The sequence below is a fragment of the Dasypus novemcinctus genome, chromosome X, assembly GCF_030445035.2.
Source record: "Dasypus novemcinctus isolate mDasNov1 chromosome X, mDasNov1.1.hap2, whole genome shotgun sequence".
NCBI lineage: Eukaryota > Metazoa > Chordata > Mammalia > Cingulata > Dasypodidae > Dasypus > Dasypus novemcinctus.
In genome coordinates, this window is record NC_080704.1 from 42,538,911 (window position 1) to 42,827,268 (window position 288,358).

Below are 288,358 nucleotides of genomic sequence, written 5' to 3' on the forward strand. Positions count from 1 at the left end.
AAGTTTAATCCATTAACCTGTAATGTTGGGAAATGGACTTTGCCCAGTGGTTAGGGCATCCATCTACCACATGGGAGGTCCGCGGTTCAAACCCTGGTCCTCCTGGACCCGTGTGGAGCTGGCCCATGCACAGTGCTGATGTGCGCAAGGAGTGCTGCGCCATGCAGGGGTGTCCCCGTGTAGGGGAGCCCCATGTGCAAGGAGTGCACCCTGTAAGGAGAGCTGCCCAGTGCGAAAGAAAGTGCAGCCTGCCTAAGAATGGTGCCACCCACACTGAGAGCTGACACAACAAGGTGACGCAACAAAAAGAGACACAGTTTCCCGTGCTGCTAACAACAACAGAAGCGGACAAAGAAACAAGATGCAGCAAATAGACACAGAGAACAGACAACCGGGGTGGGAGGGAGGGGAGAGAAATAAATAAATAAATAAATCTTTTAAAAAAGCATTCGATGTTATTATTGTAAATGCATTACTTACTTCAACCATTTTATCCTTTGTTTTTCATATGTCAAACCTCATTTTTGTCCATCTTTTTGCCCATTTGGTTATCCTTTCTGATAGTCTTCACTTCTACACTTTCTTCCAAGCCTTTCTCTCTTGTCTTTTCATTTCTTGCTGCAGAACTCCTTTAGTGTTTCCTGCAGAGCTGGATTCTTGATTACAATCTCTGTTAGTTTCTGTTTATCTTTGAATATTTTAAATTCACTGCCATATTTGAAGGACAGTTTTGCTGGATAAAGAATTCTTGGCTGGCAGTTTTTCTCTTTCAGTACCATAATTATATTATACCATTACCTTCTTGCCTTCATGGTTTCTGAAGTGAAATCTGTATTAAGTCTTATTGGATGTCCCTTGTATGTGATATTTCACTTTTCCCTTGTTGCTTTCAGAATTTTCTCTTTATATTTGGCAGTTGACATTCTGCCTATTATGTGTCTTGGGGTCTGTCTATTCGGATTTATTTTTATTTGAGTACGCTATGTTTCCAGGACATGGACATACATGTCTTTCAATGAGAGTTGGGAAATTTTCAACCATTATTTCCTCAAACACTCTTTCTGCCCCATTTCCCTTCATGTCTCCTTCTGGAATCCCCCTTAAAAAACATCTGTGTTGGTGCACTTCATGTTATTGTTCAACTTTCTGAGCCACTGCTCAATATTTTCCCATTTTTTCTCTCTGTTCTTCTTTCTCTTCAGTTTCAGTTGTTCTTTCCGTTGCATTGCTGATTCTTTCTTCCATGATTTCAAATCTGCTAGTGTTTGCCTCTACTGTATGCTTTTAAAAGATTTGTTTTAAGTATTTGTTTCTCCCAACCCTCTCATTGTTTGTACTTGGTGTCTGCTCTCTGTGTTTGTCCATTGGGTGCTCTCTGTGTCTGCCCATCTTCTCTTTTTAAGAGGCACCAGGAACCAAACCCAGATGGGAGGGAGGCACACAATCACTTGAGCCACATCCATTCCCTGCTTGTGTTTCTCATTGTGTTTCCTCATTGTGTCTCTTTGTTGCATCAGCTTGCCATGCCGGCTTGTTGCTTCAGCTTGTTGTCTTGCTTGTCATCTTTAGGAGGCAAAGGGAACCAAACCCAGGATCTCCCATGTTGTAGATAGACACCCATCTTCTTGAGCCACATCTGTTTCCCCTCTATTGTATTTTTAATCTCACTTATTTTGTCTTTCATTCCCATAAGCTTTGTTATTTTACTATCCAATATTTCACAGTTTTCTTTGTGCTCACTCAGTGTCTTCTTAATGTCTTTTAGTCTTTAGCCATGCTGTTCTTCAACTCCATGATTTGATTTAGGAGATCTATAGGAACCTCTTTGATTAGCTGTTTCAAGTCCAGTGTCTCATCTGGAGCTTCAGTTTGTTCATTTGCCCAGTTGTCTCTTCCTTTATCTTTGTATGGCTTCTAATTTTTTGCTGATGTCTACACATCTGATTCTGATGCAGAGTGTACTCTCATGTTCAGTTTCTCTCTCTTGCCTAGGAATTTAAATTTTTTAAAGGATTTTTATTGTATTTTTTGAAGATACATAGATCACAAAAAATGTTACATTAAAAATTGTAAAGGTTCCCACACCCCACTCACCCCCACTTCTCCCACATCAGCAAACTCTTTCATCACTGTGGCACATTCATTACATTCGGTGAATATATTTTGGAGCACTGCTGCATTGCATGGATTATAGTTTACATTGTACTATACACTCTCCCCCAGTACATTCAGTGGGTTATGGCAGAATTTACTTTTAATTAGCTGTGTGCTACCACTGTTCTTTGACTCTTTGTTCAACTTGTTCTACATATTTGGATTTCCCCTGTTTAATTGCTCAAACCAGTGCTAACAACCCAGTATTGTGGTGCAGACCAGTTTCCAAGGGCCTTGGAGAGGTAGTAAAGGCACCTGCTTGCCTCTTTTATTTATTTATGATTATTTTTCCTTTTTCATGCACTTTTCTGGTCTGCCAAGCTGATGGTGCTCTTTGGCAGACCTCTCAGCTCAGACACCAGATGCTAGGGGGGGAATGCATTCAGAGTAACTCCTCAGGTGCATGACTGGTGCAGAAGTAATGTCTTCAGGGCTGACCAAGGCTCACAAACTTTCTCAGAGGCTGTTCTCCACCCTTGGCCAGTCACACCCTCCCTCGTTCTGTCTCTTGAGCAATGAGCCCTGTGCATTAAGGAGGGTGTTTGGGCAGGCAAATTATATTTAGCTCCCTTCTAGCTCTCAGGGCAAACAATGTCCTGGCCCTAGCCAGCCTGGAAGTGTGCTACCCCTCCAATGAAGCAGACCAAATTTGCTAGCCAAAATCTGAATTTTCTGTAGGCTGTGTCCCTTCCTCTCCTCTTTCTTGGTTATTTCTTATCTTCCATCTTTCTGGAAGTCCCATCTAGTTCATCTTGAATGAAAAATGTTTAGTTTGTATATTTCAAGGAATCTATCTATTGCATCTATGTTATCAAAATTATTTCCAGAATGTTTCCATACTACTTCCATATTATCTTCAAACTATCTGTGGACTCTGTAGTGATGTCACCTCTGCCATTGCTGATTTTGGTCATTTGTGTCTTCTCTCTTATTTTCCTTATCAGAGCTAGAGGTTAAAACATTGTGTTTGTACTCTTAAAGAACCAGTTTTTAGTTTCACTTATTTTTCTCTCTTTTCTGTTTTTAATTTTATTGATATTTTCTTCTAACCTTGTATTGTTTTTTCAGTTACTAGCGAAGTTGTGGGTTTACAGAACAATCACGCATAAAATACAGGAATCCCATACACCACCCCACTAAAAACAACTTACATTGTTGTGGAACATTTGTTAGCACATTTTTATAATTGCACTATTAATTAAAGTCCATGATTTAACTTAAGCTTCACACTTTTTGTACTGTAGTTACATGGATTTTTTAAAAAAATTATTCTCTTGCCATATATATAATCTAACATTTCCCCATTTACTCATATTCAAATATATATTTCAGTACTCTTAATTACATTCACAATGTTGCACTACAATTACCACCATCCATTACCAAAACATTTCCATCATCTCAAATAGTAATCCTGTACATTTTAAGCCTTAACTTCCAATTGTTTATACCCACATTGTTCTATGGAAACCTATATTCTAGATTCTGACTCTATGAATTTGCTAAATCTAATTGTTTCAAGTTAGTGACATCATACAATATTTGTCCTTTTGTGTCTGACTTATTTCACTCAACATGATGTCTTCAAGGTTCATTCATGTTGTCACATGTATCAGTACTTCATTCCTTTTTATGGTTGAATAATATTCCATTTTATGTACTCACCACATTTTATTTATCCATTTATCAGTTGATGGACACTTGGGTTGGTTCCATCTGTTGGAAATTGTGAATAATGGTGCTATGAACATTGATACGGAAATATCTGTTCAGGCTTCTGCTTTCAATTTTTTTGTGTATATATTTAGTAGTGGGATTACAGGGTCATAGGGTAATTCCATACATAGCTTTCTGAGGAACTATTAAACTGTGTTCCTTTGTGGCTTTGCTCCAGCAATGAATGAGTGTTTCTATTTCTCCACATCCTCTCCAACATGTATTATTTACCATTTTCCATTTTCCATTTTCTTAGTAGCAGCCATTTTAATGGGTGTGAAATGGTATGTAAAATAGTAACCAAATAAAGCTGTGTCAGCTATGTGAATATCAGATGAAATAGATTTTTAAGATAAAAATAGTTATAAGAAAAAAGGACACAGTATATTGAGTAAAGGGTCAATTCATAAAGATATAATAATAATTGTCCGTGAAACACCACCCAGGACAACTCGACGTCCCGAAACCGGCTCCACATCTCATCTCTTCCTCCCATTCCCCAAACCCAGCAGCCACCATGGCTACCCTTCCCACACCTTCTTACCAGGTGCAATGGATGTGTCACGATGATGGGAGCAAGTGTTGCTGTGGGGGGAGTGGGGGGTGGGGGCGGTGGGGTTAAATGGGACCTCATATTTTTTTGAATGTAATTTTTAAAAATAAATAATTAAAAAAAATAAAAATAAAAAAATTTTAAAAAAAGATATAATAATAATAAACATATACACCTGTGTTCCCCAAAAGATATGTTCATTTCCTAACCCCCTAGCCTGTGAATGTGTACTTAATGGGAAATGGGATTTTTGAAGATGTTATTAGTTAGTATGAGGTCAAACTGAATTAGGGTGGGCATCAATCCAATATGACCAGTGTCTTTCTTTCTTTCTTTCTTTCTTTCTTTCTTTCTTTCTTTCTTTCTTTCTTTCTTTCTTTCTTTCTTTATTTCTCTCCCCTTCCCCCCCCCACCCCAGTTGTCTGTTCTCTGTGTCTATTTGCTGTGTCTTCTTTGTCCGCTTCTGTTGTTGTCAGCAGCATGGGAATCTGTTTCTTTTCCTTTTTTTTTTTTTTTTTTTTTGCATCATCTTGTGTCAGTTCTCCATGTGTGCCCATTTCTGGGCAGGCTGCACTTTCTTTTGCACTGGGCGGCTCTCCTTATGGGGCACACTCCTTGCGAGTGGGGCTCCCCTACGCGGGGGACACCCCTGTGTGGTATGGCACTCCTTGAGCGTGTCAGCACTGCGCCCAGCTCCGCACGGGTCAAGGAGGCCCGGGGTTTGAACCGCGGACCTCCCATGTGGCAGACGGACGCCCTAACCACTGGGCCAAGTTCACCGCCCCAGTGTCTTTATACTAAGAGAAAATTGGATGCAGCCAGAAAGACAGAGCAGAAAAACTATGGGACAATGATAGCAGAGAATGCCAAGGATTGAAGGAAGCATGGCCCTGTTTACATCTTGATTTCAGATTCTGGTCTCCAGAACTGTGAGACAATACATTTCTGTTGTTTTTGCCACTGAGTTCGTGGTATTTGTTACAGTAGACATAACAAACTAAGACAACATATATCAACAGAGCCCTAAAACATATGAAACAAACATTATCAGAACTGAAAGTAGAAACAGAAATAACTTGAGACTTCAATACTGTGGTGGTTTGAAGTTCTACCCCAGAAAACATGTTCTTAGGTCTGATCCATAATCCAGTTTTGTGAGTGTGAACCCACTGTAGGTAGGAACTTTTGATGCAGATACTTCAGTTAAAAAGGTATGGCCCACCTCTATCAGGATGGGTCTTAATCCTATTACGGAGTGCTTTGTAAGTGGAGTTAAATTCAGACAGAGAGAAAGCCATGGAAGCAAGAAACTGAAATTCAATGGAACCCAGAAGAGAAGGGAGAGACCAGGAGACGTCACCATGTGTCTTGCGATGTGACAAGATAAGGACCAAATATTGCCAGCAGCTAGCCCCAGAACAGCAGTCTTTGGGGAGAGAAAACATTGCCTTGATACCTTGATTTGGACTTTCTTTTAACCTTAAAACCATACTAATAAACTCCCATTGTTTAACCTGACCAATTTCATGGTATTTGTTTGAGCAGCCTAGGAAATAAAAACAAATACTTTACTTTCAATAATGGATATAATATCTTGACAGAAGATCAATAAAGAAATAGAGGGCAGGAACAACTGTATAAGCCAACAAGACCTAACAGATATATATAGCACATTCCACCATTTTCTCAAGTACACATGGAACATTATCTAGGATAGATCATATGTTAGGTCACAAAACAAGTCTCAGTGCATTTTTAAAAGATTGAATTCATACAATGTATCTTCTCCAACTATAAAAAAAATGAAATCAATAGGAAAAGAAAAACTGGAAAGTTCATAAACATAAGAAAATTAAACAACACATTTAAACAGCCAATGTATCAAAGGAAAATCTCAGGGAAATTAGAAAATACTTTGAAGTGAATGGAAATGAAAACATAAAATACCAAAAACTTATGGGATGCAAAAAGGCAATGCTCAGAGAGAAATTTATTGCTAAAAATGTCTAAATTTAAAAAGAAGAACGATCTCAAATAGTAACTTCCGTCTTGAGGAAGTAGAAAAGAAGAACAAATGAATTGAAACCTAGCAGAAAAAAGGAAATAATAAAGATTAGAGTAGGGAAAATGAAACAGAGAATATAAAATCAATAGAGAGAATGAATTAAACCAAAAGTTGGTTCTAGGAAAAGATCAACAAATTTGAAAAAAAAAATTGAATAGACTGACAAAGGAAAAAAGGGAGGATGAAAACAACTAAAATAAAAAATGAAATTGGAGGCATTACTACCAATCATTCAGAAATAAAATTAGTTATAAGAGAATACTTTGAACAATTATATGTTAACAGATGAGATAATCTAGGTGAAATAGACAAATACTTGGAAACATGCACATTACCAAAACTGCCTCTAGAAGAAATAGAATATCTGAACAGATCTATAACAGGTAAAATGATTAAACCAGTAAGAAAAAATACTCCCAAAGTATAAAAGTCTATGCCCAGATGGTATCACTGATAAATTCTACTAAATATGTAAAGAAAAAGTGACGCCAGTCCTATTTAAACCTTTCCAATAAATTTAAGAGGATGAAAAACTTATTCTCTGAGGCCAGCATTGCCCTGATACCAAAGGCTGACAAAGACATCACAAGAAAAGAAAATTAGAGAACAATATCCCTTATTGTATGTAGATGCAAACATCCTCAACAAAATGATACCATACTGAATCCAATAGCATAATAAATGAATTATACACCAAGTTGGATATAACCCAGGAATGGAAGGGTGGTCCAACATATAAAGTCAATCAAAGTAATTATCAACAGAATGAATGAGAAAAAGTCATGATTCTCTTAATTGACAGAGAAAACAGCATTTAACAAAATCCAGAAGGTGTTCAAGATAAAAATCATTTGGAAAACTAGGAATATAAAGGAACTCCCTCAATATGATAAAATGAAATTTTTATAAAACCCACAGCTAACATCATATTCAATAGTGAAAGACTTGAAAGCTTTCCCCCAAATCATTAATAAGACAAGGATGCCCACTTTTTCACTGGAATTCAATATTTTACTGGATGTTCTAGCTTAAGTAATTGCACAAGATAAAAAATAAAAGCCATCTAAATTCAAAGCTAATTAAGAAATTTATTTGGAAGGGCAAGGGACCCTGAATAACCAGACATTTCAAAAAAGAAAAATGGAATTAGAGGAATCACACTACCTGACTTTAAATGATGTGGACCATTGACCATGAGGTGCAGCAATGCCCAGAGATGTACTCACCAAATGCAATGGATGTGTCATGATGATGGGGGAGAGTGTTGCTGTGGGGGGAGTGGTGGGGTGGGGGCGGTGGGGGTGAATGGGGACCTCATATTTTTTGAATGTAATATTTTTTAAAAATGAATTTAAAAAAAGAACTAGTAAAAAAACATACTAAAAAGCTACAGTGGTCAAAACTGCATGGTATTGCCACAAGGATAGACATACTGACCAATGGAACAGAATTGAGAGTTCTGATATAGATCCTCGCATATATGGTCAAATGATATTCGACAAGGCCACCAAGCCACTCAACTAGGACAGAATGGCCTCTTCAACAAATGGTGCTTGGAGAACTGGATATCTATATCCAAAAGAATGAGAGTAGAGCACTATCTCACACTCTGTACAAAAATTAACTCAAGTTGGATCAAAGTTCTAAACATAAGAAGCATGACCGAAAAGCTCCTAGAAGATAAAGTAGGGAAACATCTATGAGATCTTGTAGTAGAAAATGGTTTCATAAACTTTATACCTAAAATACAAGCAATAAAATAAAAAAAATAGATAAATGGGACCACCTCAAAATCAGAAAACATTTGTGCTTCATAGGAGTTTGTCAGGAAAGTGAAAAGGGGAGAAAATATTTGGCCTACTCCATGGGAGAAAATATTTGGTAACCATCTAACTGATAAGGGCCTAATATCCAGCATATATAAAGAAATCCTACATCTCAAAAAACAAAAGGACAAACAACTCATTTTAAAAATGGGCAAGAGATTTGAATAGACGCTTTTCCAAAGAAGAAAATACAAGTGGCTAAAAAACACACAAAAAGATGTTCATCATCACTAGCTATTAGGGAAATGCAAATCAAAACTAAAATGAGATATCATCTTACACCCATTAGATTGGTGGCTATTTAAAAAAAAACAGAGGACTACAAGTATTGGAGAGGATTTGGAAGTAAGGGAACACTTATCCACTGCTGGTGGAAATGTAGAATAGTGCAGCAACTGTGGAAGACAGTTTGGTCGTTCCTCAGGAAGCTAATAATAGAACTGCCATATAAGCCAGCAATCCCACTGCTGGAATATACTCAGAAGAATTGAAAGCAGGGACACGAATAGATATATGCACACCAATGTTCTTAGTGGCATTATTCATTATTGCCAAAAGATGGAAGCAACCCAAATGTCCATCAACAGATGAATGGATAAGCAAACAATGGAATATTACTTAGCTAAAAGAAGGAATGCAGTATTAACACATGGGATAACATGGATGAATCCTGAACACCTTATGTTGAGTGAAGTAAGCTAGTCATTGAAGGACAAATATTATATGAACTCACTGATATGGCTTAAGCAAATTGAGCAGACTCACAGAGCTAGAGTCTGGAAGATAGGTTAACAGGAGACAGAAAGAGAGTAAAGGGTGGTGAGCTGATGTCCATATGGCAGGGGTTCTTTACCAGGGGTCCATGGAAAGAATTCAGGGGGTCCATGAGATTGAATTGAAAAAAATCAACTTATTATCTTTATTTTCCCTGACCTCTACCTTAAACCTAGCATTTCCTTCACTTATGACTGTCTGCAATAAATGAATTACAGTAGTATTCATTTCACCTGACTGGCAAAGGGGTCTGTGGAACAAAGAAGGTTAAGAACCCCTGACATATGGGCAAAATCTGTGATAACATGGAGATGTGTTTGGACAGTGGATGAGCATGAGTGATGCAGTGATGTGATTGGATTTGGTGGTGCTGGTCTGTGAGAGGGAGTAGGGTGGGGAAGTTGGGTTGGACTATCCATGGAACTGGGGGGAGGGGATGGAGGAAGGAGCAGGTGAACTCTGGGGATTTGCAGGTCTGTGGTTAAAACTACAATGGCGGGAATATTCTTTTGGCAAGTACGGCAGGGAAGAGTTACTGGTATAAGGTGTTATGTGTGGGAGGATAGGCGGTACAGGGTACACCTGGGGCATTCCTCTATGGAATATGTAAGAGTTCATCTTTTCATAGCATGTTATCTCAGTGGGTGGAGACCCACACAATAAACAAGAAAGTATTAAACTCCCATCCTGGGAAGTCCTGCTATGTTCTCAGTTAGAGGGACAAGAATCTCTCGAGAAGATAGGCAGTGCTTAATAAAAGAAAACAGACGTCAATATGTCAAGCCCTCAATATTATTGCAAGTAGCTATGAATCTTATTCTTCAAATTGAAACTTAGTGGTTATCATATGTTCCAAGGGGAAGGGGAGGGAAGAATAGAATAAATGTAATATAGGGCATTTTTAGGGCAGGGGAATTGTTCTGCATGATCTTGCAATAATGGATTTTATTATTTATTAATAAGGCCATTTTAAATTTCATCATAACTTATAAAGTGTATGGTGCAAAATGTAAACCATAATGTAAACCATTAACCATGGTTAGTAGAACTGATTCATTATTTATACATCAACTGTAACAAATATACCATCCACCTGTAAAATGTTATTAATAGGGAAGAGTGGAAAAGGGGGAAGGCATTGGGTATATGGGAATCCCTTATATTTTTATGTGGCTTTTCTGTAACCTAAAGCTTCTTTGAAGATAAAATGAAAAAGAAAAAGGACACTGGGGCAACATATAGAAGAAATTGTCACTGTACATACAAGATAACAGATCTTACACTGATGAAAGACACAATGTAAAAAATTTCTCTTTTATTTCTATTTTAAAAATTTTGTATATTTTATTTGTTATTTATTATTATTTAATTTTCTTAGTTTTATTTGTTTTTTTTTTGGCTTTGTTTTGGGGGAGATTTTGTATCACAAAAGGATCATAAATGTGGCAGGGGAGGATCACTGTTGCAGGGTGTCAATGATGGGCAGATATTTAGGGAGGGGTATACCTGGGGCAAGCCTCTATGACATATGAATATGTTCAAGTGGTCATGAGGCATTGTCTTGGTGGGTGGGGACTCACATAATAACTGAAAGAATATTGAATTCCCATCCTGGGGAGTCCTGCTACATTCTCTAATAGAGCAGCAAGAATTCCCCAAGTACATGGGCAGAACCTAGTTACCTAGTGAAGAAAGACTGACCTTTACTATCAGGTCCATGATATTGATGGTGTACTTGTGAACCTTTTCTTGTGAAACTGAAACTTAGCTAAGTATTATACATTGCCTAAGAGCTACGTCCTGAAAGCCTCCTTGTCTCAAATGTGGCCTCTCTCTAATCCAAACTCAGCACATAAATGCACTATCCTCCCCACCCCGGCCATGGGAAATGACTCTGGGGGATAAGCCTCCCTGGCACCAAGGGACTATTACCAAGTGCTGACTAGTGATGCATCTGGAAAAAGACCTTGACCAAAAGGGGGAAATATTAAATACAAATGAGTTTTTTATGGCTAAGAGATTTTAAAGTGAGTCGGGAGGTCATTCCAGAGGTTATGCTTATGCATGTCTCAGCAGGATCTCATTGACTGCCACAGTAAACAATGCCTCAAACAGCAGGATTCTTGAGGACTCTGGAGACATCTAGACACTATAGGAAAGACAGACAATCTCAGGAATTCGAAACCCTGTCAGTGCGTCTTACTTTGATATATATGCTCCCTAATGTAACAGTTAAACTCATTTATAATTTTTTACCCCTTTTATTTGACCTATAACTTGTACTATACTCCGTAAATATATATCCCAGAGACTTAACTCTTCAGTCTGTTCATATGCCAGTTGAGCCCTGAATTTCAGCAGAGTAGCAACACTTACTCTCCAGTTCATTGGACTTGCCCAGGACAACTAACAAAAGGATGATGATAGATAACCCCCATCCCCCAAATCAGAGGGTATCTACAACTGCAAGCAAGACAATGTCATCCACATGCCCTATGGCATCTAAGCACCCTCTCAGAAACAGATGGGCATCACCATCCTAAAATCTTCAACATTGAGGAATGAACAAACATAAGGAGGGGATGCAACTATAGACTAAAGTAGGCATTGTTATTCAAGCAATGGATGACTTTATATAATTGATATAAAGGTGGTGACCACAAGAAGTTCTGAGGGGAGGGAAAGAGAAGAATGGGTGTAATATGGGGCATTTTGGGACATTGGAATTGTCCTGTATGACATTGCAATGATGGATATAGGCTCTTATACATTTTGTCAAAACCTATAAAATTGTGCAGGACAAAGTGTAAACTATAATGTAAACTTTAATCCATAGTTAGAAGCAATGCTTCATTATGTGTTAATCAATTGTAGCAAAGGTACCACACTAGTGAAAGTTGTTGTTAATGTGGGAAAGTATGGTAGGAGGTGGGGGTGGGGTATATGGGAATCCCCTATATTTTTATGTATCATTTATGTAATCTAAAGCTTTAAAAATAAAAAAATTTAAAAAATTAAAAAGACATTTTCATGAAATTGAAAAGACAAGCTACGTGCACAGTGGCAAAAATATTTGCAAAGCATATTATCTGATAAGGGTGTAGTATCCTGACCATATAAAGTACTCCTACAACTCAACAAGATGTTTTAACATTTAAATTATACAGTTTCTATTTGAGTAATGGAAAAGTTATGGTAATGTATGGTGGTGATGGTAGCACATATTGTGAAAGTAATTAGCACTAAATTAATATATATTTGAATGTGGCTCAAAGGGTAAATTCTAGGTTGCTACAAAAAAAATTTTAAGGATAAAACATAAAACTGTATGACACAAGCAGTGAGTCTTAATGCAATCCACAGGTTATAGTTAATATTTCAATTATAATAATATTCTTTCATAAATTGGAGCAAATGTAACAACACTATTGCAAGGTATTGCTATTGGGGGGAGGTATATGGGATCTCTGTTTTCTTTATGGCTTTCCCATAAACCTATAGTTCTCTAATTAAAAAAAAAAAAAAGAAAAAGCGGGCAAAGGATTTGAATAGACAGTTCTCCAAAAAAGATATATAAATGGTCATGTGAAAAGATGTTCAACATCAATGGTTATTAAGGAAATGCAAATGAAAACCACAATGAGATACCACTTCACACTCACTAGGAGGATTTTACTCAAAAAAATAAAATAAAATAAATAACCAGTGCTGGTGAGGATGTATACAAATAGAAATTTTCTTACATTGCTGGTGAGAATGTAAAATAGTGCAGTTCATGAGACAAAAGCCTCTGTGGAAAACAATTTAGTGGTTCCCCAAAAAGTTAAACAAAATTACCATATGAAACCAGCAATTCCACTCCTAGAAAAAGGAAATGAAAGCTTATGTTCACAAAGAAACTTGTACACAAATGTGTATTGCAGAAGTATTCACTACAGAGAAAGGTGGAAACAATCCAAATGTCCATCAGTGGATGAATGGATAAGCAAAATGTGGTATTTCCATATAATGAAATGCTATTCAGCCACAAAGAGGAACAAAGTACTGACAACATGCTACAACTTGGATAATACCTGGAAACATGCTAAGTGAAAGAAGGCAGGCACAAAATGTATAATTACGGGTTATCAGGCCCTGGGAAGGAGGAGGTGGGGAGGGGAATCAGGAGTGATTGCACAATGGTTATAGTGTATTTTTATTGTGTGATGAAAAGCTTTGAAACTAGAGAAAGCTGCTGGTTAGACAACATATTGAATACACTAAATACCAATGAATTGTTCACTGAATACCACTGAATTGTATAATTTTTAATTAGAGAAGTTTTAAGTTTATATTAAAAAATCATACAAAAATACAGAGTTCCAATATATCCCAATACTAATATATGCATTAGTGTGGGACATTTGTTACAATTGATGAAAGAACATGATTACAATTGCACTATTATCTATAGTCCATGGTTTACATTAGGGTTCCTTGTTTGCGTTGTATAGTCCTATGGTTTAAAAAAAAAATTTAGTAACATATGAATAGTACATTTTAAAATGGTTAAATACATGTAAATTTCCCATCCCAAAGGAGAAGAGATATCCAGCCACCCACCATTCTCCAAGTGGTCGGTTTCAACCACTCTCCACTGCTTCAGTTGCCACTTGCAATTGCTGATATTTTTCTCACACCTAGCAACTTCATTTGTTTGTGTTGTTTAAAGCAGTCCCTGGGATAGAAGCGGTCACAGAAGAACACACAGCGAATGGACAGAAAGCAGACAACTGGGGGGGGGGGGGGGGGGCCGGGAGAAATTTTTTAAAAATCTTAAAAAAAAAATAAAGCAGTCCCTGTACACACTTGAATTTCTAGGTAAAAAGTGATGAACAAAACAGACATGACGCCCTTGGCTCCATGTGCTGGAAGAGAGTGTGATGAATATTTGCCTAGGGAAGTCTTTATCCAGAGAAGCCTGTAGAAGCTTGCTAGATTGTAGAAAGAGTTACCTACAACCTCGCTACTCCAAGTGTGGTCCACGGACCACAGCACCACCTAGGCGCTAGATCGAAATGCAGTAATTGCCTCTCCCTGGGCCGTCCTTGTCGCGAAACAATTTCTTGAAGCTCGACAGTTTGTGAGGGATGGAGTTGGGCCAGCCAGCCTTACCGTGCATTGGAAGATGCTGGCAAAGAACAGCCAGACGTGAGTTTGAGTTTGGACGCACCCTGGATGGCCGTGACAATGAGGATCGAATACGAGAAGAGCAGCCGCACCACCTTCACGAGGCCTTCCCGCCTGGCCATGGACAGCTAGCCCAGCAGAGTGGGCAAGGCCGGCCCTAAGGAGGAAGGTGTGGGTGGCAGCCGCGTGACGTGGTCCGCCAACCAGACGGGGGCGCTGGCGGCCCGTGGGACGCCGCAGGATGTGGCGGCCGCGGCGTCGGCTCGGTGCCCTTGGAGCCGCGGGTTGGAATTGGCGGCGTTTAGCAGGGCAGTAGGATCACGTTAGCAAGAAGGGGCCGCCCGAATTTGTCGCCGCAGTAGAGAGCTGCGTCTGCGGCGTGGACGAGAACGGCTTGGCCGCAGTGAGGAGCGAGCTAAGCTGGAGGAGGTGAGCGGGCAGTCTCGCCACTAGGGCAAGAGCAATTCTTTGGGGACCAACCCTGTGGCCCCCCGCCTCGTCAAACTGATTGCGGCTGCTCCTCCCTTGTCTAAGACCGGAGCCTGGCGCTCACTAAGCCCCCCTGCCACGCACCACCTGGCCCCGGCAAGTCTTTTTTTTTTTTAATCCAGTACATAGCATTGACTTTTTTTCTCTTACAGCCACATAAATATTTGTCTAAAAAATACATTTCCGTATCAACCAACTTCTTTATGGGAGCAATAAGCTGGTATGATTAAAAACATAAAATGTTTTGTTTGTTAACAAGCATGGAGAAGCCGATAGGCTTTTCTGTTGGTTTTGTCAAAGAAAAAATTGCACAGCACAAACAGGCATGGATAACTTTATTCAGGGGTTGCTAAAACGGGAGGAGAGAACCGAATAAGTCTGAAAGCAACTCCTGAAACAGGCCAGCAAGCTTTTTAAGGGCAGTGGGTGGGTGGGTGAAAAAGCACTGTAAGATGGTAGGGGGGTTGATAACTAGGACGGGTGTGTGATTTACTGAAGTTGCAATTAGTTGGAAATGTTTTCTTTTGCCTTAATTAGGCCATCTGGACTCCAAAGGTGAAGAGAAAGGACAAGGAAGATGAGGAACTACCTAGGTAGGGGCCTCTCCAGGCACTTGCCATAGCCTAAGGGCTGGGTGTGAGGGTGGTCAGAGGCCTGGGAGAAACCTGTATAAACTTTACTTAACCTCCTGTATAAACTTTACTCAACCTAAAGGGAAGTCAAGGCCCCTTTGATCAGTTTGTTTTTTTCGTTTTTGCTACTTCAGTATGTTGACCTGCCCTTATCAGACAATGCTGCTCGTGTGTGCCAAAGAATCTAAAGGTAGGAAGGATATGTGATGCAAAAAGAAGGCAGAAAGGAGGCAACCAAGAGAAGGTATGAATATGAATTTATCACAGTGCCTTGGTGTATTAACTTGTACCTTCATTTGACTGTCAGTAGATTAACATAGAATTCAGTTTAAGATTTCATACCTGAAGTGTCTGGCACTCTCAAACAAGTTAAAGATACAAAAGATTTCTGAGATCAGCCTGTACGCTTCCATAGGAAATTGCTTTTGTCTTCCTTTTTTAGGCAAACATATTATTAAAATGATAGATGATATTGAACTGTTTCCTTACCTCTTTGGGGCTTTTCTCATATGTAAAATAAAGTGGTTGAAGCATATTTTCTGATTTGAGAGATCAAAATTTACAACAGGAGGATTATTTCCCAAATAGGTGGGCTTACTTTCAACTTGGAGATAAGGAGATAAGAAAAGGAAATTAAGTGAATGTGGGAAGAGGAATATTAAAGTATCATCTTAATGATAAAACCAAAGAGCTTTAACCTCTCATTAAGAAAAGAATGGAGTTCTTTTACCTTGGAGGTAAGAAAGTTTTTCTGGAGCTTGGAACAATGCATTTGAAAAATAATTTACTCCTGTGTATTAACAAGTTCTTAGTTTCCAGGAAAGGTTGCAGCTGCCTCCCCAAATATACTCCTTTTGCCCCTAATTTTCTCCAAGATTAGTCCTTATAAATGGCTCTAAAAATGAGTTGTTCAGTCTTCTTTAATCAGTAATCATAATGTATTTAAATTTTGTGGTTTTAAAAAAATCTAAACACTAACTGAATGAGGGGATAATTTATTGGCATTTCAATTATTACCATCCCACCTTCATGACTTCATGACAAGTTCAAATGTCTTACTGAAGCAGCACTTTCTGTTTGTGGAAAGGTTACCTTGCTCCTTACTTCCCACTAAGAATGTATTTACTCTTTTATGTTAGGAGCAGGCTGCATTTTTACACCTAGTCAATACCAACAATAATATGGGTTGGTGAACAGTTTGATGGACTTGGCAGCAAAAGCATTATAGAACCTTTAATAATATCTCTTAATAGTTATCAACTATTGTTAAACTGACAATGTAATTCCATCTTTCATTTGCCCATGTAAATAGACCAATCAAATTTAACTGGAAATTTGGGCAAGAAATACTGAACTATCACCAATAGGGTAATAAAGCACATCTTTATCATATCAAAATGTCTTAAAAAGGAGGAATGAAGGTCTAATGAATTGTTAAAAACTAATAAATGCTTCTAGTTCTTAATGTACTCCAAATTTCCTTATCCTCAAAGCAAAATGGGGGGGGGGACCAAAACTTTATGTTTTATTTTCCAGAGATGATGAACATTTGTTAATCCAGCTTTAGTGCCAAAGTTTGAATGAGGACTACCTCTGAGCCAGCCTTGAAATCCTGCCCAGATCTTGATTTCCTTAGAGAATAAGGGAAGAGGGAAGCTACAGAGGCTCCTAGAAGAGCTTGAGGAAGAAAACAGGTGAGTTTTCTTTCTAGCTTTGTCATTGGTATTCAGAGGGTAAATACTTGCACACATAGAAAAGTGCCAGGAATCTTCACTTCAAATAATTTTATGTCCCATTGCTTTCAAAAACAACCTCTTTAGATCATTTGCATATTCCCTTTTTTGGTTATCTAAAGAAGAAAATGAATGCAATAGTATATTGAGAATTCGTAATTTAGGTGTGAAAAGAATCAGTGCTGATGATGGTATTGGATTTGTTGCATGTGTTGCAGGTACTTTGGTTTTCTTTGTTTTTTATTTTTATTTTTTATTGCACGTTGGTTTTATCCATGAGAAAAGAGTTTATGAAACACTGTAGGTCATTATGATGATGTGATTTGCACCTGTGTTTGGCCACTCATATTTCTCAAAGCATCTTTAAAAATAGGTTCATTGGCTCAGTCATATCTGGGAACAAATTATTCCATCTTATTTTTCATCATCAAATACAGAATGCATTACTTATGCTCCACATTACAGCAGATTAGTGCAAATTCCAGCTGTCAACCATCACCTGTAAAAGATGTTTAGGTAAAAATTACAGAAATTGAGTAGAGGTAAAAAGGCTAAAGAAAATTCACAATTGCTGCAGTTGACAAGATAATACCAGGATAATGAAAATCATTGAACTTTTACTTTTGTATTACATTTATTATATCACAGGTCCCTTGGTTAAGAAATCTTTTGCACATTATCATTTCTAACTCACAGTGCATCTTCTTCAGGCAAATGTTACCAGGCAAATCCTTAAAGGAGCAGTTGCTCAAATTTGTGGGACTTGGGGACTTTCATCTCTTTGCTTTAGCCTACAGTACTAAGACCGCTGATCTAGGCAGCAGGGAATGTCTGAAACCACGGCCTCAGGGAGTATGATAGCTTCTTACCTGGTCATCTTCCCTTTCTCTTTCTCACCCCTCCAATAACTCCTACACACTGACCCTAGTTGTCCATCTTTCCACAACCAAGATCCATCATGCCTTTCTTCCTTCATTGGATTACTGCATCTAGGTTTAAAAATTCCAGCTTCTCAATGGGCATTTGGAACCTCCCACAATTTTCTCCCAGCTTCCTTTTTCAATTTCATCTTCTTCATTACTCCCTGTATTTTGTGGCCATGCTGTTGTAAATAGTGTTTCTGAGTACATCCTGCTCTTACCCACTTTCTGGGCCAAACTCAAGCTTGCTCCTCAGCAGCCCTGCCAACCCTTATCCTTATCCCTCCACTGCCATCCCTGCCAATCCCCATTGCCCTACTCAAAATACCTTGCCCCACAGAACCCACCTAGATCCCTGCAGTTAGCAGGAATCTATTTTTTCCCTATATTCCGAGAATACTTTTAACCTTTCTCAGAGAACTCCTTGACAGTTGGCCTTTTTAAAATCAGTTATTACCAGTTCCCCTCCCCTTACTGAGTGGGGAGGGCCTTTGGGACAAGGACTGTGTCTTAATCATCTTCATGCCCCCTATACTACCTAACACAGTGTGAATGTTTAGTGGGTACTCAGTAAATGTTTGGTGAAAATCTAAGGTAAGAATATGCAAGGATAACACCTGAGTACTGTATGAAAGGTAGTAGTGAACATTTTGTTGCTTTTAATTATAGCTTTATCTCTGGCCTTATAAGACTGTTGGGAAATGAAGACCATAGGAGGTAAAATATTTCTTTCCACTTTGTTGAAGGTCACCATAAGCATCCATTTATGTTTAATTTTTATAGGGGTCGAAGTAAAAAATCACTGAAATTCACAATGTAGATAGAATTTTATTTCACCCAGGAATAAAAATAATTTGTAGTACTGTATATGATTGCTGAAAGGTCAGTTTTCCTACATTGTGCCATAAATTTTTTATCTCATTATTTAAGAGTTCTGACTTGTTGTTAGCACACACTCCTGCCATGCAATGGCAAACATGACAGAGTTAGTAAAGAAGACTGAAAACTTTCATTTACAAATCATTTTATCATTTTTAGAGCACTGTAATGTTTTTTGTCGTTTAATTTTTTATTAGAGAAGTTTTAGGTTTACAGAAAAATTATGCCCCCCAAACACACAGTTTTCTCCATTATTAATATTAATACTTTGTATTAGTGTTACAATGGATGAAACAGTATTATTATAACTATTCTATTAACCATCATCCATAATTTATATTAGGGTTCACTTTTTGTGTTGAACAGGCCTGTTTTCTTTAAACTTTTGTTTAGTACTCTACCAGATATATAACCTAAAATTTTCCCTTTTGACTACATTCAAATATATAATTCAGTGCTGTTACTTGCATTCACAACATTGTGCTACCATCACCACTATCTGTTACCAAACTTTTCCATCACCCCAAACAGGAAACTTTTACCAATTAAATTTTAACTGCACATTCCGTACCCCACCATGCCCCCTGGTAAACTGTATTTTAGTTTCCGACTCTTTTAATTTGCTTATTCTAATTATTTCATATCAGTGCAATATTTGTTCTATTACATCTGGTTTATTTCACTCAAATTATATCTTCAGGGTTCATCCTTATTGTCTCATATATCAAAACTTCATTCTTATTTATGGCTAAATAATATTCTGTTGTATGTTATAGTGGTTTGAAGCTGTATGTACCCCCCAGAAAATATGTTCTTAAATTTAATCCTGTGGGTGTGAAACCATTGTAAGTAGGACCTTTTATAGAGCTTACTTCAGTTAAGGTGTATACCACCTCAGTCAGAACAGATCTTCATCCTATTACTGAGTCCTTTGTAAGAGAATGAAATTCAGATACAGAGAGAAATCCACAGAAGCAAAAAGTTTAAATCAATGAAATGCAGACGAGAAGGGAGAGAGCAGCAGGTACTGCCATGTGCCTTGCCATGTGACAGAGGAGCTGAGGATTGCTCCAGCTTGTCTTTGGGAAGAAAGAATCACCTCGATGATGCCTTAATTTGGACCTTTTCCCAGCCTCAAAACCATTAGTGAATAAATTCCCACTGTTTATCCTGACCCATTTCACGATATTTGCTTGGGGCAGGCTAGGAAACTAAAACATATGTATATACCACATTTTGTTTATCCATTCATCTGTTGATAGGCAGTTGGGTTGCTTCCATCTTTTGGTAACTGAATGGTGCTGCTGTGAAAACATCAGTGTAAAAATATCTGTTTGACTCCCTGCTTTCAATTCTCTTGGGTCTATACCTAGAAGTGAGATTGCTGAGTCATGTGTTAATTCTATACTTAACATTCTGAGGAACTACCAAACTGTTTTCCACAGCTGCTGCACAATTGTACCTTCCCACCTACAATGGATGAGTGTTCCTGTTTCTCTACATCCTCTCCAACACCTGTAACTTCCATTTTTTTAAATAGTAGCCATTCTAATGGGTGTAAAATGGTATTTCATTGTGTTTTTTCCCTTTGTCCTATTAATGTGTTGTATTACATTAATTGACTTTCTTATGTTGAACCATCCTTATATACTTGGAATGGATTTTCCTTTGATCAGGGTATATAGTGTTTTTTGTTTTGTTTTGTTTTTTAAAGATTTACTTATTTATTTCTCCCCATCCCCTTTGTTGTTTGCACTTGCTGTGTCTGCTTGTCTTCCTTGTTTCTTTTTAGGAGGCACCAGGAGCCAAACTTGGGACCTCCAATGCGGGAGGGAGGTGCCTAATTGCTTGAGCCACCTCCGCTCCCTGCTTTGTTGTGTCTCTCATTGTCTTTCCTCCCTACAGCTTTTGTTCTTTCACCTTGTCAGGTCAGCTCACAACGCCCGTCCATTGTGTCAGGTTGTTGTCTTCTTTAGGAAGCACTGGGAAGCTCTGCTCCCCACTTTGTTGTGTCTCTCATTATGGTCCCTCTTCTTGTGTCTCTTCTTGTGTCAGCTTGCCGTATCTGCCCATTGGGGCAGCCTGCTGTCTTCTTTAGGAGGCACTGGGATCTAAACCAGCAACTTCCCATGTGGTTGGCAGGAGCCTGGTCGCTTAAGCCACATCCATTTCCCATGTATTGTTCTTTTAATGTGCTTTTGGATTTGGTTTACTAGTATTTTGTTGATGAATTTTACATTTATATTCATAGGAAATATTGATTTATAATTTTTTTCTTGTGGTATGCTTATTAGGGTGATGTCGGCCTCATAGAATAATAGGATTTGTTCCCTCCTCTTCAATTTTTTTGAAAGATTTACACAGTGTTGTTAATTCTTGGAATGTTTGGTAAAATTCACCTGTGAAGCCATCTGGTCCTAGGTTTTTTCGTTGTTCTTGAGAGGTGTTTGATTACTGATTTAATCTCTTGTTGTTCTGTTAAACTGTGTTTCTTCTTGAGTCACTGTAGGTTGTTTGTGTGTTTCTAGGAATTTATCTGTTTCATCTGTATTATCTAATTTTTTGGCACACAGTTCATAGTATTTCTTATAATCCTTTTTTTCTGAGGTCAGTAGTAATGTACCCCTTTTTCATTTCTGATTTTAGTTATTTGCATCCTCTCTCCCTTTTTCTTTGTCATTCTAGCTAAAGGTTTATTGATTTTATTGAATTTTTCAGAGAACCTATTTTTGGGTTTGTTAATTCTGTCTTATTTTTTATGCTCCATTTCATTTATTTCTGCTGTAATCTGTGTATTTATTTCCTTCTGCTCACTTTGGGTTTAGTTTGCTCCTTCTTTCTAGGTCCTCCAGCTTTGAAGTTAGGTCTCTGATTTGAGATCTTTCTTCTTTTTAGTATTTAGTATTTAGTGCTGTACAATTTCTGTCTTAGCACTGCTTTTCCTGCACTCTATAAGTTTTGATATGTAGTGTCTTCATTTTCATTTGCCTAAATTTCCTTGTAATTTCTTCTTTGACCCCTGGCTTGTTTAATTTTGTATTGTTTATTTTCCACATATTTGTGGTTTTACCAGTTCTCACTATATATTTGATTTCTAGTTTCCTTCCAGTATGTTCAGAGAACATATATTTTATGATTTCCATATTTTTAATTTATTGAAATTTGTTTTGTGACCTAGCATATGATCATGGAGAATTACCCATGTGCAATAGTGAAGGCTGCGTACTCTGCTGCTGTTGTGTGAAGTGTTCTGTATGTGTCTCTTAGGTCTAGGTGGTTTATGGCAGGGGTTCTTAACCAGGTATCCGTTAGCTTGAAAGAAAATTCAAAAAAACATCCTTGTGGGGACATGTTGGTATGGGTGTGATATATTTACTAAATAATAGTATAGCATGGACTTAGTAAGGATTCAGTGGTTTTCACATGACTGGCAGAGGGGTCCGTGGAACATAAAAGATCAAGAATCCTGGGCGGCGGACTTGGCTCAGTGGTTAGGGCATCCGTCTGCAGTTCAAACCCCAGGCCTCCTTGACCCATGTGGAGCTGGACCACGCGCAGTGCTGACGTGCACAAGGAGTGCCATGCCACATAGAGGTGTCTCTGCGTAGGGGAGCCCCATGTGCAAGGAGTGCACCCCATAAGGTGAGTCGCCCAGCGTGAAAAAAAGTGCAGCCTGCCCAGGAATGGTGCCACACACACGGAGAGCTGACACAACAAGATGACGCAACAAAAAAAGAAACACAGATTCCCATGCTGCTGACAACAAAAGTGGACAAAGAAGACACAGCAAATAGACACAGAGAACAGACAGCCGGGGTGGGGGGGGAAGGGGAGAGAAATAAATAAATAAATCTTTAAAAAAAAAGAATCCTTTGTTTATAGTATTGTTCAAGTGTTCTATTTCCTTATTGTTCATCTGTCTATATGTTCTGTCCATTATTTAAATTGGTGTATTGAAGTTATCTCCTATTAATGAAGAACCATCTGTTTCTCCTATTAATTACAAACCATATGCGTACTTCATATATTTTGGGGTTTGTGGAGGTTTTGAACTTTGTGCCCCAGAAAATCTTGTTAAAGTTAATCTATTCCTGTGGGTATGAACTCTTGTAAATAGAGCCTTTTGATGAGGTTACTTTGGTTAGGGTGTGGCCCAGCTAAATCAGAATGGGTCTTAATCCTATTTCTCCTATAGGGAAGGTCACAGAGAGAGAGAAAGCCAGAAGGGACAGCCAGTAGCTGAAAATCAATGGAACCTGGAAGAGAAGGGAAAGGATGGGAGAGGCTGCCATGTGCATTGCCATGTGACACAGTTGCTAAGGACCAAGGATCACTGGCACTCAGCCCTAGAATGCCATAGTCTTCTGGGAGAAAGCATTGTCTTGATGATACCTTGATTTGGGGCTTCTTCCTGCCTCAAATCTGCAAGCCAATAAATTCCCATTGGTTAAGCCAACTCATTGCCTGGGTACATGGGATCATATATTTAAAGTCTTTGTCTAGTATGTACAAAGTTTGGTCTTTGTTGGTGATTTCTAGATCCTGTTCCTTTGGATGGGCCATCATTTCCTGTTTGTCCTGTAATCTTTTGTTGTACACTGTACATTTTAATATTTTCATGTGTTAACTGGGATTTAGTGCCTGATCTGTTCCTTATGTTTGTTTCCAGTTTGTGATATGATATAGATATCCTTGAATGTCAAGAGCTAACAGACAAACAAACCAACAGAAAAAACACCTTTCACATCCTTTGAAAAATGACTGCATTGGTTTACGCTCTCCTTCAGGGTTTAGCCCTTCTATCAAGATTAGCTCAAGGTGAATGTGAAGTACAGGGTCCTCTCCATCTTTCCTGAGGGTATTTCTTGTCTTGGGCTTGGGCTTGCTTGTGGCCTTAGGAATTCTCTTGTTTACAGTAATCAAATGCCCCCTCTCTTCCCTATTAAATACACTTTCTCCTCCTCTAGGGCGCTCTTTTGTATTACTTAAACCAGGTAATCCTTTGCCCCAGGCTACTTTGACAAAGTGCTTCTGCCTATAGGGCAGGTTCTGGGAAGGTGAGCCAGGAAAGAGTTTCCTGGTTGAGTATTTCAGACGGTCATATAAAAGATTGGCACCAATATACAGCCACCCCAGTATATGCATAGTGGTTACTCTGCTCTTTCCAGAACAGAGCCAGAGGCCTACAATGGGAGCACAGGCTCAATCCACACCTTATTGGTAAGGAATTGGAAAGGGGTCAGCAAGGACTCCATGAACTTCTCTTATCTTTTTCTTAACACTGTATTTTCTTGATTTGGCACTTGCCAGTTACTACAATACTTTAACTCTTTTCTAGAGTTCCAAGGAAGATGACTCTCCCAGTTTTTGCTAGTTCAACGAATCTGTGGGGGAAGAACACCCTAGAGTGTCTTACACTACTGACGTGGTTGATTGTCTCAGTCATTTAATAGTTCTTAATGCTCTGAAAGGAACAGCTTTTCTCTTTTCTGTAGATAGTGAATCTCAGGTTCGGAGAGCTTAAAATGTATTGCCCCAGATCTCACAATCAGCAAGTGGCAGAACTACGTTCACATCCAGATTTTCTGACTCAGAACAGTAACTCTGTCTTGGACCATGGAATGAAAAAGAGTCATTCTGTGGAAACATCATTAGCTATCCTTTCTCAAACCCTCCCAAAATCTTCCATATTTCTTGGAATGTATCTAATCTTGAGAAAGTTGTTACAATGAGCAGATTTCCCCATTTAAATCAAATTGTATACTTGTGTTTCAGTGATATCCACTTTATCCTGAAAGATTCCATTACTATTCTCCAAGAATTGGATGGTTTGTTCTCTGAAAGAAAGAAGAAAACATTACACCAGTGTTGCTTAGAGTTCCAAATGAGGGATCTGGAGTTGATTTAAATCTTTCTCTAAGTCATCTTGACCTTCAAGAAAAGTTCAGCATGTATTTTCTTAGTTATCCTTGCCTTTTGTTATACTTTTCCCTCCTTCTAAAGACCAAAGAAATGTTTCAAAGGAGCCCCTTTCCTGTAAACAGCCTGACTAGAGTCATGTATTTGCCTTCATGGCCATTGTATTCACTGTTGCTTAATGAGCCTTTACTTTACCCTTTTCTGTCCTTTTCCTGGGGATTATTTAAAAGTATTTCAGCAGGAAGCAGATGTAGCTAAAGCAATTGGGCTTCCATCTCCCTGCTTGCTTTTCAAAGTGCTTACATTCTCAAGTTTCCTTAATAAATATTAGTGCATTTCTTTATCATAAATTTAGTACCTTCAAAGCTTATTTTTAAAATCCCAGGTACATCACTCAGGTAGCTTTGTGGAGCATGACATTGAAAAGAACAGTAGTGAAAGAAGGAAGGCAAATTAGAAGGTAGCATTGAGGTCCAGGAAAGAGATGATTATGGCCTAAAGTAAGGTAATGAAAATAGGGAAGATGGGTTAGGTTTGAGTGATATTTCAGGAGAGGGGTAAAGCTATTTCATTTGATGATTGGATGCATGTGGGAAGGAAAAGAATGATTCCCATGTCTGATCAGGTACACGGTGAAGTGATGGTTGTTTCCATCTATCAAGAGGTTCATTCTTTTTTTTTCCTTGATGTTTTTAAACTTCACTTTTAAAGAAGTTTTTGACTAAAAAGTTACAGTGAAAATATAAGGTACTCTCATATACCCCTCTCTCCCCATCTTACATTTTCCCCTACTAATAGCATCTTATACATCTTATATTACCCCTGTTTGAGACTTTGTTTACTGCAGCAGTTAGTGAGATCCTTCTGAAACGTGCATAGACATAATCTCTGGAATGACTTCCCAACTCACTTTGAAATCCCTTAGCCATGAAAACTCTTTTGTATTTAATATTTCTCCCCTTTTGGTCAAGGTCTTTTTCCAAATGCATCACTAGTTCATTCTTGGTAATAATCCCTCAATGCCAGGGAGGCTTATCCCTGGGAGTCATGTCCCATGCTGGAGGGAAGGTTGTGAGTTTCTATGCTGAGTTTGGCTTAGAGAGAGACCATATTTGAGTAACAACATTTTCAGGAGGTAACTATTAGGTAATAGATATTATTAGACTAAGTTTCAGTTTTACAAGAATAACATAAGTACAATCATCACTATCAGATTAACAGGAGGATAACAGAGTGAATGCTAAAAAAAAGTTCAGTGGACATCATTAGAAATTAGTAGAGACCCATTTCCACAGATGTTTTACACAATTTTTTAAAAAGTTGACATGAGAGAAAGAGTTTTATATGAGAAATTTAACACAACCAGGCCTTCCTTCATCTCACTTAGCATCATGGGCCACAAAACAACAGGCTTTAGAACCTTTTTTAGATCAAAGGAAACAGTTTATCCACATAAATGAGACAGACAAAACCTTTTATGGCAAAGAGGAGGAGAAGCTAAAGGAAATGTACACTGCATTTAAAAGTCTGTTCCAAGAGTTGGGTCGACCACCTTAGCTCTACTCAGGCAGGGATGACTGGTACTTGGGGTGGAGAGTCACTATTATTTAGAGACTAAGTTTCTAACTAACAAGCCCACTAACTTGTCATCAAAACAAGTAGTCCACAGATACATCCAACTGTTTTGTTTCTTAGAATAATGAAAATTTGTTCTTTTCAAGGCAATGATTTTATAGCATTAGAGAGGAAGTGCAGTAGGTCAGACCAAGTAGAAATTCCAAAAATAAATTAGTCATCATGTTCCATGCCACAGCACTTCTTTCTTTCAGCAAATGACAGCTGGCCGGGCCCAGCTGACCAAGAGGGAAGCCAGAGGAAGCCACGCATCCAGGTGAGCAGGATGGCCCTCTGTGCAGAGCAGACCACGGATGCTGCAGGCAGGTCCTCGACGTCTGCTTGCAGCCCTCCTACAGGTCTGATCCCGGGCCCTCTTTCAGTAAGCTTTTACGGCAGGCCAAAGCGGGCCGGGCGGTTCTTGTCTGGACCAGCTGCCCTGATCTCTGCAGAGCTTGCCCTGCGCCTGGGGTCAGCTGGCAGCTCGGTAAGGTATGGAGGGTGCGGGATGGACTCAGTCACATGTCTCGCAATTGGCTTGGTGTCAGTTCGGGTAGAGGGGACGACTTTTGTCACATGAGTGTCTCTCGTCACCCAGCGGCCTGGCTCGGGCTTGTTCTTGTGGTGGTCTCAGAGCTCCAAGGGCAGCAAGATGAGGCCCAGTGTGCACGGGCTTCCAAGTCTCTGCTTGGGTCATACTAGGTCATGGAGGCCCCCAGAATCGGGGTGGAGGAATAAAGGCCACCTCTGAGTGGGAGCATCTGCAGTGCCACACTGAACCGGGGCATGCGTTCAGGGATGGGAAGAATTTGTGGCTGATGTTTTTCCCTCAGGTTTGTTATTCATTTTATTTTCTCTTTAAGAACATTTTTTAAACAAATCAGTTTTATTGATACATATTAATAAAGCATACAGTTCATCCAAAGTGTACAATCATTGGTATTTGGTATAATCACAGAGTTATGCATTCATCACTTCAATCATTATTAGAGCATTTTCATTATTTCAATAATAATAAAAAACAGATGATGTGGCTGGAGAACGACCTTGAATAAAAGGGTCAACTCAGACCAGCAGAATATCTCAGCCTACATGTAATATCAGGAGTTAAAAATGCTTTTTGACCTTGAATAAAAGGGGGAAATGGAAAGGACAAATGAGTTTATATGGCTATGAGTCTCCAAAAAAGAGGCGGAAGGTCATCAGAGGAGTCGCCCTTACGCACACCTCAACAGAGTCCCAGAGACAGATAAAGTAGATACAACTCCAGGTATTGGTTCTTCTGAGGGCTACAGAGACTCACAGGTTCTATGGTCGTGGCAGATGGAGTTCAGTGCCATGTCAGTTGGCCCTACTTTGGAGTTTGTGTTCCTGAGTGTGCTGGAGTTGGACTCACATGTGATCTTTGTTCACAAGCCTCTCCTGTCACTTTCACCAGACCTGTGGTTTGTGCTGGGGTTTGGTGTATACTCAGGGGGCCTGAATCTCTGGACTGTCCATGTGATAGCCAGGCCCTGAGCCTCAACAGACTAGCAAATCCTATCCTCTGGTTTATTGGACTTACCCCAGCCAGCTAACGGGGAGGTGAAGAAGGTCCACACCAGGGAGCCAAGAATGCCTACAACTGCAAACAGGAGAACTGCATCCATCATCCAAGTGGAATTTAAGCACCCTTTTGATACAGAGGTGGAGTGGACATAGCCATCCCACCGTCCACATAATGGAAGAGTGGAGTATGGATTAGAGTAGACTTGCTGATGCTCTATTCTGGAATTGTTGTGATTAGTAATGGAAGTAAATGTGGCGCTGAGGTGGAGAAAGTGGCCATAATGGCTTCTGGGGGTGGGGAGTAGGAAGAAGAGATGTGATGTGGGGGCATTTTCAGGACTTGGAGTTGTCCTGGGTGGTATTGTGGGGACAGTTACTGGACATTGTGTGTCCTCCCATGGCCCACTGGGTGGACTGGGGGAGAGTGTAAACTATAATGTGGAATATTGACCAGGTGGTACAGCAGTGCTCAGAGATGTGTTCACCAAGTGCAGTGAGTGTCCCATGATGTTGGAGGAGGTTGTTGTTGTGGGAGGAGTGGGGTGGGGGGGGTAATATGGGGACCTCATATTTTTTTAATGTAACATTAAAAAATAAAGACAAAAAAAAGGAAAAAAAACTCAGACAAATAAACAAGAAGGTAACTGCTGACAAACAAGTGGCTGACAAAAGAAGGCAGTACCGACTGCCTCTTATTCAGCCCTTTTACCATGGTGGCCCCTCCTGGGGTCACTGTGCCACCTCGAACGCAGTCGGAGCAAGCACTGAAAAGGGCAGATAAAGAAGATGTGGGAATATGATTGCATTACTATGAACCAAATATATTGTGTAATATATTGTGTGATTCAAAAAAAGGGTGTATGTATCCAGTACATTTAATTGAGAAATAGAAAAAAAAATGTGGGAGTGGGAAAGGCCCCATGTCTTACTGTTTGGAGACAGAACGGGGGAGGGCTCATTTCCTGAGGAGTGGACTTGGGTGGGTGAGAAGGAAACACGTAAGGGCAGGCTGGAGAGGGCAGACCTGGGAGGGCTCTTCTCTGGCCTCTGCTCCCTGAAACATACCCTTCAAAACTGCAGTTAGGCACCCTTGGTGATAATCCAGTTTCAGTCCAATAGAGAGGACTTATTAGAATGGACAAGCATACCATACTGATCAAGGCACATCTCTTCCCCACTTTGTAAGACCCTCCTATGTAATATGGAATTTTAATGTCAACCAGTCATTGTAACCTCCTAATTTGGAAATCCCCTAAATTCCTTTATAAGCAGCTGTAACCAAACTTTCAGTTTGAGAACAGCCTGCTTGTAAACAGTCTCTTTCTCAGTAAACCCTTTATTGTTTTGATTTATATGTGGCAAATCTTTTTCTTTTGACACCAGGCACAGGTTCTTGGGTGTGCCAGCATCACTTCAGTGTCACACTTTCTGGAAAAGTGGGCAGAGGGTTTTGACAATTAGATGACTGCACACCAGAACTTTATTATTTTAAAAGAATACAAAAAATAAAAAATAATAGGTTTTAATATTTTATTTGGAGTTAGTTTCAAACGCAGAAAAATTGCAAGAATATAAATAGTATGTAGAACATTGGTATTCCTTTTATCTGAAATCACCTATTATTAACATTTTGCCCCAAAATGAGTTCTTTATCATTTGGATTCTGTCTTTCTATCTATCTACTGAACCATTTGATAGTAAAGTACATACATCATGGCTCTACACCCTAAATTCTTCAGGATATATTTTCTAAATATGAGGATACTCTCAAAGAGAGTTCCTTTGACATTCAGAGAACAAGCCCTGAAGAGGGCCCCTCTGCCTAGCTGGGGAAACTCCAGACTGGCATGCCACAGTGTTTGGCTAGTAAAGCCCCCTCCCATCTGCTGTCCCATCTTCTTGGAGGCCTCAGCAGCCCCCTCTTTTCCCTTCTGGAAGTGCAGCACAGAGGGGGAGAGAGGAGTGAGCAGTAGGAAGAAAGGGAGAGAGCGGTGCACAGCCTCAAGAGAGGGGAGGAAGAGGTGAGGTATTACTACTACTATGAAAGTAAATTATTGAAGGGGAAAAGAATACTTAAAGTTGTTTTTCTTTTTTCAAATAGGGAAGGGAGGAAGGAAAGCATCATGATGAAAAGGAAAGCTTGAGACTTGGAAGATGTGGAGGGACACCCCAAAAACACATTCTTCACTTTTTTTTTAACAGTATAAAGAGTATTTTTATTATGTGTAGTATATTACAAGTTAATAAATTTTTATTTACAGAATTCAACATATGATCATTCCACTATTTAATTATCAAAGTCAACTTAGTTCCTCTGAAGCTTCAGACAAGATTTATCTTCAAGACAGATCTTTTAAAAAGAATCCAGGGAGCCAGTGTAGCTAAAGTGGTTGAGCACCAACATACAACATACAAGGTTTCAATCCCCGGCCCTGGTACCTGAAAAAAAAAAAGAATCCACAGCTGTTTTTCAGTCAGCCCTACACAATAAGCGTATAAAATTTATTTCCAGAAATGAGTTCTGGAGCCAGCTTCCTTCTGTTAGCTCTCCCTACATAATACATGGCGAATAACAACCCAGAAGGATTATTATTTGGATTATCCAGGTAAAGCATATTTGCAAGCAGCCTAGGCCTATACTGTCCAATAGCCATTACCAGATTTCAAAGATATATAGCATGAAAAAAATGTAAAATGTCAGTGATTACAGATTATATTAGAAAATAACATGTAATTTGCATTACAAGCTATGAATTGAAATAAAGTGAGAATGTTCCTTATAGGCTGAATGCTAGAAATGTAGCAAAAAGAAAGCCTAGTAGGAAGATTTTTTGTGGTCAACTCTACAGCAAATCAGAAACTGCATTCTAAAAGCCTTGGTAATGACCATCTCCACTTCTAAAATTTTCTTCAGACAGACTTTCAGGGAAGTCTTGGGAAGCCTTAAAAACCAGAGACATCTTGTTGGGACACATTGAAACCATATCTCTTTTCTCCTAAAATATTCTAGAATCATTTTCCTCATATTGAATCAATTAGACACATGATGTAAGAAATAGCAGGGTCCAGCTCTGAGCTTCCTGTCTGCAGCTTGCTGGCTGCTAGTGTCCAAGAAGGACCCTCCCAGCTCCAGGCTGTGCCTGGCTCCATGGTGACTTAAGTGAGAAGAGAGGAGTGAGGGGGAGGGCAGTTCATGCTAAGTGTCTTCACAAATTTAGGGGCTCCTAGAGAATACCAGACAAAAGGCTTCTTTATCAAAACCAAGATTTACCTGGATAAAAAACTTTATTTGGTTCAGAACAAATGGTGGATGCAACATTTGAGCCCAAGTTTGAGTCCCTTGTTTCTGAGAAGTGGATGATGTTCTAAAGATAAGGCTTTCAGACCCTAGTAAAAGGTGAAAAAAATAGATGGAAAACAAGATCTGTTTGGCGCAGACTCTCTTGAGCAGTGTAAGAATGAAAATCAAATGGAAATAGGAATGAACAATGATATTTGTAAACTCTAAAGAAGTATACCCATTTACATTACTTTTAGAAACAACCAGTGATCATGTGACCTCTATAAGAGGTTCTTGAGCAAAGTTTGCAACTTCTTGAAGCTTCAATTCCCTCATGGAAATAATGGTCCATCCACATGCATTTATTACCAAGACTGCATGATACAACATACGTGCCTAGCACAGCAATGACATTTATAAGTAGAGCTATTATTATTCACTAGAAGATACAATCCCATCTTCAGTTTTATGACAAACCAAGAAAATCTTTCCCTAAATTAAAATTCACAGTTTGTAAAGGTCTTTCAAGTACAGGTTAATGCCATTTAAATCAAGGCAACTCCTGAAATTCCACATAAAATCCTCAAGTAGGTGGAAGGAGAGTGGGGGAGGATGCATTTGAATGGCTACTTGATGTGATGATACTAGAGGAGAGGTGGAAGTGGTGTTTGGAGGGTTCAAGAATTGGACTTTAAAGTTCTTCCAGGCCTAAACTCCCGTGGCATATAATTCTACGATCTGCTTTATTACCTAAAATTTCATGGGCGGAGGTAAAGAGCAGAAGAGACCAGAGACTCATCCCAGCACAAAACCATAGTTAACCCCATGCCACACCCAGGAAGGGCACACTTTTTGTTCCTAACACATGGTTAGCCCCATGCCACACCCAGGGTGGGCACACCATTCATTCCTCCTCAGAGAGAGGCACTCGCTCCCTCCTGGCTGACACAGCAATGCTGAGCAATAATTTCCTGCCTCTGTCCATGTCCTCTAGTTAGTCCCCTCCCATACTGACTGGTTTGCCCATGTGACTTGTATTGGTTAATGAGACAAGAGCAAATGTGACATAAGCAGGCTCTTGAAAAGGGTTTGTATGTTGGGGCTTGCCCTCTCTAGGTGCTTTTGGGAACCCTGCAATCATCAAGATTGAATGAGCGCAGGCTAACCTGCTGGATGATGAGAGACACCTGGCCGGGTCATATCCTTTCCCAACTGGCATAGAGCCAAGAGCCAGACATATGAGGCCACCAGGGACCAACCAGAGAAAGGGAAGTTTATAAGGCAAGATCTGAAGGATGATAGAATTTAGTCTGTTCGTTTCTCTGGGTCCACCAGTACCCAGTATCAAACCAGTAATTGCCACTTAAGGGGGGTATACTGGTGTCAGGCAAGCAACTGAAACCCACCTCAAGAGACTAATAGATATCAAATGATATCTAGCAAAACCTCCTTGGTAGACATTCATTGATTGAGTGGTCAGCTGGCACAAAACAATGCTTGCAACATTCCTGCGGTAAACTATACTCAGGATTTGAATCTGTAGTAAAATGAAATTTAAAACCCAAATATAAAAATGGTTCAAAATTAATTTAAAATCAAAATCCTATTTTACTCTTTAACATTAATTTATAAAAAATCTAGGAATAATTAAAATGTATTCATGAATGAATCCGAACAGTTCTTTTTATCACAAACAATGAGCATGCAAATGTCTAAGACTGGAGCACCCTTACAAATTAGGGCCAGAAGCAAACCTCAATGATGAATTCAGTCATTAAGGTAGTCTCAAGGTTAACTCTTAAAAATCTTAAGTTAGAACTTAAAATGAAGGACTCCTATATTTGGCAATGTTGTAACACATTTCTTTATGTCTCAAGAGACTTAGTTACTACTACACATTTGAATAATTCTAAATAGCAGTGCATGATTCACTTACTTTGATACTGTATTTGTAAAGTGAAAAAGGGATGAGAAACCAGACCACTGAAGCCTTTTAACATCATTAACTCTTGACCCTTTTAGTAAAAATTGCATGTGGGCCTGAAGTATACAAGGGATACACAATAAGAAAAACATCCTCATCTCACTCCGCTTAATTGTCACACAACATAACACATGCTTCTTAACCTTTACTTCATAAAATCACCACTTTACACTCTTTCACTCCATTTTAAATTCCTGCTGCTAATTCTCTTGTTGGGATTTGCTATATTAATCACTATATAGGTTTATCTACTCAGAGAAGAGATTGTGATCAATTTTGGAAATTCATTCAATAGATTTCTGCTATATTTATTTCCTCTCCCCATTATTTATTTAGTTAAGCCATGAAGCCTCTGAAAGATATGTTTTCTATATCTTTTCTAGCTTCTTCAGCATTTAATATGGTGATATGTATTCAGTAGGGACTTAATAAATGCTTGTTGTACTGTCATATTTAATCCTTAGTCTTGGGATGTGTCTGCATCCCTCCTTTTCCCTAACTTCTTTTCTCTTAGTAAATTTTGGGGGAAGAATGTGACCAATATACGCTCAGAATCTGTGAGGGAGTTTTGAATCGGGGTGCTTTGGTTTTTATGTATTTTGTCTTCTTTTTAACTGGCTGTATTTCCATGACTATAGATACTTCCCTAGAGACCCAAGCAAGATACTTTCTTCTTGGCATTTCATGCTCTTCTCTTTGAGTCTCCATTCCTTCCTATGCACAAGAACCAGTACTGACTCACCTGTGTGGCCTTCTCTGGGTCGATTTTGCAAGTGGAAAGGAATTTATTGCTTCAGTGATTTGGATAAATACAATCAGGTGGTTTCACTACACATTCAAAACTGTGACCAAGTAATCACTGAAAAAGGTCAGAGAGGAGGGAGGCAAAACTAGAAATGATGGAATGCGCTTACATTTTTAATTTCCCTGGTAGATTCACTTTATGAATTTTCAAATTTTGTCTAAGACCTCCTCTTTCACTGAGGATTATTTGGATGTGTGGTGTTTCATTTCCAAGTGTTTGGAGATCTTGTTAACTTTCTTTCATTGATTTCTAATTTAATTCCATTATGATAAGATATTTTAATTCATAATATTGTATTTATGATCCTCCCAAGATATGGTTTTCTTGGTGAATGTTCCTTCTGTGCTTGAAAAGAATGTGTTTTCGGCAGTCATTGGATAATGTCGATTAGATCCTGTTGATGGTGTTGTGAAGTTCCTTTATATCCTTGCTGATTTCTTTCTAGTGGTCTGTCAATAACGGAAAGAGGGGTGTTGAAGTCCTCAACTATAACTGTGATTTCTCTATTTCTCTTTCAGTTTTGTCAGCTTTTTGTTTTTTGGGTATACATTTTGCATCTCTGTTGTTTGGTTCATACTTATTTAGGATTGCTCTCTTCTTGTTGGATTGATCCTTTTATCATTATGCAATGTCCTGGTGATTTTCTTTGCTTTGAAGTCTATTTTATCTGATATTAGTATAGGCAAGCCTTCTTTCTTTTAATTAGTGTTTGCATGGTTTATCATTTTCCATTCTTTTATTTTTTTAATTAATACATTTTTTATTTTTTAAAGAAGCTTTAGGTGACTTAAATGTTACATCAAAATGTAGGGGATTCCATATACCCTACCCACTCCCCCTCCCACATTTTTCCACATTAACAACATCTTTCATCAGTGTGGTATATTCGTTACAATTGGTAAACATATTGAAGCATTGCTACTAACCATCAACTATAGTTTACATTATAGTTTACACTTTGCACTACACATTTTTATAGATTTTGATAAAATGTATAATGGCCTGTATCCATCACTACAGTGTTATGCAGAACAATTCCAATGTCCATTTTTGTATTTTTAACCTACCTATGTCATTATATTTTAAGTGAATTTCTTATAGAAAACATATAGTTGGGTTTAGGGGAAGTTTTATTTTCCTTTACTCTGCTCACATTTCCTGGCCATAATCTCTTCCTCTCCTATTTTTCTAATTTGCTATGTATTTTTGGTTTAGCAGTTATGACACTTTGTTTTATGTATGTATTTAAATGTGATTATGAGGACAGACTTTCCCATCTTTGAATCCCCACATAGAAAACAGGCAAATTTTGGTGACTTGAATTCATTATAGCACTGCTTTTAAATGAACTGTGGTTCTATTTCCTTTTTAAATGGTAACCTCAAGTTTAAATTTCCTGGAAGAAATCAGAGATTTTACATTATAAATAATTTCATCCTTAGATTACTCAAGAAAGTTATATATATATGTTTGGTTGCTATATGCAAAAAACTTTAGTTCTGTCAAAGGGAAATCTTATATCAGAGGCTCATACTCTGGAGATCTGAAACCTGGATCTAATTTTAAAAAACATGAAAACTTCTTGGATGAATTAATGTAAGTTATTAGATGATGAATAACTGTAGGAAGAGGGGAGTGAGAAGACACAAGTGAGAACCACTTGCATTGCAGATCTGTGTTCATCCTCTGCAACAGATCCAATATTATTCTTCCCTTCTTTTTTTTTTATTAAAAGATTTATTTATTTTATTTTATCCCCCCCCTCCCCCGGTTGTCTGTTCTCTGTGTCTATTTGCTGCGTCTTGTTTCTTTGTCCGCTTCTGTTGTCGTCAGCCGCACGGGAAGTGTGGGCGGCGCCATTCCTGGGCAGGCTGCATTTTTCTTTCGCGCTGGGCGGCTCTCCTTACGGGTGCACTCCTTGCGAGTGGGGCTCCCCTACGCGGGGGACACCCCTGCGTGGCACGGTACTCCTTGCGCACATCAGCACTGCGCATGGGCCAGCTCCACACGGGCCTCCTCGACCCGCGGCTTGAACCGCGGACCTCCCATGTGGTAGACGGACGCCCTAACCACTGGGCCAAGTCCGTTTCCCTCTTCCCTTCTTTATAAACAGTTGTGTTGTAGGATTGCCCCTCATGTATTGTTAATAGCAAAATATAAATAACAATGGCAACTGTACTATCTTTGATTAAAGTAGGGATTTCTGGTATCTCATAAAATAATAGCCTCACTGACCAAAATTAATAATTTTCTTGAAAATGTTTTAACAACATATATACTGTTGTTACATCAGTAAATAGGTTGCTCTTAGTTCAAGGGTTACAAACTTAAATACCCATGAGTCAAGGAAATAAATGTATTAAGTGAGTCAAAGGTTACTAAGGAGTGGTGAAGACTGTGGCAAAGTAGTCAATACATGTTCCATCTTAAGGCATTCAGGGAAGTGGCTATGGCTCAAGTGATAGGGCCTCCACCTACCATATGGGAGGACCCGCATTCAATCCCTGGGGCCTCCTGGTGAAAAAGAAAAGAAAGCATGCCTATGCAATGAGCCAGTGCCCATGTGGTGAGCCGAGTGCCTGTACAGTGAGCCACGTGCCCATGCAGTGAGCCGAGGCCCGTGTGTGTGCCTGCACAGCAAGCCAAGTGCCCATGTGGTGAGGTCCATTGCCCATGCAAGTGCCCATGTGGCGAGCCAGGTGCCCATGTGGTGAACCCAGTGCATGAGCAAGTGCCTGTATGGCAAGCTGAGTGCCCGCATGGTGAGCCGAGTGTCCGTGTTGTGAGCCGAGTGCCCGCATGAGGGTCCACGTGGCGAGCCAGTGCCCACACATGTGAGTCATGCAGCAAGATGATAACACAACAAAAGAGAGACGAAGGGGAGAGTCAAGGTGAAGCACAGCAAAGACCAGGAGCTGAGGTGGCACAATTGACAGGGAACCTCTCTCAACATCAGAGGTCCCTAGAATCGAATCCCAGTGAATCCAAGAGAAGAAAGATGAGAAGACAAAAAGAGAAATAGATTTAGAAGATCACATAACGAATGGACACAGACAGCAAAAATAAAACCAAAAACAACAGCAGGAAGGGGCAAAGGGAGGGGTAAGTGGAGGAGATGGGGAGGGGAACAGAAGGGGGAGGGGGAGGGGAAATAAATAAATAAATATTTTTAAAAAAAGGTATTCAAATTAAAGCATTTTAAAGCACTGTGAAGACCAAACAAAACATGTCTCTGGGCCATGCCACCTTTTGTGGCACCACTGATTTTATTAATTGGCCATTTCAGTGGGAAAGAAAATCACTCCTTCTTTGTCATGTTCAGGCAGCCTTTACCTCACATTTAATTTTCATATTTTGGATTCAAGTGGAATCTCTACATATTCAATCATCAAATGGAGAAATGGAAGCTTAAAATCCATAGGAATAGGAAAAAAAAAATTAGGGTTCCAAAGGGCCTAAATCAATTGCTATTTTCACTTTAAAACTTATTCTGTATGTGACCATGTATTATCTTTCTTCCAGTTTAAGGATGACACCACTAAATCAATATGCATTTTAATCTAGATCGGGGGTTGGCAAACCTTGTCTATAAGGGGCCAGATAGTGAATCATTTGGGCTTTGCAGACCATATGGTCTCTGTCACAACTACTCAGTTCTCTTGTCAAAGTGCAAAAGCAGGCACAGACAATATGGAAACAAATGGGTGTGGCTGTGTTCCAATAAAAACCTTATTTATGGACACTAAAATGTGTGGCTATGGACTTTGTGATAATAATTTCAAAGTAAAACACAGGATATTAAAATTTTAAATACATAAATATAATTAATATTTAATAGTTACCAAAATCTTTGAGGTTTAGCCAAATTTGATAAATCCCACTGAATGTTTTCAAATTGATTTGAAGAATAGGCAATATTATGCCTCAAGGAGAACTGGTGATATACAAAGGGTGGGCAGTGGGAGTGTCTGCTACTGTGGGAATGCATGTCACTTCCACTGTGTTGCTGTGCATGGTCATAATAAAAGTAGACTGATTTTAGTCAGTCTTACTATTTTTAAATTGTCTACAGTCCATGAATCCTATTACTGCCTGTACTCATTGACCTTACACCATGGGACAGACAGTTCCCACTCTCCCACCCTTGGAATGCCACTGGGGCCAGCCTACATGATGTTTGTCTCCATGGTGTAATTTCAGGGGTACAGGGAAGCCTTATCCAAGTATATCCTAAGATACCTGAAATTCTACCACTAATAATAGAAATACTAATACTGATAATAATTCGTAGCGGTACTATTTGTTGATTGCCTACTGTGCTCCAGAATCTGTAAGTTGAATGCTTTATTTATATGGTAGAATGAGGAAATGATGGGTCAGAGAGATATGTATTCACACACATAACCATGTTGTGTAATAATTAATTACTATAGTTTGATTGTTAAACAAGATCACCCTTTCTAACCCCTAAAAATATTTAACAGTGTTTGAATATTAAAAGTGAACTATTAGCATGTGGTTTAAGATAGTTCTGGTCAAATAGAAAAATTTCAGCATCAAACAGGTAAAGGGCCTTATAAAATATATTTCCTTGTTTCCAATATAAGGTAACACAGATGTTTTATCTTATTCTGAAGTCTTTTTATATAATTTTTAAAAAATTTGTATAATTATTATCGTAATTGTTCACAGTATATAACATTCTCTCATGTAAATACCACATAATGATGTACCAACAGCAATGGATATATGTATACTCACAAAAATCTTTTGTGTCCCCTTCTAACATCATTGAGGGAATACCCAGGTGCTATCACAGCTTACAGGGCATGAATGAGGTGGCACATGGGGAAAAAGTAACAGAAGCAGCGATAAAAATAAGGGATGCACAATTTAAAAATGGGCAAACGACTTAAATAGCTATTTCTCCAAAGAGATTATACAAATGGCTAAAAAGCACATGAAAGGGTGCTCAACATCATTAGCCATCAGGGAACTGCAGCAAGTATGGCAAAATATTAATATTAAATACATCTAGCTAGGGGCTAGATAGGTGGTTTTTATATTATTCTCAACATTTCTCCATGTATTTGAAACAGTGCATAAAATAAAAAAAGAATCTCCATTTTCTCTGCTCAGGGGATGTGTTGATTATGGACCCTGCTATGGGGTACTGTGAATGTCAAGTGGAGTCTATTATATCAGGAGTTCCCAAAAGTACTTGATCTTGGGGCCCTTATTTTCAAAAAGCGTCTTGAGGGATCAGGGCTCTCAGAACACTTTGGGAAGCAGTGGTCTAAAAGATGATATACTCCATCATCAAACACTCAATGTCATTATTAGCCACCATCCCCAAGTGAAGACACAGACTTAAGGTTCTAAAGGGTTGACCATAGTAGTCGTGCTTGATAGTTAAAGTTAGGCGATTTAGTTCTTTAGGTAGTTCAAAGTTGGTAGGTATTTTGGGGTCCCCAATACCTCCCCCACTTTCAGAAATTCACTAGAAGGACTGACAAAAAGGACTCATGGGACTCAGCATATAGTTGTACTCAGGGCTAAGGCTTATTATAGCAATGCAGTAAGGATACATGGCTGAATCATAAGGGACAATGAAGTCTGGAGGGATCCATGTGCAGGCTCTTTATTGCTCTCCCTCCCATGAGCACAGCACACTCTTCCCTCAGCAATGAAAATGTAACCATATGTGTGCAATGTTTCCGCCCAAGAAAGCCCTTTGAGACTCAGACTTTATGACTTTTATTGGGGGCTGGTCCTAATAGGCACCCTCTGCCTGCCACGTACCAAAATTCCAGAGGCCCAAAAGGGAAGCAGGTGTTCAGCACAAACCACATTGTTTGTACAGCTTAGGCATAGTAAACACTCTTATCAGTTAGGAAATGTGGGAAACACTCTTGAAATCCAAGTTCCTAGATGCCAGCCAAGGGCCAAGCTTGCCAACAGGCCTTTCTAAACCTAACAGTCTCAGGCTTGCTATGTTAACTCTTTCCTACTCAGGAGAGTTGGCTGAAACTCCAGATAATGGAATCAGAAGTGTTAAGGATCTTGATGGGCTAAAATAATGAGGTAAGACCAACAAGGAGAAGCCTATTAAAGGAAAAATGAGAGCCTTGCATTCTAGTTCAAAAGATCAATTACTAGTACTAGATAGAGGAGACCTAGCTTGATGGCAATTATTATGAAAAATACGCAGGGGAATTGCTGTTCAGTATAAATTAACAGCGTTAACTGAGCCACTGGAAAAATTAATGGAATCTTATTTTAAATTGATGCAAGTGTCATGTCCAGATCAATGGAGGTAGCACTCCAATAGTATTCTGAAATGATTGAACATCATTTGTACAAATATATGTATTTTTATGCCTTTATTTTAATACAGAGATAAAGAAAGAAGAGACTTGTAGTGGGCAGTGTGGGTCACTTGGCTGACACTGGCATGTGAGCAGTCTTACCATGTTTGAAATGAGGTTTTAAAAGGTTTTATATGAATCATGGTTATTCTCCTTTGCTCCATTTGGCAGAATTGGGACCAATGGTGGCAGCTTGCACCATTACAGATGCAGAGTCAATACAGAAAGCAATTAGAGTGAACTTACTGGTATTCTACTGTAGACTTATTGTGACTCTAGCAATGGAAGAAAGTATACCATTGTTGTGGAGACAGTGGCCACTGGAGTTGCTGAAAGCAGGGAGAGGGGAAAAGAGGTGTAATATGGGGCATTTTCGGGACTTGGAGTTGTGCTGAATGATACTGCAGGGTCATATGCAGGACATTATATACCCTGCCATAACCCATGGAATGGACTGGGAGAGAGTGTAAACTACAATGTAAACTATAATTTATGCTGTGTATCAGTGCTCCAAAATGTATTAATCAAGTACAATGAATGTACCACACTAATGAAGGAAGTTCATGATATGGGAAAACTGGGGGGGTATGGGGAGTGGGGCATATGGGAATTTCCTCTATTTTTTAAGGTAGAATTTTGTGTGATCTATGTATCTTTTAAAAATAAATAAAAAATATATTTTAAAAAAGCAATTAGAAATTCCCAACTTTGGAATTAGCTGACTTGGTCAGGAATGCATTCCCCAATACTGGAAGTATTCACACAGCTGGATAAACATCTATCACTACACTGGATGAGACATTTTAGAAGATCTGTAGAGTCCCTTTCTATTATAAAATCCTTTACCTTATGGTTTTATTCATTTAGATATTTTCCATTGTACCTATGGCTTAGACTGCTGAATTTTAAAAATAAATAAAAAATATATTTTAAAAAAGCAATTAGAAATTCCCAACTTTGGAATTAGCTGACTTGGTCAGGAATGCATTCCCCAATACTGGAAGTATTCACACAGCTGGATAAACATCTACCACTACACTGGATGAGACATTTTAGAAGATCTGTAGAGTCCCTTTCTATTATAAAATCCCTTACCTTATGGTTTTATTCATTTAGATATTTTCCATTGTACCTATGGCTTAGACTGCTGAATGAATAGACAAAGTAAAGCAAGAGTGATCTTTGCCTAGTGTCTTTGACTTGTATTCTGAGTGTTGCATTAGGACCGATGGCAATACTCACAAGCACCACGTGCTTATTCCCTAATATTTCCTCATAAAGAAGGGTCTTAAATTTAGAGCCAAGACCTTTTTCCTTGGCCATGTTCACACTTGAATTTTCCAACTCTAGAATTAATCCTTTAGGATTATATGGTAAACGTCAAGACACTATCAGTGAGGGACCCTGCTCAATCTTAGATGTGATTCCAGGGGATGCCAGAAAGTTCCTTAGTCCCAGCTGACTAGACCTTCTCAGATTATACCATTAAAAATCCATTCCTCTGCATCTTGGAAATACGTTGACTTTCAGAAATCCCCTAATAAAAACAAATATCCCTGGTGGAAGTAATGCTTTAGTTGGTATAACCAAAATCAGAGGTCTCTAAATATTTGGTCATGTACATTTCAGTAAAAAAAAAAAATGAGCATGTTATATATACATTTTGTATATATACATTTATTTACATATTTCTTGAACTCCCTTGACTCATTCTCATTCATACTTCCTTAAACAAAGTACAGCCTTGTCTCATCTAGCTTTCTGCCTACTCTGCAACAACTATTCCCTGCTATTGTATTTGACTAGAACAAAACCCACAACCATGCTAATGGGTTTCTCTTTAAATTTATACTGCAGGTGTCAAGTGGTCCCTTAATAGAGCTGGGAAATCGGACTATTCTCTCCTAATCTAGTCACTTTCCCTAAAGTGCAGCTCAAACTTTAGCATGCTATAAATCACCCTAGGATCTTGTTAAGTGCAGCTTCTGATCCTGCCATGGAGCCTGGGCATCTGAAATTCTAACCAGCTTCCCGGTGAGGCTGACACTGCTGGACTTGAGTAGCAAGCTCCTCGATGACTACTTTATACTTTAACATCTCTATTCAAACTTCTAACACCTCCTCTCCCATCCCCACTCCCAGCCAGTGATATGCATTCTACTGCACTGAGAAAGCTGCAACAATCAGAAAACTGCTCAGACTAGAGACTCTTTTACTCACCTCCCAACATCTGGATCCGTTTACACTGCGTTCCTACTTGTTATATAAATGAATCATCTGCATCCCCATTTGTTATAGATTGAATTGTGTTCACCCCTAAGGACATGTTCAAGTCCTATATCCCCCGAGTCCCGTGAATGTGAACTTATCTGTAAATAGGACCTTTGCAGATGTTATTAGTTAAGAGGAGGCCAAACTGCATTAGTGTAGATCCTAATCCAGTATAACTAGTGTCTTATAAAGATTGGAAATTTGTACACAGACAGAATAAGACATGGCCATGTGATGGTATAGAGACTTAAGTTAAACCATGGATTGCCGTAAGCCACTACCAGAACCCTACAGGCTTCAGAGAGAGCACAGCCCTGGCAATATCTTTTTTTTTTTTAAGATTTTATTTATTTATTTCTCTCCTCACCCCCCACCCCCAGCACTTGCTGTTTTCTTCCTGTGTTTATTCGCTGTGTGTTCTTCTGTGTCTGCTTGTCTTCTCTTTAGGCAGCACCAGGAACCGATCCTGGGACATTCCAGAGTGGGAGAAAGGTGCTTAATCTCTTGCAACACCTCAGCTCCCTGGTCTGCAGTGGTCTCTTATTGTCCCTCTTCTGCATCTTTTTTTGTTGCACCATCTTGCTGTGCCAGCTCTTGTTTGGGTCAGCTCACCGTACAGGCCAGCTTACCTTCACCAGGAGACCCCAGGAATTGAACCTTGTGTAGTAGATAGGAGCCCAATCATTTGAGCCACATCCGCTTCCTAACTGGTAATACCTTGATTTTGGACTTCTTGCCTTCAGAAATATGAAACAATAAATTTCTGTTGTTTATGTCAACAAGTCTGTCATACTTTTAAAAAACTTTTATTTTCAAATACTTTCAAACTTATAAGATAGTTACAAAAGCATACAAATCCCATACAGAGAACTCCAATATATTGCTACCCCCTTCCCCAGATCCTCAAATGTTAACATTTTGTCACATTTGCTGTGTCTTCTATCCATCCATCCATCCATATTCTGAACACTTGAGGGTAGGTTATATACGTCAAGCTCCTTGAACACTTATTACTGCCATGTACATTTCCTAAGAACAAGGTTATTCACTTACGTAACCTCTTAAGTGCAGTTACCAAGTTCAAGAAATTTAACATTGATAATAAGCTTATAGTCTCTATTCCAGTGTTTTTCATATGTCCCAATAATGTCCCTTTGAGCTTTCTCTCTTCCCTTGTTAGATCCCATCCAGATCATGTACACATTTAATTGTCATTGTCTCTTTAGGTGCTCGCTCTTTTTTTTTTTTAACTGTGGAAACATATATACAACACAAACTTTCCCATCTCAACTACTCTCAAGCATACCATTCAGTGAGATTAATCACATTCACAATATTGTGGTACCTTCACCACTTCCATTACTAAAACTTTGCCATCTCCCCAAAAAGAAACTTTACTCCTATTATACATTAACTACCCATTCCCCCTGCCTCCTGCCCCTGGCAACCTCTACTCTATTTCTGTTTCTATGAGCTTGCATATTCCCTGATATTTCCTATGTAGTTACTATAAGGCTTAAATATAATATGCTATGTCTATAATAATCTCATTTGTTTGGCACCAACTTAGCTGCAATAACATACACAAACTATGTTTCTATACCCATCTGTCCCCCCACTTTTATGTAGCTCTTTTCACAAATTACGTGCTTATAAATTATGAATTCAAAACCATAGATTTATTGCATGTTATGCATTTGCCTTTGAGAAGGAAGTAGAAAGTGAAGTTACAAACTAAAATATAATAGTAATGTCACTTATATTTACCCATGTTATTACCATCATGGAGATACTTATTTCTTCATGTGGCTTCAATCTGTTGTTTACTGTCCTTTCCTTTCAACCTGCAAAACACTCTTTACCATCTCCATTTGCCCGTCTGGTGGTGGCAAACTCCCTCAGCTTTGTTTTATCTGGGAATGTCTTTTTTTTTAAGATTCATTTTTATTTCTCTCCCCTTCCCTGCCCCAGTTGTCTGTTCTCTGTGTCCATTTGCTGCGTGTTCTTCTTTGTCCGCTTCTGTCGTTGTCAGCAGCACGGGAATCTGTGTTTCTTTTTGTTGCATCATCTTGCTGTGTCAGCTCTCCGTGTGTGCGGTGCCATTCTTGGGCAGGCTGCGCTTTCTTTTGCGCTGGGCGGCTCTCCTTATGGGGTGCACTCCTTGTGCATGGGGTTCCCCTACACGGGGGGCACGCCTGTGTGGCAGGGCACTCCTTGCGTGCATCAGCACTGTGCATGGGCCAGCTCCACACAGGTCAAGGAGGCCTGGGGTTTGAACCGTGGACCTCCCATGTGGTAGACGGACGCCCTATCCACTGGGCCAAGTCCACTTTCTATCTGGGAATGTCTTAATCATGTCACTACTATTCTCAAAACCCTCGAAGGCTCCCCACTGTACTTGCCAGAGTCCTTACCAGATCCTACCAAGGTGCTATATGAGCTGCTGCTCCCAAAATCCAGCAATTACATCTTTGACCCAGAGGGATTTTTTCTTTAGAGTGGTCAGGGTGTATCGGAAATATAGCTATGGGAATATTGAGTCAGGGGATACATTTAGTTTGGGTGTCTGAGATATAGTCATAGTTCACAGTTCTGCACAGCGTTAAAGTTACTTCTAATTTTCTTAGTGTAAGCAGTGGCTTCCAAGAGTACTCCTCTTGCCCACTGGCTGATTTGTCTGGAGTTTCAACATGAAGATGCAAAGCCTGATGATGTCTGGTAATATAAACATGTGTTATGGCTCCCAGACCCTAGAAGTATGTGGGTAGTGTGGGAGACGCAATCACTGAAATGTTTGGCACTAAAAGCTAGCATGTGGAAAAATCTTCCAATCAGCAGACATGTAAAATTGTAAGTAGTGTGGTTCGCTCACATCAATACTTATCAAGAGAGAAGTTCTCTCTTATCAGGAGCATATTCAAAAGTGCAGTGTATCCAATTTTAAAACACCATAATTCAGGGTCTTTGGTGTTTATGGTATTTGTCAGGTTTGTAAAATTTGTAATTTGTTATGATTTCTTTTCTCATTCTATGCAAATGTTGAATGTTATGCCTATTTGCATCCCTGTAAATTTGAATGCTTTTTCTTAAGGAGGAACCCAAAAATTATTTAAGCTTCAGGCCCTAAAAATCTGGCTCCACCCTTACTCTGACATCAACTTCTATCCAGTCTTCCCCTGCACACTCCTGTGCCTGCCTCCCACATACAAGTCCTTAGCATCAGCTATGCAGGCCTCCTTGCTCTTCCTTAGACAATCCTGGCATGCCCCTGCCTCTGCACTGAGTCATTCCCTCTGTCTGGAGCCCTTTTCCTCCAGACATCACATGGCTTGCTTTCTCCCCTTTTTAAAAACTTTCCTCATATTTCACTGTCTCCATCAGACCAGCCCTGTTCATTCCTTTTAAAACTGTAGCTCATTTTGTACACACTCTTGAACCTTTCTCTCTTTAGCATTTTCACCTTTTGAGCATAATCAAGGCTACAAGTTTACTGAATGACCACTGGAGCGGGAAGATCTCAAACCCAGGAAGTTGGAGTGAGGCTCTCAAGATGGCCAGAGGGTTAAAGTGGATTATAAAGGCAATTAGGGGATTCCCAAGTGGGGATTTTCAATTTTTCAATAACTGGTTGATACTTAAGTTCTTCATTACATTGGAGGGTCTTACAAAGCAGGAACAGATATTCGTTGGTTAGTATAGCATGCTTGTCCATTTTTTTAAAAGATTTATTTATTTCTCTCCCCTCCACCCCCACCCCCACACCACCCCCACCCAGGTTGTCTATTCTCTGTGTCTATTTGCTGCGTCTTGTTTCTTTGTCCACTTCTGTTGTTGTCAGCAGCACTGGGAATCTGTTTCTTTTTGTTGCATCATCTTGTGTCAGCTCTCCATGTGTGTGGCACCCTTCCTGGACAGGCTGCACTTTCTTTCACACTGGATGGCTCTCCTTACGGGGCGCACTCCTTGCGCGTGGGGCTCCCCTACACGGGGACACCCCTGCATGGCACGGCACTCCTGCGTACATCAGCAGTACACATGGTCAAGCTCCACACAGGTCAAGGAGGCCCGGAGTTTGAACCGTGGACCTCCCATGTGGTAGACAGACGCCCTAACCACCGGGCCAAGTCCACTTCCCTGCTTCTCCATTTAAATAGGCTATCTCTACCTGACCAAGACCAGCTAGTCATAAAATGTTGCAAAAATTGCAATTTTGTTGACACTGTTCCACTCTACAAATTCTCTCCCTTGGCCTGTTTTTATCTTTAGAAAAGTCCTGCCATGTCTTAGAAAGGGGGCTGCTCCTGGCAACACCCAATGCAGGTGGTTGTTTTATTTTTATTTAACAATTGTTATATTAGATAGATGGATAGATAGATTGCTAAATGCTATTAATAACTAAGCTATTATGTTTAATGTTTCTTGCCTGTCCTTGCACACTACAATACACTCAAAAATATTTGTTGAGCGAATAAAACTCTCTTTATATAGTAATCTGTGAATTATGTACACATGTAAATATGTGTATATAAAATACTCCCTTTTGGGAAGCAGACTTGGCCCAGTGGATAGGGCGTCCGTCTACCACATGGGAGGTCCGTGGTTCAAACCCCAGGCCTCCTTGACCCGTGTGGAGCTGGCCCACGCACAGTGCTGATGCGTGCAGGGAGTGCCGTGCCACTCAGGGGGTGCCTCATGTAGGGGAGCCCCATGCGCAAGGAGTGCGCCCCGTAAGGAGAGCCACCCAGCACAAAAGAAAGTGCAGCCTGCCCAGGAATGGCGCTGCACACACGGAGAGCTGACACAACAAGATGACGCAACAAAATGAAACAGATTCCCGTGCTGCTGACAACAACAGAAGCGGACAAAGAGAACATGCAGCAAATGGACACAGAGAACAGACAACTAGGATGGGGGTACAGGGGAAAGAAATAAATAAAAAAATAAATCTTAAAAAAAAAATGCTCCCTTTTAAACAAAAGTGAAAACAATTTCTTCTGTAGCTGAAAGGGAACACCTCACCAGGAATGTGAATGTATGAAGGAAACGTGAATCTTCATTTGATAAGCAATAAGGAAATATTGTAGTGTTCAGTTGTAGATTCCTACTATGAAAAATGGCAGAAGAATTTTCATAGTTGAGTGATATTATGACAAAAGGCTACCTTTCAAATGAAATACCTCATTAACATGGTACTCTGATTAGGAAACCAGAGTATACTATCTTGGCCATTAGTTAGAACAATGAGGAAAATGAGTATAGCAGAAAATGTTAAATGCTTTGAGTATAGGATACAAACCAAACATCTGAAATAGTTGTTTATTAACTTCTTTCTTGTCTGGTATTTTTCAGGGTAATTTTTCCCTGCCTAAGAAGTGAAGATAATTTTTCTACATCTATATAATACCATATCATCAAAGGCTACATTTCTATCACAATGCAGGAGGGGATGGCAACAGGATCCTCACAGATGTTAATTTGGCTTATGTCTCAGATCTTCAGGAAAAATCTTCCTCCTTGTCTTCAAAAAAGTAAGATATAATTAATATCTATATAGTCTCTTGTGTTTTCATACAGCTGCTTCAAAGCAAATTCTGTCACTGTGCAAAGAGCTGAAGAAGAAGTCGTGTTTCTCATTTTGCTGAAACAGAAGGAAAGATTCAGGCATAATGCTTACTGCTTGGCTTAGCAAGTAAACTGGGGGCACTTACATACTTTCCATAGTTCTGTGGAAATTTGAATTTCAAGAACAAGTATCCCCTATGAGGATCAATTGCTGGTAAAAATTGTTGATGTCTAGTTGGTGAACATTTTTGCTCTCTGTTCATAATATAAATTCCTATTTTCAGATTCAGTTCTTGTCTCATCTTGACCCTTGGCAATTGTCAGCAAGCAGAAACTGCCTATTCACAGCAGGTCAGACTGGCAAGAGGGGACCTCCGATGGGTACCAGGCACAACTGATAGCTTGTGGGGCAGAGGGAGAGGGCTGCAGGTGCCAGGGCCTATGAGATTGCTCCATAATTTTCTTCCTTTGTTCAGCCAAGTGAACAAGACGCTAGTCTTGCTGCTTCCACTTTAGTCCCCAGTCTGCTCTCAACACAGCAGCCAGAGGGATCCTGTTGAAAACTGAATCAGATCATGTCACTCCACTGCATCACCTCTACCTTTAAGTTCTCATGTCACTCAGAGTAAAGGTAAAGTCTTTACAGTGGCCTGCAAAACCCTTCTTGACCTGAACCCGTTTTACCTTTCCAACCTTCTCTCCTATTACTCTTGACCTCTCTAACTCTACTCTGACCACAGTTGGTCTCCTTGTTGGTCCTAGAACACACTAGGTCCACGTCCCCCTCAGGTGCTTTGCATCTGCTGCCCCTCTGCCTGGAACTCTCTTCCCCCAGATTTCTATATGGTGCCCTCCCTCATCCTCTGTAAGTCTCTGCTCATAGGTCACCTTCTCACTGAGGCTTACCCTGACCACCACATTTTCATTTGTACCTTCCCCACACACATACTCACTTATAGTATCCCTTCTCAGCTTTATTTTTCTCCATAGCCCTTTATCACATCTAACATTCCATATTATTTTTCTTGATTATTTTTCTTTATCATCTGTCTTCTCTATTAGAATGTAAGCTCCAACAGAGCTTTGGTTTTTGTGGTGTGTGTACTGCTCATTGCTCTAACCCAAACAACTGGATTAGCACTTAGAATACAGCCAGGGCAGCCATCCATGCTGGTTTGCCCAGGACAATCCCAGTTATGCCTGTTATCCTGGCATGATTATTAACAATACCCCAAAGTGTTCACTTTCTGAAGTGTTGGATGATAACATGTATGATCACCCTACACAGAAGAGGTGCTTAGTAAATATTTGTCCCATGACAGGCTGCTCCCTCAGGGCTAGAGGCTTCTCCAGCTGTGGTGCAGGCAAACAGTACTGGGAGAAGAGCAGAACACCTGTTGATAAGAAGCAGTCAAGACTCAGAAATGGTGGCAGAGAAGACCAGTTGGCATTTGGAAGGGTAGTCTTTGGACCATGATCCATCATCCTCTGAGATTCAGGAGCAGAGTTCCAATTCCCAACCAACGAAGAGTACAGTGGGGTCACTGCACAGAGGACTTGGGGACTAGAAGGTTGACTGGGGCAGAAATGCATAATAGCATCCAAAGCAGAAATCCAGCCTTGTGAATTGGAGCTGAAGAGGGCAGCAGCCAGATAAGCACGTGTTCATCTTAAAAATAAGTTAACAAAAGGGCCCTTAATGATTTATTGTCTTAAAGACACACTTGGAACTTTTTACATATATGCAAAATCATTATTTTCTTAATAAAGACTGAAGCTCCTCTTCTATTTACCTTGTTAACTATGACTCTGTCTTCAAAATATATATTTGAATATCCTTTAAATGTATATTTCATATTGATTTCTGCTACTCTTTGTTTTTTTTTAGATTTTTATTTATTTCTCTCCCACCTTGTTGTTTGCACTCTGTCTGCTCTCTGTGTCCATTCGTAGTATGCTCCTCTTCTTTTTAGGAGGCACCAGGAACCAAACCCAGGACCTGTCACGTGGGAGGGGTGCACCCAATTGCTTGAACCACCTCCACTCCCTGCTTGTGTCTCTCATTGTGTTTCCTTCTTGTGTCTCTTTGTTGCATCATCTTGTTGCATCAGCTGACTGCACCAGGCCATTGTGTCAACTCGCTGTCTTGCTTGTCTTCTTTAGGAGGTACCAGGAACCAAGCTGGTACCTCCCATGTGGTAGGCAGGTGCCCAGCTGTCTGAACCACATCTGCTTCCCTGTGTTTCTTTTCTATTGCTGGCATAACAAGTTACCACAAACTTAGTGATTTTAAAAAACATAAATGTATTATCTCACAGTTCTGTAGGTCAAAAGTCTGGGTTGGCTCAACTAGTTTGTCTGCTCTGGGTCCCACCAGGCCAAAATCAAGATAAGGCCTGGGTGTATTCTCAGAGAATTCATTTCTTTCATATTCCTTCTACCTCTCTCCCCACCACTTGTTGTTAGCCAAATTCATTGATGTAAAAAAAATTTTTTCACATTTTTATTAGAAAAGTTGTCAGTTTATTGAAAAATCATGCATAAACTACAGAGTTCCCATCTATTACCCTATTATTAATATCTTACATTAGCATGGTTCATTTGTTGCTCTATAAAGGATCAGAAAGTGTTTTAGGCTTTGCAGATCATATGAGCTCTATTACAACTACTCAATTCTGTCATTGTACTGCTAAAGTAGCCATAAACAATAAATAAATGAGTGAGTTAAAAAAAAAAGAAAGATAAGGCCGGGGCTGTTATTACAGGCTTCAAAGTCAGCAGCAGTATGTCTAGTCACTCTCATGCTTTGAATCTCTCCGACCTCCCCTTCTACTGCATCTCTGAAGGACTTTTCTGCTTCCTTCTTCTGCTTTTCAGGGCTCATTTAATATACTGGACTCACATAGATAATTCTAGGACAATACCCCTAATTTAAGGCTAACTGCTTAGTAATTTGAATTACATCTACAGTATCTAAATTGTTGTTTTATTGAATAACCAGTAAATGGGAATCTTGGTGGGAGAGGTCACCTTTAGAATTCTGCCCACTATACTCCCCCTGTTTTAAACCTGAATTGCCTTCCAAATGTTTATTTTCAGTCACTTAATATTTCTTTACTTGTGAGTATGGGGCCCTCCCTGCCTTGCAGTTCCCAAAATTATGCCTGTAAAAGTGGTAAAAGGGGTAGGCAGAATCTTGGGTTGTAACTAAGGAATAAAAGAACCAACAAAACTAACATGGCGAAAACTGAGGTATAAGAGTCTCCAGCTTCTGGCTGGCATTCATTCCCTTTATTCCTTCCCACAAGCAGAAGGTTTAGTAAATAGCAAAATCATATTACAAAAATAAATGTCCAAGGTTCTTATTTACAAGATAGGATACAGGGATAGGAGGACATGCACAGAGCTCAGGAACCTCCAGCACAAGAGCATAATTGTCAAAATGGTGTGCCCAGGAAATGACTGTTTGGGCGGTGGTATTCGCAAAACCAAGACTCACAAGGTGCAAATTGCAACAGAGTGAGTATGGGTGAGGATGCTAAAAGTGGTTTTCTCTTTTTAAAGTGATTTTCCTTTCTAAAGAAGGCTTCTTTCTGGATAATGAAGAGAAAGGAAACACTAACTTAATCTATGGTGGGGCACCTGTCTCTTAGACTACCATATTGCACAGTAAACTAAATGAGACAACTATCTTGACCCTGAGGGGTAAAGGTATAATGTAAAAATACCAGAGATGCCGAGTTGCCTTTTATATATACTGTGTTGGTGATTTTCCAAAGAGATCTGGGCACAGAAATCTTTCATTCTAGATGTCTATAAACAAGACTTAATTACCTAACAGCAAATTTGACAATTTTCTGTAGAACAAGGGTTTCTCATTGCCCAGAATTTCTGGGGACATTTTTTAACTATATCAATCTAAGATTATATTTAGTGCCCTGTGTCAGGATTATTTTTAAATATTCCCAAAAGATACTGATCAATGTCATCATTTCTCTACCCCTATTGAAAGCCACTGAGGACAGCATGTTAACTTCAACATTTCATCCAAATTTCCATCCTGAGTTGAATATATTACTAAATCATTCAACTGAGGCCCTTCAGATCTGTCAATGTTTCACTTGTGACCCAGGGTGTGGAGGACAGGTCATGTGAGTAAGAAATGTGGAGGGCACTATGGAGGACAGTGTTACCAATTTGGCTGCTAAATGGATAGTGTCAAATAAAATCAAGCAACAGTGAGCCCTGTCTTTCTCTACAGTGAGCGTCCCCTTTGGCTGACCTTGGATGCAAGGCTGGCAAGCTGCCCAGCCCATCAGAGAGTGAAATAATTTATTGTAAGTGAATGCAGGAGTAAGAGGGAATGGAAAGGGTCAAGGACAAGGTTGAACTCGTATATCTGCTTGCCTCTGAAAAGAGGGGAAAGAACCATGTTTAGAAGAATTGAGACTTCGTCCTTTTTATCCTTCCTTCTTAAATTAAGATTGAATCCTTTTTTACAGAGGTAGTATTTTTGATTGATCTGGAAGCTCTAAGACCAAAGTAAATGACTTTTCTTGATGTCTTTATATTCAAAATTTGGCATACCCAAATAGCAACTCCTGAAACCTATTCTAAGAGCTGCTTTCACCAGAGCTCTGCCATTTCCAAACTTTGCAAGTCTTGTAGCCTCTCTGTGCCTCATCTGTAAAATGTAAATATAATAGTACTTATCTCATAGGAATAGTTTAAGGATTAAATGAACTCATAAATGTCAAGCACTTAAAATTGGGCCCGGCACAGGACAAATGTAAATTACTGTTGTTTTGTTGTGGTTGTTTTCCTTGCCCTTGGTCCTCCACCTCTCACTTTCCATCCCTCACCATACACAGACCGCAAGCCCCTTGAGCTTAACTAAGGGAGAAGGCAAAAGCTATCAACTGGATATAAAATAAACATTGAGATTCCCCAAAATGCCACATCCCTCCCGCCAAGCACAGTACCTCCAGCCTTCTCCCACTGACCATGGGTTTACTAACAAAATGTTGGGAAGGTGAAAGGATATCAAAGAGTTACCTTTAACAGTCTGGAAATGTGCCCTTTAGCCTTTAGAAATTAGGAAAGTGGAAACTAGCAAAAACAAAATTTAAATCATGTCAACATAATGCACAGACAATATCAGTCAGGATGGGCCAAGTCCTGTTCAGTAAGAAACTCAACATTGTAAAGTCATACAACAACAAGAGCTTATTTCTTGTTCACCTGGCCAGTCTGTCATGGAGAGGCTAAGGCCCTAGTCCACAGCTTCTTTCTCTGGCTGACTTAACGTTTATGAAGCAGCCAGCATCTGGAAATTTGCTGTACGGTCTCCACGGGCACAGAGAAAGGGAGATGGGACGAATCATGCACTGACTCATAAAGCTATAACTCAGAAGGGAGCCACTTTCACTCATACTCCTTTGGCTAAAACATGTCAGAAATCTCTACTTAACTTGAAGAGGGTATGGAGAAGGGCACTGCTACTGGATGTGCTCCAAGAGCACTGGAATATTTGTGAACCCTCCTAATGACTACAAACAGATAGATTGATAATGCTTCTGAAATAAAAGGCAAACTTTTTAAGTACTTTAAAATGTGGTGAAGGAAGCATCCCAACCTGTTGAGAAATTTAATGAACAACAGTGTGAGAGGACCACTCTCATGTATTTTGCTAATGTGAAAGGAACTCTAAATTGGTTTTCAGGCCCTGGGTTACAAAATGGTTCCCAATGAAGGATGCATACAAGATGGACACTCTGTGTGCTGACACAATCAGACTTCAGGCATGCGCAGCTTGGAGAAAGAAACTTAAAGCCTAGAAGAGAAATAGGACTGAGAAAAAGTAATCTAAGCTCTAACCAATCAGTAGCAAACAAGTTTTCTATTGCCTCCATGTTCTAATTAGCCTCTAGTTCCAACAGAACTCACCTGACAACCGCAATCCTTTTTTTAAATTATAAATTCCCAGTGCCCCCAAAGGTTTTGGAACACTTGCTTTTCTTTGGTGTTGCCAATTTGGGAATTGTTATACTGCTAATAAAAACACAAAACCTCTCCTTTCTTTCTATTTGTAGTAGCAGTGTTGTAGACACTAGATTGGTCCAGTCTTTCTGGAATGCAGTTTGGCAGTAGCTATAAACTACCCAGAGGGAGGTCTAGATTTACAATTTCTTAATTGGTCTTTCTTCATTTTTGCAAGTGGCTCTCACTGTTCTGTGCTTGTTATATGCTATTGGGGATGTTCTTTATATCAATGGTAAGTATATGAAAATAGCTGTAAGGTGTCAATAATGCCATACTCACAAATATATATATATCCTTAAAAAGCCATGCTCCACTCTCTCTGATAATCACACTATGGAAAATTGATTATTATTACAATGAGACAATGTACAATCCTTAAATATTAAGTTTGCATTTGTTGTAGCAGGGGGTTCACCAACAGGTATGTGATTAGACTGAAAAATATTTTATTAAAAATTCCCAGAGGAGCATTTTCTTGTCACAATGTTCTTATTGATTCAATAGGAATAAGTTTCATGAACTAAATCACTCAAGGAATTTTTTTTAGAGCTACATTCAGATTGTTTCTTTTGGATGAATGTTTTCAATGGCCTGTGTGGTTTTTGCTATCCAACTTTTTAAAAATAAAATTTTATTGAAGTATATCATTCATACGTGAACATACATAAAAATAATTATATAGTAAAAGTTGTGAATTTACATAACATTCATATCATCATACAGGGTTCCCATACATCTCCCTACTACCAACACCCTACATTTGAAACATTTGGCACAAATTATGAAAACACATTGCCAAAACATCACAACCAACTATACCCCCCATCCTACATAGGATGCATTCCCCCCCAACCCATCCTATTATTAATGCCCTTTATTAGTAGTATATATTTGTTATCATTTATGAGAGAGCGTTCTCATATTTGTCCTGTTAACCACAGTCCATCATCCACCACTGGATTCCCTGTGTTATACAGTCCCATGCTTTGTACAATCCACTCAAAGTGTACACTTAGTAGTTCTCATTTTCATCACAGAGTTGTGCTGTCATCACCTCAGTCAATTTCAGAACGTTTTCATTACTCCATGAAAGAAAACTCCTATATCCCTTATACCCCCCTACTGTTGTCCCTTAGAATTAAAATACTATCATCTTGCCATTGCTTCAAAATATTACAATATTACTGTTAACTGTCATCCATAAGTTACATTAGTTGTGATTTCCCGTGTATCACCATATTCTTAGCACTTTGTAAAAGAAGAACCTTCTTATATTTATACTATTAACCATGATCTTCGACCACTACTGAAATGACTGTTATACATTCCTTCGATTATTCCCTAGTTTCTTTTCAATTGACATTTATGCCCACAAACTACCCCTTTCAGCCACAGTCATATTTATAAATCAGCAGTGTTAGTAATACTCACTATAGTGTGTACTATCACCTCTTTCCATTTCCCCACTCTTACAATTGACCTTACTAATAATGCTACATACATTAAGCATCAGCTCCCATTTTCAACCCACATTCTATTTCCTAGTAACCTATACTCTAGAGTTTACCTCTGTGAGTTTACTAATCATACTTTGGTCATATTCGTGAGACCATATGATATTTGTCCTTTTGTGTCTGACATATTTCATTCTACATATCATCCTCTAGGCTAATCCATATTGTCATATGCATCCCAATTTAATATCTTCTTACAGCTGAATAGTACTCCATTGTATGTATATACTCCATTTTGTTTAGCCATTCATCAGTTGATGGACACTTGGGCTGGTTCGATAGTTTAGCAATTTTGAATAATGCTGCTGTGAGTACTGATATGCAAATGTCGGTTTATGTCCTTGCTTTCAGTTGTTCTGAATATATTCCTAGTAATGGGATTGCTGGATCATACGGCAGTTCTATACTCAGCTTCTTGAGGTACTGCCAAACTGTCTTCCAAAAGGGGCTGGACCATTCTACATTCCCGTCAACAGTGAAGGAATGTTCCTGTTCCTCCATACCCTCTCTAGCAATAGTAGTTTTCTGTTGTAAGCCCCCTCTTGATATAGATGTGGAGTGGACACAACCATTCTAAGGTCCACAGGATGGAGGAATAGAGTATGAATTAAAGTGGACTTACTGATATTCTATTCATGAACTATTGTGATTAATAATCGAAGAAAATGTGGCATTGGTGTGGAGAAAGTGGCCATGGTGGCTGCTGGGGGTAGGGAGTGGGAAGAAGAGATGTCATGTGGGGGCATTTTTGAGGGTTGGAGTTGTCCTGAGTGATGCTGCAGGGACAGTTACCGGACAGTGTATGTCCTCCCATGGCCCACTGGGTGGACTGTGGGAGAGTGTGGGCTATGATGTGGACCATTGACCATGAGGTGCAAAATGCAGTGAATGTTTCATGATGATTGAGGAGGTTGTTGTTATGGGGGGAGGAATGAGGTGAGGGGGGTGGGGGTCATATGGGGACCTCATATTTTTTAATGTAACTTTAAAAAAATAAAGACAAAAAAAACAATGTTCATTCTATGAGGTGTGAGATAATATCTCAATGTAGTTTTGATTTGCATTTTCCTAATAGCCAGTGATGTTGAGCTTTTTTTTTTCATATGCTTTTTGGCCGTTTGTATTTCCTCTTTGGAGAAACGTCTATTCAAGGCTTTTGCCCATTTTTTAACTGGGTTGCTTGTCTTTTTAGTGTTGACTTGTATGATCTCTTTTTTTTTTTTTTTTTTTTTTTTTTTTTTAATTTTTTTATTTTTTATTGACTTTGTAATAATATTACATTAAAAATATATATGTGAGGTCCCATTCAACCCCACCCCCCCACCCCCCCTCTCCCCCCCCCCCAACAACACTCGTTCCCATCATCATGACACATCCATTGGATTTGGTAAGTACATCTTTGGGCACCTCTGCACCTCATATACATTGGTTCACATCATGGCCCATACTCTCCTCTATTCCATCATGTAGGCCCTGTGAGGATTTACAATGTCCGGTGATTACCTCTGAAGCACCATCCAGGGTAGCTCCATGTCCCGAAGATGCCTCCACCTCTCATCTCTTCCTGCCTTTCCCCATACCCTTTGTCCATTATGTCCACTTTTCCCAATCCAATGCCACCTCTTCTATGTGGACACTGGATTGGTTGTGTCCATTGCACCTTTATGTCAAGAGGAGGCTCAGATTCCACCTGGATGCTGGATGCAATCCTCCCATTTTCAGTTGTAATCACTCTAGGCTCCATGGTGTGGTGGTTGTCCTTCTTCACCTCCATCTTAGCTGAGTGTGGTAAGTCCAATAAATCAGATTGTAGGTGCTGGAGTCTGTTGAGGCTCAGGATCTGGCTATCACATTGTCAGTCCAGAGATTCAAATCCCCTAAATATATCTTAAACCCCAACATTAACTGCACCTCCAGCACATTAGCATGAAAGTCTTATGAAGGGAGATCCCATCTGAGTCCAGATTCATCACACATAAACACCATTTCCAAAGAGGGGCCATCTGCCCTGGTAGTTAACCCCATCAGCCATGACCATAACTCCCATGGGTCTCTTTAGCCCTCAAAGGAACCAATATCTGGGGGTTGTATCTGCTTTATCTGTCTCTCTGACTCTGCTCAGTTGTGCATGAGGGCAAACCTTCTGCCAGCCTCCAGACTCTTTTTTAGAAACTCGTAGCCATATAAACTCATTTCTCCTTTCCATTTCCCCCTTACTTTAGGTCAAACAGCATTTTAAAGTCATGGTATTTTATGTAGACATGGATATTCTGCTGATCCGCATTGAACCTTCCGTATAAGGTCATTTTCCAGTTGCATCATCAGTTGGTAGTTGATAGTGGTCCCTCGTTGCCAGGGAGGCTCATCCCCGGGTGTCATGTCCCACGCTGGGGGGAAGGCATTGCATTTACATGCTGAGTTTGGCTTCGAGACTGGCCACATTTGAGTAACATGAAGGCTGACAGAAGGAAATTCCCAGGCACAAAGTTGCTCTAGGCCTTGTTATTATTTTGGGTTTATCAGCTCACAAGCATAGTCATTAGTATCAGGGGCTCACTGTTGAACCCTCACTCCCTCCCGGTCCCCACCACTGTACCTGGGAGACTGTCGCTGCTCCCCTAGGGACCACGACAGAGCACCACTGGCCGGGAACTCAGTACCCCCCCTACTGTGGTTTTTAATTGTTGCCACTATGAGTATATCCAAACATTACCATGCACCCTGGACATATGTTCTGTACAGCTCCCTGTCAGTCATATATCATCTGTCATTGGTATCCCATACCAGTATCCCTCCATTGCCATTGTTGAAACACTCTGTGATCCAGAACTCCCCGAAATTTGAAGCCCAATATAATGTCATGGTCCCTTACTAGGGAATGGCATATAGCGATGAGTTTAAAGGATAGATAAAGAACTTGGATAAAGTTAGATAAAGAACTTAGATAAAGAATGTTGACTTGAAAAAATTCCACATCCTATTTTTTTCTTTTTTTTTTCCCCCCCCCCCCCCCTAATTATTCAGCTTTTCTTCACAGGAGTCCTAGACCACAGCAATGTATATATATAATATACAGCACTCCCACACATCCACCAGAAAACCTTTTCCCTTCCACAGTGATACTCTTACGCCCTATTCATATCATATTTACTTAAAGTGATGTACAGAGTCTGAGACATTAGCTTTCTAACAAGGTGACATCTGTATTTACATTATGGTGCATACTTTAGGATACACAGTTCTTTACATTTTTAGTTATCCTATGTTTTACATTATGGTTTACATTATCAGTCTGTCATCTCCTATATGTTATGGTGTAATATTACATGTTTTATATCCATCCTTGTGTACTCTCAAGAAACTCCTCTCTTACCCCCCATTTACTTTGGTTCCACACATTTAACGTCCATTTTCCCTTCCACCTTAGTGCCCTCAGTGATAGCCAACCTCCGTTTCCTGAGGAGCCACTTCCAGAGATAGATGGAATAGTGTTCAGGGCCTAACTTGCTCAACTGCCCCAATGCCCTGGGAGCCACCCTTTCTCTCGAGGGATACAGTTCCCTCTATTGGATGGCATTAGTCCTCCCCAGGATGTGGGTCCACCCCCACTCTCACTACTTGGGTTTCTACCCCATGGTGTCACCCACTCTGGCAGAATGAGCATTTAGACATTCCCCAGGAGCCCGTCCTGCATCAGACCCTCCCCTCCGAGCATTCTAAACAGGTAACCCTCTTTATTATATTTTGATATGATTTTCTCGGCATTTTACTCTCCACCAACACCTGACCCTCTCCTGGTTCGTATGCTACCCCTCCCTCCCCCCACTTTTGGGCAACGTTACCCACCCGTCCCTCCCCAGCCACCCTCAAACCCGCAAAGCCCCAAGCAAAGGCAACCCCTTGCCCCCCTTTTATCTCTTCTTTGTGTTCATACTTACCACCATCTCGTCTTAAATTCCACCCCTGCAGACATCGGCTCATATCCTTCCTCCACCCTCTGATTTCCTGCAAGCCTATCGTTCAGTCTCTTGCTATCTAGGGCAGCTTGTTTATTTCATATCATTGAGGTCATGTAGTATTTGTCCTTCAATGTCTGGGTTGCTTCACTCAACATAAGGTTCTCAAGATTCATCCATGTTATCACATGTGTTTGTAGTGTGTTTGTTCTTACAGCCGAGTAGTATTCCATTGTGTGTATATACCACATTTTATTGATCCACTCGTCTGTTGATGGGCATTTGGGTTGATTCCAACTTTTGGCAATAGTGAACAATGCTGCTATGAACATTGGTGTACATATATTGGTTTGTGTTCTTGTTTTCAGTTCTGCTGGGTATATTCCCAGCAGTGGTATTGCTGGGTCATATGGCAAATCTATGGCTAGTTTTTTGAGAAACCGCCATACTGTTCTCCAGAATGGTTGGATCCTTCTGCATTCCCACCAGCAGTGGATGAGTGTTCCCCTTCCTTCACATCCTCTCCAGCACTTGTATTCTTCTGTTTTTTTCATAGCTGCCAATCTTATGGGTGTAAGATGGTATCTCATTGTGGTTTTGATTTGCATTTCCCTGATAGCTAGAGATTTGGAACATTTTTTCATGTGCTTTCTTGCCATTTGTATTTCTTCTTCGGAGAAGTGTCTGTTTAAGTCTTTTTCCCATTTTTTAAATGGATTGTTTATCTTTTTATTTTCAAGATGTAGGAGTTCTTTATATATGCAAGTTATAAGTTTCTTATCAGATATCTGATTGCCAAATATTTTCTCCCACTGTGTGGGCTCCCTTTTTACTTTCTTGACAAACTCCTTTGAGGTGCAGAAGGCTTTAATTTTGAGGAAGTCCCATTTATCTATTAGTTCTTTTGCTGCTCGTGCTTTTGGTGAGATATTCATAAATCCATTACCTATTACAAGGTCCTGTAGATGTTTCCCTACACTGCTTTCTAAGGTTTTTATGGTCTTGGCTTTTATATTTAGGTCTTTGATCCATCTTGAGTTGATCTTTGTATAAGGTGTGAGATGGTAATCCTCTTTCATTCTTCTACATATGGCTATCCAGTTCTCCAGACACCATTTGTTGAATAGGCCACTCTCTCCCAGTTGAGAGGGTTTGGTGGCTTTATCGAATATTATGTGGTTGTATATGTGAGGTTCTATATCAGAGCTTTCAATTCGATTCCATTGGTCTATATGTCTCTCCTTATGCCAATACCATGCTGTTTTCACCACCGTAGCTTTATAGTATGTTTTGAAGTCAGGTAGTGTGATTCCTCCAATTTCGTTTTTCTTTTTCAGTATGTCTTTGGCTATTCGGGGTCTCTTTCCTTTCCAAATAAATTTCATAGTTAGTTTTTCTAGTTCCTTAAAGAAGGCTGCATTGATTTTTATTGGGATTGCATTGAATATGTAGATCAATTTTGGTAGGATAGACATCTTAATAATGTTCAGTCTTCCTATCCATGAACAAGGAATAGTCTTCCATTTATTTAGGTCTTCTTTGATTTCCTTGAACAATCTTGTATAGTTCTCAGTGTATAAGTTCTTTACCTCTTTAGTTAAATTTATTCCTAAGTATTTGATTTTTTTATTTACTATTGTGAATGGTATTTGTTTCTTGATTTCCTCCTGATCTTGCTCATTATTGGTGTACAGAAATGCTACTGATTTTTGCGCATTGATCTTATTACCTGCGACTTTACTAAACTCATTTATGAGTTCTAGAATCTTCGTTGTAGATCTCTCAGGGTTTTCTATGTATAGGATCATGTCATCTGCAAATAATGAAATTTTGACTTCTTCCTTTCCAATTTGAATGCCTTTTATTTCTGGTTCTTGCCTCAGTGCTCGAGCAAGTACTTCTAAGACAATGTTAAATAGGAGCGGCGACAGTGGGCATCCTTGTCTTGTTCCTGAGTTTAGAGGGAAGGAGTCTAGGATTTCTCCATTGTAAACAATATTGGCTTTAGGTTTTTCATATATACTCTTTATCATGTTCAAAAAATTTCCTTGTATTCCAATCATTTGGAGTGTTTTTATCAAGAAAGGGTGCTGTATTTTGTCAAATGCTTTTTCTGCATCAATAGATATAATCATGTGATTTTTTTCCTTCAATCTGTTTATATGGTGTATTACGTTGATTGATTTTCTTATGTTGAACCATCCTTGCATACCTGGGATGAATCCCACTTGGTCGTGGTGTATAATTCGTTTAATGTGTTGTTGAATACGATTAGCAAGTATTTTGTTAAGTATTTTTGCGTCTAGGTTCATTAGAGAAATTGGTCTGTAATTTTCCTTTCTTGTGATGTCTTTGTTTGGCTTTGGTACTAGGGTAATGTTGGCATCATAGAAGGAGTTGGGTAATGTTCTTTCTGTTTCGATGGTTTGGAATAGTTTCAGCAGGATTGGTGTCAGTTCTTTCCGGAATGTTTTATAGAATTCACCTGTGAAGCCATCTGGCCCTGGGCTCTTCTTAGTTGGGAGATTTTTAATAACTGATTCTATCTCTCTGCTTGTGATTGGTTTGTTAAGATCATCAATTTCTTCTTTTGTCAATATGGGCTGTTTATGTGTTTCTAGGAATTTGTCCATTTCCTCTAGATTGTCATTTTTGTTGGAATATAGTTTTTCAAAATATCCTCTTATGATAGTCTTTATTTCTGTGGGGTCAGTGGTGATATCGCCTTTCTCATTTCTTATTTTGTGTATTTGCATCTTCTCTCTTTTTTTCTTTGTTAGTGTTGCTAAAGGTTTGTCAATTTTGTTAATCTTCTCAAAAAACCAGCTCTTGGTCTTGTTTATCTGTTCAAGTGCTTTCTTATTTTCTATTTCATTTAGTTCTGCTCTTCTCTTTGTTATTTCCTTCCTTCTTCTTCCTGTTGGGTTACTTTGTTGTTGTTTTTCTAATTCCTTCAAATGTGCAGTTAGTTCTTCAATTTTTGCTCTTTCTTCTTTTTTGATATATGAATTTATGGCTATAAACTTCCCTCTCAGTACTGCTTTTGCTGCATCCCATAAATTTTGGTATGTTGTGTTATCATTATCATTTGTTTCAAGGTAGTCATTGATTTCTTTTGAGATTTCCTCTTTGACCCACTGTTTTTCTAAGAGTGTGTTGTTTAATTTCCAAATCGTGGTGTGAAATCTGGGCTTCTTTCCCTTGCAAATCTCCAGCTTGACTCCACTGTGGTCAGAGATAATGTTTTGTATGATTTCAATCTTTCTGAATTCGTTCAGCCTTTCTTTGTGGCCTAGCATATGATCTATCTTGGAGAATGATCCATGTGCGCTTGAGAAAAATGTATATCCTGCTGTGTTTGGGTGTAGCGATCTATATATGTCTATTAGATCGAGCTCCTCTAATATACTATTCAGATGTTTTGTGTCTTTGGTGATTCTCTTTTGAGATGTTCTGTCCAGAATTGATAGTGGTGTATTAAAATCCCCCACTATAATTGTAGATGTATCTATTCTTTCACTTAGTTTTTCCAGCGTTTGCCTGACGTATTTAGAGGCACCCTTGTTAGGGGCATAGATATTTATGATTGTTCGATCTTCTTGACAGATTTTCCCTTTGACTAAAATGTAGTATCCTTCTTTGTCTCTCACAATTGTTTCACATTTAAAGTCTATTTTGTCTGATATTAATATAGCTACTCCTGCCTTTTTTTGGTTATTGTTAGCTTGTATGATTGTTTTCCAGCCTTTCACTTTCAATCTCCATGCGTCTCTGGGTCTAAGATGTGTCTCTTGTAGACAGCATATGGATGGGTCATATTTCCTTATCCAGTGTCCCAGTCTGAATCTTTTGATAGGTGAGTTTAATCCATTGACATTCAGTGTTATTACTATCAAGGAATTATTTGTGTTAGCCATATTTTGATTGGATTTGTGTTTGTCATATTTTGTTTGTATATTTTTTTTTTGTCTTTTTTGTTGTTGTTGTTGGTCTTATACTCTCCTCCAACTTTGCCTTTCCTGTTTTTTCCTTTCTTCCTGCAGAACTCCCTTTAGAATTTCTTGAAGGGGAGGTTTCTTGTTGGTATACTCTTTCAGTTTCTGTTTGTCTGCGAATATTTTGAACTCTCCATCATGTTTGAATGCTAGTTTAGCTGGATAGAGTATTCTTGGTTGGAAATTTTTTTCCTTTAGTACCTTGACTATATCATACCACTGTCTTCTTGCCTCCATGGTTTCAGAAGAGAAATCAGCACTTAATCTAATTGAGCTTCCCTTGTATGTGATGGTTTTCTTTTCTCTTGCTGCTTTTAGGATCTTCTCTTTGTCTTGAGCATTGGATAATTTGACAAGTATATGTCTTGGGGTGGGCCTGTTGGGGTTTATGACTTGTGGAGTGCGCTGTGCTTCTTGGATATGTACATCTGTCTCTTTCAGTAGATTTGGGAAGTTTTCAGTCATTATTTCCTGCAACACTCTTTCTGACCCCTTTCCCTTCTCTTCACCTTCTGGAATGCCTATAATACGTATGTTTGAGCGTTTTGCATTGTCATTCAGGTCCCTAAATCCTAATTGGATTTTTTCTATCTTCTTATTGACCCCTTCTACTATCTGTTTGATTTCTGATGTACTGTCTTCCACATCACTAATTCTCTGCTCTGTCTCTTCTAGTCTGCTGATATTTGCTGCAAGTGTATTTTTGATTTCTTGAACTGTGGTGTTCATTCCCATCATATCTGTTATGTTTTTGCGCATGTCTGCAATTTCCCCTCCAAGTGATGTCTTCATGTTGTTAACCTCTTTCATTACTGCATCAAATTTGTCGGTGATAAATGTTCTGAGATCTTTCATTGCTTGTGCCAAGTTTTGCTCCCCTTCGTGATTATTGGTTTGTTGATTGGATTCAGCCATGTTTTCCTGATTATTGGTTTGGTTCGTAGATTTTTGTTGCTTTCTGGTCATCTCTTTATTTTGACGAATTTAATCAGTTCCTTAGCTTCTTTGTCTGCTCTTGGAGGTTAATTAGTTGTTATTTTTGCACAGGTGTTATATCTTCTCTTTGTCACTTTTTTCTTCTTATTCTAGTTATTTGTTGTTGGTTAAGTTCACTTTAGAGGAAAGTATTAGTGTTGGGGAAAGGCAATTGTGTAAGCAAGGGAAAAGTGTAAAGTTGTATTGGTGATGTATGTTAATAAAGCAGGAATATGAGATCTGGAAGGATGGAGGTTAGATTCATGTAGATTGTATAGAGTTATAGCTGTAGGTAGAGTACCTTTTATGAAGTTGATGACTGAATTTGGGAGGAATATGGTATGAACTACACAGCTATTGTTTTCATGAGAGAGGGAAAAAGAAAAGAAAGGTAATAGTTTCAAGAGTGGATAATAGACAGAAAACAGAACAAAGGTATTAGAAATTAAGAGTTAGACACTTTGTGGATCAAAGAACGGGAGGTGGGGGGTGGAATATAGGAGAGACAGTAGATGATAGTGGATATCAAGATGCAGGGGAAGGGGGATAGTGTAGGTAGCCTAAATCAGTTCACACAGAAATGAGGCAGTGGAGGATGGGAAAACCCAGCAAATGTGAGGTGTTCCCTGTAGCACCTATTGTATACTTGAATTAAAGTAAAAATAAGTGGAAGATGAGGGACAAGAGGGAAAGAGAAAACCGAAAAAAAAACAAACAAACAAAAAAAAAACAAACTAATTATAATAGAGAAAAAAGAAAGGCAAGAAGAAAGGAAGAAAGAAAAAGAGGATGGGCAAACGGTGGGGAACGGATAGGGAGAAGAGAGATACAGCTACACACGTGTCACAATTGCAACACTATCTAAAACAACAACTTCCCCCCGCTTTGCCCTAAAACGCCCCCGTCTGTCTGCCCAAATGGGTCTGCAAGCACCTCCCTTCCCACAAACCCCCAATAGGCCGCCCAGGGCCCACGAACTCCCCAGTACTGCAGATGCTCAAAAAAAAAAAAAAAAAAAAAAAAAAATTTAAGTAAAATTAAAAAAAACAAACAAACAAACAAACAAACAAAAAAAAAACAAAAAAAAAAACAGAAACCCCTCCGCAGGCCCGGCTCCGCCCGCCGCGGAGGCTTGGACCGGCTCTGCCCGGCTCCTCACGCCGCCTTGGCCTGGCCTGGCTCCGCCCAGCTCCGCTCGCTACAGCGGCCCAGCCGGCTCCGGCATCCACCTCCCGCCACCGCGGCCTGGACCGGCCCTGCCCGGCTCCGTACCCGCCGCGGCCTGACCCGGGCCCGCCCGGCTCCAAGCGCTACCGCGGCCCGCAGCCGGGGCCTGAACCGGCCCCGCCCGGCTCCAAGCGCTACCGCGGCCCGCAGCCGGGGCCTGCACCGGCCCCGCCCGGCTCCAAGCGCTACCGCGGCCCGCAGCCGGGGCCTGCACCGGCCCCGCCCGGCTCCAAGCGCTACCTCGGCCCGCAGCCGGGGCCTGCACCGGCCCCGCCCGGCTCCAAGCGCTACCGCGGCCCGCAGCCGGGGCCTGCACCGGCCCCGCCCGGCTCCAAGCGCTACCGCGGCCCGCAGCCGGGGCCTGCACCGGCCCCGCCCGGCTCCAAGCGCTACCTCGGCCCGCAGCCGGGGCCTGCACCGGCCCCGCCCGGCTCCAAGCGCTACCGCGGCCCGCAGCCGGGGCCTGCACCGGCCCCGCCCGGCTCCAAGCGCTACCGCGGCCCGCAGCCGGGGCCTGCACCGGCCCCGCCCGGCTCCAAGCGCTACCGCGGCCCGCAGCCGGGGCCTGCACCGGCCCCGCCCGGCTCCAAGCGCTACCGCGGCCCGCAGCCGGGGCCTGCACCGGCCCCGCCCGGCTCCAAGCGCTACCGCGGCCCGCAGCCGGGGCCTGCACCGGCCCCGCCCGGCTCCAAACGCTACCGCGGCCCGCAGCCGGGGCCTGCACCGGCCCCGCCCGGCTCCAAACGCTACCGCGGCCCGGCCGGCCTGGCTCAGCCCCACCGAGCGGGGCTAGATGCCTCGTCTCCGCCTACCCAAGAAGGGAATCCTCTGCAGGTAGCTGGGATCTCCGTGTATATTTCACAGACGAATCCTCTCTGTTACCTTCCCTCCAAATCGATGTCCAGACACCTCCGGACCAGCAAAAATCCCGAAACAATCCAGTCCCAAAGAGTCTCCAACGCCGCCCAGCCGATTCCCTGCAGAAGACTCTAACAGGGATGTTCACTCAGCCGCCATCTTGCCCCCTCCCCCTGATCTCTTTATATAACATAGAAACCAAACCAAGTATTATTTATATTTAAGCAGTTTTATTGAGATATATCCACATACCATATTGATCTATCCAAGGTATATAATCAGTGACTTTTAGTATGATCACAAAATTGTGCATTTATCACCACAAAAAAATTTTTTAGAGTAATTTCATTACTCCAAAAAGAAAACCTCCAGACACCTAGCAGCTCTTCTCAATCCCTCTATCCTTTCCTGGCCCTACATAACCACTAATCTAATTTCATCTTTATAAATTGATTTATATTTGCATTTTGTATACATGGAATCATACAATATGAGTACTTTTCATCTGGTTTCCTTCACGTAGCATACTGGTATTTTTTTTGTCTGATATTAACATACATTTGCTCAGTTTCAAAGTAAAACAGTCTTATATATGCAATTTTACCCATACTCATATTTCACATGTGGTTTTACTATGCTGTACAGTCCTATGTTGCATTTTTTAGCTTTCCTTTTAGAAATATACATGACCTTAGACTTTCCCTTTAAAGCACTGTCATACTCATATAATAGTATAATAGCACTACTAGTTACAAACATTATGTTGTGCTTTCATCTTTTCTATTCATTTCCAAAGATTAACACCCATCTTTTTTACCAATTCTGCACAAGTTAACCCTCAGCTTTCCATTCTTTAACCTAATGGTATTTTCTGGTGACCCATATTCAATTTATTAACTCCATGAGATTACACAATACATGTAGTTCATAGTAGCACAATCATAGTGTTTGTCCTTTTGTGTCTGGCTTGCTTCATTCAACATAATGTCATCCAGGTTCATCCATGTTGTCATATAATTTACAACTTCATTTCTTCTTACAGATGCATAATACTCTGTTGTGTGTATACACCAGATTGTTTATCTATTCGTTGGTTGATGGATACCTGGGTTGTTTCCATCTTTTGGAAATTGTGAATAACAGCATTATGAACATTGGTGTGCAGATGTCTGATCTTGTCACTGCTCTCAGTTCTGAGTAAATATACCCAGTAGTGGTATTGCCAGGTCATGTGGCAAATCTGTATTCAATTTATTTAGGAACTGTCAAACAGTCTTCCATAGAGGCTGTACTACTCTACATTCCCACCAACAGTGCAAAAGTGTTCCTATCTCTCTACATCCTCTCCAACGTTTGTAGTTCTCTGTCTTTTTAATAGTGCCCATTCTAATAGGTGTGAAATGATATCTTATTGTAGCTTTGAATTTGAATTTCCCTAATCACTAGTGATGTTGGACATTTCTTTCATGGTTTTTTTTTTTGCCATTTGTATTTCTTCTTTAGACAAATGTCTGTTCTTTTGCCCTTTCTAAAATTGGTTGTTCATCTTTTTATTGTTCATTTGTAGCATCTCTTTATATATCATGGATATTAAACTCTTATCGGATATGTGATTTCCAAATATTTTCTCACATTGGGTTGGCTGCCTTTTCACCCTTTTGACAAAGTTTTTTGAGGTGCAAAAGTGTTTAATTTTGAGGAGGTCCCATTTATCTACTTTTCCTTTTGCTGCTTATGCTTCGGGGGTAAAGTCAAAGAAGCCACAACCTACAACAAGGTGTTTGAGATGTTTTCCTACATTTTCTTCTAGTGGTTTTATGGTCCTGGCTTTTATATTTAGGTCTTTGATCCATTTTGAGTTGATTCTTTTATAGGGGTGACATAGGGACCCTCTTTCATTCTTTTGGTTATGAATATCCATTTCTCCCAGCACCATTTGTTGAAGAGACTGTCTTGTCCATCAACATGGCTTTGGTAAGTTTATTGAAAACCAGTTGGCTATAGAGGTGAGGGTTTATTACTGGACTCTCAAGTCCATTCCACTGATCAATGTTTCTATCTTTATGCCAATACCATGTTGTTTTTTCTCTTTCGTAATTGAGATTTTACTGGTTATTTTGGAGATCAGCACAGACATTATGAACAATTTGTACACGATTCTTAATATACATACAAAAAACCTATTAATAAAAAGCCATTAGTTGTTTTCCTAAAGTTATTCCAGTGACTTTCCAGCTTAAAATTTGGAGGCAAGTTTTCCTTAAGAGGATATCAAGTACCAATATCTTCAAATGCTGATAAGCTCTTACATCTTTAAGTCCCACTAATTCACAATTTAATACCATAAACACTACATACTCACATTTCCAATCTTTTACAGCACATAACAAGGTTAATAGAAAAACTGGACAACCATGACCAAGGATGTTACAGAGTTCTGACAGGGAGAGTCAAGATCAGGGGTACTGCAGGGACAGATGCTGGACATTGTATGTCCTGCCATGGCCCACTGGGTGGACTGGGGGAGAGTGTAAACTACAATGTAAACCATTATCCATGTGGTATAGCAGTGCTACAAAATGTATTCTCCAAATGTAATGAATGTCCCACGATGATGAAAGAGGTTGTTGATGTGGGAAGAGTGGGGTGAGGGGGGTGGGGGATATATGGGGACCTCATATTTTTTTAATGTAACATTTAAAAGAAAATAAAGTAAATCTGGGAAAAAAAGACACACATCTACTAAAAAACATGGGAATAGAAGTAATTTAAAATGTTCAACACATATTAAATGGATGACTGTGATTTCAAATCACCACTAGTATGTGTTGTGTTATAGGGTATAAAAACTGCCAGCCCCACCCAATGGAACGTTAAGTTGACATCCAAGACAGGTGAAGCCTCCCATAATTGAATATCCCACTATTTTCTGGTTGTACCAAAAAAATAAACCAGCAAATGATGTTCCCTCTTATAAAAAAAGCATTTGCACTTAAAAAATAGGATGAGGTAGGATTCCAATCTCCTTCTTAAAAATGTTTCTTCTGGAGCTACTAAAACACTAGCATTTACAAAATAGCTGATAAAAATATTCGTCTGGATTGTACAAGAAGGGAGAAACAGGGACCATTGATAACGCATGGTATACAATATTAACCAGACTTGGTTTCTTCCTCTCCTGCTTTATCAGAGGCTAGACTCTCTTCATTTTTAGTTTCTCCATTTCCTGCAGGTAAAACTTCTTTAGTTTCTTGGTTAGCAACTTCAGCTTGTTTTCCATTTGCTCCCCTTTACCCTTTTGGTTGCACTTTTTTGTCTGAAGGTATATCCTCTACAGCTGCTTTTTTGGCTTTGCTTCCACTTTTGCAGGAGCAGGTTAGAGGATAGCCTCCCACCTCCTGTGGGGCTCCTCCTTCCCCTCCTCTTCACCTAGCTGACCTTCCTCTTGGGCATCTTGGTGGTGCTGTGGGTCGCTGCACATCAAGAGCCTTCGTGAAGCTGGACTGCTGGCCACTGCCACTCCTCCCACCACCAAGTTGCTGGAACCAGTGGGGGGGGGGGCGTTGTTGGGAGAACCCACCATGCTGGTTTTTAAAAAATTATTATTATTAATTTTTGTTATCTTTTTTTAAAGATACATAGATCACACAAAATGTTACTTAAAAAATATAAGAGTTTCCCATATACCCCACTCCCCACTCCCCCCACTTCTCCCACATGGACAACTTCTTTCATTAGTGTGGTACATTGCATTTGAGTGTACATTTTAGAGTATTGCTACAGGGCATGGATTATAGTTTATATTGTAATTTACACTTATTTTAACCACTGTAGCTTTGTAATATGTTTCAAGGTCAAGCAGTGAAATTCCTCCCATGTTGCTCTTCTTTTTTAGAATGCTTTTGACTATTTGGGTAGCACTTTCCCTTCCTAATGAATTAGGTAATTGCCTTTTCTAATTCTGTAAAGTAAACTGTTGGGATTTGATTGGTATTGCATTGAATCTATAAATCAATTGGGTTAAGATTGATATCTTCATAATATTTATTCTTCCAATTCATGAACAATGAATGTTTTTCCATTTGTTTAGGTCTTTTAAAATTTCTTTTAGAATTGTTTTGTAGTTTTCTGCATATAGGTCCTGTACTTCTTTGGCTAAATTAATTCCTAGGTATTTGAGTCTTTTTATTGCTGTTGGAAATGGAACTTTTCCCCTGATTTCCTCCTCAGATTGTTCAATAATAGTGTATAGAAAGATTATTGACTTTGGTGTGTTGATCTTGTCTCCTGCCACTTTGCTGAACTCATTAGCTCAAGTAGCTTTGTTGTAGACATTTCAGAATTTTCTAAATATAGGATCATGTCATCCACAAATAGTGAAAGTTTTACATCATATTTTCCTATATGGGTACCTTTTTTTTCTTATTTAATTGCTCTAGCTAGAACTTCTAGCACAATGTTGAATAACAGTGGTGACAGTGGGCATCCTTGTCTGGTCCCCGATCATAGAGGGAAATCTTTTAACTTTTCGCCTTGAGTACAATGTTGGCTCTGGTTTTTCATCTATGCCTTTGTTATATTGAAGAATTATCCTTTTATTCCTATCTTTTGAAGTGTTTGTTTTTTTTTTCAAGAAAGTATGCTGGATTTTGTTGAATGTATTTTCTGCATTGATCAAGATTGTCAAGTGTTTTTTTTTCCTTCAATTTATTAAAATGGTATATTATGTCCATTGATTTTCTTATGTTGAACCAGCTTTGCATACCAGGAATAAATTGCACTTGGTCATGGTGTATAAGTCTTTTGATATGCTGTTGGATTCAATTTGCAAGTATTTTCTTGAAAATTTTTGCATCTATGTTCATTAGAGAGATTGGTCTGTAACTTTCTTATACTGTCTTTATCTGGCTTTGGTTTTAAGGTGATTTGGCTCCATAAAATATATTGGGTAATTGCGACGGTTTGCTCAGTCGGTAGAGGTGGGGTCTGGCTGCGGACGAGGGGTCGGTCCTACTTGGGACGAGCGGTCCGTCCGGCAGCAGACGAGGGGTCGGTCTCACAGGGGTTGCGTGGTTCGGCTGACGGGGTCGCCCGGCGAAGCCAGTGATGAAGGGGTCGCCCAGAGAAGCAGGCGACCAACTGGGGACAAGGGAGGCCAGGCCCTTGTCGGGGGCTCTCAGGACTGGAGGGCGCACGGCAGAAGAACTACCACGGAGATGAGGTAAACACGCAGGTCCACTTTATTGAGGGAGAGGCAACAGTTTTATAGGGGCTGGGGAAGGCTGATTGGTCGAAGCCACGCCCTGTTCTGATTGGTTGCCGGAGAAAGGTCAGTGGGAGGTACTGGACGGGGGAGGGGTGGTGATTAGGGATTGGCTGTTGCTGTTGCTGGGGGAAGTGGCAGGGTTTAGGGATTGGTGGCTGCTGTTGCTGGGGTAGAGGGCAGACTTGAGTTTCCCGCCCACGCCTGGCTGTTGCTGCTGTCGGGGGGAGGGAAAAGGGCAGACTGGAATTTTTCCGCCCTGCGCCTGCTCAGGGAGAAAGAAGAAGAAGGGTGCCGCCCCACAGGCATCGTGTGGCGCCATCCGGGAGGAGGGGCGGCCGCGGAAGCATGGCTGCCGAGAAGGGGAGACCCGAGGGCACTCTGCGCCCATGCCGAGCTTCCTTCAGGGGTGGCGGTGGGCCCGACCAACCACCCTATTATGGGGGCAGCGGTTTGGAATAGGCCTACCGCGGCCGCCGCCCCTCGCCAGGCCAGCAAACCACACTTCAGCCCGAGGGGTGACCGCAGGTAATTTTCCTTCCTCTTCAATTTTTTGGAAGAGTTTAAATAGGATTGGTGTTTATTTTTCTCAAAATGCTTGATTGAATTCACCTATGAAGTGATGTGGTCCTGGACTTTTCTTTGTTGGGAGATTTTTGATGACTGATTCAATCTCTTTAAATGTGATTGGTTTGTTAAGTTCTTATATTTTTTGCAGCATCAGTGTAAGTTGTTTGTGCATTTCTAGGAATTTGTCCATTTCCTCTAGGTTGTCTAATTTGTTGGTATACAGTTTCTCATAACCTTATAAAATGAATCATAATTCTTATCATCCTTTTTATTTCTGTGGGGTCAGTAGTAATGCCCCCCTTTTCGTTTATGAATATGTTTATTTGTATCTTCTCTCTTTTTGTCTTTGTTAGTCTAGCTAAGGTTTTGTCAATTTTATTCATCTTCTCAAAGAACCAGCTTTTGGTTTTGTTGATTTTCTCTATTTCTTTTGTTCTCAATTTCATTTATTTCTTCTCTAATCTTTATTATTGGTTTTCTTCTGCTTGCTTTGGGAATGGTTTGCTGTTCTTTTTCTAGTTTCTCCTGTTGTTCAATTAAATCTTTGATTTTAGCTTTCTTCTTTTTAAATATAGGCATTTGGGACTATAAATTTCCCTCTCAGCACTGCCTTCATTGTATCCCATAAGTTTTGATAAACTGTGTTCCTGATTTCATTCATCTCAATATATTTACTAATTTCACTGGCAATTTCTTATTTGACCCACTGATTATTTAGGAGTGTGTTGTTCTGCCTCCACGCATTTGCAAATTTACCTCTTTCCTGTCTAATATTGATTTCTGGTTTCATTCCATTATGATCTGAGAGGGTGATTTGTATAATTTCAGTCATTTTATATTTACTGAGATCTGCCTTGTGATCTAACATGCAATCTATGCTGGAAAAAGATCCATGAGCACTTGAGAAGAATGTATAACCCACTGAGTTTGGGTGCAGCATTCTGTATATGTCTGTTAGGTCTAGGTTGTTTATCATATTGTTCAATTTCTCTGTTTCCTTGTTCATCTTCTGCCTAGTTATTCTATCTAATGATGTGAGTGATGTGTTGACATCTCCAACTATTCTTGTAGAGATGTCTATTTCTCCATTCAGTTTTGCCAGAGTTTGCCTTGAGCCTAAGGTGAGTCTCTTGTACATAGAATATAGATGGCTCATGTTTTTTAATCCATTCTGTCAGCCTATATCTTTTGATTGGGGAATTTAATCCAGTCACATTCAAAGATATTACTATAAATGTTTTCTTTACGTCCAACATTTTTGTATTTGGTTGTCATATATCATATCTTGTTTTTTCTGTCTTTTTTCTCTTTTAACAATCCTTTCTGTTATTCTTGTCTTCTGTACTCTCCTCCAAGCCTCTCTCTCCTGTCTTACTTTCAGGCTATAAGGCTCCCTTTAATATTTCCTGCAAAGGTGGAGTCTTTTTTATGAAATCTCTTAGTTTCTGTTTGTTTGTGAATATTTTAAATTACCTTCATATTTGGAGGATAATTTTGCTGGATAAAGAATTGTCAGTTGGAAATTTTTCTCTTTCAGTATCTTAATTGTATCATACCACTGTCTTCTTGCCTCTGTGGTTACTGATGAGAAATCTGCACTAAGTCTTACTGGGCATCCCTTTTATGTGATTGTTTGCTTTTCCATGCTGCTTTCAGAACTTTCTCTATATCTGTGATGTTTGACATTCTGAGTAGTATGTGTCTTGGAATAGGTGTCTTTGCATTTATTATGATTGGGGTACACTGTGTTTCTTGGATATGTAAGTTCCTTTCTTTCATGAGAGTAGGGAAACTTTTCAGCCATTATTTCTTCAAATATTCTTTCTGCCCCTTTTCCCTTCTCCTTCTGGAACTCCCATGACACCTATATTGTTGTGATTATGTTGTTATTCAACTCCCTGTTATTCTCTCTCAGTTCTTTTCTTTCTTCAGTTTCATCTGTTCTGTGTTTTGTGGGACTTATTCTTTCTTCCATAATTTTGAGTCTGCTGTTGTATGCCTCTAATGTGTGTGTGTGTGTGTGTGTTTTAAGGTACCAGGACTGGGTAGTGAACCTGAGACCTTGTAAGTGGGAAGCTGGCACTCAGCCACTCAGCCACATCATCTCCCCTGAGTTGTTTTTTTCATTTGTTTTCTTATTGTTTGTTTTTGTTTTCAGGAGGCATCAAGAACCAACCCTGGGGCCTCCCATGTAAGAAGTAGGCACTAAACTGCTTGAGCCACATCTGCTCCCCTCTAATGTGTTTTCCTAAAAATATTTTTATTGTCATTTTTTAAAAACATACATAGATCACTTAAAATGTTACATTAAAAAAATATGTGGTCCCATATACCCCACTCCCTACCCCCACACACACTCCTCCCACATCAACAACCTCTTTCATCAGTGTGGCACATTCATTACATTTGATGAATACATTTTGGAGCACTGCTACACAGCATGGATTATAGTTTACATTGTTAGTTACACTCTTCCCCAATCCATTCAGTGGGTTATGGCAGGATATATAATGTCCTGCATCTGTCCCTGCAGTGTCATTCAGGACAACTCCAAGTCCAAGAAATGCCTCCATATTACACCTCTTCTTCCCTCTCTCTGCCCTCAGCAACTCCCATGGCCAATGGCTCCATATCAGTGACATAATTTCTTCCATTACTAGAGTCACAATAATTCTATAGTAGAATACCAATCAGTCAACCCTAATCCATATTTTATTCCTCCATCCTTAGGACCTTGGGATGGTGATATCCACCTCACCTCTAAATTGAGAGGGGGCTTAGATCCCACATGGCTGATGGATAGGATTCTCCTGCCTGCAGTTGTATACTCTCTCAGTTCCCTGGTGTGGTGGTTGACCACCCTTACCTCCCTGTTAGCTGTCCTGGGTAAGTCCAATGAACTGGATTGTAGGTGTTGCAACTCTCCTGAGGCTTTGGGCCCAGCTAGTACATGGACAGTACTGAGATTCAAGTCTCCTGAGCATATACCAACCCCAGCACCAACCACAGGATCAGTAAAAGTGACAGAAGAGGTCATATCTGAGTCCAATTCCTTCATACTAAGGAGCACAAATTCCAAAGTAGGGCCCACTGGTAAGGCACTGAACTCCAGAGCCATCTGCCATGACTATTACCTGGGTGTCTCCATAGCCCTCAGGAACACCTCTACCTGGGGTTGTATCTACTTTGGCTGTCTCTGGGATCCTACTGAGATGTGCATAAGTGCAACCCCGCTGATGACCCCCTGACTCATTTTGAAGTCTCTTAGTCATATAGACTATTTTTCTTTACCATTTCTCCCTTTTATTCTAGGTCTTTTTCTAGTTGCATCACCAACTGGTGCTTGGTAGTAATCCCTTGGCGCCAGGGAGGTTCATTCCCGGGAGTCAGGACCCACGCTGCGGGGATGATAATGCATTTACACGCTAAGTTTAGCTTAGAGAGTGGGCACATTTGAACAATATAGAGGCTCTCAGGAGGTAACTCTTAGGCACCCTGCAGCTCTAGGCCTTGCTGAAATTTTATTGTTTCTTTCACTCCCATCAGCTCTGTTACTTTTCTTTTCAAGTTTTCCAATTCTTCTGTGTGCTCACTCAGTATCCTCTTGATGTCCTTTGTCTTTTAGTCATATTATCTTTCAACTCATTAATTTGATTTTGGAAATTCATGTGAATCCCTTTGATTAGTTGTCTCAAATTCTGAGTCTCACCTAGGGCTTTGATATATTCCTTTGCTTATGCCATTTCTTCTATTTACTTAGTATGGCTCATAATTTTTTGCTGATGTCTAGGCATCTAATTAGGATAGGGAGTTTATACAGATGCTCAATTTTTCTCTTTCATAAGGTTTTAGTGGCAGGAGGCTGTGTGTTATTGCTGTTATTTGATTCTTGGTTCAACCTGTTCTGAGTCTTTAGGATTGTTCCTGTTAACCTCTCAAATTTTGGCCCTGGAACCAGAAATGGGTTGTGGACCCACTTCCAAGAGCCTTGAAGAGGGAGACTGTAAAGGCTGGAAAAGCCTCTTTTATTTACTTTTTTTTTTTTTTAGCATTCATTTTTTATTGTATTTTTTTTAAGATACATAGATCACAAAAAAATGTTACATTAAAAAATATGAAAGGTTCCCACATACCCCACACCCCCCACACACACACTCTTCCCACATCAACAACTGTTTCATCATTGTGGCACATTCATTGCATTTCGTGAATACATTTTGGAGCACTGCCACACTGCAAGAACTATAGTTTATATTGTAGTTTACACTCTCCCCCAGTACATTCAGTGGGTTAGGCCAGGATATATAATGTTCAGCATCTTATTTACTTTTTAAAAAAATGAATTTATCGAAGTTTATCAATCATACATAAACATACATAAATAATAAGTGTATAATAATAGTTGTAAACTTACAAAACAAGTAAGGACTCTCAGAACTCACTCTACCACTAATAACTTGCATTGTTGTTAAACTTTTTAACTAATAATTAAAGAGCACTGTCAAAATATTACTACTCACCAATGTATTTTTCCCTTAACCAACCCTATTATTATCATTATATCATTTTTATATGAATATACATAAACAAGTAAAAGTTGTGAACTTACAAAGCAGACATGCATAACATCATACAGGGGTCCCATACATCAACCCTCTACCAACATCTTGCATTGTCATGAGAAGTTTGTTACAAATTATGAAAGAATATTGTCAAAATCTTACTACTAATAATTGTCCTTATCATACATTTGTTGTGTTTTCCCCCCAACCCATCCTATTATTATTTTTTAAATATATTTTTTATGACAAAAGTTGTAAACTTATAAAACAATCATGCAAATATGCAGAATTCCCAAACAACACCTCTCCATCAACACACCACATCGTGGTGGAACATTTGCTACAGATAAGATAATATCATCTGATTGTTACCATATCCATAGTATACATTTGGCTCACATTTTCCATACTGCCTCATTACCAACATAGTAAATCTTTTGCATAGATGCAAGAATATTATATTATTACTACTAACCACAGTCCATAGGTCACTCCAACTGTATTATTCCCATGCTTCTCCACATTCCCAGCACCCTGCAGTAGTGATATACATTAGCTCTAGCTCACAAAGGACACACTTGCATCTATATCATCAACCACAATTCTCATCTACCTTTTTTACTGTGCTATTCAGTTCCTAGATTATTCTCTAGCATTCTGTTGATTGGCATTTACATACCTAGACTATCATTTTCAGTAACATCCCCATTTATACACTAGCTGTTACTCACTGGGTGTTACCATCCACTCTTTCCATTTCCACACTTTTACAGTAAAGCTAATTAGAACTTCTACATACATTAAACATCAGTAGTCCACTTAGTCCTCCTCTTATCTGCTTTAAGAATCCACCACCTACCATCAGGTCTTGAAGATATTTTCCTACAACTTCTTCTAGAAGTTTAATGGTTCTTGCTTTTATTTTTAGGTTTTTGATCCATTTTGAGTTAGTTTTTGGATAAGGTGTGAGATAGGGGTTCTCTTTCCTTCTTTCAGTTATGGATATCCAATTCTTTCAGCACCATTTGTTGAATGGATTGTTCTGCCTGAGCTGTGTGAGTTTGACAGGTTAGTCAAAAATCACTTGACCGTACATGTGTGGGTCTGTTTCTGAACCATCAATTTGGTTCCATTGGTCTATTTTTTCTGTCTTTAGGCCAGTACCATGTTGTTTTTACCACTAAAGCTAGATAATAAGATTTAAAGTCTGGAGATGAGGGTTTACTTTTCCTTTATATGATATTTCTGACTATTCGGGACCCTTTACCCTTCCAAATAAGTTTGATCATCGTGTTTTCAATTTTTTCTTTAATGCTGGTGAAATTTTTATCTGGATTGCATTGCATCTATATATCAATTTGAGTAGAATTGACATCTTAATGATATTTAGTCTTCCAATCCATGAGCACAGAATGTTCTTCCAGTTATTTTTGCTTTTTTAAATTCTTTTAACATTGAGTTGCTGTTTTCTGAATATAAGTGCTTTACATTGTTGGTTAAGTTTATTCCTGACTATTTGAGTTTTATCTGTCATATTTTATTTTCACCATTTTTGACAATTTTAGTTACTTTTATTGATATAATCTTCATTTCTAGACTCTCTTCCAGACCTCTCTCTAGGTCTTTTCTTTTCAGGCTCTAGCACACCCTTTAGTATTTCCTCAAAATCTGGTCTCTTGCTTAGAAAGTCTCTCAGTTTCTGTTTATCTGTGAATATTCTAATCTTGCCCTCATTTTTGAAAGATAACCTTGTTGGATATAAGATTCTTGGCTGTAAGTTTTTCTCTTGTAATATCTTAAATATATCAGACCACTGTCTTCTTGCTTCCATGGTTTCTGGTAAGAAAACAGCACTTAATCTTATTGGATATCCCTTATATATTATGCATTGTTTTTCTCTTGCTGTTCTCAGAATTCTCTCTTTGACTCTGGCATTTGACATTTTAATGAGTGTGTGTCTCGAAGGTGGTCTATTCAGATTTTTTCTGATGGGAGTACGTTATGCTTCTTGGACATGGATATCTATGTCCTTCAGCAGGGTTGGGAAATTTTCTACCATTATTTCTTCAAATATTCCTTCTGCCCCTTTTCCCTTTTCTTCTCCTTCTGGGACACCCATGACACATATGTTTGCACACCTTTTGCTGTCATTTATTTCCCTGAGACCTCGTACAATTTTTTCCATTCTTTTCTTCATCTGTTCTTTTGTATGTTCACTTTCAGGAGCCATTTCTTCAAGTTCACCAGTCCTTTTTCTGCCTTCTCAAATCTGCCATTATATGATTCCAATGTTGTTTTAATTTCATATATTGCACCTTTCATTCCCATAAGATCTGCTTTTTTCTATGTATGCTTTCAAATTCTTCTTTGTGCTCATCCAGTGTCTTCTTAATATCCTTAATCTCTTTAGCTATGTCACTGGATTTATTAAGGAGACTTGTTTGAACATATGTGATTAGCTGTCTCAACTCCTTTATGTCATCTGGAGGCTTATCTTGTTCCTTTTACTGGGCCATAGCTTCCTGTTTCTTGGTGTGGATTGTAACTTTTTATTGGTATCTTGGCATCTGGCTTACTAGAGTATTTATTCTGGGTACAGTTTTTCTCTTTAGTTTAGGGCTTCTTGCCCTTTCTCCCTTGCTAGTTGTGCAGTAGCAGCCAAGCATGTAGTTGGTGCTGTAATCTCTGGAGGCTTAACCTGCCCTCATAGCACCTGCAAACAGTGAAGCTTCTTCCAACTTTCTCCTTTGCCAGGGGTAGGCACAGAGTCACAGCTGTGTGGAATAATCCAAGTAGTGCAGGCCTAGACTGTAGTTGCCCAGAGAGACTGATGAAGGTTCATGTCCCTTTCTCCCCTGCCTGGGTCAGGGATGTAGCTGCAGGTGTGGGCAGCAATCTATGCTGTACGCATCCAAGATGACTGCAGTTGCCTTGGTAGACTTCTGATTTTCAATCTGTGGCAGCCAAAGCTAACTGCAGTTAACTAGATAGGCTGGTGCAGGGCCCGCTAGCCTCCTCCCTGCCAGAGGCAGGGCTGAAGCCTAGGCTAGGGCTGCACGCCAATCTGGGTGAAAGAAACTGGTTCCTACCATCACTGTGATTTTTGGTCAGCCTGGCTTCTCCTCAGGCTGGGGGCAAAGTCAAAATGGTGGCCACTGACCTCTTTCTGACTTGGACTGATTCACTCCCCAACTGTTTCCAGGGTTTTATCTTAGCCAGCCAAGTCTACCAATCAGTAGCTAAAATCAGCGGCCAACTCTCTCTCCCCTGTTTTTGAGAAATGGAACTTCCAACTCTAGCCACAGAATAGCTCCGGGGGCAATTCTGCTGCCAAAGTAGGATGATCACCAGCCTCCACGCTTGGCCATTAATGTCCCGGAGAGGCTGGCACAGGTTCCCCCAGCTTCCTCCCTGCCGAAGGTGGGGTTGGGGCTTATGCCAGAGCTGCAATCTAATCTGGACAGAAGGAAGCCAGTCCCCACCAGCACTGTGATTTTCAGTCCACCCCACTTCCCCTTGTGCCAGATGCACAGTTATGATGGCAGCTCCCTGGCCTTTTACTGACTTGGACAGGCTCAAACTCTAGCTGTTCTGAGGATTATACTTTAGCCTGCTGAATGTACTCATCAGCAGCTGAAATTGGTGCCCAATCATCGCTTCCTCCCCCTTTTCAGGAAGTGGAACTTTCAATTCCAGCCACGGAACAACTCCTGAGGTGGCTTGTGCCTCCAGTGGAGATGGGCAGTCTCCTCCTTCCATTCCTTTAAAGATGTGTCAGGATGCTCTTCTGGCCTCCTGGAGCCCCCAAACAGGTGCTTCAGCTGGCTCCAGATAGCTCTGGTTGTTTACTAACTGCCCTATAGCAGGAGCTGACTCTAGGAGCTCCTTTCTGCCGCCATCTTGCTGGTTCTCTGTCTTATTTACTTTTAATTTCCTCATGTGCACCTCTCAGTACAAAGCCTGGTCAGAGTGTGTTTGCTGCAACACAGACTGGATTGATATGATAGAGAATCCTGCCTTGAGGCCAAGAGCCTCGTAATTCAAACTTTCTCAGAGGTAGTTCTCCAACCTTTGCTGGCAGTCCCTTCTCTTTTCTCAGGTACGAAATAATTCTACTCCCCTCTGTATCCTCAACAACCAGTCCCAGTCAGTATAGAGGGAGACTGAGAGGGTCAGATCTCTTTAGTCCCATGCTGGGTCCCAAGGCAAACAATGGCATTGTCCTACCTGGCCTGGAAGGGCTCGCGGGACACAGCAGACCAAATTTGTGGGTCAAAAGTTGAGTCAGCCTGAGGATGTCCCTCTGTCTTCCCTTTCTTGGGGAGGTGGATCCCTGGTCCCCTTTTTTTCTGTAGCCACCTGAGAATTCATGAGTGTATATAGGGTGGGGGAGGATGCCAGCAGTTGCAGCTGCCGCTTATAACTCACATTTTCATAGCCGCGTTTCTCTTCCTTTGCCCCTCTCGTTTCTGGGTGGTGTCCAGCCTTCCGCAGGTGTCCTAAACCCTAGAAGATTATTTTTCAGGCCGTTTCTGTCTGTCCTGTTTTTCTGGAACAAAAGATAGTCCTATGTCTTTCTAGTCCACCATCTTCCCAGAAGTCTTGTCTTCTTGATCTCAGCAGGAAAGCTTTCAGTCTTTCACCACTGAGTACAGTGGTGGCTGTACACTTTCCATATATACACTTACCATGTTCAGAAAACTTCCTTCTATTCCTATCTTTTGAAATGTTTTTATCAAGAAAAGGTGCTGTATTTTGTCAGATGTCTTTTTTGCATCAATCAAGATGATCATGTGATATTTCTTCTTTAATTTATTAATGTGGTTTATTACACTAATTCATTTTCTTGTGCTAAAAAACTCTTGCATATCTTGTTATCCAACTTTTACTCATGGTAATATTATAAGAAATCATGACAATATTTACTTGAATGAAAGTGATCTATGGCGGCGGACTTGGCCCAGTGGTTAGGGCATCCGTCTACCACATGGGAGGTCCGCGGTTCAAACCCCGGGCCTCCTTGACCCGTATGGAGCTGGCCCATGCACAGTGCTGATGCGTGCAAAGAGTGTCGTGCCACGCAGGGGTGTCCCCCGCATAGGGGAGCCCCACGCACAAGGAGTGCACCCCATAAGGAGAGCCACCCAGCGCGAAAGAAAGTGCAGCCTCCCTAAGAATGGCACCGCACACACGGAGAGCTGACACAACAAGATGACGCAACAAAAAGAGACACAGATTCCTGTGCCACTGACAACAACAGAAGAGGACAAAGAAGAAGATGTAGCAAATAGACACAGAGAACAGACAACTGGTGGGGCGGGGGGGAAGGGGAGAGAAAAAAAATCTTTGAAAATAAAAGAAAGTGACCTGTATGTCCTAAATGTAGTACTTTAGACATTGCTATTTTTGTAACAAAACTTTCTGGCATTCTCTTTAGAAACCCAGAATTAGGCTTACAAGAACATGTTTTTTACTCATTTTTAATTGAAATCCATCATTGGTATAACACCACATAAGACTGTTTCCTATAAAGTTGTGTCGAGATTAAACCGTAAAATATATACGTATATTTATAGAAGTGCCCATTTCCCTAGGTAATAATATTTTAAACATAATTTTTTTTTCATTTGAACGTAAATCCTCTGACCTACCCTGGATCTAAGAGTAGGCCAGGTAATATCCCTGTCTAGGAGATGTCTAGGAAAGGATGGGTGGGTGTGAGGAGGGGATAGATGCTGCAAGTTTAATACTTATTTAAAATAGTATTTATCCAGAGTGAATTATCTCTAACACCTCTGTCCTTCCCTTCCCCCAACCCCTATTCATCTAAGTAATTCTAAGCCTGGAGATGAGTGGGTGAAAGGAAGCACAGAGTGGCATTGTGTTTCATTTGAAGGATTATATGGGGACTTTATCTTCTTTTCTTTTCTCTTCCTCAATATGCTATGTCATAAACTTATCATTTCATTTCTAGCAGTGCCATTCACATGGTTATCTTATTGTAACGTTTCCCTGGGTCCTGATAGACTGTTTTACATTGAAGTGGGGAGGGGATGAGAGAATGAGGAGGTGGGGAGTGCATTCTGGAACCTGTATCTGATTACACACTTTAATTTCAGAAGGATGATACTTTGTCAAAGCTTTAAATTGCCTTTCCCCCATGAGTAAACATTCTAGTATGCTTGATTACATATTGATTTAGTTATTGAACTGTTTCATGCTATTAATTTAAAATGTTACGTATTGAAATATTCGGGGTCAATAAATAATATCAGTGCTACTTTCTTCATTATTTGCTTAACTAGATTTTATATGTGGTTTTGACAAACTGTATGTGGTAGAGAGTATTCCTGTGGAAAGGTAAATGCTTGGTTCTTCTGCCTCTTCTTTTGCCCACCAAATATAGGCTGCTCCTTCAGCCTGGGTCCTACTAAATAAAAAAAAAATGGAGCAGAGCCACAGTATTTCCACAATGATCATGTAATGCAAACAAATAATAACATACCTTTGTTGTACAGGACTGAGATTTGAAGATTGTTTGTTATTGCAGTATGTCCTAGCCAATTCTGACTCATAGACATTATAAACCTTTTTTGTTAATGGAATTATATTTTAATTCATTTAGTAAGTTTGCTTTGTGAAATATCCAATGACAAATTTACTAAAGCAATGTATAGTCTACCTAATTTATACTTTGGATGAGTGCAATTTCATATATCAGGTATGGTTAAAATGCAGTGTTCCTATTCCAAAATACCCTGTAATAGGGAAACGGACTTTGGCCCAGTGGTTAGGGCGTCCGTCTACCACATGGGAGGCCCGCGGTTCAAACCCCGGGCCTCCTTGACCCGTGTGGAGCTGGCCCATTCGCAGTGCTGATGCACGCAAGGAGTGCCGTGCCACGCAAGGGTGTCCCCCGCGTGGGGGAGCTCCACGCACAAGGAGTGCGCCCGTGAGGAGAGCCGCCCAGCGTGAAAGAAAGTGCAGCCTGCCCAGGAATGGCACCGCCCACACTTCCCATGCCGCTGAAGACAACAGAAGCGGACAAAGAAACAAGACGCAGCAAATAGACACCAAGAACAGACAACCAGGGGAGGGGGGGAAATTAAATAAATAAATAAATCTTAAAAAAAAAATCTTTAAAAAAAAACAAAAACCCTGTAATAGCCAATATTCGGGTCCAGTTTTAACTCTGAATTAATCATGGTCATAGAAAAAATATTAATAATCATTAAAACAACTATATCTACCATTTACTAAACAGTAACTCTGCTATGTGCTTTTGTATTTAACTTAATCCCGTCAATGCTCAGAGGAGGGATTATTATTTTACCACATTGTTCATATTTGGAGAAAGTTAAGGGACATAGGGTCACACAGTAAGTGGCAGAAAGGATACTCAAATTCTGGTTTCCCTGGTATCAGAACCAGTGCTCTTAAATCCCACTCTGTGCTCTGTCTCTGACCAAGCCCCACAGAGCAAAATAGGAAGATTTTTATTATTCAGCTGAACTTATCCACATGGAATCCCTAAATAAATAATAAAACAAAATATGTTAGCTTATGGCCAAAGTACATCTCAATGAAAAAAAGAGTAAGTATAACTTGCCCCAAAGGGTCATTTATCATCTACCCATTAGTAAAATGAGTTCAAAACAGTGATATCTGTATTTAAAGTATGTAAGTAGTAATTATCAGACTTTTGTAAGTTAAAAGAATGAAAAACAGTTGTGCTTAAAGATAAGTAGCTGAGTTCTCAATGCTAAAGGAGAAATAACTATAAAAAAGAATTGAGTTAAATTGATATGCATGTCAAAGTCTTTACTGAATGTAGAGATGAGCAGCAAAAAATGTGCAATAGCTCCAAATCACCTCTTAAAGGGTGAACCTCCAGGCATGCCAAGACATTTAGAGTAGCCAAAATTTCATATCAATCTCAATAAGATTAGAGTGGAATTACATTTTAACTCAGATTAATTACAACATCCTGTTAATTGAATACCTTGACAGGCTGGTTAATGAGATTGTTGACAGAGGAATGTAAGATCAATTGCTTTTGATTGTGGCTTTCTAGTTTACTTTCCCTTCATAAAGAAAAGCTGATAAATTACATTGGAAAATCTATATTTGTAACCAGAAAATAAATTGTTACCCTAATAACTGTTGAGGTAGGTAGCCTACAGTAAAAAGGGATATTTATTTTTAGATAAATTGCTGGTATTCACAAATTTTCTATTTGCAAAGGCTACTTTGGTTAGCCACTGTACAGAAAACGTAGCAGGCCTGAACTGCTATTCTTAGAAAGGCCTGCTTGTGAAGTTGCCCTTTGACTGGCAGGTGGGAACTTGGATTTCAGGCATCTTCCCACCATTCCCTAACTGATAAGAATGGCCCACTGGGCCTAAACTGTTTGCGAAAACAAGGTGGTTTTTTCTGAACACCTGCTTTCCTTCTGTGAGTCTGGAATTTTGTGGTGGTAGAGGGTACCCACTGACTAGCCCCCTTGGGTACTGAGTCACTAATGGGCTTCCCTTGGCAGAAATATCACATACGTTGCTACATTGTCCTTGCTGGGGGATGTGTGTGCTCTGTATAATCACTCATAGGATGAAGAGGACATAAGGAAAACTGCACTTCAATTCTTCCAGACTCTGCTACTGTCTTTTTCCCTTATGATCCAAGCTGTGTATCCTTACTACAGCACTGTAATTAATCTTAGCCTCATGTACAATTTCCTGCTGATTCCCGGGTGTCCTTCCAGTGATCTCTGCCATTTTCCATAGCAATTTTCCTTCCACAGTTTTTAAGAAAAAAAATTCAGTACTGAGTTAATGTGTTTCATCAGAAAGTTGTGGAAAGACTTGGCATTTGACCCCATGATGAGATAAATAAAACTCCAAATATATTTACAATCTGTGATTTCAACAGATCGGCTTGCAACAAACATTTTACACAGAAAGAAACCCTGGAAGGGAATCAGGAAGGCAGTGAATGCACACAGCAAAAACAATAGTCCACTTTTAAAGAAAAATAAGCAGAAGTGTCATTGTTCCTTTATCCTTGGAACACAATTATTCTTTGTTCTGAGAATTGTGAGAAAAAAATCTAAGAAACCCTGTACAGATCTCCTGTGGACTTCCAAAAATATTAGCAAAGGGAGGAAATGGACAGGGATAGAGAGGGATTATGTTATTAATGAAAGTCATCTTTTAAAATTGCCATAGTCTCACAATAAAATTGTCTTCACTATAACAGTTGGTGCTCTGTCTGCTCTTTCTTTTTTTTAAGCTACTGGAGAACTATTGAATATTTGTGAACCAAGGAAGGAAATATATTCATACCATATGCTTTGAAATTGGACTGAAAACAAAAGTGGAAAAAACAAAGCAGAATCTCCATAGAAAGCATCACATTAAAAGAGAAGATGCCTACTATGGCATTGAATGAAAATACAAATTTCCAAATAAATGTGTCATGAAAAGCTACTGTGATATACGTAAAACATTGGAAAACAATAAACTTATGTATATCTTCTATGCATCACTGTAATTTTTGTCATCCTTTAAAGCAACCTGATTATTTTAAATGTGTAAAATGAAGTGCTATAACTATATCTAACACATTTCACATAGTTTCATAGTTATTCTGGAAAATAAGTAGTAATTCAAGAAAGAGATTTAATCTGAATGATATTGAGAGTATGACTCCAAACTCTTTTCCTTCCCTCTGAGATTCCTTTGACATTTATGTATGTTTAGCATCTGCCCTCCTGTCTTTCCTCTTTTCACTCCTATTACTTTATGTTAACCTTACTTTTTTTCCTACAAAGTGGAAATGAGTGTCTTGCATAATTTCTGCTACAGGGAAAGAGAGTCAAAGAGTTAGACACTGGCTTTAAATAGGCCTGAAAATGGCATGCCACTCTGTGTCCCATTGGCCAGAACTCAGTCAAATGGTCCCAATCCATCTGCAAGGGAGAATGTTATTTTTCTGTGTGTCCAGGAAAAGGAAATGGTCTGGTGAACACAGAGCATTGTGTACGTGCCACATTCTCCTTTTAACCAAGGCTGACAGAAAAAAAAGACCTAATTTTACTCTACATTTCTCTTTATGATACCTGAGGCATATTACTTCCTTTATACAGTTGCTGCTTCTTGCATAATATGACCAAGAGTATTGATAGGACCAAAACTATCGCAGGAAAAAATATTTATAGAGTAGATGTATAAAGTATGGAGCAAAGGAATCCACTTACAATGGAGAGTAATGTCTTTGTACTCCATCTTTGGAGTTCCTAGCATTTTGAAAGATGTCATTTCTGCTTCTTGTTCTCAGTAGTTTCTTTTGCAACCTGCTTGACTAAACAGCAGCAATATAGAATGAGTGGTGGTTGTACAATAAGTTATAATACATAGTATCTGTGCTTTTTGTATGCAAAAAGTAAAAAGTCATCTATAACTTATTTGGAGGACCTGCTAGTGAGGGTTGGTACAGCTGAAACTGCTGTCATATTGATTGCCCTCTGTCCCCAGGGAAGTTGGAGGCCTGAGCTTTGAGCTTTCTCCTTTGGGGCTTTCTGTTGCAGCATGTGGGAGAGGCCTACATGTACTCCATTCAGGAACCCCAAAGCATTCAAAGGTTCTCCACTTATTACTAATTCTTCCTTAAAAAGTATTTCCTGTATTAGATTTTGGGCTTACTATGTATTCCTTATTTTCTTGTTATAGTTGGGTTCTAACATTTTTTTCACTTAGAATATTTTAGCTGATCTTTCCTAGAGTTTTATTTGGTGGATTTCTGTGTTTTATTGTAGCTATCTGATTTTAAACTCTTCGATTTTACTAAGTAAAGGTTTAACATACTTAGTTTTATTTATTTTAACTTCTTTCATCAATATGTATACAGGGGAAGAGAAGAGAGGAATTGAAAGAAACAGGAATGTAGAGAAACGTCTGTACTAAACAATCTTTTTTTGCAGAAATAGGCAAAAACTATTTTCTGAAAAAAAAACAGCATTTCTTCTATAATAGATAATGCTTAGAAAAAATATTTAATTTTAAATATAGTACATTAGTCTTTTCTACTCTAGAAAATTATACAATATAATGTATATTTTTAAAATCTTAAAAAGTAGGTGGTAAAGCAGAAATCACTCAGGTCCATCATTCCATCACTCTTTACAATTTAGAAAACTTTTGCACTGAAAACTTAAAGATATTTGTAAATGTGATAGAGAGCAAATCCATTACAAAAATCATGAATAGCTAGTTAGCTGAGACAGCTTGAAGAAATGGAGAGAGTGGGAGATTTGAGACATTGAAATTAGAAGAGCATAAAGCAACTAAATGAATGAAAAGGAGAAAAATATAAAGGTCTCGTTTTTGTTTTTAATTTAAAGGGAAGGAAAGGAATTGGTGAACTCTAAGAAACATCCCTAAATGCTAGTTCCTCTATAGAAGAGAATAGAGATAGCTCGTCAGCCTCTATATGGCAAAGAATGATGTCAACCCAAAAGCTAATAACATTAAGCACAAGAGCCCTGTGAGACTTCAGAGTAGCCAAAGTGTGTTAAGAGTTTTCTTCCTGACTGAAATAAATGGTATGAGGTAAAACTAATTAATCTAATTTTATGGCCCAAATTGGGGAAAGAGTAATTTGGTAATTTCCTCACTGTATGCAAGAACAATAAATTATTATGCTTGTATTTATTTTGATTGTATCTTTTTATATGTAAGACTAGTATCTTTTTTTTTTTCAAATATGTACTGCTCTTCCATTTAGTATTAAACAGAAAAGAATGCATATTCAGATTCAATTTTATTTCTTATTCAGAATTGAATTGGCAATGACTGGAAATCTGAAGAATTTGTATAGAATCATTAGGTAATTTAAAGAGAAGCAAAACTGAGAGAAAGAAGTGAGGAAGGCAGGGAGAAAATAAGAGAAATGTAGGGAAAGAGGGGAAGAAAGTGGTAAGGAAAGATTTTTCCTTGTTTTAAGTAGATTTTGTTTTTAAAAGAAATGAGATACATATGCTGCAAGTTTGCAAATTAAATCTGAAAAATCTCCATCACAAAACCTTAAGATGCTTTCAGAAGAGTGATTACTTTTTAATTTCTCACATTTAGGCATTCTGGTCCACCCTTTTTGTAACATCAACCTTATTATGTTTTCAGTTTATGTTTTTTAGTTTAGTTTCTAATCAACTATATAGAAAAGGAGGTTGTTTTCAGTTTATGTTTTTTAGTTTAGTTTCTAATCAAGCCAAGTATGGTAGGCTGAATAATGGCCCCAAAGACATCCAGGTATGCAAATATGATTAAGTTGAGGATCTTGATTAGCAATATGAATCTTGCTGTGTAATCTTAGGCAAGTTTGTTAACCTCAAATGTAAAGTGGGGATAATAATAGTTCCTGCCTCAAGAAAAATATTGAGAAGATTTACAGTGCCTAACACAGAGTAAATGTTCAATAATTATTATTATTACTATTGTTGCCGCTATTTATGTGGTTTACTGAAGAACAGCTACCTGAAGCCCTACTCAAAAAACAGGCCTGGGCCTTATGTCAAAAGAAATGAATAAATGTAAATTTTATTTTATTTTTTTACATCATTTTTTTTTGGATTTTCCATTTCTGCTAAATAACAAACCAATTCCAATTCCAATTGCTACTAGTGGGGGATTCTCCTATAAATTGGTTTAAATTTCTGTAAATCATTAGTTAAAAGCATAAATCCTCTGAAAATTCAAAGGTCTTATGACATATAAGGATCACTCTACCCAACCGTTTCTTCTCGTGTTTTTTAAATATTTTTTTAAGATTAAGAGTCTAAAAAAATAAAGCAGTCTGCCTGTGGGCTATGACATGTTGTACCAGCCTGGCTCTGCTCTTTTGCCTCTATGCCCTACTAATCTTATATGCTAAGGGCTAAGGTCCTTTCAAGCTGAAACTGATTTCCATAGAAGTTTTAGGACAGGGGTTCTTAACAAGGGGTCCATGAGATCGAATTGAAATTCCAAAAAGCATTATTCTTGTGGGGGTATGTTGGTGTGAGTATGATATATTTATTAAATAATACACAGTATAGTATGGATAACTTAGTAAGGGGTCTGTAGTTTTGACCTGACTGGCAAAGGGGTACGTGGAACCAAAAAGCTTAAGAACCCATTTCAGAGGATTCCCTTTGCATCTTCATTCAAGCAATCCAATGTTGTTGCATCTTTGTTGTTATTATCATTACCCTACAGATTCACGTTAAAGTAGTTGGCATTAAAACTATCCTGAGACCTATACTATTGTACTGTCCTGAGTCACCCAGAGGAGACTATCTTCTACAAATGAGGGAAATTAATCATGACAAAATAAACATCATTTTCTTTTTGTTTTCCAGGATCATAATACCTACTTATGGTTAGTAAATAAAGGGCTGAAGTGAAGAGAGTGGTGGAAGCCCAGGATGCTCCCAATAGAATAATTTCAAAGTTTTAGCAATTAGAATTTATTTGGGTTTTTCTCAGATGATTTATGTGGGAAATTTCTAATTATTTGGTAACAAAATGTTCCCCTATTTTCAGATAGGATTGGAGAAAATACTCCAAAGTTTACAGCTGTTGATTAAAAGGAAAGACTAATAGGATGAAACAAATATCATCTACTATTATTTATTAAGGTGGGACACTCTTAGGCTTCTTTTCAAGGATTAAAAGAGATGTGGCCCCTTTTTCTAGTTCTTCCAGGTGTGCTCAGTTAGGTCTTTGATTTTAGCTCTTTTTTAGTGTAAGCATTTAGGACTATAAATTTCCCTCTCAGCACTGGCTTCACTGCATCCCGTAAGTTTTGATATGTTATGTTCTTGGTTCCATTCGTGTTAAGATATGTTCTTGGTTCCATTCGTGATTTCCTCTTTGATCCATTGATTAAGAGTGTGTTGTTCAAATTACATATATTTGTGGATTTTACAATTCTCTGCCTGTTATTGATTTCTAGCTTCCTTCCATTGTGGTCAGAGAAGATGTTTTGTATAATTTCAACCTTTACAAATTTATTGAGACTTGTTATGTGACTTAACGTGTGTTTTATTCTGGAGAATGAGCCATGTGCATTTGAGAAGAATGTGTATCCTGCTATTCAGTATATGTCTATTAGGTCTAGTTCATTTATCATATTATTCAAGTTTCCTTATTGATCTTCTGTCTGGATATTCTGTCTATTGATGAAAGTGATGTATTGAAGTCTCCAACTATTATTGTAGAGGTGTCTATTTCTCCCTTGAGTTTTGGCAGTGTTTGTCTCATGTATTTGGGGGCACCATGGTTAGATGCATAAATATTTATGATTGTTCTTTCTTCTTGGTAGATTGACCCTTTTATTATTAATATATAGATCCCTTCTTTGTCTCTTGTAACAGCTTTTGACTTAAAATCTTTTTTTTTTCAGATATTTTTATACCTACCCCAACTCTTTTTTGGTTACTATTTGCATGGAATATCTATTCCCATCCTTTCACTTACAAGCTATTTGTGCCTTTGGGTCTAAGGTGAGTCTCTTGTAAACAACATGTAGTTGGATTGTGCTTTTTTATCCATTCTTCCAGTCTGTGTGTTTTGATTGGGGTTTTAATCCATCAGTATTCAGTGTTATCACTGTAAAGGCAGTACTTACATCAACCATTTTGCCCTTTGTTTTTTATACATCATATCTTTTTTGTCCCACTTTTCCTTTACTGCAACATCCTTTTCTGTATAGTTGATCTTTTGTGATGTATCTACCTGATGCCTTTCTCATTTTTGTGTCTGTATGCTTTTAAAATACTTTCTTTTTGGTTACCCTGGGGTTTATATTACATAACCTACATCTATGAGCTACTAATTTGAAAATATCCCAGTTTAGCTTCAGTAGCATACATGCTCTCTGCTCCCATATCCCTCTGTTTCCCCTCTTTATATTGTTTTTGTCCCATATTACATCTTCATATTTCCACATCAATTATCAGGAAATATGACTATTTCCTATCAATTGTATTCTAACCTTGGTAGAAATCAAAGAGTAGAGTTATATATTGAGGATATGTACTATTGAGTTTCATGTTTGCCTGTTTAGTTACCTTTACTGAATATCTTCACTTCTTCACGCTGTTCCAAGCCACTCTCTCCTGTCTTTTCCTTTCAACATGAAGAACTCCTTTTAGCAATTTTTGAAGGGCATACCTTTTGGTGATTAAACTATCTCAGTACAACATAAATAGTGAACCCTATTGTAAATGATGGATAGTTAGTAGGAAAATTATTAAAATGTTCCTTCATGAATTATAACAAATGTACCACACTAATATAATTTAATATTAGTGTGGTATATGGGAACTCTGTATTTTATTCATGATTATTTTCTGCATACCTGCAATGACCCTACTAAAAAAAGAAGAAAGAGATTTGGTCCCTCTTCTCCCCAGCATCAATAGATTTAGGAACATCAACTTAGATGGTTATAAAACTAAAGATATATTGAGCTGAAGATAGAATGGCCAACATTCAGACTCAGTAGAGAGCAAGTGAAGAATTATTAATGCCTCCTTTATTTGTTTTTCTGTGCTGAAGTCTGGTTGATTGACTAAGGGAATTCAGGATGCAATTAAATGTCTTAGATTAAGAATCATATCTCTTAGAAGTAAAAAGGATATTCATGGTTTACAGGCAAGTACACCAAATAAAGGTGTCAGAAGGCCTACACTGAAACCATGTATTAAAGTGAGACTGGTGAAGATGTTTATCCTCTCAGAGATGAGTTCGAGCAGAGATTTACTTGGTTCTAATCTAAGTTCTGGCCCTTACCATATGTGACCTTGGGCACAGTGCTTAACCTTTCCTCACTTTGTATTCACTATTTGCAAAATAGGTTTTAATAGGTCTTATAGAGACAAGTGATGATTACATGGAATAACATGTAAATAACATTGTGCCATGCCTGGCATACAAATGCTCAACAAATATTAGCTGTAATTTATTTATTAATTTGTTAGGGAAGATGCTAGAGAGATTGGAAGGAAAAAGTGTGTGAAAGTTGGTGGCATTAGTTAATTGCATGGGAGCTATTTTTTAAAATTATTTACAATTTTTAAGCCTCTAGAGAAATGTTGTCACCCTAAGGAAAAGCCCTTGGTGACCTCACCCTACTCAATCAAATCTCTCCATCCTCCCCACTTTACTTTCACAGGTGCCAAATCATATGCACAGATCTTATTCTTTTATATGAAGATACAGGTTCTGTGAATACCTGTTGTGTATTATCCATTCTAATTGTAAATTAAATAATTAGCCTTGGGAATAAAAGAATATACAGGGACATAATTTATGTTTATAGTAATTATTTTAGTTTTCACTCCAGTATTAATGATATTTGCGGGCAGCAGCGGGCCTCCGGGAGGGTCGGCGCGGCCGGCCGGGCGGGCTCTCCGGACGGGGGCTGCCTCGCGGTCGAAGGAGAGGAGGGGGGTTCAGCACGAAGCCGCTGGGCCCCCGCTCTCTCTGCCCAGGCACAGGGGACGCGCGGTGCAAGCAAGAACACCACAGAGACAAGGTCTAGGCACAAGTCTACTTTATTGTTGAAGGGGACATGGTTTTATAGGGTCTAGGGATACGTAAAGGGACTTGATTGGTGCCGGCGGGTGCTGTTGCTTGCGTTGGCGGTTACTGGACAGTAAGCTGGCTAAGAGGTTAGGAGCAAGGAAGGGGAAGGGGAAAGTGTGGGCTGTCTAGATAACGGCTAGGCGGAAGACGGAGAGGGGGAGAAGGAGGGGCAGCGCCGGCTGCCAATACTGGGCGGGAAGGAGACGGGGGGACAGATATTAACATTTATTACCTTCTCCCAACAATTGAGAACTGGTTAGCCATCAAGAAGATAATCCAGATTCTGTGAGGTTAGGGCTTAGAGAGTATGCCAGGAATTAGGCCCTGAGGCAAGATTACAAAAGGTTTAGGGGGGGATGATGAGGAAGAAACACCTGTGAAAGGTAAACAGTGGAGGAAGCAGGATTGGGCAGAGAAAGCCTTGAGTCAAAAATGCTGATTTGACACCTGTGAATGTTAGGTGGGGAAGAAGCAGAATTTTTGGGGGGAAACCTCAAGCCTTGATGCAGATATGATAAAGTATCAGTCAGCCCCAGGGGGAGGGGAGGTCCAGAGCAAAGATTGCTCCTTAAAGAAGTCCTGCATTGGGCAAAATGGCCAGGCACTAGTACCCTCACCATGCTCAATCACTGGTGTGGGCTGTGCAGGAAGTGTGCTTGGTCTCTGCTCAAAAGCTGAATCACATACTGAAGGTGATGTAGTTGGAAGCTACCAGCGATATCTACTTCTTATAGCTGAACAACATTATTTTTCCTGAAGGAAGGTCTGAGTGGCACAACTTAATGGTTGCCAAAGAGAGTTTTCCATAATATACATATGCTTAATATATTTCATTAGAATAAGAGTTTGTCTTCTTTTCTCATACCTTACATAACTTCAGTGTTTGTAATTTAAAGCTTTTCTATCCTGTATATATTTTACCAAGTTCTTGAGATACTCATTTTTCATAACAAATTATAATAAAGTACTTTAAATGATTTATTAAAATAAAGTTGATTTCATTTATTTTTAGAGGAAACTAAATAAAATATTTAATGCTGCATCCCAAAATATGAGGATAAAGTTGGCATTTAAAATGCTGAGACGGCGGCGGACTTGGCCCAGTGGTTAGGGCATCCGTCTACCACATGGGAGGTCCGCGGTTCAAACCCCGGGCTTCCTTGACCCGTGTGGAGCTGGCCCATGTGCAGTGCTGATGCACGCAAGGAGTGCCCTGCCACGCAGGGGTGTCCCCAGCGTAGGGGAGCCCCACGGGCAAGGAGTGTGCCCCGCAAGGAGAGCCACCCAGCGCGAAAAAAAATGCAGCCTGCCTAAGAATGGTGCCGCCCACGTGGAGAAATGACACAACAAGGTGATGCAGCAAAAAGAAACACAGATTCCCGTGCCGCTGACAACAACAGAAGCGGACAAAGAAGATGCAGCAAATAGACACAGAGAACAGACAACCAGGGTGGGGGGGAAGGGGAGAGAAATAAATCTTTAAATAAAATAAAATAAAATAAAATGAGAAACTTAACCACAAAATCTCATTCATTTTGCATTGAATTAAAATTCATAATTTTGAAATCATATTTTCATCATTGCCAAGCACATGCTAAATGCAAACACAACATTCTCTATTAAAATTCAGGTTCTTTGGGGGCAGGGGCTCTATCTGTATTGCCAAGTATATTCCAGGAGGTTCTACACTGCCCAGTTGTAATGAATGAATAATCACCTCACTTTTCTAGAATATATTGAAGGATTATTTAAAATATATCCTTTATATCATTGAAAGATAGAAAACATTTGCTGAAAATGCAACATCTTATATTCATATCTTTATTCTTTGCAGAATTCAGGAAGACAATAAAGTATGCTTTTGGATTACTCTGTAATAGAATGGAAGTTTTAATTAAAACAAGCCATGGGCACTAGAAATTTAAAGCCACACTCTGATCATTCATCATAACAGCAAACCAGAGGATATTCTCCCACATATATTATTATAGATATATGGACATATAGAATGAGGTTTATGGATATACTGAAATTTCAAATTCACTTTTTAACTTTATTTTTAGAGAAGTTTTAGATTCACATTTACAGAAAAATTATACTGAAGGTATAGGGAATTCCCATAAAACCACCTACCCAACCCACACACATTACCCCTATTATTGACAGATTAGTGTGGTACATTTCTTACAGTTGATGAAGCACTATTGAACCATTGCTACTAAGCAAAGTCTGTAGTTTACATTAAGTTTTACACTTTGTGCTGTACAGTTCCATAGGCCTTGCCAAATGTGTAATGTCATACATCTGTCATTGCAGTATTATACAGAAGAATCTCACTACCCCAAATATGCCCTGTTCCACCTATTCATTCCCCCTTTCCCTTCTGAACCCTTGGCAACCACTATCTTATAAATACCTCATAAATATCAATGTTACAAGTTCTTCCACCAACACAAAGATAACGTCCACGGTAACAATTAATCTACTTTGGTCTGTGCCACCCCAGCACACACACATGATTGTTCATTCCCTAATCCTGAGGGACCCTGGATGATGTCTGTTCTGATAGCCCCAGGCTGAGAGGGGAAGCAGATAGAAGGAATTATCTTGTTCACAGCTGCAAATACTTCACATTTTGAGGGATGGGACCTATCCATCATCATCATTTTGTTGGTTGTCCAGGGCAACCCTGAAGAACTAGACAATAGGAGTTGTCCACTACTCTCCTGGCATTCAGGGCTCAACCAGCATTTGAACAGTCCAAAGATTTAAGTCTCTGGGAAATATATGTAACAGGTACCTTGAAAATTATTGGTTCAAATAAAAGGAGTAGAAGAGTCATGGTTAGGGGATTATAAGTGAGTATAACTATGTTATATTGGGGAGATAGATTATCATATATTACCAGCTAGGGCCTGCCAAAAGGGTGTTGATTTCATGATGCTGTGCCTTGCCTCTGTTGCCCAAGAGACCTCAAGAGCACTCTTGTTTGAGGCTCTGTTTACTGTGTCAGTGGCTGCACTGTCCATGAAAAATTCCCTCAATGCCCACACCCTCCAAGTGCCAGCACAGATTGCCACCTTTCTTCAGCTCAGGGGCAGACCTGTTCTTTCCGCACACATGAGTAGGCCTGCTCTCTTGGCCCAAGGAGATATCTTTGGTCCAAACCTCCACTTCCATGGTTCTGCCCTTGAAGTCAGTTGTCCTTCAATCTGTCCTTTTCTGTCCCTTTCAGGCATTGCTTTTGTTCATACAAATTTTGTAAAAAAATCTATTGACTTCTCATGTAGTTCCAGGGCATCCAAACCATTAGACAGAACCTTCTATAGATCCTTCCTCTATAACTGCATTTCTGACCTGACTTGCACTGAAATGACTGTCTGGATCTATATTCAGTCTCACCCTATTTAAAAAAGGGTTTTTCAGTTAAATCCTCACATGGAACCCTTTTCTCTGGGGAGCCACTTCCTGAGGTATCCTTGATAGAGTTGCTCCTGGCTATAGTCTCAGAGCATACTAGACAGGCTCAGAATTTTCCAAATTTTCTGGTTTCTTTGAGCTTAACAGTTTAGCCCTCAGCTTATTTATCCCTTTTTTCTTGCATTTTACTATAAGCTGTGAGGAGAAACCAGGTTGCACCATCTACATTTAGCTTGGAAGTTCCCTCAGCTAAATATCCAAGTTCATTGCTAACAATTTTGTCTTCCATCCAACATCAGAACACAATTTCACCAAGTTCTCTGCCACTATATAACAAAGATCTTCTTTCTTCCAATTTCCAAAAACAGCTTAACTGAAGAAACATCTTGAAGAGATCCTATTTTCAGTGGGTCCACACCCACCAGAATGTGAACCAAGATCAAGAACATGCCCAAACTGAGGGTCCACAATGCAATCTACCATAGAGGATTACTCAATTTTTCCTCATTTCAAATTTTTAAATTTCTATGAAGAGTAAAACAACCAGTCCTTTGTCAGATATTATGTTTTTCAAATTTTTCTCTCAGCCTGGGGATTGCCTATTAATTTTTTTTAAGATTTAATTTTTTAAAATATATTTCTCTCCCCTTCCCCCCCACCCCCCCATTATCTGCTCTCTGTGTCCATTTGCTGTATGTTCTTCTTTGTCCGCTTCTGTTGTTGTCAGTGGCAGGGGAATCTATGTTTCTTTTTGTTGCATCATCTTGTGTGTCAGCTCTCCGTGTGTGTGGCACCATTCCTGGGTAGGCTGAACTTTCTTTCGCGCTGGGCGGCTCTCCTTACGGGGCGCACTCCTTGTGCATGGGGCTCCCCTACATGGGGACACCCCTGCGTGGCATGACACTCCTTGCGTGCATCAGCACTGCGCGTGGGCCAACTCCACACGGGTCAAGGAGGCCTGGGGTTTGAACTGTGGACCTCCCATGTGGTAGACAGACGCCCTATCCACTGGGCCAAGTCCACTTCCCTTAATTTTTAAATTATGTCTTTTCATGAATGTAAGTTTTAAGTTTTGATGAAGTCTAATTTATTATTATTTTTCTTTTATGGTTATTGCTTTTTTGTTCTAAGACTTTTGCCTATCCCCAAGTCACGGAGACATTCTTCTATGTCTTCCTGTAAAATATTTAGAGTTTTACCATTTTCTCTTTTGCCTATGTTCCATCTCAAATTAATTTCTGTTTATGGTGTGAAGTAGGAGTCAAGGTTCATGTCTTTGAATTTGGATGCCCAGTTGTCCCAGCACTATTAGTGGAAAAGGCTTTCCTGCCCCCAATGGGTTGCCTTGCCTTCTTTGTCAAAAGTTAAATGACCATAAAAGTGTGGGAGGGGCATTTCTGGGCTGGCTGTTCATTTTATTAATATACTTGTTTATCTTTATGCCACACTGTCTTGAATAATATGGTCTTATCATAGGTTTTTTATTTTTTAAAGCAGTTTTATTGAGAAATATTCACATACCATACAATCTATCCAATGTGTACCATCAATGACTTTTAGTATAATTACAGTGTTGTGCATTCATCACCACAAAAAATTATAGAACAATTTCTTACTCCAAAAAGAAAAACTCTACACCCCTTAGCAGTCATTTCCTCTAACCTTACCCAGCCCTACATAACCACTAATCTAATTCCATCTTTATAAATTGATGTATATTAACATTATATATAAATTGAATAAAGAGGTCAACTCAGACCGGCAGAATATCTAAGCCTACATGTAATATCAGGTGTTAAAAAACTGCTTTTTGACTTTGGATAAAAGGGGGAAATGGAAAGGACAAGTGAGTTTATATGGTTATGAGTCTCCAAAAAAGAGTCAGAGGTCATCAGAGGGGTGATGCTTATGCACACCTCAGCAGGGTACCAGAGACAGCCAAGGTAGATGGAAACCCAGGTGCTGGTTCTCCTGAGGGCTGCAGAGACCCACAGGTTCTATGGTCATGGCAGATGGCTCTGGAGTTCAGGGCCATGTCAGTTGGCCCTATTTGGAGTTTGTGTTCCTGAGTATGATGGAATTGGACTCAGATACGACCTTTCTACAAATGCCTCTTCTGTTATTTTTACCAGACCTGTGGTTGGCGTTTGGGTTGGTGTATTCTCAGGAGACCTGAATCTTTTAACTGTCCATGTGATGGCCAGGTCCTGGGCCTCAGCAGACTTGCAGCTCCTACCCTCTGGTTTGTTGGACTTACCTTGGCCAGCTGACAGGGAGGTGAAGAGGGTCAACCACCACACCAGGGAGCCAAGAATGCCTACAGCTGCAAGCAGGAGAATTGTATCCATCATCCATGTGGAATCTAAACCCCCTCTTGATGTAGAGGGGGGCTGGACATAGCCATCCCAGGTCCACAAGATGGAGGAATAGAGTATGGATTAGAGTGGACTTACTGGTGTTCTGCTGGGGAACTATTGTGATTAGTAAGGGAAGAAATTGTAGTAATAATGTCTTCTGGCTGCTGATGGTAGGGAGATGGAAGAAGAGATATGGTGTGGGGGCATTTTCATCCCCCCAGGGCCCACTGGATGGAACGTGAGAGAGTCTGGGCTATGATGTGGACCATTGACTATGGGGTGCAGTGATGCTCAGAGATGAACTTACCAGGTGCAATGGATGTATCACGATGATGGGAGAGAGTGTTGCTGTGGGGGGAGTGGGGGGCGGGGGCGGTGGGGTTGAATGGGACCTCATATATATATTTTTAATGTAATTAAAAAAAAATAATAATAATAAATAAATATTAAAAAAAAAAAAAAAGATTTGGAGTTGCCCTAGGTGGTGCTGCAGGGACGGATGCTGGACGTTGTGTGTCCTGTCATGGCCCACTGGGTGGACTGGGGGAGAGTGTGGGCTACAGTGTGGACCACTGTCCACGGGGTGCAGAGGTACTCCAGAATGTATTCACCAGGTGCAGTGGGTATGCCACTATGATGGAAGAGGTTGTTGATGTGGGAGAAGTGGGGTAGGTGGGGTAGGTGGGGTGGAGGGTATATGGGGACCTCATATTTTTTGAATGTAACATTTAAAAGAAAATAAGAAAAAAAATGTGATTACACCAAAAAAATAATAAAATAATTTTAAAGTCTTTAAAGTAAATAAATAAATAAATAAATTGACAATTTGTAGTACTTTGTGTCTGGTTATAATGGGTCTTAAAGTCAGTTATTGTAAGTTCTCTAAGTTTGTTCTACTTTTTCAAAATTGAATTAGGTAATCTAGATTCTTCCTTTGTATTTTCATATATAATTATTTTCCTGCATGTTTTTTAAATCAGTTTGCCTATTTTTTTTTTAAGCCTGCTGGGATTATAATTAGGAGTGTGCTGACTCAAAAAATTGATGATGGGAGAAATTACATCTTAACAATAGTGAATCTTTCCAACCATGAACATGGTATATTTTCCATGTACTTAGGTCTTCTTTAATTTTTCTCAGCAGTATCTTGTAGTTTATAATAAAGATGTCTTGTGTGTCTTTGTTAAACTTATTTCTAATCATTTTATGGTTTCTGATGTTGTAAATCAAATTTTTAAAATTTTCTTTTCTAATTGCTAATATATAAAACAAAATTGATTTTTACATTATTTAATTTAAAAATATATGGAGGTTTTCTAGAGAGTATGCTGGTACTTATTTTTAAATTTAATTTTATTGTAGTCAGAGAACATACCCAGTATTATTTCAATCTTTTAAAATTTCTTGACCCTGGTTTTATGGCCCATCCCATGCCCTATCTTGGTACATGTATGTTTGCCAAGATCTTTTTGACAAGATATAAAAAAGACAAAAATTCAAACCCTGTTTTCCTCAGTTTACTTACCACTGGAGAGTTAATATGTAAACATGTGGAACAAAATGGTAAAATCAGAAGAGGTTAACATTAAATTATCAGTAGAAATTAAACACGTAAATGATGAAAATTCCTAAGGAGAAGGGTTTTCCAGAGTAGGGGCTCAAAGAAGGTATGCATCCCTCTAAACCTCTTGATATGCATGCTTAAACCAATTTTTGAAATAGGTGTTGGCCATTAACTATTGGACTGAAAGCTGGGAAACTGATAAATTAAATGACCAGCGACATAAGCAATTTAAAAAAGAATTGGTGGGGACTGGGTGTAGCTCAGTGGTTTGAGTGCCTGCTTTCCATGTACAAGATCCTGGGTTCAATCCCTGGTACATCCTAAAAAAAATAAAATAAATAATTAAAAAAAAAAAAGAATTGGCAAGTCACAAGCAGAACACAAGAAATCTCTTTCTTCCTACCGTTGGTTCCTTTTTTTTGCCCACAATCATGTTCTTCTAACCTAGTATGTGTAAAGCTTTGTGATTAATGTTAGAGCTATGTTGTCTTTACTCTCAAAGAGCTCTCTCAGTCCAGAGGAAGATTCAGGCATAAAAACATTAAGACAAAAGGCTGAAGAAGAAGGAAGATACAAGTACTCGAATAGCAAGGGTGGTAGGAAGAATTAATTTACACTGCTTGGAGGGGCACCAGGAAAACCTTGCGTTGTTAGTAGGTGTCTTTTATCTATGAATAAGTTGGAGTCTGCCAGGCAGAGAGAATAAAAAAGTCCTAGCACTATGTAAGAAAAAGGTAGGTACAGAGAGTAACTTAGGGTGTATATGATGAGGTAGGGGGATGAGTTTGCCAAGGTGTGCCAGAGCCAGATAATTAGAGGACTTGTTTGTGCTTAAGGAGTTTGCATTTTATGTTTAAGGGGATAATAATCATGAAATGTTTTTTAAGCAATAGAGCAGCTTGATTGTACTTGTGTTTATAAAGATATCTGGCAAAATTGGGAAGGGTGGATTGGATTTAGGAGAAACTAAAGACAGGGAAAGTAGTTGGGAGACCATGTTATAGGTCAGGTGATTAATGATGAATCTGAAGTGAGGCAAGAAAAAGGAATATGTGAGACATGGAGGTGGTAGAATGAATAGGTAACTGAGGATACAAACGAAAAGGTCATAGGCAATGTTGCCATTTCTAATGTGGGTTGTTTAGTACATGCTGGTGTCATTAACTCGGAAAGAAAATGCAGGAGAAAGACAGATTCTGGAGGAAAAATGAGTTTCATTTCTTATACATTGAGAGGGAATATATAGATCTTAACTATAATTATGTATAATAGCTGTGATAGATGATAGATATAGATATATAGTAACTATAGATATGAAGATCAGGAGAGAGATTTGATTTGCAATCATAAATATTGGCTTGACATCAGTCAAACAGAAAACATGACTGGTGTGTCTTGGGGATACTAGAATATTGGATAATGATTAGACTAAAATGATCTGTGAGGCCCCTTCCAGCCCTTTGAGTATTTATTAAGATGAAGGAAGGAGGAATGGAAGAATATGGGAATACTGGGAGCTGGTGGAGTATACTGAAGGCCTGGAATACCAAGCTCTGACAGTTTGATCCTGAAAGCTACCTTATTTCTTAAACAAAAAGCATATTGTAAAAAAGTAACTGGAGAAAAATTAAATCCCCGTGGAAGTTCTCTGACTTGTTCAGCTTGGTTAAGAAGCTCAACCCTGATCTAAAGAACTCTGTGAGGGGTGTGTGTGTGTGTGTGTGTGTGTGTGTGTGTGTGTGCATTTAGAGAAGAATGGACTCCAGGACAATGAAATAATATCTGTGGGATCAGGTAACAGTATTTTTTTTACAAGTGCCCCAATTTGAAAACCATTGAGTGAGGCTCTGGTGTTTTTATGAAAATAATGACTGTGGTAGGCAGAGTAATGTTCTCCCTACCCCCCAAATGTCTGTGTCCTAAATCTCATAATCTAAGAAAATATTATGTTACATGGCAAAGGGGAATTAAGGTTGTAGATGGAATTAAGGTTACCAATCATCTAGTCTTAAAATAGGGAGATTATTCTAGATTAACTAGCTAGGCCTATCATAAGGAAGGATTGCCAGTGTGTCAGTGATGCCATTGCTAGATTTTCAAATATGGAAGGGGGCCATGAGTCAAGGAATGAGGGCAGCCTCTAGAAGCTGAAAAGGTATGTAAACAGATTCTCCCTTAGATCCTCCAGAAAGGAACTCAGCCCTCTACATACCTTGATTTTAGTCTAGTGGGACCCATTTAGGAATTCGGAATTGTAAGAGGTCAGAAATTTCTGTTGTTTTAAGCCAGTATTTGTGGTAGGTTGTTGTTATAGCATCCATAGACAAACCAATACAAGTCATTGTTAAGAAGACCTGTTAGTAATTGATTATTTGATATTGTAAGAGGAAGAAGTCAAAAATAATTCCTGGACTGTATTCCTTAAACACAGATATTCTTAGGTGAACATCTTTTATTTTTCTGTCCAGCACCTTTCCCTTCTTTAGGAAACAGCATCTCCCTTGCCTCCTTATTTTCCTTCAGAAATTTTCTCTTCATTTTCTCCAATGATATGGCTTTAAAAATTGGGGGTACCATTCTTATATAACAAATGTACTTTCTCTCCAGGAATGAGTATACTACTCAATCTCACCCAATCTGACTTTTTATTTGGTGTTTTATAATTGGAACTGAGGAGAAAGAGACTTCTGCATGGCATGCTTCTGTCTAGTAGTGTAACTTGGTAAGTCTTAAACAATCTGTCGGAGGTCATTATTCCAAGTCTGAAGAGCATGCCTTTCTTTGTTTCCATATAATAAATACCATTTTTAAAGAGGTTTTAGATCACATGAAGTTACATCGGAAGTATACAGGATTCCCATATAGCCCACCTCCTTCCCCTCCCACATTTTCCCCTATTAATAACATCTTACAATAGTGTGGTATATTTGTTACAATTGATGAAAAAATATTGAAGCATTGCTACTAATCAAGGTCTATAGTTTACCTTATGGTTTACACTTTGCACTGTACAGTTTTATAGGTTTTGACAAAATGTATAATGGCCTGTGTCCGTCATTGCAATATCATGCAGAACAATTCCAAGGTCCCCAAAAATGCCCCATGTTCCACCTATATTCCCTCTCCCTCCCCTCAGAACCTCTAGTAATCTCAATCTTTATATCAATGTTACAAGTTCAGCCATTACTACAGCAATAATAAGTTTACTTTGGTCCATGGTTGCATTTCCCCCACCCCCATGTGTGTTCATTCCTTAACCTTGAGGATTTCGGAATGGCAATGCCTGCTCTGCTTCAGATTGAGAGGGGGCTTAGATCTTATGGGGAAGATGGAAGGAAATATTTTACTTGTAGTTGTAGATACTCTCTGTTTTTTGGGGATGGGGCTTGCCCATCTTCATCATTTTGTTCTTTGTCATGGGAGAGTCCAGTGAACCACAGCATGCCTTTCTGAAGCTTTGAGAGAATAACTGTCAGAGAAAGGTAGGGTTGAGAACATTTGCTGTAATTTAAGGCATTCCAGTTGCTGGTTCCATTCATCCCTAAGGCCAATCATATACCTGCTCTTTCTCAGCCAGGGTTACACAAAAACTTTCTCTTTTTTTCTGAGCTATGTCAGTTTTAATTTTTGTCACTTCAACTAAAATATTCTGACAAATTCAGACACGAAAGAAGAAAATACAGTAATCAAATGAAAAACTAAAGCATACATGCATCTATTGAGGATGCAAAAATTACCTTTACTAAGTAAGCTAGTGTCGTTTTTTTTAAAGCTCTATATGGGAAATATTTTACCAGGAAATGAATAGGATGAGGCCCTGCGTCCAGGCACTTACAGATGTGTTCATCCTACAACGTGTGTATCTATGTTCACCAACATACCCTTTGACAATATATCCTCCCTACTATCTCCCTATTCTTACCTGACAAAAGCAAAATAAAAATGAGTTCAAGAAAGAGTCAGGTTTGAAACATACAGAAATGGAAGAACCACAAAGGTTCATTGAAAGAATTTGAGGATCTTTAGATCTCCAAAGGCAATCACTAGGCTCTCCCACAAAATGCTTCCCTTACAGTCAAAATACTTGGCTGGAAGGACTTTGGAGTGACCCTCTGGCAGGACTTTTATTCTCTGGCAGGACTTTTATTCTCAAGAAACCAAATGTTTCTCCAGTCCATGATAACTATAGTAAAATGAAGAAAGAGGAAGTAGTTTGGATGAATCACTTCTGATCCATTGCCCAATTTTCTCTGGATTCACTCAGGTGTGTTGTTTTACTGGATGATCTGAAGGCATGTGGGATACCACAGCTGACTAGATTCTAAATAGGAAAGCATAGAATTTAAAAGTAAGCAAGGAATAATAAGTCGGGCTTAAAATGCCAAATGCCAGAAAACATCCAAACATTAGGGAAAAGTCTATCTAACAACTCAGGCCAATATTGTTTCTCAGAAGGAGTTTTAGAAGGCTCAAATTCTAAGTTGACTACCTAAAAAAATAGTCAAAGAGGGCCATCTTAGTTGATAATCCTAGTTTTTCTTCCTAAGATGTTTGGGTAGGTTTGTTCGAAATTCTTTTTAAGGATAGCAGATTGTTGGCACTAAAAATTGTCCAGAATCATAGGCAAGAGAGTTTGTCCTCAAAGAAAGAGCAATTTCCCGAGTGTAACAGAGGGCAATAGTTGGATAGTCACCAACCACGATCTGGGCTTAAACACAGCTAGGAGGCATGTTGGCTAGGTTGCCTTGGCTAGGCTGTCTGTGGGTGAGAAACATCCATGCTCCTCACCTCGGGAAGGATGAGGACTGCGCGCTAGGAGGAGAAATGACGGGGAAGGAATAATGTGTGGGGAGACGGGCACAAAAGGAGGGAAAAGCTGGAGGGGAAACCGCGTGACTTGACGAAGAGACGTGGCGGGCCGCTTGGCCTAGCACCAAGTCGGGCTTTCCCGAGAGTGAGTAAGCGGGTGCACCCAGTGGCCTCGACAGCGTCTCTGCCAGTCTTAAAACCAGACCCCTGAAGTGAAGCTCTCCCACGGATTACACAGAGCGCTCGGACTTCCTGGAGGCGGCGGAGGGTCCGCCCCTCGAATTCTCACTCCACCTGGCCCCGCCCCTCGCTTCCCACCCCGTCTGTCCCCGCCTCTTTTCTCCTAACCCCGCCCCGGCCCTGCCCCTGCCGCTTCCCGCCGCCCTTCGCCTCCAGTTCAGGCTCTAGTTTTGCTCGGTGGCCGTGGGAGCGCGCAAGCGCGGCGGGCGACTCGCGGATCTCAGAGTAGCGGAGCGTGGCGCGCGGTGAGTGAGGCAGCCGCGCGGGGAGCCAAGCCTGGGAGCACAGTCGGGGCGAGCGCTCTGGGAGGGAGCAGCCTGCGTGGGGGAGAGTGGCTGGGAAGCCTTCGATCTCGGGAGGAGAAGCCAGAGGTGACGGCGCTGGCTGAGAGGGTCCGGCCTGGGAGCAGTGTGCGTGGTGGCGGGATTGGGTGAGGGAGTGTAGGAGGAGAAAAATGGAAGGAAGGGGTTCCGGAGACTGACTGTCCGCACTCGGGCTCGGCAGAATCGAGAGGCTCGCCAAGGGCGCTGGAGGGTGTCCCAGCCTCAAGTTCGTTATTCTGGTTTGGCGCCCCCGAGCGCTGTCCCTGACCCCCTCCTCTTCCCCCCGGCGCTGTCTCTTGGGGTGCAGAGTTGCTGGGAACGTTCCCCGTAGCGGGGCAGAGGATTTGGGGGCGATGGGCTGTCGCTCCGGGCTCCTGCCACGGAAGGCGTGGCGTACGTGTCACTTTCCTTCACCCCGCCCCCGGGAATGTGTCCGTCTTCTGGTTCATTGTGCTCTCGGACTTTTTAACAAAGGCTGTGACTGTTTTCTAGGCAGTTGCGAGTGACAGCGGCCGTGGGGGCGGGACGGTGGAGGGGACTGTGCGAGGTCGCGGTGCGGCCCTGGGGGACCGGGGAGGAAGGGGGTTGGCGTGGGGGGTTGGGGAGAGGAAGGAGGGAACAACCTTCCTGCCTCAGTCTTTCCCCCTCTTCCTGGTCTGCTGATTTTGGTAGGAAGAGCCCCGAGAGGGATCTGACTGGGAATTAGTGTGTGTGGTCGGACTCTGGCTGCAGAGATTGGTTTTGTAATTGTGCTGTTGATGTGTTTTTTACCGTCCCTTCAAGAGAAAAGCTAAACTAATGGAATGTGAGAAGAAATAATTTAATGAAAGGGTGAGGTGGAGTGTCAAAATTGAGAGCTAAACCACTGTTTTGTGATAGTCATACTAAACAGCCAAATTTGGAAGGACGTAAAGGTGCACAAGTCAGAGTTAGTGAAAAGTTGATTAGGGTGCTGTTGATGGTTTCATTCACGAGTAGATTATTTGGTATGGGGATGGGGAGAGACCTGCCAGGATCTTGGGCAGGCTCACTTTAGAACTCTTAAGTAATACTAGGATTACAAAACACTAGGGCAAATACTGTAATATTGGATAAAGTTTCATAGACTTTCATTTTCAAGTTTAGGATATTTGATGAAAAATAGTATATGGGTTCCCAAGAATAGACGTTGATATTTTTACTCATTTGTTTTAACTTAATATAACAAAACAAGACAAACTTCCTCCTCCTCCACCCCTTTCCCTTGATTGTGAATCCTGTTTTATAAACATTTACTTTTAGATCTGAAGTGTGTTTGAAGATAATTTTTCATGAAGCAGGCAGGATTACTTCTTGAATTATTATAATTTTATTCTGTCTTTTCTTTATTTTCCTGCTATTTTAAGTTATATGCCACTAACATTACCAAGTTGGGTAGGAGGGATGGGGGATATATGGGCAGGCTCTTCCCTTTTCCAGTAGCTGATGAATGACTAGTCATCCTTCAAAATTCAGCCCAATTCACTTCTTGGAAAACTTTGTCAGTTCCCTCAGAATGAATTAATCACCCCCTTTTCTGTTAAATCGAAACCACTAGTCTTATTACTCTCTCGCTACTAGAAGCTCTGCCTTCGGCATTACCTCTGTACCTAAGGCTGCCTGGCATGGGGCAAGTGCCTAATAAATGTACTTACTGTATTCCCAGGTAATAAACGTGCTTAGATGTTAACAAATGCTCTTAGAAAGATAGTAATCCATATTGTGTAAAGTTCACAGAATAAAGAAAATTTCACAATGCTGAAATTGTATTTAATATTTGCACATCATCATCCTGGAATATGGAAGGGATGAGAAGTATGGAAATATGTTCTCATGCATTAGCCCATAGTTTATTATTCTAAAAGAGGTACAGAAGCTCTGCAGAAATGGGAAAAAATAGAGTTCAGGAAAAGGCCAAGGTTTAAAAAAGGCCTGAGACTGAAACTAGTGAAAAGTCAACCATTTGTAAATAGACACAGAGTGCTGCCAGAATTTAGGAAGTCCTACAGATGCATCAAGCTGATCAGATGGTATCCTTTGAAGGCTAATGTAATTAAGGAACGCTGTGACAATCGATTGTATTGTACTCCTTCTAAATCTTAGAGTGTTTTGATACTTTGGCTAATGGACCACTTCATGTTACTGTGCCCCTGGTAGGTTTGGTCTGGCCATTTATGCCAGTCTGCCTTTTAGCGCTTTTTTTTTTTTTGAAACTCCAGCAGCATTACTGGTCATCCAGTCACTTCTGGCTTATAAGAGGAATTATCAGCTTCCTCCTGCTTCTTACTGGATCCATTCAGTCATCACTCCCCACTCCCTTACCAGTTTTCTCCTGAATGGGTTTACCTATTGGAGAGGATACCATGAGCAAATGATCAGTCATTGTATAAATGAATAGTTGTTATTTTAGTTAAAACAAATCAGGTTTGGCTGTTTGGTTAATCTAGGTTTCTTTGCCTGCAAAGCAGAGGCCCTATCCTGGTCATTAGTAACCTCCATTTTTCTCCCCTCACTTAACTTCCTCCCTCCCAGCGTTCTCCCTTCCTCCCTCCCAGCATTCTTTCAGTTACTTTAGCCTTACCATTCCTCACGCCCCCCTCTTCAAAATATTCCTGAGGTTGTGTTAATTTCAACCCTTATTACCTTGCCTGAATCATTTCTGTAACCACTTAACTATTTCCCCGTCCTTAGGTCTCTCCTCTCTTGGCCATCTGCTTTATCTTCCTGAAGAACTGATCATTTGGTCATGTTATTTTTATACTTCAAAACCTTCAATGGCTCCCCACTGCTTACAAAGTAAAATCCAAATAACTTAGCCAGGCATTCAAAGCCTTCTGCATTTGGTCTCCACTTATATTGATATCTTTCATCTCCCTCTGTATCACCACAAACTATAGCCATACCTGATTTCTAATCCTCTTTGAAAGTACGCAGGCTTTATTCCAACTACCTAGATAGACCATCTCCATATCAGATTACCTAGATAGACCATCTCCATATCAGATTGTCAGTCTCTATTTGAAATTCTCTTACTTCTAACAGCCTTTCCTAAACCATCAATTTGGAATTAGCTAGTGTTTTTTTTTCCATAGGCCTATGGTTTTTAAAAAATATATTTTTAGTGTATACATAGTCTATATTTTTATTAGTTATATGTACCATTGCTTTTCCCTTATTAGATTGTGAATTCTTTGAGGACAAGAGCTGGTTTAATATTTTCACGTATTCTACAGATACTTTGCTATGCCTTTCCTTTGCAGCCAGTAAATGCTTATGATATTGAATTACATTTTCATCCATTTAGGGGATGTTAATTTTTAGGAAGGAACTTACTTCTTCCTTCATTTTGACAGATGAGGAATTGAGGCCCAGATGAGTTAAGTGAACTTTTGGTCATAACTGTTGAATATTTGCCCCCTAAAACTAGATTCTGTAATTCTCTTAATTTCATAATTATAAACACTAATGATTAGTTAAATATGGATAAAATTATATTGGAACGTCCTAGGTAATATGAACAGATCTTCATTTGGCCTGGAGCAGGGATGTAAGATCATCATGTAGACGCCAACTAAGTTTTCCTAAATGTAAAAACCCTTTTTATTTCCATGTCACCTTTTTATAACATTAACCAGTGTTTCTTCCAAACTTCAACTTACTGTCTAGTTTTTATGAATAAAACTTAGGACTCAGAAAGGATGAGTAGAGTCCATAAAACATTTTTATTTTTAAATTCTACATCCTCTGTTATCTATAGACCCATCCACGGAAAAAAATTACAAACCAAACTACTGTGATTATACCTTCCTTTTTAAAACGCTTCTCACCTAGACTTCCTCCCATTTCTGTTTTTTTTCTCTAACTCTTTGACAGTTAACTTCAGTTAACCTTCACTGAATTCCCTTCCTAGTATTTTATCTAAGACTTTCTTTCCTTCTCACTTTATGTAGGAGACAGAATAATATCAAGGTCAAGGGCATGGACTTTGGAGGCAAGATGTTAATTTTTTTCTGTGAGCACCAGTTTCTTTATCTATAAGAATCATCATTATAATACCTACCTGATAAGTGAGATAAGGTATAACATCTTATCATAGTGTCTAGCACATACTAATTGCTGTTACATGTAGCTATTATTTGCTATTTCTTATAAGCTACCATCATTTCAAAAGAAATTAACTTCAAAATGTGGATGTATGGCCACTTCCTGCCTTGTTTCAGCTCTAGTCCTGTATCTCCAAATTCCTTCCATATATCTGCAACAGGACAGTTAGCATAGTGGTTCTCAAACTTCAGGGTGCACAGTAATCACAAGAATTTGCAGATTTATGGACTTTGCACCCAGAATTTATGATTCAGTAGGTCTGGGATGGGACCCAAGAATTTCCATTTCTAACAAGTTCCCATGTGATTGTGATGGTGCTGGCCCACAGATCACATGGAGTGGCACTGATCTAGATGGCATTCAAGAAAGTTTTGTAGAGGGCAAAAGATCATAAAGTTGTAGAAGTTAAGAGAGGAGAGAGTTTAAACAAAGCAGTATCAGATATTGTGTAAAGATTGGGGAAGGTAGGATTAAGAGAAGACTGTTGGATTTGGTTGGGGTTTTTTTTAGTGTATGTCAGGTGCTGAGGGTGATTTAATTATACTCCTTAGTTGGTGGCACATTATCATTATTAAGACCAGAAGGGCATCAGAGTCTCCCAGGGAGCTATTTTCTCCAAAGTAGTTATGATGCCCCCACCCTCCAATATAAATCCATCAAATTAGAATTTCAGGGCTTGGAACCTGGGCATGAAAATATTCCAGGAGATCTTAATGTGTATCCTGGTTAAGAACCACTTCTTTGAGCAGTGGTGGTCAGAAAGCGGAGGCAGTGAACATAACTACTTTTGTCAGTAAATTTGTTGGCGAAGGGAGAGGGGAAGAAAAAGATGGGAGTTTATAGATTTCAGGGGATCAAGAAACTTGGAGTGTGTGACAGAGGTGAAAAACTGCTGTGGAAGGGGAGTGATTGAAGGTCTAATGCTAAAAGGATATAATTGATGGAACACAGAGTACTGGAACATGAGAGTAGGAATGAATAGAATCAGGGCAATAGAACAGAGGAGAAAAGAATGAGTGAAGGGAAAGAAATCCAAAGGTAGAGAGGGAGAAAGTTGATGAAACTTTTAAGGGAGATTTGTACACTACTACTTTTCTGTGGAACTTTAGTAGTCTGTGAACCCTAGGTAGAATAGATTTTTGAGGTTTAATAATGCTGGCAAAGAAACTAGTAATTTTAGCTATTCCACTACCTCTAAGGGTTGTACATGATTGTATTTTTCAAAAACTTTTGTTGGGTAGAAGAAACTTTTGAAATTGTCTAGACATGCTTTGCTGTAATGTTATTGCCCTATATCATCCCATAAGACTGTCGTAAGTTTTTTACAATTTTATTTTTGTTTTAATTTTTTTTGAAAAGATACTTAGATTTCATATATGTTACATAACAAATATAGGGGATTCCCATATGCCCCACTCCCAATTCTTCCCACACTTTCCCACATTAACAACATTCATTAGTGTGGTGCACTTGTTACAATTGATGAACACATATCGGAGCATGGCCACTAAGTGTAGATTATAGGTGACATTATAGTTTACACTCTCTCCCACACAATTTTGTAAGTTATGACAAGATATATAATGGACTGTATCTGTCAATGCATTGTCATTCAGGACAATTCCAGTATCCCAAAAAATGCTCCCATATTACACCTATTTTTCCCTCTCCCTCCTCTCAGAACCTCCAGAGGCCACTGCTTCCACATCAATGATAAAATTTCTTCCATTGCTAGAATAACAGTATGTCTGTAGAATAATACCAGTAACTCAAGTCCATCACTCATTCCCCAATCCTGAGGATTCTGGGTTAGTGATGCCCAATCTGCCACTGATTGAGAGGGGCTTAGATCCCATGGGGATCTTGCTTGCAGTTGTAGACTGTGTTTCTTGGGATGGTTGTTGTCCATCATCATCTCCTTGTTAGTTGTCCTGGGTGAGTCCAATGAACTGGAGAGTATGTGTTGCAACTCTGTTGAGATTCAGGGTCTGACTGGCACATGGAAAGCCCAAAGATTTAAGTCTCTTGGGCATACACCTATCAACTCTAGTACTAACTATAGGTTCAAATAGAAGGGGCAGAAGAGCCATGTGTAGGGAAACCATGACTGAGTCCATCTCTGTCACACTGGAGAGCATAAATTCCAAAGTAGGGCCTACTGGCAGAGCACCAAACTCCTGAGCTAGCTGACAGCCCTGCCTATAGTGTCTGGATGTCTCTGGAGCCCACAGTAACCCCTCTATTTGAGGCAATATTTACTGTGGCAGTCAGTGCGATCCTACTGAGACATACAAAAGCATAATCCCAGGGATGACCTCCTGACTCACTTTGAAGTCTCTTAGCCATATAAACTCATTTGTCTTTACTCTTTCCTCCTTTTTGGTCAAGGACTTTTTCCAGTTACGTTGCTAGTTGGTGCTTGGTAGTAATCCCTTGGTGCCAGGGAGGTTCATCCCCAGGAGTCATGTCCCACACTGGGGTAAGGTAATGCATTTATATGCTGAGTTTGACTTAGAGGCCACATTAGATCAACATGGAGGCTTTCAAGAGGTAACTCTTAGCAACTTATAATAGTAGGCTAGGTTTCAATTTCAAAAGAAATGGTTCATAAGTACAGTCATGAACATCATTGGTCCATCCTCCTTCACTAGTCACTGCCCCTGTATTCGGGGCATTCTTGCTGTCCCATTAGAGAATGTGGCAGAACTCCCCAGGATGGGAATTGGATATTTTTTCAGTTATTGTGTGGATCTCCACCCACCATGACAGTGCCCCATGAAGACTTGAACTCATTCATATGCCTTATATGTATGCTCCAGGTGAACCTCCTCCATGCATCCTCCGTGCAAGTGTATTTTGGTACATATACTTTTATAATTTTTGATGAAATTTAACATGGCCTGTATCCACCATTACAAGAGAGATTCTACTTTTCTCTCCTGGAGCAAAAGTCCTTTAGCACTCTAGTTATTGCATCAGTATAGCAAATTGAAGATCATATTTGAATAAAATATTAGCAATATCCTGGAAAACTTCTCACAAATTGCTTTTTAAGTTGCCAGCAAGATTTTTCCAACTTTATTCTGTACAGGCTATTTTGTGGTAAGACAAAGTTAAAAAGGACACATTGGTATATAAATATGTGTGCTCACTTAAATATGTATGTATGTGAGTAATGGACAAGATAAAACGCTTTCTTTTAGGACTTTTGACAAAAACCTCTAGCTACCCTTACATTAATGATTTTCTTTCCTAGTTAGGGCTCAGAAGACAATCACTTGGTATTGCGACACTTTTCCACAGTGACAAAATGGTTCAATTGTCCTGAAAACCTTGGGACCATAGAAATAATATTGTCAGTGCAATTTGACTTTTAGAGTATCCTAAGCAAACCACTTTGTACTGTATCTGTCAAACTTAATTTATTGAACACACCTTTGGTGTGTTAGGAATATGTATGTTAGTTTTACCCTTGTAAAATAGATATGTAGTGCCATTTTCAAGAAATGGCATGGAGCCTAATGAAGTGAGAATCATATAAAGTGCCACTGGGCTGAGATAATCAGAGTTTTAAAAAATGCTCAATAGTTGCTTTACTTTCTCTACTATTGGGTGGTAATAATTGGTATTGTTATTTTCAAGTTCATTCAAATACAGATGATGAATTTTAGGTAGCACTCCTTATCTACTTGAAAGGCTTGAAATTAAATGGGGCAGAATCTAAGTAAGAATTCGAACTGCTTAGGCACATTTCCAAGTGTCTCAGATTTAGAACTTCGAGTTTCTTTAGGAAAGTGTATTATATATTAAATCTCCAACTTGGAGTAGGTGCCATGTGTTTTTCTTCTTCCCTTCTTTCAAAACTGTGTCATAGAAGTTACGTGTTGTTTTCTGGAGTCCCACATAACCCAACTCCTCTTTTTTCAGTGACAGAACCTTATTATGCAAAACAAAATATGCTCTGTGTATCTGCTCCAATCTATGTCTAGTATGCCTGCTCTTTGTGGTTTGGTTTCTAATATTATTCATTCCAATTTTGTAAAAAAAATCTTCTGAGTAACTTGCCACAGTAATCCTCTCTGACATGTTTACTTCAGGGAGAAAGCAAGCAAAGTTAGAAACATATGCCTAGTCTTAAAATTTGCTATCAATGCAAAAAAAGTTAATGGAATATATTCCATGTTTCTTTTCCTGTATTAGTATTACCCATGGGGCCAGAATAATGATTTTGGCAAGGATGTATCTACTTCCCTATGTAATTTTATCCTGTCTCAGTATCTCACTTATCTTTACCCAGGATTTATCAAAACAATATTACATATAAAAGTTTAAAAATTCTTTCTTTAGGTTCATAAGTAGTTTGAAAGTGCAAATGTTTTTGTTGCATTAATATGAATTTTGTTGTGAAAATAAACGTATTCTTTGAATTTTAAAGTTACTTTAAATTAAAATGCAAATGATAGGTGCTAATATTTTTTAGTAGTATTTTCTCTGTATTTCTCTAAATTATGAATGGTCACCCTATTTATAGAATTGACCTTTGCAAAGTTTTGAATAGTCCATTCCCACTGCTATCTTCCTAATTCAGGGTGGATTACTTCTTTCCTAATGCTATAGTCATAGCCTTTTGACTGATCTCCCCAGTCATTTATTGCCAATTCTTAACCCAAATCTGCCCATCCACATAGGCTGAAAGCCTCCAGTCTGCAAGTACCACCTGCACAGTGCTCCTGGAAGTGCAATAGAAGCCCCACCCACCCCTAGAGACAGAACTGTCTACTCTCTCAAAGGTTGTGTGTGACTAAACTTTCTGAGTTGGCTTCTAGTTTTTCTGTTTGAGATCTTGCATTTCAGTTCTTAACTGAACTAGGGCTAATTTTTGCCAGAATCTTAACCCCATTAAGCCAGGACTCAGACCACCTATGTTGTCTTTTTTTATGGTCTCTGCAAACCAAGAATCGGATGATGAATACCCCTAGACTCTAGGGCTCTACTCTACTTCAGCTGGGCTGACGAGAAAGAAGATACTGGGGCCCTCAGCAGACCACGAGGAGACCAAGGACAAATCCTATGTACAATAGGATTTTGTTTATTCCTCTGGTGCCCAAACCCAGCCTTGTCCTTCCTAGGAATATAGTGAAAGTTCATTATTCAGAAGATTGCCCAAACTATTTTTTCTTCTCAGCCCTCAAGCAACTTCTGGCCACATGGATTAACTTCCATAACGATAACAACAATAACAATAATCTGTCTGTTATGACAAATGTGTTACTTTCATTATTTTTGTTGCCCTGTAAGATATATAGCATTTATCCCCACTTTATGGTGAAGACACCACAGTTAAGAGAATTAAAGTTCTCTGTGTCACTTCGGGACATATATGGCAGAGCTGGAATTCCAGTGTAGGGCTCTCGGATGCTAAAGTGTGGAATTGTTGTTTTCAGAAGGTCCCATTGCATGACGCCAGATCCCATTCTCAGTTCCACACAGTAAAGAGACAATAAAACTCTTTGAAGAAAAGAAATTGTATATTAAGTAATTACTATGAATGCATTCCAAGAATCAAGCATTATGGTCAGCATGCACTAAGTGCTTAATGAATGTTGAATGAATTAATGAGAGGATGCTATGAAAGTGGAGTTAGAATGGGTAATGGTAATCTCCGTGTGCTTTATTAACAGTGGTGGGCATATGGTAGGAATTCAATCAATATTTGTTAAATTGATGAGATTATCCACTGTGATGAATATAAGTATTTGAATCCTAGATCCAGTCTTCTGTTGAAGAAAAAGATGGGTTTTAGTAGATGCTTTTCTCTTTGACACCATATGATAAAATCTACTTTCAAAATAAGGCTATCATTTACCTGTTTCATCTTACTTGACCTCTCACTCATTGGATCCCTAAAACTCCTTTCTTGGCTTCTGCCCTTTCCCTGGATAATGTCATCATTTCCCATGGCTTCAGCTTCTTTTGGTACAGTGAAAATTCTGTTATATCCCGTCAGAATTTTCCCTTGATGGGTAATGTACACGATTGCCTACTTCAAACTAAAATGTCTAAAACAGAACTTCTCCCCCTGCCCAATACCCCACATAAATATCTGCCTCTCCTTTGTTTCCCCATACCATTAAATAGGAAAGAAGCTCTGTGTTCAGGATGGTGACCTCTGGGTAAGAAACAGCGTGGGTATAAGCAGGAATATAACAGTAAAGCCACTCCTTTGGAGAAATCACAATCTTAGTCCTAGAGTTAAGACTCATAAATTAAGTAGCCAACAGTAATCTGCGTCACTCCCTCCAAAGGAGTTTCTGCCTCACGGTGCTTTTTCATGCTAGTTGAGCTTCCACTCCTTCTTGTTGATAATATACGGGGACAGCAAGAGAGGGAGCCCTCTTTCTTGTTATCGCCTTTGCGTGAGCATAATGTGTGATTATATTCTGATTATCATTTATATAGGTCTTATTCCAACCTTTTATCTAAAATCTAAGTCTTGGAATTAAAATCATCTTACTTTTCAGTGAAAATTTAAGTGACTATAATAATCATATGACTTAAAGTACTCTCAGAGAGTTTATGCTATATTTTAGGTATAGCTTATCTTAGTGTCTATCTATAGCCCTCTTAATTTAGTGAAGGCAATTATATTCTCTTGAATTTTCATTGCAGCTTCACACCCAAAGAACTCTCTCAAGGTTTTCGTGGATTTCCCCCCATTGTCTCTTTCTTTTCCAGCTGGGTAATAGACCATAAGTTGTTTTGTGAGTTCTTTTTCTTCTTCTGGTCTTCATATAGGGCCTCCCCAGTGGCACTGTGTGCCTAACTCTTACCTACATCTCTGGATCTATCTGAGGTTTCTCTTTCTTGTGTTGTTGTCACTGGACTTCCCATGATGGTGTTACATTTTTTTTTTCTGTTACATCACCACAATAGCATGCAGGTTTGCTTCTCTTTTTTCCTTGACACACACTGGGCAGGATTTCTTTGTCTAAAACAGTATATGAATTGTCTCGACACAGCCTTCATTTAGATTTTGTCTCTGTATAATGTTGGCAAAGAAATCTTAAGTGTTTCTTTATACTTAGTCATGTTAAATAGAACTTTATATAAGGAGTGTTGCATTCTTTTTATTCCAACAATGCTTACCGTAGCTGCTTCTGTAGTTTTGATGGAAGCCATAGATTCGAATACAGTGGCCAACAGTTAATGTATTTCTAGCCTACATTTGGTAGAGATAGGTCTTAGTTGCTATATGGTTATTCATTATCGTCTGCCCATGGCTGTTTTTAAAGAAATGTGATTCCAGCGTGTTATGTTGGAGGTTCCCAGCCAGCCACCCAGGACTAAGATAGATTGTCTCAGAAAGCTCTGACTTTTGCTCATTCTCCTACTTTAGGTTTCTAGACTGAAGGTGTTAGCACTGTCTGGTGTAGATGCTTCTGACTATAATGCACTCGTTTTAGAACCATAGCCTTTGTTATAACCTTACTCTGTCTGGCCAGAAGCAGCAGGATTAATTCCATGGAGAATTATAAGACCCTGAGAGTATCTTTGGCACCGAGGTGTGTGGTTAAGGAAGTCAGATTTGGTGCTGCTGCTTCCTTCATTGTGTACTACACACACCTCCTACAAATAGGCCCCCTCCTTCAAGAGCTAACCTGCTTTTGGAATGTTTAATTCCATTTGCCTTTGCAAGTAAGTGACAGAGGATATTCTGTTTAAAACATCATACTTGCCATACTCCACCATCACTTTCTTTTAAATAGTTGAGGGACCAACTAAAACACTAAGTGTCAACTCTTAAAAAATCTTGGAACTGAGTATCATTCTAATATTCCTGGTTCACAGAGAACCAGATAAGTCCAGCATATTGTAGAAAAACAGCTTCACTGCTCAGCATCCTGACAATCTGACACATCTTCATACAGGCAATGCTTGACTCTAATCTCACCCAAGTCTCCCTTTGATTCTTCCTTGAGCAAGGGGAGATATGCAATCTGTTGAGTTGCTGTGGAGGCAGTTTGTCATCCCTATCTTTTAGGAAATTGCCATAAAGCCACTCTTGCCCATCTTCTAGTTTTAGTCCAGTATAGGAATTTCTATCTTGAGCCTTGTGGGGTGCAATTGCAGGCTTCCATGTAAGTCTATACAACTACTTGAGTTTAGTTTAGAGGCAGCATGACCCATCACTTAGGCTGTCATCTGGTTCGGTATCATCCTGTGGTTCTTAGGACTCAGGGATCTGACACCATGCTGATCTTGCTTTTGCTGTCTATGTAAGTAATAAACTGTCTGGATCCATTTGGGCTTGTTTCTGTACAAGCTGAATCTGTGGAAGTGTATGGCAAGCCAGCCTAGCAGCTGCACTGGTAATACTTGTGGCCCTGTTAGCTACCATGCTGCTGCTTTGAGAATGCTTGACTGTGTGATACAGTGGGGCTCCTACTGACCAAACACCCAGCTGCTTTATGTACCAAGGGATACTCCTTGAGCCTTATACTTGTTGCTGGGCAGAGTGGGGCCTCCAAGGTGGCAGGTGTACAGAGGCCAGGAATTACTATTGAAATTACCCTGGATTGCTTTTCTTATATTGCCAGGCCAAGGAGAATACCAAGACCTGCTCATTAGAAAGTCTTAGTTACACACTTGAAAGGACCATACCAATTCCAAAGTAACATCTCTCCCCCTCTCTCTCTCTTCTTCTTTCTCTCCCTCTCTCCCTTACACACACACACACACACACACACACACGAGTATGGTAGGAACTGAACAGTGAGTGGGCCTACCCAGAATGATGCACTTTAAATACATAGTTGCCTCCTGCACATAGATCCTACAATCTCTTCAGCTGATGGTGTTTTCGGTTCCAAAGAAATCAAATGTTTCACTGTATAAACTTCTACCAAACTTTCCTATTTTGAAATTAGATCCATGAAAAAAAAAATAGAAGACAACATGGAAGATAATTTCCATTTATATGTTTTAGAAAAGTTTTCTAGAATACTTCTTGGTTTTGTATTATGTTCTTTTCTAAGGTTATGAATTCCCTCCAAGCACTATTTTATCTACATTTCACATATTTTTATATGTTGTGTTTGAATTGTTATTTAGCTCAAATTATCTAATTTGATTTGCAATTTATTCTTTGATCCAATAATTATTTAGAGTTGTAGTGTTACTTTCCAAATATTTAGGGTTCTCCGGGTGTTCATATTCGTGTATATGAGGAGAGGTCACAGCAGGTCTGGTTGTCAACAACTTCATGTGTCCAAGGGAACCTGGAACTGTGATTCACTCTTGGTCAACCCCTGGAAATGTGTTCTTCCAAAGGTTCTTTACGTTAATGGCTGATATTTTTTTGAGCACCTGGAGCAAGGGACAGTGCTTTAACTGCTTGTCAGAATTGTTTTGTATAAAATCAAGATCAGTGATAGGAGAGTGGATGTAGCTCAAGTGGTTGAGCATCTGTTTCCCATGTTTGAGGTCCCAGGTTCAATCTCTGGTACCCCCACCGCCCCCAAAAAAGAAAAAAGATCAATGATGTGTTTCTTTGTTGGAGTCCTGAGTTTCAGTTACTATGCTAGTTGCACAGTTGGATATACCTATATAACCAGCCCCCCATAAAAGCCATGAACCCTGAGATTCAAATGATCTTCCCTGGACAGATATATTCTACACAGGTCTCTGTCCTGTATTTTGCTCCTAAAGAGGAAACATATTTAGAAGTCTGTATCTGACCCCTTTTGACTCTACCCAATGCATATCTTTTTTCCTAATGCTTTTACTCTGTACCCTTTGATGTAATAAATCTTAGCCATGAGTATAAGTAACCTGCTGAGTCCTTCTGGCTCATCACCAAACTTGGGGGTGGTTCTGAGTTCCCCAAAACAGTATTCTAACTTAATTACATTGTGGTCAGAGAATATACTCTGTATGATTTCAGTTTTTAAAATTTATTAAGGCTTATTTTATGGCTTAGAATATTGTCTCTTTTAGTAGTTGTACCATGTGCACTTGAAAAGAATGTGTATTCTGCCATTATTGGGCATATTTTTCTGTAAATACTAATTAAGTCAGTGACTGAAAATGTTGTTCAGGTCTTCTGTGCCTTTGCTGATTTTTTTTCTTTTTTAATCAGTTTCCTGATATAATGGTCATTAAATTTTCCAAGTATGTTTGTGGCATTGTCTATTTCTTCCTTCAGTTCTGTCAATTCTTCTTTCATGTATTATAATGGCCACTTAAAAATCCTTGTCTTTTAGTTCCAACATCTTGTTCATCTTGGGGTGGGCTAGATTGATACCATGTTTCTTTTTCTTTATTCTTTTTATTGGGGTACTTTTGGATTATATCTTAGATATTATGCATGTTAAATTGGAGATTCTGCATTATGTTACTTTTCTCAGGTAAGTATTGTTTCCTTTGTTTTAGCAGCTACTTTTCTTGGCTGGCCTTGAAAAGCTAACTTTGTTGTTTTAGTGCAGTAGCTCTTGTCTCTGTTCAGATTTCTTTGGTTTTGGATGAGTTGCTAAGAATCTGGTCTGTGCACAATCATGGTCAGGGTTTAGTCAGAGATGACGGTAGAGTTTAAGGATCTACTCTTTGGCTCTTTCTCTTCAATGCTCATGATAGTTTCCCGGATTCTTTTTTTTTTTCCCCTTTTCGAGCAAGAGATTGAACCCGGGACCTTGTATGTGGGAAGCCAGAGCTCAACCACTGAGCCACATTGACGTCCCTAAATTGGTTCTCTCATCTGTTTGCTTGTTGTTTGTTTGTTTGTTTGTTTTGTTTTTAGAAGACACCAGACCGAACCCAGGGCCTCCCATGTGGGAAGCAGGAGCTCAGCCACTAGAGCCATATCCATTCTTTCCTGGATTCTTTTTATCTGGTTCTCCAGGTCTGAATCACTGGATTTTTCATGTGCCCACTTATGCTGTGAGCCCTTGGGCTGCACCTAGCCCTAGATTAAAAGTTACAACTTCCATCCTTCTCCATGTGAGTGCACACTCACCACCAGAGTCTGTCTGCTTCTCTTTCTTCACTTACCATTACCTTTAGGGTGGCAGATCCAATCTCAGTTCAAAATTTGACCCTTTGCTTTGCATCTATTCCACATAGGCATGGTCCAGGGTACAGTCAGAGATGTGAGTAGACAGTTTGAGGATTCCCTCTCTGACTGTCTTCCATGATTCCCCTGCCCCATTCAGCATTTCCCTAACTTGACTTTTCTGGTTACCCAGGCCAAAAAAGATGAGGGTTTTTCCATGTGTTCTCCCTCCTCCCAAGCTGCTGTGCACAACAAATGCTGTACTTAGCCTCAGATTAAAACCATGGTGTTGAAGACTTACTTGTAGAGCTTCCTGTCTCCATTCCTCCTAGCCATTGTGGGTTCCCGTCAGAGTTTATATATGTCTGTTCACTCTCCAGGACTTTAAGTTTGTTTCTCTTTCTACTATTTCCAGGTTTTGTGGTTGTTTTCTGTATAAGGAAGAGAGAAGGGGAAGGAAAGGGGGGTCCTATAGGTTCTTAGTTCATCATACCCAGAAACAGAAACAATTTTAAGTTTTGAGGACTATTTCCTTGAGGGTAAAAAAAAAAAAAAAAGAGTCCGTTTTACTGAATAACTTTTTAGAGAAAACAAGTACCATGAATTGCTTCAGTGAATGTTGGTAATTGATAAAAGTAGAATCTTGTAATGTCCTAGTTTCTTGTTCTTCATAGAAAGGGGAGTAAGAGAGGGAGACATTTTGGAGACAAGCAGAATCGTTTGGAGGCTGTGAGTAACTTCTGTGAGCCCACCTCTGTAAGTTGTGTTGAAAATATAATAATTTTTGACAGAACCTGGAGGTTTGCTTTTTTTTTTTTCCTTAAACTATTTCTAGCTATTTTGAGCCAAATGCTAGATTCTACTTTGCTTAGTGTAATGCCTCTCATAAAGTTAGAGGTCCAGTAAAAGTTGGTTGAATCTATTAATTATTTGAGGTTAGTAAAAAATAATAGCCATTAATAAATTAGCTAAGTATAAAATGTTTTATCCCAAAAATAAGATGATTAGTTTAAAAATATTTGTGTTTTTTCTTATACTCATGTAGATAAACAGCCCATAAATTTCAAGCCATTTAAAATAACATATTAATCTGTCCGTTTTCCCCTTTGTTATATATAGTGCTGTACACATGAATTGTTTGTGAGCAATCCCTGTAATGGTTATTTTCTACTTCTGTCTAACTTATTTGTTGAAGAACTGTAGGGAATAGAGGGCTAGGTAATTAAATACAGTTCATTTTGTGGTTTACACTCTCACCTGACAGCCAAAATAAGTGAGATTATTAACATGAACACCTTAAAATGTGTATAGAAATTAGCAGGTTTATAGAACCTATCAAGGATTTAAAGTTTGTCTAATATTAGGTTGAAGTGGGTATGGCTACACATGTGCAAAGTATACCGAATACCATTTGTAGCTCTTTATATGTAATTTTTGACTCATTACCCTCTTGTGACTTTGCATGTAAGATATTTTGTGGAGTTTTGATATCATTATGGTGAATTTCAGGCTGTGCTCTGGTGCTTTACATTCTTGAAAGGGAATAAGATCAAAGTAGCCACATTGTTCTATCATTAAAATTAGAGATGTGGCCATTGGCTTGGTCAGTGTAATTATTGTAAAGGAGATGGACTATGGAACTGTTTCCTGAGATTAATCTAAGTCTTCAGTACCCTATCTCAGAAACTCCTTTCCATTTTCTGCCCTAGGTCTCCATTTACTCAGTATGATAGGCAGACGGAGGAACTCTGAGAAGGCTTGGGACTTCTGGGTTCATTGAGGGGCTGTGGTAGCTATCTTGCTGTTGGCTGTAGCTACAGATTTCCTTTGTCCAGCGTCTTTCTTCTGGAGGTAACATGGTTTGAAATCCAGTGCCCCCAAGTTGCTTTGAGGCTTTAATTGCATGAGTCAGCACTGAAAATGTGAAAAACAATTTTAAACAGAATAACAAGGTATTAAAGATGAAGAATGTTTTTTAAAAAATTCATGCATATTGCCAGGAGGATTAAATATTTTTTCCATATAATTCTGAAGGACTCTTTACAATTTAAGGGATTTTTTATTCTTCTGATGTCCCAGTTGCGTTCCTGTTGATTCTGTACCAGATCACAGTAATTATTACCCTTTGTCTTACACTCATATCTCGAAGGTAGACGAATGCTTCAATTGATTGGGAGGTAAAGAGCTATATTTTCAAGGGACTTTCCTCTGTGTGGTAAGGAGGACAGGGAGAAAGTCTGTTTGAGAATAAGTGGCACCTGATATTATAACCTTATAATGCTTGCATGAAGTTAGTGAAATGCTTGGCCAGAGAATTTTCTTTTCAAATTAGTAACTAAATTGGTATGTGGGAGGAGTGCCTTCTTTAAGATTGCCTAAAGATTGAAGCTAAAGCTGCAGCTAGACATTTCAGAAGCAGTTTTGAATGAGGTGAATAGATGGTGAGGTAATTTTCTAAAGTACTTGGATCCCGATTGTCTCCTGAGACTTTGAAGCTGTGAGTTACAAAATAGACTGATTTGATCTCCTGGGATCATTGCCAGGTTCGTAATTGCACTGAGGTTTTTAATGATCACAAAGACAACATGCTGTCCTTCTCTTTATTCTAGGAGTGAAATGATTCCTAGATGATAAAAAACAAGAGTAGATTTTAGTTGGGGGGACTTGGAAAAGCATTCTTCTTATAGGCCAGAAACAGCAGTATATCTTGGGACATGGGCATGCAGCCAGTGAGTTGTGACTACTAGTTTTATTGAGATAGTCTTGAAAATGTCCATTAGACTGTAAGCAACATGAGGGCAGGTTTTATGTCTATTTTGAAAATCGTTGCATCCTGCCACAATGTTTGGCTGTGGTTAAGTCCTTATATTATGTTGGAAGAATGGAAAGCATATTGCAGTGTCCTGGGTTTCCTTACTTTTTTTTTTAGCATGGAGAATAGAAGTAGCAATATTGGCTAGAAAGCAGGCTAGGGTGTTCTTTCCCTTTGCTCCAGCAAATCTTCATTTATCAAGACTCTCAAGTGTTGCCTTGTCTGAAGCCTTCTTTGCTTCCTGGGTGCAATTGACTTGACCTTATTGTATATTTTGCTTCTTTTATAGCATTCACATCAAGTTGATTGCATTTTAACTATGTCTTTGATTCTCTGTACCACAATGTAAATATCAGTTATTATTCTTATGTCTATCCCTGGTATAGCAGCAAGAGTGTGTTTAGCTGCAAGTAGCCAGAGATGCAGCTATAGATGCTTAGGTAAGAGTATAATTATTTCACTTTATATGTTCGGAGACAGTTCAGTGCAGGTGTCTTCAAGGACCCATATCTTTCTGTCTTTACAGTACACCGTGCTTAGCATATTATTGTCATCCTCACGATTTCACAATGACTATACTCCACACCTCATGTCTATATTCCCTGCAGGAAGAAAGAGGGCAAATGGAGTTTGCCAGAAGTATGTCCTCTTGAAAAAAACACTTTCTTCTATGTCTCATTCACTGGACCTGGGTCACATGGCCACCTTTAGTTTCAAGGGAGTCTGAGAAGCCCTTATACCAGACAGAGGCAGGGGGCAAAGGCATGATGAGTGGTCTTTGTATATATGGTCTGCAATGTAATGTTTATAGTTGGGGTCTCCCTCAAAAATGTCCTGGCATATGTCCTATTATGCCACACATTGAATGTATTGTAACAGTAGACTCACCATATTAAACCTCAAGGACAAAATCTGTTTCTTGCTATTTCTTCAAATCCTTGTGTCTATTTTAAAAGTGTGGTCTGACTCATGGCTTCACATTAAACTTACTTTGGCCATTTTCAAGTTGAAGGATATCGACAGAGGTAGAAATAAAGTACAAGAGAATGGAAACCATTTAACTCTGTAAGTGATGGATTCCATACATGATCTATTTGCATCCTATGATTCTTTGATTTCTAGATGTCTTTTAGCATTCAATTCCTTCTTCCCTTCTGAGAATTGAATTTGATAGAAGGAGGGGCTGCAGCACTTGATGGGTCCCCTTGTTTGTAGTGTGAGTATAATTTCTGTGTCAAATGTCAGAATCTCTGGGTATCAATGAGACAACCTCTTCTTGAGGTTAGTTAGAACTGAGGGCAGCTTGGGAACACTTAGGAATCTCTAACCCCTGCTGCTGCTCCCTGTACTTATTCCTGATTGCCTCCTTAGTGCCCTCCTCCTGTTGATTCCTGAGTTTTGTCCCTCAGTCTTTTCTCTAGAGAGCTGTGAATTTTAATGTCTCTTTTCAATATCCAAATAGAGCACGTCTGCTTTCAGCTATAAATTCCCTTGCCTTTACTTAACACAGTAACAGGAAAATCCTACAGTGATATCTATTAGACAGCACCCTTTCCTCAGAGACCCAGCCTTCCTCCACAGGCTTTCTACTCAGTTGTTGAAGGAAAGGAAGAGGCTTTGCTGAAGGCCTCTGTATTTTTAATTGTTTCTAGAATATCTATGTCTAGTTCAATGGTAGGGATTTTTTTCCCTTGAAGATCATGTGTGTAAGGAGGAAGAGATTAAATGAAGGCCACACATGTAAAGATTCCTTTTAGAGGGTAGTTCTTTTGGGTAGAAGTTTTATTTTTTTTGAGAAAACCTTCTACTTACATGCTTTTAAAATTAAGAGCAGAGAGTGCATTCATCCATGAACAGCTAGCACAAGATGATAATCAAAAGCTATAAATTCAAAAAGAAGAAATACAGTTAGGTCATAAATACCTTATATAGTCAGCCTTTAAACTAAAGGAAAGAGATACTATTTTTTACTTACTGAATTGACACAGTTGAAAAGTGAAGTACTAATAGTCATTGCTGAAAAGTGTGGAGAAAAGAATATCTTAGAAAAGTATTTTTTTAATTATAAAAGATTAAGCATACGAAGAGTAGAGGCTAATATAAAAACGAACAAACAACAAATAAACTTCTGTGTCCACCATTTTACTTCAGATCTTTTTCTTTTGAGACGTAGTCACTCCCTGCCCCCGATCTGGTTCTCTTCATTCTCCCTCCTTCCTTCACTGCTAGTACCCTCACTGCCAACCTGAGGCAACTGCTCTTTGTAAACAGGTGCTTTTACTGGTGGTGAAAGTAAAATTGGTGCAGATTTTCTGTAGATCAAGTTGGTCATATGTATCAATTACTTAAGGAATTCTAACAAAATAATAAAGATGTGTCTTAAAAATATAGGTATGTACAAGTATGTTTAATAAATACCTAAATGAATACCAATAGAAGGCTGGTTAAATAAATGACAAATATTCATATAACGGACTCCAAAGCAGTCATTAAAATTTACACATTAAATTTTTTTTGTAATTTTTAAGTTAACTGAAATATGTCACTCATACATAAACAATAAATGTACAATAGTTGTGTACTTACAGTCCAAACATATATAACATCAAACAAACATATATAACGTCTCACCCTACCACCAATAACTTGCATTGTTTTTAAACTTTTTAAACTAATGGTTAAAGAGCATTGTCAAACTAAACAAAGTAATTTTCCGCTAACCAATTCGATTGTTATTTTTGTATCATTTATATATGAACATACATAAACAATTAATATGCATTAAATTTTATACTTATTAAATTGATGTATACTTAAGTTGTCTGCCTTAAGTATACATCAGTTTTGTGAACAGAAAATATTCTCCATACATGTCTTGCAAGAATCTGTACCAAGTCAAATATTAATACATGTCATTTCGTTTTGAGTTACAGTTAAAGTAGAAAAAGAACGGTAAAGAAGACAATGGAAAATTAGAAGATTGAGCGAGTTAGAAAATTGGTGAGCAAACAAGAGGGAGTAATATTTGACAAATGAGTACTACTCAGAGAGGAGAGAGAGAAAAGAGAAAGATTGATTGTTCTGCTAGGCTGGTAAAGATGAGTATCTAAGGAGGTGGGAGAGTAAATTGTCAATAATAGCTTTAGGATTCAAATAAGCTAGGGAGGAGAGGACATCAGATACTTACATTAAGGGGTTAACAACAGCTTGAAAGTTGGAAAGTATATAATATTTGTAGAGGGCTGGTTTGACTTAATTGGTAGAGTTCTTATTGGAGTGGAAGAACAAATAAAAGCAGTCAGAACTCAGAGAGCCTAGAATGTCAACCTTGATTTAGGACTTCTGATTCAGACTCACAAGCAGTTGTATTCATTGCTTTATATTTTTTATTTTATTATTATCTTTTTAAAAGAAGATACACAAATCACACAAAATGTTACATTAAAAAATATAAGAGGTCCCCGTATACCCCACTCCCCACACCACCCACTCTTCCCACATCCACAACTTCTTTCATTAGTGTGGTACATTCATTGCATTTGATGAATACATTATGGAGCACTGCTACACAACGTGGATTATAGTTTCCGTTGTAGTTTACAATATCTTCCAGTCCGTTCAGTGGGCAATGGAAGAAATTATATCACTGATGTGGAGACAATGGCCATGGGAGTTGCTGAAGGCAGGAAGAGGGAAAAAGTGGTGTGATATGGGGGGCATTTTCAGGTCTTGGAGCTGTCTTGAATGATATTCATTGCTTTTAATTTTAGATTTCAAAAATGGCCATTTTAGTGTTAGAAAAGACTGTCAGTCATAGGAAATTAAGCTGAGAGCTTAAACTTTTTGAGAGTCTGGGTTCTGTATTATAATGGGGAAAGTATTGGAGTAAGAATGAGATCTGGGATGTGGTACAGGTTCTACTAAGTAGTGGCTCTGTGACAAAATCAAGCCTTGGTTTCCTCATCTGTAAAATAGGTATGATATTTTTCACCTTATTGTACTCTCTTTAGAGTTCCTAAAGTCCAGATCAAGTAAAATGATATAAATATTCTTCTTTATGTAGAGTTGGGGGGAGCAAAAAAATTTCATCAGGCACAACCAACTCCCTCTAAATCTTCTACTCCCTCACCTCAACTCTGATGAAAAGGTTTGGAAATAGGGGAGAAAATGATTTCCAGAAAAAGTTGAACCCACCTGAAACTGGAGTACTGAAGTGCTAATAGCCCAGAAAGTTGTTTCCCCCACCCAGTATCAGAACCTTTAGCACATTGTCCCTAATTGGACTCCAGTATAAAGTTTGGGGGCTCTTTTAAGTCATTCCTATATCATTACAAGCATCCTCTTTTGTTTTGGCCAATTGATCCCAGGGCAACTGATTTGGTAAACCTCTGTGGCAAGCTTTTCACAGCATGCTTCCAGTGAGCAGTAATTCTAAGGGACCTGAGACTACTCCTAAGTGAATTATAGTCCCTTTTTCTTTTTACCGTGGCTTTTGGGAATAGGAACAGCTCTTGATTATTTAGAATGGAATGGTAGCCTGAACTCTGTTGGCCTATGGGGTTGCTTATCTGCATTTCTTTCAGGGCTGCTGTTCCTTGTTGGACAAGAGCCAGCAGAGTGAGTCAGATATTTTAGATTTTGTTTATAGAGTGGCCATTAGGACATTGTCTGGATCACCCAGATGCAATGAGTTTCCTTTGGCATAGTCATTCCACTGGGCTTGGTGTGGTTTCAATTGTGGCTAGGCAGTTTTAGGAAGCCACATTTGAGTGGGCCAGTATCTAAATATACTGTACAAATCAAACTAAAAGTACATTGTCTGTTTTTGTGCTGTTTTGTCACTGGCCTATTGATAAGAAAGACATTATATGAAATTGTGCTATAAAATGCATTATTTTATTTGATATATGGATGTCGAAGACGTTCAGTATGTTTCAGTGTTCTTCTTTCAAGGACAGATGAGATAATTTTTAATCTCAAAATCATCCATAATGAGGTTCCTGGGCATTTTGTTTGTTTTTATCTTAGGAATAGTATGGCTTACATAACTAAATGTGTTTCTATCTTGGCATGGCCACTAAGAGGTTTATCTTCTTTCTTAATGAAGATACAGAACCTTTCAGCAAGCTTTTGTATAAAAATCCAAATCCTATCTTTTGCTTATCTCTCCTATTCTTACTTTTTTCCCTTTGCCACATTTTCCTCAAATGCATTTTCATTTTTAATTTTATCTTATCCTTTCTTGTTATCTGATTTTATATGTCATCTTCAATTCTCTCCATAAATAGGGTTTGAGAAAGAAAATGAATTTGATATTGAAATATTAAGTGTAATGTGTTGAAGTAGTGTGTTTTGTGTCTTTTGCTTTAATATCATGATTTGGTGATAAGCTAGGGTACCAAATTAGGTGATATACAAAATTATATAAAAATTGATATTCTAGATAAAATAGTATGAGAGGCAAAGCAACAACTATTCATATGCATGAAATAATGCTTCCAATGTATACCTGAAGATGTGAATAACTGATAATTCCCTCTTTAATTTTCCCAGTATTATGTTCTTGCTTGTCTCTAAGGATAACTGCTTCTCCAGGTGTCAAAATCCTGGTTCTCACATTAATCTGTGCCAAATAAATAATCAGAAATGAAAATAACAATTTATGTTAAAAAATACTGACTGCTACAATATTTATAACAGCAGAAAATGAAACAGTTTTTAATGGTTGCTAATATTTTATTGTATGAATGTTGACACAGTTTATTTCCAAGTGGTAGGAATTTATGGACTGGTTAAATTATCATACATGAGTATAATGCAGCCATGAAGAATCATGTTTATGTAATGCTTAATTTCATGGGAAGATTATTATAATGTATGGGTGAAAAATATAGGACACAAAAATGGAATATCATATGAACCCAACTTGTTAAAATACATCTATTTTTTTAAATCAGTAGACATTTACATGTCAGGAGTAATGATGAATATGAGGATATAACATCAAACAAAATATACATGATCCCTGCCAGCATTAAACAGAGTAGGACATCATTATGAAATTAAATCTCCCTTTGGGGATTGGGGATTTCTAGTCAAATGTGATAAAGCTCATTTTCTAGTTTGTGAACTCTCCGAGATCTTGGCTTCATTTACCTTCTGCCTTTTGTCTGAGAATTCATAACTCTCCAGTTCAATTAAATTGAGCAGTGGAGTTTAAAAACAAGAGCAACAAACAAATCAAGCTTAGTGTTCTTCATCATCTTAGATTTTCTTTACCCATGTGTGTTAGTATTGCCCAACAGCATCAGTGTAATGCTTGGCTGCTCTTAGGAATCCATTCTTATAACTTTGTCTGGGCTGCTTCTGCAGAAGTTTGCAAAGAAAAAAGGCATTTCTGCTTGGGCCCTTTTATTTTATCTTACAAACACATGCTTATATAGAATGTAACTCTTAGAGTTGTGTAGTGCTATCAACTTAATTTTGCTCTTGAGACAAATTTCCTGTAAGTTTTTAAATCATATTGGACTTGTACTCTGAAATAGTTTTTATGAAAGAAGATGATGGTTCTTCAAAATATACATTTTTTAGAATTGAGGTTAGTGTTTTAATTGTCTAAGGTCATTTTATTTTGGTTCTTCCGATAGCACTAATGTAATATCCTTGAACATATTCATTAGTGTGCTTTCTTTGTTATACAGTTTTGCAACAATAGTATTAAATGTCACAGAAATAATTCCTTCTGAAGCTTCAGAGTCATGCCAGGTTTGGTCCATGTACTCTTTGCAGTGGTGTCTCAATGCCATTTTTGTGACATGTATCTATAATAGCACAATAGGAGAATTAAAAACATGGAAACTCATTTATTTATGGTTGAATTGTCAGTATTGTTCTTGAAGTTATTTAGTATATCTCATCTCACTTATTTTAAAAAAGGAACACTTGAACTTCATATAGGCTCACACTTAAATCTCCAATGTGTTAAATTTGGTGCTAAGATGCTTTCTTTCCTATGGTATGCCTAAGATCATACAATAGAAGCCACGTTGTTTATTCTTTTACTTTTTTACTCATGCATGGTATCCATTATGTATTGATCTTGTCTAGCAGAATTAACTTTTTTTAACTGATTGTTCTGCTGTCTGAGGAGTCTTATTAAAAATTTAATCAGTAAGCTAAAAATAAGGAGCTTGTACCATAGCACATTCTGGTAACTCGTAAAAGAAAAAAGAAAAAGAAAGTAAAGCTTAATTTAGCCTTGAGGTTAAAGGAAGATTAGTATATATTTTTTGGCCACTTGAGGATGTGTATATGTATAAGTATATATATATAACCATTTTTCTTCTCTTGAAAAGTATGATGTAATGGTATTACACTTACAGGTGAGACTTTTCCATTTACAGAATTTTTACTGTTTAGCCTACTAATACTGAATTGCCTTGCATTATATAGTACTATATAATAGGAATAAAGCTCATCTGTGAATACTCTTTTCCTCAGAAAAGACATCTGGACAGTGACTAAGTCTAGCACATGTTTCTTGAGCTACCACCTGTGTGTACTGCATTTCCTACTCACCAGAAAGTAGCAGACCCCATTTGTATGCATCAATTTCATAATGCTCTCTCCCCTTTTGCGGTTCCTGCTGCTTTATTCCTTTTCTTGTTTCTCTTCTTCAAACATTTCTAGATTAAATTATTCCTGCTAATGTTCTATCACTTTTTCTCTTTGATGACTCTGTTCTCCTGCTCAAAGGCACTTGTTTTTATGATACCATAAAGAATCTACTAGTTTAGAAAATTATCATGGCCTTTTGATGATCTTAAAAGTAATATATGATTAAATGGACAAAATATTTGAAGGTACTTCCCAAAAGACATCCAAATGGGCAGTAAGCATACAAAAATGTGTTCATCACTCCTCAGGAAAATTCATGGTGCAGCATCACTACTCACCCACCAAAATAGCTAAGATGAAAACCACAATACCAAGCATCAAAAGAATGTGGAGCAACTGGAACTCTGATACACTGACATTGGGAATGTAAATTGGTATAGCCACTTTAGAAAACTGTTTCACAATAATTACTAGAATTGAATATAGGTTTATCTATAATCCAGTAATTCCATGTCTAGGTATGTATCCAACAGAAATGAGTACATAGGTTCATCAAGCCTATGTCAACTATACATCAATAAAAATTACATATAAAAAGGATGAGATAGATCTATTAGTGAGCCTGTCACCTATGTTTGTAATAGCCCTAAACTGGAAAACATTCATATGTCCATGAACTTTAGAACAAATAAATTAATTGGGATATGTATCTAAAAGGGAGTCAGTAGTGAGAATGAGCAAACTATAACTACATGTAAGAATATGGATGAATCCCACAAACATGAGTGGTGAATGAACCTAAATACAAAAACGTATACACTGATTCCATTTATGTGAAGTTCAAAAGCATGCAAAGCATATCTATGATGTAAGAAATCAGGCTAGTGGTTGCCCTTGATGGGCAGTAGTGCCTGGATGGGGACACAGGGGAGGCTTCCAGGGTTCCAATAAAGTTCTTTTTGAACTCTGGATCTGGGTGCTTACTTTGTGAAAATTCAACAAGGTATATACTCATGATTTGTGCCTTTTCTGTATGCATGCTGTACTGGAGAAAAATTTACATTAAAGTGTAATATATACCGTATTATTTATTTACTGCTCTATGACAAATTATCCCAAAACTTAGCAGCTTAAAACAACAAACATTTATTTTCTCATAGTTTCTAAGGGTCACACAGGTTCTGAGGGTCAATAATCCAGGGATGGCTTAACTGGGTAGTTCTGGCTCAGAGTCTCTCATCTGAACTCTCATCTGCACTCATCTGAAGATTTGAATGGGCTGGAGAAGCTGCTTCCAGGATGACTCATTCACATAGCTGTTGACAGAACTCCTCAGTTCTCCCTGTGGTCTTCCCTATGTTCCCTGGTGTCCTCCAGAGTGAACAGTCTGCTAGAGAACAAAGTGGGATACCTCAGTGCCTTTTATGGCCTAGCCTCAGAATGACATATCATCATTTCTGTCATACAGACTATCCTTGATTCAGTGTGGGAGGGTAATACATGAGAACATGAATATGAGGAGGTTGGAGATCATTGGGGGTCATATTGGAGCCTGGTTACCACACTTGCTCCTTGTAGAAATATTTCAGGATTTTGAAAGGGTTTAAATTAGGAAGTGAAAGCTCCTTATATTCCCTCAAGTAAACACACGCACACAGAGCTAACATTTCCCATATACAGTAGATTTATATATATATGTGCTAATATGTATTTAACAAATTATATCCTGCATATGGTTTTATAATTTTTTTCTTATCTCAATACATTGGGTAATCTTTGTTTTGGCAATTAGCTCATTAATAGATCTATCTCATCCTTTTTATACATAATTTTATTGATGTAAAATTGACATATAAACTGCACATGTCTAAAGTATATAACTGGATGAATTTTTATATATATACTTACGAAATTATCAAGATAATGAGCAGGCTATCAATCCCCAAATGTTTCCTCATGTTTCCTTGTAATCCCTCCTCTCATTTTCTTTAAATTCTATAATTCTAATATCTAATCTTTATTTCTTTTTAAAAAGATTTATTTTATTTATTTCTCCCTCCCTCCTTGTTGTTTCCACTTGCTTTGTCTGTTCATCTTCTTTGTTTCTTTAGGAGGAACCAGGAACTAAACCTGGGACTTCCAATGTGGGAGGGAGGCACCTAATCACTTAAACCACCTCCATTCTCCTCTTACTTTTAATGGCTAAAAGTTTTACTTACATATTTAAAGTATCTTTAAAATTCATGTTTATATTGTTCACAGATAACTGAAGCTCATTTTTGTTTACATTGTAGAACTCTCACCCCATTTGGAGGAAGAAAATTCCCATCTTTTAATCAAGAATGTGCTATTGTATAGGTATAGCATCATCATCAAGCCAGATTGCCATTGTTGGAATCTTAACTCTGCCACTTACAAACTCTGTGACCCTGCATCAATTGCTTAACCATTCTGCATCAACTTCCTTACTTGTAAAATGGGAATAATGATAGTGTTATACTTAAGTCACAAGATTGCAAAGATTAAAGGATTAATATACATAATGATCTGATAATACACTATGTTATTGTTTGCTGCTCTTGGTATTCTCATGGGTTGTTGTGCTAAAATCCTCTTCTCATCCTCTTCTGATATTTAAGCTATGAGTTGAAAGGGTTCTGCATTCAAATATCTTACCAGTACTTAACTCTTCCTGTAATTTCCCTACATCTCAATTACTACCTGTCAGGCTGCTTGCTTAAGGTGTGGAGAGAAATATGTATTTAATGGGAGGCTGTTGTAGTATTGGGGAGTTGGGCTTTAGGCACATTTCATATGCTGAGAAATACCTAAAATAGAATACTCTAAACAAATCTCAAGACTTTGTAAGCCAAGACTTCAAAATGCTAATTGCATTTCTACATTAGAAGTAGTTAGTGATCACATTGATAGTAGTGAGATTGCACAAGTGCAATAGCTGGTCCTTGAGTACATATTAAATGTGTATCCTATGAAAGATCCAAAGACTTGAGATATTTCCTGTCCTCAGGAAGCTTGCTGTCAACTTGAAATATGATGAGGGTGTGTAGTGGTAAGAATGGAAAGACTTGGATCAGGTGTCATAGATACAGCAAAGGAAGAGTCAGGAGACCTTCCTGATTGGGTACATCAGATTGAGCCAAGCATACTGTTGCTGTTTTAAAACTACATAAGGGGTTATGTTTTGCTATTGTCCTGGCTCAGGGGAATTTCGGGCCTTTTCTATGCAGCTGCCAGCCATCCCCATCCTCACCCTAATTCCAAGTATAGGACTTTCCCTCCACTGCCATTACTATCACTACTATCATCCCACCCTTCCTCCCACGGAGTGTCCAGGGCCGTGTTCTTCTTTGGAGCTTTTGGTCCAGGGAAGTTGCAAGGAGGACTGTCTACTCGGAGAAAACTGTATGGAGATTGAAGACAGTCTCAAGCATGATGTGCATCATTCCAGCAGGGAGGTCATCAGCAAGGGAATGACTGCTGTCCAAGGGACGCTCACTATTGACCACCACCCTTGTGGAGGTCAAGTGGTCTATTGATGCTAAACTGACTCCTATCAGGCTCTTGGACATTCAAGCAATGCTTCTTACTAAGAACAGCACATTGTTTTGAATCTATTGGTTCCTGCAGGTCTGGCCCTTTATTTCTTAGCTCAAGGAAGTATTTCTAGTCTGGGAATTGGGTGGGACTGGAGGGAGAACCCCTATTCTCACTATTTTATTAAATTGTTTTTTTCTCTGCCAGGAGACATCTCCTTTTTCCCAAGGACCTTGGAAGCCAAAGTTAGGAAGACTTTTTTTTTTTCTTACCCAAGGTTATCTTTCATTTGAGTCAAAGAGCAAAGAATGGCTTAGCTACTTGGGGAGGGGGGGTAGATAAGGAGTAAAGAAAAGAGGAAAAGCAGTGAACTCTTGGGAGAAACACAACCTTAGTTAATATGTTAAAATGTTAACCTGCAACACTTTGGTTGAATGAGACAAGGAAGTTAATATTATTATGGAAGTTAAGAAGGGAAGCTAGTTTACCTGTGTGGTGGAGAAGATATTTGGATTTAGAGCCATGGTGTTTAAGGTGGTGGCAAGATATCCAACTATAGGCGTGTTGAGACAAGGAATTGTGAAATTCAGGGGAAATGTTGAAGTTAGATATACAAAAACATGGGTTTACTGGTATAGACATGATAATTGAAATGTCACTGTGGATGAAATAAACTATTTCTGCTAGACGATTACATTTGACTTCATCTAGTGATTTATAGGGCATATAGACTACTTGATATAGTTTGTGATGACTTCTTACTCACTGAGATACTTCTATAATTTTAGCATGATTTATTTAGATGGGTATACCATTACCTTTAATATTTTATTGTACACTTGAAATATGTCCTACTGTCATATAAAATTAGTATTTCTAACTTAAAAGTTAGAAATTTTATAACTGTATTGACACTGAATCTTAGTGTTTCAATAATACTTATGCAGGACTTTCTTGTATTTCTTTTATCTTGTTGCTTTATGAAAGTTAAGTAAGTCATTTCATGTCTACACCAGACATAGGCAAATAATGGCCCACTGCCTGTTTTTGTATAACCCACAAACTAAGAAAGGTTTTTACATTTTTAAATGGTTGAAAATAATTTTAGATATTTATGACACATGGAAATTATATGAAATTCAAATTCCAGTGTCAGTAAATAAAGTTTTATTGGAGCACAGCCACACATATTGTTTTGCATTTTGTTTGTAGCTGTTTTCGGGATACACTGGCTGAGTTGAGTAGTTGCAACAGAGCCCATATGGCCTACAAAGCCTAAAATAATGACTCTCTCGCCTTTTACAGAAAAAGTTTGCTGATCTTTGGTATATACCAACAGTGTGTAACTGTTAAACTGGTAAAAATAAATAAATAAATATTATTTAAAAAGCAGTGCTTGTCTTACATAGATTACCATTATTATGTAAATCAAGTAACTCCTATCCCTCTATCCTGCCTCACTTTTTTTCCTCCTTGGTACGTGCCACTATTTAACATGATATATATTTTACTTGCCTATTTGGTTAATTCTTTCATCCCCTCTAGATTGCAAACTGCATGAGGACAGGGATTTTTGTCTGTTTTGTTTACTGCTGTATCACCAGCACCCAGGCATGTAGTAGACACAGGGTGTATTTGAATAGACACAAATACTCACTAATTTGGTGAGTTATCCTCACCAAATCTGAGGATAACTGAAAAACAGACTGAAAAAATGTATCATATCCTCATCTGCATATCTTGCTTAGCTTTGCTCTCCAGATTCTGATAAGTAAGTATGGCTAGAAGTCAGCAATATCTGGCAGCACTTTTGGTGCTTCCTAATTTATAACTCTTGGGAAGAACACTGTGTATATGTATGCATGTATGTATGTATATATGGATGTATATATTAAGCCTTTATGATAATTGTGTTTGTAAATATATACATATTGATACATGCCTAGTTACATGAATGGCACATAGTAAGTGCCTAAAGCTTGGGATAATAGAAGAATTGAGCAAACTCTTAGGGAATGGGTTATTTTATGAATGCAGGAGTATTTAATAGCTTCCCATTGCATTTAAAATAAAATCCAAACTCTTTACCAACCAGTAAATACTTGTATGATATGACCATTTATCTCTGTTTCCAACTGTATCTCTTATTTGCCATGCAGAAGCCATATTGAACTTCTTTAAGTTCTTCTAATACCTTAAGTTTGTTTACTTTTTAAAAATAAGACTTCCCCCTAGACTTTAGGGCAGGGATCACATTTGTCTTAACTCACTATTCAATCCCCAGTACTTAGAAAAATTACTGAAATGTTGTAAGCAGTAAGTAAATATTTGTTGAGTGACTTTATGAATGAAAGAGCACTGGACTTAATGTCAGAAACCATAGGTTAAAACCCTGCAATGTCTTCTGAATCTTGATCTGGGTGCCAGTTACACAGCCATGTTTGTGGAAAGTTATCAAGCTATATATAGTTACAATGTGAACACTTTTGATATTATGTTGATAAGTTAAACGATTCTGGGATGCTCCTTACTTACTAACTATATGAACAAGAGTAATAGATTTCTCTGAAATTTAGTTTTATCACTTATCAATAGGTATTATAGTACCTACCTCATAGGGTTATTAGGAGGACTTTTGATAAGATGACATATGTGAAACTGCCTTATTATTATATACAACAAATACCAGTTGAATCTTTATTATTTGAAGGACATGGAACTGGAGAAATTGAGGAAATGGTCTCAGGGGGTTTAGTAGAGTAAACCTATCTTGACAGAAGAGTCCTTAGGCAGTGAAAAAGAGCTGTGGCTTTAAAAGAGAGGATGAAGAAGGAATGGGCTGCAAAGAGGGGCTGCGACAGGGCCCTTAGACCCTCTTGCCCTTAAAAATTAGAAGTACCTTGGGATCTGGGCGGGAGCAGGAGACTGAGAATGGCAAAGCCCTTAATGGGTGATTAGAGGTCAAAGTGAGGGTATGTTTGAAAAGTAGAGGTGGACAGCAAAGTGACTGACTTACCTTACCCGTGATGAGAGCCATGTGGCTGAAAAACAAAACCAACAGAAAAGTGCTGCTGTACAAATTAAAATGTAGCATGCAGTGTTTGGTAACTAATAAGCACTAAATATAATTGGATCTCAGAGGATTACTGGAAGAAGAATAACTACCAGGATTAAGAGTCTGTCTGCAGGCTATGAATGTCACAGGAAGGCTAGGATATGAGGGGGGAATGCAGGTAGGACATTAAAAAGCTATTAGAGAATTGGGGGGTACATACTCCAAACTTAAGTAGTAAATGCAGCTAAAGCTACTACCCTGAAATCAAGTTTTAATTTAAAAATGTATTTCATAAAATGTGCATTAATACTACCCTCTCTCTTAAAATTAATAGTAATAGTTACACTTAATGTATTGAACCAGATTGACCAACTACAAAATAAATCACCAGAACCAGAATGATCCAAGATATTTTGGGGAAAACCAAATCTGTGTTATCATTCTCATAGGTCCTATTTACTGTGCATTTACTGTTACCAGGAACTGCTCTAATTGTTCTCATTTCATTCTCCCAAAAGCCTATGAGATTAGGGCTACCATTAATAGCCCCATTCTGGATGAGGAAGCTGAGGTTTAAAGAGGTTAAATAACTTGCTCACCGTCTGATAGCAGTAATTGGCAGGGCAGGCCCCAGGTCTAGGTATATGTGGTGGCAAGAATTCCTGATGATGGAACTCTTTGTTGGGATGTATATAACTGGCCATTATTTAAGAGGCCATTGTCCTGAAAATATGCTTAGTGCCAGCATGACGTCCATATATATATATAAGAAATGCTTACAGAGAATAAGTCCTGAGAGAACTGTCGACTGATGAATCTCATTTGAATGTATTAGAAGATAGCATAATCTAAAACATTGTGTTACTGATTTATAAACTCCAACAAAGCAGGGAATTAATTTCTTTAAAGCATGGTTTCTCACTGTCATTACTGACATTTTGGGCCAGATAATTCTTTGTGGTGGGGAGCTGGCTGTTCTGTGCACTGTAGGATGTTTAGCAGTATCCCTGGCCTCTACACAGTATGCTAATAGTTCCCTCCCAAGTTGTGACAAAAATGTCTCTAGACATTGGCAAATTTCCCATGGAGACAAATTTGTCATTGTTTCCCACCCCACCTGCTGAGATCAGCTCAGAGATAGGTTGGCTCGAAGGGAAGGCAACACAGAACTTTATGAAATAAAGGACAGAGAGAAAAACACAAGAGAGGAAATAAAGATGGGATCAGGGGACTCACAGCTTCTGGAACTGATAGCCTCGACCCTAGTTTCCACATCCTGTTTATTGGAAACTACCGAGCAGCTGTTTGCTATCAGAACTGCAACATCCATCTGCAATAACAGGGAACAACTGCAACATCTACAATAAGGAACAGGCTATACAAAGTTCAAATACAATTTAAACTATTTTTCCCACATTTCCCCCTTTTTGTTTTTGCACATACGGGGTCACATCCAATTCACAGGCTAAGTCAGTATCCACCTTCTCCCTCTTTTTTTTTTATTTTTTAAAGCAGCCTACTGGAGGTCCTCATACTCCCATTGAGGACCTTTCCTAATTAACACATCTTAGTGAGGGATAAAAGATTTTTAGTATTCCAACAATATTACAAATTCTATTAATATGAGAAAACATTTTACTTTATCAATTGCAGCAGAGAGTGTAGTTTTGTCTTACCCAACCAAACAACATTTAATAATTTGATAGAGTAGCAGGGACCTTACAGCTTGTCCCAACTGTTTGCCTATTCCAGGCCCTTAAAATACCATTGTCTCTGATGTTTCTTAGTAGGGTTACTGCCACAGGTTTCTTCTCTGCAGCCAGATTCATTGCCATCAAGCCAGGGCAGAAAGCCTTGAGGAAGAGCTGCAAAAGTCCATTGTTAACATTGGAATTGTTCTGCATGATGTTCCAATGACGGGTACAAGCCATTACACATTTCGTCAAGACCTATAAAATTGTGTGGGGCAAAGTGTAAACCATAATGTAAGCTATAGACCATGCTTAGCAGCAATGCTTCAATATATGTTCACCAATTGTAACAAACGTGCCGACACTAATGAAACGTGTTGTTAATGGGTAAAAGTGTGGGAGGGGAAGATGGTGGAGTACATGGCAATCCCCTATATTTTTTATGTAACATTTATGTGATCTAAAGCTCCTTTAAAAATAAAGAAAAAATGCTTTAAAGAAAAGTCCATTGTTGGTTGACCTTTTCACACAGTTTTTGCACTTTTTTTATTTATTCAGGCTTGTTTTACTTGTACAAAACACATTATCTCACTGAATGCTACCACAATACTTTTACAACTTGCTATATGCATACTAGTTCTGTCCTGCATATTTCCATTTCTGACTTTATAAAACTAACCATTTTATTTTAGGACAAAATACATCTTATTAAATTTCAGTTAGCATTCCCACAAACTTTTTACCTTTTTCAATATTCACTTAACTTTTATATCTTTCATTTTATCCTATGAAGAAAAGTAAACATTTCACTTTAAGCAAGAACTATTTTTTATGAAGAAACTATAGTGATTCTATTAATCAAGATTTACAACTATAGAGATCTCATTAACGTTTTAAACGTAGGTAAAAATAAAAGCGCTTATTTAACTTTTTGGCCATTTGAATAGAGCTCTTTCAGAAACTTTTATTTATCAAGTTATATCACCATCCAGAGGTATCAAAATATACACTGATAATTCTTTCTTTTTCTTTTTTCCATCCTTTCTCTTTTTTCCTTTTTCTTTATATCTGTCTTTCCTTTTTTCCTTTTTCTCTCTCTTCCTTTTTCTTTTTTCCTTCATTTTTCTTTTTCCTTCCTTTCTTCCTTTCTCTTTCTTTCCCTTTCTTTTCCCCCTTTCTCTCTTTTTCTTTTTTCCTTCCTTTTTATATCTTTTTCCTTCCTTTTTCTTCCTATTTCTCTTTCTTCCTTTTTCTCTACCTCTTTCTTTCCCTTTGTTTTTTCCTCCCTTTCTCTCTTTCTCTGTCTTTTTTCCTCCCTTTCTCTTTTTTTTCTTTTATGAACACACACACTGAAACAATTACAATACACACACTGACATTGAACAAACACAAAAGCAGTTCCAAATCTGTTAATCTAGAATTTCTTCATTGCTTCCTTTTATAATTCAACATTTCTTTTCCAGTTTTCCTCCTCTGAATTTTTTTAAAAATCTCTTTCTGTTCCCAAGCCATACTTACTTTATGATGCCATGCTTGAACAAGTTCTGTACTTTATATACTTTGATGTAAAGCCATTCTAGTCTTCAGAATGAGACCCAGCATGTATCTCTCCATCTGTACGACCAGAGGTTCTGGGTTCCACAGGAACTTTCGTTGTCTCTTGGTGTTCATGATATGGCTTTATCTGACAAGCTGGTACCCACACAGGACGTTCTACGTCTCCTGGGGAAATACAAGCAAACCCTCAAGGACTTCGAAGGCTTTCCAAACCACTCAGGGCTCTGTACTGTTACACCACCTTTAGTTTCCCTTGAGGCGATCCTTCTTTCCTTTGGGTTCCTGTTCTGGTGCCAGTTGCTGTGAGCCTTCTTCCCTTCATGTCCCACGTTATGCGCCAGTTGCTGAGATCATCTCAGCGATAGGTTGGCTCGAAGGGAAGGCGACACCGAGCTTTACAAAATAAATGGACAGAGAGAAGGACACAAGAGAGGAAATAAAGATGGGACCAGGAGGCTCACAGCTTCTGGAACTGACAGCCTCAACCCTAGTTTCCACATCATATTTATTGGAAACTACCAAGCAGCTGTTTGCTATCAGAACTGCGACATCATCTACAATAATAGGGAACAACAGCAACATCTACAATAAGGAACAACTGCAACATCTACAATAAGGAACAGGTCATATGAAGTTCAAATACAATTTAAACTCTTTTTCCGACACCACTCCCTGTTAAGAGCCACTTCCCTAAAGCATGGAACAGTGCCTGGTAAGTAAAAGACAGTCATCAAGTATTTTTGGACTGAATGAAGAAAGAAATTAACAGTGTTTCACAAAGTATACTGCTTATAATATGCAAACTAACTAGATGGAACCATGGAAAAAGTTTTAAAGTTTAATAGTTATCTATTTTAATAGAAAAAATGCATAACACATCAACTTATGATTTCACATACTATTTTATAGTACAAAGCTAAAGTGGATACTTAAATTTTAAAAAGAGAGAGACACTACCAGTTTGATATTATTGATGAGCTCCAAAAAGAAATATTGGATTATGTTTGTAAGCTGGTCTTTTCCTCTGGGCATATTAGAGAATATTGGTTTCAGAGGTTTTACTTTTACTTGATTAAATAATGTTTAAAGCTTTGATTGGGCCATGTCATTAGGATTCTGCATCCCCACCCCGTTGTTGGGCAGGGACTCGCAGAGAAGCCGCACTGCAGAGAAGGGAGGTTGGAGTCTTAAACTGGAGCCCCGGGAAGTAAGCACACAGAGGAGCTTGGTTGTGAGGAAAGAGAGAAGACCCTGGGAAGAGAAACAGGCCATTCACCTAAGAGTCTACAGCTGACCTTGTGGAGATAACAGAGCAGCTGAGCCCAGAGAGAGGCAAGCCCTGGGAAGAGAGGAAGAGAGGAACGCAGGAAGCCTGAACCCTTACAGACCTCAGCAGCCATCTTACCCCAACAATGGCAACAGACTTTGGTGAGGGAAGTAATTTATGCTTGATGGCCTGGTAACTGTAAGCTTCTTCCCCAAATAAATACTCTTTATAAAAGTCAACAGATTACTGGTATTTTGCATCAGCATCGCTTTAGCTAATACAGAAACTTAACTGAAAAACATTTGGTGTAAACAATAAATCAATAAATAGATTTACCAAAAACCATACAATTGATTAAGGTGGCATTTGAATGGCTGGAGTTGCATGCACTGATCTATAGTAATGGAAACTTAGGCAAACATGATGTGTGCTGAACATACTTGGTAAGAAAGCTTCTCCTAAGTCTGGTTTGTGTAGGGCAAACCTTCAGTAGGAATGAATTGGTGCCCTGTATGAACTAATTAGACACTGGTGTAGAAGACAGATTGCTTGCCCTCTTAGACAGTCTGATAGATATTGTAAGGCATGCTCACCTGCATGAGGTAGTGCCTAAGTGCCATATTATATGGGAGTTCAAAGGAAAAAGAGATTACTTCCTGTTCAGGTAAGGAGGAAAGACTTCACTATTGATATTGAAGGATGAATGGAATTTTTGTGGGTATAGGTAATGCAGAGGAAAAGAGCAAAGACAGAGTTGGACCAGTTCAAAGCATCTTTAAGGGAGGAGGAGGTACCAGTTTTGCTGGAATATGGTATAACTATTAAGGAAGATGGGACCTGATTGTAGGGAGTATTTAATGACAGGCTGTGTAAATCCATGAAATAGTGATTTTATTTAGATTTCCTAACATCTGGCTAAAACCTGCCTTTTTGTTGTTTTTAGCTGTGTTGGCATTACTTTAAAAACATTTTTTTTTGTTTCTTTAAGGAGGTACCAGGGATTGAACATGGGACCTTATACACGGGAAGCAGGCACTCCACCACTGAGCTACACCCACTCCCTTTACTTTAGAAGTAATGTTTAATTTGGGATATGGACCTAGCTGAGAAATAGAAAAGAGAATGAATATTGAAAAGTATGCCTTAGAGAATTATAAAAACTGAAACACACAAAAAGAAGAGAGTAGAGTAGTAGGGGATCAGAGTGGAAATGGTTGGCTAAACCCTGGTGACAGGGAAAGAAGCAGGGAGGCAACCTGGCATTGGGGAAGTTTGGGAGGTGTTGATGATATAGGCAGTAGATCCTGAGCTCCACACTGCTGTAAGGAAATGGTCTTCTTTAAAACAAGATTTCTTTGTAGGTTACTACTAGAAAACTAGGTGAGTTGACTGATAGATAGTATTGCTTTTTTTCTTCGTTTCATCATACCCTAGATGACATCTGCCCCTGATGCCTGATATGTCCACCATGCTGACCTCTGAAGAGACAATTCCCCTTTGAAACTCCTGGCCTAAGCCTGGCAGCCCTTTCTTTTGTGGTTTCCCCCTAACACAACTGAGATAGGCTTGACTATTTCCCAGAAGACTTTATTAAATATTAAAGAATAAACAAAAAATAAAATACAAGAAGTCCTGCCAGACCTACCTAGCATCTCTGATATCACTGTCCCACATCAACCCACTCTCACCCCTCAAATGTCTTTTCCTCACTGATGCCAGAGATATGGTATTAAAGTCCAGATTTAGCCATATCACTTCTCTCCTCTTAAGTGGCTTCTCATTTGTACAGGGATTGCATCTTAATGCATTATCTTCCTTATGGTTTTTCGTGGAGTGAGAAAGGTTTTGTTATTCTGTTTGCCTAATGGTTATTTTATTTATCTGATTTGGAAGGATTACAGTTAAAACTCAGATAATACTTGGGAAGGGTGAAGGACCCTCCTGTGAATATGTGTAAGGGTTCCTTCCAGCTTTTTCCTAAAGCCTCCCAGTATAGCATCATCTAAAGGGTCAGGAATCACTGGATTTCAGACTCTGCTTCCTATGACATTGGTTTCTGATGAGGTATATAGCCAAGCTGCCTCAAGGGGAAATCCTAATGGGTGGGATTCCAGCCCTCCATCTAAATTCAGCCTAAAGTTTTCTGCCCTAATCCGTTTTATAGATTGGTGTGCTGCATAAAGTTTTTTGAGGAATGTCTGCTGCTTTATAAGGGGAGGTGGGAGTGGTTGATGAGAAATTATTAGGTAATTTCTTAAGTTCCTTTCTGCTCCAAAATTCTCTGAGAATCCAGTCCTCTGACTTCTTTCTTGATTCACTTTATGTTAATTTTGTTCTATACAATTAATACCCTGTAATAATATAATAGAATTCCAGAGTTGTGAGAAGCTCTAAGCAGTTATCTTGTCCACAATTTCCCAAACTGAGCTCTAAAGAATAGTAGGCCTGAGAAGTGTTACTTACCAAAAAAAAAAAAAAAAAAGAGAGAGAGAGAGAGAGACTCTGGTCAAATTAACTTGAGAGACTGCATACTTTTGTCACATTGTTCATTAGCATTTTAAAGAATCTGAAAAGTTTTCTAATAAAGAAACGGTTTAAGCTTAAAACAGCATTTCCTAAACTTATTTGATCAAAAAACCCTTTTTTGGATAACGTACCTCTCACCATCCTGTGGAAGGCACTTTGGGGAACATTCATGTAATTCAGCCTTCTCCTTTTGCAAGGAATTTGGGATAGAAAACGACACATTCAGAATCACACAGCTAGTTATCGGGGCTCTCTGTCTGATACCTACTCCAACTGGCCTGTTTATTTCATGTTTAACTTCAAGTAGGTTATAAATTCCTTAATGGACTAAAAGATTATGTTTTATATTTCTACCTGTCAGGTTCTTAGCTCAATGTTGGGAATGTGGCAAATGACGGAAAAATGTATGGTAGCTCTGGTTGAACCATACATTTGAACCCAGCAGAAAAATAAGGGTTGATACGAATCAGCTTGTGTGTGCATATATGCTTTTCATATTTTAAAAACAGAATTGCTGCTCTCCTCTGCCTACCATTTCTCCTGAATTTGCAGTATATGTTTTTTTTGTTTGTTTGTTTCTCCAAAGTTTCTGCTGCCAGGGGTTCATGCTCATTGATTCTTACTGTTTATTGAGGATAACTCTGTGGGCTGTTTTGCCTCAGGGATAATTTGATTAGGGGAACTGCTTTTTGACACTATTCAGGAAAAGGTTATGCAATAAAGGGTATTGGATTTGTCACAGAATGATGTTGCAAGGAAAGCCAGAGACAGGCAAGCTAATAGCTTGTTGAAATTGTGGCACATTCTGTCCATCATTTTTTTGTTGTTGTTGATATGCTGCCTTCCTAAGAGATCAGATTGTAGCCAATTTGATGGTTTTTATTTGGCAGGGGCAGAAACTAGTGCCAGGAAAAGAAAGTCATAGCAAGTTCGATATATACATCCATCTTCCCAGAATAACTATGTTTCTGTCTTCTAAGGTTATGTGTTTTTGATGGAGAAAACATTTATGTAAGAGGACAAGATTGAAATGCACTAAAATGAAATGCCCACCTTAACCACATCAGCTTTAATGGAGCTTATCTGAAGCCTAGCCTTTGTGAATCTGACAGTGTGTATATGCTGTGTTTTGTACAGGGAATCATCATCCGGGGACCTACCAGAGACCACGAGAAAAATGGGGAGGGGTAAGTTTCTCTTTGCTTTTAAATAATTTACTCTGTCTCCATGTTAATCTCTTAAAATGTTAATCTCTTTAAATTTAAATTTAAATGTTAATCTCTTTAAATTTTGTGCTGTAAGCACCTTACTTGCCATACCCTAGTCCAGGCTCTGGGAGGCAGCCCAAATGGCCCAAGAAGATATATTGGAAATATCTTCCTGAGGCTTTTTGTTGTTATTGTTATCTACCAATAATATAAAAATTTGTTGGTATGCATATACAATGGAATGTTATAAGGAGTGAAAAACAGTACAAACTAAAACTACATTAGCAATGGAGATCAATGTCCGACTCCAAACAGGATGGTGAATTAACCAAAGGAAATTATAAAAGAATGCATTAGGTTTAGTGGCCAAATATATTAAGATGGAGGTGACATCAGTGAAAATGGCAGAGCAGAGTGTTCCCATGTCTATCCCTCCACAAAATAGCAAAATATGAGCAAAAACTGTCAAAATCAACTTTAGCAGAACTCTGAAAAATAGTCTTTTGTCAGTTTTGCAAAAGTTGGGCCATTATTTCTTTTTTTTATTAAGGAGTTTTATTGAGATATATTCACATACCATATAATCTATCCAAAGTGTACAGTCAATGACTTTTAGTCTAATCACAGTGTTGTGCATTTATCACCACAAAAAGTTTTAGAACAATTTCATTACTCCAAAAAGAAAAATGCCTCACCTCTTAGTAGTCACCTTTCAATTCCTCTATCCTTCCCTAGTCCTAAATAACCACTAATCTAATTCCATCTATATAAATTGATTTATATTTATATTTTATGTAAATGGAATCTTACAATATGTACTTTGTGTCTGGTTTCTTTCACTTAGCATAATGTTTGGGGGGTGGTTGCCTGATTAGCATACATTTGTCCAGTTTCAAAGGAAAACAGTCTTATATGCAATATTACCCATATTCATGTTTCACATGAAGTTTTATTATGCTATGTAGTCCTATGTTACATTTTTTAGCCTTCCTTCAGTAATATACCTGATCTTAGAGTTTTCCCTTTAAACCACTGTCATATCTATATAAAAGCACTGCTAATTATGAACACCATATTGTACCTTCACTTTTTAAATTCATTTCCAAAGATTAACAAACAACATTTTTATCAATTCTGCACAGGTTAACCCTCAGCTTTCCATTCTCTAAATTCACTCTATTTTCTGCTGACCCATATTCTAGTTATAAACTCCATGAGTTTATGCAATGTATTTAGTTCATAATAGCACAATTGTACAGAATTTGTCCTTTTGTGTCTGGCTTGCTCCACTCAACATAATATCTTCCAGGTTCATCCATGTTGTCACATGCTTCACGATTTCCTTTCTTTTTACAGCTGCATAATATTCCATCACGTGAATACACCATATTTTGTTTATCCGTTCATCAGTTGATGAACCCCTGGGTTCTTTCCATCTTCTGCCAATCGTGAATAACACCAGTATGAACATTGTCTCTTCCTGTGACTTCTCTCCATTCTGGGTATATACCCAGTAGTGGTATTGCCAGGTCATGTGGCAAATCTATATTCAACTTCTTTAGGAACTGCCAAACAGTCCTCCACAGTGGCTGTACCATTCTGCATTCCCACCAACAGTAAATAAGTGTTCCTATCTCTCCACATCCTCTCCAGCACTTGTAGTTCTCTGTCTTTTTAATAGTGCCCATTCTAATAGGTGTGAAATGATATCTCATTGTAGCTTTGATTTGCATTTCCCTGATTGCTAGCGATGTTGAACATTTTTTTCATGGTTTTTTTTTTTTGCCATTTGTATTTCTTCCTTGTACAAGTGTCTATTCAAGTCTTTTGCCCATTTTTTAATTGGGTCATTTGTATTTTTATTGTTGAGTTGTAGCATCTCTTTATATATCATGGATATTAAATCCTTATAGGATATATAATTTCCAAGTATTTTCTCCCATTGGGTCAGCTTATATTTCACCCTATTCACAAAGTCCTTCGAGTTGCAAAAGTGTTTAAATTTGAGGAGGTCCCATTTAATTATTTTTTCTTTTGTTGCTTGTGCTTTAGGTGTAAAGATCCAAGAAACTACTACCTACCACAAGATTTAAAGATGTTTCCTTTCATTTTCCTCTAGTGGTTTTATGGTCCTGGCTTTTATATTTAGGTCTTCAATCCATTTTGAGTTGATTCCTGTATAGGCAGTGAGATAGGGGTTCTCTTTAATTTTTTTTGGCTATGGGTACCCAATTCTCCCAGCACAATTTGTTGAAGAGACTGTTTTGTCCCAGTAACATGGACTTGATAGTTTTGTCAAAAACCAGTTGGCTGGAAAGGTAATGGTTTATTTCTGGATTCTTAATTCTATTTCACTGATCAATGTGTCTAATTTTATGCCATTATCATGCTGTTTTGCCCACTGTAACTTTGTAGTGTTTCAAGGTCAAGCAGTGAAAGTCCTCCCACAACACTCTTCTTTTTTAGAATGCTTTTGGCTATTCGGAGCCACTATCTCTTCCAAATAAATTTGGTAATGGCCTTTTCTATTTCTGTAAAGTAAGCTGTTGGAGTTTTGATTGGTATTGCATTGAATCTATAAATCAGTTTGGGTAGGATTGCCATCTTCATGATATTTAGTCTTCCAATCCATGAGTAAGGAATATTTTTCCATTTGTTTAGGTCTTCTTTGATTTCTTTTAGCATTGTTTTGTAGTTTTCTGCATATAGGTCGTATACTCCATTGATCAAATTGATTCCTAGGTATTTGAGTCTTTTTGTTGCTATTGTAAATGGAATTATTTTCCTGATTTCCTCCTCACATACTTCAATAACAGTTTATAGAAACATTAATGACTTTAGCCTGTTGGTCTTGTATCCTGCCACTTTGCTGAACTCAATTAGCTCAAATAGCTTTGTTGTAGACACTTCAGAATTTTCTAAATATAAGATCAAATCATCCACAAGTAGTGAGTTTTACTTCCTCTTTTCTTATTTGAATGGCTCTTTTTTCCTTATCTAATTTCTCTAGCTAGAACTTCTAGCACAGTTTTGAATAACAGTGGTGACAGTGGGCATCCTTGTCATGATTTTAGAGTATGATGTTGGCTGTAGATATTTCATATATGCCCTTTATCATATTGTGGGATTTTCCTTCTCCTATCTTTCAAAGAGTTTTTTTTTTTATCAAGAGAGGATGCTGGATTTTGTCGAATGACTTTTTTACATCAATTGAGATGATCATGTAGTTTTCTTCCTTCAATTTGTTAATGTGCTGTATTGCGTTAATTGATTTTCTTATGTTGAACCACCTTTGCATACCAGGAGTAAATCTCACTTGGTCATTGTGAATAATTCTTTTGATATGCTTTTGGATTCTGTTTGCAAGTATTTTATTAAGAAGTTTTGCATCTATGTTCATTAGAGAGATTGGTCCGTAATTTTCCTTTCTTAGAGTGTCTTTATCTGGCTGTGGTATTAGGGTGATGTTGGCTTCATAAGATGTATTGGAAAGTTTCCCCTCCTCTTCTTGGAAGAGTTTAAACAGGATTGGTGTTAGTTCTTCTCAAAATGCTTGATAAAATTCACCTGTGGAACAATTTGGTTCAGACTTTTCTTTGTTAGGAGATTTTTGATGACTGATTCAATTTCTTTTAATGTAATTGGTTTGTTAAGTTCTTCTATTTCTTATAGAGTCCGTGTAGGTTGTTTGTGTGTTTCTAGGAATTTGTCCATTTCATCTAGATTGTCTAGTTTGTTGGCATACAATTTCTCATAATACCATTTTACGATCCTTTTTATTTCTGTGGGGTCAGTTGTAATCCCCACGCCTTTCTTTTCTGATTTTATTTTATTTTTTAAGATTTTATTTATTTATTTAATTCCCCCTCCCCCCACCCCCGGTTGTCTGTTCTCTGTGTCTATTTGTTGCCTCTTGTTTCTTTGTCTGCTTCTGTTGTCATCACCAGCACGGGAAGTGTGGGCGGCGCCATTCCTGGGCAGGCTGCACTTTCTTTCGAGCTGGGCGGCTCTCCTTACGGGTGCACTCCTTGCACGTGGGGCTCCCCTACGCGGGGGACACCCCTGCGTGGCAGGGCACTCCTTGTGCGCATCAGCACTGCACATGGACCAGTTCCACACAGGTCAAGGAGGCCCGGGGTTTGAACTGCGGACCTCCCATGTGGTAGACGGTCGCCCTAACCACTGGGCCAAGTCCGTTTCCCATCTTTTCTGATTTTATTCATTTGCATCTTCTTTTTTCTCTGTTCATCTAAGGGTTTGTCAAACTTTTGATTTTGTTGATGTTCTCTATTGGGTTTTGTTGTTCTCAATTTTATTTATTTCTGCTCTAATCTTTATTACATCCTTCTTTCTGCTTGCTTTGGGAGTGGTTTGCTGTTCTTTTTCTAGTTTCTCCAGTTGTTCAGTAAGATCTTTGATTTTGGCTCGTCTTTTTTAATATTGGCACCTCAGGCTATAAATTTCCCTCTCAGCCTTCTCTGTATCCCGTAGATAGTGATAAGTTATGTTGTAATTTTCATTCATTGCATATATTTACTAATTTCACTTATAATTTCTTCTTTGTCCCACTGATTATATAGGAGTGTGTTGTTTAGCCTCCACATATTTGCAAAATTTCCCCTTTCCCGTTTCTTATTAATTTCCAGTTTCATTCCATTTTGATCTGAAAAGGTGCTTTTTATATTTATTGAGATTTGCCTAGTGACCTAACATAGGGGCTAACCCATTACCATGGCCTTATGAAGAAATGAGCTGCACTGGGACAGTGTAACATGTTCCTTCTTATTTCTTCTCTCCCTTTTCAGTCTGATCATCAGCAAAGGGATCACTAGGGTGCTTATTTTAAAAGATGTCTCAGCAAGTACTTGTTCAAATATTCAGGCAATTAATAGAGTTCCTGCTAAAGAACAGGTTATGGTAATGTAATTTGCAAAGATGGGCATGTTTCCCACCTGAAAATGAGATAAGGGAAGTGCTTCAAAGAACACTGCTTTTACAAACATGAAGCATCTGATAGCAGCATTTTGACTGGGTTGACCATTTAAAAAGCATCCTTAACATCCTGAATTTCAAAGAGACTCTTTCCTTTATTCTCCAAGCTTTGCTTAGTTTGCCTGAGTATACTTGTTAATTGCTGACACTGTTAGTGAAATAAAAAAGATACTAATGTGTGGCTCATTTTTCTCTTTTCTGGCACTGTACAATGAAGTTTTCACTGGATTTGGCAAAGCCTCTTGCAAACATAGCTCAGTGTCTAATACAAAGGGACAGCAGAGGGAAATACTGCAAATACATGGTGCTAGCCTCATTAAATGAATTAAGGAGCCAAGAAAACAAAGAACATGGCTGGTAAACTATAGTGTAGGTAAAAAACAAAAATTGAATTACAATTGGGGTGAATTTATTTTAGTGTTCTTTTTACTAGATGAAGAAATTATTTGTAAATATATTTGAAGGACCATCTCCTAATTTATTTGGTATTAAAGATGATAATTTTTTTAAATGGGGGATGATGAGAACAGATTTGTGTATTTGATTTCTTAAGAGACTACCATGAGTGGTCTCTTAATATATATGAATAGTTAACTAAGGATTAGTATTTAGGACTCCTAGGAATATATAACTTTTATATTAACAAATATCCGTAGAGCACTTCATAACTCAGACAATCCCCCTCCATTATCTTAAATTGAGTTGTAAGGTTAACCGTACGGTATAAAAAGGGGTTATTCTCCTCAATTTATATATTAGAAAATTGAAACTTGTGAGAGGAAGTCTTATCTGTTGTTCGAAATCTGTAATGGAGATTTAAAATTCAAAACTAGGTCTTAGGTCATATTCAGTTTTTCTTTTTCTCCAGCAAACCATGTTTTGAATATCTCAGTCATCATAAGTATTATATAAAGTTAATTAAAAGTTTAGGAGTTACCTATTGCTGTGAAAGTATGGAAGAAATTATTTTCTAAGATCTATGATGGTATTTATATATTTTTCCACAGTAAGGGGGAAAGTACAGGTGGGCAGAAACAGCTTGGCATCCATCACCATTTATGGTAACACATGGTGTCAGCAGAGTCCCAAGTACCAAAATCTTATCAATAGCAGCAGTCTGTGGCTGCAGTAACTCAAAAGGTAGCAGCACTGATTGGCAGCCTCTGTAGTATATAACAGGACAAATCCAATTCAGAAGCTTGCTTGTACAATACACAGGGGAAAGTACCTAACGTAAGGGTCCTAAGATACTGTTTACTTGACTTATGTGAAAGTCATTCTTCTTGATGGGTTTTTATCTTTTTGTGTTTTCTTAATACAAATAATATACTACATTATAGAACACCAGAATAGTAAGAGATGACAGGTGAGGGGAGGGTGCTGTTATGAAAAAGAACAGCATATATAAGTAAAATGAAGTATAAAATTCCAGTAGAGAATTAATATTTTCACAAAAAACAGAATATGATGATTTTTAAAATGTGTATATATAGGCTCACAAACTATGTGCCTAGTACTCGAGTGCTTAGTTTTAATCATCTACAGATAGAAATAAAAGCTTTGTTCTACCTTTTCATTCTACCTGAGTAACTGCTTATATTCCTGACAAAATGGCAAATGCTAAGTTTTATCTTTATCCATAAAGCAATTTCTTGGGAGTTTTCTTGCTAAAAATTTCTGGGATTATTGGTTTTGATAAAATGTTTTCTGAGTAGTATTTGATCTTTTAAACATCTGTTTTCCATTTGCGTTTTTTTTTTTAACACACTTCTATTACTGCATCTTCTAAGTACTATCACAGCAATTCATGGCATTTATTACTGAAATATGCAGTGATTATTGGCTAATTTCAGTGTCTTTAGCTTAAGAATTGATCTTCTGGAAGAAATTCATCATGCTGTCTTGATAGCAAACCACAAGATGGTTCTAGCCATCCTTTACAAGAAAGAAATCATAGTTATGAGTTTTCAAAAGGATTCAGTTTGTTTGTTATATAGAAAATAATATATCTGGAAAAGCTGAATGATAACAATTATTTATTTTTTATTTTTTATATTTTTAAAGAAGCTTTAGATTACAAAAATGTTACATAAAAACTGTAGGGGATTCCCATATGCCCCACTCCCTCCCCCTCCCACACTTTCCCACATTAACACCCTTCATTACTATGGTACATTTGTTAGAATTGAAGAACACATATTGATGCACTGCTACTAACTGTTTATATTATACTTTACACTCTGTCCTGCACAATTTTGTAGGTTATGACAAAATATATAAGGCCTGTATCTGTAATTGCAATGTCATGCAGGACAATTCTAATGTCCAAAAATGTCCCCATATTTTTGGGATTTGGAATTGTCCTGAATGATAATGCAGGGACAGATGCAGGACATTATATACCCTGCCAGAACCCATGGAATGGACTGGGAGGGGGTATAAACTACAATATAAACTATAATCCACGCAGTGTAGCATTCATTGCATTTGATGAATACAAAATGTAGTCATCCAATGAAATGAATGTGCCACATTGATGGAAGAGGTTGTTGATATGGGAGGAGTGGGGGCGGGTGGGGAGTGGGATATATGGGAACCTCTTATATTTTTTAATGTAACATTTTATGTGATCTGTGTATCTTTAAAAAAAGACAACAAAAAATATATATATTTAAAAATGCCCCCATATTACACCTATTCTTCCCTCTCCCTCCCCTCAGAACCTCTGGTAGCAACTGCCTTTATACCAATGATAAGAGTACTTCCATTGCTAGAATAATCATGTCTATAATCGAATAATAATAAGTCTGCTTTAGTCCATTGTTCATTCCCCAATCTTCAGCATTTAGAGATGGTAATGCCCACTCTGTTTCCAATTGAGAGGGCTTAGATCATGAGGCAGATGGATGGAACTATTTTGCTTGCGGTTGCAGACACTGTTCTTTGGGATGGGCATTGTCCATCGTCTCCTTGTTAGGTGTACTGCAGAGTCCAATGAACTGGAGAGTAGGTGTTGCAAATCTGCTGAAAATCAGGGCTCAACTGGCACATGGGGGATAAGTAAAATAAAAATATGATAACAACTTAATTTTTTTTCTTTTTCTCAACTTCTAAGTATTTAGTCTTTGAATAAAGCTTTTACCTAGCTTAGAAGAAAATTTTAGGTCTATAAAATCTTAATCTGAAAAATCAATTTCTATCTTCATTTTCCCTATTTACTGCTCTGATAGTTCTATAGAGAAACAGTAGCAATGTTGCCAATTATACTTCTTATTTTTTTTATTAAATCATGGCAACATAATTCCTTTCGGTCCCTGGATATATTTCACTTATTTAACCCAAGGTACCCAAACATGTCCCCCCACATGTCAAGACTTGGTGGAAGGAAAGATAGTTTACAGCTACCACAGTACATCTCTGAGCTCCTTGATTTGCTGCTGAACTGCTGCTCATTTGAGGCCAATTCGAACATTAACACTGAGCATACAGCTCCATATTTTCAAACAGGGAATGAACCTTCAAGTTGACAAGGCTTGTAAAGTGACTATCATAATGTAGTGCCTAATTGTATTTGGGGCCTCCATTGTTTAGTTCAAGTGAAGGCACACATTTAAAGATAATTATTTCATTTACTGGGCTATGTTAGATTTGAGAGTTTCTTTATTATGGTGGCAAATCCATGCCACTGTAATTTAGGTGATGCCAGAAATTTATTGTAAACCCTTATCATCGTAATTTTATAACAGTAATGTAAATCTGCTTGGGGCTGACAACTGCCATTATTTTTTCTTGGCAAAACTTTCCCTCCAGAAAAAATGGACTACCTATTTAAAAGCCAGGTTATGTTTTAAACTCACTGTAGTACTTGATGGTTTTTGTCTTTGATGCATTTGCTCTGCGTGAGTTTTGTACGGTTTCTTAACATTGGCACTATTTACACGGTATTTTTATTGAGGTAAAATTCAGATAACAGAATTGATCATTTTATTTTTTAACTTTTTTATTTCTTTCCCCTCCCCCCCCAGTTGTCTGTTCTCTGTGCCCATTTACTGTGTATTCTTCTGTGTCTGCTTGTGTTCTTGTCAGCAGCACCAGGAATCTGTCTCTTTTTTGTTGCGTCATCTTGCTGCATCAAGATGCTCTCCATTTGTGCAGCACCACTCCTGGGCAGGCCGCATTTTTTTTGCATGGGGTGGCTCTCCTTATGGGGTGCACTCTTTGCACGTGGGACTCCCCTACGCCAGGGATACCCCTGCATGGCATGGCACTCCTTGCATGCATCAGCACTGCGCATGGGCCAGCTCACCACATGGGTCAGGAGGCCCTGGGTTTGAACCCTGGAACTCCCATGTGGTAGGCGGATGCTCTGTCAGTTGAGCCAAATCCACTTCCCAGAATTCATAATTTTAATGTGTACAATTCAGTATCTGCTCTTTGTGTCCATTAGCTGTGTATTCTTCTGTGTCTGCTTGTATTCTCTTTAGGTGACTCCAGGGAACGATTCTGGGACCTTCTCGAGTGGGAGAGGGGTGATCATTCTCTTGTGCCACCTCAGCTCTCTGATCTGCTGTGTCTCTTATTATCTCTCCTCTGTGTCTCTTTTTGTCGTGTCATCTTGCTGTGCCAGCTCTCCTTTTCATTTTTTTTAAAGATACTTAAAATTACATAAATGTTACATAAAAATATAGTGGATTCTCACATTCCCCACTCAGTACCACTCCCACATTTTCCCACGTTGATAACATCCTTCATTAGTGTGTGCAAGAAAGAAATCTTCTGGAAGAAAATAAGTCTCACCTAATTGTGGAGAACAAAAGAATTTATTCTCAATCTTGCAAGAAGGGGCTCACACCCAGAAAACATGGCTGGTGTGCTGAACAAAGAAAAATGACCCAATATATACCCTTGAGCCTAGCACGCAAGCCCTTCCTCTGTTTCTCCATAGATTGGATACCTCAGAGGTTACAGCCTACCTGAGAAGGTCTAACTTTCCCGTGCAAAAGTTTTTGATTAATCACTTCCCTCATCACATTCTAACCATTTTAGTTTTTACCTGCTCCCTTTTCCCAAATAAGGAATGGAATGTAGTGCTGAATTGGTATTGACTTAGCTCTTTCTTGTGCATCTTTTTTCCTGGCTATAGGACTGGCTTAAGCTGGTTTCCTTTGTTCCTGCTTAACCCGGGAGTGGGGGACTGAGGCAGTAGGCTGCCAGGTTACATTAATTAATATTTTCTTCCTTTATGTGAAAACTAAACTGATCTCCATTCCTTACAATCGCACTTCTTTCTTTTAAACTATTTTTAGTTTTCACATTTCCAATCTTCAACTTTTCTAAGAGCTCTCTCACACTCTTCATCATAGGGATCTCCTTCTTTAAGGGGGTACAGATTGTTTTTCCTATACTGTATGGGCATTTGTTTGGTTAGGGTGGTTTCAAAGAGTCTTTGAACTAGCCCTCGGGCACATGGAATGATATAATATTCAACTGTGGTAAGCACCCCAGCTGAGACAATGAGGGAAGTTAAGATGGACAGTGCAACCCCTTTCCATTTTCCAAACCAATTTCCAAGCCATCCTGTGAATGAATTACTAATGCCAGAATTCTCTGCTAATTTATCAGATAGGGCTGTTAGGTCTTATAAAGGTTTAGTGATAGTTCCATCAGGGGCAGTGTTATTAGGAATGAATGTGCAGTGACTACTTCCAATCGTAACACAGACTCCTCCTTTCTCAGCTAGCATCATACCTAAGGCCATTCTGTTTTCCCATGCCATTCTGCTAGGAGCATCTAATTGTTCTGCAATTCCCTTAACTGCATTCCTGGTGTAATTAATAAATTTCTGTTGATTATAATAAATGTAATTAATCCAATCTACATTTTTATTAATGGTGACCCACCAGAACAAGAATGACTCAAACCCAGCTGCTCCCTGATTTCTAGCCTTAAATTCATCTGGGACTCCTCAGGGAACTCCTATATAGTCTAGATAGATCCACTTGTCAAAAGAACCAAGTAGACTTCTCTCTCTCCCTGGGATGTTATTTTCACTTCTTTTTCAAATGCTAAGGTGAATGGGATAGCCAGTTGGACCACAGCACAGGTTCCACCCCACCTCTCAGGCAGTATTGGCTGGAGAACACCCTTTCCACAGTACCACCACAGTTCTGCTCGAGGTGTGACCAAACTGGAGAAATTGTCAGTATGATCACTGCTTACATTCCACACACATGTACACGAGACCATAGTTCCAAGGTCCTGGAATCCTCTCTCCTGTCTAGAGAGACAAGCAGAGTGATTTCTTAGGTCCAGACGTGAGGCAGATATGGCCTTGATGTTTCCGTTTTTGACTGGTGGGAAGAGAGAGGGCAACATACTCCAATTTTCACTGGGAGTAGCATTCTGGAAGAGGAGTATAATGCACTTAAACTCCCTTTCATGCATTTCCATACCTAGTGGAAAGGGTACAATATGAGCTGTGGGGTGGCCTGTTGCACAAGTGTAACAGTTGCTTTTGTTCAGACTCTGGACTGTATATTTGACCCATTCTACCCAGGCATTTGTGTCCCCATATCCTGTCTCTTTTTCTATGGTTTGCTTTAAATCTTCTGCCTTAAGTATCCTGACTGCTTTGGGATCATTTTGAATTGAGGAGCTGACTTTGGTGGTTTTTCCTGTGGTATTTCTGAAGGGTTAGCTGGAGAGGGTGTTGTGGTTGTCATATGTACAGGGGGAGGAAGGACTTGGATACAGAACCTCCCCAGAGGATCTTTACCTGAACCATCTGCTCCCATTCCATATCCTCTATTGACTACTTGGTCCCTGGTGCTGCTTCCAGTTTTTAATTTGTCTGCCTTCTTAATAGTTATTACTAATGGATTGCGCTGAAGACTTTTGCAGTCTGGTGGGGTATTACCTTTATAAAAGGTTATCTTACCATTTAATGGCCTTGAACTTGGTGAAACCCATCCCATATTCATGGTCCATCCCTTATACTGAGTAGTCCACCGTACATCATCCCAGGAGGGGCAAGCGGGGGCTCGACTGTAACCATTCCCCCTGGCTCTGGGCATAGGTATTTATTTTCCCCACTCAGCCATCGCTGGTGCTCTAAATTCCCACAGCCTATTACTTGGCAGGCATCAAACTGCACCATCTGGGACTCTAGACCTTCAGTCACATTTATCACTAATTTATGGGGCTAGTTGCTTCTCGGGTTTGAAACATCATGGCTAGTAAGATTATTTTCACTTGTAACTTAAGGTCTGAATTCCTCCTTTGGTATTCTGATAAGACTAGGGCCATTGTTGACTAGGATGATATACAGCTCAACTCTCCCCCCGCCCCTCCATTATTGTTTTTTTCAGTGTGTTCTTTAAGGGAATCTGGGGCTGAAATTATTTTCCAAGACTCACATGAAGTTGTTGGGTACTTATCGTCCGGTTCAGGTACTGGTCCTTTTACTCAAGTGTAGTGAGCCCAGCTTTTTTTCTGCCATTTGGACTGCTGTCTCAGTGGTCAGCAAGACTGGATAAGGTCCTTCCCAGGTCAGTTGGAATTTGGACTCTTTCCACAACTTGATTAGGCCCCAGCTGCCAGGTGGTGTTGGTGGACTGCCAATCAAGAGGCGGAGTCTGAGCCAGCAAACCCCAATGTCTAAGGGATGACAAAGTAGAAGACAGGGCCAGTATATAATTTTGAAGAAAGAGATCCTTACACTCAAAGGAGGGGAGTTCTTCAGGCTTCCCAGGGAAGGGCAGACCAAAAAGCGTTTCATAAGGAGAAATTCCCAGTTCCCTCCTAGGGGCAATTCAGATTCTTAACAGAGCTATAGGGAAACATTTAACCCATGGTAATTTGGTTTCTAAGACCAACTTACAAAGATGTTTTTTTAAGGTTTGGGTTCATTCTTTCCACCTTCCCTAAGGATGGTGGGTGCCAGAGTATATGGAAGTTCCATGTGACACCTAGACCCTGCATAATATTTGGTAATATTCTGAATGTAAAGTGACTACCATTGTCTGAATCTATATTTTCTACTAATCCATATCGGGGAATGATTTGTTCAAGGATAATTTTTGGAGTCCCTGATGCTGTAGCTGAAGCATGAGGGTACGCTTCTACCCTCCCTGTCAGGTGATCCACAATAACCAGAACATACTTTAATCGACCTACAGGGGCATTTCAGTATAATCAACCTGAATGCTCTGGAATGGTCTGAGGCTGGGCTCCCTCCCCCTGGCACTTGCTTTCTTAAAACTTTCTTATTAACTCTCTGACAGTTATTCACTGTTCACTTATTTATTTGGCTATAGTATAAAGGCCCATACACCCAAAATGCTTGAGGACCAGGTCACACATGGCCTGTACTCCCCAGTGATTCCCTTGGTGCAAAACCGCTAGTACTTCCCTCATTATTTGCTTATTCTACATCTGCCAGCCATCTGGGAGGTGCCACTTCCCTTGGCTTTCTAAGGTTGCCCCCAGTTGTTCTAGTTCTTTTACTTACTTTTCAGAGAATACAGGGATTCCAATTTCTTTGGGGATGGAGGGTATCAGGACCATCAGTTCCAAAGGGTAACAGAGGGAAGGCCTTTTTGGCCTTCTTATCACCCAATCCGTTGCCTTTTGCTTCAAAAATATGACATTTCTGATGCCAATTTGTATGTACCACGGATAATTCTCTTGGTTAGAGCAGACTGGCTAAAACTTGTTTCACCAGTTCCACATGGAATAATTCCTTCCCTCTGCTATTGATCAGTCCCCTTTCTTCCCAAATTTTTCCAAAGATGTGGACCATGCCAAAGGCATATTTAGAATCTGTGTAGACTGTACCATCTTTTTCCTCTAACAATTTAAGGACTTGATTTAATGCATACAGCTCACAAGTTTGAGCTGACCACTCATTGGGCAGTCGGCCAGCTTCTTTCACCTCACAAGGTAGCCCATCAACAACAGCATAGCCATTGTGCCATTTTCCTTCCAGGACCCTAGAAGACCCATCTATAAACAAATTCTCCCCCAAAATGTAAGTGAAGGTCCCCTAGGTCAGGCTGGACTTGGGTTTGGTATTCAATTAAGTCTAAACAGTCATGTTTAGTAGTTTCCACCTGGTTGGGACCTTTTCAAAGGAAAGAAGCTGGGTTCAGACTATGATCAGTTGTCAGTATTAAATCCTCTTTTTCTATTAGAATTGCCTCTTATTTCAGAATTTGGGAATCTGTTAACCATCTTCCTGCTTTTTGAGAGAAAATAGTACTGACCTGATGAGGGGTCCTAATAACTAAGGTCCCTGTCACCCAGGGGATGGCCAGGGTGTGTTCAGGCCGTGGCAGCAACTGCTCTCTTAGTAAAAGAGAGCAGTTGCTGGCCATCCCCTGGGTGACAGGGTTCAGGATTCTGGAAAGCAAAGCCACAGGCTTCCTTTGGCCTCCCCAGATCAGCCTTAGGACTCTGAAGACTGTCCCCTTATCTATTGTAACAAACAGATGGAAAGGTTTTTTGAGGGAGGGGAGGGCTAGAACAGGGGCTTTCACCAATGCCCGTCTGAGCCCCTCTAAGGCCTTTACTTCCCCCTTCTTCCACTCTGATTTTTCAGGCTCTTCCTCCAACAGTTTTTGGTATAACCCTTTGCTTTGGGATGCATAAGAATCTACCCATAATCTACAATATCCCACCAATCTCAAAAATCTTCTTAGTTCTTTTTTTGTCTGGAGAAGTGGTAATTCAGTAATGGCCTGAATTCTTTCTGGATTTATCTTCCTCCTTTCTTTTTTTTTTTTAAAGATTTATTTATTTATTTATTTCTCTCCCCTTCCCCGCCCCCCCAACCCGGTTGTCTTATCTTCCTCCTTTCCTCACTAATGAGATGACCCAGTTATTTGACTTCATTTTCTACAAATTATAGCTTACTTTTTGACACTCTTAGCCCTTGATCTCCCAGGAAATTCAATAAGCTCTTTGTAATTTGGACCCCTATCTGCCTTTCTTCACCTGATAATAGCATATCATCTAATAGTGTAAAAGGGAAATTTCAGATGGGTGTGCAGATTTCTCCAATATTTTTTCCAGTTCCTGCCCAAAGAGGTTGGGGGATTCTGTGAAGCCTTGGGGTAAAACCGTCCACCTATATTGCTGTTTCTTCTGATAAAGGAATCCTCCCACTCAAAGGCAAACAAGTCTCTACTCTCTGGAATAAGGGGATAGACCCAAAAGCCATCCTTTAGATCTATTACACTAAATCATTTATGATGGCAGGGGATCTTACTAAGAAGAGTGTATGGATTTGGGTGTCAAACCTGAACGATTTGATTAATGGCCCTTAGATCCGGTACCGTCCTCCAGCTACCATCAGATTTCTGAACGGGCAAGATAGGAGAATTGAAGGGGGCATGCAGGGCTCCAAGAGCCCATTTCGAAGGAGGCCTTCGATGATGGGTTGAAATCCCTACCTCCCCTTAAGGTAAATGGGATATGGTCTTCAACAAATAATTTCCCATTTCTTTTTCTATTTGATTTTAATAGGGGGCACCTGCAAATTCCCTCTACCCACACTTCCTCTCTGATACCTTTTTCATCTTCAGTGAGCATGGCTAAGACTACTTCTATCTGCTCATCCTTTACTTCCAAATCCAAACCCATGAATACTATTAAGTCCCTTCCCAACAAATTAGTCCCGGCTTCTGGGATGTACAACAAAGGGCTTACAATTTGATTGTCCGCCCAACAAATATTAGTGGGAGAAAGAATGGGGACCTCAAATCCTTCTCCTTTTACCCCTGAGACTATAAGGGAACTACCAGAGTTTGGTTCCTCTGGGAAGAGCTGTGCCAGTGTCCACTAGAAATGCAATTTCTTCCTGATATGGGTCCACCCTTAGATTTACTAAAGGCTCTGGGTGGGCTTTAGAAGTAAAGAGCCTCAGACCCCCCTAATCCTCAAAATTCTTGAGGGGAATTACCTGACTCTCTTTCTTTAAACTTGGGCATTCCCTTTTGAAATGACCAGGCCTCCCACAGTGATAGCACCCTGCACAGCCCTGCATTCTCCTTGCCCCCTTATCTAAATAAGCCCATTTTGCATCTTTATCTCGCCTCTACCTGTTTGCTCCCTGACTTGTTGACTTGTTTCCAGTCTTTTCTTAACCATTTGATCAATTGTGCTTATAACCTTTGCTTATTGCCTCTGATTTTCCTCCCCTCTCCTTACAAACACTTCCTGAGATTCTCTCAATAACTCTTCCAATGACTTATCCATCCATCTTTCTATTTTCTGAATCTTTTCTGAATGTCAGGCCAAGACCACTTCACATAGCTGACTTTTATCATTCCCTGAGCCACTGGGTCATCAGGGCCCATCCCTGAATATTTCCTCACTTGGTCCTTCAGTCATTGCAGGTAAGCAGAGGGAGTTTGAGCCTTCTCCTGGGCCACTTCAAAGGCCTTGGATATTCAAGTTTTGAGATTTGGGTATGGCCAATTTGATCCCCTGTATAATGACGTCTCTGAGATCTTTCATTTGTGCTCTGTCCCCCAGGTCATTATTATCTCAATTAGGGTCTGTGTTTGGGAACTTCTGTTCTACTGCCATTACCCCTTGTCCAGATGGATGCTGCCTTTCCCACTCCTTCATAGCTGCCCTCCGCACCATTCCTCTTTCTTCTCCCATAAAAAATATTCAGTATGGACATAAGTTCGGGTCAGGTATATAAACTAGGACCTAGGAATTGATCTACTTGTTCAGCCAACCCCACTGGATCTTCCATTAGTGGTTTCATCTCCTTTTTGAAGTTCCTTACTTCTGTACTTGTCAGTGGGGCATTTACATAGCCAATCTCTCCGGCCCCATTGATACTTTTCTCAGTAGACACAAAGGGTCAATGGAGTTTTGCTCTTTCACTCTCTTCCCCTCAGATGCTCTGGGGAATGGAAAATTTTGTATATCTTTTTTACACTGTTCCAATGCTTTCCTCGGCTGTTGGTGCGTTGTAACCGGTGGGACTGTTGGCCCTGCTGGATTCTCTGGTTCCCCGGGGTTTACAATGGTTTCCATTGGACCCTCCAAGTCTCATGGCCCTTCTCCTGGGAGGGAGGGGGAACATAAGGAGGAGGGAGATCAGACAGGCGGTCCCAGAGTTTAGTTTTTGCAGCCTTAGTTTCTGCAAGCTTAGTCTCGGGGTCTAGATTTTAGCTTTCGTAGGTTAGAGAAAGGCCCCCTTTCCCTGTAACCAGTGCAGGGCATAGTCAGACTCATCTTTGGAGAAGGGTGTTTTCCCATTAATATACAGTACAAGGTAGGCACAAAGCCAATCTTCATCTGCCCCATATTTTGGCCAGAATGCGTCAAGTGGTAAAATACTTTCCTTGGTCCAGATACAACAGTAGTGTTTCATCGTTTCCCCAGTCTGATCACTATCTGTCCAATGTCTTAACATCCTCCCTAATGAACTGTCTGGAGGAATATATCCAGGGGATCCTACAGATACCCCCTTCCCGTTTTTCTCAGTCGACTGACTGCCTCTCTTTCCCATTCTGAATCTTGTCTGTGTCTCTTTCTCTTGAATCTTTCGCTTCGTCCATCACTGGCCCTTTCCCTCATGGAAGAAGGGAAACCTAAATTGGGACTCTGCACTTACTTTGTGCCGTATGTCACACTTCTCATACATGTACAATTAAGCTCAGACTCATCAGAATTCCTGTCCACCAAGGTCATACTTAATAGCCTTTGTTCTTACCTTCGTCCATGCATGGAATCACCTGGTCAACAAGAGGCAGATTTTCCCTTCCCTTTTACTTGTCCACAACCAGCAGATCTAAGCATCTGTTCTCGGGTCTCCTGGATGCCAGAGGCGAAAGCCCCACCCCCAAATCCAAGATCACTTAAAACAGCAAGGCACACCTCCCCCCCCCATCAGCCACCCCAGGGGTCCACTCTCTGAAGCTTCAGAATCTCGGACGAGTCCCCAAAGCTGTAAGAAAGAAATCTTCTAGAAGAAAATAAGGCTTACTTGATTGTGGATAAGAAAATAATTTATTCTCAATCTTGCAAGAAGGGGCGCACAACCAGAATATGTGGCTGTCGCACCAAACAAAGAAAAATGACACAATTTATACCCTTGAGCCTAGCACACAAACCCTTCCTCTGTTTCTCCATAGATTGAGTACTTCAAAGGTTACAGCCTATCTGAGAAGGTCTAACTTTCCCACACAAAAGTTTTTGATTGATCACTTCCCCTATCACATTCTAACCATTTTAGTTTTTACCTGCTCCCTTTTCCCAAATAAGGAATGGAATGTAGTGCTGAATTGGTATTGACTTAGCTCTTTCTTGTGCATCTTTTTTCCTGGCTATAGGACTGGCTTAAGCTGGTTTCCTTTGTTCCTGCTTAACCCGGGAGTGGGGGACTGAGGCAGTATGCTGCCAGGTTATATTAATTAATATTTTCTTCCTTTATGTGAAAACTAAACTAATCTCCATTTTTTACAGTGTGGTACATTTGTTATAATTGACAAACACATTTTAGAGCATTGCCCCTAAATGTGAATTATACTTTATGCTGTAGTTTACACTCTCTCCTGCACACTTTTGTAAATTATGACGAGGTATACAATTGCCTGATCTGTCTTTGCAATGTTGTTCAGGACAGTGCCCAAGTCCTGAAAATGACCCCATATTACACCTGTTTTTCTCTCTCCCTCCCTCTAGAAGCTTCAGTGGCCACTGCCTCCAATCAATGACAAAAGTTCTTCCATTGCTAGAATCACAATAAGTCTATAGTAGAATAACAGTAAGTCTACTCTAGAATCTTTTGTACCCCACTGATCATGTAGCTGACATTAGGCTGTGTTTTCAAGTAAATCAGGTACGCACCATCTGTCTAAACATTTTCAATAAAGACTGAACATAAGCTGGTACAGAGTGGCTCCAAAAGAGTTTCAGACCTTAAGCAGCACTTTATAAAAGCTAGAAGGTTTCATCCCAAACTTCACCTAGGGGACCCAACTTCCTGGCATCCCTGCCATTATGCATGGGATTCACTGCAAGTTAACCCTATCCTTATTCCTTTATTCTGTATTTTCTAAATACATTTTCATTATCAGTTTGGTAAAGCTCTTATTTTTCCTTTCATAGAATAACTGCCACCATCATAATGGCAACTACTGCTACTATTTATTGTGCATCTATTCTCTGCCACGCCCAGATACATGAAGCACTTTATGTACATTATCTCATTTATGAGACAGTTCATGAGAGTTGTGCTCTTGGTTCTTTTTTTTTTTCCCTTGTTTTTATTTTTTTATTTTTATTTTTTGTCTTTATTTATTTTTTAATGTTACATTAAAAAAAATGAGGTCCCCATATATCCCCCACCCCCTTGGTTCATTTTTATAGACAGAAATGAAGCTTTAGGTGTATGTTCTCCTCACATAGCTGTTTGCTTTGACCACACTTTTTCTTCCTTTTTAAATGTGTAGCTGATGTGCTCTACTAAACAAGCTTGGGATACCAATGAGATCACATTTACTACTCAGAGTAAAGAACCAAAAGCACCCTGTAATGCAATAATGTCTTTCTTTCTCCCATGACCAACCTGTTTGTGGCCATTAGAGATTATTTTATGAGTCTCCAAAAGAGAAAGATTATGTTTGTAAACTAATCTATTCCTGTGGGTGTAATAGCCTTTGATTGCATTTAATTCAGCTGAGGGGCCTTTGATTAGATTACCTGTTAAGATTGCTGTAGGGCTTTTTATTGGACTACATCAGTGAGGTGGAACTCAAGTTGAGACCCCGCTCCCTTGCTGGGTCTGATATGAATGTAAACACAGAGAAACACTCAGACACAGGAAGAGAGAGAGAACTGCCATTTTTTGATCCTGCCAGGTGACAGAAAGGAAAAGCTCAAACAGCTGAGGCCCCAGGGAAAGAGGAGCAATTTGCCTAATAGCTTACAGCTGAACTTGGGAAGAAACCTGGACAGCCAAGACTGATTTAGGAGGCCTGGAAAGAGAAAAGCCCTATGCCAGCTTACAGGTGAAACTGGGAAGAAAGCAGAACAGTTGAGCCTGAGAGAGGAAGCCTGGAGGGAAGGCAGAGACCAGGCAGAGTTCACCCACCATCTTGTTTCAACAGGTTACAGCTGACTCTGGTGAGAAAGCACCTCTTATGGTGCCTTGAGTTGGACTTTTCATGGCCATGGAACTGTAAGATTTTACCCCAAATAAATGCCCTTTACAAAAGCCAACAAATTTTTGGCACTTTGCATCAGCAGCCTATTGGCAGACTAAGACACCATTCTCATGGAATTCCAAGATCCCCTGGGTTGCACATTAGGTATAGAGGAGTCAGCCCTGGTTATTCTTGCAAGGTAGAAATGATAATGGGATGCTAGATTCATTTGTGGAAAGGTCTTATTCTTTACTGCCCTTGATGTTTTTGCTAATGTTGCAGGTTTATATAGTCTTACATAAAAAGCAGGGCACCCAAACCTTCCTTTCCATTCCTATTGCCACCATTCTAATGTACATTCTCGTTATTTCTTAATGGTGGTCAGTTTTAAGTAATCTTTTACCTGGCCTCTCTACTGCCATTTTCTTCTCATCCTACTCCCAAATCTTTTGTATATGCACATTTTTCTAGGTTATTCTCCCCAAAGTATTGCTCTCAAACATTGAATGACTACCAAATAGTTCAAATATCTTAGCCTAACATTAATTCCCTCCATAATATGGCCATCAGCCCCTGTTTCTTGCTTCATTTTATACTCTTCCTATCTTGAAATTAGCCCTCTGGCCCTGTCAACCTGTTCACTGTTCCTCATTTATACCCATGCTTTATTCAATGCTGAGCCCTCACTCACTGTTTACTCTTCCTAGGATGTCTTTCCTTGCTATCTTTGCCTGTCCCGGTTCGCCAATCCTTAAAAGACCAGCTCAAACACATGTTTCAGGGGTCCTTCTCCAGCTCCCCACTCCTAAACACACAAATACACACAGTAGAAATGCTTGCGCTCTGACCTCAAAGAGCACACACCATTTTTAGTCTTGCATTATAGCTCTTTTTGTGTATCATTTATATTTTTTTACCTCTTACACTGAAGAACATAGCAGGCGGAGGTCATCTGCTACTCATATTTGTGACTTGTCACAATCTCATTGTACAGTCGTTGTTCAATAAATTTCTGCTAAGGAAAGGAACTATGTTCACTTAAAAGAAAAAAAAAAATAAGCATTTGTAACTTTAAACAGTCACTCCTTCAATGAAATCAGACCCAACATGAGAGAACTGATCAGATGATTGAGTAGAAATTTTTCTTAGTGGGTTGTTAATTTTCAGGTCTTATCATCTGATTTGTTTTAGCAAATTTATGGACATGATTTCACATGGCTAAAGAGTTATAGCCTTAAAATATAAATTTTAGTAATCTGCAATGCATTAAAAAGTAATACATTTATTGTCAACTAAATATTTTGATTTAAGGGAGTAATTCAGAAAGTTACTTGCAAGCCCTCTTACTGCTTTCACTATTTTAATTGTTTTCCTTTGATGAAAAAGCATGGGCGAAAGCTTTTTATTTTTATATTATGAGAAAGTATTTACGTTTTAAAAATAAATATACTTGTTTTTGGGCCTATGTGTGTGTATTGTTCTTTAAAGTAACACTAGGCTTGAAATATTTTCTTTAGTAAGTGTTTCCTAAATGAATTTGAATAAAGAAGGCTCAGTTTTTTCCTTTAATTCCTTTAATGAGTAAACTGCATGTTTTAAATAACAGCGTTGTGTTCTCAAGGTATATTATTTGCATTCTGTATATGTGTCACATCATGTAATCTCTGACAGCTGTGGATTAACTCGCACTTTGAGGGGAAGGCAAGCAGAGGGAAGTCATCACCTTTAGTTTCAAACATCATTGATTTACTCTTAGAAGTCTTAACTCAAGCCCTTGCACCTTGGAAATTGCCCAGTGTTTTGGGAAGAAATAGTTTGATCTTATCCTATAGATCTAAGCTGCCACTGTCCCCAATTTTGTTTTGTTTTGTTTCTACTTTGAAAAAAACTCTAATTCTGGTATCATCATGCAGGGTTCATGATTTCCAAATTATGTTGATGAGGATTGGCAAATTCTCTGCCACTACTTTCTGTTCTCTAATATATGGCAGCCAAAACTAATCTATAACAGTGTATTTCCTTCTCATCAGATTTTCACTCCAGGAGGTATATTCTAATTAACTAGATTTGGCACATGAGATAAAATCTACTTGCCAGTTGAGTCCTTGTAGTGTTCTCAGTATTGTATTACCTTGCCTCCCAGTACAAGAAATACACAGAAGGTGTTTGTGAAATGCTCCTAGTAATTTGATTAGGTTGGGATTAGAGGAGCTGTGTCTGCTACATTACCTTATACTTGTTTATCCTTCTGAATAAGCCTGTTTTCTTGTTATAAGAGTTAGCTGCTTTCCTTGACCCTCCTTTTCCATTTAGATAACATGTGAAGAAAATAGTACTCTCTCAGGAGTATTTATCTTTTTTCTCTTAAAAGCTCAAAATGCATTAATGTTGATTGTTTGGTTTATCTTCAGGAAATCTGTCCCAAAAGTCACGCATAACGTAGACTGCATTAACATATGTATTGTGTTTTTAAAAACAAGGAAATTAATAGTCCTTGATTTTGCACTATCATAACACACATAGAATATTGCATTCAGTTTAAGACACTATCTTTTATGAAAGAGAGATGGTGCACAGACTCAGTTCCATTTTATATGACAAATAAGTGAAAAAAATTAGACATGCTTATCTTAGGAAAGAGAAGACTTGGGAAAGACAGCCTTATTGACTTCATGTATTAGTTGGCCCGTTACATGGGCGAGGGTATAAATAAGACCAATGGCTAGGAATTTGGTAATTCAGTGAAATAGCCCTTGAAAAAAGGTTTTGTGGTCAAATAAATATGACAAATGATTGTGCCATTTTCCTTTTCTGGAGATTTACAAATATGTATCTGCTGAGACCAGCTCAGCAATAGGTTTGCACAAAGGGAAGGTGATGCAGAACTTAAGAAATAAAGGGACAGAAAGAAAGACACGAGAGAAAATAAAGATGGGACCAGGGGACTCACAGCTTCTGGAACTGAGAGCCTCGACCCAGTTTCCACATTGTATTTATTAGAAATTACAAAGCAGTAGTTATCTATGTTTACTTTTAAGACTGCTTGTTATAAAGCTGCAAGACTTGCAAAACTAGGGAACAGGCCATACAAAGTTCAAATGCCTCCTCATGCAAACAATTTCCGTGCTGACCAGACAGCGTTCCATCTAGTCAAGGCCGGTGTTCCTAAGCTCACACTTTTTATCTGTGTTGTGGAAACGTTTCAACTTCAAGCCAGGTTACCACGTTCAAATTCAAGCTATTTTCCCAAATATACCAAATTTATTTATTATATATTCATATTTTATATGTTAAATATATAATATATAATAAAGTTATGCCTGAAGAGAGCTCTATAAATTTGTTAACCCCAACATTCCAAGAACACCTTCTACAAAATTAATATTCTAGGGAACTCGCATTAGAATAGTGGGTCTCAAAATGTGGTAACAGGGCCACCAAAATCACCATTACCTGAAAATTTATTAGAAATACAGTTTCTTGGCCCCTCTACCCCAGACCTATGGAGTCAGAATCTCTGGGGATGGGGGCAGTGGGGTAGGGCCCAGCAATCTGTGCAATTGGTAGTAAGTCCTCTAGGTCATTTTGATGCTCCTAAGCTGTGAGAAGCACTGCTAGCAAATACTATCTCAGCAGTACCCCTTTAGTTTTCTTCATTACACTACAATTTGTGTTGTAAAGGTTTCTTCAAATGATATTCTGTTACTCTACTATTGATTTATAGATGGTTTATTCTTATGATTTACAGAAGGAAGGGAATTCTTATTCAAGGCTCTGTATGGTTTTTATCCTAGTGTAGGCACCATCCAGTTGATATTAATTTAGATATTTAAAGGATCCTAGGTAATACATCCATATATTCTATTAAGTGAAATGCACATTTCCATAATGGGGTAACACTTAAATTCATTTTTTAAAAAAATGAGCACTTGCTGTTTTCCATTTATTTCAGAATGTTCTTTAGAAAATGAAGCCTTTTTTTAAAAAAAAATTCTTTAGAAAATGTAAACTTAATTTTTTAGCATCTTGAAAGATCTGTATTGTGCCTGCTCCCATGTTACAAATTTATAAGATTAAGAAATTTTCTAATCTCTTACATTAGCAGAGATTAAATTCTGGTGACCTAAAATTTCTCTTTCCAAACAAGCAAGATGCTTTCATAAAAATGTAATCAAAGTATGGCTTAAAATGTATTCGTATATACAAAAAAAAAAGAATTCCACACAAGTATACATATAACAATAGTTTATTGGATATTATAGGTATGCATTTTGAATGTTTATATGAAAAGCCCCTGTAAATCAGGGAGAAGAATCTTCTTTATCAAAGAATAGTGAAATAAAGTTGGATGTTTTAAAGTGTCACAGTATATTTAACTTAAATTCATTGAGAACAAAATTACTAATGTTTCCTTGGAATGAAGTGTGGCCAAATTTATGTTAACTTCTCATTATTGTTTTGTCATCTTTTTTTTCATGGAAAAAAGGGTACACTGAGTTTATATTATTAGGTCATTTGAAGTTTTATTCCTTTTCAGTTAGGGGGACAAACAATGTTAGTTTTTTAATAGATTTTAATTGGTTGCTACTGTCTGACAGCAGAATGCCTCGGAATTTCCAGTTATAGTAATGAATATAAGTAGTGCCGTCATTACTATATTTAAACAACCGTGGTTGCCAACAATGTGCTAAAGTCTGAATATAGCATAGTTAATTATGTCACTGTCCCTGACCAGGGCAACTGCTACTGAAAGGACATACTCGCATGATGAGAAGATAGCAGATAGAGCTGTTACTTTATTGCTGAGTCTCCTAAAGAGGTTTAGGACATTAGCTACGTTTTCTAAAGAGCATCTAGGAGTTTTAAACTTGAATATTATATTCTCTTCGAGTTTTTAAAATTACATTCTTTTGTTTATTCTTATATCTCTTTTTAGTTTTCCTTACGGGAAAAAAAGCCAATTCAGTGTTAAAACGCTACAGAAGAGCCAATGTATTTTTTGAAGAAATAAGACAGGGCAACATTGAGCGTGAGTGCAAAGAAGAAGTCTGCACATTCGAAGAAGCAAGAGAAGCTTTTGAAAATACTGAAAAAACTGTAAGTGTATTGGCCAAAAAATTTTAATTCTCACAGATTTACCTACCTATTTGAAGCCTGCATTCCTGTGTGTGTTGCTACCAAAAGTGACCTTAGTGATGGACTCTGAGAGAGCATCCGACTAATGCTATGTGGGTAGGATGCTCGGTTCCCTTCCTTGTGTGTTGGTCTGTCTTTAAAGGCCCAATTTCCATAGGACTCTGCTGAGCTGAGATGTATCATCTTGAAGATAGCAAGGAGGAAGCATTTATTTCACACAAGGCTCTGTTCTGGAAGTTATAGATGACATCGCCTTCCTCTGTCTAATCAGAGAGAGTGTAGAGGAAACTCATGGATGCTGACACTGTTTAAAAATGCTTTACTTCTCTTACAAGAGAAAAGACAAATCCAGACTTTCCTGCACACCCCTGGAGATTTTCCTCTTCACCTTCCTTTACTCTAGACTAGGAGAGCAGGTATGGGAACGCACGAGGCAGTGGTGTAAGAGCTATACAACTGCCAGACAGCTGGCAATTACATGACCAGAGGTAACTTACCTGCAGATCCATCCCTGTGCACCAGAAGGGAGTGTTACACCATGAAAATACACTAGATGCTAAACAGTTGGTGCTGGATGTGACAGAGGAATATCAAATCCGTCTCAGGGGCAATGAGTGTAGAAGAGGTTTAAAGAAAGAGGTTTTCTGATTCCTTGTCAGGTAGGGGACGGCCCCTGGGTAAGGGGAAGGAGCTCAAGAAAGACAGTCAGGGAGGCATGACTCTAGATTCCAGTGTGCACAGCAAAGGCAAGATCAGTTTATAAATCGGTAAGTTGTGAGCTTCATTGTTTTAAAATCTTATTAACTGCACCAGGGAACCGAGAGTGCCTACAACTGCAAGCAGAAGGATTGCATCCATCATCCATGTGGGATCTAAGCCCTCTCTCGATATAGAGGTGGAGTGGACATCAACGTCCCAGGGCCCACAGGATGGAGGAATAAAATATGGATTAGAGTAGACTTACTAATATTCTGCTATAGAACGATTTTGACTAGTAATGGAAGAAATTGTAGCATTAATGTGGAGAAAGTGGCCACAGTAGTTGCTGAGGGCAGGGAGAGGGAAGAAGAGATGTGATGTGGGGGCATTTTCGGGACTTGGAATTGTCCTAAATGATATTGCAGGGACAGATGCTGGACATAATATATCCTGTCATAACTCGCTGAATGGACTAGGGGAGAGTGTAAACTACAATGTAAACTATTATCCATGAGGTGCAGCAGTGCTCCAAAATGTCTTCACCAAATGCAATGAATATGCCTCAATAATGAAAGAGGTTGTTGATGTGGGAGGAGTGGGGTGGGGGGATGTGGGGTATATGGGAACCTCTTATATTTTTTTTCAAAGATTTATTTATATTTCATTTATTTCTCTCCCCTCCCCCCCCCCCCCCGCCTCCAGCTTTGTGCTCTGTCTGTCCCTTCACTGTGTGTTCTTCTGTGACCACTTCTATCCTTATCGGAGGCACCGGGAATCTGTGTTTCTTTTTGTCGCGTCATCTTGTTGTGTCAGCTCTCCGTGTGTGTGGCGCCATTCTTGGGCAGGCTACACTTTCTTTTGCCCTGGGTGGCCCTCCTTAGGGAGCGCACTCCTCGCGCATGGGGCTCCCCTACACGGGGGTCACCCCTGCGTGGCATGGCACTCCTTGGGCACATCAGCACTGCGCATGGGCCAGCTCCACATGGGTCAAGGAGGCCCAGGGTTTGAACCGTGACCTCCCATGTGGTAGGCAGATGCCCTATCCATTGGGCCAAGTCCACTTCCCTCTTATATTTTTTAATGTAACATTTTTTGTGATCTATGTATCTTCAAAAAAATACAATTAAAAAAATGATGGTGGTGATATGGGAAGTGGGGTATGTGGGAACCTCTTATGTTTTTTAAAGTAATGTTTGGTGTGATCTATTTACTTTTAAAAAAGATCATTAAAAAATTAAATTAAATTTTTAAAAATTTTATTAAACTACCTAGGGGAAAACATTGGGAAAAGAAAACATCCATAATCCCATCATGCAAGCACAAACCACTGTTGGCTTTTCAGTTTTTGTTTCTTTCCAGCGCTTTTTCTTATGCATCTGCTTAGTTCTTATTGGTTTTATTTTAAACATTTTACTGTTTTTTCTTCTTATAAAATTAATTCATGTTCATTGTAGAGAAATTGAAAAATGAAGTAAAACAGGAAGAAAATAAAATCCTTAGAATTTTTAGCATTTTATAATTTGGGTATATATATTATTCTGGTTGATTTTAATGCAGAGGTAATTTTTTAAATAAGAGAAATAGAATTGTAGTATAAATAGTGTTTTGTTACATGCAGTTTTTACTAAATTAATATGCATATTTTCCATGTAGTTAAATATTCTTCTATAACATTAGTTTTTGTGTCTTTTTTACATAGCTGTAATCATGTTTAAAATTTTAATCCTCCCTCTTATGTTTCCCTGTATGGCTGCTTCATATGATTTTGTGAAGGTATATTAAAATAATTACCTTTGTCTTACAGTATCCATATTCTTAGACCAATTATGAGCTATTATAGAATAGAATAAAGTTCCATTTGTAAATGTGACCTAAATGTCATTTAGAATCTTCACTGCTTATACCAGATGCCAGGAAATATTGAGAGTAAAATCTGGGTTATGTACTTAAAGACATAAAGAAAATCTGGTTCTTCATACTGTGTTTTTTCAAGGAATATTAATTGTAGATATTCTACTATGGTTTTCACAAAGCTAATGATTTTTCACCCTACTTTACCATTCTCTAAACTTTAAAGGAAAGACAAGTACTTGTTTGAAATATAATGTGTTAAAAGTAATTTATATAAGTAAACGGTATTCTTAATTTAAAAAATTATTTTGTAAGTAATTTCAAACTTAAGGAAACGTTTGCAAGAACAGTATAGAGGACTTCTGTGTAACCTTGACTTAGACTGACCATTTATTAACTTTTTGCAATATTTGCTTTATCATTTTCTTTATATATATATATATATAATATATATATAAACATGTTAATTTTTCCAGACCCAGTTAGAATAAGTTGCATACATTATACTCTTCTACCCTTAAATACATCATCATTTATTTTTTCAGAACAATTCTCTCACATAACCACTATACAGTATTCAAAATTAGGGAATTTAACATTGGCAAGTATCTAATCTACAGTCCCTATTCAAATTTTGCCGGGTAAAATTTGTACCGTTTTTTTTTTTTTTTAAGATTTATTTATTTATTTATTTCTCTCCCCTTCCCCCCCCCCCACCCGCCCCAGTTGTCTGTTCTCTGTGTCTATTTGCTGTGTGTTCTTTGTCCGCTTCTGTTGTTTTCAGCAGCACAGGAATCTATGTTTCTTTTTTTGTTATTATTGCGTCATGTTGTTGTGTCAGCTCTCCGTGTGTGCGGCGCCATTCCTGGGCAGGCTGCACTTTCTTTCGCGCTGGGTGGCTCTCCTTACGGTGCGCACTCCTTGCGTGTGGGGCTCCCCTGCGCGGGGCCACCCCTGTGTGGCAGGGCACTCCTTGCACGCATCAGCACTGCGCGTGGGCCAGCTCCACACAGGTCAAGGAGGCTTGAACCGCGGACCTCCCATGTGGTAGACGGAGTCCCTAACCACTGGGCCAAGTCTGCTTCCCTGTGCCGTTTTTTATAATCATTTTTTTTTCAATTTGAGATCCATTCCATGATCACACATGGCATTTAATTTTTATATCTTTTAGTCTCCTTTAATATAGAACATTTTCTCAGATTGTCTTTGTCTTGTGTCACATTGATATTTTTGGAGAGTATAACACTTGTTTTGTAAAATACCCCTCCAATTTTGGGTTGTCTAATGTTTTCTCATGATAAATACAAGTTATGTATTTTGGGGCAGGAATATAACATGTGCTATATGTCCTCAGGGCATCACATCTAAAGCACACGTGTCTTGCCCCATTACTGATGATATTAAATTTAATCACTTTATTATAAGGTGTTGTCTAGATATCTCCACTGTGAAATTATTGTTTCTCTTATAGTTTATAAGTACTTTAGTGGGGAGATACTTTGAGACTATGTAAATATTCTGTTCTTCACCAAACTACTAGTATTAGCATCTGCTATTATTGATTCTTGAATGAATTATATTATAGTTCCTAAATGGTGAATTTCTAATTCCATTATTCAATCTACATTTATTAGTTAGCATTCCACTGGAGGGAAGAGCATCCCTTAATTATTTATTTATGTTTAGTATGGGACCAGGAATTATTTGATTCAGTGGGTTGTAATCCGTGACTGCCAATGTTTTGATCAAATTGTCCTAAATTTGGCTAGCACAAGAAACTGAGAGAGTTTGTAACTGTATCTATAATACGACAGATAAAATCCAAAAGCTATAATGGGTGAAGTAATAACTACCTTTACAGTAATAACATTGAATGTTAATGGATTAAATGCCCCAATCAAAAGATACAGACTGGCAGAATGAATAAGAAAATATGAGCCATCTATATGCTGTCTACAAGAGACTCACCCTAGACCCAAGGGTCAAAATAGATTGAAAGTCAAAGGCTGGAAAAAGATATTCCATGTATAAGGTAACCAAAAAGAAAAAGTTGGGAGAGCTATGTTTATATTGGAGTAAACAAACTTTAAAAGCAAGGCTGTTGTTAGAGAAAAGGAGGGACATTATTTGTTAATAAAAGAGGCAATCTACCCAGAAGAAATAACAATCATATATGTATATGTACCTAACTGCTCCAAATTATATGAGGCAAACAGTGGCAAAACTTAAAGGAGAAATAGATGTCTCTACAATAATAGTTGGAGAATTCAATATACCATTCTCATCATTGGATAGGACATCTGGGCATAGGATCAATAAAGAAACATATTGAATAATATGATAAATGAACTAAACCTAATAAAAATATACAGAATTTTGTACCCTTAAACAGCAGGATACACATTCTTCTCAATTACTTATGGATCTATCTCCTGGATAGACCACATGTTAGGGTCACAAAGCAGATCTCAGTAAATTCAACAAAATTGAAATTTCACAAAGCACTTTCTCTGACCATAATGGAATGAAGCTGGAAATCAACAACAGGCAGAAGAAGGGAAAATTCTCGAATATGTGGAGATTAAACAATATCCTCATAAATAATCAGTATGGCAAAGAAGAAATTACAAGTGAAATCAGTAAATATCTCAAGACAAATGAAAACAAGAACACAACATATCAAAACCTATGGGTTGCAGCGAAGGCAGTGCCGAAAAGGAAACTTACAGCCCTTGAGGCTTAGATTAAAAAAGAAGAGCTAAAATCAATGACCTAACTACACAGTTGGAGGAACTAGAAAAAGAAAAGAAAACTATGCCCAAAGCAAGCAGAAGGAACAAATAACAACTATCAGAGCAACAATAATTTAAATTGAGAAAAAAAAATAGAATCAAACAAACCAAAAGTTGGTTCTTTGAGAAGAGCAATAAAATTCACAAATCCTTAGCTTACAAAGAAAAAAGAAAGGAGATATAAATAAATCAGAAATGAAATTGGGGACATTACTACTAAACCCACAGAAATAAAAAAGATCATAAGAGGATACTATGAATAACTACACACCAACAAACTAGACAATGTAGATAAAATGGACAAATTCCTAGGAACATATGAACAACCTACACTCACCCTAGAAATACTAGAAGACCTTAACAAACCCAATCACAAATAATGAGATTGAAACAGACATAAAAACCTCCCCAAATGGAAAACCCCTAGACCAGATGGCTTCACAGGTAAAGTCTACCAAGCATTCAAAGATTCATTACCAATCTTAAACTCTTCAAAAAAAATTGAACGAAAGAAAATGCTACCAAACTCATCCTTTGAAGTCATCAGCACTCTCCAAAGCCAGGTAAAAATATTATGAAAAAAATTACAGACCCATTTCCCTAACAAATATAGATGCAAGAATCCTCAACAAAATACTTGCTAATCAAATCCACCAACACAGTAAAAGAATTATTCGTCATGACCAATTGGGTTTTATCCCAGGCTTGCAAGGGTGGTTTGACACAAGAAATTCAGTGTAATATATCACATTAATAGATAAAAAGAGATAATAGATAAGATGATCACATGATCATCTCAACTGATGCCGGAAAGGCATTTGACAAAATCTACCATCCTTTCTTGATAAAAACATTTTGAAAGATAAGAATTGAAGGAAACTGTTTTCAGTGTGGTAAAGTGCATGTTATGAAGAACACACAGCTAACATTATGCTCAATGGTAAAGACTGAAAGCCTTTCTGCTGAGATCAGAAATAAGAGATGAATGCCCACTGTCGCCACTGTTGTTCAGTATCGTGCTTGAGGTTCTAGCTAGAGCAATCAGGCAAGAAAAAGAAATAAAAGGCATTGAAAGGAAGAAGTAAAACTTTTGCTATTCACAGATGATATGATCGTATACCTAGAAAGTCCTGAATAATCTACAACAAAGCTGCTAGAGTTAATAAATAAGTTCAGCAAGTGGTAGGATACAAGATTAATACTCAAAAATCAGTATGCTTCTATACACAGTAATGAGCATTCTGAGGAGGAAGTCAGGAAAAAATTCCATTTACAATGGTGACCAAAATAATCAAATATTTAGGAATAAACTTAACCAAGGACGTAAAGGAGCTGTATTCAGTAAACTACAATGCATTGCTAAGAGAAATGAAATACCTAAATAAATGGAAGGACACTTCAGGTTCAAAGATTGGAAGACTGAATATCATTAAGAGGTCAATTCTACATAAATTGATTTACAGATTCAATGTAATACCAATAAAAAGTCTAACAGCCTTTGAAAAAAAAAGAAATGGAAAAGCTAGTTATCAAATTTATTTGGAAGGGTAAGGGGCCCCAAATAGAAATATATTGAAAAGGAAGAACAAAGTTGAAGAACTCTCACTTCTGGACTTTAAATAATATTACCTAGTTACAGTGGTAAAAACAATATGGTGTTGACATAAAGATAGACATATAGACCAATGGAACCAAATTGATTGTTCACAAATAGACCCTCACATCTATGGTCAATTGATTTTTGACAAGGCTGTCAAGCCCACCTAGCTGGGACAAAACAGTCTATTCAACAAATGGTGCTGGGAGAATTGGATATCCATATCCAAAAGAAAGAAGAAGGATGCTGTCTCACACCTTATACAAAAATAACTCAAAATGGATAAAGGACCTAAATATAAAAGCTAGAACCATAGGATTTCTAGAACAAAATGTAGGGAAACATCTTCAATACCTGGTGGTAGGTGGTAGTTTCTTACACATTATACCCAAAGCACACCCAGTGAAATAAAAAATGGATAAATGAAGCTTCCTCAAACTTAAACACTTCTGTGCTTCAAAGGACTTTTTCAAGAAGGTGAAAAGAGAGCCTATTCATTGGGAGAAAATATTTGGAAACCACATATCCAATAAGGGTTTGATTTCCATGCTATATAAAAAGAACATACAACTCAATAATAATCAAAGCACAAGCTATCCCATTAAAAATGAGCAAAAGTCTTCAATAGACTTTTTTACATTTTTTCTTAACAAATCAATTTAATTGATACATATTAATAAAACATAAATCCATCCAAAGTGTACCATCAATGATATATTGTGTGATCATGTATTTATGCATTCATCACTTCAGTCATACCTAGAGCACTTTCGTTATTCCAATATTAATAATAAGAAACAAAAAAGAAACAACCAAAACTCAAAACCTCTCAATTTCTCTATACTTCTCCTGCCATACATTGCTGCTATTCTTTTTCCTTTTCTCTAGTATATTAAATAGGCATTTTTCAAAAGAGGAAATACAAATGGCCAAAAAGCACATGAAAAAATGTTCACTATCACTAGGTATTAGGGAAATGCAAATCCAAACTACATTGAGATTTCATCTCACACCTCTTAGAATTGCCATTCTTAAAACAACAGAAAACTAACAATCCAAACTACATGGAGATATCCTCTCACACCTCACAGAATGGCCATTCTTAAAACAACAGAAAACTAACATTGCTGGAGACAATGTGGAGAAATAGGAACACTCCTTCACTGCTGGTGGGAATGAAGAGTGGTACAGCCTCTGTGGAAGAGGGTTTAGCGATTCCTCAGGAAGTTAAATATAAAACAGCCATATGACCTGGCAGTCCCTCTACTAGGAATATATCCAGAAGAACTGAAAACAGGGACATGAACAGATATTTGCTCACCTTTGAACATAACAGCATTATTCACAGTTGCCAAAAGATGGAAACAACACAAGTGTCCATCAACCCATGAGTGGATATACAAAATGTGGTATTTACATATGATGGAATACTATGCTGCTGTAAGAAGAAATGAAATTGGGACACATATGACCACACAGATGAACCTTGAGGATACTATGCTGAGTGAAATAAGTTAGACACTCAAGGATAAATATTGTATGGTCTCACTAATATGAACTAAATATAAAGAATAAACACATTGGGAAGTGGATGTGGCTCAAGTGATAAGGCCTCCACCTACCATATGGGAGGACCTGGGTTCAATTCCTGGGGCCTCCAGTGAAAAAGAAGAGAAAGCATGCTTGCGTTGCAAGCCAGTGCCTGTGTGGTGATCAGAGTGCCTATAGAGTGAGCTGAGTGCCCACGTGGTGAGCCAAGTGCCCATGTAGCAAGCCAAGTGCCCATGTGGGTGCCCATGTGGCAAGCCAAGTGCCTGCATGGTGAGCCAAGTGCCCACATGAGTGCTCATGCAAGTGCCCGCATGGCGAGCTGAGTGCCAATGTGGGTGCCTGTGTGGTGAGTCAAGTGCCCGCGTGGGTGCCCATGTGGTGAGCCAGTGCCCAAGTGGTGAGCCAGTGCCTGCGTGGCAAGTCTAGTTCCTACACAGTGAGCCAGTGCCCACACAAGTGAGTCACACAGCAAGATGACACAACAGAAGAGAGATAAAGGGGAGAGACAAGGTAAATCCTAGAGGAGAAAGATGAGAAGACAAAGACAAAATAAAATAAACAGATACAGAAGATCACACAGCGAATGGACACAAGACAGCAAAAAAACAACAACACAGCAGGATGGGGGAGGGGAAAAGAATAAACACATTGAGTTAAAATCTAGAGTATAGGTTACTAAGAGATAGGATGATGGCTAAGAAGGGGTACTGATGCTTAATGTGTGTAGAATTTTTAATAGGCTTGACTATATAAGTGTGGAAATGGATAGAGTTAATGGTAACACATTAAAGTGAGCATAACTAACACAGCTGGTTTATAAATGGAATTGTGGCTGAAAGGGGTAGTCTAGGGACTGTATAATATAGTGAACCCAATGGTGGGTGAGGATTGTGGTTAATAGTACAAATACAAGTATTTTCTTCTGTGAACTGGAACAAATGTATATCACTATTACGAGGTGGTAAGAATATGGTGATTTTGGGAAAATACAATTAATGTAACTTATGGACTATAGTTAGTAGCAATTATATACTTGCATCATTGCCAAAGAAGGTACTATATCAATGCTAAGGGTCAATGATAGAGGGGTCTGGGATTTTTGAAACTTTTACTGAGGTAGTGACTGCACAACTCTGTGATGAAAGTGAGAACCACCGAGTATACACTTTGGATGGATTGTCCAAGGCATGGGACTGTATAACACAGTGAACCATGTGGTGGATGATGGACTCTGGTTAACAGTAGAAACATGAGAGTGTTCTCTCATGAGCTGTAACAAATGTGCAATACTAATACATGGTGTGGCACTTTGAGATTATTTATGAATCCCAAAAAGAGGAAGATTATGTTTGTAAACTAATCTCTTCCTCTGGGTGTGATACCCTTTGATTGTATTAAACTCAAATGTTTTAAGTTTGCTTGATAAAATCAACTTAGGGCTTTTATTTGACCATGTCATTAGGGCGTGACTCAGGTTGAGTACCTGCCCCCTTGGTGGGCTAATATAAACAGGTACTCACTCAAAAAGACACTGAAGAGGAGAGAGTTTGGTCATTTCAGTCCTGACTTGTGACAGCAAGGAAAAGGCTCAAAGTAGCTGAGAGACCAGGCAAGATATCAGCAATCATCTTGCTTCAACATGTGCCCTCTGACTTTGGTGAGAATGCAACCTTAAGTTGGACTCCTTAGGGCCTTGTACCTGTATACTTTTACCCCAAGTAAATACCCTTTACAAAAACCAACAGATTTCTGGTACTCTGCCTCAGCTCGCCTTTGGCAGACTAATAGACATGGTTTTAATAATAGGGGTATATGGAAAAATATACCAAATGTAAGCTATAGACCATAGTTAGTAGTAATAATTTGATGATTTTCTTTCTTAATCTGCAGCAAATATTCAACAACAATGCAAGGTGTTGGTGGAGGGGTGATGTATGGGAATTCTGCACATTTTACATTATTTCGTAAGTTCACAATTTCTCTAATAAAAAATATAAATATAAATATACTAGAGAGAAGGGAAAAGAATAGCAGCTATGTATAGCAGGGTAAGCATAGAGAGATTGAGAGGTGGTGAGTTTTGGTTGTTTGGTTTTTGTTTTTTATTATTATTATTGGAATAATGAAAGTGCTCTAAGAATGATTGAAGTGATGAATGCACAAATATTGATTACACCAAATACCATTGATGGTACACTTTGGATGGATTTATGCTTTATTAATATATATCAATAAAATTTATTTGTTTAGGAAACAAACCCAGAACCGATTAAAAAAGGTATGAATATCAAAATCTGTTACCAAGCAAGTAAAAATGAGATATCTTCAAACCTTATATTTGATTATTTTATTAGTGGATAGTATGCAGAATGATGTGTGTATGTGTTATAAAACACATACATACACATATTCTTACAACTTAACAGGGAAAAACAAATAACCCAATTAAAAATGAAAAAGGACTTAAATAGTCCTTTCTCCAAATGTATTCAAATGGCCAACAAGCAAATGAAAATATATTCAACATCCTTAAATATTAGGGAAAGAAAAAACCAAACACCAATGAGGTACCTCTGCTCATTTACTAGGATGGTTATAATCAATTTTTCTAAATATAAGGATTGGGAAGACTGGAAAATTGGAATACTCATAAATAACTGGTGGTAATGCAAAATGATTCTGCCACAGTTCAAAATATTTTGGCAGTTCCTAAAATGTTAAAGGTAGAATTTGCATGCAATTCCTGAAAAATAACGTACTGGCAAGGATATTCAGAAATAGTCAACATTGGATATAAATCCACCTGTTCCCTAAACTTCCGTCCTGTGTTTATATATCAGCTTTCAAACAAAACCTCCTTTTTTCCACAGCTCTGTAACTTCTTTTCTCTATACAATCAACAAATCTCACTCTTGTTTTGGCCCCTTAGCAAAAAGGGTAGCAAATCCAACTCACCCACAACCTTCAGTATGTAATTTTTAAATAAATGTAAACTAGAATGTAACCTTAAAAAAACTTGGAGAAAAATAAAATAAAACACAGAAAAAGTAAGTCATTAGGAATATGCACATCTTTAGGACAGCATGTTCAATACCATGAAATCAAGAGTTTGTATTATTGTATTCTCCATTTGGCAAATTGGAGCAGTGCTTACATTAGTGTACCAATTATATTCATTATAAGAAAACTAGAATTATATATTTCATAGTAGAAAAATTTAATTCCCAAATGAAAACACTAATAATTCATTTATTTACAAATATTTTCTGAATGACTACTAAGCACTATTACTGAGTACACATATTTGGTGGTATTTCCATGAAGCATATATTTACAGCAGGAAAGCAGGCTCATTTCACATCTGCACTAGTTCCTGAATGATGAGTTAGTGTTGGCCAGTTGGATAGAGCTGATGAAAGGACTGGATAGTAGGGGACATTCCAGGTGGAGAACATCTCACGAATGAATGTATTCTAGTATGAAATAGCATGTGTTTTTTCAGGACCAGAGAGAGTTATAGGCAATGAGATTGTAAAAGTAGCTAAGGGCAGGCTCATGAGTAATCTAAAATCTCATTTTAAGGAGTTTAGAAATTAACCTGTGAATGATGATGAATTTTATGTGATCAGATTGACATTTAAAAAATAATCACCCTGGGGGCAGATGTGGCTGAAGTGGTTGAGTGCCCTCTTCCCATATGGGAGGTCCTGGGTTCGATTTCCAGTGCGCCCTAAAAACCCAGCCCAATACCTTAAAAAAAATCACCCAGAAGGAGTGTGGAGAACCTGTTGTTCAAGCAGAGAATAACCATAAGCTGTTCGTAAAATCTGACCCTCCAAGAAACTCATTACTTGTTGCTTCTGGATAGTGAAGATGTTACTGAATTATGAAAATATTTCTCGCCCTCTTGGTCAGATGGTCTTTTCACTTTCCTGACATTCACATCTTGATTACCCATTGACTTGAGACTAATGTTAATGATAATGGAGATATGAGACATGACAATAAGGAAGTCCATTCCTTTCAAAAAAATCAGTGGGCTGAGGTATCGCAATTGACAGGAGGAACCTCTCTCCCCATCAGAGGTCTCCAGGATGGAATCCTGGTGAATCCTAGAGGAGAGAAAATGAGAAGACAACACAGACACCAAAAACAGGAGGGTGGAAGGAGGGGAAGGGAGGGAATAAATAAATAAATAAATAAATAAATAAATAAATAAATACATACATACATACATACATACATACATACATACATACATACATACATACATCTTTTTTAAAAAATCAATTGGCCATAGATGTCAGGGGCAATTTCCACTATAGCTGAGAGTGAGAGGCTGAGAGAAACCCTGAGGAGCTGAGAGAGAGTCTGGAAGCTGGAATAAGTGGAACACAGAGGACGGAAAGAGGACTCTGAACAGGCTAGGCCCACCAAGCAGCTCTAAGCTGAAGAGAGGAGCCATGCCATGTGCTTGATTGCCCACAGCTGAGTTCCAAGCTAAAGGGCCTGGAGGAGAAGTCAGAGACCCAGATGGAGAGCCATCATTTTGCCTAACCATGTGGCAGGAGCCCAGCATCTGACCAGCAGCCAGCCTTTCATGAGAAAGCATCTCTGATGCCTTGATTTGAACATTCTGGCAGCCTTGGAACTGTAAGCTTTTACCCTCATAAATCCCCATTATAAAAACCAACACATTTCTAGTATTTTGCATTGGAAGCCTTACCAACCTAAAACACTCCTGTTCAGTTTTTTTGGAAGAGTTTGAGCAGAATTGGTATTAATTCTTGGAATGTTCAGTAGAATTCACTTGTGCAGCCATCTTGTTCTGAACTTTTCTGTGTTGGGAGGTTTTTGATGATGTTTCAATCTTTTCACTTGTAATTCGTCTATTGAGATCTTCTGTTTCTAGAGTCAGTGCATGTTATTGGTGTATTTCTAGGAATTTGTCCATTTCATCTAGGTTGTCTCATTTGTTGGCATACAGCTGTTTATAGTATCCTCTTATCATTCTTATTTCTGTGGGTTCAGTAGGTACCCCCCTCTCATTTCTGATTTTATTTGTGTCTTCTATTTTTTCATTGTCAATCTAGCTATGGGTTTGTCAATTTGTTAATTTCAAAGAACCAAATTTTGGTTTTATTAATGTGCTTTTTTAAAAATTCTCAATTTCATTTAATTCTGCTCTAATTTTCTTTCCTTCTGTTTGCTTTGGGTTTTTTGCTGTTCTTGTTCTAGTTCCTTGAGGTATGCAGTTAGGTCTTGATTTTAGCTTGCTTTTTTAAAAAAAATGTAACCATTTAGGGTTATAAAGTTCCCTCTCTGCACTGTCTTCATTGCACCCCATAAGTTTTGATATGGTGTGTTCTCATTTTCCTTTGTCTCAAGATATTTACTGATTTCCCTTTTAATTTCTTCTTTGATCTACTGTTTAAGAGTGAGTTATTTAACTTTGATACATTTGTGGCTTTTCCAGGTCTCTGCCTGTTATTGATTTCTAGCTTCATTCCATTAGAGTCAGAGAAGATGCTTTGTATAATTTCAACCTTTTAAAATTTATTGAGACTTTGTTATGTGACCCAGCATGTGTTCTGTCCTGGAGAATGACCCATGTGCACTTGAGTAGAATGTGTATCCTGCTGTTTTGGGGTAGAATGTTATATATATATGTCTGTTAGTTCTAGTTCATTTATCATATTATTCAAGTTTCCTTAGTCATCTTCTGTCTAGATGTTCTATTTATTGATGAAAGTGTATTGAAGTCTCCAACTATTATTGTAGTGGTGTCTATTTCTCCTTTCAGTTTTGCCATTGTTTACCTCATGTATTTTGGGACACTGTGGTTAGGTGCTTAAATATTTATGATTGTTCTTTCTTCTTGGTGGATTTACCCTTTTATTAATATATAGTGCCCTTCTTTGTCTCTTGTAACAGCTTTTGACTTAAAATCTTTTTTGTTGTCGTTGTTCAATATTTGTATAGCTACCCCAGGTCTTTTTGGTTACTCTTTGCATGGAATATCTATTCCCATCCTTTCACTTTCAGCTTATTTGTGCCTTTGGGTCTAAGGTGAGTCTCTTATAAACAACATATAGTTGGATTGCGCTTTTTTATCCATTTTGCCACTCTGTGTCTTTTGATTGGGGAAACCAAATGTAAATAGTCCATTTACATTCAGTCTTATTACTATAAAGTCAGTACTTCAGTCATTTTGCCCTTTGTTTTTTATATATCTTGTATCATTTTTTGTCTCTCTTTTCCTTTATTGCAACCTCCTTTTCTGTATAGTTGAACTTTTGTGTTGTATCTAACTGATCCCTTTCTCAATTTTGTTTCTGTATATTTCTAAAAGACTTTCTTTGTTGTTAACTTGGGGTTTTCATCACATAACCTACATCTATAAGCTATTAATGTGAAAAGATACCAACTTAGCTTCAATTGCACATGTGTTCTCTGTTCCCGTATCCCTCTGTTCCCCCTCTTTATGCTGTTTTTGTCCCACATTACCTCTTTATATTTTGTGTGTCCATTATCATATGGCATGCCTTTTCCTTTTTCAATTGTTCTCTGATTTTTATAGGAATTGAAGAGCTGAGTTGTATATTGAGGATATAGTACTTTTGAGTTTTGCATTTACCTTTTTAGTTACCTTTACTGAAGATACTCATGTCTTCACACTACATGCCACTCTCTCCTATATTTACATTTCAACTTACAGAACTCCCTTTAGTAATTTTGTGGGACAGGTCGTTTGTTGAGGAATTCTGTCAGTTTCTGTTTATCTGTGAATATTTTTAAGCTCCTCCTCTTTTATATATATATATGTTTTTTAATTTTTTGTATTCCCCCTTGTGTCTTGCTTGCTGTCTTTTCTCTGTGTCCATTCTCTGTGCATTATTCAGTGTGTCTGTATTTATTTTTTTATTCCCCCCTTGCAGCTTGCTTCTTGTTGTCTGCTCTCTATGTCCATTCGCTGCACATTCTTCTGTGTTGTTGTTGTTGTTTTTTTTGCTTGTCTCCCTTTTTGCTGTGTCACCTTGCTGAGTCGGCTCTCTGCAGCGCTTCTGGGCCAGTGGCTCTCTGTGGCATACAGGTGAGCCTGCCTTCACAAGGATGCCCTGGAACATGAACCCAGGGCCTCCCATATGGTAGACACTCACCCTCATTTTTGAAGGACAATTTTGCCATATAAAGGATTTTTGGCTTGCAACTTTTCTCTTTCCATATTTTCAATATATCATACCACTGCCATCTTGCTTCCATGGTTTCTAATGAGCAATCAGTGCTTAGTTTTATTGAGAATTCCTTGCGTGTGATGAAACACTGCTCTTGCCACTTTCAGAATTCTCTGTTTTTGGCATTTGATGTTAAGACTAGTTTGTGTCTCAGAGTAGACCTATTAGGGTTTATTCTGTTTGAAGTATGTTGCACTTCTTGGACATGTATGTTTATGTCTTTCATAAGAGTTGGGAAATTTTCAGCCATTATTTCCTCAAATATTCTTTCTGCCCGCTTTCCTTTCTCTTCTCCTTCTGGGACACCCATGATGCATATGTTTGTGCAATTCATGCTGTCTCTCAAATTACTGTGACACTGCTTAATTTTTCTATTTTCTCTGTTCTGTAATATTTTATCTTGTCTTCTAGTTCACTGATTCTTTCTTCTGCCTGTTCAATCTGCTGTTGTCTGCCTGTAGGTTTTTTAAATCTCCATTATTGTGCCTTTCATCCCCAGAGTTTCTAATACTTTTCTTTTTAAATTTTTTAATTCCTTATGCTCACATATTGTCTTTTTAAATATTCTTTAGCTCTAAATCCATGTTTTCTTTCATCTCCTTGAATTGACTTAGTTGATTTTTTTAAAATTTTGATTATTTGTTCCAAATTCTGTGTCTCCTCTGAAGTTTTTTTTTTTTTTAGCTTTTATATCTCACAGTATTTAATTTATTTTATTTTATTTTATTTTATTTTATTTTATTTTTTTTATTGACTTTGTAATAATATTACATTAAAAATATATATGTGAGGTCCCATTCAACCCCATCCCCCCACCCCCCCCTCTCCCCCCCCAACAACACTCGTTCCCATCATCATGACACATCCATTGGATTTGGTAAGTACATCTTTGGGCACCTCTGCACCTCATATACATTGGTTCACATCATATCCTCTGAAGTTTTAATGTTTTCCTTCGTCTGAGCCATATCTTACTGTTTCTTAACATGGCTTGTAATTTTTTGCTGATGTTTGGCATCTGATTATTTTGATGTATTAACTCTGAAGGTGAGTTTCTCCCTCTTGTCTAGGATTTTATTGTTGATTGGCTTTGTGTTAAGGCTCTTCTTTGATGTTTGGACTAACTTATTCTAGATCTTTAGAGTAGCCCATGTTTAATGGTTCAGATTTTCTCAGCTCTTTTTCATCTGTTTCTTGCTCTGGATATGTGGTGCAATTTTTAAGATTGCACTTTTTGTGCAATTGTTTCATCTCTAGGAGAAAGCCTCCTTTCCTCTATTCCTTCTCCAGAAATCTTGTTCTGTTTTGTTTTTTTGTGTGCATGCAGAATTTTCTCCCCAGCTCCTATGATTTGTTTTAATTCTCTCCCTCACTCAATGCCCATTTTCCTGTTCTGGGACCTATCCTGTCTTACAGCATCTCAATTTCCCCCATTTTCCTCTGTGAGGCTTTTCTTCTTCCAGTTTCAACCTCATTAGGGTGTCCCATTCCAGGGACCCAAGTGGGGTCAATACAGAAAGGTGTGTCAATTCAGAAATGTCCATTTTGTGTTTAGGTGATCCACTGAACAAAGATTGGATTGAGTTTACACATCTCTTGCTATCACTTCTGCCTGGGTCTCTTTCCCTCTGCCCCACCCCAGGGGTGGGCCTTTTTGTATGTGGCACTCTTCAGCCCCTTATGTTACACCTTTGGTCTCTGAGGACTTTGGTCCCTCTGCCTGAAGATCTACCTCACTGCTGTGAGTGTCACTATAGTCTGCATCCACGGTAAGAGGTATACCCAGGCTGTGCTGCCTCTGTGTAGTTTCACTTGAGACCAAGTGAAGGGGAGGGATCTGAACCAGCAAGTCTGTAAGGGAAATCTCCTACCAGATCTTGAAGATCATTTTTCTTTTCTTCACTTCAGGGTTTGTGGAGTCTTTCCCCAGTCTCTGTCATCCTCCAGAGTTGTAATCATCTGGGATTTGTCCTTTTATTTGTTGAATTTGAGGGGATACTTTTCCAGGAGATGTCTTATGTCACCATTGATAATGTCACTCTCTATATATAATTTTTGTGGGTACTTTTTTACTCTTTGACCCAGCAAGATGTTCTAGGCTCATCTTGTACTTTCCCCTCTCCAGCCTTGGAATTGGCTGCTTCTCTGAGGAGTCTTAGTTACTTTCAATTATGAATAAGGTTTAGAAACCAAGATCTAGGAGTTAGGGTGTGCTTATTGGTAATGGGGTGCCATTGCTTCTGGCCTTTTCATCAACAGAGTTAGAAAAGTATTTACAACCCCCTACATACATATATATAGTATATTGCATATAAATATCTGTATATACATATATGCATATGTGAAATCATAAGTTCATCTTTATAATCTCCAGCTGCAATCCAGCCTTTCAGAGTTCTTTCTTGCCTTCACCATTCTATATTTGTATTTATCTTCCACAGTGAGAACCCTTGCCCCCAACAACAGCAACATATTAACTGATTTGCTCAGTCCTACAGTAGATACACGGTGGTTTCAAAGTTGTAATACCCTTTCCAGTACAGGGAAGGAGAAAATTTTTATATATTTTTTTGAATTCATGCATTCATATATCCATACATCCATCCTGGAAATCACTCCATATGCATGCACAGAAATTATCCCAATTTCTTTTGAAGATTTTCAAATAGTACTTCTTCGTAAGAATGTGCCATAGTTTATTCAACTGGTCTTCTGTATTTGGATGTTATGTAATTTTTGAATATTTTTGCAATTATAGATAATCCTGCAGTAAATAACCTTGTGCTTTATGAATTTTTGCATTCTTGGAGATTTATCTTCGGAGTAAATTCTTAGAAGTGTGATTGCTGTTCAAAGGGTTAATGCATCCGTAGATTTGTTAGTTATTGCCGGACTACTCTTCATAAGGGTTGTACCATTTTGCATTTCTACCAGATTATGAGAGTGCCATTTCCTCACAGTCTCACCCCGTAGTGTATATTGAAGGTTTCACATTTTTGCCAATATGTACGTTAGTGAGACATGGTATCTCAGTGTACTTTCCATTTGCATTTCTCTTATTAGTAAAATCGCAGTTTGCTGTTTTTTAAGGGCCATTTTATACCTGTCTTGTGAACTTAGTTTTGTGCCTTTTTTCTGTCAAAGTTATGTTCTTTTTTTCTCAATTAAAAAATTATTTATATATTAGAGAAATTAGTCTTTATCCATGATATATATTTCAGATATTTTTTCCCAACTGCCATTTGTATTTTGACTTTGCTTAATGGGATTTCCCATGAAATTTTTTTTTTCATTTTCATTGCAGTCCTAAATTTAATGAATCTTTCACTGAATCTGGGTTTGAATCATAGTAGAAATCCTTTCCCTATACTCAGTTATAGAAGAATTCACACAGTTTCTTCTAATATGTTTGAGGTTTTTATATTTAGATTTCTTTTTTTATTGATTTATTGGCTGTTTATTGGTATTGCTCAGAAGTTGACATTTGCCTCAAGTGGTCTTTTTTCCCTCACGTTGTTCTTAAGTTAATGGTGTTTTTTTAAATCAATTTTATTGAAACATTTATAAACCATACAATCCATCTACAGTGCACAATCACTGGCTTTTGGTGTAATCACAGATTTGTGCATTCATCACTACAATCAGTATTAGAGCATTTTCATTACTCCAAAAAGAAACACCCCTACCCTTAGTAGTCACCTCTCAATTCCTCTATCCTTCCTCTGCCATACACAATTGCTAATCTATTTCAGTCTCTAAATTTATTTCTATTTACATTTTATATAGATAGTTTAACAATATGTAGTCATTTATGTCTGGTTTCTTTTACTTAGCATATTTCTTTTTTTACCGTTGATGGAAGAATATTGATATATTACCATTCCCTATGTCATAGATTGCTTTGGTTGTATTTTTGCCCAAATATCACCCTATTACTGAACATTAGCATACCTTTGTTCTGTTTCAGAGAAAAACATTCTTAGATATGTATTATTAACCATATTCATTTTCAACAAGGTGGTTTGCTATGCTATGCAGGTCCCATGTTTCATCTTTTAGCTTACTTTCTAGTGATAAACGTGACCTTCTACTTCTATATTAGTGCTGCTAATTATAAACACTGTGATGTGCTTTCATCATTTCTGTGCATTTCCAAACATTTACAAACAACCTTTTTATCAATTTTGCACAAATTGCTTTCCATTCTGTATATTCATTCCATCATCTGGTGACAGATATATTAGAAATTTTTAACTCCATGAATTTGCTCATTATATTTAGTTCATTTTAGCAAAATCATACACTATTTGTACTTTTGTGTCTGGCTTGCTTCACTAAACATAATATCCTCAAGGTTCATCCATGTTCTCATATGCCTCACAACTCCATTTGTTCTTACAGCTGAGTAATATTCCATTGTGGGTGTGTGGGTGTGTATACACACTGCATTTTGTGTATCTCTTCATCTGTTGACTGACACCTGGGTTGTTTCCATCTTTTGGCAATTGTGAATAATGCCACTATGAACATCCGTGTGCACAGTTATTCACCAGTGTGCATTTAGATTTCTGATCCATTTGGTGTTTATTTTGGGGTATAGGGTAAGTTATGGGCCTTACTTTTCCACAAGTTACCCTTTATCATACACGTAATTTCTTAGTTATAGAGGATTTGTAGAATATTTTAATATAGAGTACAGCTATTTTCTCCTTACAACTCTACTTTTTCAGTGCTTTCCAAGCTATTTTTGCATACTTATTTTTCCATATAAACCATACTATTAACTTGTCTAGCTCCAGCATACAAAAAAAGTTTGTCAGTATTTTTGCTGGCATTTCATTCACCCTGTAAATTAACTTAGGGATAATTGACATCTTTAAGGTGTGGAGTCACCCTCTCCAAAAAGGGATTTCTTTCTATTTTTTTAAAGTGAATTTTTCTGTCTTTCAGAAATAGTTTTCATGGTATATGTGGTACAAATTTCTTAGGTTGCTTCCTAATATGTATTGCTTTTGTTGCAATAAATATGAACTCATGTTCTCTCCCATCATTTCCTCTGTTTATTGTTTGTATATGTGAAAGCTATTGATTTTTTAAGCCTTTTTGAGTTATAATTGACATACAATTAACTGCACATATTTAAAGTGTTTAATTTGGTAAATTCTGACATATGTATACATCTGTAAAACCATCCCTACAATCAAGATTGTAAACATAGCCATCATCCCCCAAAGTTTCCTCATGCCCCATTGTAATCCCTCCCTTCTTCCCCTACTTAAATTTAGCCCCCACCAGAAACAATTGATTTGATCCTGTCATTAAAGAAAAGTTAATATTTTCTACTGTTTCCTATAAATAGAATCCTACTGTATATATATATTCTTTAGTCTGTCTTCTTTCACTCTGCATAATTATGTTGAGGTATATCCAAGTTGTTGCATGTATTAGTAGTTCATTCATTTTTATTGCTGAATATTGTATCATTATATGCATGTGCCACAGTTTCTTCATTCACCTTAGATGGACATTTGGATTGTTTCCAGTTCTGGGCTAATACAAATAAATTTTCTGTTAAAATTTTGTGTACAGGTTTTTATATGGACATAAGTTTTAATCTCTCTGGGGTAAATGAGTACAATTGCTGGATTGTAATGGTAAGTATATGTGTGTATATATATATATATTTTTTTTTTAACTGCAAAACTGATTTCCAGAGTGGCTGTACCATTTTATGTCATCATCTGTAACATATGAGTAATCCAGTTTTTCCACCTTCCTGCCAGCATTTGGTATTGTCACTGTTTTATTTTAGCCATTCTGATAGGTGTATAGTACTATCTTATGGTGGTTCTAATTCGCATTTCCTTAATGGCTAATGATGTCAAACATTTTTTCATTTGCTTACGAGCCCTCTATATATCCTCTTGTATCTCCTTGTGTCTTTTGTTTATTTATTAGTTGGATTATTTTATTTTACAGTAGAATTTGAAGGTTTTAAAAAATATATTCTAGGTATGAGTCTATTGTCAGAAATGTGGTTTGTAGGTTTTTTATTTGTATGTGTTAATTAGATGTCTGACTGTATTATTGATCTTTTTCCTTGCTGGAGTTCTTTTACCATTGTCTCTAAAGGTGAACAATGTTTTAATGCTCACATCTCTGGCTCTGACTCTCTTTTCTTGGCTATAGAGACAAGATGCTGCATTTCAGCAATCTTCAATGCAAATAGAAGAAATTCCTTTAGCTATGAGAGGATTACTTGAGCAGTCTCTTTGCACTCTCCTGCAATACCTTTCCTCTCTATAGAATCATTCTCATTGGCCTACACACATCTTAGGGGAAAAAAGAATTCTTAACCTCACATGCCCCTCCAGCAACCACATGACTTGAAATTTTGCTATGCTCTGTCTATATTTACTTCTCTAGTGATCTTTCCTAGTCTCATGACTTGAAATGCTAATGACTCCCAAATTTATATCTCCGTCCTGAATGGCATCCTCTTGCCCCTTCACTAAATTATTTTCTTCCTAGCACTAATCACCATCTGATATCTCTTTGTTGTGTTTTTTAAATTGTTGCTTTTCCCAGAACTATTAGCTATAGGATGTCAGCATTTCTTTTCTGTTTTGTTCACAGCTATGATTCCTAGGTTATAAAATAGGCTTGAGACATAATAGGGGATAAATAAATATTTGATGAAGGAAGGAAGGAAGGAATAAATGGATTGGCATACTATGAAGTACATTTGTTGCATAGGAAGAAGTGATTTAAAACCTTTTCACAGGTTGACTGATAAGTGTGGATTTTTAAATGCTTTTTAATGTATTGGTTTTCTTTCTGTTCCCATCTTTATCGTTTTAAAACCTGTAATACAGGTTTGCTTATTCCATTAAAAACATACCATTTGCAATCAGGTGCACACCAGGGCTTTTGGTCTAATAATTGGAATGAAATTTTCATTCTCATCCTTGATCTATTTTAGAACCAGTCTTTCAGAATAGTGTCTGTTAATGGTAAGGATCTAGCATTGAACAATATAGTTTCATCTTTGAAGTTCATGATTCATTTAATCCTGGCAGTGAAGGAAATGATTAGCTTTTGGATTTGCTTTCTACTCTTAGGCTACTTATTAACTATCTTTATCACTCAGAACAGGTTATTCATAAACATTTTTCTTCATTGTCAGACTATGTGAATTTAGAAGTCTACTTTCAGTAGAATATTTTTGTGGTTCTTTACCTAATTTTCAACCCAAGTCTAATTACAACATACAAAAGAAGAAAATGTATTGTACTACTTCACACTTCTCATTTTCACCATGTAGAAATTTGGTCATATTTATTCAGGAATTACTTGCTGAGTGCCTACTGTAACAGACACACACCATACACCAATGTATAAGCTGCCACTCCCTGATTGCATTTTAGATCTGGTAGAGATAGCAGAGGTACAGAGAAATGCTCACATAACAGTAATGTTATCGGAATGCCATGGTAAGATACTGTTTTGTGAATCACATTGATCTGATTTGGTGTCTCAGCTCTGCCACCTACTGACTATTGCTTTCTCCAAACATTTCATTTTAATAGGCCTTAATTTCTGTATATTTTAAATGGGGGAAGTTGTACCTATCTCATTAGGTTTGGGGCTGTCCATTTAGCCTGACAGAGAAAGCCTTCAACAAATATTTTATTCTATTTTTTTTAGATACTAAATTATTGCCATTTTATTTAGGAATCAATTTGATCACTACCATTTTTTTTTCTCTTTCCCTCTCTATGGGTCCATGAGTGTTCTCTGCATTTTAGAATTTGCAATCTTGAGATAACATGAAGAAAATAGTAATTTTTAAAAACTATTTTGTGTAAAACCTCATTGAACTATATATGCATTTTACTATGTATAAATTAAACCTCAATAAAGTTGACTTTTTAAAATAAACTATTTTGGAACATTTCTTCATGAATAATTACTAGTTTGTTTATGTTTGCTTTCCAAAATGGTTCTCTTCAAACTTTACAGTTCATAAGAATCGTCCTGGGTGCTTACCAGAACTGCATAATCATATCCAGCACCCAAATCTTGGTTTCTAATATCATTCTACATTAAAAAACAACAGCAACTAGGACTCTTAGGAGAAAGGACTGACTCTAGGGCTTAGGCATGTTGTAGTACCAGAAAATAAGGAAGTGTTGGAAAAAAAACACCCAAAACAATTGGAGCATGTGAAAGGGACATAGCATTTAACCTGAAGAAGCTCTCAATGGCCAAAGATGGAACAATTTGAACAACAAAACAATATAGTATATTGGGAAGTGGATTTGGCTCAACAGATAGAGGGTCTGCCCACCACGTGGGAGGTCCAGGGTTCAAACCCAGGGCCTCCTGACCCATATGGTGAGCTGGCCCACGCACAGTGCTGATGCACGCAAGGAGTGCATACCACACAGGGGTGTGTCCCCCGCATAGGGGAGCCCCACACGCAAGGAGTGCATCCCATAAGGAGAGCTGTCCCATGCAAAAAAAGGTGCAGCCTGCCCAGGAGAGGTGCCGCACACATGGAGAGCTGATGCAGCAAGATGATGCAAAAAAAAAGAGACACGGATTCCTGGTGCAGCTGACAAGAATACAAACAGACACAGAAGAACACACAGTGAATGGACACAGAGAGCAGACACGGGGGGGGGGGGGGGGTTAAATAAAAAAATTCTTTTAAAAATCTTTATATATGTAGTATAGGATTATAACCCAAAGTATGAAATAAGTGAGTCCATAATGTGATAAATGACAGAATAAGTAAATAGGTGAGAAGAAAAAGATCTACCATACAAAATTCCAAATTATGTATGTAAATACAATCCCCCATCCAGGAGGTAGAATTTCATTCCCTCCCCCAAAAGGAAACTACCACACCCTGTCTAATTGACAGATCTTGCTTCCCATTCAGAGAAGCCTATTGGTGGAAAAAACGGCAAAACTGCAGATTAAATCCTCCTAATTACCTACACTAACCAAAGGACTCCTTTATTCCCAAGTATGAGTGAAGAAGGGTATGTTAGATATATGAGGAAAAGAAATGAGAAGATCACGATGAACACTAATTATGGAAAAGAAGCCCAGTACAGATGCAACCCAGGAAACAGAAGGAAACTTGACTAAACGAATCCAAATTCATATTCACAGATTTTTAAAGAAGAAAACAAGCTTATGAATCAAGTAGGCTGCTATTAAAAATCAATTACAGGATGGAAGCAAATTCTTGGAAATTAGACATATTTTTGTCAAAGGTAAAACCCCAAAGAGGCCAGAGAAGTTCTGCTCAGAGAGCGGGGTCTCCAGCTTCACCAGGCCCGGGGGGAACGCGGGGCTCGCGCCCCAGACCCCGCTCCGAGCCCCGCTCTCCGGGTCAGGGATCCCTCCCCCGCCATGGGAGCCCGGGACCCCCTTCTCCTCTGGCCCCGCCTGGCCCGGAGCGCCCTGGGCCGGCCGCCCCGCGCCCGGCGCCCTGGAGCTGCTCCGAGGCCGCCGCCGCCAGCGCCGCCGCTGCCCGCTGCGCTGCAGACCCGGCAGCCTGCGAGGCGGCCCTCCACCGCCGGCTGCTCCGCGCCGCCCACGTCTGCCTGGCCATGGCCGGCCACCTCGACCGCCACGACGTGGCCCTGAGCCGCTTCGCCTGCTGCTTGCTGCGCCAGGCGCACGAGCAGCGGGTGCGCGCCCGGAGGCTGCGGAGGCTGCAGGCCCAGCGCGGGGGCCGCCTCCCGCTCCGCGCCCTCAGCCAGCCCGAGCGCCACGACTGGGAGGGCGGCCTCAAGGCCGTGCAGTGCGCCCTCCACCTGCAGAAGAGCGTCCGCCAGGCCCTCCTGGAGCCGCACCAGCTGCCCACCGACCAGCACGACGCCCACCTGAGCGCCTTCCTGGAGCATCACTACCTGAGCCGGCAGGTCAAGGCCGTCAAGGAGCTGCGCGACTTCGTGACCAACCTGCGCAGCTGCGGGCCCGGGAAGACGGCGTGGCGGAGTACCTCTTCCACCAGCTCACCCTGGGCCCCCGCGCCAAGGAGAACTGAGCCTCAGGCCGGCTTCCCTCAACCAGGGGCGCGACTCCCCGTGGTCACCAACGCGCCCCATTCAGCGCGCCTTGACAGAGCCTGCACCTGACTTTTCTCTTTCCACTGTACCATTTCTTCCAATAAAGTGATTTGGTACCAAAATAAATAAATAAATAAAGTTCTCCAGATGATTCGTGTGTGCAAAACACTCAGCTTTTAAGAATGGGGCAAGCCCCCATGTAGATTTAAACCTGCAGTCTCTCCACCCATCCATGCCCCAAACTTATGCAGCCGAGGTTCTCCAAGGTTTAAACCTGGAGGTTTAAGCTTCCAGGGGACCCTGGAACACAGTTAACCTTTCCCTTATAAACAGTGTGGGTAGAAGGGTGGTCCTTTGGAAAAAGGATAAAAACATGGCCTGGAATTCATGGTAGTGGTTGCCTTTGGGAGGAAGTGAAGGAAATGGATTAACATAAAGGGGGCCGGTCTGACTTTTATCTGAAAATTTTCCGTTTATTTATATATGCAAATGTGAACATTTGTTGATTCTGGGTAGCAAGATGGGGACCTGAAAAACCTGCCCCTCAGAGCACCTCTCTGACAAGCTCACCCTCAAGGACAATGACAAGGAGAAATTGGCCTTCGGCTGATTTACCCACAGCCACAGGCTGACTTCCAGTGATCAGCAGAGCAGGGCATGTCACAAAACCACCATTTAAGTTTTCTTTCATTTGCATTGTCTCTTCCAGTAAAGTAATTTGAATCCATAAAAAGAAAAAAAAATCTCAGTAGAAGGGATAAAAAATATAATGTAATGACTGAAGTTCAAATTAGCGATTTTGAATATCAAATAGAATAAATCTCCTTGAATATAAAGCCAGTAACTGGCAGCACAGAAGGCCCTACGGTGGGGCTGAGTGGAAGCAGGGAGGCGGGTTAGAAGGACTTGCAGGGGTACAGGGGAGAGTTGATGGTGAATTGAACCATGGTGGTGGCTGAGGAAATGAGACATAGACAACTTCCAGATGGATTCTGTACAATTCAGCACGATTTGATCGTGGACTGGAGGTGATCAATGAAAGCTGGGGAAAATAATATAGGTTCTGAGGTTCGGACGTGAACACCTGGATTAACAGTGGTGTTCTTTATCAACCTGGGGCATTTGCAGGGGGTACTCCTAGTGTGGGGTGTTGGAAAAGGCATGTGGTGTAAAATCTAAGATGTTCAAGCAGAAATGTCATGCAGCTAGCTGGGAAAAGGAATCTGGAACTGAGGAGGGCAGTCTGGGTTAGAAATATACACTGGGTGGACATGAGCAGAGAAATGGTATTGAAGTCCTGTGACTGGTTAAACTCACCCAGAAAGAGAGTGTAGGGAGAGAATATGGCACACCCAGCCCTCAGCCCAGGGCAGCTAAAGGGGTTGAGGGGTTTGACCACCCAGAATGCTGCTGGTCCCTCACTGACCATTACCTCATTCCAGACTGAGTAAAACGTTGTCCTAAAGTAATAATAGACCTGCTTCTATGATTTTCTTTATTTTCCTGTCCTCCCTTTATATCTCCCTCTTTCTCTGTCCCATATGTATTTGACCAGATTATAGCTGCACTCAAGTAAATGTTAAAGTTTCCCATTTCTTGGGAAAAATACTCAAAACATCTTGTTACCTCTGACCCAAATATGGTTAACAAAGATAAGTCAAAATTTACAGGCTTTGCATGCTATATTCAGTAACAAATGGATAGCTTGAGTCCTTTAAAGCTCGCAGATTGCTTTGAACCACTTAGTAAATTATTTTTTAAAAATTGCTAAGCAATTTTAAAAATTGCTAAGCAGTAATTACTATCCACATTTCCTCTTGGCTGCACTTTAACATTTTTTTAACAATAGGAATTAGGCCCATTGAGTTAAGTTTTCTAGAAAATACTTTTTCCTCTTTACTTTTCTTAAAGTTGGTTTCTTACTGCATTTTTTTTCTCTGCATGTGCTTGAGGACCTTTCCCCTTTCCAACTCTTTCTCAGATCTTACCTGTTTTAGATATATTTGTCAATTCACTGCTCTCTTCTAGATATGAGAAAGCACAGGGTTAGCATCTATTATTTGGGGGGCTCAAACTGTAAATTCACTTAAGATCCTCCTCTTGTTACTGAGAGGCAGTTTGGTGCATTGTTTAAGAGCACAGTTTGCTTGTGTTCAAATCTCAGTTTAACCATTTACTATCTTGGGTGAACTTGGGCAAGTTAACTTCTCTGTGCCTCAGTCTCTTCTCATGTGAAATAGGGATAAAATTTTCAAGCCCATTAAGTGGTTGAGAAGATTAAATGAGGTTAATATACACAAATCACTTAGAAGAATGCCTGGCACATAGTAAGTAGCTTATGTGTTAACCATCAGGTTTCATCGTCATCATTCACTCAATCCTAAATCCCTTTGCTTGGTTTATGCCTTGGGAAAAAGATTTACTGCTCTGTCTTTTCCACTGGGGGTCTCTCTTGCATTTTAGGCACCGTGTCACCTTGCATATTGAGAAGTGAAAATCCTTGGCAGGTGCTTTGGTTGACATGCACTGCCTGCACTCAGGAGGGTAGATTGCTATTTTAGCTGCTGCATACTTGGGTGCAAAACAGAAGGTGAGTTTTACCATGACAACTTCCTGTGGTAATCCTTGCCATTCTCTCTTTTTTTTTTCTTTTTAAAAATGTATTTATTTATTATTTTAAAGAAACTTTAGATTACTTAAATGTTACATCAAAAATATAGGGGATTCCCATATACCCCAATCCGTCCTCTCCCATACTTTCTTTCCCACACTGACAACATCCTTCATTAGTGTGGTCCATTTGTTACAATTGATGAACACATTTTGAAGCATTGCTACTATAGTAGCATTACACTATAGTTTACACTTTGCTCCTCACAATTTTATAGGTTTTTAAAAATTACACTTATTCTATGTTATTTTTTAAAGATACTTTAGATTACATAAATGTTACATAAAAAATACAGGGGATTCCCATATGGCCCATTCCCTACCCCTCCCACACTTTCCCACATTAACACCTTACATTAGTGTGGTATATTTGTTACAATTGATGAACACATACTGAAGCATTGCCACTAAGCACGGATTATATTTTAAATTTATTTACTTTGAAATTTGTCCCCTAGAACATTTTTTGTTTATCCTTCTTAAGTCCAGTTTTCCTGAATCTAATCTTTCCATTCTAAACTATCCCCCATTCCTGAAAGATGGAAAAGAACAAAAGGGTAAAGGTCTAATTCAGATCCCACTGTTATCTGTTAGGACCTGAAAAAGCTACTGATAATATAACATCATAAAGTTATAGAAAACTACACACTTTCTCCACACAAATTCTTTGCTGCAGATTACAATCACCTTTAGAGCTTTAAAACTCCTGGTGTCCAGGTACATCCCAAATCAATTACATCAGATTCTATGCATCCCCAGCATTGAAAACATTTTCCTGATGTCCTTTACTTCTTTGTCTATGTTTTCTTTAGATCTGTGAGCATATTTTGGACCAGATTTTAAACCTTTGGTATGTCTTAGTTCTATTCTTCCTTGTTGGTGTTGTCTAAGGCTTTATCCTGCTCCTTTGCATGGGCCATTGTATCCTGTTTCTTTGTATGTTTTGTGGTCTTTTATTGCACCCTAAACATTTTTATATTTTAATGTATTCTCTGGAATTTAGACACGAAGTTTTCTGTTCCTTAAGCTTGTACCATAAAACTTATATTCAGCTAGTTTTATGACAGAGATTTTCTTGAATTCCAGGAGCTAACAAAATAAAAAAAGATGAAAATGTCTTTTCCTGTCTTTGTATATTGGCCTATGCAAGTCCTCTTCTTCTAAGTTTCGCTGTCCTAACAATGAATTTAGAGAACAGCCCATGTCAAAAATGTGTGTTCTCCTCTGGTTTTCTCTGCATACACATCTTATCCTAGACATGTGTGTGACCCTAGGAATTTCTCCAGTTTACAAGGATCTGAATGTCACCTTTCCCCTAGGAAATAGTGTTTCCTCATGGTTTCAGGTACTGCACTGGATATCCCAGAGCTGGGAATTCTTTGCCCTAGGCAGCTGTGAGTTGACTGTTCTCCTGCAATATACTATAGGAGAGCTCTCTTAGCCACCTATAGCTGCAGGGCAAGTTCTGGGACGGAGAGCCTTAGACAGGTGTCCTGGTTCTGTCTTTCAGGTTGTCACAAGACAGATTGGCAAAAGGATACATGTGACATGAGGAGATGGGGAAGTGGCTAGTCAGGGTGTCAAGAGAATTTTCTACTGTTTCAAGTAGCCTTTTTGTTGACTCAATGCTTTCCTTATTATTGTAAATCTTTGACTATTTTCTGGAGCTTTGAGAAAGATGGTTTGCCGTTCTTTCTTGTTGCTTAAAGTTTCTGGGGGTGAAGGGAGGGAAACAGAGCCCTGGAGCATCTGAGTCCACTATCATGATAATGTCATCCCTTGACATGGCAGTTTTTAATCTCACTCAAAATTAAATCCATGGTTTTTCCCCCATTTAAAAATAACCAGTATTTGTCAAATGCAGGCTATATGTGACATATCGTTTCAAGTGCTTTCCAGATATTGGCTGTGCTGTTGTCATAACAACTCTTTAAGGTATTGCTCCTCCCTATTTTACATGTGAGAAAATGGGCTCAGAGTGGTGTCCTTTTCTGAAACTGCACAACTAGTAAGTGAGAGAGCCAGAATCATCTCACTTCAGAGGGAATAAAGTCTTTGTACCATTTCTGCTCTATTATCTTCCCAGTTCTTTGGGCAATGTGATCCATATTATATAGATATTACATAGGCAGTTTCATTTAAGAAGCACCCAGTTTTGTAAAAATAAAATGAGTCAGTTAGGTTTAGGGGTGGTGTTTGCATGTCCCTTCCAGACATTCAGCTCCAGTGTCCATGCTCTCCCTGTTGCACCCAACCCTGTATAACTTTTATTTCACTAGTATTATAGAAGTACTTAATTATGCACATAGAAGTTTACATCACTGTAAGCATTATTGTCAACCATTAATTTTCATTCCCTCAAAAAGCACTGCCCTACCATGTTTGAAATCCTTTGCTCATTCTAAATATTTCCTGGCTGCTTTCTGTAAGATGAAGAACCACATAAATAGCTTAATAGACATAAATTAGCTTTGTTTGAATGACAATTATAATATTAGTCTTGATTTCAGGTTAAGTATCTGATTTGCTGATCTCAAGTGGAAAAAATGTCTTTACCAAAGAAATAGGCCTGTCAGTACCTGTTTATTCAGATAATCGTTACTATATTTGAAAATATATAATCTGTAAAATAAGCCAGTTTGCTTTTGACTGCATATTTTAAATGTTGGAAAGATTGAATTTTCTAGGAAAATGTCCAAAGCTGTTCAGAATGTCTTATATGTCAAGGCAGATTGCTTTTTGGTTTGCTCCTGTACAAGGCCTCTTGGGTTCAAATCCTAGCTCTAACATTTTCATGTTAAAAGACCTTGGGCATATTATTTCTTAACTTCTTTTACCTTCATTTCCTTTACTCTTTTTTTATTGTGGTAAAATATATATAGCAAAATTACCATTTTAACCCTTTTTAAATGTACAATTCAGCGGCATTAATTACGTCCACAGTGTTTTACAACCATCACCACTATTTTATGTCCAACATTTTGTATCACTCCAAATAGAAACTCTGTTCCCATTAAGCAATAATTCCCCATTTGCCCCTCTTCCAGCTCTGGTAACCTCTCATCTACTTTCAGTTCTATGAATTTGCTTATACTTGATATTTCATGTAAGTAGAATCATACAATATTTGTCCTTTTGTGTCTACCTTCTTTCATTTAATGTTTTCAAGGGTCATCCATGTTGTAGCATATATCAGAACTCCATCCCTTCTTATGGTTGAATAATATTCCATTGTACGATGATAGCCAGGACCTGAGCCTCAACAGACTTCAACTCCTACACTCTGATTTATTGGACTTACCCCACTCAGCTAACATGGAGTTGAAGAATGTCAACCACCACACCATGGAGCCTAGAGTGCCTACAACTGAAAGCAGGAGGATTGCATCCAGTATCCATGTGGAATCTAAGCCCCCTCTTGACATAGAGGTGCAATGGACACAACCAATCCAAGGTCCACAGAGAAAATGTGGCATTGGTATGGGAAAAGTGGCCATGGTGGCTGATGGGTACGGGGAATGGGAGGAAGAGATGAGATGTGGAGGCGTTTTTGGGACTTGGAGTTGTCCTGGGTGGTGCTTCAGGGATAATTACTGGACATTGTAAATCCTCCCAGGGCCCACTGGATGGAACATGGGAGAGTATGGGCTGTGATGTGGACCATTGACCATGAGGTGCAGCGATGCCCAGAGATATACTTACCAAATGCAATGGATATGTCATGATGATGGGAGTGAGTGTTGCTGGAGGGGGAATGGTGGGGTGGGGGCGGTGGGGTTGAATGGGACCTCATATTTTTTGAATGTAATATTTTTACAAAATGAATAAAATTTTAAAAAAAGAAAAAAATATTCCAGTGTATGTATATTCCACATTTGGTATATCCATTCACCTGTAGATGGACACTTGAGTTATTTCCACCATTTGGCTATTGTGAATAATACTGCTATGAACAAAAATCTGAGTCCCTGTTTTCAATTCTTTGGATATATACCTAGGAGTGGAATTGCCGGGTCATATAGTAATTCTATGTTTAATTTTTTGAGGAACTACCAAACAGTTTTCCATGGTGGCTAGACCATTTTATATTTCCACCAGCAACATATAAGGGCTCCAATTTCTCCATATCCTCACCAAACCTTCTTAACTTCTATGTTTCTTATTATACCCATCCAAGGAGGTGTGATGTGGTATCTCATTGTGGTTTTGATTTTTATTTCCATAAATGACTAATACATTGAGCAATTTTCATGTGCTTATTGGCCTTACGTATGTCTTCTTTGGAGAAATGTATATAGAAGACCTTTTGTTTTGTTTTGTAATAGTTGTCTTTATTTGTAATAATTTAGTGTGCTGATCAAAGTCTTGTTTTAATTTTTTTAAGTAAATTTTATTTCAGCTTCAAAAAATAAAAAAAAAACAAAAAGCAGCTTAACAAATTGTGGAAGCATTACTCTAAAAAATTCTATCCAGGCACATTTATCTCATTGAATCCTAAAAACAAAGTCATTTGTTTCTTCAGTGTTCAGAAAGTTACATAAATGAGCACAGATTGGTTAAATGACATGAGCAAGGCCTCCTTGTTAATGAAGAAAATGAAAAGAAATGCTTAATCATATTCATATCTCATAATACTAAATCCATATTCCTTTTTTAAAAATTTTAGCATTGTTATAGTACTTTCTCTGCCTTTACTACAAAAATATAGTCTATAAGTTGCATTAGTTGTATTTTTCCCATGTGTCACCATATTCTTAACACCTTGTTGTAAAAGGACATTCTTGTATGTATATTATTAACCACAGTCATCATCTACCACCAAAATCACTACGTTATACTATATAGAAGTCCTTTATCCACTTTTTAATTTATTTTAAAGAAACTTTAGATTACATAAATGTTGCACAAAAAATATAGGGGATTCCCATATGCCCCATACCCTCCCCCTCTAAGATTATGTGGCTATTCTTTGTCCCTTGAAATTCTGTATGAATTTTAGGATGGGATTTTCCATTTCTGCAAAAAAGTACCATTGTAATTGTTACAGGAATTGTATTAAAACTGTATATCACTTTGATGGGATAGTAAATCTTCCAATCCATCAACACGGTATGTTTTTCTATTTATTTAGTTCTTCTTTCATTTCTTTCAGCAGTGTTTTATAGTTTTCAGTGAACAAGTTTTGTGCCTTCTTGGTTAAATTTATTCCTAAGTATTTTATTCTTTTTTATGCTATTTAAATGGAATTGCTTTCTTAATTACTGTTTTGGATTGTTCATTGCTAGTATGTAGAAATACAACTAATTTTTGCATGTTGCTTTTGTATCCTGCAACATTGCTGAATTTATAAATGTTGCTCTAACATTTATTTTTAGATTCTTTTTCGGTTTTCTATATAGAAGTCATGTCCTCTGTGAATAGAGATCATTTTATTTCTTTATTTCCAATTTGATGCCATTTCTTTCTTTTTCTTGCATCATTGCTCTGGTCTGGCTAGAACTTCCAGTACTAAAAGTGGCAAAAGCAGCCTCCTTGTCTTGTTCCTTAAGGGAAAAGCTTTTAAGTCTTTCACAATTGAGCATGATGTTAACTGTCAGTTTTGCATATATGGCCTTTGTCACACTGAGGAAGCTCCCTTCTATTCCCATTTTATTGCATGGGTTTTTATCATGTAAAGTATTGAATTGAGATGGTCACTCTTTTCCCTTCATTTTGTAAACGTGATGAGTAATACATTAGTAAATATACAATCAATAATTACATTGATTTTCATTTGTTGAAACAGCCTTGCATTCCTGGAATACATCCTACTTGATCATGGTGTAAAACCCTTTTAATATGCTTCTGGATTCTGTTTGCTACAGTTTTGTAGAGGATTCTTTCATCTATCTTCATAAAGGATATAGGTATTAGTTTTCTTTTTTTTTTAAGTGACTTTGTCTGACTTCAGTATAAGTGTAATGCTGACCTCATAGAATGAGTTAGGAAATATTTTATCCTTGTCAATTTGGTGGAATTCACCAGGGAAGCAAACTGGTTCTAGGCTTTTCTTTCTTAGGAAGTTTTTGATTGCTGATTTCAATCTCCTTACTTGTTGTAGGTCTCTTCGTATTTTATAGTTCTTCTTGAGTCAGTTCTTCTGAATATATTCCTAGTAGAGTGATTGCCAGATCATACGGCAGTTCTATATTTAGCTTCCTGAGAAACTATCAAACTGTCTTCCACAGAGGCTGCACCATTCTACATTACTACTGGTAGTGACAAGGAGTTCCTATTTCTCCACGTGCTGTCCTACACTTGTATTATTGTATTAGGTGTGAAATGATATCTCATTTTAATTTTGATTTGCATTTCCCTAATAGCTAATGATGTTGAACATCTTCTCATGTGCTTTTTAGCCATTTTTATTTCCTCTTTGGAAAAATGTCTCTTTAAGTCTTTTGCCTGTTTTTTTTTTTAATTGGGTTGCTTATCACCTTATCATTGAGTTGTATGTTCTCTTTATATATCCTGGAAATCAATCCTTATCAGATATGCGGTTTCCAAATATTTTCTCCCATTGACTAGGCTGCCTTTTCACCTTCTTGACAAAGTCATTGGAAGCCAAAAAAGTATTTCATTTTGAAGAAGACCCATTTATCTATTTTTTCTTTTAATACTTGTGCATTGTGTATAAAGTTTAAGAAATTACCTCCTACCACAAGATCTTAAAGATGTTTCCCTACATTTTCTTCTAGTTTTATGGATCTAGATTTTATATTTAGGTCTTTGATCCATTTTGAATTAATTTTTATATGTGTGAGATAGGTGTCCTCCTTCTTTCTTTTGGATATGGATATCCAGTTCTCCCAGCACCATTTGCTGAATAGACTGTTCTGCTCTAGCTGAGTAAGGATTTGACAGTATTGTCAAAATCACATGATCATAGGAAAGCAGATGTGGCTTAACTGATAAGGCCTCTGCCTACCATATGGGAGGACCTGGGTTCAATCCCTGGGGACTCCTGGTGAAAAAGAAGAAGAGAAAGCATGCCTATGTAGCAAGCCAGTGCCCGTGCGGCGAGCTGAGTACCCACATGGTGAGACGAGTGCCCACGCGACTGCCTGCATGGTGAGCCAAGGGCCCACATGAGTGTCCATGTGGTGAGCCAGTACCTCCGCAGCGAGCTGACTGCCCACACGAGTGACTGCATAGCAAGCCAAGTGCCCATGTGAGTGCGCACATGGTGAACCAGTGCCCACATGGCGAGCCAGTGCCTGCATGGTGAGCCAAGTGCCCATGCAGCAAGCTGAGTGCCCATGCGATGAGTCAGTGCCCATGCAAGTGAGTCATGCAGCAAGATGATGATGGAACAAAAGAGAGACGAAGGGGAGAGTCAAGGTGAAGCACAGCAGAGACCAGGAACTGAGGTGGTGCAATTGACAGAGAACCTCTTTCCACATCAGAGGTCCCCAGGATCAAATCCCAGTGAATCCTAGAGGAGAAGAGAAGACAAAAAGATAAATAGATACAGAAGATCACACAGTGAATAGACACAGACAGCATACACAGCCGAGCAGGGTGGGGCCAGGTGTGGGGCGGGGGAAGAAAAAAAATCACATAAACATAGATGTGAAGGTCCGTTTTTGGATAATCATTTCAGTTTCATTGGTCTATATGTCTATCCTTTTGCCAGTCCCATGCTGTTTTTTTGTGTTGTTTTTATCCACTGTAGCTTTGTAAATATGCTTTAAAGTCAGGTAGTATGAGTCCTTCCACTTCATTCTTCCTCAAGATGTTTTTGGCTATTTGGGGCCAATATTGCCGGATATAAGATTCTTGGCTGGCAGTTTTTCTCTTTCATTATCTTAAATATATCATACCACTACCTTCTCATCTCCATGGTTTCTGATAAGAAATCAGTACTTAGTCTTATTGGGCATCCCTTGTTTGTGATGAATCGCTTTTCTCTTGCTGCTTTCAGAATTCTTTATCTTTGGCATTTGACATTATGATTAGTATGTGTCTCAGAGTAGGTGTATTTGATTTATTTGGATTGTAGTATGTTACATTTCTTGGACATATATATCTGTTTTTCAAAACATTTGGGAAATTTTCTACCATTTTTTTCTTCAAATATTCTTTCTGCCCCTATTCCCTTCTCTTCTCCTTCTGGGACACCCATGATACATATGTTTGTATACCTCCTGCTGTCATTTAGTTCCCTGTGACCCTTCTCAATTTTTTCCATTCTTTTCTCTATCTATTAGATTTTGGAAGCCCTGTCTTCTGGCTCACTTATCCTTTCTTCTGCCTTTTCATACCTGCTGTGGTATGCCTCTACTGTATTTTTTTAGGAGATTCAGGGGATTGAACCTAGGATCTGGTACATGTAAATCACAGCTCAACCATTGAGCTACACCTGCTACACCCACTGTATTTTTTATTTTATTTATTGTGCCTTTCATTCCCATAAGATCTGTCATTTTTCTTTCCATCTTTCAAATTCCTCTTTGTGTTCACCCAGCATCTTCTTAATATCCTTAATCTCTTTAGCCATCTCACTGAATTTATTAAGATTTGTTTGGACAACTGTGATTAGTTGTCTCACATCCTGTATCTCGTCTGGATGTTTAATTTGTTCCTTTGACTAGGCCACATCTTCCTGTTTCTTAGTATTGCTTGCAATTTTTTGCTAGTGTCTTGGCATCTGATTTTCTTCATGGTGTAATTCTGGGCTCAGTTTTTCTCTGTAGCCTATAGCTTTCTTATTGTTGACTTTTTGTTAAATCTTCTCTTTTGACACTTGGTTAAACTTACTTTGAACCTTTATAATATCTCGTGATTAACAAATCAGATTTTTTAAGCTCTTATTCATCTGATTGATCCTTACCCTGAATTTATGGTACAGGTTTGAGATTGCACTGTTTGTGCACTTATTTTATCCCCAGGAGAAAGCTTCTTTTCCCCTGTTCCTCTTCTGGGATTGTTACTATGTTCTGTTTGTGTTTATATTTGCCTGTGTATATTTTTAATACGCCTTTCATTTTCTCTAGTTGCTATTACCTGGAGGGCTAATTTTGGTAGGAGCACCCCCCTGGAGACTACCTTCCCAGATCAGATTTCCCAGCCAGAATGGGCCCAGGAACCCACAAAGGGGGTGCAGATAGATTGCACCATGGGATGGAGACCCTACAGGCCTCTAAACTTCTCTTTGACGACTCCCCTAATTTTCCCTTTACTGATGTTTCCAGCAGATAGTGCTCTTCATCCAGGTATTCCCCCACAGTCCTAAGGTGGTGTTGCACCTTTAATTCTCAGCTGACTTAGCCCCTGTTGGGGGCATGTTTGAGACCAAGGCTGCCAGCCTTCCCAGGATGAAATTTGCACAACTCAATAGACCCTAGGATTTGAGTACTCTAATCAACTGCTGGAACCTGTGCTGGGCCCTCTGAGGTGGGCTGGCTGAATCTGCCTTCACTGCCCCTAGAGAATGTTCAAACTGTGCCCAACTTCCTCTCCTGCCAGGCACAGGGGCCCAATTCATGGCTGCCAGCAGCAATCCAACCTGAGCATGCTGAACCTGATTCCACCAGTCCCAGGAATCTAGTCTATTCTTCAATCAACCCAGCTTCCACTCCTGCTGTGGATGCATTTAAAACAAAGGCTGCTCGTTTCTTTCTGGCTTTGGCAGGTTTAAACTTTAGCTGTGCTCAAAATTGGAATCCAGCTAGCTGAATTTGCTAATCAATAGTCTTAGTTGATTACAGGCCCCTTCCCACCCTTGCTTTTGGGAAAGGGAGCTTCTATTTCCAGTGAGGGAGTGGCTCCCGAGGCAGCACCAGCCTCTGCAATGTGGAAGGATCTACTTATAGATTTTCACAGATTGTCAGTTTTTTCCTTCCACTCTTCCTTGGATGGTGTACAGTGTTGTTCTAGTCTCTGGAGCTCCCCCAAACAGTTGATTTAGACAGATGCTGACTGATTACTAGCTGCCCTGTGTAAGGAGCTGACTCTTAGAGCTCCCTACTCTGCCACCAACCATATATTACTTTTTCTTGTATTTTTTTATTCCCCACCCCCTGCAGTTTTTTGTGTGCTATCTGCTCTCTGTATCCATTCACTGTGCATTCTTTTGTGTCGGTATTTATTTTTATTTATTCCCCCCACCCCCACCCCACAGCTAGTTTGCTGTCTACTCTCTGTGTCCATTCACTGCACGATCTTCTGCGTTTTTGCTTGGCTCTCTTTTTGTTGCGTCACCTTGCTGAGTCTGCTCTCCATGGCGCCGGTGGGCCAGCGCCTCTCTGCGACATGCGGGTGAGCCTGCCTTCACAAGGAGGCCCCAGGAGGCGAATCCAGGGCCTCCCATATGGTAGACAGGAGCCCAACTTATTGAGTCACAGCCACTTCCCCATATACTACTTTTTTTTTTCATATATTACTTTTTAAATCAGAAAATATTAGAGTTGGCAATCCTAAACATGACAGTTAATCATATGTAAGTTTAAAGGCACATTTATTGTTTTTATTTAAAAGCTACATTTTAGGAGCACATTTGTTTTTTAAAAAACTTCATACATCTGTATTTCATGAATTTTCACCTGTGATTAAAGTTTTAATATTAAGTATTAATGAAACAAATGAGTCAAATGAGTTGTGAGATTTTTTAGTTTTTTTTTGGTATTGTAAAATGAATGCTGTACTTGGAATATTCTTTTGCAAAATTTGACATATTTTCATTTTATTTTTAGGGACAATTCATTGTGAATATGTATATAGCATTTAGTAAATAACTATTTATTATAACATATCCACATTAAGGTTAGACTAATGGAAGGTTGGAGTAATAATGTACTTTGAGATCATTTAGATCAGGGGTGGAAAATTGTGATGGTGTTGGGCCGTTGTTATGTCCACAGAGTACTTGAAAGAACTGTAAGGCTAGGTAAGTAAAATAAAAAACAATCAGCTTTAGTACCCCAGATCTTGCATTTAACTAATTTCATGGAATTATATAAATGTTTTTCCGCATTGGAACATTTGCGTTTGCAACCCCTGCTCTAGTCCAATATGCTCTATTTATCCATTTGCATAATGACAAACCTCCCTTGGATTTGGATTCCAATTACTGCCTCGCTTGATGCCAGATACTTCAAATATCATAAATGAATTGCAGTGCATGCAAATAAATATGATCAAAAGAAAAGCACTCATTAAGTTTAAGCATTGAAAATTGAGGTCAATTGACTGTGAGGTGCAGCAGTGCTCAGAGATGTATGCACCAAATGCAATGAATATCTCATGATGATTGAGGAGGTTGTTGTTATGGGCAGAGGAGTGGGGTGAGGGGGGTGGGGGGTATATGGGGACCTCATATTTTTTGAATGTAACATTAAAAAAATAAATGAAGACAAAAAAAAAGAAAAAAATTGAGTTAGAATGAATTGGGATTGAGGCTGGTCTTTGTACCAGAGTATAAAATAGATTATTATCTGTCATTTTCAAGCAGAGACTTGATTGTGGTATACAAAAATTAATTTTAATCACTACTGTTTACTCAGTGTTTATTTACCAAGCACTTAAAATGCTTTATATGCATGTATATCTCATTTAATGCTCAGGCAGCCTATAAAGTAGGTTATTATTCTAATTTACAGGTGAGGAAACTAAGGCTTAGAGAATACTTTGCTCAGTTCCCATGGCTATAATTGAATCAGGGCTGTTTTTTTTTTACTTTTACATCTTTTCCCCTGTATCATAAAACATTTGAACCACTAGACCACATTTCATTTTTGATTTGGTTTGGAAATATCCTAACGCAATTTCATCACTAGCCAAGGTCTTTACTAGAAGCAAAACATAATCTCAGCATTCTGTATACTATGCAACATCTGTGTACTGATAGAGAGGATGTTGGGGAGGAAAATCTAATGGAAGGGGACACCACACAGAACCATTAGAAAACAAGATATTAACCTGTTTAATGTTTGAGTACTAAAACCTACAATAGCCAAAATAGCACGTGCTGTTAATTATGATGGGGATTTGGTGATGAGAATCTCACAAGTGGATATTGAGAATAATTTTTTTACTTGTATTTTTAAAGGAAAATTATTTCATATAATCAGGAAAGAGGAAATCCTCGTTTTTATTTTTCCCTCTGAAATGCGGTAGCTTTAAATGTGAGTAAGTCTTGAAAAGATTGATGGGTTCTAACTGCCCTTTTTGGGAGGATCCAGATTGGGTACCATAATTGATTTGTAATTTCTTGTCATGGAAATTATAGGATGTAAGTCGTTTCAACCAGCACATTTGGTTTTGGTCTTTTGTTCATTATGTTCACTGAACCCAGACATTTTTTCATCTGAATTTTCCATCTTTTAATCATACTGATTTTGATTTGTTTTGTCTTATATTTTCAGAAAGAGTTTTGGAGCACCTACACAAAAGCACACCAGGGAGAGAGTAGCAGAGGAAGTGATTGGTTTCAATTTTACCTTACCTTTCCACTGATCTTTGGTCTCTTCATTATCCTCCTTGTCATTTTCCTAATCTGGAGATGCTTCCTGAGAAACAAAACTCGTAGACAGACGGTGACTGAGGGCCACATTCCCTTCCCCCAGCACCTGAATATTATCACTCCACCTCCGCCACCAGATGAAGTGTTTGATAGCAGTGGGTTGTCTCCAGGCTTTCTGGAATATGTGGTTGGGCGCTCAGATTCTGTCTCCACACGCCTGTCCAACTGCGACCCCCCACCGACCTATGAGGAGGCTACTGGCCAGGTGAACCTGAGGAGTGAAACGGACCCTCATTTAGACCCACCTCCAGAGTATGAAGACATCATCAACTCCAACTCAGCCAGTGCCATTGCTATGGTGCCTATGGTCACCACCATCAAATGAAGCTGCAAACTTCTTTTTACTCTAATCGTTTTTAAAATACTAATGAAAGGATTTTCTAGCACTTTACCACTACATAAATGTACATTGTCTTATTTTATTGGACTTTACAACATGCCACTTCACACTTTGATTTTATTTCCTTTAATTTTGTTTCCTACTATAAAATCATTTTTGCTAGTGAATATATGTAAAAAAGAAAAACATAATAGCGGAGGTATTCATGTGCTGCGAGGAGGTATACATACAATTATATTTATGTATACATATATACATGTGTGCATATCAACACAGTATATAGACTAACTTCTATTTCAATCACATGTGAAGAGAGCATTACTCACTGGAATTGGAGGAAAAGGCACCAACAATTTGTGTAATAGCCAGCAACATGCTGTTGAATTTTGCAAGTAAGATAAACTTAGCATGTTTTCTAACTTTTACTGGTTTTTGTTAATCTCCTGTTTTCTCCATCTACCTTCTAAAGTAAAATAATGCATGTAGTAAGTCTTGATTTTAGAAACATCGCAGAAAGGAGAGAATGGAAACACTAAATGACTTGCTTACAATATATAGCAAGAAAATCTTTGGTCATTAATGGTATTTAGCAAGTTTTATAGTAGGGATTTTTTTTTGGTTGGCCACCCTTCCCACCCACAGAAAATTATACCATATTTGCTTAGCATCTCTGAATATCATGTTTTAGGTGATTTGAATTAACATCTTGGGTAGAGAGCATTTGCTGGCAGCAGAATAGATTTTAAAGTGTGTCTGTATGTATATATATACACACACATATGTATGTGGGTGTGTATAATGAAATACATACTCATTACTCCTTTGCTTACATGTGGCCATATTATTTTCTTCTAGCTGTGTCATTGCCTTTTACTCTGCTGTCCTCTCACCTACCACAGATTCTTCAACCACATATGAGTTGAGTTAAAATGAAAATTTTGAAATTATTTTCTAAGGGTTTTTATATATGTTGCATTCTGTGCCTCAAGATTATTAGGAAGCAATATTCAATTCAGTTAAGAACTGTGATTTTTATATTGCTCTCCAATTAGTGGAGGAAGATTGCAAAATCAGGTTATAGCCCCTCTCATAATTGTTGGCATTTCATTTTGTATTTTCATCAGATTTTCTTTCTAACTGCAGGAATTTTATTTTTGTCTTGGAGTGGAGAGAACAGGTTGTGGTTAAATTGCCTACACGAACTGGCTCCAAAAAGGAAAAGTTAAGACAGTTTTTCCTAAGAGGTTTCATTTTTTTAAAAAAGAGGTTTCATTTTGTATGCACTGATGGAAAATTCATTAGATCTGTTCAAGGAAATGTCTGTGCCACTCTCAGGGGTTGGAGAAAATGTAGGTGAGCAGAAGGAATGCAAATTTCAGCGGGTCCTTCCCTGCTGGCTGCATCTCCATTCCCACCAAACCCCCCAATCCTGCCTGGAAACAAAGGAACAAGAGGAATGTTGGAGGGCTCCTGAACTTGGAACCAGATGGCCTGAATCCTAATCCTGCTCTGCCACATCCTTGCCATGTTACCTTGGGCAGGATCCATGTCCCTGTGCCTCTTAATTCCTCACCTCTAAAATGGGGATGATATCATCTGTCCTGTCCTCCAGGGGCTTTAAAAGGATAAAATGAGATGGTGCGTGTCAAAGTACTTGGTAAAATGTGAAGTGCTAAGTGTGAGGTGGTGTGTTGTTAAAATTATGCTTCAGGGAGAGTTTTCTCCCTCCGTTTCTCTGACGTTTATGAGAGCTTTCACACAGTCAGAAATAAAGCAGCGGCTCCATAAATGGCTAACATGTTCAATTGAATGTGCGGGCTTTTGGTTAAACCCCTGCCATCATCTACCCTATACCTTAAGAACCTTAAAGAAGAGAGCTGGCTCAGCACAAACAGTCTTAGCTAAATGTTGGAAAGGAAACTAAAGCGTGTACATTTAATTAATGGGTTTCATACCATTTATAGTCTACAAATGAGTATATCTTGACCACGATCTCGGCAGAAATGAAAATATTGTTTTGAACTTGACCACGAATACATGGCAAACTTTGGCTTCTTAGTTAAAGCTGAAGGTAGGGTGGGAGTGATCCAGTGATTTGTGTATGTATGTGTAGATCTTTTTTCTTGGGGGGGAGAGAGGTTCTATTAATTGTTTTTTTTTTCTTTAATAAAAATTAAGGTTCCTCCTGTATGGACTTTTATTTTTTTATTTTAATTTTTTGGTTATGGTAGGCCTTATATTAGACTAGCAGTTTTCCAGGTATGGCCCTTGGATTCATCCTTCCAAGATTCTGTGAGATCAAAACTATTTTCATAATAATATGAATACATTATTTGCCTTTTTCATTCTTATTCTCTCAAAAAGAGTTTTAAAAATGTAAAACAATGCCACTCTCTCCACAAATCCTTTTTCTGTTTTTGAAAATATATCTATTTTTCATAAAAATGTTATTTATGTTTGCATGTAATGGGTTTATTTTTAAATGAATTAACATGTTTAAAATTTGTTTTGTTTCCTAATAAAGCAAATATTCATAGATATAAACCACGAAAACAAAGGCTCTTTTGAGTCTGAATCCCCAGTAAATGATATGACTGTAAAGTAGTCCAGAGGTCATAAAGTTTTAGAACCTGGGATTAGACAAAGCAGCAGGATCTTCTACTAGTAAGTATCTATTCCTGGAAGTTTGTTATATTTTCAGCTCCTTGCCTTGGATTTAATTATGCCTCTAAGAGATACCTGAATTACAGTATAACAATGAATGTTGATCCTTAAAACAAATGCCAACTGCTTAAACTGACCAATGACAACAGTTTTTTTATACTGTTGGTCAAACAAAACACTATACAATATTATGGTGTATAACTGGCATCAGTGACAGATCTCATGGTAGCTTTTACATGGTCATGACAGGCTAAACAAAATACTACTTTCTTCAAGAAACATTCATTTAGGTTTATTTCTTTTGAGTTTATTTTTTTTAATCTTCAGCAACCTTATCTGGTTTTTATAAACTCAGACTCATCACATTTATTATAATTAAGGGGCTTGTTTAGAACAATATACATTTTTTATGTTTTTGTCTTTCTTACATGATTGATATTACATTCACCTTTGACCGTTTTTAATAAAGGTTTATTTTTGCAGAATATATTTAGTACTTTTCTTAAGCAGTAACTAAATTGAATCAATTGGTTTGCACTAAACAAAAGAATGGGCTCTATGGTCTTCCAGCAGAATCGTTTATAAGCCTCTACATGCAGTGGTTGTGTCTGGAATTCTAGAAAGGGCATTTTCTGCCTTCCTGCTCTGAATGTCACAATGAGTTATATCTCTTTAAAGTAAACAAAGTGATTTTTTTCCCTCTTAACCAGTACAAATAGAAGTGCTGTGTTTGTTTCATTATCAATGATGACTTCAAGATTGATGATCTGATAACAATGGACGTAGTTTTAACTTGGTTCTGTGTAAATAGCATGTATTTTATTATAATATTTCACATTTTTAAACACTTGGTTTACATTAAATTATGGTATTTAACTATTTTTATGTTTATAATAGATAAGGTTTTTCTTATGTTTCTGTGTTTTGGAATGCTAAATAAAGCTATTTTTAAACCCAAGAAGAGTTCTTCTGCCATGTGTTAATTATATTATGGTTAGACTCTTATTAACTGTAGTTTTATTTCCAAGGTAAAATTATTTATTCCGTTTTCTTATGAATTTAAGGAATATCCCTCAGTAAGGGAATTAGAAATCATCTGGTAAAATCTTCAGGGTATTCTCAATGTGAGTAAGAGCTTGCTGGACCATTTTTAAATGGAACTGGTATGGTACAAAATGGAAGCACTCTCTCCAAAGGCTGAGGTTGAGCCCCCTGCTGTAATGTAGTTTCTCAGGTTCTGGTATTGACTGCAGATCCCAAGAGTTGGTTATTTTTGTTACTTAATAGAATAGCAGCTTGTATTTGACATTTGAGAAGATGAGAAGAGATAGCAGAAAATGAAAACGTGATCATAGGCATCTTCCTCAAAGACTAAAAGCTGAAGCATCATGTCATAAACCATATGACTTGATCTCTATGGTATAAAATGTTCAAATTACTTACTTTATAGTCAAGTAAAGTCTAAGTGTTCATTTTATAAACAGATTTGTAAAATATAATAAAAAACACTTTAAAAATACATCTCAGTTTCTAAAAATTATATAACTTAGAGCTCGATGAATCCATCCATAAAATCCAACACCTAGATCATGACATTGCCAGCACCCAGAAGACTGACTACCTCATATGCTTTCCTTAAAAGTAACACTTTTCTAACATCTGTAATCATAGATCAGTTTTTAAAAGCTGATATGTGGCTATGATCACATAGACTTTCTTTTAAAAAAAAAAGTTCCTAAGGATATTTTATGTGATACATGTGGCATGTCCTTCCTGTTGAAGGATTGATCTTGCCCCTACCTCCTCTTCAGATACCCATTTATGTAACACCCTGGAAGCATGCCAAGCTTTGGCTGATGTAATGTTGAGCACAGACCACCATGAGCACGTCTTGCTTCAAGAAAAAGAGCACATACTAAGATGTTTTCCCAATACTTGCATTCAAGCCCCAGGCACTTAGCCACCCTTGTTCCTCAACCACATTTAATCTGTAGAGCGGTTTCCAAAGACACAGACGTACTTGAGTGAACTTCTTGCCATCTTGCTGTCAGTCACAAGGTAGCTACAGCTCTCTGTCCATAAATTCCCCTACTAAATGCTTTTGTACTGATAACCCTAGTGTTTAGTGCCACTTTCTTTGGAATTTCAACTGGAACAACCTAACCTTTTCCAGCAAAGCCTTGAAAAGAGAAGCTATTGGGAAGGCCAAAGATATAGGCACTAAACACCAGAGTTATCAGCTTTTAAAAGCTGATTCTGTATAAATAGCATGTATTTAGTTATATTTCACCTTTTTAAACAGTTGGTTTTCATTAAATTATGCTATTTAACTTTTTATATTTATAATAAGGTTTTTCTTATGTTTTATTTAATCCTTTTTTAATTCTCTCTCCTAAATACACCAAATACATAAAAGTAGGGGTTTTTCATAGGCTATGAATTGACCAAAATATGAATAGCTTTCTATCTGCTCTCCTTGATGCTTGTTTTTGTTTGTTTTGTTTTGTTTTTGCTGTAATCTTACTGCCTGTCCTTTCCTTAAACATTGTATCATGACATTTTATTCTCAGTAATTACATTTACTTTACTTCTATGTTTTTTAAAACTTCCAAGGACCTATATAATCTGGCACTACCAGCTTATCTAACCTTATTTTCTACTATAGTTCAGTTGATTTTTACAAAATACCTACCATGTGTGAGACTCTGAAAGGATTAGAAAGTAATTATGTCTATGTCCCTTGCTTCTGGGAACATACAGAGCTCTTATACCTCACCCTACCACTAATACCTTGCATTGTTGTGAAACATTTTTAACTAATGATGAAACAACATCCTCAAAATATATTATTATATCATTTATACATGAACTTACATACGTGTATAGTAAAAGTTGTGAACTTTCAAAGCAAATATGTATAACTTCATACAGGAGTCCCATACATCAACCCACCACCAACACCTTGCATTGTTTGTAGACATTTGTTACAAATTATGAAAGCCTGTTGTCAAAATCGTGCTACTAACTATAGTCCATATCTTATTTTGGTGTATTTTCACCCTACCTACCCTATTGTTATTTTTTAAAATATGTTTTTATTACAGAAGTTGTGAACTTAGAAAACAATCATGCACATGTGTAGAATTCCCATACAACACCCCTTCATCAACACACATCATGGTGCAAGATTTGTTACAGATTATGAGATAATATCATCAGACTATTAACACCAACCATGGTCCATAGCTTACATTTGGCACACTTTTTCCATCCTCCCCCTTATCAACACAGTACATCTTTGACATAGATGCGTGAATATTACAGTACTGCTGTTAACCACACACTCCAGTTGTATTTTTCCCATGCTTCACATTCCCTACAAGAGTGATATACATCTGCTCTAGCTCAAAAAGGGCACTCTTGCATCTGTACCATCAACCACAATTCTCATCCATCTCTGGGCTTATTGTTATTCAGTCCCTAGATTATTCTCTAACTTTCTTTCAGTTGACATTTACATTCCTAGACTACCCTTTCCAGCCACTTTCCCATTTAAAACCAGCTGTTACTATAATGTATTACCATCAACTCTATACATTTCCACACTTTTATAGTAAAGTTAATTAAAACTTTTACATACTTTGAGCATCAGTAGTCACATCTCAGTCCTCATCTGCTTTAAGAATCCACCACCTACCACCAGGCCTTGAAGATGTTTTCCTACATTTTCTTCTAGAAACTTTATGGTTCTTGCTTTCATATCTCGTTTTTGATCCATTTGAATTACTTTTTGTATAAGGTGGCTATGGATATCCAGTTCTCCAGCACTGTTTGTTGAATGGACTGTTCTGCCTAAGCTGTGTGGGTTTGACAGGTTTTTCAAAAATCATTTGACCACAGATATGAGGGTCTGTTTCTGAGCCATCAATTCAGTTCTATTGATCTAGTGTCTGTCTTTATGCCAGTACCATGCTGTTTCTACCACTGTAGTTAGGTAATATGATTTAAAGTCCCGAGGTGAAAGTCCTCCAACTTTGCTTTTCCTTTTTAAGATGTTTCTGGCTATTTAGGACCCTTCCAAATAAATTTGACAATTCTATTTTCCATTTATTTTTAAAATGCTGGTGGAATTTTTATCAGGATTACATTGAATCTGTATATCAATGTGGGTAGAATTGACATCTTAATGATATTTAGTCTTAACAATCTGTGAGCATGGAATGTTCTTCCATTTAGGTCTTTTTAAATTTTCTTTTAATAATGCATTATAGTTTTCTGAATACATGTGCTTTACACCCTTGGTTAAGTTTATTCCTAATTATTCGATTATTTTAGTTATTGTTGTAAGTGAAATTTTTTTCCCTGACTTCCTCCTCAAATTGCACATTACTGGTGTCTTTTAAAGTCTTATTTCATCTGATATAAGTACATCTACTATGGATTTTGTGTGTGTGTATGTGGTTGCTGCGTGCATGGAATATCTTTTTTTTAGCCTTTCACTTTCCATCTATTAGTATAGCTGGGTCTAAAGTGAGTCTCTTGCAGACAGCATATAGGTGACTCATATTTTCTTATCTATTCTGCCAGTCTGTGTCTTTTGATTGGGGAGTTTAGTCCACTAACATTCAATGTTATTACTTTAAAGGCAGTTTTTATTTCACCCATTTCGACATCTGAGTTTTATCTGTCATATTTTATTTTCACTGCACTTTTGAGACTTTTAGTTACTTTTACTGATATAATCTTCATTTCTAGACTCTTCCAAGCCTCTCCCTCCTGCCTTTTCTTTTCAGATTGTAGCACACCCTTTAATGTTTCCTGAAAAGTCAATCTCTTGGTTATAAACTCTCAGATTCTGTTTATCTGTGAATATTCTAAACACACCCTCATTTTTGAAAGACAGCCTTGCCAGATATAAGATTCTTGGCTGGAAGTTTTTCTCTTGCAGTGTCTTAAATATATAACACCACTGTCTTCTTCCCTCTGTGGTTTCAGATGAGAAATTGGCACTTAATCTTATTGGGTATCCCTTATATGTTATGCATTGCTTTTCTCCTGCTGCTTTCAGAATTCTCTCTTTGTCTTTGGCATTTGATATTCTGATTAGTATGTTTCTCAGAGTTGGCCTATTCAGATTTATTCGGATGAGAGTACATTGTGCTTCTTGGACACAGATATCTATGTCCTTAAATAAGATTGGGAAATTTTCTACCATTATTTCTTCAGGTATTCCTTCTGTCCTTTTTCCCTTCTCTTCTCCTTTGGGGACACCCATGACACGTATGTTTGCACATCTTTTGGTGTCATTTAGTTCCCTGAGACCTTGGTCAGTTTTTTCCATTCATTTTTTCATCTCTTCTTTTGTATGTTCATTTTTGTAGGCCATTTCTTCAAGCTCACCAATCCTTTCTTCTGCCTACTCAAATCTGCTATTATATGATTCCAGTATATTTTAAATTTCATTTATTGCATCTTTTATTCTTGTAAGATCTGGTATTTTTCTATGTATGATTTCAAATTCTTATTTGTGCTCATCCAATATCTTCTTAATATCCTTATTCTTTTTATACATCTCATTAAATTTATTAAGGAGATTTGTTTCAACATCTGTGATGAGTTGTCTCCATTCCTTTATGTCATCTGGAGACTTACCTTATTCCTTTAACTGGGCAAGATCTTCCTGTTTCTTGGTGTGGATTGTAATTTGTTTTTGGTTTCTAGGCATCTGGCTTACTAGATGTATTTATTCTGGGTGCAAGTTTCTCTTTAGGACTTTCTTGCCTTTCTCCTTTGCTGGTTGTGTAGTAGATGCTGAGGATGTAACCGGTGCTGGAAGCTGTAGAGTCTCAAGCTGCCTGCTTTGCCCCAGGGACCAATGAAGCTTATTCTAACCTTTTTCCTTTACCAGAGGTAAGGATAAAACCACAGCCATGTGTAAAAATCCAAGTTGTGCAGGTCTAGACTATAGTTATCCAGAGAGAATGATGAAGCTTCATGCTCCTTCCTCTCCTGCCTGGGATGGGGATGGAGCTGCAGGTGTGGGCAGCAATCTATGCAGTGCAAGTCCAAGATGACCACAGTTGCCCTGGTAGACTTCTGATTTTCAGTTGGTGCCAGCCAAAGGTACCTGCAGGTACCCACGGGCTGGTGCAGGACCCCCCAGCTTCCTGCCAGAGATGGAGCTAAAGCCTAGGCGAGGGCTGCAGTCCCATCTAGGTGAAAAGCTGGTCCCTATGGTCACTGTGATTTTTAGTCAGCCTTGTTTCTGACTTGGACAGGTTCAAACTTTACCTGTTATTATGCTTATACTTTAACCAGCTGAATTTACTAATTAGTAGCTGCAGTCAGTGGCTAAGTGTCTATTCCTCCCCTGTTTTTGGGAAATGACGCTTCCAATTCCAGCCACAGAATAGCTCCTGGGGCAGCTTGAGGGGCCAGAGTAGAATGATCACCGGCTTCCACGGTGGGCCTGTAACTTCCCTGCAGAGGCTGGTGCAGGTCCCCACAGCTTCCTCCCTGCTGGAGGTGACACTGGGACCTAGTCTAAAGCTGCAATCTGACCTGGATGGGAAGAAGCTAGTCCCCACCATTACTGGGATTCTCACTCCGCCCCGCTTCCCCTCATGCCAGGAGTGGAGTTAAGATGGTGGCTCCCGGCCTCTTTCTGACCTGGACAGGCTCAAACCTTAGCTGTTCTCAGGATCATACTGTAGCTCGCTGAATGTACTCATCAGTCGCTGAAGTTGGTGCCTAACTGTCTCTTCCCCATTTTGAGGAAGTGGAGCTTTCTATTCCAGCCACGGAACAGCTCCCAAGGCGACTTGTACCTCCAGTGGAGGATGGGCACCAGCCTCCTTGGCATGGAGCACTCTACTTACGAGTCTTCTCTACAGATGGGCAGTCTCCTTCTTCCAGTCCTTCAAGGATGTGGCAGGATGCTCTTCTGGTCTCCTGGATCCCCCAAACAGGTGCTTTAGATAGCTTTGGGTGATTACTAACTGCCCTGTAGCAATGCGCTGACTCTAGTAGCGCCTTACTCTGTCACCATCTTGCTGGTTGTCCCCCACTCTACTTTTTTTTTTTTTTTTTAATTTTTTAATTTTTTATTGACTTTGTAATAATATTACATTAAAAATATATATGTGAGGTCCCATTCAACCCCACCCCCCCACCCCCCCTCTCCCCCCCCCCAACAACACTCGTTCCCATCATCATGACACATCCATTGGATTTGGTAAGTACATCTTTGGGCACCTCTGCACCTCATATACATTGGTTCACATCATGGCCCATACTCTCCTCTATTCCATCATGTAGGCCCTGTGAGGATTTACAATGTCCGGTGATTACCTCTGAAGCACCATCCAGGGCAGCTCCATGTCCCGAAGACGCCTCCACCTCTCATCTCTTCCTGCCTTTCCCCATACCCTTTGTCCATTATGTCCACTTTTCCCAATCCAATGCCACCTCTTCTATGTGGACACTGGATTGGTTGTGTCCATTGCACCTTTATGTCAAGAGGAGGCTCAGATTCCACCTGGATGCTGGATGCAATCCTCCCATTTTCAGTTGTAATCACTCTAGGCTCCATGGTGTGGTGGTTGTCCTTCTTCACCTCCATCTTAGCTGAGTGTGGTAAGTCCAATAAATCAGATTGTAGGTGCTGGAGTCTGTTGAGGCTCAGGATCTGGCTATCACATTGTCAGTCCAGAGATTCAAATCCCCTAAATATATCTTAAACCCCAACATTAACTGCACCTCCAGCACATTAGCATGAAAGTCTTATGAAGGGAGATCCCATCTGAGTCCAGATTCATCACACATAAACACCATTTCCAAAGAGGGGCCATCTGCCCTGGTAGTTAACCCCATCGGCCATGACCATAACTCCCATGGGTCTCTTTAGCCCTCAAAGGAACCAATATCTGGGGGTTGTATCTGCTTTATCTGTCTCTCTGACTCTGCTCAGTTGTGCATGAGGGCAAACCTTCTGCCAGCCTCCAGACTCTTTTTTAGAAACTCGTAGCCATATAAACTCATTTCTCCTTTCCATTTCCCCCTTACTTTAGGTCAAACAGCATTTTAAAGTCATGGTATTTTATGTAGACATGGATATTCTGCTGATCCGCATTGAACCTTCCGTATAAGGTCATTTTCCAGTTGCATCATCAGTTGGTAGTTGATAGTGGTCCCTCGTTGCCAGGGAGGCTCATCCCCGGGTGTCATGTCCCACGCTGGGGGGAAGGCATTGCATTTACATGCTGAGTTTGGCTTCGAGACTGGCCACATTTGAGTAACATGAAGGCTGACAGAAGGAAATTCCCAGGCACAAAGTTGCTCTAGGCCTTGTTATTATTTTGGGTTTATCAGCTCACAAGCATAGTCATTAGTATCAGGGGCTCACTGTTGAACCCTCACTCCCTCCCGGTCCCCACCACTGTACCTGGGAGACTGTCGCTGCTCCCCTAGGGACCACGACAGAGCACCACTGGCCAGGAACCCAGTACCCCCCCTACTGTGGTTTTTAATTGTTGCCACTATGAGTATATCCAAACATTACCATGCACCCTGGACATATGTTCTGTACAGCTCCCTGTCAGTCATATATCACCTGTCATTGGTATCCCATACCAGTATCCCTCCATTGCCATTGTTGAAACACTCTGTGATCCAGAACTCCCCGAAATTTGAAGCCCAATATAATGTCATGGTCCCTTACTAGGGAATGGCATATAGCGATGAGTTTAAAGGATAGATAAAGAACTTGGATAAAGTTAGATAAAGAACTTAGATAAAGAATGTTGACTTGAAAAAATTCCACATCCTATTTTTTTCCTTTCCCCCCCCCCCCCCCCTAATTATTCAGCTTTTCTTCACAGGAGTCCTAGACCACAGCAATGTATATATATAATATACAGCACTCCCACACATCCACCAGAAAACCTTTTCCCTTCCACAGTGATACTCTTACGCCCTATTCATATCATATTTACTTAAAGTGATGTACAGAGTCTGAGACATTAGCTTTCTAACAAGGTGACATCTGTGTTTACATTATGGTGCATACTTTAGGATACACAGTTCTTTACATTTTTAGTTATCCTATGTTTTACATTATGGTTTACATTATCAGTCTGTCATCTCCTATATGTTATGGTGTAATATTACATGTTTTATATCCATCCTTGTGTACTCTCAAGAAACTCCTCTCTTACCCCCCATTTACTTTGGTTCCACACATTTAACGTCCATTTTCCCTTCCACCTTGGTGCCCTCAGTGATAGCCAACCTCCGTTTCCTGAGGAGCCACTTCCAGAGATAGATGGAATAGTGTTCAGGGCCTAACTTGCTCAACTGCCCCAATGCCCTGGGAGCCACCCTTTCTCTCGAGGGATACAGTTCCCTCTATTGGATGGCATTAGTCCTCCCCAGGATCCCCACTCTACTTTTTGATACATTTTAAATGCCCAGTGGTTTTACATTTGCGGGAAAAGATGGTATTAATATATTCTTTAAAATATTTAAATAAACAGAGTGATGTCAGCAAAAATGACATTTGGAGTAGAAAACTCCAAAAGCCTATCCCTTCACAAAAGTAGTAAATAAATTGGTAAAACTTGCCAGAATAAACTTTAGCCGAACTCTGGAAACTAAACAAAAGTTTTCAGCAACTTAGCCTCAGGAAGAGAGATTTGTGGTGTTTTAACTTACCCTGATCTCATCCCCCATTATGCAGCTTGGTGGTAGCTTCAAAGACATCAGCCCACATTCCCAGTATATGCTCCCAGTAACAGAGGAAGCAGAATAGGCATTATTCTTATATAACTGGGGTTGTTTGTTTTACCCCATAAGTTGCCGGTTGGGGTAAACAACAGACAAACCAAAATTCTTGGGAGGAAATGCTGAGGAATGAGATGCTTTAGGGAATAAAAGCTTTGTAAAGATATGGGAAGGCTCTAAATTCTTACTCCCTCTGATCTCAGGCTTAGGGTGGACAGGAAATGCAAGCTAAGTCAGAATGGTAAATTGCCTGGGTGAGAGTTGAAGGCATCCCCAACACACACATATGGAGCCCATCTGCAAAGACTGAGTTTTTAATTGTTGATATTGTTCATTTGTACACCAATGTTCATAGCAACATTATTCACAATTGCTAAAATGTGGAAACAACTCAGGGGTTCATCAACAGATGAATGGATAAACAAAATGTGTTATAAGCATATGATGGAATATTATCCAGCTGTATGAAAAATGAAGTTGCAATGCATATGACAACATAGATGAATCTTGAGGACATTATGTTTAAACAAGCCAGATACAAAAGAACAAATAATGTACAATCTCACCAATATGAACTAAATATAATGAACAAAGTCATGGAGTTAATAGCTAGAAGATTGATCACTAGAAGATAAAAGGAGGATAAAGAATGGGGAGCAGAGGCTTAATTTGTGCAGAATTTGTAATAAGGTTAATTGTAAATGCTTAGAATTGGGTAGAGGTGATGATAGCCCATTACAAGGAATGTAATTAGCAGTGCAAATATGGGGATATGATTGTGGTTGAAAGGGAAAGTTTAGGGTTGTATATATTACTAGAAGAAAAGCTAAAGGACGGGAAGCAGATTTGGCTCAACAGATAGAATGTCCGCCTACCACATGGGAGGTCCAGGGTTCAAACCTAGGGCCTCCTGACCCATGTGGTGAGCTGGCCCACGTACAGTGCTGATGCGCTCAAGGAGTACCCTGCCATGCAGGAGTGTCCCCCGCATAGGGGAGCCATGTGCAAGGAGCACGCCCCATAAGGAGAGCCACCCTGCATGAAGAAAGCGCAGCCTGCCCAGGTGTGGCACCGCACACACGGAGAGCTGACTCAGCAAGATGATGCAACAAAAAAAGAGACACAGATTCCCAGTGCTGCTGACAAGAATCCAAGCAGACACAGAAGAGCACACAGCGAATGGACACAGAGAGCAGACAATGGGGTGAAGAGAGAAATAAATAAAAAATTTTAAAAAGCTAAAGGATGAAGCATAGGACTGTATATCATAGTTAACCCTGGTGCAGACGATGACTATGGTTATAGTACAAAGATAAGAATGTTCTTACATGAATCAGAATAAACATATGTTGGTATTACAAGATGTTAATAATAGGGTGATATCTGAGCTAAAATGCATCTAAAACAATCTATGGACTGTAGTGAATAGTAATATATTAATATTTTCATCAATTATAAAAAGAGAATTATCCTAAGTGACAGTAACAAGACACAAAATGCTGTGTATTATTTGATTCCATTTATATAAATTATAAATATAAATAAATTTATAGAGATGGAATCAGATTAGTGGATATGTATGGCAGGGGATGGATAGAGGGATTGAGAGGTAACTACTAAGGGGTGTTTTTTTTTCTTTTTAGAGTAATGAAAATGCTCTAATATTGATTGTGGTGATGAATGCACAACTCTGATTGTGTGGCATTTGGATATAGCTGAATAAAATTGCTATAAAAAAACCCCACAACATGCCAGTATTTACGGGACACAGCAAAGGCATGCTCAGAGGGAAATTTGTATCTCTAAATCCCTGCATTAGAAAAGAAGAAACATCACAAATCAATAACCAAATTTCACACCTATAGAAACCAGAGTAAGATCAAAGTAAACCCAAAGTTAGTAGAAGGAAAGAAAGAGTAAAGATTAAATTCAAGATAAATGAAATTGAGAATAGAAAAATAACAGTCAACAAAACCAAAAGTTGTTTTTTGAAAAGATTAATAAAATTGACAAAGCCTTTAGCCAGCCTTACAAAGAAATAGAGTGAATACACACACAAAAAAACACTAAAATCAGGAATGAAAATGGGGACAGTACTACTCAACTAACAGATATAAAAAGAATTATAAGAAGATACTATGCAAAACTATGCCAACAAATTAGAAATCCTGGATGAAATGAACAAATTCCTTGAAACATACAAATGACCTAATCTGACATAAGGAGAGATAGAAAATGTCAGCAGACCTATAACAAGAGGGATAATCAGTAATTAAAAACCTCCCAGGAAAGGGACCCTGGCTCAATCAGTTGGGCTCCCGTCTCCCATATGGGAGGCCCTGGATTCTCGTCCTGGGACCTCCTTGTGCAGGCAGGCTCGCCCACATGCCACAGAGTGCCGCAAGGACCGCGGAAAGCCAACTCAGCAAGGTGACGCACCAAAAAAAGGGAGACAAGCAAAAAACACACAGAAGAGTGTGCAGGGAATAGACACAGAGAGCAGACAACAAGCAAGCCACAAGGTGGTAGTGGGGGGGGGATAAATAAAAAAACAAACAAACAAACTTCTCAACAAAGAAAAGTCCAAGACTGGATGGTTTCACTTCTAATTCTACCAAACATTTTTAAAAGATTTAATACTAATCTGTCTCAAGTAATTCAAAAATAGAAGAGGAGGGATTACTTCCTACCTCAGTCTATGAGGCCAGCATTACCCTGATACCAAAGACAGACAAAGATAGCACAAGAAAAAAAATCACAAATATCCCTTATGAATACAAATGTAAAAATCCACAACAAAATACTGTCAAAACAAATCCAACAGTATTTTGGAAGGATGATTTAACACGAGAAAATCAATATAGTACACCACATTAATAGAAAGAAAAAAAACACATTTGATCATCTCAACTGATGCAGAAAAGACAGCTGACAAAATCCGTTATCCTTTCATGTAAAAACACACAGCAAACTTTGAAGAGAATGGAACTTTTTCAACATGATGAAAAGCATTTATGAAAAACCCACTGCAAATATACTCAATGGTGAAAGATTGATCAATGGTGAAAGATTGAAAGCTTTCCCTGAGATCAAGAACAAAACATGGATGCCTATTTTCACTGTTATTCAACATTGTATTGGTAATTTTAGCCAGACCAATCAGGCAAGTGAAATAAATAATGGGTTCTGCTTTTTATGGCTGATTAATATTCCATTATATGTATATACCACATTTTATCTATCCATTCAACTGTTCTTGTGTACTAGGGTTACTTCCACCTTTTAGCTATTGTGAATAGTCTTGCTGTGAACATTGGTGTACAAATAGACCCAGATTCCTCCTATCTTGCTATTCCTCTTAAAGAGGGTTGCCCCTATATACATGGTCCAAGATGGCCCATCACAACCACAACTGGATTCCATGCAGCGAATAGAAGAAAGAGTATGAAACCTGTTATTTCTGTTCATACCCCATTGGCTAGAACTTATCTGGGCCACCTTGCTCCAAGGGATAATGGGATACAAGGAATTCAGGTCTTTGTTTTGAGTGGTCATGTGCCCAGCTAAATATTGGGATGTTTATGAAGTAGAGAGAAGGGGTCAGAAAAAATATTTGGGACAATGAGCAACTTTTACCATAGTGGGGTAGCATCTGGGGTTTCTTCTATGGCTACACTTATTAGGTTTCCAAATGGTAATTATTGCTTTCAACGATATAGCCTTTGGATTTGCAAGATCTGCTCTTAGGATATTATTTATTAATCAATCAACTAATGAAGATAGTAGGATAACTATCAAATGAAAAGTGGTGCCCTATATACATACAACCAGTCATCCCATTGGTGTAGATTGAGAAAATGTATAGGCAGCCCTCACGATGGTCACTGAGATATACATTGAGCTTTACTAAATTCACAATCTTCAAATGTTTTTTTTTTAATGAGGCAAGTAAAAGGGTTTGTTTTTGGGAGTACATCAGAAGAGTGATATAGATCCTAAACTCTCTAATCCTATTCATCAGAAGAGACTTGGTAGCCCATTGAGGAAGAGTTTTGTTCAGTCTCACCCCATGGCCTTTCCTGGTTTTTAGTCTACTGAAACACATTCCCAAATAGAAACTGAGCAAGGTGAGCCTGTTACATGCCATTGGTAGGTTGAAACATGGTCTTGCCAAAGAGTGGTCTCAACAAAGTTGGAGGGCATTGGCTGTGCTGGTATAGAATCATCATACTCTGGTCTGCCCCTTTGCTGGGGCTTGGAGGCCATCTGTTCTGCTCCACACACCCAAGTTTGTTGGGGCTGCCCCAGTTAGGCTGGCTGGGTCCCCAGGAGGGGTGCAGAATTAGAGTAAGTCTGTCTGCCCATTTTAGCAGAAAGCTGGAAAGGCAGGAGCGGCTTGCCCCTTTCCAGTGAATCCACACCTTTTATTCATAAGTCACATTCCTATTTGATTGTTGTGCACCCGACTGCCTGGAAGTGGGGGAAGTGAAGGGGATGAAAAGCAGAATCAAAATAAATGCAGTAAAGTTCCCTCCCTAGGGTGTCAAAGCCAAAATAAGTTTGCATTCTGCCCAGGTTCTTAGAGGGTATTGTGGTAACTTTAAGTAAGGGAATGTGTTCTGTGAAGGTAAAATTTGTCTTAAAATTATAAATAATTATAAAAAGTTTAATGAAGCATTGTTTAAATTAAGGCATTTAAATGGCTAATTCCAAAAAGTCTTTATTAAACAAAACCTGAATTGATAATACTACTAATAAAAGATAATTTTATAACAGGAAAACTTGTTGGTGGCCAGCCTCCCCTGCCAACTTGCTTCTAAAAAGACTGTTTCTGGTATTATATGCTACTAAGTATTTAAAGTAAAGAAAAGTTCATTATTTTAACAACCTTGTTCAGTGTTAATGGCAATTATATGTTGTAAGAAGTTTGCCTGGTAACTTAGTATGTGGGATATATGGAATGTGTTTTTATTGTTAAGGAAACAGGAGATGATTTTGTCCTAAGATAAAATGATTGATTATTGGAAAGAGTAGAGTGTGGGACAAAACCTAAATGAATACTGAAAGTGTAGAAGGTTCATGGAAAAGAAATTTTTATGATTTAAGTGGAGTAAGATTTAATGGGTCTGTCTATAAAGTTTTAAAAGGTTTAGTATCAAATAGTATACTAATGCAAAGATAAAAATTTTGTTCTTTCTCAAAGTCTCTCAAGTCATTAGTCTCTTTTAGTAAATGTTTCCTGATTAATCAATATACAAAGAAAATCTGTTTTATCAAAATAGATTCTTGTGCTTTAACCTCATCATTTCCTCAGTGTTTGGAAAAGAAAGGGTCTTATCGCTTTTAAAAGAACACTATGTTCTAGAAATCAAATCCTGAAAAGTAGTTTTTTATTTCAAACTAATTGCAAGAGATTTGTTCTTTTACCTTAAAAGAAAAATTAAAGTAATAGTTGAGTTCATTTAATATGTTATAAGTCGAATGAAAGGTGTTTAAAAGTGTTATAAAATTAACAGGTTTAAAAAAAATTAATAAAAACTGTAACTAAGAGTTAAGATCATTTATAAATGCATTTATATTATAAAACAGCAGAAAGATAATAACTGAAATTATAGCTGGGTGAATTTAGCCTGAAACTATTATTTAAGTGTAAATTCTAAACTAACCTTACCTTTGTTTATGTTACTTCAAGTCTAGCCTCACCCCTTGCCTTTGCCTATGGTAATTTCATAACAGCTCCTGTCCTACTGGTATTAGTAACGCTTGGATTTAAACGACCACTGGAGTTTTATTATATCCAAAAAACTGGAGGAAATAAAAAGGGAGGGGGGGGGAGAAGTCTCCTACCTTGATGGTCAGTGTTCCTAAGAGTGGCAATTCATGAGAGAAACCAGTCTGTCTCCCTGAGGCTTCAAATAGCCTCAGTAAATATACATAGAATTAATCTTGTTGCTTATCCAAAATTCTGCTAAATATATAAAGTTCTGAAACAAAAAATAATGCTAAAGCATTGAGAACATTTCGGTTACAATCCATTAATTAAGAAGGAAAATTCTTGTATAAAACTGCATCATCATAGTGTAAAACTGCACAGTCATAGTGCAAATTAAAAAAAGTTTCAGGAGTTTTTGAAATGTTTTGCAGTCACACTTATTTGTAAAAAATAGAAGTTTTAAGTACTAAAGTTATGTTTTTGTGTCAAACTATTCATGTCTGCCTATTTGCTCAAATTGTTAAAGTTAAATATGCAGTTATATAAGTAATATATATTTCTGGACCCCAAATTAAGCTAAACAGTATATAAAATAATGCAAATTATAAGTAACATCAATGAGTTGTGTTTCTGTGTCTAAATCTATTTGTGTCTACCGTTTGCTCAGTGCATGTCTTCACAGATCAGGATGATAGTATCAAATTAACAAGTGAGAATTCTTTAAAAAATTCTATTCGAATTGTTAAAAATTAAATATACAGTTATATATGTGAATAAATATTCTTGGAGCCCAAATTAGACTAAGCAGGATGAAAAAGTCATATAAAAATCTGATTATAAAACTATTGGGAAAAGGCCTCCTCTTTGCAAGAGCTTTGAAGGCAAACTAGGTGTGGCAGATTAAACCTATCTACTAGGCTAAGGAAATAAGAATCAGGTTGCCCTGTAATTTCCCAGTTCAAACCTTTTGTCAGCCATAAAATATAAAAAACAAAAATTAGTTTAGTTTTCACATAAAAGAAGAAAATATTGATTAATGTAACCTGGCAGCCTACTGCCTCAGTCTCCCACTCCCAGGTTAAACAGCAACAAAGGAAACCAGTTTAAGTCAGTCCTACAGGCAATAAAAGATGCCCAAGAAAGAGCAATGTCAATACCAATTCAGCACTAAATTCCATTCCTTATTTGACAAAGGGGAGCAAGTAAAAACTAAAATGGTTAGAATGTAATGGAGGAAGCGGTTAAATCACAATTAAATCACAAATTTTGCACAGGAAAGTTAGATCTTCTCAGATAGGCTGTAACTTCTGAAGTATCCAATCTATAGAAAAACAAGAAAAGCTCATGTGCTAGGCTTAGGGGTATAAACTGTGTCATTTTCCTTTGGTCAGGGCACAAGCCATGTTTTCTGGTTGTGCGTCCCTTCTTGCAAGATTGAAAATAAATTCTTTTTTTTCTCCACAATCGGGTGAGCCTTATTTTCTTCTAGACGAAGATTTCTTTCCAACAAAAATAAAGATAATTAGTGGCACTGTTGACAAATTTCAGTAAGTAAAGTCCATAAAAACTATGGAGAGATCTTTCCTGGATTATGATTAAACAAATTAAGTAATTGTGTAATGTGTTTTGAAACCTGGTAATCAATGTGCTTTTAAAAAATTATTCATTTTCATAACTTAAACAGGAAAAGTTTTAGCTTCCTGTAAAGATAAAAAGAGAACATTCCTTGCATAAACTATAATGGTTTCAATTTTATTTAGCCTAAGTGTAATCTCCCATAGTTAATTTATAAACTAAATTAACATTATACGTATAAAATCTTTAAAGTAATAGAAATTGTAAGTTCACATTGGTGAAATTAGGCTAAAGAAAAAGATTGTAGATATGCTCTCTTAAAGAAATAAAGTAAATTTCTTTAGTTAGTAATTATAATTTACTGTTTATTTAAATGTAAAGTAACTAGTCAATGTGGTTGTAGTCAGTTATAAAAAGTTTGTAAAACATCTTCCAAACTGAAAACATTTAAATAATTCTAGTTCTAGAAGTCATTGTTAACTAAAAGCTTGGATTGGTATTGGTTGCAAAAAATAACTTGGTGGTAATAAAACCTGTCTGAAGGTCACTGCAAGGTACATATTTAAGTAAATGGTAATAAAAAGTTATCTTGATTCTATTGGGAATCTTCTGTTTTCATTTTAACAATGAAAAATTATTTTTTCCCTTTATTACTAAAGTAAAGTACCTACTGTTATCTTCATGGTAAAATTGTGTAAGTAAACAAGTCATTTAATATATGATGTGTTGCATTAAATTGTTTAAAATATATATAAACTTTAACATTGTCAAACTCTTTTGTGCATTCACACCAGGCCTTGAATACATTGCAGGTTGCCTCTCCATGTGAGTTATTGGCTAGGCTGGTCTCTGACCTCTCAATTAAAAATATTTGCTATATCAGCCTCTGGTTCTGCTCCTGAAGTCAATGGAAACTACGTTGCAGTTTCAAGCTCCTGTAGCAGCCAATGATGACTCCGTACAGCCAAGTGTACAATGGATATCGTCTCCAGACTGGCACTGTTCCATAGTGCCAGAGAGCACTATGCACCAGGCTAGTAGAATACTGGAAAATCTCTCTAAGATCAACAATGCTGCGACTTGCTCACTGCATGAAGAACATGCTAAGTGGAGCCATGATACCAGGATACTGTAAGTAAAACTTAAACACAATTGGCATTATGGCCAGCTCTCATGGAGAAATAATGTAAAGTATTACAAACTTGAAACTTAAAACTAATAATTGCAACTCTGAATCCTTATGCATTAAGTAATACATTAGTTAATATTAAGTGCTGTACTTTTATCCTGTACTAAATATATGCCTAATAATTATAATGTTATCTTTTCTATTTTGAATCAAGTTCAAAAGTATATTATACATGTCAGATTCCTAATAAATTCATTTTCTAAACAGTTAATAAACATGTCTATAGAATAAGGTGGCAATCTCAGCCAGGCTCAGTGAACTTACTATTCTACTGTCCTCTACTGTGTAGCAAAAATGAAGCTTGCTTGCTAATAATGAGTCACCTATTGAACAAGTCAAAATTACCAGAAATTGTACAATTAAAACCAAAATATTTTTAAAAAAAACCTTTATTCTGTAGTTCTGATCACTCCCACAGCTAAAACTAAGAAATGAAACCAATTGCCCAAAGGGTGCCAGTTCACCAGGAGCATCTGACAGAGCACATGAGTGCCAGTCATTAAACAGCTTGAAATGTGTCTTCAAACAAAGCTAATTATCTATTGCAATTTCTCTCTAAAAATAAATAAGTAGAAAATATATATATATACTGTTCCCACCAGCTTTTAAAAATGGGTGCCATCTTTATAGGCACCTAACCTTGTCTACCTCTGTAATCCAATGTCCTCTTTTAAAAACAGGTATTCCAAATTTTTAATTAAGTTTGTTTCTTTCAGAATGAACATCTTATTAACCATATGAAAACTTCATCCAACTTCATACAGAATGCCAGCTCCATCTTCCTCCAGTTAAAATAAAATAAGAGTTTTACACCTTGTTATGCAATGACTATAGCCCATGGCCAGCAGGAAGCAGTTACAGAAAAGAGATCATCTCCCTTCAGCACCCCTTTCAGATTAAAGGTGTAAACTCTTTAAGGGTAAAACAAAATTTTTAAATAGATGGATCTGGAGCCTGACTGGAAATCCACGTGAGTGCCGGTGGGCCCAGGATGACTGCAGGGGGGCCCCCACCCCAGGATTCTGCTGTCCAGAATAAAAACTTCTAAACTTCTAAAAACAAAGTCCTAGATGCTACACTAAAGATTGATAAATATTCAATCAAAACAACAAACAGCCATCCACCTCAAAGCTCCAACAATAATTATGCCAAAGCTTAGCAAGTTAAACTTTGGCAAAGGGGGGAAATTATGTGGGCTATTGGTGGGAGGCTCTTTGTCTCTTAAGAGATAACCTAAACTATCTGTGACTTGTGGGTGTGGGATGATAAGAGGCTGCAGTCCTGCCCTTGGTGACCATGGCAACAGGAAACAGTTTAACAATGCAAGGTCTATAAATTTTAAGTATTCAGGGGAAATGCAAACAAAATATGCTAAAAGCTTATCTAGAATGCCTGAAGTCCATGCTAAAAGCTTACCTAAGATGTGGAAGATACATGTGCTAATTCAAGCCTATTGAGAACTGAAACAAAAGGACCATTTAAACTTTACCCTCTGTAGAAAAGAAACTCGAAATTCTTGTTCGGGGCTCGGGTTTGCAACAGGAAGCTCCCAAGTCCAGCCGGCCATCAATAAACATTTTTCCTTCTCAAAATCAAAGAAACAAAAAGAAATATAGAATCATCATAGTTGGCTCCTGCTTGTGTCTACACCCCTTTTTTCAATCACAATGCTTATAGCTGGGAGAGGCCTCAAAAATTTATCTGTCCCAGTGTCTTATTTATACTCTATCTTAATGGAGAGGTGACTGAGATTTCCAGGGGTATGGTTAAGAGTCAGACCTGACATTGAATCCAGTTTCCATATCATCTTGGCAAGTAATTTATATCCTAGAATTTCAGTTTACTTATCTGTAGCAGTTTGATATAGTTATGAACTCCAAAAATAGATATTGGATTAAGTTTGTAATCTGGTCTGTACCTGGGCATGATTAAGTCATGATTAGGGCTTTGACTGGGCCACATCATTAAGGTGTTGAGACCTCACCCCTTGATGGGTGGGGACTCACAGATAAAAGGCATGGCAAAGGACAGAGTTGGGGGCATTTCGATGTCGGAGTTTTGATTAGAGTTTCATGCTGGAGTCTTGAGCTGGAGCCCCAGGAAGAGAGGACCTGAGCCAGGAGAAGAACACGGAGGAACAGAGCTAGCTTCTTAGATGTGGCAGAAACCCCAGGGAGAGAGACAGAGCTGTTTGCCTTATAGTCTACAGCTGACCTTGTGGAGAGAGGCAAAGTCTAGAAAGCCTCATAGTCTGGGCTTCAGGTTCAGAAGTCTCTGCCCAGAGCCATTTCCTCTTTGTACATGGGAGTTGAAACCATTTTCCCTTTCCCACTGCCACCTCAAAAAGCTTGCTGCTTTTCTTTCCAAGTCCATTTTTGTTTCTCTTTTTTCTTTTTGCTCTTTTCCAAAGGTGGAGAATTGCTCAGTGAATTACGTGCTAAGAGCCTAGCATGCTGTACCATGTAGGAAACGCAAACAGATATCGTGCTCACTTTATTTAGAACTCACAGTTTAGTAGGGAAGTCTAAAGGGTAATACTTGTTGTACCATCTACTCAGCGCCCCCACTACCTTTGGAAGTATAACTCCCCTTTTCTTGGGAATTGCTCCACATGAACACATTCTCCAATTATGTGGTTACAACAGACACCCCCATGGTTTTACATGATCAGCCTCCTTGATCATATTTGAATGTCTTGGGAGTGAGCCAGTCATAGTGACTGCACCTTAGCCCACTGTTTTTGGCTTAGGTTTGTCACCTAAGGGGCCAGCCTAATTTTATTGCACAGCATTGGTAGAGAAAGAAAAACATTTCTTGCTCCTAATGTATCCATGAGGGTTTTTCATTCCACTCACCAGGAAGAAAAAAGGTAAAGGACTTATTTATATTATCAGTGAATTTAGCAAAAGGAACTGAACATAGTGATTCAGCTGCATCAAAACATTTCTTTTTTGGGATCTACATTTCCATTAAGAAGAGCCCTGTGAGTACTGCTTGTGGTTATCAAGCGCTTCCTTTGATGGGACAATTAGATTAGTCAAGGCAGGGTAACTATTGCAAAAAAAAAATCCCAAATTTTATTGGCTTAGAGTAATTTATATTTTATTCATGTCTAGGTTATAATTTATTCATGTACAGGTTGTTGGTGGTGTGTGGGCATATTCTCTACATGTCATTTAAAAACGCTGCTCCTTCCATAATGTGAATATATCATATTCTAGGATCTCATCCTCTTCTGCATATAGCATATGGATTGCACAGGAGGTTTGTTATAAATTAGGCACTTCTTTCCAATTTCCATTAGCCAGAACTCATTACATGGCCCCATCTAATCACATGGGAAGCTGGAAAATATAGTCTAGATATGTGCCAAGAGAAAAAGGAAATAGGGTTCTTCTGTTATAATAAGTTTGTCTAATTCAGGATATTGCAGAGTATTAGCAAGTCCAGTCAGCTACAGATCTAAAGCCTATTTTTCAGTTTATTAACCTGCCTAAATCATTAAGGTGACAATTTTGATTTCTATGTTTCTGATTCCTGTGTCTATTAATTGGTTTCAAATTCATAGGGGAAGAGATGAGTTGTTTTTTTTTGAGTACCCCAAAACACCAACAGACAGGAATTTTCAAAGTAGATTTGGGAAAAGAAAATCTCTTGTGATGAAGATGTGGGACTCAGGAAATATTGGAAACCATGTTGCCTACCATGTGTAAGAACTTTATTTGCATAGCAAACTATCCTACCAGGCAAGGAGAAGCAGAGACAAATATTGCAATAGGGATATGTTTCTGTTGATGTTCTCCTCAGCTCTAGTGATTCCACAAGACTTACATGAAATACTCCAGTGTCCTTCCAACAACTTCACCATTCTACTTAAGCCAATTTTAGTTAGATGACTTGCAACCAAAGGATTTATGGCTAAGGAAGAAGACCAGAATGTTAAAAATAACTGAGGCTGACAATATCATGTGTTGATAAGGATGAGGAGCAACTGAATGCTTATGTTGCTTGTTGGAGTGTAAATTAGAACAACTGCTTGGAAAACTGATAACATCTGCTCAGACATTATCAGTGCTAAGACCTATGACCAATCAATTATAATTCTAACTATATACTCAACAGAAATAAACGCTTTATTTAGTCTAAATATACAATTTCTATAATATATAGAAAGTTTTAGTTTTCTGGGCTGATCAAGCAAATACCATGCAAAGGGATGGTTAAAACAATGGGAATGTAATGGCTCACGTTTGAGGCCAGGAAAAAGTCCAAATCAAGGCATCATTAAGGTGATGCTTTCTCTCTAAAGACTTTGGTATTCTGGGGTTTGCTGCTGGCTATCCTTGTCCCTTGGCTCCCCTGTCACATGGCAATGCACATGGCGGCTTCTCCTGGCCTCTCCCTTCTCTTCCGGATTCTGATGATGTTCAGCTTCTGGCTGCTCCCTCTGTGGCTTTCTCTTCTGTGTCTGAATTTCACTCTGCTTATAAAGGACACCAGTAACAGGACTGAGACCCATCCTGACGAGGTGTGCCACACTTTAACTGAAGTAACCTCATCAAAATGTCCTACTTACAATGGGTTCACACTCACAGGAATGGATTAAGAACATGCTTTTCTTGGGTACATACAGTTCCAAATCGCCAAAACAGAGACTACAGAATAAAAGACCTTTCCATTCTAAGGAAATCTGTATCTCTTAAAAACTAGCACTTTGAGAGAAAGTGTCATATATTACTTTTTGATTGCTGATGTAAAAAATTACCACAAACTTAGTAGCTTTAAGCAACACAAATTTATTTTCTTACAGTTCCATAGGTCAGAAGTCCAGTACAAGTCTTCCTGGTCTAAACTCAGCAAGGCTGTGTTCTTTTTAGAGACTCCAAGGGAGAATTCATTTCTTTGTCTTTTCCAACTTCTTCAGGCCACCTATATTCCTTTGCTTATGGCCCTTTTTCTGAATCTTCAAAGCCATAAATGTTGCATCTCTTTTATTATTATTCCATAGTCACAACTTCCTCTGGCCACAGCCTGGAAAGGTTCTCCATTTTTAAGGACCCATTTGATTAGATTTGACTCACATGGATAATCCTGGATAATCCCTCCATCCCAAGGTCCTTAAATCACATCTGCCAAGTCCCTTTTGACATGTAAGGTAACATATTTACTGTTTCCAGGCATAGGAATGTGTACATCTCTGAGGGACCAATATTTGGCTTAAGATGTGCCCCTTTATAAAAGAAACTAATTTCACACACCCTGTAAAGCACTAAAGCCAAATAGCTTGGAGCTAGGAGGTAGTCTACCTTTATATGTCTAAATCACGGTCATGGTGTTCCATGATTACTGGTTTTCACAGTAACTGAATCTCAGAAACCACTTAAAGGGCAAACATTTCCTCATTTGAAAAGCTTTCTTGAAGTACTTAATGAAGTGAACTGGAACATGAAAGCTGGCTTTGCCAGGCACCAATGTGCAGTTTCATAAGATAAAATTAATGAGCCCAGGAGTTTATTCAGGTTTACAAAAGAACATTTCTGTTTTTCTATGGTACCCATATTACTTGGATTATTTTTTAATAGGAAAACAACAGCAAGATAACTGTCACTTTAAATAATATTTTGTACTTGAGATGTTTGCTCAAGTGCCAAAGTGCAACAGCTTTATATAGTCCTGGTCTGGTTTGTTATACTGGAATAAGAACTCAACATCCTTCTGACAAGTAAATCATAGTCATTGCTTAAAACACAGACTACTGAACCTGAACATTTCTATTGTTCCAGCACTTGGGAGGCAAGGAGAGGGGTTAAGCATTTGAGCTGTGAAGTAATTCAGGCCTGGGTTATATCCTGCTCTTGACAGTGAGCAAATTACTGAACTACACTTCACTTTCTTCATTTGTGTAGTAAGAATAGTAAAAGTCCTTACCTCTTTAGATTGATGTATTAAATGCATTAGTGGATGTAGAGTGACTGATCTAGAGAGTAGTACACAATAAGCACACAATAAATTTGGCTATTATTAATATTATTACTTCAATGTTCCAGATATAACACTTTGCTTTAGCTGTCTACTGTTGAGTAACTCTTCATTTGTTATAACTATAGAAGTTTATTTGTGTGCTACCCCATGTTACTTTGGCGAAGCCACTTGCCTCAACACTAAACTTTGGCCTAGTTAAAAAAGCAGCTTTCCAGTCCTGGGGCATAAACTCCCCAGAGCCCAAACCTGCATCTGTGACCACCACCGATACCACCCATATACCTCACCCAGAGCCCACAGCTGGTCCCAAATGATAAGTTAACCATACCCACTGCCCTCAGACCCCCAGTCTCTTTCCATTTACATACATGTGTGCTTTAAACTAACCAATCCTTGACTCTGGCGGAAACCTGCTAACCTCCACCCTTCATCCACAATAAAGGCACAAGCCCACAGGTCCCTTTTGCTCTGCCTATGTGCTCCTCACCTGCTGGTTGAGCCAAGTGAGCTGTGAACGCCTTATGGCACCCCTCTCTCTGGGACCTGTGAGTAACAAACTATCTTTTCTTGTGCATGATGGCCTCAGCCCCCCACTATGTTGCACCTGGCCCCCACTCAGACCCAAATTTAAAACCCAACTTAACAATATGGAACATCATTTTATCCAAATTCCTGATAGTCAAGCCAACATACATTTGTACACAATATATAGTTTATGAAATCTTTTCGCCAACAGTAAAATAATTTAGAGTGTAAATTACTTTAGAAGTCATCTTATCATTGGCTCTCCAACATGAATGCACATAGTAATCACTTGGAAATCTAAAAATATTAATGTCTGGGATCCATCCCTAGAGACTGTAATATAATTGAAATAGAGTATAGGTTTGGGATTTTTCAATGATCTCTATGTGATTTTAATGTGTAGTAATTTTTGAGAACCAAGTGTGGTCCATGGACCAGCAGCTTCAGCATCAGCTGGGAGCCTGTTAGAAACGCAGAATCTCAGGCCCTACCTCAGACCTCTTGAATTAGCATCTGAATTTTAACAAGATCCCCATTGAATTCTTATGCACATTAATGTTTAAAGGCAATGAAATAATCGGACTGTGGAAGAAAAGGTTATCACCTTTCCATTGGCCACCCTTTTTAATGATAGAGCAGCAGGAGCTGGAGTCCAGGTTTTCTGACCCCAGACCAGGCTGCTTTCTATATTATCTCATTTGATCTAATTAAATAACCACAAGTGTCCTACAAAGTCAATAAGACACACGTACCATGAGCCCCATTTTATAGATAGTAAATTATGGTTCAGAGAGTTTGTTTGTCCTAGCTCATGTAGCTCAGTTAGATCATAGCTCTAGCTCAAATCCAGTCTGTATCCCCAGCAAATATTAAATCAGGGAGTTTTTTAGTACATACAAAACTTTCATATTGCCAGAATTAATTTTCTATATGTACTAGTGCTGTGATCCACCCTCTCAATGTATGAATTATTATAAAATGATTTAACACTTAGCGATCACCTATACAAATGTTTATCAGTAGTTCAATATTAGCATAATTCCAATGTGTCAATGAAAAAAAAGTACCCACTAAGATAGGGAAAACTTTACCACAACATTTAAATTAAGCAATTTAATTTAAAAAGTATAATTATAAAATTTAAGGTGTGTTTAAATTTTCGTTGGTATCTGGGACCTGAAAGGAGAAAGTTGTCAAATTCTGACTCTGTCATTTGCTAGTTATGTGATCTTGTTCAAGGTAATTCATTTTTCTAAGCCTCTATTTTGTCATCTATAAAATGTGGATAATAGGAATAACTACATCATAGGATTTTAGGAAAATTAAATTAGAGTGTGTGTTATAAACTGATTAGAAAAGTACTCAATACATCTTAGCTATTGTTTAATGACAGAGCTTCTGAGAGTTTGTGAAACACGTATGTATTACCTCACATGATCTTCAAAACAACTCTGCAAGCTTTAGTAGTTTTCATTTGACAAACAAAGAAACAGGGTTTAAAAAAGCCTTTGCAAATGGTGGCTAGGACTTGAATGTATGTCTCCCAATTACAAATATTATGGATTATATATTTGTCATATGGTTATTAATTTATTCAAACACTCTCATTGAAATATACAGACTTGAAATATTTATTTTTAAATATGGCAAAATTTAGAGTCTTAGTAACAAAGTCTTAACATATTCTACCAATTTTGATTTCATGTTCAAAGACTTAAGAAACCATTGCAACGGTGGAAAATGGCAGAGTAGGAAGCTCCAGGAATCAATCCTTCCACCAGAACAACTATTAAACAGGCAGTAAGTGTCAGAATCAACTGTTTTGAAACTTCAGAGCCTAGAAGAACACTGTGCAGCCTCCAGGTAAGAGTGGAAGGAAGACGTTGGTAAATTGCATTAAATACCTATGAGTTCCACCCTCCTTACAGTGGCTACTGTCACCCATCCCCCAGCCTCATGGCAGGCATCAGTGAAATACTCAATCCCACTTGCTGGTGCCAGGGTAGGATATAAGGATCTAGTTCCCCAAGATCTGAGGTGTACAGTCTTATCACTGGTCACTGCTTTTTTTTTTAAGGAAGTACCAGGGATTGAACCCGGGACCTCATACATGGGAAGCAGGCACGCAAACACTGAACTACATCTACTCCCCAGATTACTGCTTTTGATTGGCTATTTCAGATTGCTGGAGGCCTGGCTTTGAAGGCAGACATTGTTCCAATCCATCTCAAACAAAAGCAGCAGAGGAGATTTAAAAGCAGTTCTCTTCCTCAAAACTATGGAAAACGTTATAGGGCTGCATCTACTGGGCTAGTGCTAAATCAAGAAAACATAACTTCAAAGAACCATAGGAGAAAATCCTGGCATCCTTATTGGTGCCTCCCTCACCCTCTCCCCAGGGCAGTGTGAAGTCAGCAGTGCTCCCTTTGTGGGGACACCCTCCTTCCAGCTGGGAAAAGACTGACTGGGAAACTGCTCTCCTGCTTGCCCCACTTCCCAGAATTAGTCATCCATGCAAAAGCAGTTTGAGATAGGGAAAGCTAGGTAAGAAACAATTGAGTCAGATGGCCTGGGGCAAAGTTTTACCTGCTTTAATTCCTATGATAGAGACCTGGGAGAGGTAGAATGTCTGTTTCATAGGGAGTAGAGAGGGCATTCAAATTCCTGCAAACAGAAGAACTGCAAAGGCCATTAACAAGCACAAGCCTAGGACAAGACATAAGCCCAGAAAAGACAGGAAGGATCCTGCACTTTGCCTTTGCACTGGGCATACCTTCTTGATAGTAGGGCTAAACTCTGAAGGAGAACACAAGACAAAGAAAAGCCAATTTGGAAGGACTGTGAAAGGTGTTTTATGTTTTGGTTAGTTTGGTTTTGTTACATCCTGACACTCAAGAAAATCTGTCATCTCACTAACTGGATACAAACTCAAAAAACAGCTCGGCACTAAATCCAGAGTTAACATTTTAAAATACTAAAAAGCATAGTATGCAAAAAATATGACAAGATAAACAAACAGGAAATAATGGCTCATCCAAAGGAAGAGGATAAAAATCCAGAATATGTCAATGAAGAACAGACTGTGCTATATTGGACAAAGACTTTTTTTTAAAATGATCTTCAATATGTCCAAGGAGATGAAGGAAAATACACAGAAAGAACTAAAGGACATCAAGAAAGCAATAAATTAAAATATGAGGATCTCAATAAAGAGACAGAAATTTTAAAGAGGAACCAAATAGAATTACTGGAGTTGGAGGGCACAATATCTGAAATGAAAAATTTCCAGGAGGGTGTTAACAGCAGACTGGAGCTGGTAGAAGAAAGAATCAGTGAATTTGAAGGAAATACAATTGAAATGAATCTGACTGAATCAGAAAGAAAAAAATAAGAGAAAGGAAACATAGCCAAATGAACCTATGGGATACCACCAAGCATATTAATAGATGCAATATGGGAGTCCTAGAGAGAAAAGAGGAGTGAAAGGAGCAAAAGGAATATTCAAAGAAATAATGACAGAAAGCCTCCCAAACCAGGCAAAAAATGTGAATGTGCATATCCAAGAAGCCCAGTGAACATCAAACAGGATAAACTTAAAGAGAAATATGCCAAGGCACATGGTGCTCAACCTGTCAAATGAAAAGGACAAGGAGACAGTTCTGAAAGCTGCAAGAGAAAGGCAAAGGAGTTATGTACAAGGGAGTCCCAATTGGCTTAAGTGTTGAATTATCATTAGAAATCATGGAGGTAAGGAGGTAATGGGTTGAAATACTTAAAGTGTTGAGAGAAAACAATTATTAAACAATACTTTTATACCTGGTGAGACTTTCTTTCAAAAATGAGGGAGAGATTAAGACATTCCCAGATAATAAAAAACTGAGGGAGTTCATTACCACTAGACCTGTCCTACAAACAATGCTAAAGGGAGTTCTTCTGACTGAAAGGAAAGGATATCAGACTGTGATAAAAAGTGGCATAAAGAAAAAATGAATCTGGTAAAGGTAACCATTTGTGTACTTATAAATATCAGTACTACTGTATTCTATTCTTTGGTATGTAACTTCACATCTTTCTTACAGGTGCTAAAATGCAAATGCATAAATGTAATGCTAAACCTCCAATTTTGGATATACAACATACAAAGATATAATTAGTAACAAGTACTAAAAAATGCTGAGAGACAGAGTAGTATAGGAAAAGTATATATGTATGCTACTGAAGTCAAACCAATAAGGTTGTTACATATTTAGAATGTTAAATTGTAACTCCATCATAACCACAAGAAAAATATAGGAAAAATTTGTCCAGATAGAAATGAGAAGGCAGTCAATAGGATATAACAAAAAAAAACCCTCAAATACATATAAAAGTTGGCATTAATGGAAGAATTGAGGGTCAAAATGGCATAAGACCTACAAAGACTAAATATCAAAATGGCAGAAGAAAGTCCTGCATTACCAGTTGTTACTATAAATGTAAATGGATTAAACTCTCCAGTCAAAAGGCAAATATTGGCAGAATGGATTTAGAAACTACAACCTAACTATCAGCTGTTTAAAAGAGAAACATGTTAAGTTCAAAGACATTTGCAGGTTGAATGTGAAAGGATGGAAAAAATACACCATGCAAGTAGTAACCAAAAGAGAGCAGAGGTAGCTAAATCAGATAACAGATAAAGTAGACTTTAAGTAAAAAACTGTTACAGGGAAAAATAAAGTCATTACATACTGCTAAAGAGGTCAATTAAACAAAAACATGTAACAATTATAAATATATATGTACCTAAAAGCATAGCGCCAAAACATATGATACAAATATTGACAGATTTGACAGGAGAAAGAGGAAGTTCTACATGCATTTTAAGAGACTTTAATATACCATTATCAACAAGGATAGAACATCCAGAAAGAAGATAAATAAAGAAATAGAAGATTTGAACAATACTTCAAACCAACTAGCATACATATATAAAACACTTTGTCCAACAGCAGCAGAATACACATTCTTCTCCAGTGCACATGGATCATTCTTTAGGATAGTTTATATGTTCAGTCACAAAACAAGTCTCAATAAATTAAAAAATATTGAAATCATACAACACATCTCCTTGACTACAAGGTAATGAAATTAGAAATTAATAACAGAGGAAGAAATGGAAAATTCACAAATATGTTGATATCAAACATCATACTCAAACAATCAATGAGGTGAATGAAAATATAAACATAATGTACTAAAACTTATGGAATGAAGCAAAGATAGTACTGAGAGGGAAATTTGTAGCTCTAAATGCTTATATTAGCAAAGAAGTTAGGTCTCAAATCAGAAACCTAACCTCAAAAATGGAGGATCTAGAAAAGAAGAGAAAACTAAACCTGAAGTGGGCATAAGGAAGGAAATAACAAAGATTGGACTTGAGATAAATGAAAAGATAATTAAAAATAGAGAAAATCAGGGAAGGGCAAGATGCCAGCAGAGTAAGGAGCTCCAAGAGTCAGCTCGTGCTTCAGGGCAGTTAGTAATCACCCAGAACTATCTAAAGCATCCGTTTGTGGGGTGCTTCTACAATGAAGATTCATGAGTAGAGCACTCCATGCCATGGAAACTAGTGCCTATCCTCCACTGGCAGTGCAAGGCACCTGGGAAGCTATTCCATGGCTGGAGTTGGAAGCCCCATTTCCTAAAAACAGTGGAGGAAAAGACGGTTTGCCACCAACCTCAGCTACTGATTAGTAAATTTGGCTGGCTATGTATAATTCTATGAAGAAGCCAGTGTGGATCAGTGGTTGAGCACCAGCTTCCCACATACAAGGTTCTGGGTTCAATCCCTGGCCCCAGTATCTAAAAAGAAAAAGAAAAAGAACAGCTAAAAGTTTAAACCTGTCCAAGTCAGAAAGAGGCTGGTAGCTGCCATTTAACTCCACCCCTGTCAGGAGGGGAAACAGGGTTGATTGAAAATAGTAACTGTAGGGACCAGCTTCTTTCCACCCAGATTGGATTGCAGCCCCAGCCTAAACCCCAGCCCCATCTCTGGCAGGGAGGAATTTGAGGGGGCCTGCACCAACCTCTCCAAGCAACTGCAAGCACTTTTGGAAGCACAGATTGGATACTAAGACAACTGTAGTTCCATCCCCACATCCCTATAGAATAGGAGGGGAGCTGTGTTTCCTCAGCCTCTCAGGGCAACTGCAGGTGCTTTTGGCCCATACAGTCTGGTTTGTTAAATGCCTGGGACTCCACCCCTGACTCCCCATAAGATAAGAGGGGACTGGTGTTCCTTCAGCCTCTCTGGGCAACTGCAGGTGCTTTCAATCCACACAGACTGGATATTTGGACATCTGTAGCTCCATCTCTGCCCCCATTAGGATATGAGGGAGTAGTATTTCCTCAGCCTCTGCACAACTGAAGGTGCTTTTGGCATGCATGGACTAGTTTTTGGGCAACTGTGGTTCCATTCTCACCCCTTAAAGGTCAGAAGGGACAGTATTCCCTCAGCCTTTTGGCAACTGCAGGCACTTTTGGCCCACAAGGATTAGATTGATTGGCACTCTGGATGGTCCACCCCCACCCCTGCCAGGGGAGGACAGGGCTGGAGGTACCTGGTCAAATGCAGGCAGTCTTGACTTGGACAGCTTAGTTTGCTGCCTGAACCTGAAACTCCATCCCCACTCAGGTAGGGGAGGAAGGGGACCAGACTAATGAACAAACTAAAAAAGGAGAAGGAGATGTAGAACATGGAATAACTAATCAAGGATGGCTGAACAAATATCATGGATCACCTTTAAAAAGTGAAGGAAGAGATAAAGGATGTTAAGAAGACACTGGGGGAACATACAGAAGAAATCATAAACATACATACAATGATCACAGATCTGATGATGATGAAAGGCAAAATGCAAGAAATTAAAAATACACTAGAAGCACATAACAGCAAATTTGAACAGGCCAAGCAAAATTAATGATGTTGAAGACAGAACATCTGAAATTGCACAAATAGTAGAACAGATAGGTAAAAAGATAGAAAAATTTCAGCAGGGACTCAGGGAATTGAATGACAACATGAAACAAACATATGCATTATAGACATCCCAGAGGGAGAAGAGAAGGGAAAGAGGGCAGGAGTGTTGGAGGAAATAATGGCTGAAAATTCCCCAACTCTTATGAAGGACATTGATGTACATATCCAGAAAGCACAGCCCACTCCAAATAGTTTAAATCCTAATAGGCCTACCCTGAGACACATACTTATCAGACTGTCAAACAGTCAAGACAAAGAGAGAATTCTGAAAGCAGCAAGAGAAAAGAGATCCTTTATATATAAGGGAAGCTCAATAAGATTAAGCTCTGATATCTCATCTAAAACCATGGAGGTGAGAAGGCAATGGTATGATATAGTTAAGGAGCTAAAAGAAAAAAACTGCCATTCAAGAATTCTGTATCCAGCAAAACTGGCATTCAAAAATGAAGGAGAGTTCAAAATATTCACAAACAGAAAGTAAGAGAGTTTGTCAATACGAGTTCCACCCTTCAAGAAATATGAAAGGGAGTCCGGCAGGTTGAAAGGAACAAAACATGAGAGAGAGGGTTGGAGGAGAGTGTAGAAAGGAAGATTATTAGAATAACTAAAAGGACAAAAAGAGAAATAAAAATAAAAATAAAATATGACATATATAAGCCTAAAGAAAAAAATAACTATGTAAGTATTGCCTTGAGAGTAATTGAATGTCAAAAGTTAAAGTTAAACTTTCCAATCAAAAGACACAGCTTGGCAGAATGGATAAGGAAATATGAACCATCTATTTCTTGTCTACAAGAAACTCACCTTAGACCCAGGGACAGAAGGAGATTGCAAGTGAAAGGTTGGAAAATGATTTTACTTGCAAACAATAACCAAAAAAGTATGGGAGTAGCTGTACTAATATTGGACAAAATAGACTTTAAATGAAATACTATTGTAAGAAACATTGGAGGACACTATGTATTAATAAAAAGAGTACTCTATCAAGAAGAAAGAACAATCATAAATATTTAGACACCTAACCAGGGTGCCCCAACATACATGAGGCAAACAATGGAAAAACTAAGGGGAGAAATATGTGTCCCTACAATTGTAGTGGGGGTCTTTATTACACCATTAGACAGGACATCTTGACAGAGGGTTAATAAAGAGAGACCTTGAATAATACATTAGAGGATCTAGACCTAATAGACATATATAGAACATTACACCCAAATACAGTAGGCTATATATTCTTTTTGAGTGCACATGGATCATTCTCGAGGCTAGACCACATGGTAGGCCACAAAATATCTCTCAAGGAACTCAGAAAGATTGAAATTATACAAATAAATTTTTCTGACCACAATGGAATGAAGCTGGAAATCAGTAAGCAGCAGAAAATCATATTAGGCAGAAAGATATGGAAGTTAAACAACACATTCTTAGACAATCAGTGGGTCAAGGAGGAAATTGCAAAAGAAATAAGTAACTACCTTGAATCTAACGAAAATGAGAACACAACATATCAAAACCTATGGGATGCAGCAAAAGCAGTGCTGAGAGAGAAATTTATAGCCATAAATGCTTATATTAGAAGAAAGAGTTAAAATCAAGACCTAACTGCACACCTGGAGGAACTAGAAAAAGAACAAACTAATCCCAAAGCAAGAAGAAAGAAAGAAATAAAAAAGATTAGAGCATAACTAAATGAAATTTAGAATAAAAAATACTAGAAAAATTGAGCACAACCAAAACCTGGTTCTTTGAGTAGATTAATAAAATTACCAAACCTTTATCTAGACTAACAAATAAAAAAAGAGAGAAGATGCAAATAAATAAAATTTTAAAATGAGAGAGAGGATATCACCACTGATCCCATAGAAATAAAGAGTATCATAAGAGGGAGCCAAGAGTGCCTACAACTGCAAGCAGGAGAATTGCATCCATCATCCATGTGGAATCTAAGCCCTCTCTCAATATAGAGGTAGAGTGGACCTAACCATCCCAGGGTCCACGGGATGGAGGAATAGATTATGGGTTAAAGTGGACTTACTGAAATTCTATTCTGGAACAATTGTGATTAGTAATGGAAGAAAATGTAGCATTGATGTGGAGAAAGTGGCCATGGTAGTTGCTGAGGGTAGGGAGAGGGAAGAAGAGATATGATGGGGGGGGGGGATTTTCAGGACTTGGAGTTGTCCTGGGTGGTACTGCAGGGACAGTTGCTGGACATTGTATGTCCTGTGATGGCCCACTGGGGGGACTGGGGGACAGTGTAAACTACAGTGTAAACCATTATCCATGTGGTGCAGCAGTGCTCCAAAATGTATTCACCAAATGCAATGAATGTGCCATGATGATGAAAGAAGTTTTTGATGTGGGAGGAGTGGGGTAAGGGATTGGGGGCTCTATGGGGACCTCATATTATTTTAAAGTAACATAAAAAAGACAAAAAAAGGTTAAAAAAGGAAAAAATGTATGCCAACAAGATGGATAACTTAGATAAAATGGACAAATTATTAGAAACACACAAGAAACCTACAATGGTGCAAGATGAAATAGAAGAAGTCAACAGACCAATCACAAGAAGCGAGGTTGATTTAGTCATCAGACACCTCCCAACCGAGAAAAGCCCAGGCTTCAAGTGTGAATTCTACCAATCATTCTGGAGAGAACACCAATCCTGCTTAAACTCTTAAAAAAATAGAAGTGGAGGGAAGATTACCTAATTCATTCTATGATGCCAACATTACTCTAATACCAAAGCCACATAAAGACATCACAAGAAAAGACTACTATAGATGAATCTCTCTAATGAACTTAGATGCTAAAAACCTCAACAAAATACTTGCTAATTGTATTCAACAACACATCAAATGGATTATATTCCATTGAAGTAGGTTAATAAGATAGGGAATTAATAAATGGATCTATAACCTGACAGAGTCCACATGTACATCAGAAATTCCTAAGATAGCTGCTGGAGGAACCCCACCTCAAGGATTCTGCTACCCAGAACAAAAACTCCTTCCTGAGAACAAGGAAAAGCCTGGATGTTCCCAAGAAACTTTATCATTGTGTCCTCACTAAGGGATTGATGGATGGGGTAATCAATTAAAATAGCAAACAGCTCGAACCCCTTTCCCTGCCATTAGCAAAGGGTTGGAATAATTAACAGTTAAAAGCCAGGCACAAACCAGAGTGTGGGTTTTTTGCCCTGTTCTCCTGCCTCTGGACCTATTCCCTGCCTTCTGTGCGCTGCTGTCACCATTTTTCCTCTGCCATGTAGCCACACAAGTAACCCTGGGGATTTATAATCTATAATGGGGAATTGTAGCTTGTTAATCAGCCCTCTTCATCCCTTTACAACCCCTTCCTCACTACCTGGGACCCCTGCTCTATTATTTTCTCCCAATTCTCTTCCCTCCCTACCTGAATAAATTACTGGCCTAACTCACCTGGTGTGCTTTTGAAATTCATTTCTGCAGCATAGCCAAGAACCTAGATAGAATAGCATGGTAGCACCATGATCAAGTGAATTTTATCCCTGGTATCTAAGGATGGTTCAACAAGAAAACCAATCAATGTAATACACAACATTAGCAGATCAAAAGAAAAAAATCACAGGATCATCTCTATTGATACAAAAAAAGCATTTGACAAGATATAGCATCCTTTCTTAATAAAAATACTTCAAAAGATAGAAATAGAAGGAAACTTCCTTAAAAGGATAAAGGGTATATATGAAAAACACACATCTAATATCATACTCAATGGTGAAATGCTAAAATCTTTCCCTCTAAGACCTGTTTTTAACAAGACAAGGATGCCCACTGTCGCCACTCTTATTTAACATTGTATTAGAAGTGCTTGCTCAAGCACTTAGGCAAGAAAAATAAATAAAAGGCATCCAAATTGGAAAGGAAGAAGTAAAAATTTCACTATTTGCAGATGATATGATCCTATATGTAGAAAACCCCGAAATATCTACAACAAAGCTTCTAGAGCTGATAAATAAGTTCAATAAAGTGGCAGGGTATAAAATCAACATACAAAAATCAGCATTTCTGTGCACTAATAATGAGCAATCTGAGAAGGAAATCAAGAAAAAAATCAGTTTACAATAGCAACTAAAAGAATGAAATATCTAGGAATAAATTTAACTAAAGATGTAAAGGACTTGTACATGGGCAACTGCATAACATGTTAAAGGAAATCAAAGAAGACCTAAATAAATGGAAGAATATTCTGTGTTCATGGGTTGGAAGACTAAACATCATTAAATGTCTGTCCTACCCAAATTGATGTACAGATTTAATGCAATCCCAATAAAAATTACAACAGCGTTTTTAATTGAACTGGGAAAGTCAATTATGAAATTTATTTGGAGGGGCAAGGGGCCTTGAGTAGCTAAAACATATTGAAAAAGAAAAATAAAATTGGAGGAATCATGCTACCTGACTATAAAGCATACTACAAAACTATAGTGGTCAAAACTGCACGGTATTGACACAAGGATAGACATATTGACCAATGAAACCAATTGAGAGTTCTGATATAGATCCATGCATATATACTCAACTGATATTCAACAAGGCCACCAAGCCCACTCAACTGGGAGAATAGCCTCTTCAACAAATAGTGCTGGGAGAACTGGAGATCCATATCTAAAAGAATGAGAGGATCACCACCTCATGCCCTATAGAAAAATTAACTAAAAATGGTTCAAAGACATAAATTTAAGAGCCAAGACCATAAAGCCCATAGAAGATAATTAGGGAAGCATCTATGAGATCTTGAATTATAAAATGTTTTATAAACTTTACCCCCAAAGTGTGAGTAATGAGGAAAAATATAGATAAATGGGACTTCCTCAAAATTAAAACTTTTGTGCTTCAAAGGAGTTTGTCATGAAAGTGAAAAGGCAGTTTACTCAATGGGAGAAAATATTTGGGAATCACTTATCCAGTACTAATATCCAGCATATATAAAGAAATCCTACATCTCATAAATAAAAAGACAAATAACTCAATTTAAAAATGGGCAAGAGATTTTAATAGACACTTTCCTAAAGAGGAAATACAAATGGCTAAAAAGCACATGAACAGATGCTCAACATCATTAGCTATTAGGGAAATGCAAATCAAAAGTACAATAAGATATCATCTTACATCTGTTAGACTGGTGGCTATTTAAAAAGACAGAAAATGGTCTTGTTGTTGGAGAGGATATGGAGGAAAGGGAACTCTTTCACACAACAAAACTGTGTTGCATTGGAGAGGATGTGAAGGAAAGGAAACTCTCATTCACTGGTGGTGGGAATGTAGCATGGTGCAGCCATTGCGGAGGACAGTTTGGTGGTTCCTCAGGAAGCTAACTATAAAATTGCCATATAATCCAGCAATCCCACTACTAGGTATATACCCAAAGAATTAAAAGCAGGAATACAAACCAATATAGGTACACCAATGTTCATAGTGGCATTATTCACCATGGCCAAAGTTGGAAGCAACCCAAGTGTTCATCAACAGATGAATGAATAAGCAAAATGTAATATAAACATACAATGGAATATCACTCAGGTGTAAGAACAACTGAAGTATTGAAACAATGCAACAACATGAATGAATCTTGAAGATTTTATGTTGAATGAAAAGCTAGTCACTAATGGACAAATACTGCATGATGACCTCAATGATATGACCTAAACACATTGAGCAGACTCACAGAGATAGAGTCTGGAAGACAGGTTACCAGGAAAAAGAAAGATACTAGGTACTGATGAGCTGATGCTCAATCTGGGAAGAACCTATGATAAGGTGGAAGGGGGCGGTAGGGGAGTGGATGTGGGTAATTGTGGTGCAAGGATGTGAGTGGGGTCAACGGTGCTGGAATGTGAGGGTGAGCAGGATGGGGGTTGGACTATACATGGAACTGGGGAGAGGGCTGGAAGAGGGAACAGATGAACTCTGGGGATTTGTAAGTCTGGTTGAAACTATCTCTGTGGGAATGTTCTTTTGGCAAATATGGCAGGAGAGGGTCACTGGTGCAGGGTGTCAGTGGTGGGGGAATGTGTGGAAAAATGTGCACATAGGGCATGCTTCTATGGAATATGAATGTGCTCATCATGTCATGGGGTGTTATCTAAGTGGGTAGATACCCACACAATAAAAAAGAAAAAATTAAACTCCCATTCTGTGGAGTCCTGCTACATTCTCAAATAGAGAGGCAATAATCTCTCAAGTACACAGGCAACACCTAATAGAAAACAGATCAGTATGTCGAGCCCTCAATAATAATGTATGTAATTATGAACCTTATTCTTGAAAATTTGAAACTTAGTGGTTATCATAGGTTCCAAGGGGAGAGTGAGGGAAGAATAGGTGGGACATAGGTTGTTTTAGGGCATTAGAGTTGTTCTGAATATTTTGAAATAAGGGGTACATGCCATTATACATTTTGTCAAAACCTATAAAATTGTATGGTGCAAAGTGTAAACCACAAGATAAATCATTGGCCATGGTGAGTAGCAATGCTTCATTATTTGTTCATCAATTGTAACAAATGTACCATACTCATGTAAGATGTTATTAATAGGGGAAAATGTGAAAGGGAAAGGGGATGGGGTATATGGGAATCCCCTATATTTTCTATGTGACTTTTCTGTAACTGAAAGCATCCTTGAAAATAAAGTGAAAAAAATAAGATATTAGGGGAACATACAAAATAAATGGTAAACATACAGAAAAGATTACAGATCTTATGGTCATGAAAGCCACAATGCAAGAAATTTTTTGGCTTTCTTTTTTGAGAAGCTTTAGATTACAGAAACATTACAGCTATGGCAGAGGAGGATCACTGGTGCAGTGTGTGAGTGGTGCAGATATGTTGGGAAAGATGCAGCTGAGGCATACCTCTTGGGAATATGAATGTGGTCATGTGGTTATGGGGTGTTATCTCAGTGGGTGGAGACCCATAAAATAAACAAGAAAATATTAAATTCCCATCCTGGGGAGTCCTGCAACATTCTCTAATAGAGTGGCAAGAATCTCAGGCATACACAGGCAGAGCCTAGTGAAAAAGGACAGACCAATACACAAGACCCTTGATATTAATGCTTATACTTACGAACCTTATTTTTGTAAAATTGAAACTTAGTCTAGTAATACATATTGCCTAAGAGTTACCTCCTGAAAACCTCCTTGTTACTCAAACATGGCCTCTCTCTAAGCCAAACTCAGTGTTTAAACTCACTGCTTTCTCCAAAGTATGTGACATGACTCCAGAGGATGGACCTCCCTGGCACACACAGGGATTATTACCAAGCACCAACTAGTGATGCATTTGGAAAAAGACCTTAACAAAAAGGGAGATATAGGGCAACCAGCAAGATGGTGGCAGAGTAAGTCACTCCTAGAGTCACCTGCTGCTATAGGGCAGTTAGTAAACAACCAGAGCTATCTGGAGCCAGCTGAAGCATCTGTTTGCAGGTTCTGGGAGATCAGAAGAACATCCTGCAAAATCCTTGAAGGAATGGAAGAAGGAGACTACCCATCTGCAGAGAAGATTTGTAAGTAGAACACTCCATGCCACGGAGGCCTGTGCCCATCCTCCATTGGAGGCACAAGCCACCCTGGAAGCTATTCCATGCTAGAATTGGAAGCTCTACTTCCCAAAAAATGGAGGAGGAAGAGATGGCTGGATACCAACTTCAATTATTGATGAGTAAATTCAGTGGGCCAAAATATAATCCTGAGAACAGCTGAAGTTTGAACCTGTCCAAGCCAGAAAGAGGCCGGGAGCTGCCATCTTAATTCCACACCTGGCATGAGGGGAAGTGGAGCAGACTGAAAATCACAGTGCTGTTGGGACCGGCTTCTTTCCATCCAGGTCAGATTGCAGCTCTAGCCTAAATCCCAGCCCCACCTCTGGCAGGGAGGAAGCTGAGGAACCTGTGTCAGCCTCTCCAGGAAATTACCAGCCAAGCCGTTGAGGCCAGTGTTTACCCTACTTTTGTAGTGCAAGCTACTCCAGGAGCTATTCAATGGCTGGAATTTGAAGCTCCATTTCCCAAAAACAGGGGAGGAGCAGATGGTTGACCACCGAATTCTGCTACTGATTGGTGGATTCAGCTGGCTAGAGTATAACCCTAACAACAGCTGAAGTTTGAACATGTCCAGGTTGGAAAGAGGTTGGTGGCTGCCATTTTGACTCTGCCCCCAGCATGATGGGAAGCCAGGCTGACCGAAAATCACACTGATGGGAGGAACCAGTTTCATTCACCAAGATTAGCCTACCGCCCCAGCCTAGGCATTAGTCCCACTTCTGGCAAGAAGGAGGCTGGCGGACCCTGCACCATCCTATCCAGGTAACTGCAGGTACGTTTGGATGGCACAGATGGAATAATCAGAAGTCTATCAGGGCAACCACGGTCATCTTGGACATGCACAGCATAGACTGCTGCCCACACCTGCAGCTCCATCCCTGCCCCAGGCAAGGAAGAAAGAGACATGAAGCTTCATCAGTCTCTCTGGGCAACTAGAGTCTAGGACTACATGACTTGGATTATTCCACACAGCTGTGACTCTGTCCCTACCCCTGGCAAAGAAGAAAGTCAGGAGAAGCTTCATCTGTCCCTGGGGTAATGAGGGCAGCCTCAGTCTCCATAGCTTATAGAGCCAACTACATCCTTGGATCCTATTGCTCAACCAGCAAGGGAGGAATGGCAGGAAGCCCTAAACTAAAGGGAAAAGCTGCACCCAGAATAAATACTCTAGTAAGCCAAGTACCAAGCCACCAAGAAAAAATTACATATAATCGCTCTTGCAAAGAAGCAGCTGAGTAGGGTAAGAGTCCTGCTGGACCGGGCTGTTTCAGGTGCTTGCAGGGCAGGAGGTGTCTGGATGTCAATTTGGTGAGGCCGTGACAGAAGAGATTCTTGCAAGAGGTAGAATTTTGGGTCTCTTACATGGAGGTCAGAAGTTGTGGGTTGGACCATTCCCCCTAGGGCTGGCAGCCCAGCTGCGGCAATTCCTGAAAACTTTGTTGTGCTGAGGTGTTCCCAAACCCTGAGTGGGCTGTTTTGGGGACTTGCAGGGCAGGAGGTGTCTGGATGTCAATTTGGTGAGACAGTGACAGAAGAGATTCTTGTAAGAGGTGGAATTTTGGGTCTCTTACATGGAGGCCAGAAGTTGTAGGCAGAACCCCACCCCCTAGGGCTGGCGGCCCAGCTGCAGTGATCCCTGAAAACTTTGTTGTGGTGCAGTATTCCCAAACCCTGTGTTAACCAGATGCATGGTTCCCAGGTCTATATCCCCTAAACCCTGGTGGCCCACGCTCCAGAGACTCACACACCTTGAGTCTGCAATATCACAGACTTCCCATTCCCAAATCCACTGCACCCTGAGGTCCATCTGAGGTCCTTGATTACCCTAGCCCTCTGCAGTTTTTGGTTGTTGTTGCTTTTCTTTCTCCTTGAGCTTGGAGGAGTACACCAGCTGACTTGGGGAGAGTCTGGAAAGAAAGGAGAGGTGAATCTGCTGAGGAAGCCCAATTTACCTAAACATCCTGGGATAGGAAACTTGGTCTGGGAGAAGGTGGAGTCAGAAATCAATTAGACCTCCCCTAGCACACCTAAGGGGGAGGGACTATAGGAGGTGCTATCCAAGCTTCCAATAGCATATTTGGGGTTTCTGGTGAGGTGTAGGTGCTCTCACGCTGGAAATAAAGAGTCATAGTCTTCTGTGTTGAGTTAGTTCAACAAGGACCCACTTCTATCTCTGACCGTACCTCTCAGGCAGCTTTCCTGCTGCCCTGGGAGAGAGAGAAGTGAGGGAGGGAGAAAGGGGGAAGGTCAGATCCCTAAGCATTTTATTTAATTGCAAAGAGGATTCCTAGCTTGAAACGTTCTTTTTTCTTTTCTTTTCTTTGTTGTTCTGGTTGCTAATATTGCATTGTCTCCTGGTCTTTTCTCCCGTTTTATCCCCCAAGGTCCTTTTTCATTTATTTAGTTTTTTTCCCTTTTTCTTTTTCTTGCTTATTCCCCCTCCCCTTTTCTTTGCTCCCCATTTTTCTCTTCTCTTTTTTCTCTCTCTTTTTATTCTTTTTTATTTTATTTTCTTTATATAATAGGTGCTGCAGGAAATGCTTTACATTCGCTGCGTTTCCTCATCCTCCATTTCCTCTTTTCTGTGTGTATTGATTGGCCACCTACACTATGACCTTTTCCCTACATCTTTCTATCCTCCATCATCTACTGTTTCTCTTACATTCCATCTCCCTTTCTTTGGCCCCCAAATTATCTGACATTTTATTTCTAATACCTTTATTCTGTTTTCTGTCTTTTATCCACTCTTGATATTATTGTCTTCCTTTTCTCTTTCCCTCTCTCATGAAAACACTGGCCTTTTAATTCATACTATATTCCTCCCCATATTCAGTTGACTGTCTCATTATAGGTATTCTACTTACTGCTATAACTCTACACAACTTATATGAGTCTAATATCCATTCTCCTAGATCTCACACTGTTAACATTTATTAACAATACTACCTTATACATTTTCTTTTCTTACTCATTTTGTGTTCCCTGGCCCTAATATTTTCCTTCAAAGTGAATTTAGCCAGCAACAAAAAAAAATAGAGTAAGAAGAACAAAGTGACAAAGAGAGGACATAACACTTACACACAAACAACAACTAATTAATCCCCAAGACTAGACAAAGAAGCTAAGGAACTGATTAAACCTGTCAAGATAAAATGATGACCATACAGCAACAAAAAACTACAAACCAAACCAATAATCAGGAAAACATGGCTGAATCCAATGAACAAACTGAAAACCAGAAAGAGGAGCAGAACATCTCCTCACAGGGCCCACTGGATGGAATGGGGGAGAGTATGGGCCATGATGTGGACCATTGACCATGAGGTGCAGAGGTGCCCAGAGATGTACTTACCAAATGCCATGGATGTGTCATGATGATGGGAATGAGTGTTGCTGGGGGGGGAGTGGTGGGGTGGGGGTGGTGGGGTTGAATGGGTCCTCATATATATATTTTTTAATGTAATATTTTTACAAAATCAATTTTTAAAAAAAGATCTCAAAACGTACATTAGAGACCAACTTAATGAAGTAAAGGAAGAGATTAACAATATGAAGAAAACACTTGGAGAGAATACAGAAGAGATTGCAGACATAAACAAAGATATAACAGATATGATGGTGATGGATGAACACCACAGTTCAAGAAATAAAAAATACACTCTCAGCAAATAGCAGCAGATTAGAAGAGGCAGAGGAGAGAATTAGTGTCATGGAAGACAGTACATCTGAAATAAAACAGATAGTAGAATTGATCAATAAAAAGATTTAAAAAATACAGCTGGGACTTAGGGACCTACATGACAATGCAAAACACACAAACATACATATTATAGGCATCCCAGAAGGAGAAGAGAAGGGAAAGGGGACAGAAGGGGTGTTGGAGGAAATAATGGCTAAAAACTTCACAAATCTACTAAGGGAGATGGATGTACATGTCCAGGAAGTACAACATACCCCAAACACCATAAATCCCAACAGGCCTACCCCAAGACATATATGTGTCAAATTATCCAATGCTCAAGACAAAGAGAAAATTCTAAAAGCAGCAAGAGAAAAGAAAACCATCACATACAAGGAAGGCTCCATAAGATAAGTGTTAATTTCTCTTCTGAAAGCATGGAGGCAAGAAGGCAGTGGTATGATATAGTCAAGGTACTAAAAGAAATATATTTCCAACCAAGAATACTCTACCCAGCTAAGCTAGCATTAAAAAATGATGGAGAGTTCAAAATATTCACAGATAAACAGAAATTAAAAGAGTATGCCAACAAGAACCCTGCCCTTCAAGAAATACTAAAGGGAGTTCTGCAGGAAGAAAGAAAAAAACAGGAGTGGCAGAGACGGAGGAGACTGTAAGAGCAACAAAAAAAAAAAAAGAGAAGGAAACAAACAAACAAAATATGACAACCACAAGTCCAAACAAAATATGGCTAACATAAATAATTCCTTGATATGGTCATGGCCGATGGGGTTAACTACCAGGGCAGATGGCCCCTCTTTGGAAATGGTGTTTATGTGTGATGAATCTGGACTCAGATGGGATCTCCCTTCATAAGACTTTCATGCTAATGTGCTGGAGGTGCAGTTAATGTTGGGGTTTAAGATATATTTAGGGGATTTGAATCTCTGGACTGACAATGTGATAGCCAGATCCTGAGCCTCAACAGACTCCAGCACCTACAATCTGATTTATTGGACTTACCACACTCAGCTAAGATGGAGGTGAAGAAGGACAACCACCACACCATGGAGCCTAGAGTGATTACAACTGAAAATGGGAGGATTGCATCCAGCATCCAGGTGGAATCTGAGCCTCCTCTTGACATAAAGGTGCAATGGACACAACCAATCCAGTGTCCACATAGAAGAGGTGGCATTGGATTGGGAAAAGTGGACATAATGGACAAAGGGTATGGGGAAAGGCAGGAAGAGATGAGAGGTGGAGGCGTCTTAGGGACATGGAGCTGCCCTGGATGGTGCTTCAGAGGTAATCACCGGACATAGTAAATCCTCACAGGGCCTACATGATGGAATAGAGGAGAGTATGGGCCATGATGTGAACCAATGTATATGAGGTGCAGAGGTGCCCAAAGATGTACTTACCAAATCCAATGGATGTGTCATGATGATGGGAACGAGTGTTGTTGGGGGGGGGGGGGAGAGGGGGGGTGGGGGGGGTGGGGTTGAATGGGACCTCACATATATATTTTTAATGTAATATTATTACAAAGTCAATAAAAAATAAAAAAATTAAAAAAAAAAAATAATAATTCCTTGAAAGTAATAACACTGAATGTCAATGGATTAAACTCACCTGTCAAAAGATTCAGACTGGAAGACTGAATAAGGAAATATGACCCATCTATATGCTGTCTAAAGGAAACACATCTTAGACCCAGAGATTCAAGGAGGTTGAAAGTGAATGGCTGGAAAACAATCTTATAAGCAAACAATAACAAAAAAAAAAAGGCAGGAGTAGCTATATTGATATCACACAAAAGAGTTTTAAATGCAAAACAATTGTGAGAGACAAAGATGGAAACTACATATTAGTGAAAGGGACAATCTTTCAAGAAGAATGTACAATCATAAATATTTATGCTCCTAACAAGGGCACCTCCAAATACGTGAGGCGAACACTGGAAAAATTAAGTGAAGGAATAGATGCCTCTACAATTATAGTGGGAGACTTTAATACATCACTGTCAACTTTGGACAGAACATCTCAAAAGGGAATCAATAAAGAAACAAAAACTTTAAACAGCATATTAGAGGATTTGGACCTAATAGACATATCCAGATCATTAAACCTGAATACAGTAGGATCTACATTTTTCTCAAGTGCACATGGATCATTCTCCAAGATAGACCATATGCTAGTCCACAAAGAAAGGCTTAATTAATTTAGAAAGATAGAAATCATACAAAATAATATCTCTGACCACAGTGGAGTGAAGCTGGAAATCTGCAAGGGCCAGAGGCCCAGATTTCACACCAATATATGGAAATTAAACAGCATACTCTTAGAAAAACAGTGGGTCAAAGAGGAAATCTCAAACGAAATTAATAACTACCTTGAAACTAATGAAAATGATAACACAACATACCAAAACTTACAAGATGCAGCAAAAGCAGTACTGAGAGGGAAATTTATACCCATAAATTCATACATCAAAAAAGAAGAAAGAGCTAAAATTGAAGAACTAACTGCACATTTGGAGGAATTAGTAAATAAACAACGAAGTAACCCCACAGGAAGAAGGAAGAAAGAAGTAACAAAAATAAGAGCAGAACTAAATGAAATAGAAAATAAGAAAGCACTTGAAAAGATAAACAAAACCAAGAGCTGGTTCTTTGAGATGATCAATAAAATTGACAAACCCTTAGCTAGACTAACAAAGAAAAAAAGAGAAAAGATGCAAATAAACAAAATAAGAAATGAGAAAGGAGATATCATCATGACCCCACAGAAATAAAGACTATCATAAGAGGATACTTTGAAAAACTATATTCCAACAAAAATGGCAATTTAGAGGAAATGGACAAATTCCTAGAAACACATAAGCAGCCTATTTTGAAGAAGAAATTGACGATCTCAACAAACCAATCACAATAAAAAGATAGAATCAGTCATTAAAAACCTCCCAAATAAGAAGAGCCCCGGGCCAGACAGCTTCACAGGTGAATTCTCCAAAACATTCCGGAAAGAACTAACTCCAATCTTGCTGAAACTCTTCCAAAAAATCAAAACAGAAGGAACATTACCTAACTCATTCTATGATGCCAACATTACCCTAGTACTAAAGCCAAACAAAGACTCCACAAGAAGGGAAAATTACAGACCAATTGCTCTAAAAGAACCTAGACGCAAAAATCCTCAGCAAAATACTTGCTAAACGTATTCAACAACACATTAAACAAATTATACACCACGACCAAGTGGGATTCATTCTGGGTATGCAAGGATGGTTCAACATAAGAAAATCAATCAATGTAATACACCATATAAACAGATTGAAGGAAAAAAATCACATGATTGTATCTATAGATGCAGAAAAAGCATTTGACAAAATACAGCACCCTTTCTTGATAAAAAACACTGCAAAAGATTGGAATACAAGAAAATTTTCTGAACATGATTAAGAGTATATATGAAAAACCCACAGCCAACATCGTTTACAATGGTGAAATCCTAAAATCTTTCCCTCTAAGATCAGGAACAAGACAAAGATGCCCACTATCACCCCTCCTATTTAACATTGTCTTAGAAGTACTTGCTTGAGCACTGAGGCAAGAACCAGATATAAAAGGCATTCAAATTGGAAAGGAAGAAGTCAAAATTTCATTATTTGCAGAAGACATGATCCTATACATAGAAAACACTGAGAGGTCTACAACAAAGCTTCTGAAACTCATAAATGAGTTTAGTAAAGTCGTAGGTCATAAGATCAATGCGCAAAAATCAGTAGCATTTCTGTACACCAATAATGAGCAAGCTCAGGAGGAAATCAAGAAACAAACACCATTTACAATAGTAAATTAAAAAATCAAATATTTAGGAATAAATTAACTAAAGATGTAAAAAACTTATACACAGAGAACTACACAATGCTGTTCAAAGAAATCAAAGAAGACCTAAATAAATGGAAGAATATTCCCTGTTCATGGATAGGAAGACTAAAGATTATTAAGACGTCTATCCGACCAAAACTGATCTACACATTCAATGCAATCCCAATAAAAATCAACACAGCATTCTTTAAGGAACTAAAAAAACTAGCTATGAAACTTACTTGGAAAGGAAAGAGGCCTCGAATAGCCAAAGACATATTGAAAAAGAAAAACGAAATTGCAGGAATCACACTATCTGACTTCAACTACAAAGCTATAGTAGTGAAAACAGCATGGTATTGGCACAAGGAGAGACACACAGACCAATGGAACTGAATTGAGAGTTCTGATATAGATCCTCATATATGTAGTCATATAATATTCGATAAAGCCACCAAACCCTCTCAACTGGGAGAGAATGGCCTATTCAACAAATGATTCCTGGAGAACTGGATATCCATAAGTAAAAGAATGAAAAAGGATTACAACTCACACCTTATACAAAAATCCACTCAAGATGTATCAAAGACCTAAATATAAGAGCCAAGATCATAAAGACTTTGCAAAGCAGTATAGGGAAGTATCTACAGGACTTTGTAAGAGGAAATGGCTTCATGAACTTCACACCAAAAGCATGAGCAGCAAAAGAACAAATAGATAAATGGGACTTCCTCAAAATTAAAGCCTTCTGCACCTCAAAGGAGTTTGTCAAGAAAGTGAAAAGAGAGCCTACACAATGGGACAAAATATTTGGTAACTATATAACTGATAGGAGACTTATAGCCTGCATATATAAAGAGCTCCTATATCTTGAAAATAAAAAATGGGAAAAAGATTTAAACAGACACTTCTCCAAAGAAGAAATACAAATGGCTAAAAGCAGATGAAAAAATACTCCAAATCTCTAGCTATCAGGAAAATGCAAATCAAAACTACAATGAGATACCATCTTACTCCCATAAGATTGGCAGCTATGAAAAAAACAGAAGATTACAAGTGCTGGAGAGGATGTAGAGGAATGGGAACACTCATCCACTGCTGGTGGGAATGCAGAAGGATCTAGCCATTCTGGAGGACAGTTTGGCGGTTTCTCAAAAAACAAGCTATAGATTTGCCATATGACCCAGCAATTCCACTGCTGGGTATATACCCAGTAGAACTGAAGACACAAACCGATATATGCACACCAATGTTCATAGCAGCATTGTCCACTATTGCCAAAAGTTGGAGTCAACCCAAATGCCCATCAACAGATGAATGGATAAATAAAATGTGGTATATACATACAATGGAATACTACTCAGCTTTAAGAACAAATACACTACAAACACATGTGATAACATGGCTGAATCTTGAGAACCTTATATTGAGTGAAGCAACCCACGCATTGAAGGACAAATACTATATGATCTCAATGATATAAAATAAGAAAACCAAGCTGCCTCAGTGAGCTAGAGACTGGATGATAGGCTTAAAGGAAATTTGGGGGGGGGGGTAGAGGAAGGATGTAAGCTGACACCTACATGGGTGAAAAGTATGATAAACTGGAGGTAAGTATTTGTACAAGGAAGGGATAAAATGGGGGAATAGGGTTAACTTTGGGTGAGGCTTTGCATGCTTGAGGGTGGCTAGGGATGGGAGGATGGGTAATATTGCCCAAGAAATTGGGGGGGAGGCTGGGGGAACATACAAACTTAGGAGATTGTCAGGTATTTGGTTGAGAGTATAATGCTGAGAAAACTTTTTCAAAAATATAATAATGAAGGTTACCTATTTAGGATGCTTAAAGGGGATAATCTGATGCAGGACAGGCTCCTAGGGAGTGTGTAAGTGCTCATTTTGCTATAGTGGTTTATATCATTGGATACAGACCCATATAATGAGTGTGAAGGTATACCCACATCCTGGGGTGGACTGATGTTCTCAAATAGAGGGAATTGTATCTCTTGAGAGAAATGGTGGCTCCCAATGCATTAGGGCAGTTGAGCAATCAAGCCCTCAACACTGTTGCAAGTATCTCTGAACATGGCCCTTCAAGCAATGAAGATTGCCTGCCCCTTTGGGCCCTAAGGAGAGGGGGAAAGAGGTATTGAATACATGGAATCAATGAAACTGTGTGGGCAATAGAAGTGTTCCACAAGATTACGCAAGGATGGATATAAGACATGTTAAATTACACCAAAAATATATAGGGCCTGAAAGGCTAAAATGTAAATCATAATGTAAAACATAAGATAACTAAAAATTTAGAAAATTGTATAGTCTAAAATATAAACTACAATATAAACCCAAATGTTACCTGGTTTGAAAGCTATTGTCTCAATATCTGTACATCAGTTTCAGTAAATATAGTATGAATATGTAAAAAGATTATAGCTGTGGAAGGGAAAAGGGTTTTATGTTGGATATGTGGGAGTACTGTATATTGTATATATGAATTACTGTGATCTAAAACTTTTGTGAAGATAAGCTTAATAATTAGGAAAAAAGAAAGGAAAAAGAAAGGACACAGACACTGAGGAAAAGATAGAAGAAAATGCCTTGCCAATTTGCATGCAGGGCAACATTTATTGCAGTGATGGAAGGCAAAACGTCAAAAACAAAGCTTTTGCATTTTTTAATTTTTTGATACCCCAATTTATTTTTACCTTAGCTTTTCTAAATTAATATGTATTCTATATCTCACCTTTAAACTCATCACTATATTCCATTTTACTATTAATGGAAACTGGCAATATATTTGGGCTTCATTTTTGAAGAAGTTTTGGATCACAGAGAGGTTCAACAATGGCAGGGGAGGAATACTGGTGTGGGATGTTATTGACAGTGGGCACATGGTTGGCAGGGAGTTCTCCAGGGCATATATCCAGGGTACATAAAAATGTTTGGATATTTTCATAGTGGTTACAATTAAAAACAACAACTGAGGGAGCGCTGAGTTCCTAGCCAGGGTAGCACTATTGCAGTCCCTAAAGGAACAGCAACAATCCCCCAAGTGCAATGGCAAAGACCAAAAAAGAAGGAAGATCCAACAATGAGCCCTTGATACTAATGACTATGCTTGTAAGCCTGTGCACCTGAAATAAGAACAAGGCCTAGAGCTGCAGGGTGCCTAAGAGTTACCTCCTGAGAGCCTCCATGTTGCTCAAATGTGGCCAGTCTCAAAGCCAGACTCAGCATGTAAATGTGTTGCCTTCCCCCCAGCATGGGACATAACTCCCAGGGATGAGCCTCCCTGGTGCTGAGGGATTACTACCAAGTTCCAGCTGATAATGTAACTAGAAAATGACCTTGAATAAAAGGGTCAACTCGGACCAGCAGAATATCTCAGTGTACATATAATACCAGGGGTTAAAAATGCTTTTTGACCTGAATAAAAGGGGGAAATGGAAAGGACAAATGAGTTTATATGGCTATGAGTCTCCAAAAAGAGCCAGGAGGTTATAAGAGGGGTTGCCCTTATGCACACCTCAGCAGAGTCCCAGAGACAGATAAAGTAGATACAACCCCAGGTATTGGTTCTTCTGAGGGCTACAGAGACCCACAGGTTCTATGGTCATGCCAGATGGAGTTCAGTGCCATGTCTGTTGGCCCTACTTTGGAGTTTGTGTTCCTGTGTGATGGAGCTGGACTCAGATGTGATCTTTGTCCACAAGCCTCTCCTGTTACTTTTACTGGATCTGTAGTTGGTGCTGGGGTTTAGTGTATACCCAGGGGACCTGAATCTCTAGACTGACCATGTGATAGCCAGGCCCTGAGCCTCAAGAGACTTGCAACTCCTACACTCTGGTTAATTGGACTTACCCCACTCAGCTAACATGGAGGTGAAGAAGGTCAGCCACCACATCAGGGAGCCAAGAGTGCCTACAACTGAAAGCTGGAGGATTGCATCCAGCACCCATGTGGAATCTAAGCCCCCTCTTGATATAGATGTGGAGTGGACACAACTATTCTAAGGTCCACAGGATGGGGGAATAGGGTATGGATTACAGTGGACTTACTTATATTCTATTCATGAACTATTGTGATTAGTAATCGAAGAAAATGTGGCATTGGTGTGGAGAAAGTGGCCATGGTGGCTGCTGGGGGTAGGGAGTGGGAGGAAGAGATGTAATGTGGGGGCATTTTCGGGGGTTGGAGTTGTCCTGGGTGGTGCTGGAGGGACAGTTACTGGACATTGTATGTCCTCCTATGACCCACTGTGTGGACTGTGGGAGAGTGTGGGCTATGGTGTGGACCATTGACCATGAGGTGCAGCGGTGCTCAGAGATGTATTCACCAAGTTCAATGAATGTCTCATGATGATGGAGGAGGTTGTTGTTATGGGGGGAGGAGTAGGGTGAGGGTGGTGGGGGGTATATGGGGACCTCATATTTTTTTAATGTTACATTAAAAAAATAAAGACAAAATAAAATAAAATAAACTTAAAAAATTACAATCCACACCAAGAAACAGGAAGATCCGACCCAATTAAGGGAACAAGATAAGCCTCCAGATGACATAAAGGAGTGCAGACAAACAATCATAGATGTCCAAACAAATCTCCTTAATAAATTAAGAGAGATGGCTGAAGAGGTTAAGGACATTAAGAAGACACCAGATGAGCACAAAGAAGAATTTGAAAGCATACATAGAAAAATAGCAGATCTTGTGGGAATGAAAGGTGCAATAAATGAAATTTTAAAAACATTCTAATCATATAACAGCAGATTTGAGGAAGCAGAAGAAAGGATTGGTGAGCTTGAAGAAATGGCCTCTGAAAGTGAACATAGAAAAGAACAGATGAAGAAAAGAATGGAAAAAATTGAACGAGGTTTCAGGGAACTAAATGACAGCAAAAGATATGCAAACATATGTGTCACAGGTGCCCCAGAAGGAGAAGAGAAGAAAAAAGGGGCAGAAGGAATATTTGAAGAAATAATGGTAGAAAATTTCCCAACCCTATGTCTAATTGGACAGTGATATCCATGTCAAGAAGCACTGTGTACTCCCATCCAAAAAAACCCAAATAGACCAACTCTGAGACACATACTAATCAGAATGTCAAATGCCAAAGACAAAGAGAATTCTGAGAACAGCAAGAGAAACACAATGCATAACATATAAAGAATAGACAATAAGATTAAGCGCTGATTTCTCATGAGAAACCATCAATGCAAGAAGACAGTGGTATGATATATTTAAGATACTACAAGAGAAAATCTTCCAGCCAAGAATTTTATATCCATCGAGATTGTCATTCGAAAATGAGGACGAGTTTAGAATATTCACAAATAAACAGAAACTGAGAGAATTTGTAAGCAAGAGACCAGATTTTCAGGAACTTCTAAAGGGTGTGCTAGAGCCTGAAAATAAAAGAAAGGAGTGAAAGGCCTAGAAGAGAGTCTAGAAATGAAGATTACATCAATAAAAGTAACTAAAAGTGCCAAAAGAGTGGTGAAAATAAAATATGACGCATAAAACTCAAATAGTCAGTAATAAATTTAATCAACAACATAAAGCACTTGTATTCAGAAAACCGCAACTCAGTGTTAAAAAGAAATCAAGAAAGGCCTGAATAACTGGAAGAACATTCCATGCTCATGGATTGGAAGACTAAATATCATTAAGATGTCAATTCTACTCAAATTGATATACAGATTCAATGCAATCCTGATAAAACTTCCACCAAAATTTTAAAAAAATGGAAGATTAAGGGGTCCTGAATGACCCAGAAACATCATAAAAAGGAAAGGCAAATCCTCATCTCCAGACTTTAAATCATATTACCTAATTATAGTGGTAAAAATAGCATGGTACTGGCGTAAAGACAGACACATAGACCAATGGAACCAAATGGATGGTTCAGAAACAGACCCTCACATGTATGGTCAACTGATTTTTGACTAGCCTGTCAAACCCACACAGTTCAGGCAGAACCGTCCATTCAACAAATGGTGCCAAAATAATTGGATATCCATAGCCAAAAGAAGGAAAGAGGACCCCTATCTCACACCTTATCCAAAAATTAACTCAAAATGGATCAAAAACATAAAAATAAAAACAAGAATCGTAAAACTTCAGAATAACTGTAGGAAAATATCTTCAAGCCCTGGTGGTAGGTGGTAATTCTTAAAGGAGATAAGAGAAGGACTGAGTAGACTACTGATGTTTAATATATGTAGAAGCTTTAATTAGCTTCACTGTAAAAGTGTGGAAATGTATAGAGTGGATGGTAACACATACTGAGTAACAGCTAGTTTATAAATGGGGATGTGGCTAAAAACTGTAGTCTAGGTATATAAATGCCAGTTAACAAAATGCTAGAGAATATTCTAGGAAAAGAATAGCACAGTAAATCAAGAGGTGGAATGGCGCCGCCCACACTTCCCATGCCGCTGACGACAACAGAAGCGGACAAAGAAACAAGACGCAGCAAATAGACACCAAGAACAGACAACCAGGGGAGGGGGGGAATTAAATAAATAAATAAATAAATCTTTAAAAAAAAAAAAAAAAAAAGAGGTGGATGAGAACTGTCGTTGATGGTACAGATGCAAGAGTTTCCTTTGTTAGCTAGAGCAAATGTACAATACTATTGCAGGGTGTTAGGAATGTGGAGAAGCATGGGCAAGATACAACTGGAGCGACCTATGGACTGTGGTTAGCAGTAATAATATAATATTCTTGCATCTATGCCAAAGATGTATTGTGCTAATAACAGGGCATTACGGAAAATGTATGCCAAATGTACCCTATGGACATGGTAACAATCAGATGATATTATATTATTTGTAACAAATATTCCCCACAGTGTGGTATGTTCATAAAAGGGTGTTGTTTGGGAATTCTGTACATGCACATGATTGTTTTATAAATTTACAATTTCTGTTATAAAAATATATGTAAAAAATAATAATAGGGTGGGTTGGGGTAAATATACACCAAATATAAGAAAAGGACTATAAATAGTAGTAAGATTTTGACAATATTCTTTCATAATTAGTAACAAACATCTCATGACAATGCAAGGTGTTGGTGGAGGGTTGAAGTATAGGACTCCTGTATGATATTATGCATATTTGCTTTGTAAGTTCACAACTTTTACTATACACTTATTGTTTACATATGTTCATATATAAATGATATAAAGACAATAATAATAATAGGTGGGTTAGGGTTAAATACTTTGGTTACTAATATTTTGACAATGCTCTTTAATCATTAGTTAAAAAGGTTTAACAACAATGCCAAGTATTAGTGATAGGGTAAGGTGCAAGAGTTCTGTATCTCATTATATATGTTTGTTTTGTAAGTTCATAACTATTAATGTACATTTATTGCTTATGTATGTTTATGTATGAATGATATTCTTCAATAAATTAAAAAATATATATAAAAATCAAAAAAAAGGAGAAATATTAAATACAAAAGAGTTTTCAGGCTGATAGATTTCAAAGTGAGTCAGGAGGTCATTCCAGAAGTTACACTTATGCACGTTTCAGGAGGATTTCACTTACTGCCACAGCAAACATTGCCTCAAGCAGGAGTGTTCCTGAGGGCTCTAGAGACATCTAGACACTATTGGTAGGGCAGACAATCACAGGAAATCAGCACCCTGTCTGTGGGCCTTACCTTAGAATATATGTTAACCTATCTCTCCAATGTAACAGAGTTAGACTCATCTATAATTTCCCTACACATGGTTTTTCTGCCCCTTTTATCTGAACCTGTAAATCAGCACTATAGCCATTAAATTTATGTCCCAGAGACTAAAATCTTCAGTCTGGTCATATGCTCATTGAGCCCCGAATTTCAGCAGAGTTGCAGCTAAAACCTACTCTCCTGTTCATTCACTTGCCTAGGACAACTAATAAAATGATGATGGACAGCCCCATCCCAAAGAACAGAATGCATTTACAACTGCAAGCAAAACAATTCCTTCCAACTGCCCCATGATATCTAATCCCCCTCTCAATCTGAAGCAGTGCAGTCATCACCACCCCAAAATCCTCAAGATTGAGGAATGAACAAACAAAAGGGAGGACTGCAAATATGGACCAAAGTAGACTTATTATTTTAGTAACAGAAGCACTTGTAACATTAAGATAAGGATAGGGGAGAAGCAGAGGTGGCTCAGGCAATTGGGCTCCCATCTACCATATGGGAGGTCTAGGGCTCTATTTCCAGGGCCTCCTGGTAAAGGCAAGTGGGTCTGAGTAGAGAGCTGGCACAGCAAGATGATGCAACAAAAAGAAACACAGAGGAGAGATAATAAGACATGCAGCAGACCAGGGAGCTGAGGTGGTGCAAGAGATTGAGCACCTCTCTCCCACTCTGGAAGGTCCCAGGATCGGTTCCCAGTGCTGCCCAAAGAGAAGACAAGCAGACACAGAAGAATGCATTGCTAATGGACACAAAGAGCAGACAAAGGGAGTGGGGGTGGGGTGGGCTGTGGGAATAAATAAATAAAGAAATACGTGTTTAAAAAAATAAAGATAGTGGTTACCAAAGGTTCTGAGGGGAGAGAGAGGGAATAATAGGTAGAACATAGGACATTGTTAAGGCATTGGAATTGTTCTGTAGGATACTGCAATGATGGATACAAGCCGCTATACATTTTATTAAAACCTATACAATTGTACTGGGCAAAGTGTAAACCATAATGTAAATTATAAACCGTGGTCAGAAGCAATGCTTCGATATTTGTTCATCAAAAGTAACAAATGTACCACACTAATGTAAGATGTTATTAGAAGAATATGTGAGAGGGGGAGGGGTGGGGTATGTGGGAATCCCCTATATTTTCAATGTAACCTTTCTATAATCTAAAACTTCCTTAAAAACAAATTTTTAGGAAAAGAAGAAAGAAGGTCAAAGTCAGAGGAAAAACCTGTGGTTTGTAATATTACTACGATGGAATATTATTCAGGTATAAAAAGTTCTGATACATGTGGCAACATGAATGAATCTCAAAGTTATCACAAAATAAGCCAGATACAAAAGGACAAATGCTACATGATTTCACTGATACGAAATATTGAGAATAAACAATTTTATAGAGTCAGAAACTAGAGTATTGTTTACCAGGGGCTGGAGTGGGGGTAGGGAATGGGGAGTTAATGCTTAAATTGCAGTTTCTATTTGGGATGATGGAAAATTTTTGGTCATGGATGGTGGTGATGGTAGCATAACATTGCGAATGTAATTACCAGCACCTGAAATATATATTTGAATGTGGTTAAAAGTTGAAATTTTAGCTTGTATTTATGTTGCTAGAATAAAAAATTTTTAAAAATACATAGGACTGCACAATACAGTGGACCCTAGAATAAACCATGGACTGTAGTTAATTATACCATTATAAAAATGTTCTTTCATCAATTGTAACAAATGTACCACAGGAATGCAAGGTATTAATAATAGGGTGATATCTGGGAACTGTATTTTATGCATGCTTTTTCTGTAAACCTACAGCTTCTCTATTTTAAAAAAGGAACCATGGGTAAAGGAAAACATACATTGAAGTATACATACCTACATACTTACATAAATCTCAAGTTCTGTGTTAAAGCACTGATATTCCATAATAGGTAATGTCAGTATCTAAAGAAGAATTAAATACCTTTGGTAGAAAGTGCGGCTATTATGTAATAAGTGACTAATAATCATTATTCATAACGAGCAATTACTATATTCTGGCTGGTATCGCTCTAGACAGGTAGAACCCCCTTAAATAAACTGTGAATGAAACTCTTGTATTTTGGGAGTTGTCTTAAACAGTTTACTGCAGTAAAGCTGTATAACAAATGATTCCCAAATTTCATTCATGGGTCCACGGAATGACTTTTGTAGGCTCACCTGTTATCTGCTTGGCTTGGCTCTGGGTTGTGTTTGGTTAGATTAGATTCAGGCTTGCTCTACATGGCTCCACATTCTGCAAACAGCTGCCATTCAAGGTATATTCTTCAAATGGTGATGCCAGAAGCACAAGAGCCCTAGACAAACCATTTGAGCACATTTAAAGCTCATTCTGTTTAAATTTGGCAAGACTAGTGAATTTTCACATCGTATGGACCAAAGCGAATGATGTATACCAGCCAAAGATCAGTGGAAAAGGAAGCATTTACCACTCACAATGAAGTCATGACAAGGACAGGAACAGAAGAAAGTACTGTGAGCAAATAATGCAATGTATCACAGGATACACAGAGTACAACAGAGTTCCTGGAGGGACAGGAAAAAGATGAATGTTAAGAGGCCAGTTTCACTCTATCTTGAGTCTCTCAAAAATGTGCTAGACCTAGAATAAATTATGGCTCAGTTGACTGCAATGACTAAAATCAAGATAAATTGGATTTCTTCCAATGCCAGAGAAATGCCATGCTTACTTTAGCAATCAGGAGATTCCAGATAAATGGCCCAGCCATAGACCTCAATGCTGACCCACTGACCTCTCTGTGGCATCCATCCTCAGTAAGAGTGAACTTCCTGCACAGTGACTTTTTTCTGGGTTTTCAAATTCTTAGCTTTTTCCCAGATCACAAAACAATTCCTGACTTGCAACAGATACCACAGCTTCTAATGTTTTGTTGTTTTTCCTGTTAGTCCTCACTTGGAGTTCATTAACACTTCTGCTGTGCTAGTACTCATATAAATTTGTCCCCTCGAACCCAGTGAAAAGTGCCCCATGAGCCATATTTGCCTCTCCAGTGCTCCTAACACTATGGGCATGAGCCACATGTGGAACTTAGCCCTTAAAATGGGGCTAGCTCAAAGTAAAATGTGCTGTAAGTAAAAATATATTTTAATTTCTTCAAATGCCAGAGAAATATCAGGCTTATTATAGGTATAAAGAAGGATCCCTATCCTACCTGCAAGCTTCCTGCTATGCATCCGAGAGGAGGAAGACTACTGCCTAATTGGCACATCCTGCCTCCCATTCAGAGGAAGCCTATAGGCAAAAAGTCATCAAAACGGCAGATTAAATCCTGCTAATTACCTGTACTACCAAAGGTCTCCTTTATTAGCAAATATGAATGGGCAAACATTTGCCAGGTATTTGAGGAAAATGAAAGAAAAGATCATGATTAACAAACAGCACTACTCATGGGGGAGGGGGGTATCAAAACAGATATAATGCAGGAAACAGAAGAGAACTTTACCAATAAACTCAAACGCAGATTCTCAGAAATTTAAAGATAACGGGCCTATTAAAAAGAGCAGGCTGCTGTTTTAAAAGAGCAGAAAATGGGAAAAAATTCTTGGAAATTAGACATATTTATGTCAAAGGTAAAACCACAAAGAGGCCAGAGAAGTTCTGCTCAGAGTGCGGGGTCTCCAGCTTCACCAGGCCCAGGTGGAACACGAGGCTCGCGCCCCAGGCCCCGCTCCCAGCCCCGCTCCGAGCCCCGCCCTCCGGGTAACGGATCCCTCCCCGATCCCCCGCCATCGGAGCCCGGGACCCCCTTCTCCTCTGGCCCCGCCCGGCCCGGAGCGCCCTGGGCCGGCCGCCCCGCGCCCGGCGCCCTGGAGCTGCTCCGAGGCCGCCGCCGCCAGCGCCGCCGCTGCCCGCTGCGCTGCAGACCCGGCAGCCTGCGAGGCGGCCCTCCACCGCCGGCTGCTCCGCGCCGCCCACGTCTGCCTGGCCATGGCCGGCCACCTCGACCGCCACGACGTGGCCCTGAGCCGCTTCGCCTGCTGCTTGCTGCGCCAGGCGCACGAGCAGCGGGTGCGCGCCCGGAGGCTGCGGAGGCTGCAGGCCCAGCGCGGGGGCCGCCTCCCGCTCCGCGCCCTCAGCCAGCCCGAGCGCCACGACTGGGAGGGCGGCCTCCAGGCCGTGCAGTGCGCCCTCCACCTGCAGAAGAGCGTCCGCCAGGCCCTCCTGGAGCCGCACCAGCTGCCCACCGACCAGCACGACGCCCACCTGAGCGCCTTCCTGGAGCATCACTACCTGAGCCGGCAGGTCAAGGCCGTCAAGGAGCTGCGCGACTTCGTGACCAACCTGCGCAGCTGCGGGCCCGGGAAGACGGCGTGGCGGAGTACCTCTTCCACCAGCTCACCCTGGGCCCCCGCGCCAAGGAGAACTGAGCCTCAGGCCGGCTTCCCTCAACCAGGGGCGCGACTCCCCGTGGTCACCAACGCGCCCCATTCAGCGCGCCTTGACAGAGCCTGCACCTGACTTTTCTCTTTCCACTGTACCATTTCTTCCAATAAAGTGATTTGGTACCAAAATAAATAAATAAAGGTCTCCAGGTGATTCGTGTGTGCAAAACACTCAGCTTTTAAGAATGGGGCAAATCCCCATGCAGATTTAAACCTGCAGTCTCTCCACCCATCCATGCCCCAAACTTATGCAGCCGAGGTTCTCCAAGGTTTAAACCTGGAGGTTTAAGCTTCCAGGGGACCCTGGAACACAGTTAACCTTTCCCTTATAAACAGTGTGGGTAGAAGGATGGTCATTTGGAAAAAGGATAAAAACATGGCCTAGAATTCATGGTAGTGATTGCCTTTGGGAGGAAGTGAAGGAAATGGATTAACATAAAGGGGGCCGGTCTGACTTTTATCTGAAAATTTTCCGTTTATTTATATATGCAAATGTTAACATTTGTTGATTCTGGGTAGCAAGATGGGGACCTGAAAAACCTGCCCCTCAGAGCACCTCTCTGACAAGCTCACCCTCAGGGAAAATGACAAGGAGAAATTGGCCTTCGGCTGATTTACCCACAGCCACAGGCTGACTTCCAGTGATCAGCAGAGCAGGGCATGTCACAAAACCACCATTTAAGTTTTCTTTCATTTGCATTGTCTCTTCCAGTAAAGTAATTTGAATCCATAAATAGAAAAAAAAATCTCAGTAGAAGGGATGAAAAATATAATGTAATGACTGAAGTTCAAATTAGTGATTTTGAATATCAAATAGAATAAATCTCCCTGAATGTAAAGCCGGTAACTCTGGCAGCACTCAAGAACATAAGGTGGGGCTGAGTGGAAGCAGGGAGGCAGGTTAGGAGGCCTTGCAGGGGGACAGGCGAGCGCTGATGGTGGCTCAAACCATGGTGGTGGCTGAGGAAATAGAGGCGCAGAAACCTTCCAGATGGATTCTGGACAAGTCGACAGGATTTGATCAGGGCTTGGAGGTGAGGAATGGAAGCTGGGAAAGTAATTTAAGTTCTGGAGTTTGGGCTTGAGCACTTGGATTAAGGGTGGTGTTCTTTACTAACCTGGGGCATTTGCAGAGGGTATTCCTAGTGTGTGTGGGGGGGGGGTGGGAAAGGCAAGTTGTGTAAAATCTGAGATACCATTACCACACACATTGCTATTTCCAATAGAAGGGCCTGTCTGGTCCAGTGCCACAAAGAAACATGTCTCTCAGCAAGAAGGTGATTTATTGCAAGTGCATAAGAAACTGGGGGAATCTTCCCCAAACCAGTCAAAATGAGAATGGAATCTATATTTTTTAGAGGCAAAGAAAAGGGGGTACAGGCAATTTCTCAGTCCTGTGTTGTTTCAAGTACATCAAACTTGTCCTTGTTCTCAGTGGCTAATTAACCACAGTTTAGAAAGGTCTTCATAGCTCCTTTCTCAGGCAAGTACTCAAGGATATCAAGCTTTTTGTCTCTGAGAAGTTACGGATTTCCTGGGTCATTAGATACTCCTGACACTTTGTCTGGTTTTGCTTTGGGACTTTATCTTACTCCTGTAAGCAAAACTGAGAAGGTCTAGTTTATATCCTTCAGGGAAATAAGTGCAAAAGAGTAAACTTCTTAAAATTAGATTAATAGAAAACCAGTTCAATTAGTGTATTCGAATTTTCAGAGCTGCTTAAGTGAAGAAATTTAGGAAGCACATTTTCCAGCTATCAATGCGTATTAGACGTACAAGTGGAAATGCCATGCAGCTAGCTGGAAAAAGGAATCTGGAACTAGGGAGGGCAGTCTGGGTTGGAAATAAAAACACAGGGGAGACATCAGCAGTGGCCTTCAGTGTCTGTTCCAAGTGTGTGCCAAATCAGCCTGGTTCTGGGCTTAGGGGGCCCTCTGGTTTATCGTCTCTGGATACGGAGAACTGGCTATTTATCTTGTTTTCACGGATATGGATAGAAAGTACTTATTTCCAAATTTAAAAAAATGTTTTCCTACACAAATAATAGACTTGTTTTTGTACGATTTTTGTTGTTGTTTTACCCCTTTCAAAACTCAGCCTTGTCTCAGTCCACTCTATTTGACCAGATGAAATCTGTACCAGATAAATCCTAGGGTTGTCAATGTCTGGGGAAAAAAAAATACTCAAAACATTTTGTTCCTTCTGACCCACATTGGTTTATGAAGATGAATGTCAACATTTACGGACTTTTATATATATATAGTCTTTTTTTAAAAAGATACATAGATCACAAAAAAATGTTACATTAAAAAGTATAGGGGGAAGCGGACTTGGCCCAGTGGTTGGGGTGTCCATCTACCACATGGGAGGTCCGCAGTTCAAACCCGGGCCTCCTTGACCGGGGTAGAGCTGGCCCATGCGCAGTGCTGATGCACGCGGGGAGTGCCGAGGCGCCCAGGGGTGTCCCCCGTGTGGGGGAGCCCCACGCGCAGGGAGTGCGCCCATAGGGGGTGCCGCCCAGCGCGAGGGAGGGTGCAGCCTGCCCACACTTCCCATGCTGCTGACCACAACAGAAGCGGACAAAGAAACAAGACGCAGCAAATGAACACAGAGAACAGACAATCGGGGGAGGGGGGGAATTAAATAAATAAATAAATCTTTAAAAAAAAAGTGTAAGGGGAAGCGGACTTGGCTCAGTGGTTAGGGCATCTGTCTGCCACATGGGAGGTCCACAGTTCAAGCCCCGGGCCGCCTTGACCCATGTGGAGCTGGCCCATGCGCAGTGCTGATGCCCTCAAGGAGTGCCGTGCCATGCAGGGGTGTCCCCTGCGTAGGGGAGCCCCACGCGCAAGGAGTGCGCCCCATAAGGAAAGCCGCCCAGTGCGAAAGAAAGTTCAGCCTGCCCAGGAATGGCGCCACACACAGAGAGCTGACACAACAAGATGATGCAACAAAAAGAAAACACAGATTCCCGTGCCGCTGACAACAACAGAAGCGGACAAAGAAGACGACGCAGCAAATAGACACAGAGAACAGACAACTGGGGTGGGGGCGGGGGGGGAGAAATAAAATAAAAAAAATAAATCTTTAAAAAAAGTATAAGAGGTTCCCATATACCCCACACCCCACCCCATCCCTCTATTCCCACATCAACCATCTCTTTCATCATTGTGTTACATTCATTGCATTTGGTGAATACATTTTGGAGCACTACTGCACCACATGGATTATAGTTTAATTTTTTATACTAAACTCAAAGAGACCTGGAAAGTTTTCCTTTAATGTAGATTGCTTTGAAACATTTAGTAAAATATTTAAAAATTTAGCTAAGCAGTAATTACCTCTACATTTCCTCATGACTCCACTTTAACACTTTCTTAAAAACCACGATTATGGCCCTTTGAGTTGTTTTCCAGAATTTGCTATTGCCCTTTTAATTTTCTTATTCAAAGTTGGTTTATTAACTTTTTCTTTCTCTGCCTGCTTTTAAGCACCTCTCTCCTCTATGACTTTGTCTGAGATCCTACCTATTTATATATAGTGAGCAACATATGAGAAAGCTCAGGGTAAGCATTTATTTGGGGGTTTAAAACTATAAATTCACTGAGGAGCCTTCTTTCTTTCTTGTTACTGAGAGGTAGTTTGGTGCATTGGTTAAGAGCACAATTCCCAGTCTAGTCATTTACTATCTTGGGGGAGCTTTAGCAAGTTATTCAACTTCCTTATGTCTCAACTTCTTTTCATGTAAAATAAGAATAATAAAATTGGCAACCCCATTGCTTTGCTAAGAAGAGTAAATGAGTTAATCTATGCAAATCACTTAGAAGAATACCTGGCACATTGTAAGTAGGTTTTGCATTAGTCGTCAGTTATCATCAGCATCAGCAGCATCATCATCATCCACTTCTAAGGTCCTTTGTATTGTTCATGCTTTTGTGAAAAGATTTAATGTCCATACTTTGCCACTGGGGGTCCCTCTTCCATTTCAGCCAACCATGTCATGCTGCATATTGAGAAGGCAATATCCTTGATATGCGCTTTGGTTGTCAGATGCTGCCAGTCAGGAGGGAGATTGTTGTTTTCACTGCCCCAACTTAGGTCCAAGATAGGAGGCAAGTTTTACTGTGACAATTTTCTGTGATAATCCTGGCCATTCTCTCAAACAGTTTTACTTTGAAATTGCCCCCTACAATACTTTTTACTTGTTCTTCCCAAACCCAGGTTGCCTGAGTCCTTTCCATCATGAACTACCTCCTACTTTTCAGAGATGAAAAAGAGCAAATGAATAAAGCACTAACCCTGATCCCTACCATCATCTGGTTGTTTGGACCTGAAAAGGAGAAGAATGGATAAGTTGGGGATGGGCAAAAGGGACCATATTAGCACTACAAAGAATGTAAAAGAACACCACACACTTTCACACAAAGAATCTCAGGCTGTGCTGCACATTCAAATCACCTGCAGTGCTTTAAACAATCCTGGTGGCAGAGCAGATGTATCTCAGTGGTTGAGTGTCTGCTCCCCATGATCAAGGTCCAGGGTTCAATCCCCAGTACCTTCTGAAAAAAATTCTCAGTGTCCAGGCCACATCCATCACCAGTTACTTCAGACTCTCTGAGGACAGGACTTAGGCATCTCCAGCACTGAAAGCCAGCACTAGCACCTTGCTAGTCAAAATGTTTGTTCTGTGCCATGGTTGGTGGTTATAGTCTGATGACATTATCTCAGTCTGTAACAAATGTTCCACCAGGGTGTGTTGTGTTGACGAAAGGGGTTGTATGGGAATTCTACACATGTGCATGATTGTTTTGTAAGTTCATAACATCTATAATAAAAATATATTAAAAAAATAATAGGATGGATTGAGGGGAAAATACACCAAATGTAAGATATGGACTATAGTTATTAGTAAGATTTTGACGATGTTCTTGTGTAGTTTGTAACAAATGTTTCACAGCAACGCAAGGTGTTGGTAGAGGGGTAATGTATGGGACTCTTATACGATGTTACACATGTCTATTTTGTAAGTTCACAACTTTTACTATATACCTATTGTTTATGTATGTTCATGTGTAAATGATACACTTCAATAAAAAATATATTTAAAAAAATGTTTGGTCTGTGGACCAGCAGCATCAGCATCACCTGAGAACTTGTTTGAAAGGCAATGTCTCAAGCCCAACCCCTGACCGACTGAATCAGAATCTTTCATAAGACCCCAAGGTGATCAATATGTACACAGAAGTTTGAGAAGCACAGCAAGAGCACCCTAGCTCTCAAACATGGCTGTACCTCGGAATCACCTGGGGAGCTGGAAAATAATACCGATGCCTGGATTTAAACAACTCACTCAGTCATATCCTAATGTAAGTACTATACCAACAACTAAAAACTCACTAACTTCAACAACAATTATTGAAAAGGCAAATATCTAAATGCAGTTGGAAACCTCTCATTTCCATTGGACACACATGCCATAGACTTTTACCCATTCTGATTTATCACAAAGTAGTTTGATTAATACCAAAGGCTGGCAAACTATGTTCTGTGTGCCAAATCTGCCCACCATCTGTTTTTGTGAATAAAGATTTATTGCAACACCGTCAGGAACATTTCACTATATATGGTCTACTGATGCTTCCAGACTAAAATGGCAGTTAGTAGTTGAGACAGAAATTGTACGGCCTGTAAAGGCTAAAATATTATCTAGTCCTTTAGAAAAAATGTCAGCCTCTGTTTATTGTAACTTGCCACAAGTCTCAAATTCATCTAAAGCCAACTAATATTTTTAACTTTTCAACTATCTTTATTTACCAAATGTGCTCATTGAAGTTTAATCATCGATTTTCATACAACTACCACCATTTGGCAGAAAAGTAATTGCTTGAATTAATTTAACTTAAGATGTTAATGATTTAATAAATTATTTCCAGTTGGTTACTGAATCAATAGCCATTTCACCCCTTCTTCTTTGCTAAGAAAACAATGATTTGGGGTTCTGACAATGTTCCTAGCCCATAGGGCTAAATTATAATAAGTCAATCAGGCCAATCTTATTTCCCTTTCCAAACACTTGCCTTCCTCGTCTGTTCTGCTGTGAGGGGTAACCACATGATGCAGTTCTGACCTAAGATGGAAACTGAAATCTGGTGGACCTTTGGATACTCTTTTGCTTCACTAATAAAAAAGACAAAGCTCGGAAACAGATATGGCTCAAGCAGTTGGGCACCCACTACCACATGGGAGGTCCTGGGTTCAAGTTCTGATGCCTCCTAAAGAAGACAAGCAAGACAGTGAGCTGACGTGACAGGCTGACGTGGCGAGCTGACACAACAAACCGATGCAACAAGATGACACAACAAGGAAACACAATGAGAGACACAAGTGGGGAGCGGAGGTGACCCAAGCCATTGGGTGCCACCCTCCCATGTGGGAGTTTCCGGGTTTGGTTCCCATTGCCTACTAGGAAAAAAAAGATGAGCACATAAAGAACAGACACAGAGAGCAGACAGCAAGCACAAACAATGGCGGGGGTGGGGGAGAAATAAATAAAATAAACCTTAAAAAAATAAAATAAACAATAAAAGTTTTTAAAAAAGACAAAGCTTTGTGTAAAGAAAGCCCATCGCCCCATTCTTGTCATCTTTGATAAGAGAATTCTCTGGCGACAGAATAACTTTGGAAGTGGATTTATCTATAAATGACAGAATAGATATTGATTATTCCTTTGGTCACGTGTGGCAATAATTATTTCTTCTAGCTGGTTCATTGACTTTTACTTTGCTGTCTATTTCTTACCTAGTACAGTCTCTTCACCTGAGTTGAGGTAAAATGAAAAATGTTTAATTATTTCTTAAGGGTTTTTATATATGCTGAAATCTGCCTCAAGATTATTAGGAGGCAATTTTTTATTCAATTAAGAACTGTGATTTTTATATTGCTCTCCAATTAGTGGAGGAAGATTGCAAAATCAACTTATATCCCCTCTCATGATTGCTGCCATTTCGTTTTGTGTTTTCATCAGATTTTCTTTCTAACTGCAGGAATTTTATTTTTGTCTTGGAATGGAGAGAACAGGTTGTGGTTAAATTGCCTACACGAACTGGCTCCAAAAAGGAAAAGTTAAGACAGTTTTTCCTAAGAGGTTTCATTTTTTTTAAAAGGAGGTTTCATTTTGTATGCACTGATGGAAAATTCATTAGATCTGTTCAAGGAAATGTCTGTGCCACTCCCAGGGGTTGGAGAAAACGGTAGGTGAGCAGAAGGAATGCAAATTTCAGCGGGTCCTTCCCTGCTGGCTGCATCTCCATTCCCACCAAACCCCCCAATCCTGCCTGGAAACAAAGGAACAAGAGGAATGTTGGAGGGCTCCTGAACTTGGAGCCAGATGGCCTGAATCCTAATCCTGCTCTGCCACATCCTTGCCATGTTACCTTGGGCAGGATCCATGTCCCTGTGCCTCTTAATTCCTCACCTCTAAAATGGGGATGATATCATCTGTCCTGTCCTTCTCCAGGGGCTTTAAAAGGATAAAATGAGATGGTGCGTGTCAAAGTACTTGGTAAAATGTGAAGTGCTAAGTGTGAGGTGGTGTGTTGTTACAATTATGCTTCAGGGAGAGTTTTCTCCCTCCGTTTCTCTGACGTTTATGAGAGCTTTCACACAGTCAGAAATAAAGCAGCGGCTCCATAAATGGCTAACATGTTCAATTGAATGTGCGGGCTTTTGGTTAAACCCCTGCCATCATCTACCCTATACCTTAAGAACCTTAAAGAAGAGAGCTGGCTCAGCACAAACAGTCTTAGCTAAATGTTGGAAAGGAAACTAAAGCGTGTGCATTTAATTAATGGGTTTCATACCATTTATAGTCTACAAATGAGTATATCTTGACCACGATCTCGGCAGAAATGAAAATATTGTTTTGAACTTGGCCACGAGTACATGGCAAACTTTGGCTTTTTTCTGAAATCTGAAGTTGAGAGTTTTTGATCCAGTGATTTGTGTGTGTGTGGATTTTTTGGTTCATTATTAAAGGAAAATAAAGGCTCCTTTTATATGGACTTTTTGTTAAAATCAGGGCTTAGATTAGACCAGCAGTTTTCAAAATGTAACCCATGGGCATCTGGTGGTACCTGACTTTCTGTCAGGATATTTGTGAGATCAACCCTATTTTCATGAGAAGAAGACATGATTTGCCTGTTTCCCTCTAATTTTCTCGAGTTTCAATTTCTTAACATTCATTATAATTGAGGGGCTTGTTAGTTTGGAACAATATATATTTTTAATGCTTTTTACCTTTCTCATCCGATTGTTATTACATTCACCTTTGACTTTTTTTGTTTTGAGGTACCAGGGCCAGGGATTGAACCTGGACCCTGTATGTGGGAAGCCAGCACTTAACACTGAGCCATCAGCTTCCCTGAGTTGATTTTTTCATTTTGCTTTTTGTTTGTTTTTGTTTTTTTCAGAGGCACTGGGAACCAAACCTGGTACCTCCCATGTGGGAGGCGGGGAGCCACATCCACTCCCCCTGTTTTTAATGAAGGTTCATTTTTTGCAGCATTTGTTTAGTATATTTAAGCCCCAACTTAATTGAATCAACTGGTTTGCCTTTAAATGAAAGAATAGGCCCTGTGGTGTGTCTTCCAGCGGAATTGTTTACAAGCCTGTACATGCACTGGTTGTGTCTGGAATCCTAGAGAGGGCACTTTCTGTCTCTGTGCTCTGAATGTGACAGTGAGTTTATTCGTTTAAAGCCAATAATTTTTTTTCTTTTTTTCCCATTGACTGGTACAAATAGGAGTGCTGTATTTGCTTCTTTGTCAGTGACTTCAAGATTGATGATCTGATAACTGTGGAGATAGCTTTGACTTGGTTCTCTGTAAATAGCACATATTTTATAATATTTCATATTTTTAAATTTTGGTTTACACTAAATTAGGATATTTCACATTTTGATGTTCCTAGTATGTAATTTGGAAAACTAGATATTGTGATTTTTAAGCCCAAGAAATTTCTTCTGCCTTGTGTTCATCATATTATAGCTTAGTGATAAACATAATTGTGTTTTTATTAATTGTAATTCTTTTTGCAAGGTAAATTCATTGTAGTTCTTTTTGCAAGGTAAATTTATTGTCTCTTTTGTCTTATGAATTTATGGAATATCCCTCAGTAAAGAAATCAGAAATTATCTGGTTAAAACCCCAGCATGTTCTCAGCATAAGAAAGAGCTTTTGAGGCAGTGGACTTGGCCCAGTGGTTAGGGTGTCCGTCTACCACATGGGAGGTCCACGGTTCAAACCCCGGGCCTCCTTGACCCGGGGTATGGAGCTGGCCCATGTGCAGTGCTGATGCGCCCAAGGAGTGCCCTGCCACACAAGGGTGTCCCCCTGCATAGGGGAGCCCCACGCGCAAGGAGTGCGCCCCGTAAGGAGAGCCACCCAGCGTGAAAGAAAGTGCGGCCTGCCCAGGAATGGTGCCTCCCACACGGAGAGCTGACACAACAAGATGACGCAACAAAAAGAATAAAAAGAAACACAGATTCCCGTGCTGCTGACAACAACAGAAGCGGACAAAGAAGACGCAGCAAACAGACACAGAGAACAGACAACGGGGTTGGGGGGTGGGGGAAGGGTAGAGAAATAAAATAAATAAACCTTTAAAAAAAAAAAAGAAAGCTTTCTGGAATACTTTTCTGTAAATCTAGTATGGTACATAATGGAAATACTTACTCCAAAGGAATATATTGAGCTCTCTGCTGTACTGTAGTCTCATGTCCTAGGATTGACTATAGATACCAAGGAGATGAGTTTTTTTCTTTCTGCTTAGCATAGGAACAGCTTGCATTTGACATTTGAGAAGATGAGAAAGGATAGTACAAGATGAAAACATGTGACCATAGGCCATCTTACTCAGTGTAGCTACGTCAAAGAGTAATAGCTGTACATAATGTCATAAACCAAGCAAAGTAAATATGATGTTCACTGTAGCAGTTTGATATTGTTTATGAATTCCAAAAATAGATATTGGATTATGTTTGTAAACTGATTTGTTCCTCTGAGCATATTAGATTATTTTGGATTCAGAGTTTTACTTTTACTTGATTAAATAATGATTGAGGCTTTGATTGGGCCACGTTAGTAGGATGTTGAGTCCCTGTTCCCTTGATAAATGGGGACTCACAGAGAAATCACAGCATGGAGAAGGGAGTTTGGAGTTTTGATCCTGGAGCCTGGAAAGGAAACACATAAAGAAGCATATATGTGCTTGGACACAGCAGAGGCCCTGGGAAGAGAGATGAGCTGTTTGCCTGATACCCTACAGTTGGCCTTGTGGAGAGAACAGAGTAGAGAGCCTAAAGAGAAATGAGTCCCAGGAAGAGAGGAACCCAGGAAGCCTGAACCCTGGCAGACATTGGCTGCCATCTTGCTCCAACATGTGACAACAGACTTTGGTGAGGGAAATAACATACACTTTATGGCCTGATAACAAAAAGCTTCTACTCCAAATAAGTACCCTTTACAAAAGCCAGCAGATTTCTGGTATTTTGTATCCGCACCCCTTTGGCTAACTAATATAAATACTACGGTATAAAAAGTTCATATTATTTATTTTATATTCAAGGAAGAATATTAAATATAAATTTTAAGTCTACATATTTTATAAGCATAAGTCCCTGGAGTGTTGTCAAAAAATTATTAAGAGTCACTCAAAACATATCTCAATTAAATATATATATATTTAATTATATATAATATATATATATAAAACAGCTTGATGAATACATCCATGAAACTCAGCACCTAGATCAAGACATTTCCAATACCCCAGAAGGCTCCCACCTATCCTCTCTTTATTTTTTTATTTTTTATTTTTTTAATTAAAATTATTTATTTTTACGAATTACATTAAAAAAACACGAGGTCCCAATCAACCCCACCGCCCCCACCCCCCACTCCCCCCACAGCAACACTCTCTCCCATCATCGTGAGACATCCATTGCACCCAGTAAGTACATCTCTGAACATCACTGCACCCCGTAGTCAATGGCCCACATCATAGTCCACACTCTCCCCCGTTCCATCCAGTGGGCCCTGGGGGGGGTCTACAATGTCCTGTAATTGTCCGTGAAGCACCACCCAGGACAACTCCACGTCCCGAAAACGCCTCCACATCTCATCTCTTCCTCCCATTCCCCAAACCCAGCAGCCACCATGGCTACCCTTCCCACACCCATTCCACATTTTCTCTGTGGACATTGGATTGGTTGTGTCCATTGCACATCTATGTCAAGTGGGGGCTTAGATTCCACATGGATACTGGATGCACTCCTCCTGCTTTCAGTTGTAGACACTCTAGGCTCCATGGTGTGGTGGTTGACCTTCTTCAACTCCATGTTAGCTGAGTGGGGTCAGTCCAATAAATCAAAGTGTAGGAGCTGAAGTCTGTTGAGGCTCTGGGCCTGGGTGTCTTATTATCAGTCCAGAGATTCAAATCCCCTAAATATATCTTAAACCCCAGCACCAACTACAATTCCAATAAAGTAGCATGCAAGTCTTGTGGGAAGAGATCCCCTCCGAGTTCAATTCCATCATGTAGAAACACCAGCTCCAAAGAAGGGCCATCTGCCATGGCAGTGAACCCCATCTGCCATGACCATAGAACCCGTGGGTCTCTTTATCCCTCAGAAGAACCAATACCTGGGGTTGTATCTACTTTATCTGTCTCTTAGACTCTGCTCAGTTGTGCATAAGGGCATTCCTTCTGACAACCTCCAGACTCTTTTTTAGAGACTCATAGCCTTATAATCTCATTTCTCCTTTCCATTTCCCCCTTATATTAGGTCAAACAGCATTTTGAAGTCATGTTATTATATGTAGACAGGGATATTCTGCTGATCCGTATTGAACCTTTAATTCAAGGTCATTTTCTAGTTGCATCTTCAGCTGGTATGTGGTAGTGATCCCTCGGTGCCAGGGAGGCTCATCCCCGGGTGTCATGTCCCACGTTGGGGGGAATGCACTGCAACTACATGCTGAGTTTGGCTGTGAGAGTGGCCACATTTGAGTAACATGAAGGCTGTCAGGAGGAAACTCCCAGGCACAGTGCTACTCTAGGCCTTGTTCTTATTGCAGATGTATAGGCTCAAAAGCATAGCCATTAGTATCAGGAACCCACTGTTGGGCCCTCCTTCCTTCCTGGTTCTTGCCGTTGCCCCTGGCGGACTGCCGCTGCTCCCCAGGGTCCATGACCATGACCCCCCGGCCAGGCGCCCAGTACCCGCCCCAGCTGTTGTTTTTAATTGTTTCCACTATGAGTATATCTAGATATTACTATATACCCTGGGCATATGCCCTGTATAACTCCCTGTCAGCCATATATATCCTGTCAATAACATCCTATATCAGTATTCCTCTGCTGCCATTGTTGAACCACTCTATGATTCAAAACTTCCTGTAAAGTGAATCCCAACATAATGTCAGCTTCACAAGAGTCTTAGATCACCGAAATTCATATATACAATATACAGTACTTCCCCAGATCCACCATAAAACCTTTTCCCTTCCATAGCGATAATCTTTTAGCTTATTCATATCATATTTCCTGATACTGATGTACAGATTCTGGGACAATAGCTTTCAAACAAGGTGACATCTGTGCTTACTATGTGGTCCATACTTTAGATTGTACAGTTTTCTAAATTTTTTAGTTATCCTATGTTTTGCCTTATGGTTTACATTATTAGTCTGTCGTCCCCTATATGTTTCTGGTGTAATATTACATGTTTTATATTCATCCTCGTGTACTCTCACAGAACTCCTTTCTTGCCCCCATATTCACCTTGGTTCCTTCCATTCCACATCCACTTTCCCCCTCCCCTTGAGGCCCACAACGCCAGCCAATCTCTATTTCCCAAGAAGCCCTATTCAGA

General features: G+C 38.8%; 1 protein-coding gene, 1 non-coding gene and 1 pseudogene across 5 annotated transcripts; 2 read left to right on the top strand and 1 right to left on the bottom strand.

Moving 5' to 3' along the window:
* Window positions 1–14,485: 14,485 nt before the first annotated feature.
* On the top strand, window positions 14,486–217,320 carry PRRG1 (proline rich and Gla domain 1). Of its 4 annotated transcripts, XM_058291956.2 has the most exons (9): window positions 14,522–14,686; window positions 15,284–15,339; window positions 15,513–15,622; window positions 15,967–16,115; window positions 16,915–17,072; window positions 48,049–48,227; window positions 146,948–146,997; window positions 172,114–172,274; window positions 213,201–217,320. In XM_058291956.2, the coding sequence occupies exons 7-9, from the start codon at window positions 146,988–146,990 to the stop codon at window positions 213,681–213,683; spliced, it is 654 nt and encodes a 217-aa protein (XP_058147939.1). In that variant the 5' UTR covers window positions 14,522–14,686; window positions 15,284–15,339; window positions 15,513–15,622; window positions 15,967–16,115; window positions 16,915–17,072; window positions 48,049–48,227; window positions 146,948–146,987; the 3' UTR covers window positions 213,684–217,320. The 4 variants fall into 4 exon arrangements, with proteins under 4 accessions (XP_058147940.1, XP_058147939.1, XP_058147938.1 ...); XM_058291957.2 differs by lacking the exon at window positions 15,967–16,115 and having other exon boundaries at window positions 14,486–14,686; XM_058291955.2 differs by lacking the exons at window positions 14,522–14,686; window positions 15,284–15,339; window positions 15,513–15,622; ... (1 more) ...; window positions 16,915–17,072; window positions 48,049–48,227 and adding an exon at window positions 106,089–106,483.
* On the bottom strand, window positions 30,760–30,880 carry LOC111760144 (small nucleolar RNA SNORA32). The gene has a single exon (XR_002793923.1). It is a non-coding gene; the product is annotated as a small nucleolar RNA SNORA32 (small nucleolar RNA).
* A 57,652-nt stretch (window positions 217,321–274,972) lies between the features above and the next one.
* LOC139437988 (ferritin heavy chain pseudogene) lies at window positions 274,973–275,503 on the top strand (annotated as a pseudogene).
* The last annotated feature ends 12,855 nt before the right edge of the window (window positions 275,504–288,358 follow it).

Bases quoted from the DNA above. Each gene is read 5' to 3' on its own strand.
- PRRG1 (XM_058291957.2), top strand. The intron at 172,275-213,200 runs GTAAGTGTATTG...TTATATTTTCAG, and splicing joins TTGAAAATACTGAAAAAACT to AAAGAGTTTTGGAGCACCTA.